Consider the following 288,358-nt stretch of genomic DNA (forward strand, 5'->3'; position numbering starts at 1 on the left):
TGGGTAGGAGTTCAGAGTCCTGGTGGTTTGTGGAAAGAAAAAAGGAAATCTAGTTAGCCTCATTAATCTTGGTAGCTGTGCAGAGGATTTAAACCACCATCCCCTTTTTCCGCTCTGCAGTACTTCACAGTACATTCACAGCACAAACTATCAGACGTCCTTTAAAGCCAGTTTCAGCCTGCTTTGCCACACAGCCATGATACCGTGATGCATGTCAATAGATAACGATGGTCTTGATTTGCTCAGGTTTCATCCACGTCTTCCTCATTTTGAGTGCCGGAAAAAAACAAATGCGCTTTGTTAATGCGCTCATTCAGTAAGGGAGAAAGCGTTTAAAGGGCTGACCCAAATGTGCCCATCTAAAGCATCATTAGAAAGAAAGCAAAGTGGATCTCGTGGTGTAAATAGCACAATTGTTTCAAAGACATGAATGTTGGGTGCAGTGGCATGGTGCCGAGCAGGGGCCATTTCTATTCAAATGGCTTTAGTCACATGGTTCAGACAGTGTGCGCTTGACTGAGCTCAGCTCCCTGGATTGGATCACCAATATTAGGTCCTTGATTAAAATGCTGAAGTGGATCCACAGATGATTCACCTTCCCTTGGCTCTAGCATGAAGCTATTTGTGTCTGCGTGCCATTCAACAGTGAGCTCAGTGCAACAGTTTAGTTTGTGCAGATCTTTTATTATAGTTTGATGCTTTCATTTCTCTGATTTTACACTCTACCATACAGAAATTAGATGAAATGTATGTGTAGATATATATATACAAATATACAATATAATCCAGGCAACAGTTTTTTCCAGTGAAATACCTGAAATCAGCATAATGCTACCTCTGTTTTTTATAAATCACCATCTGAAAAGGAGTAAGATGTGCTGTCATTCATATAAACATTTTGCAGGCCATCAGATTGACAAAGGTAGACCACCCAAATTTGATTTCATAGTCCACTGAACTGGGAGAAGTTACAGGAATCTGTCAAAGCTCAGAGTCGTGGAATATATTTTATCAAAGGAGACAATGCATTCGCTCATTTTTGGCTGTCATTTCCAGTTCAGGCCTGTAACTGTTGAGCATTTGTCTTATACTGAGAGCTAGGAATGCATCATAAATAACTGGTGCCTTTGAACATATCTGGTATTTATATGCTAACTGGCACAGTGTTACATTTTACCCAGATTTATTTAAAGCTATTAATTTTTTATCTCACATTCTGAAATAGCTCGACATGTGTTAAACAGCTTGCAGATCGATGACTGCCAGAGCTGCTTCAAGTCTCAGTTGGATAGAACTGATTGGAAACTGGTTCACTGCTGCTGTGCTGCTATTTGGAGAAAAAAAATACTAACAGCACATCATTTTTTTTATTATTTTTTTGCCTGTCCCGTTTGGCTCTTTTGCCATCAGAATTGTTGTCTAAAGGCAAAGAAAGATGCCCAACGGATTTACTTTACCAAATTGACCATCCCAGCCTTGCCATAATGGTCCATTTGATTCACCTTTTATTGTTTATTTTATTTTCACTTGCTGAATACGGGACAGACTTGACTGGAGGAAAGAAGGGGAGAAAGAAAGAGGGAAAGAGGAACAGCTGAGAAGAGGGACGGGGGAGAAGGGCAAAAGACAAAAACCAACAGAACGGGCAGAGAAAAAAAGAAAAAGAAAAAAAAATGCATCTATCGATCACCTGGATCACCTGCTGAGAAAGAAAAAAGAAAACAAGCAGAAGAGAACAAGAGTAATAGAATAAACAACATCACAATGATATATGGGAATATGACAGTAAATACTAAATATTAAACATTATTGTGCAGCACATAAGATCAACAGAACACAGTGTGCTTTGAGGTAGGAGCCAAAAAGGGTGTAGTTTGTGGGTGTGATCACCCGTGTGTACACCTGTGAGCATGGACACGCTTGTTTTTTTTTTAAAAGGTCCCTTCATGTAATGATCTGCTAGAGGGTGTGGGGGGGCCACAGCCCCGTCCTCCAGGGCATGAAGCAGGTATGGAGGAGATCAAAACTCCAGACATCCAGAGGCCCCCAGAACACAAGAGACCAAGGAAGACCAACAGAGGGGCAGCCGCACCACTGTCCCAGAAAGAGCTGAGGAGAGTCCCAGATGAGGGCTCACTCAGCAGCCACGGAGCAGAAGCCAGGGGGAGTTGCAGTGACGCGCCCGTGAGCTCCACCGGCAGCCAGCTGTGCCTGAGTGACCGAGCCCCAGGCTGAGAGGCCGGGGGCACCCCACCTCCGAAGTGGCCTGAGCGAGCCCCAGGCTCCAGGCCCCAATAAGCGGCCGCCAAGGAGTGAGCCGGTGTGTACCTGGACGCCCATCCCCGGACACAAAGAACCACCAACGCACCGATGTCTGAGGGAGTCCACCACTGGCAGGGGAAGTGGTGGTGGGGGGAGATAGGCCTCCAAACCTTGGAGGGCCTGAGATGTCCCCAGAGAGGTGGCGTCTGATACCCAACCTGACATATACACACAGACATACAGGCACACACAGATACAAACATCCATTCCCACCCTCATGCTCTCATATGCACTTACTCCACACTCAACCAACGTGGAGACAGACATAAAGAGACGCTGTACACACGATCACACTCCCCAAGCGTACTCTACAAACCGGGTCTAGGTACCCTTGCCCCTGGAGGGGGGAACTGCACCCAGACCCAGGTGGTGTTACCCTTTTCCCTGCGGTGGGGAGAGGCAGACCGCCCCGACTCCGCAGCAGCAGGGAGGCCCCACACTCCAGACCGCAGTCGGACGGCCAACTCCTCCTCCTAGCCCCCCCGCTCCAGCAGGTCGCAGAGAATGGGGGTGAGAGAAGACTCCAAACCTCCCTCCACCCGCTCATTGTAGTGTTGATGCATGTGTGTTCTAAGGTGCATTTAAAACCCAGGAGGGCATGGAGCTACCTGCCAGAGAGCAGCAGGTAAGCATAGTCCCTCCTGCTAGCCCTCAATGTCTACGTGTATTTAAAATTGAGAGGTGGGCAACGACGCCAGCGGTGAGGTGTACACCCTGATGGTACTTTGGATTCCGTGTATCGTGCCCACCCCCAAGATCCTATATGTATGTGTAATGAGAGTGTGAGTAATGTGAATGTCTAAGTTGTGGGATAAAATTGAGGCATAGGCAACCAGAAGGGGACAGAGGGGGGGGTAGCCTCCTCTGCACCCTGGTGACATACCCCTACTCCAAGGCCCTGCATGTGTGGGTGGTTGTGGTGGAGCGGGAAGAGGGAGGCAGCTGGAGATGGGGAGGGAAGGAAGGGAGGGGCAAGTGACCCCTCCCTGGGACCAGCTCCCCCGCTGACCCCAGTAGGCACCCCCATACTCCGCGACCCGCCAGGGAAAGGGGGCCCAGGCCCATCCAGACCGGGGCCCAGTGCAGCAGCGCCTCCCGGCCCCACAGATCCCGGGACAGTCCACCCAACCCCACCACAGAGAAAACTGCACCCACCCCACCATCCACTCATCTTCCAGACTACATGAGACAATAGACGCCCAGGCTGAGATCTTCCTCCACCTCTCCTGTATCTCCCCTTCCTAACAGCACATCATTATGGAATTATTTAAATATTGGAAAAGACCAATGACACCACAGAGTCTTTTTTTTTCTTTGTCTTATGTAACATAAAGATGTACACTGTAAATGCAAGTAAGTTAATACAACTCCAAGAATTCAAGACAAAAGATTATTTTTAAGTTGATGAACTTAAAAGTGAGTTGTTTTACTTTTTTAATGCTAAATTAAATTTCTTACTCAATCAACGCTGTTATGTTCAGTTAATGTGATGTTCATTTTCCTTTTCCGTGGGATTCAAAAAAGAGTATTCAAAGATAGAAATACACAAACAAAGCTTCACAAACACATATTAGAATTTTATTATTCTAATCCCAATACCGCTATCGTTATTGTATCTAATTAACTTCTTCAATTAACTTCTGTAACACAATCACTGATCTCTATACAAGATTGTTATTAAACATCTTCCAGTGAGTAATTATTCACTACTTAAAGGAATTATAAATTACATTTTAGGTTTACTTTGAGATCATTTTTTCTTGTTAGGTGGTCAGCACCGCTCTACATGCTCTTATATCCAGGGGTGCGCATTCGCCGTCAAAATAAAAGACGCGCACCAGATAAGAAGTTGCAACGTGCGTTTGCGTACATATAAAAGGCACTGTTTTTGTCCGCTAGAGTGGGATTTTCACAGCATATTCTGCACCACATCTCTGTGCGTTCATCATTTGTTTGAAGCCAGCTCACCTCCTTCAACCACTTTTCCGAGAATACGCGCTTCTTTTGCGGTTCGGACTCCTTCTGACATTTCTTTGGAGGTGGAGGAACACCAAAGTAATTGCTTAAAGGAGCTTGCTTCTGTCCTCCTCCAGAAAATCTTATGTATGCAAACACACGTTGTAACTTCTTATCTGGTGCACATCTTTTATTTTGACAGCAAACGCGCACCTCGGACCACTTATGTGCACCCCTGCCTATATGCTTATTTGCTAACAAGTCAGGAACCCAGCAAATCGTTCTCATGATGTAACAGCGTTGCTATTCTAACATGGAAATAAGCACTTCTTTAATACCTGTATTCTAGATGCTAAAGTATAGCTAGACAACAGTATATAATATCTAATGCACACAATAGAAATACAGTAGAAGTGTGATCTCTTGCACATACAGACAGCAACTTCCCAAAAATGCCCCCCTATCCATTTCCTGCGTGCTTTAAATACTCTAGAGACCACGCCTTCTCAATTCAGACTCGCCTATAAAAGAGCTACAACTGAGGCAGGCCTCCTCTTTACAAGGAAAACAAGATGGCCACCACAGAGGCAACCTGCGAACACCTTGCTGCATTAGTGCTTCCCAACAGTGTTCACCTTCTTTCAGCTTCTCCCTTTAGGAGTCTCCACAGTGGATCATCTGCCTCCATATCAGCCTATCCATGGCCTCCTCTTTTGTCACACCAGGCCTCTGCATGTCCTCCTTTACTACGTCCACGAATCTCCTCTTTTCCTTCTTCTTTTCTTTTCCTGCACCAGATTGAGCATCCTCTGTCCAACATATCCACTATCCCTCCTGTGCACATATCTAAACTATCTCAACCTTGCCTCTCTTGCATATATATATTCTGTCTTGCGTCTACTGACTTTCATTCCTCTTCTCTCCAGTGCATGCCTCCACCTCTCCAGACTCTCTTGCACCTGCTCCCTGTTCTCACCACATACAGCAAACATCAAACAAGTCCACGGAGACTCCTGCATCAGCCTGTCCATAAACACTGCAAACAAGAAGGGGCTTAGAGCCGATCCCTCATGTAATCCAACCCCAAAATACTTCAAGTTTGCGAGAAATAATCAGTTTATAGTAAGTCACAAGGATCCATGTGAATTTTACAGAGAGAACATAGTGTTATTCACATCTCCTATTGGGCATGCCTTCTTACCCAGTACAATAATTAGCCTAAAAACACATTAGCATATGCTCAGGCATCTTTCTGTGCCCCATTGGCTGATACACTATGTACAGTAGTGTACATGTGTTTTTTTTCTCAATTTTTCTTCTGCTTCATGCATATTGTATTTAAAATTGTGTCTAGTTTATGAAATATTTTTAATGCATTTTATAATATGTGACCCTGACAAAGTCCACAAACCCAAATGCATTAGTTTAGCAAGGTGTTCTATATATGTCGTTTTACTGGTGTTTTTACGTCTTTGATATTTAAATGCATTCACAAAGGACAGTCTGACTTTGTCCACTTATTCATAAATGAGCCAAGCAGTTGGGAGTCAAATACATGTTTATTCAGCAGTAAGCTAACATTTAAAACATGTTTTAGAAGCACAAACTCAAAATTAATTAAAAAAAAAAAAAAAAGAGCACCCCTTTCGTATCTTAAATGGTTATCAGGTGAAACTAGATTTTATCAGGATTCAGGCTTGACATCATTATCTGCACTACAGGCTGAGGAGTTGTTGTTGGTATTCAACTGATAATTTCTCTGACCCACAATCCTCTTTGGTTACCCAGCAACAGGCTACTTGACAACGTCCCCCAGGAGGGAGATTTGGTTTAGGAAGCAGAGGAAACAGGAGCAGGCTGGCCCTCGGCAGTAGACTGAGAGAAAAGGAGAGAGATGCTATCTTTTATCAAGTATGGCTGTATGAGCCAAGCAGCACCTACCCTTGTTTCGACTTTATCTAATACAGGTGCTGCAGGATGCCTCCCGGTCAGTGGCTGCATCAGGAAAAAAAAGTAATGCAGAAAAACTGGCACACCATACCTAAGCTAGGGAAAATATATAACACAGGCAGCTTGGCAAGAGTCTGTCTGTGGCCTTCAGCAGTGCCATAAACATTCCACGGCTCAATATTCTTTGTTTAGGAATTTCATGTTGTTATGAAAAACTTTTTCATGCAATACTGCTGTAATTTCTCTTTCTACTCCCAAAGAGCTTTCGGCAGTCTAAATGCATCATCTGCGAGAAGGCTATGAGTTGCACCACAAAATAAAATTTAAAACAAATGCAGAATCTCAACTGGAGTAAAGGCTGCGCCCTGCATACCTTAGCATACCTGTGAAGAGCATGGCACTGCTCCGCATTGACCTGTTCTTTGGGAATAGTACAACATCCGATCGATCGGCTGTACTTGTCGGGACCGTGCTCATCATGTGCGTCTGAGCAGAACAGGGAAGTCAGAGCTGCTGTGGCTGTGTGAGTCAGCAAAGGCTGAGTTTTATCAGGCTGTCCTTGACTGAGAGGAAGCAGCATGCAGTGGTAGAAGAAACGTAGCTCGGATCGTTTACTTACTATAATACCCCCACTTAAATTAATAGTCTGCCATTCTTTAGTTAAGGCACCAAGCTTTAAAGCAAATTTTACTTACAGCTGCAGTGGAGGACCTTTGCATAAAACATAACTGAATGTCCCTGACATTACAGTTTTAACTCTGCTGTTTGTGGTAATGTTCCCACAACGGTAAACTAGTAGTAAAGTGTTTAATGTCAGCCACCAATTATTGTTTTGGCAGCATTTTTTTTTTTCTTTTTAAAAAGGAACGTGAGGGAAACGGTAACAGTGACAATGGTGGAAAACCAAGGAAGTATAAGTTTCCGACAGTGTGCAGCTTATGTCATCTATTGCTTTCACCGTACAGCATAAAGCTGTAGATGACAATGAGAAATGCTGATTGACATTCATGTAGTTATTTGTCTTTGGAGGCAAATGTTTGCAAAAGGGGATGACACAAGCTCCATACTGCAGGCTGAAAATAGTTTTCCTTGGTATTATTTAGCGAACGATGCATGATTAATGGCAATAATTGTCATAACTTTTTTTCCCCTTTTTTCTATGATGTCCGACATTCCTTGTATTTATTTTCTGTAATTACCATGTTTGGAATACTAATTTTTGAAGTTAACTATTAGTATCTATCTCCCCTTCTTATTGAGTGAGTGAAGGTATTTAAATTACCTTTACTCGCACAAGGTACTCAATAAAATTAACATTTAATTAAACACTACTGTGACATTTTTAATTTGCTGTCAGTGAAATGAGCCTTAGCATTATTATTTGCTCTCTTAACACTGTATCAGAGATGCATTAAGCTCTACTATGTATACCTCTTTATCCTTGAATTCAAGTGTTTTAGTCCCATCCCCAAAGGCGAATAAATTCAAGCACCTAGTCACGCAGCCTGCTTTTACAAAAATATGTGAGGGAATGGTTCGTTCTAAAGAGCCCGCTAAATTCTAGCGTTGTGCAGTAACAGGACACCGCTGTTACAACAAGTTAGTTTGTAAAATTTCTTCCCTCTGAGAAATATCACGATCAACTGCGATATTATTTCCGAGTGGAAGCACTTAGGGAACCACAGCAACTCAGCCATAGAGTCACAGAGGTAGCCTTAAGTGTTGCGTGTATAAAAGTTGTGTTAAGGTTCAAAATTGAGGAGGGAGAGTACAAACCACCCATGGTCCAGAAGCTCTTGGTCAAACAATGATTTTAATGACTACACACGTGTGGGAAGAATAATCTGTACACAGACAGGGATTAATCTTCGACTTAATCAGAGCATACACAGATTTTTATAGCATCAGGGTTTGAATTACTGACGCCCCTTCATACGTCACAGACAGGATATATACGTACGTCAAATCAAAACCACAATGACCTTTTAACACAATTTAAAAAGAACATCGTCTTCCATCTTCATAACAGGTGCATCCTGTCACTGCCGGATGCTCGCTTGTCATCTTGACACCTCAGCAGCAGTTCTGCGACAAACTGCTCTTTTTGCAACATCAGCAAAACATAATTAAACTTTCACCTATAAATGATTCTCTAACTGAGTGTGTGTGTGTGTGTGTGTGTGTCTGTGTGCTAACCACAATTGCACCCTGTTTCACCTCGCGACTAGCTCCTAACCTCTAACCAGACAGAGAGACAGAAGCCACTCTGATATGTAACAACTGAAACTATGTATGTGTCCTCTACTAAATAAATGTTTTAATCAAGAACCCCTACTAAAAGCTTAATACAAGAATATGAACATATAAAAGATATTAAAATGAACTGTTGTGTAAGCATGTACTGCAATTCCTTCTATGTTCTAGTTTTCCCTCAGCATGGATCATCTAGACACTCTCACTAGATGAAGCTTAAGACCATTAATGAACCTGAACATCAACTCAAATAAGCACAGATATGCATTGTGTACACAATAGTTATAACTGCATCTGAAATACAAAATTAACATCATCATAAACATCTTAAGGCCATCTTAAAACTATCTGTTACATTGTCAAAGCAATGATCATACTGCAGATTATATTATTAATGCAATGGTAATAATGATGATTATTTAACAATAGCAGTAAAATAATTTCCCTGCTCCACAGTTGCCAACAGCCTGCTAACTCAGTGACTGCAGAGTTTCAAACCAACTCCGCTATTAAGATTAGCACAAAAACTTTAGACCAAAGCTTCATGGCATGGGTTTCCAAGGTTGAGCAGCTCCTGTAGATATCCAGTGGTCCAGTAATTTGTTCTTACACTGTAATTTATTTAAAACAGCAGCTTTCTGGTGTAGTAGAGTAACATATGTAGTATGTAATAGAGGAAAATGTTGTAACCTAGATGGTTAAGAAAAGGAAAAAGGACAGGTACCTCATACACTGCACCTCTGCTTGGTTTTATAGGTTTGGTTATTGGGTTTTGGGTAGCCATTTTTAGGGAAATTGAAATTTTTGCTGTGTGCATGGGCATTCAACGATGACTGATTTCAAGTCACTTTGCACACATTAAGAAAACTGAATTACATTTGACGAGGACTGGATTCACAGTAATTCACAGACAGACGTCTTTATTGATGTACGCACCTCTTCTATTGTTGCGGCTGCCCCAGAACAGACATCGATTCTAAATTCAGCCAGCAGACGACTGAGTATTGATCCCCTTTTGTGTCGCCTACATCTTCTGCCAAGTGCAAACCTGGCAAATGCCTCCCTTTCAGCTAAGAAAAAACGACTTTGTGTTCCCAGAAGGAAAAAAAAACACGCATATACACACTGAAGGCAGCTTTTTTTTTGTTTTTGTGTTGTTTTCTTTTGACTCTGGTTCAGTGCACTAATTGAATTTTTTAATAATGCTCACCAGAAGAGGAGAAGGTAGTTTGCTCCTTCTCAACTCAGACTCGCGTCTGGATTTACAAGACATTAACATTCTGGAGAGAATAGGCTGCTCTCCTTTGAGAGGAAGGGAAAAAAAAACATTGTCAGGAAGCAATTGTCTGTAAATGAATGGCAGGGTCACCTACCACAGTAAAATGTTAATGAGGAACAGTACACTGGTTCAGAATGCCGGAGGGCTTAAAAGAGGCAGGCTTGAATACAACACGCCCCGGTAATTGAGGCATTCTCTCCTTGCCACAACCGCTGAAAACATACTATCAAAACATACGACAATACGGTTCTAGTTTGCAATTCTTTTCTCTTCACGGGGCCACTTTCATAATCAGGTTCAGATGTCGATAAAAGTACTTTTAACATTTAAACTTTCACTCTCATCTGGAGTGACTTGCTTAAGGCAACAACTGGAAATTTTTAACTCTCAGGAGCAAAATAATAAGTTAAAAGGGCAAAGATCAAAGACACAATACTCCAGAAGATATCATTTGGTTTTGTTGTCATATGTATGTCAGAAATGCCAGAAAAGAACAGCCAGGTAGAACACTTTCAAGTAAATGACCTTAGATTTGATTATTTCCTTTTGGTTTCTGTGACTCTGCATTTTCCAAGGCTTCACGGTGTACACTTTTCTCGTGAAGGTTATTTATCGTAAGGAGAAATTTAGTAAAATGTCACGTCATATCTAGCTCACAGCGTAGTATAGGTAACGAAGTGTCATTGCGAGGTGTTTGATCAGCACTTGACGGACACTCTACAGAAAGATTGTGACCTTTCTGGAACTTCTGCAGCTATCAGCAATTTGGTACACAACTGAGTTCCACCCGTCCTCAAAGACGGCTATCACTTCGGCGTATTCAGCTGTAGTTTCATACTTGGGTAAAGTTAGGCCTTTCCATCTTGATTAAAGTGCTGCAGACGATTGCCACCCCAGTGAGGTTATCACTTTTGATTGTGGCTGGTTCAATTGAACTGTCAATGGGAATTAAGATAAATGCATACACCAGAGAGCAACAAGCCAAATGGACAGAATTTTACTCCCCGCAAATAATGTTCATGTGAGCAGGAGAGCAGGAAAACAGAAAAAAAGAACCAAGGAAAGAAATTAAAGGCACAGTTGAGACCGTTTCAACAAAAAAAAGCAGAAAAGATATGATTCAGTGGATTCACAGTTACAGGAGGCCTCGTCAACAATCCTTTTCTGAGGGGATAACACTGAGCACAACAAAGAAAAGTGAGCACAGGGTGGTTTTGGAAAATTAAAGCCATATTTAGAACTTTTAAGAAAGCCTTAAATTCTTATTGATGAAGTAAATAAATCGACAATAAGCATTTTTTCTTCAAAAATTGTAGAATAAGTTGCTCAGGGACAGGCTGTTATTCTCATGGTTGTTGCTTGTTTTATTTTGTTAACCATTTGCCTTGTGTGTTTCAGTAGGTTTTACTTCCCTTTTCCCTTCTTTGTGACTGTTCTCCCTCTTGTAATTAGTTTTACATGTGTTCAATTAGTCAGTTCTCTGTATTTATAGTCTTCCCATTCCCTTTTCTATTTGTCATTCCATCTGTGTTTCTGCCCTCATTTCACTTCTGTATTCAGTACTTTTTTTCTTTTTTCTTTTTTTTTTTATTGGGGAATATTTTGTAACCTGGGTTAACCTGTGCTTTATTTCATCTTCCCAGTTTTGCTGTTTGGCATCATAGTCAACAGTTGCTGCTAATACATATACATAGAAAATCTGAAGACATCAAAAACGAAAAACACTGCAAATAATACAAATAAACTATTGCAGTAGGTACTCTTAGGCAGGTGAAACAGAGAAATGGGAGAGGCTAAATTAATAGTCTTTATTTAATCTGGTTTTGACTAATTGTCAGCATTGCTGGGCTCTTCATTCAAAAGTACAGCTGAATTTGAATGTACTACTGAATATTGAAAGGGATTCCGTTTAACATGGTATTAATATGTCCCTAATTGGGCTTTTACATCCACAAAACACAAATAAAGTATGACAATAGTCAAATACATTAAAGCACAACATAACATAGATAAAATATGCAAACACATGAATTAAAATATAACTTCTAAGAATACTGTTTTTTCCGCACTATAAGGCGCACTTAAAATCCTTTAATTTTCACAAAACTCAACAGTGTTAGCCTTCAGCTAATCCAAAATGCTGCAGCAAGAGTCCTGACAGGGACTAGAAAGAGAGAGCATATTTCTCCTGTTTTGGCTTCCCTTCATTGGCTTCCTGTTAAATCCAGAATTGAATTCAAAATCCTGATCCTCACATACAAGGTCTTAAATAATCAGGCCCCATCATATCTTAATGACCTTGTAGTACCATATCACCCTATTAGAGCATTTCGCTCTTGCTATGCAGGCCTACTTGTTGTTCCTAGAGTATTTAAAAGTAGAATGGGAGGGAGAGCCTTCAGTTTTCAGGCCCCTCTTCTGTGGAACCAGCTTCCAGTTTGGATTCGGGAGACAGACACTATCTCTACTTTCAAGATTAGGCTTAAAACTCTCCTTTTTGCTAAAGCATATAGTTAGGGCTGGACCAGGTGACCCTGAATCCTCCAATAGACGTAGGCTGCTGGGGGATTCCCATGATGCATTGAGTTTTTCCTTCCCACTGTCGCCAAAGTGCTTGCTCATAGGGGGTCATATGATTGTTGGGTTTTTCTCTGTATCTATGAAGCGCCTTGAGGCGACTTTTGTTGTGATTTGGCACTATATAAATAAAATTGAATTGAATTTAAATGTATGAATTCTGGTTGTGCTTACTGACCTGCTTTACTGACCTCGAACCAATTTTATGTGGTACACGGCGCTCAAAAATCTGTCCAAAAATGTTTCAGTACGACTTTGGTAAGATACGAAGCCGCACAGCTTGATGGCTTGTCGGAGCATTACGGCTACCGTAGTTAGGGGCCTCGCGAAGTAATGTGGGTCCAAAACTCAGTCCGTTTCAGGTCCCATAGTCAAACAAACACTGTGGCATCACTGAGAGTTAAAAACTGTCTAAATTCTTTCATCTTTAATAAAATGATCAGCGTGTAACATGATATACCATGTTCTGACTGAGAGATTTCGGAAAAATGAAAACGTACAGCTCTGCTATCACTTCCAACATAAATGAAGACAGAAAACTAAACAGCAGTGACGTTTGTAGGGTTACTGAAGTTGAACTAGCTGGTATATAATGATGTGCTACGTGATTGCTAGCGACACAGCTATGTTAGCATAACATAAACACAGTGAAGCTGGAGGATGAACGCTAACTGTTTTCCACTTGATAAAAGTGAGGGTTCCTGATGGTTAGGGACAAATGCAATCGCATGGCAGGATGCTGTAAATGGACCAAACTTCAGTCAGGAGAACAACTGAGATAATCCATCCACAATACGAGGTTAGTCATTAATATACTGCAACAACATGGGAATAGAGCAGCTGCCAGAGAATTCAGCATTAATTAATCAATGGTACAGAAGTGGAGGAAGCAAGAAGAATGAGTTGAGCAAAGTTTGACTTACCTGACTGTTTTGTTTCGCTTAATGCGTCTTATAATCCGATGCGCCTTATGGACTGAAAAATATAACTATAAAATTATAGGATAATTCATTTAAATGTCTGCATCTTTGATTTGTTTTTTTTTCCATAGATGATATGTCTTAATGGAGAATATTGATTGTCCAAATTTAGACCTGTGGCAACAACAGACTAGTGGCTCTACCACTGTCTTGTGATGCATCTGGAAAGACTTTGTTTATACATTTGAAAACTGCTTTAAGGAAACATAATTGAATGAAAGCTAAATAGATCATATTTTAAAAATGTGACAATGATACCATGGAAGAGTCTTTTTATCCATTATTCTCAGAAACTAGTTGTATAAGGATGCCAGATGCTTAATTGTAGATGGTGACACTTGAGCTCAGGCAGTTATACAATACAAAAAATGAAAAAATGTCATAGAATGGAGGATGCAGGGCTTCCTGAGCGGGTATGTGGTATCAAATTAGCTTAAAACATTTCAGTTTTGTCTTAATTGCCTTTTAATTGTCTTCAAGTGGGAGAAAAGGAAGAAACACATACATTTTTATTTTTAGTACAAGACATTTATGTTGCAGCTACTGATGTACACCATCTAAAAATGAAGTTATTATTGCTGCTGCCTCGTTAGGTGACAAAGCAGTGGTACATGTATATATTTCAGTAGGCTTTACTTCCCTTTTTTTGTCTTTGTGACTGCATCATCTGCCTAAAACCAGCATCCAGCTTCTCAGCAGCTAGCACTGAGGTCACTGATGACCACTCTAAAAAGCAGTGGGCCAAGAACCTGTCCTTGGTTAATGCTCATTCTATCCTCCAGTGGTCTATGATGACATTTCTGTGAATTATTTGAATTGTTTTGATGTAAAATAATATTTTGTCCAATGAAGGTCAAAGGAGCTTGCAAAGAAAAGCGTCTGGACTTCTTTAAGTTGCTTGAAGACGTTTCACCTCTCATCCGAGAAGCTTCTTCAGTTCTAAGGTCAAATGGTGGAGAGTCCCAGATATAAACCTAGTGGGAGTGACCCCCCACAGAGGGACAAAAGGACCCCCTGATGATCCTCTAATCGCCTGAGCCAAGGTGGGAAACTGGGCGTGGGTCCCAATCAGCCAGAGTTTCGGGTGTCTTCATTGTGAAACCTGGCCCCACCTTATCATGCGAATTCCTGAGGTCAGATGGCCCAGGATGTGAGTGGGCGTTAAGGCGTCTGGGAAGGGATCTCAAAACTGCATTATAGATGGCAGAGAGTTGGTGTCGTAAACCCCCGCCTCTGTTCAAAGATGGTCGCTCACAGTGGACATAGATGGCTTCTTTCACTCCTCTTTCAAACCATCTGTCCTCTCTGTCCAAAATGTGAACATTGGCATCCTCGAAAGAGTGTCCTTTATCCTTAAGATGCAGATGGACTGCTGAGTCTTGTCCTGTGGAGGTGGCTCTTCTGTGTTGTGCCATGCGCTTGTGAAGTGGCTGTTTGGTCTCTCCAATGTAGAGGTCTGAGCATTCCTCGCTGCACTGTACAGCATACACCACATTGTTAAGTTTGTGTTTTGGCGTTTTGTCTTTCGGGTGAACCAGTTTCAGAAACTGGTTTCAGAAACTGGTTTCAGAAACTGATCACACTCACATATGACACGGACCTTCACAATAAAACAGGAAACTCAGATACATGGAACCAGACAAGACATTGAACTAAACAGACAGATTCACAAACAGATGGGGAGACACCATAGACAGACAGGTACAGACGCAGACTCAGAGGCAGATCGAAAATAACACAGAACTTAAACAATCATCTAGAAAATGATAACAAACTAAAAGCGCTGGGTCACCGACCCAGGACCATGACAATATTTTTTATTAATTTTGTGACATATGTAATCATGTAGTTACAACACACATCTAAGGTATCTATCTACCTATATGATTCAAATTAATACATGCAAGGTCACATTCAGGTTGTATAACTTTAGACTTGGTCACAAAAATCTTTCTTGGTCAGGGCAGAAATGTTTTTCAGCTCTGGAATTTATTGTACCAGATTCATATTTGAATAATAATTTAGGTAATTCTATATTTCAGTGTTTCATCGAATCCAAGTATAGGTTAGTCTTTTACTTATTGGACTTTTAAATATCATTTCAATTTGATTCACAAGTACTGAATAATTTCCTTCAAAGAACACACAGACTTGTCCTTCCTTTACTATAATGCTAATTAGGATGAGGCAACCATCCCTTTAGAGGTTATTCACTAAACTCGCTGCGCTTGTTTATGAACAGGCAAAGTCAAATTCATTGAAGGCAATACAACTTACTTCTGGCAACTAATGCAGCTTATTTTTTAGTTGCTCGCCTCAGTGGACTCCTAGCTTAGATTCTTGTCAGCAGGTAACCATATTCACATAGCAGCTGAACATTAAAGTTAAAGCCTTTGATGCACAGAATTTAACTCGTGTGTTTGCCTTGGTTACATATTGTTCCTGCAAGGCTAATGCATGAATATGATGTGACGTACTATGGTGAAGTGTCTGCAGAATAAACTCTGAAGGGCCAGCACTACCTCAATGCCAGAAAATGAATCTTGCATACATTTGATTTTGTAGGAGAATCTATTTATAAAAAGCACGGTAATAAACATCACGACACAGTACTGTGCTACCTCTACAAGGTCCTCTCAACAGGTTCATTGAGGATTACTTTGCCCACAGCTATACCAGGACTACTGTCACGGGCTGCGATGGCAGACCATGGAGTTGCAGTGAAAGTAGGGCCCAAACGCGAGACAGTGGATTTATTGACAGGGGGTGGAAAACACACAATTACAGTGGGGCAAAAAAGTATTTAGTCAGCCACCGATTGTGCAAGTTCCCCCACTTAAAATGATGACAGAGGTCAGTAATTTGCACCAGAGGTACACTTCAACTGTGAGAGACAGAATGTGAAAAAAAAATCCATGAATTCACATGGTAGGATTTGTAAAGAATTTATTTGTAAATTAGGGTGGAAAATAAGTATTTGGTCACCTAAAACAAGGAAAATCTCTGGCTCTCACAGACCTGTAACGTCTTCTGTAAGACGCTTTTCTGTCCCCCACTCGTTACCTGTATGAATGGCACCTGTTTGAACCCATCATCTGTATAAAAGACACCTGTCCACAGCCTCAAACAGTCAGACTCCAAACTCCGCCATGGCCAAGACCAAAGAGCTTTCGAAGGACACCAGGAAAAGTATTGTAGACCTGCACCAGACTGGGAAGAGTGAATCTACAATAGGCAAAGCAGCTTGGTGTGAAAAAATCAACTGTGGGAGCAATCATCAGAAAATGGAAGACATACAAGACCACTGATAATCTCCCTCCATCTGGGGCTCCACGCAAGATCTCATCCCGTGGGGTCAAAATGATCATGAGAACGGTGAGCAAAGATCCCAGAACCACACGGGGGGACCTGGTGAATGACCTGCAGAGAGCTGGGACCAAAGTAACAAAGGTCACCATCAGTAACACACTACAACGGCAGGGAATCAAATCCCGCAGTGCCAGACGTGTTCCGCTGCTGAAGCCAGTGCATGTCCAGGCCCGTCTGAAGTTTGCCAGAGAGCACATGGATGATACAGCAGAGGATTGGGAGAATGTCATGTGGTCAGATGAAACCAAAGTAGAACTTTTTGGTATAAACTCAACTCGTCGTGTTTGGAGGAAGAAGAATACTGAGTTGCATCCCAAGAACACCATACCTACTGTGAAGCATGGGGGTGGAAACATCATGCTATGGGGCTGTTTTTCTGCCAAGGGGACAGGACGACTGATCCGTGTTAAGGACAGAATGAATGGGGCCATGTATCGTGAGATTTTGAGCCAAAACCTCCTTCCATCAGTGAGAACTTTGAAGATGAAACGAGGCTGGGTCTTCCAACATGACAATGATCCAAAACACCCCGCCCGGGCAACAAAGGAGTGGCTCCGTAAGAAGCATTTGAAAGTCCTGGAGTGGCCTAGCCAGTCTCCAGACCTCAACCCCATAGAAAATCTGTGGCGGGAGTTGAAAGTCTGTGTTGCTCGGCGACAGCCCCAAAACATCACTGCTCTCGAGAAGATCTGCATGGAGGAATGGGCCAAAATACCAGCTACTGTGTGTGCAAACCTGGTAAAGACCTATAGTAAACGTTTGACCTCTGTTATTGCCAACAAAGGTTATGTTACAAAGTATTGAGTTGTATTTTTGTTATTGACCAAATACTTATTTTCCTCCCTGATTTACGAATAAATTCTTTACAAATCCTACCATGTGGATTCATGGATTTTTTTTTCACATTCTGTCTCTCATAGTTGAAGTTTACCTCTGGTGCAAATTACTGACCTCTGTCATCATTTTAAGTGGGGGAACTTGCACAATCGGTGGCTGACTAAATACTTTTTTGCCCCACTGTATATACAAAATCCCGGGACTGTGGCCCCGTGGGGATTCTCCCTGAATCCCACACAGTGCAGATGTTCGTGAAAGGTGAAACAGTGGCAACTCCAAAAACTCCCACACCGTGACTTCCAAAACACACTCCGCTCCAGATTCCTGGTAACACAAACACGTTCAGGTTAGCAGGGAATCTACTTTCTCGAAGGTTTATACCAAGTCCACGCCTGTACTGACGAGTTCTGACGCAAGGATCCAGCGTCGGCCTCAGCTCAGCTACAGTCTTAGGCTACTTTCACACTGCAGGCGAAAGCGCATCAAATCCGATTTTTTTGACCCTATGCGACCCATATCCAATCATGGTATGACAGTGTGAACGGCACAAATCCGATATTTTCAAATCCGATCTGGGTCACTTTCGTATGTGGTACTGAATCCGATACATATCCGATGTTTTAGAAAGCGACTGCTGTTTGAACGGTCATGTCGCATTAAATCAGTCTTTTTCGTCACTGACACAAGACAGACGCCAATTATCAGCGCCGGAGAAGACATCGCGAACGCTTCCTGGCCATCCAGTGTAGATGTCAGTGAAACTGTTGGGAAGACAACGTTGGAGAAACGTGAACATTTTATTTGTACTGTATAATCTGCAGATTTTGACAGAAATCTGCAACTATTCTTTGAAGCACTGCTCCTCTAAAACAGCAATAAGGATAATTATTAGGTTATTTACATTATTATGTAAATAACAAAATAAGTTAAAACAAAAATTGGGAAACGTAAAGTCCGAAGTCTTTATATTAAGGGCCATCAGTCAAACAATATTGTTTGCTCTGGGTCTAAACAGAGCACGTTGTGTGTGACATCTTCTTTTGCGCATGCGGGCCGCTTTGAGCGTTCACACTAGAGCGTGTTTGCTGTCGCATTTTATTTGTAGTGTGAACGAGCAGACAAAAAAATCGGATTTGATCAAAAAATCGGAATTGAGCATTAACACGTGCAGTGTGAACGTAGCCTTAAACGCCGCTCCCTTGACGAGCGTAATCTGCTGCAGCTGGCAGAGGACGACGAGCGGCAGGTGTGGCTGTCTCTAGAGCAGAAACACTTCCGGGTTCGCAGTCTCCTCAGTACACCAAAACCTCCTGAAGCTCACACAGAGAAACATGGAGAAAAAGGAGAGAAAACCAAAACAACACACGGAAAATATAAACATACACTAAAATACATGAGCCCTGGGTCCCTAGACCCAGGCCATGACAACTACAGCTTTAGACAGAAACCAGTTTTCTCAACCAACAACATAGAGAATATTTTCTAAGTTACATGTTAATTATAAAACCTTGAAGTGGAGGTTTTCTGAGTGAAATCAATCATTTTCCAAAAGCGAATTATTCAAACGTGCTTTTTCTTAATGAATGTCATATCTATCATCTATGGCTCATTAATTCCACAAAAGCATAGTCCATCATAGACTCATATTTAGATGATTCATGTCCTCATAAAATGGGAGGGTGTTGTTATCTTTGCACAGTAGTTTCTTATACTTTGTAGCACAAATCATACCATGAACCTTGATTAGATAAAACTGTCTGTGGCCATCCTTTTTTACATCAGATATCTGGCCTGTTTTCAGAGAGAAAGCCATCTGACTTTTTGTGTATTTCAGGACTGCCACACCTCTGACTGCCCAAACACATAAATGTTATGTGATCATTAATGGGGCTCAATATCAAGCCTCAGGACCAAGGGGTTTCTCCCATCTGGCCACTGGGCTTTGTGTTATGGAATGCCAGGACTGCCATAATGAATTAATTAAATACACCATTAAATAATTAATTAAATGTGCCAATAATTAATTAAAATGGGAATTAATTAATTAATTAAATAGTTATGACACATGTAATTAATTAATTATTGACACATTTAATTAATTATTTATGTATTTCACATTTTAATTAATTATTGACACATTTAATTAATTAATTATTGGAACATTTAATTAATTATTTAATGGTGTATTTAATTAATTCATTATGGCAGTCCTGGCACTCCATATTGTGTGTGAGTGTGTGTTTGTTTGTCTTTCTAAGTAATCTGTTAGCACCTGATGATGTTTATTTGTGTCATTGTGTTTTTTACACTACTTATGTATAATTTCTTGCCATACACTCATTTGTTTTTTTGCTTGACTTACATTCTGGCAAAGTGATTGTTGTTTCTTCCTGTGTTACCCTAGACTTGGAAAAAAAAAGTTTTTTCTACCAGAGTCATAAAGCGATAACATTTGTCAAAAAGGTACCTCGGAAGCGATTACATAGTTCCACAAAGCACATGTAGTGGAAAGCCCAGTGGGCTGATGCACTTTTGGGCCAATGGGCCAGCCTGAGGGGCCCGTACACACCGGCTGTACAAGGACTGACAGTAGCCCATTGGTTAATTTTCATTACTGACACTGGATTGCCCAATCAAACCTCTTAATGCGGCCCCTCCTCTACCTTCGCTGTGCACTCACAGCAGCATGCAGAAAAAGTTTAGTTTGGAACAAGTGGTGAAAAGGTGGAGCTGAAAAGCTGGGAGGAAGTAAAAATAAACTAAAAATAGATGCAGCAAAATGTGTCAAATTAACCAACACGTTAGCTGTCAGGGCTGCTTCACCATGAACAGTAGAACCAGCAAGAACTAGTAACCAGGTCTCACAGGAGGCTGCTGCTAGCACCAGCTGTGGAGAAGTGAAAAGAGACGAAGAAGATTAAATTATCGTGGTAAGAAAATAGGTGGAGGGACATAATTAGGAAGGGACAGATTCAAGGATTCGGGTAAAATGAATGGCTGCTTTGACCATGAGCCACTGCTAAAAGCTAAAGTGTTGCTGTTAATCATTGTCACATGTTGCAGTGCAGCTAAGAACTAGCCCAACAACAACTGTACCAGTTGTGTAATGCATTAAGGCATAGGGAATGGACAGCTTGCACACCTGGAAAGACATCATGTTCCCATCCTATGCTGCCACCCAGATGACAACCACCAAAATAATCATGACCTAGCATTGTATATTTTCTGTTTACATATTTGACTTGTTTTCTATTTTCTGTTGTGAAAAGAACATCAGTTTATGATATTATAAAACAGTTTACAATTATAATTACAATTTTTTTTAGTTTAAATTTCACAAGCATCCTAACGTCTTTAAAGATAGGCCTGTAAAAGTTATTGAAATACTTTAAAACTTTGACAGCGAAATTTTATGTTCTAAAATTAGAATATCTCACTCTCCAAAGTATCGATCTATCTTTTGGAATACAGCAAATATTGTCATTAACACCGCCCAAAAGATCACTGGCTGCCCTCTCCCCACACTGGAAGTTCTACACAACGCCCACTGTTTTAAAAAGGCCCAAAACATCATAAAAGACACCTCACATCCTGGCCACTCCCTGTTCGAACTGTTGCCCTCAGGCAGACGGTACAGGGCAATCAGAGCAAGGACTAATAGACTCAAACACAGCTGTTATCCAACTGCAATAACACATCTGAATACTACAAAAAAATGTCCATCACGCCACTCTTGTGTTAATCTATGCACGGTCTGAAGCATGTGTGTGGGAATGTATGTGAATGTTTTACTGTTATATCTTATTAGTATTTTAAGTATTCTATCTATTTTATTTATTGAATTTTATTGTTTTATTTATATTTTGATATTGCTAGGGATGATGCAATGATCTGGGACCATTCTTAATTTCGTTGTTCTCATGACAATGACAATAAAGTTTCTGATTCTGATTCTGATTAGAAAACAAAACCAAAACAGCCTCGGTCCGAACGTGTTATACAGTATGAATTGGAGGAGACACCAGAGTGCCGGTGAGGTTGTAAGTGCTTTGGTCTGTAGCGTGTGCCATGACCCCTGGCAGGGCCTATTAGAGGAAATGTCTCTGTGGTCTACATGCCTCCAACCTCTCTGGCAGCCACCGAGCAACATCAATTACACCCACAGCAGCTCCAGCCTATAGCTACACTAGTATATTGCCATCACCACGGGGGTAATTGGTCCACTATACACTTCCAATTCTGAGCAAGTCGCAGCCTATTTTTCCAGTCAGTCGACACCGGTCCATGTTAAAATAGTTATTACAGCCCGCAGCTTCACTATGGAGTCCTGAAATTGAACAAGGGGGGAGGAGCAAATTATGATACGAGTAGCAAAGCCAGTGATCAACTGTCACATTGTTGATGAATTTAGGACTGATGAACTGTATGTTTTGGCATTGAAAATCTCTTACTAGGTGTAACGTGCAGTACAGTAATGAGGGCTTTCCTTCGCCCTGAGACTGAGTGAGATTGCATGATGCATCCTGCTCCCTGCAGCGTATATGACTTAAATGTCCTTTTAAGTGGTGCATGCATAAACTGTTGTTGGAATTATACGTGTGACCTTTTCATTTAGTTTTCAGTTTTCTTCCCACCAGGCCAATGCCACCACTTAAGGTCACTGGACAGTTCTCTAACAGGCAGGATGACAACAATAATTAACTCCATTTAGTAGAGTCAGGGATAATGTAAATGTCTCATGTCATTTCTCTTTATAATCCTTAACTTGACTGATATTAGCCCTGACAGCAAAAGGACACACACACACACACACACACACACACACACACACACGTTAACACTACAGTTACACGCTTGAATGCTTAATAGCATGCATATATGCTGTGAAGTGAGGCACACATGCATGCAACTTTATTTCTGCTTATGTAATGATAACATTTAGTAGATAATAAATAAATATAGCGTAGGGGTTGTATGTGCCACCAAATGCACGTGCACATGCAAGCTGCCCACAGTTGTAATATATTTTCTGTCCTGTGTGTGTGTGTGTGTGTGTGTGTGTGTGTGTGTGTGTGTGTGTGTGTGTGTGTGTGTGTGTGTGTGTGTGTGTGTGTGTGTGGTGCAAATTGCGCAGATGAAAGGTCAGATGAAGTACAGCCTGGCCCAAAGCGCAGCATGGGGTGTGTATATTCAAAGAGACAAGTGAGGAAGGAGCCACATCACGCCTAAGTAAAATATTTTCACCAAAATTCAGAAGCGTGCAGTGCTCGAATAGATGCACAGAGAAAGAAAATATAAACACAGAGTTGTGCAACCTACACTACGGAGAGATAAAGACAGACATGCAGAACCGCACATGGGTACACACATACAGAAACACCACGTCCCCTGGCTGAAGTGCTGGCTGAGGCACTGGGGCCAATTAGGATGCCAAGGCCAATGCATCATCTGAGGGAGCCAGCTGTCTGTGTGCTGCCCTGATGTGGCTGTCCTCGCTGTGCTCTGTAAGCTCTCTGCTCCGAGGGGCCTGGACCAGATCTGACGGAGACAGGCAATCTCTCCCTCTCTCCCTCAAAAAACAGGAGTCATGTGAGAAGCAACAGGTAAGCTGGTTGGCTCATTCAGCAATTTCATTTCCATTTCCCAGTTTAAATCATTAATGTTTGCTACATTTTAAACATTTAACAAGACCTCGGTCAAGTGGATCGGTATCTTACTTCCTCGCTACAGCCGTGTTGTTAGCCGCGATGTTTTCCAAAAAGTAAGACCCTATTTCTCATGAATAATTTTCCTGCTCTTTCGAATAAATCTCTGTCTTTGTCAGTGGGAAAACGAGGTAAACATGTCAGAACTTTTCAGAAAATTTCTTCCTCTTCCCCCTTGTCTCACCATCTGCTGCTGTGAAATCTCAAAGTCTTTGGCTTTCTTTGTTCTTGATAAACATCAGCGACCCACTGGCACATAAAGTAAAAAGCAGTATAGAGGCTAGCACGGTCTTTTTTCTCCATCTGATAGCTGTGCTAGTATCTCAAAATATATTTGAATCACCGCTTCACATACACAAAATGTAAAAGCTTAAAAAAAACATTGATTCATTGATTAAAAACACTGAATATATAGAAATAGGTCTAGGTATATATAATAATTAAAAGGAGGCTGAATAGTGGCTTTATTTTCAAGACAAAGATGTGATGTGCAGTTGAATCAAGAAGTGCTCAACCTTGACCATCTGCTGGGTGGGAGGAGGGCTGAAGTTTCCCAGAGGAGACGCAGAAGTGCTGCTGAGGGTGAAGGAGAAAGAAAACCCGACTGACAAGAAGGAAGGACAAATACATGTAGCCATTATGCACCGTTTCATATGCAAAAAAGCTCAATATTAAAAATACTTTAAACTTTACATGAAGCTTTTTGCTATACCAGGAATTGCTATGCACACTTTTTTAACAGCGGTGAAAACAAACTACGGAATTAGTTTATTTTTATGGCCTTAGGTAATTTCACAACTAATATAGAGGCAACTTTGTGTATCCATCAATCGATATGGGCACTTTTTCATCTTAGTAACTCTTAACCCTACAGTGAAATATTTGGTTGTAAGCTCAGATCAGCACTCTGTGAGCCAACAGCCAGCAGAATTAACTGTCAGTGCAGCAGCTTCAAGTTTTGTCATAGATCACAGGATTTCTTTCCCAGTTTCTTGATTTGGAGAGCGTTTGTTGACTTCACCAATTTAACTCCATCCGTTACAGTAAAAACTTAATACAGTATTGCGCTAAAGTCAGTTCTTTATATTCTTTATATTTTGCTAGCTTGTTTTTATGTGGCTGATATGCGTATAGGGATGGGTTTCCTTTTCCGCTTCATACATGTTGTATCAAAAATTTCATCTAGATCAAAATATGTACAGCGTACTTTGCACTCAACCAGTTCAGCGGGATCGCAATCTAAATGTGCAAGGGAAGATCTTCTGCTGTCTAAATACCTTCTGGAAAATAATTACATTGCCACCAGTTGCTCAAAGGCAAGTGTTCCAGGGTTTCGGTGCTGTGTAGAACATTTAGCTATGATCTGGGAGCAGATTCAGGCAGTTACAGTGGCTTGCAAAAGTATTCGGCCCCCGTGAACTTTTCCACATTTTGTCACATTACAGCCACAAACATGAATCAATTTTATTGGAATTCCACGTGAACGACAAATACAAAGTGGTGTACACGTGAGAAGTGGAACGAAAATCATACATGATTCCAAACATTTTTTACAAATAAATAACTGAAAAATGGGGTGTGCGTAATTATTCAGCCCCCTTTGGTCTGAGTGCAGTCAGTTGCCCATAGACATTGCCTGATGAGTACTAATGACTAAATAGAGTGCACCTGTGTGTAATGTAATGTCAGTACAAATACAGCTGCTCTGTGACGGCCTCAGAGGTTGTCTAAGAGAATATTGGGAGCAACAACACCATGAAGTCCAACGAACACACCAGACAGGTCAGAGATAAAGTTATTGAGAAATTTAAAGCAGGTTTAGGCTACAAAAAGATTTCCCAAGCCTTGAACATCCCACGGAGCACTGTTCAAGCGATCATTCAGAAATAGAAGCAGTATGGCACAACTGTAAACCTACCAAGACAAGGCCGTCCATCTAAACTCACAGGCCGAACAAGGAGAGCGCTGATCAGAAATGCAGCCAAGAGGCCCATGGTGACTCTGGACGAGCTACAGAGATCTACAGCTCAGGTGGGGGAATCTGTCCATAGGACAACTATTAGTCGTGCACTGCACAAAGTTGGCCTTTATGGAAGAGTGGCAAGAAGAAAGCCATTGGTAACAGAAAACCATAAGAAGTCCCGTTTGCAGTTTGCCACGAGCCATGTGGGGGACACAGCAAACATGTGGAAGAAGCTGCTCTGGTCAGATGAGACCAAAATGGAACTTTTTGGCCAAAATGCAAAACGCTATGTGTGGCCGAAAACTAACACGGCACATCACTCTGAACACACCATCCCACTGTCAAATATGGTGGTGGCAGCATCATGCTCTGGGGGTTCTTCTCTTCAGCAGGGACAGGGAAGCTGGTTAGAGTTGATGGGAAGATGGATGGAGCCAAATACAGGGCAATCTTGGAAGAAAACCTCTTGGAGTCCACAAAAGACTTGAGACTGGGCTGAAGGTTCACCTTCCAGCAGGACAACGACCCTAAACATAAAACCAGGGCAACAATGGAATGGTTTAAAACAAAACATATCCATGTGTTATACTGACCCAGTCAAAGTCCAGATCTAAATCCAATCGAGAATCTGTGGCAAGATCTGAAAACTGCTGTTTACAAACGCTGTCCATCTAATCTGACTGAGCTGGAGCTGTTTTGCAAAGAAGAATGGGCAAAGATTTCAGTCTCTAGATGTGCAAAGCTGGTAGAGACAGACCCTAAAAGACTGGCAGCTGTAATTGCAGCAAAAGGTGGTTCTACAAAGTATTGACTCAGGGGGCTGAATAATTACACACACACACCACTTTTCAGTTATTTATTTGTAAAAAAAATGTTTGGAATCATGTATGATTTTTTGTTCCACTTCTCACGTGTACACCACTTTGTGTTGGTCTTTCACGTGGAATTCCAATAAAATTGATTCATGTTTGTGGCTGTAATGTGACAAAATGTGGAAAAGTTCACGGGGGCCGAATACTTTTGCAAGCCACTGTAAGTGTAAAAAGTGAGATCTCCACATAGGCTGGATCTGACAAATGCCTACAGCTCAGTTCCCCACCAGCTTATCACCTTTTCCCTTGAGTTCTTTCATATACCAACCAGTATCCAGAAGCTAATTTTCCAACTGCTTTCTCAGCTTCAGTGTCTGCTACACAAATCAAGAAGCTACTACCAGCTGACACCAGCTTAGGAAAGGCATTGCAATGGGTTGCCCAATCTCTTCCACCCTTTTCACCACAGCTTTCGAAATCATACTCATAATGGTGAGTATGGAGTCAGACCACTGACTGCCAGCTCTGAGGAGTTACACGGACACGTAACAACTCTTCTCCAAAGATCAGCCTGTACCACGCTCAACCTGAAAAAGACTTGAAGAACTTCTTTTTGCATGGAGGATTTGTAGGAACATCCACCCAGCGCTTGGCAGGTACCTTCTTACTTGTGTTTCCTCCTTCTTCTTTTACTGGTGTTTTGACCTCTTTGATCTCTAACCAAATTGAAAGTCAATATTTTGTATGACTGCCTTTAATCTTGAACGCGGGATAAACTCTCTTAGACGAGCTTTCTTTTAATTTCTTTAATTAGTCATATTAGTCACCAGTAGTTCTCCAGGCTTCATGAAGGACATTCACAGCTCTTCTTTAGGTGTTTGCAACCTTTTTCTGCATTTTCTGTTCAGATTATTTGACACTGTTTCACTAATATTGAGGTCAGATCTCTGGGAAGGACAGTTTATGACTGATAGTGTTCAATTGTCCAGGTTTGCTTTTACTGCGTTGGCAACATTATCAGACTGAAAAATGAAGCCATTTCCAATGAGATGCTTCCCAGATGTTATTGCATGGTGGATCAAAATCTGACAGTAATTTTCTACATTCATAATTCCATCAATTTTGACAAGATTTGTTGGTGCAAAAATAAAATGTCAGTCATATATTTAGCCATACATTTGCCCTTCTGTTATGTGCAGACACAACATTGACTCATTCCTTGAATTAGTTACTTTCTTGGTGGTTGAAAGATTCATGGTTAATACAAAGTGGCTTAACAAAAAGAAAAAAACATTCCTCTGAAAATGGCCAGGTAAAAGGACTAGACTGAAAATTGCTCAAAACTTTGAAAGACCTTCAGAAACCCTGGAGAACTATTGCTTAACACCGCTTTAAAATTAACTGAAGTCTGGAACCTTGAAAGCTAAATGTGAATAAATGAGGGGTCACTCAAGATTTTAGCACAGCAAGCCTTTAATTAGTTTTTAAGGGTTATTGTCAAGTAAGATAATCCATCAGAAAGTTAGTTTCTATTGCAGTATGTTTCTGTGATTCACGGGGCTGGTTTTGGATTGTAGTCGAGCTACAGCAAGAGAGCGGTGCACACTAGATGCTGTGGGTGCGACAGAAGTTCCTCTTGAGAGCAAACAACGCAGAGGCCTGTTCCAGGGGATGATAATTGAATGAAATAGAGATTGGATTGGAAGCTTCTGTCAGTGCCAGACATATCGTCAGGTTGATGACTCGTACCCCCAGGGTCTGGCTGGTGATAAAGAAACGGCCTACTTGGATTGCTCTGTGGTTTGTTTTTGCTTTTAAACTGTCCTGCTCGGACCAAGTGGCTCATAAATACACGTAGAAAATCCTTTTTTTCTCAGCACGAGTACTTGAGCGCAATCTTGTCCATTCCTAGAAAATATGCAGATACTCACATTAACTGGGGCTTTCAGTTAAATACAAGCATACACGTACACATACACACACTCTAACCCACACACTGAGAAAAAAAACAAAGGAGGGAATGGGAACCCTTTCAGTTTTAATTAGTCGCTGCTGCTGTGTTTTGGAGGCGGTGCAGGGGTCAACAGTAATTGGGTTGTTTTTTTTTTATATTTAGGCATTCAGAGCAGAACGGAGGGATATGGGTCACAGCGAAGTGATCCCAGAATCCCACTGCCTGCTTTCCACCCTCTCTTCCTGCCCCCCAAACGCCCCACCATCCGCTCTGGCACCATCACATTAACTGGAAAGACTTGTAGATCCTGGCAGGCCTGGCAACTGGAGAGAGGCCACTGCACCACCCTCTCAGCACTGCTCCAAGTCGGTTTTCACCAAGACCAAATGGAGGAATCTGGAGAGTTCAGCTGTGACATGAAAGAATAGCCTTCTGGGAACATGTCTGGGAAAATAGAAGGAGGCAAGGATTCAGAGTAAGGCAGAGGAATTGCAGAAGTGATGCCAGGATTTTCTTCACCAGCAGAACCAGGAGAGCCAAAGTGTGGAGTGCCAAGCCAAACGGAGGGAAGCCAGCTTAGAAATATAGAAAAGGAGATTATGGGAATGGTAAGAAGCTGAAAAGATTCAGTGAGAGCACTGCTGCGGAGGATAGACACCATCCAGATGGTCAGCTCAGTTGCTTACAATAAATTATTTATCAACTTCTTTCATTTAATGACGCCCAAAGCATAAAACTTGGTCTTTACTTAGTATGAGTATTCCTATGAATACTTGTTTTGTGACAATTGCATCACATTAATACAGAGAGTTAGCATAAATTAGACACAACTACATAATGAATGCACATGGCTCTCCAAGCACTGAAGTGCCTTTGAGGGGTATTATGATACAGCAGAACAATGGCAGTGGACTTTTTAAGCTGATTGCACTAGGCACGTTTGAGTGATTTGAAACGATGTTGAAAGAGATTTTCTCACAGATGTGTATTAAGATGAAATCACCTGTAAGGATTCTGATATTGCAGGCTGTTTGTGATAGATTGTAACTTTTAGCTTATATTGTAGGTTATTGCAATTTACCTTTTTATACATTAAGTTCTAGTGTTCAGGAAGGTTTATACATTTTTGCTGACAGAGTATTTTTTAAAACGAATATTTGTTTAAATTTCGTTTTCCCTGGCATCCAGCTAGAAGTCAGTGCGTTCCATTAAACATGATAGTTGTGCCAGCTCATAGCAAAGTGCAGAAAAAATAGACTATTTGTATGAGGTACTAATGGTTGAATGTAATTTCTTCCCAGTGAGATTCTAGCTAAGCATTAATAATGAGACAGGACAGGCCTGTCGAGTTTAGATTTCTCTATATTTTGAAGAGGTGTGAAAATGCCTCTACAAAAAAATATGCATTCCTACAAAAACGTGCACAAACACGTTGAATGAATTGCATAGTTTGGTTTTCAGCAAGTTGCATGTTCTTTATAAAAGTGCAAGTTAGTAGCCAAGTGTTACTTCTAAGGCACTCATCAGTATCATGAATGTTGTGGTAATTTGGGGCTTTTGATGATTTCTTTGAAGTGTTTTTTCCAGGGTGGAATAATTGTACGGCATATGTAATTGGTGACTATAAAAACTAAGGTTTTATTTCTTTTGGATTTTCTCTAATCCACATTACCTTAATGCCCAGATAACTGGAACATAACCATAACAATAAGCCATGACAGGTACCAATAGGTAGCTTGAATATTAGTCTATAGTTAGAATATTATCATTTCAATTGATAACTGAACCATTGTTTTAATAGAATCCAGGTGGAATTATTAAAGCGGCCTCTCTAAAGATGTTTTAATTAACACACATCAGTATTATTAATTCACCAGTTGCAATTAATAAAATTTGCTAAACAGTTTTGTTTATTTTATCTCAAATAAAGAACCCAGTGTTTTAAAACCATGGCATATCAACACTTAATCTGCTTCTGCAGGCAAAGCTGTATAAATACAGCGCTAATTTTAAAAAAAACTCAGCTGTGCAGGTGGTCTCTTTATATTCAGTTTAATTACTTGATCGTGGGGCGATCGTGGCTCAAGAGTTGGGAGTTCGCCTTGTAATCGGAAGGTTGCCGGTTCAAGCCCCGGCTTGGACAGTCTCGGTCGTTGTGTCCTTGGGCAAGACACTTCACCCGTTGCCTACTGGCGGTGGTCAGAGGGCCCGGTGGCGCCAGTGTCCGGCAGCCTCGCCTCTGTCAGTGCGCCCCAGGGTGGCTGTGGCTACAATGTAGCTTGCCATCACCAGTGTGTGAATGACTGGATGTGTAAAGCGCTTTGGGGTCCTTAGGGACTGGTAAAGCGCTATATAAATACAGACCATTTACCATTTACTCCTTCTTAACCAAAGGTCTGGAGATGCTGCCTGCCACCAGCAGTTCCCTGTCTTGCCACCAGGCAACTGCTTGGGAACCAAGGTCGGTGGAGGGATACACTACGGATACTGGATGCCTGTGCTGGCATTTCTCCTGCGGTGTTGCTATCAGTGTGTGAAGAGTGGGAGAAGAGGGTTGCATTGACGATCCAACACAATGGGCAGCACATTGAAGTGGTCAGAAACTTGTAAATAACTCATGAAAGAATAAAGTTACGTTGAAACCAAGCACACCATTGTTTTTCTTGTGACATTACCAATAAGTTTGATGTGTCACATGGCCCTCTTCCTATTGAAAAAACAAAAGTTGTATCCAAGATGGCCGACCTCAAATGGCCACCATGGTCACCACCCATCTTGAGGAGTTTGCCCCCTCACATATACTAATGTGCCACAAACAGGACTTTAATATCACCAACCATTCCCATTTTATTACGGTGTATCCATATAAATGGCCCACACTGTAGCAGTGGCAATAGCAGGCGAGACCTGTTATCCCTCAAGGGAAACTAAATGCTGCTGGTCTAGACTTAACTCTGTGGGAATGATACTTAAATATAACTTCCACTGTTATCGTATTATTTCCACAATTTATTTTGATTATTGAAATTAGCTCATTTAGGTAGTAGACCAGCCAAGTCTCAGAGGATTTTCTTTAGTAATCACTCCAACACTGGTTGGAGTCATTATTCAAAAAAGGTCAAGCAAGATAATTCTGTAAAGTAAGGCAGTATGTTACATAATTACTCACAAGAGAAAGTCATTCATTACACTACTCTTTATACTACTTTAGTTTTTGTCTGTAACACTAAAATGCAATGTCACATAGTTATGAATTAGCAAGTAACACATCAACACAAATCCTGGCCCTAATGTGGACACACGTGCAACCTTTCTTTTAATGTTGTTTGAACAGTTTAAACACAAAAACAGCAACACACAGCAAAGATGAAAACCAGCCCAAAGAGACTTTAAAGCAATCACCACAGTGACTGTACTTTATAATCATGAACAGGTAGACACAGAAGCTGTAAAGTGTGATTGATCAACACTGACTTTGCTATCTTTTGAAGATCAGATTCTAGCTGCTGAGGTGAGGTCAGCATAGACCCAGCTTTATAACACCACTCTGAGCTCTTTGCTAGTTTTGTGTTTGTGTGTTGTTTGTGTAGATGTGTGCAAAGGGCTGAAGTTATGTTAGCAGTATAATGCAGTTGTTTCTGTCCTAGGCGCCAACTCATTACACCCAACACTGCCAACAACACATAAGAAAAACTAACCCAAAAAGCAGTTGTTTGTAACACTGCATAAAGGCGACAATATTAAATATTTCAAAAATATTTCCACCAGTTTTGTCGCATTCTGTTTTTTCGGTTAAATTTACTACTTTTACCTGTTAATTTTCTATTGAGCTCAGCTAAAAGTCACCTCTGTTCAGAAATTTGATTAGCTTAGTTCAGTTCAGTTAGAAATGTAATGAACAACAATCAGCACATGACCCATTTGGTTAAAAGCAAGAAAACAAGGCTTTCACAGAATAACAATTCCATCTTGCAGTGGTGCACCACACCACTTCTTTTCTTTAACTCATCTTGCAAAAATACCACCGCATTGTTCTCACACATCTCAAAAGCATTGGCATTCCCATTTGTGCATGCCATACGTCACTTTTGTAACATTATGTTTGTGGAGAGAAACCCCGATGCGGCTCGGAAGTTTTCGGCTGCAGGGGAAACTGAAAGCCCGGAGAAGCAGAAGCGATTTTCGCATTCTGCCAGAGCTCAAGCTTTGAATCATCATTAGTGTGATTAATTTTCCCTACAGTCCTACAGTCCTCATTGGTGATTCCCCTCCAACACTTTGGCCATGCTCCACAGAAGTGACAAATGTGTTCCCATGGAAACAGACCTGTCATGCCATTGTCACCGCTGGCCTGTAAAATAAAATCCAGCTCTGCCAGAGAGGAGCCAGCTGGTGACCTGACTGATCTCACATCAGTACATCAGTGTGACTTTTGACAACCAACTTGCTATTAAACTGCATATGAGCTCTCACTGTCACCAGCAGACACATGCCCATAACAGTTTGTTTTGGTCCCTTTGTCTCTCAGCCTCTTGTCCCTTTTCCTTTCTCTCCCTTTGGTACGTCTCTTTTTCTTCGCTTCCCATGACCTGGGCTCTACAAAGACTCAGCACATCTCACTTTGATGACACTGGTCAGTAGAAACACAGGTGCCCTGAGGGGGGACAAAGTCTCTCAGTCACTCACTATTCACTCAGAATAGTTAAGAAGTGACTTTGTTCTTATGACTCAAAAAGCAAAGAACGGGGGTAGGGGGTAGGGACAAATAAGTAAATACTTCAGCCTACTCCTTTTCAAACAAATAATGGAATGATATTTTGTAATGATTGTGAAGGCACATGTTTGAAATGTTTGAAATAAAAATGAACTGAACTGAACTGAACTGAACGTTCTCTGTGATCAGAGGCAAGTGGAGCAAGGTTATGGCACAGAGATAAATCTGTCAGTTTGCAGGAATCGCCTGATCACACTGCGTGGAAAAAAAACATTCTCTTACAAATGAGTCGCTATCGTTGCTGCAGGTAATATTCATTAAATGATGTCAATCACAAAAGAACTGTGTGTACTGTAACATATCCGTTTCCCTCACAATGGGACTCAGTAATGTAAGATAAAAGAATTAAAAGTTAAGGCTACAAAGAAATACAAAACTGAATTTCCTCAATTAACAAAATCTGGGAGAGCATTTTGTTAAAAGTTCAAAATTATGGTCATTATTGTTCTCAGTGTAATTACAGAGCTCTGTGAAATTGTTTTCCAGAAAGCATAGGACATTTTGCCTAACTTAAAGATACTTGGTAACCTAAGAAAGTCATTAAGTAATGACGTCACAATCAAACTAAGTTAATTTGTAGACAGGTTTTTTTTGTGTGTGTGTCATTGTACATCCTTCACGTACAGTATTTTGTGACTTCATCACATCAGCAGTAGGCAGCAGTTTAAGCACAGAATGCCTGTTGTGATATAAACACCTCTTTCCATCTGCTCCTGTTTTAATCAGTCCTTTGTGCAGCGTCTGTAGGCTGTTTATCTGCGGCTAACTGAGTCTACCCACAGCTCAGCTCAGTGAAATGCATCCAGCATGTCGACCTCACATCCCTCTCGTCTTAATCCAACCCTCAGCAAATGTTCTCCTGATTAGACATGGCTCTCAACATACGTGTCTTTGCTTTCACGAGGTGGGAGGAGGCGAATCGATACTCAAAATCTGTCTCAGGGTTCTAGAAATAAAGGCTCCAGTGAGTTTTGTGAGTGTCAGGAGGCCTTTGCTGTGAAATTGTTTTTCTTCAAAATATAGTGGCGAGCCTGAGAATGCATAGGCCCGCTTCATATGTGTAAAGTTGGTCAGAAGGTTCCTTTGTGAGTGCGCATGCGCCATTAGCGTGCTGCCTGCTGTAACCCCTAATTTCCCTCGGGCTGAATAAAGTATTCTGATTCTGATTCTGATTCTGATATTCTGTGTTTGCAACTTTCAAAGAGAAAAGTATTGATGATGGAATTACGTAACTCCTTTTCTTCCTCTCCCCGGCTCTGTTATCTTTTACTCTTTTCCCAAAACAGTTCATTAAAAAAGTACAAAAGAGGAAGGCAGCAATTTCTTCAGCTTAACCAAGTGTTACTGACATTGTTGAAATCCCACTTTTTGTTTTCATGCGTGTGATGTATTCACCGGCTTACATCTGCCAGACTTCTGCTCTGCTACATGATGAATTGATTAGGAATATTTTCCATGAATTATTAATGAGGTATATTTAGAGAATTGCTGATATTTGAGGGGTCATGAAGCCCAAGGGGTGGCGGTGTAATACATTTATATATGCTGCTTAAATTTCAATACAGTATGCAGAGGGAAAACAGGCAATTATAAAACCTGGATGTAAGTTATACAACATAAATGAATACTCTTGCTGGTCCATGCTGCCTCAGGATGCTGACTGTCCCAAATGGTAAATGGTAAATGGCCTGTATTTATATAGCGCTTTACTAGTCCCTAAGGACCCCAAAGCGCTTTACATATCCAGTCATCCACCCATTCACACACTGGTGATGGCAAGCTACATTGTAGCCACAGCCACCCTGGGGCGCACTGACAGAGGCGAGGCTGCCGGACACTGGCGCCACCGGGCCCTCTGACCACCACCAGTAGGCAACGGGTGAAGTGTCTTGCCCAAGGACACAACGACCAAGACTGTCCGAGCCGGGGCTTGAACCGGCAACCTTCCGATTACAAGGCGAACTCCCAACTCTTGAGCCACAATCGCCCCGTCCCAAAGTCATAGATTACACACCGTTTTACTGCCACTACATGACATGGAAAAGATGGATGTACAAATGAGGGAGCGCGACAGTGCCTATCAGGGCTCTTTCTGTGAAATGCGGCGGAATTGGCCGCAGAGAGAGGACTCGGGACATATTGCTTTGGTTAATGACTGGTGACACTTGCAAGATTTGTGATCTTTGAAGGTCGTGCCCCTGCTGAAGTCACACATGGAGGGGAATAAGTCGCGGGTTGATCCCTGCTGAAAGCTGCAGGAATGGACGGAGTCATGATTCATCTCTATCTCATCGCTCCTGCTGCTTGGAGATTCCACGGACGGCTGCTCTCTGTGACACTTTCTTCACTAGCCAGCTCTCAGCCAGTGACAGGAACCATGTGCTAAAATGTGGGCAAGTAGATGGAAGCACTCTGTCATTCTCTGTTGTAAGAACTGTTTGCTAGTATTGGGTAGCTATTAAAGCACCGTTTCACCATTCTGCTGTAATTCCACATTAGCCAGCACTTAAAATCATCATGATAACATTATAGACAATTCTACTCAGACACATTTGATGTGTTATGCAAATACACTCGCTCAGCACTTATGCACACTAGTTAAGTGAACCTACAGAAGCTTATTTTTTAAATGTATTTGTGAATCATGTTAAAAATTTGCCTTTTATAGACACAAGTGAGTGTAATATGAAGTTACACAGACAGTTCGAGTATATTGGAGAGACACCATTATGTACACCAATGAGCCAAAACATTATGACTGCACACAGAAGTGAGCGCTGCAGTGTTAAACGTCAGAGCACACGTCAGAGTGTGGGATACAGGCCTATTAGACTGGACATCTGTTTTCATAGTTGGACACCAGAGCAGTGGGCAGATGTAAACCACTATGTTAGAATCCATATTGTTATGGAGGAACCACCAGCACTTCATATTCATACACTGATCAAAAATACAGTGTGGTTATTAATGAGAAATGATGAGGTCAAAATTACATAATGAGGCTGAGGAAATACACGCTGCACTGTGAAGCAGGATGTGAGGCTTAACAAGGTTGCTCCAGTTTTAACCCCGACTTTTCAAATGTGGTTAACTTCTTTCCAGGGTTCATTCTCATGATGGCTTCTGCTACAGAGCTGACCTGCTCCGGAGCAGGTTATGCTTGAGATAAGAGTTCAACAAGTATCATCGCTTACTGACTAATAAGTTCTCAGCAAAATAGCATTGCAACTCCCAGAAGACCCCATAGCGTCTCTGCCAGTGCAGAGATGGTATTAGGATCAAAGGTTTGGTTTTTTTTTCCAAAGTCTGTCTTAAAGTCTTTGTATTTCCCTGATGAGCAACATGAATTATTGGAGCAACTTTATTCCTTCCTCTCTTTTTTCCTGCTAGCAGCAAGCAGCAGAAATGTTATCATTCAAGATTCAATATATGGTTTTAAAATAAGGAACTTACTTGTCCTTATTAATGTTATCAATATTGCAAATATACCCGGCTCAAGAAATGGAAAAAAGGAACGTTTTAAAAACACATCAGATTTCATTGGGGGAAGAAAACACACTGATGTGGATTTGGTCACATGTTAGGAAAGAAAGGACGCCACATCATTTATGGAAATGATCATTATCAACCTTCAGAGGGTGTGTGTGTGTGTGTGTGTGTGTGTGTGTGTGTGTGTGTGTGTGTGTGTGTGTGTGTGTGTTTGTGTGTGTATCAGCTCGAACATTTTTGAATGAATTCTGATAAAACTTTACAGGCGTGTAGCATGGGGTCATGTTAACAATCCAGTAAAATTTGGCTAACATCCACCAAGGTCTTCAAGGTCATCTTAATGATTTATTGGTTGAACACTGAAAAAAGCCTTAGAAAGAAGGATTTTTACAAGTGTGCTGTCAACATAGAGAGAGTACTGTATGAGGATTTAAAATATTGTATCACATTTGACCTTTGAACTTTCCTTGAACTGAACTGAAGGTCAAAGTGATAATAATGCTATATAGAATTAATTAAAACTATGTTTCCTACTGTGATTGTTCGCATTGACAACATATAGGGATATACGAGGATTTAGAATCAGTGTATTCTAAACATTATGGGGAATCTAAATAATGTAAACATTTTCAAGAGTTTAAATTAGTGCTTTCAGCGTTAATCTCGTTAAAATGACGTTAACCCCATAACTGCATTAATTCGGAAAATCTCCTTTAGCGAGTTAGTGCGGATCGCCCTGCGCTTGGGACTGCACGGTGCTAACACATTAGCGAGCTAACCGCGCTAACGCATTGACACCGTGCAGCCCCACCCACAGGCCGATCCACGCTAAGTCGCTAACGGAGTTTTGCCGCGTTACAGTTTTTGCTCGTTGCTTGAACACTATAAACCCATGCTTAGACTAAAGTAACACAACTTGAAGCTTTTGTTACCATACCCCAAACACATGTACCCATACCTTAAACAAAAGTGCTGCTTTGCACTCTGGTTGCAATTATGCAACACACTTACTCCTTTATGCAACACACATGGTCCTGCATACTACACTCTATTTCATACATAAGACACTTCGTTCAAAAATGAAATTTCAGGGTGCCATTTGGAAAACACATGTATCCAAAATACAAAACACATCGGGTAATTGCAACCACTCAAATATACACCTGAAGGCACTTACTTGCAAAACTGAACACCAATTAGCCAACCGCAAAAAGCCCTCAGTTTAGCCATTTCAAGAACTTTGCAAGCATGGATGGAGGGAGAGCAAGAGGAAGAGGAGGAGGAGGTCAAAGAGGCCATGCACGGACCTATATTTCTGATGATATAAGAGCAACTTTGGTGGACCATGTCATCAACCACGGCCTGACTATGAGGGAAGCTGGGCAGAGAGTCCACCCACATCTAAGCCGCTTCACAGTGGCATCTGTAATAAGAAAATTCCGACTAGAAAACAGGTCTGTCTTCATCTCACTGCCTTCTACTCTACTCAGATGGTTTTTATAGTACTGTTCTACAGTTACCATATCAAGTGTGCAGGGTACTGCAGGGTGCTAATGCTCCTTTTGCAGCCAAAGTGGTAGTTTCTGTGAAACATACCATGATTACTTATATTGAAGTACAGTGTTGTACAGTGGATGATACAGTATATACAGTAAAGTACTGTAAGAAAAATAAGCAAACCGATGACAATATGTGGTTGTATTTCTCTAGAATGACTCGAAGACCTTCTGGGGGAGGACGCCAACGCCTGTTCACACAACGGCAGGAACTTGCCGTTGTGGACCTAGTGAGGGCAGACAATGCTATGCGTCTCCACCAGCTACGAAAGCAAATACTTGCAGACAGGCAAGTGTTCAACAACATAAACCATGTGAGCATCACCACCATCAGACGCATCTTGGGAAAACACAGCATCACCATGAAGCAGCTCTACAGAGTCCCATTTGAGAGGAACAGTGACAGGGTCAAAGGACTTCGAGCTGAATATGTACCATATCAGTACCACATGAATACATTCTGAGAGCTACACAGGTACCTGTGTGATGGGTGAGGGTTCTGTATGTGTAGCACTGTAGTACAGTAATATGTTCTCTTTTTTCTTTTTCTTTTTTACAGAGAATCTTGGCCATGGATGGAGCTGCACAGCCTCATGAATTCATTTTCATTGATGAAGCTGGATTCGACCTGTGCAAAACAAGACGACGGGGTCGTAATGTAATTGGCCAAAGGGCAATTGTGCACGTTCCAGGGCAGCGCGGGGGAAATATCACATTGTGTGCCGCCATAAGCCTTCGAGGGCTTCTGCATCATCATGCAAAACTAGGTCCATACAATAGGCAACATATACTCACATTTCTAGATGCTCTCCATGATATAGTTGTACAGAACAGACCAGATCAGCCCAGGTTTGTGGTGATATGGGATAATGTCAGTTTCCATCGGGCTGCTCTGGTCCAGGCCTGGTTCTCCAACCACAGTCAACTTGAAGTGGTATGCTTGCCCCCTTACTCACCATTTTTAAACCCTATAGAGGAATTTTTTTAGGCTTGGAGATGGCGTGTATATGACCGCCAACTACATGCCCGCATGCCTCTTCTGCAGGCAATGGAACAGGCCTGCGGCGACATTCAGGTGACAGCAATCCATGGATGGTTTTGACATGGAAGAGGATATTTTCCCCAGTGCCTAGCGGGAGAAGACATTGCTTGCGATGTTGATGAGGTCCTGTGGCCAGACCCCAACAGACGGCGGGATCCATGAGCCCACGTATGCACAATTGTCATGATTTTTTGTTTACAGTATAGTGTTTTTTCTATTACTGTATTATGGGTTTTTTGTTTTTGTTTTGTTTTTTTGCTTTATCTGAATTCATGGTACTGCAATGTACAGTGCTGCAATGTACAATATTGAGTAGGCCTATTTGCTTTTTTGGTTGTTTGCAAATGTGTCTCCTGAAAATATGCCTTCTGAATGAACAATGGAAATCAAAGACTGCAGTGCTTTATATAAAGTAGACTAGTGTGTTCCCCCTGCTCTGTAAGTGTTTGCATATGATGCAAGTATGTGTCATTTTGTCAACAGAGTTACATTTTGACAAAGGAATGTCAGGTTTTGATAGCAGAGTTTAGGTTTTGAGAGTAGAGTTTCAATTTGGTGCAGATGTGAATGGTATATTTCCCAGTGTTGTGTCATGTGTACTTGTGTTTAGGGTTTTGGCACAATGAGCAAAGTTTTGCAAAATGTGTTCAGGCAACGGGCAAAAACTGTAATGCGGTTATGGCGTTAACGTCATTTTAACGAGATTAACGCTGACAGCACTATTTTAAATATAACAACATCTGCATTGCATTATATCATCAAAACATTCTGAATATGGAGAAATCTCTGTGTGCAAAGGGACAAGGCTGAAAATCAGTACTGGGTACCTGTTATCTTTAGGTCCTCAGATGGCACTGCCTTAAAAACAGGCACAATTTTGTCACAGAAATCATTGCATGAACACAGTTCCTCTTCAAGAAGTCCAGATTCTGGTTTCCTAAGTTCCCAGATATTTACAGACTGCTGTTAAAAGAAGAGGGAATGCTACACTTTAGTAAACATGAACCTGTACCAACCTTTTTGAGATGTGTTGCTGCCATCACATTCAAAATTAGCTAAAATGATATAATGTTTTTCTTAAACTGGTCATTTTTCTTGGTCTAAACATTTGATGTTTTGGTGTTCTCTTGAATGAAATATGGGGTTATGCAATCAGTTTTTATTTTCATTTTACACAGATTCCCAGATTTTTCAGCACCGGACTAAACTATGCTTTTCATGTCACCTGTGTTCAAACCACTGATTTTTGTACAGCAGTTTTGTTGCTTCAAGTCTTCTTTGTAAACTGTTCATGTTTGTGTTTGTGACATGCTGCTAACACCACACCTTACATATGAACACACTTAAAGCTAGATTGGGAAACTTTGTGGTGCTTAGAAAATGGTCAATTGGGCCAACCCATCAACCACTGAGTTAAAAACATAATCACAAAGACAGTTCTTAATTGAGGTTTTCCCCCTCAGACACAAAAACATGTACCTTTTTTAGACTTCTCATTCATGCAGTGCACATTAAAGGTTTTAAGATTCATGCTACGATTCACAGGAATTAACCATGGTGTATTTAAGCACCCTATCTCTTGTGCAGTTTATCTTCATTAACCCAGAGATCAATATGTCATCGGCTCAATTACAAGAGGCATTGATGACATTGAGCCCACCATCCATATTTGTTCCGAGTCACTTCATCCTGTCCTTAACCCAACTTAGACCATTTATTTGTGCACCTTCAACCATCTTGGGTATAACCTATTGCGAGACCATTTTCATAATAGTGTTTGTAGAATAAACAGAGCTTGTTATGATTATGTGTGCAGAGCTCCTGCACGTGCCCTGTGGGAGAATGGTTGGCTAACAGAGATAAAAGAATGGCAAAAGGAGTGCTAAAACATCTAAATTTTAAACTATTACTCTGCAGTAAATGAGCGGGCAAATGCAAACAAATGCAGGGTAAATGAGGGTTTTAGCTAATATTAACTAAGCTTATAAGTCAGAGCAGTTAATGATCTTTCAAATCAGCTCATGCTAGTACAAGAACTTTCAATTAATGTCAATTTAAAGCCTAAAAAACTTTTTTTATTCAAGCAATTTCAAGTCTGCACTGATAAGAGTTTTTCTTAGTGAGGAAAGTTGGTCTTGATGGAACTGTTAAAATTAAAGAACAATTACTTCCGAACACCCCACCCAAGGAAAAAAAAAAAAAAAGAAAACAGATTCAGGGCTTTTTTTCCCTCTGCTGCATTTGGACAGTTTCATGCATTTCAAAGGTTGTTTTTTCCTTTTTCTTTTTCTCTGTTTAGAGCCATTTCAGCTCAGTTGTATAAAGAACCATTTCAAAAGAGCTTTACATTACCCCATTACGTTTTTCAATTTCATCATACAGAAGCTGAGACAGAAAGGCTCTGATGTAGGATCACAAAAGTGCAGACCGATGCTCCTTATGAAATACTGGCTTCGGCTCTTCCGTGCTCCTTTAGCACCTTCCTTTGGCTGCCTCTTGAGCGGAGATCCACAAAGAAGTGATTCGAACTCGTGTGATGAGGACACAGGTCAGAAGAGCTGGTAGACTGCTGGTCAAAGCTGAGAGGAGCAGGTGTCACGAAGCTGTGTTTACAGTTTTTCTCAAATGCTAAAACACATGTCACAAACGTTACCACCAGGTCCCCCAATGTCCAAACACAACACCCTTCTCTAAAGCTACATAAACACACCTTCCCACTGCAAAACTCAAACTCCCACACCAAGAGAGCAGCTCGAAGCTGTCAAAACTATAAACACTATACACAGCATTACACACTACAGCAAAACAATTGAAAACACAATGCTCAATTTGTGAGAAGGTTCTTTGTTTCATAACTGTCAATGCATATTTTAGAAACTATACAGTAACGGATCGTCGTAGATCCCTGCAGAGGATTAGGCATTTAGATTTGTGAGTTTCATATGAGTAGTATAAATCTATAGAAAATCCTGCATGTACGTACACTACTGTAACACAACTCAATGCAAAAACAGAATCTATTGCACACAACAGTAATCTTGAAAACATGAACAGGGTGTGAAGTTTTTTTATTTACGTTATTCACACCACACACACACCACAATCACTGTGCGGCATCATGTCGCTGAGCTGTTGCTCGCATCTCGTCCGTAATGATGGTGCGAGGTTGTCTTGCTCTCCCTCCTGGACCTTCTCCTCTCCCATGTTGGCCTTCTCCTCTTCCTCGTTGGTCGCTCCTCTTCCTCCTCTCATTTGAACTCCTCTTCCTCATTGGCCTGCTCCTCTTCTTCCAGGGCCAGCTCTTCTCCCTCCTCTGCATCAAATTCCTCTTCCCCTGACTCTGCCTTCATCCATTGTGTTTGTTTGGAACCTTCAGCATACTGTGCACTCTGAACTTGCTTTTACATGTGGGTACAGCATTAGCAACAAGTGTCTTCAATTTTGAGTCATTGTGTGTAGTGAATGACGCCAGGTGTGTTCCCTGTGTTCAAAGATTGGTGACTGTGGCAAGCATTTTGCATCACATGGGCTTTCATTTGAGGATATGAGCAGAGTTGTTTTGCAACATGTGTTTTAGCAAGGAAAAATGTGTTTAGATTTATGAGTACAGAGGGTTGTGTTTTGTGAATTGTGTCTTCATGTGACATGTGTTTATGGTACTGGAATATGGTGGCTACATTTAGTAAATGTGTTTAGACTACTGGTCATTTGGGTTACAGGATTGGCTTTTGTGTTTTAACATTTGAGAAAAACTGTAATAGGATCTTCTCAATCTGCTTAGATGTATTCCATGACTCCAGAGCTGTGTCCCACTTACTGGATGATATTACTCCTCATATCTTCAGCCGGTCTGGTTTGTTGTGAGGTGGTGATTGAGCTAGTCAGCTGAAGTGAACGGCAATCTCTGCTGCCTTTGATTTGCTCTAATGGCCCTGTGATTTCTATTATTTTTGGAGTGCACTTTTGGCAGCTATGCCGGGACTTATTAGACTTGAATTTTATGCATTGAATACAAACAGGTTATATGTCTGCAGTAATAAAACAACAGCTTTGGTATACGCTAGCTTAACAGAAAAATATTTTGTTGCTCCTATGCGGTTTAGTGCATATTTCATTAACAGCCTGACACTTTTGAAGGAAAACATTTCTTTCTTGTGCTTACAGACCTGTTTTTCATCCCTAAACTGGAGATGCAAGCAGCTCGAGACTGTAATAAATAAATAAGTCCCAAAAAGTAGGCATGCCCATTGATGCCCATGACCTTAAGAGACACAGAAGCAAACATGAAAACACACATGCCTGGCCTGCTAATAACCTGCTTAGACAGCCTGGCACACTGAGCCATCTGTTGATTGTATGGTCAGCTGCTCATCACAAAGCCTCTTGACAGCTTTTGTCTTTTTTTAGTTCTGTCACCTAGCTTCTATGGGTCATGCTCTTGCTTCCAAAAGGGCTTATTTCTCTACTTAGGTTGCTCCAGCTTACATCCTTAGAGAGACAAAGGCCAGCACAGACTTTCTATCTTCACTCACTGGGCTGCCCACTGCTTCTTGTCCAAGGTTTAGGTGGTTAAATTTAGATTTAAAAAGATACTGTGCCTTTTTTTTTCCAAAGCTCAGCACATGAGAATAGTACACCAAAGTATTAGAGCCACATTAAGAAACAAGAGCACTGATAGGCCACAAGGACAAGGGCTATAATAAAACTTTGATGTTTTCTGATGTGTTTATTACCATATGATGTCAGCCTGTTATGCCATAGGGCACACTGAAAAAAATGAAAACTGAAGAAATAAAGTGATTTTTTTTTTCAAGGTCAGTTTTAACAATGAAGGTCAAGGTACATGTACCTTGACCTTACATAGTATGTTTTTTTGTTTGTATTTGTTGTTTTGTATTGTGAAGTTTGAAGACAATCCATCAAAAAGACCTTTTCATTAAAAAAAAAATGTGGGTAATATAAAGTTTTTACAGATTATGTGTGACCTTGACCTTTGATCTTGACCCAGTTTTCCAATAAATTAAATCAGAGCTGTTGTTGGTATCAACTATCACAAAAAAAATTGAAAATTATATGTTCAACACTGTGGAGGCTAGACTGCTAACAAACTGACAGAATTTTTTTTTTCATTGTGTTAAAACAACAACTTTAATCTCCACATTTCAACCTTATTCTCAAAATAGCATTTTGAGTTTAATAGCAAAATGTAAAATAATCAAAATGAACAACAATGGAAAAATGCTTCTATCTTTTTTTCTTTTTTCTTTTTTTTCATTAATGCGTCCATAATCCTCATCATGTTCAACAGTGAACACCGGAAAGCATTAATCTGATTTTGTTTTTTTAAACTCAAAACTTTTTAGGACATTTCCTAACACAGACTCTGGCCTTCTATAATAGCTGCAGCATGCGATACTGACCTCATGGTATACCTATATACAGCAGATACGTAACTTAATATTTGCACAATCCCATGCAGTTCCATACGCCACTTACTGTAGAGGCGCCTGACCGCTGCATTAACCCCTGCTCTGCCACCACTTTGGCAGCCAGCGAGATAGTTATTTTCAAGGCAAACACAATTAAAGCTGTGGGTTGAAACACATCAGTAGGGGAGATGTGAGGGAGATGCAAGCATCTGTATCCTGACATGTTGTGTAGCTTCCTGCCTCCTCTCACATAACGCTGCACATTTGTCACCCACCCTTTCCCGCCTACACGCTCTGCTGCTGATGTGGAGGAGAGTTCATGCTCTTTGGAGTGGCAGTCTCACTTTTATAGCAACAAGGAGGTGCGGGGCCGACACCCTCACTGGCAGACGTATTCATTATTCAATAAATATTTTTCATATTCCGAGTTATGAAAGCACAGTTCTTTCTTGGTGTGATTATCCTTTGTGGCTGTTTGCCCCAGGCTGTAGAGAGAGATAAACGAAGCATACCAATGATCGATGCCTTCCAGGAAGGACAGTAACAATATATTAAGTAGGAGGGATTGACTGTTCTCCCAGTTTTTTAAACATTGCTTTGTCTTACTTTTCTTCAGTTAAAGTTTTGTTACTGTAGAGATCAGATTAAACCAGCAATACTTAATGCAATCAAGTAATTGCTGTGGAAGGTATTGTACTAGTTTGCTTATTGAGGTAAAGGTTAAGGCCTGGCACTGAGTTTGAGGGTTAGCGGTTGGAGAGTGAAGATAATGTACACCAGTAGAGCTTCCTTAAATGGTGTGTGTGTGTGTGTGTGTGTGTGTTTTGTTGCTGTGTGTGTGTGTGTATCTGTGTCTGTTTTTCGCTGTGCTGAGCCATATTGAAAAGATAATCTGTGTTTTTGTGCCATTCCTGCCAAAAACAGTAGACTGATAACCTGATTTGCTGGTAACCTTACACTTGGGGGACACTGATGACAAATACCTTCCTGGGAGGCCTTGGCAGCCGCAGCCCATATATTACTGAAGGGTCACCTTGGCCCGGTCCCCATCTCATCACAAAATAGCGTTCAGTACCTTCTCACTGTGGACAAGGCCATACTTCATGCTGCCATATATCTTAGCTGCAGGAGCATCTCTGGGTGTATCAATATAAATAGTAGAAAACTGATAAACTCAGTGAGGATGTTGATGTTGTAATGCTCTGCAAAAACGATATTATTTTCCACAGCGTTGCAGAGATAAAAACTGCCTGCTCGCTGATTCACGTGAGGGATTGGAGTCTGTCTACAGTGCACACACATGCAGGCAAACACACACAGACATGAAGACAGTCATGCAGAGTATCATCTAAGACAAGTATAATGCAAGATTAAGTATTGATGTGTCACAGCACCATAGCCCGAGGTATTAAGCTCTATCTGGCATGTGTTACAATAACTACAAAAGACAATATTCCGAATGTGGAACAGGCCTTGTAGCAATTGTAGGATGTACCAACTTAAGACATGCAATAAAAGTTTAAAAAAAAAAAAAAAAGTACAATAAAAAATAGTAGAAGGGGCTGATAAATCCCGGTTACCTAGCAACAAGCGGCTTAGAGAGAACTCAACACTAACTCTGGCTTTCGTTCTGTGGGCCAGTCTCATTCCATTTTTCATGATTAAGCTTAGAGAGGGAAGTCAAATTTAGAGACAAACAATCATTGTGGTGTTAATTGCTCAACTGCTTCTGCCAAACCATTAGCACAAGCTAAAACTGTGAGCTATTGTGTGGCAGGACGATTTGGAAATCGACAATAATCAAAAATTGTTGCAACTTGTTGCTAATTTGTAGTATTAGGTGTGTTTGTTCAAGTGTAGCCTGTGGTTAAAAAATATTCCTCTCAAAGACTAATGAATAGATGTTCGTCTGACACTGATAAGTATTGGTGTCTAGCTCTGGTGCTGTGTGTGTGTGTGTGTGTGTGTGTGTGTGTGTGTGTGTGTGTGTGTGTGTGTGTGTGTGTGTGTGTGTGTGTGTGTGTGTAAAAGGGGTGTTAAGCACAAGAAAAAGTTTGCAGCTTGACTTTTATGCCAATACGAGTGTGTGTATAATGGATATGTGTGAGTGTGTATGTGTGTGGAGCAAGTGCATATTTCTATGTGTGGGTAGAATCTGATAGGTGCTCCCTTTTTCCTCAGTGCTTCACCTCCGATCAATGCCCTCCCACAGGAGACCCCATGTCTTCACCCACAAAGAGGTTCTGTTACCTCCTCCCTCTTGTCTGGGAAACAAGACACCTCTTTACAAAAAGTGCTTTTTTTCAACCGCTTTCTTTTCAAGGGACCTTCATTTCATTATTCACTCTTTTTGCGCTACCTGCATATCTGGTAGAGATGCTCTACTAATAAGGAAACAGATACAAAAGAAAGGGGGGAAGAAAAAAGAAAGTACAGAAAATAACAATCAATAAGAGTGTGTGTGTCTCTTGCTGTCTCTGAAATTGATCTTCAATTTGCTGTTGTGTTCAGTGGGTTCTTTGGTTAACAGTTTTACTTGTATTTTCCTCTTTTCTTTGCCAAATAAGTCCAGTTAACCTGGCGGTTTCTTTACGGCAGCAGTAATGGATGGAATGGCACGCTGTGAGCACTGTGTCCTCACAGTAAGAAGGTCATGGGTTTGCATCCAGTCTGGGCCTTTCTGTGTAGAGTTTGCATGGTTGTCTGCTTGGGTTCTCCAGCTACTTTTACTTCCTACTACATTTCAAACAAATGCAGTTAGTGAGGTTAGGTTAATTGTGATTCTAAATTGCCCACAGGTGTGAATGCCCTGTGACAGATTGGCCACCTGTCCGGGGTGTACCCTGCTTCTCACCCTGTGACAGCTGGGACAGGCCCGAGCCCCACTGCAAGCCTGAATTGGATGAGTGGAAGAAAATGCATGGATGGATTGTTTGCCTGTGTCACTAATCCCACTGAAAAGTAGCCACTACTACCAATAATAATATTACCATTTATACCAAATCTACAAGGTAATTACAATGGCCCCCCGATGAGCAAGCACTTTTGCAATAGTGGGAAGGAAAATCTCCCTTTTAACAGGAAGAAACTTCCGGCAGAACTAGGCTCTGGGAGGGGCAGCCATCTGCCATGCTACTTCTGAATGTGAGATCCTCCGTATTTCCTTCTATGTGTTGAAACAGTGACTCTATCACAACAAATGTACCAAATCGTCTCTTAGATACTCAAGACAGATATCACTTGGGAAATTTAGGCCACTTTGACACAAAAAGTGATGTTTATTCGCCGGCTTGCTGGGGCTTCAGGTGCACAATAAAATCACAGAGCGCACACAAACATAGTCAGAACACGAATTCCAGAGAGATCTAAGCTGGAACTGGTCCAGAGTTGCACAACAACACAACCTTTAAGAGGAGATGGCTTAAATTTAAATCAGGTATGATTACTGATGTTTATAGATGGCTTTGTGGCACTATTACAGTTTTTTCTGAATGCTTAAACACTAACTGTGATTCCTGTAGCACAGTTTCTAAAACTATTCAGACTTATAGCAAAACCACTCACTGAGTTTGCAAAACTAAAAGCACAAAAACTGCTTTGCACTCAGTTTGCAATTTTGTAACACACACTTTGCAAAACTGTAGGCACAATTCACTGCACAACACTCAATTACCAAATTTCCAACACACTCCTAGCAAAAGTATACACATGTATGGCTATCATTAACACTAATTTGCCAACTGTCTGACACACTTTCACATGTGAAAACTTTTTTAGATAATTAGTTCACTTTGCAATCAGCCTAAGCACTATAATACAGGTAAGCTGTGTGTGCGGAGTACAATGGAGGGAGCAGAAAGAGTGAGAAGTAGAGGAGGCCGAGGAAGAGGACGTGGAGGTGAAGAAGTAGGATGAAGAGGACGACAAGGACAAGGAGGAGCAAGAGGAAGACGAGGAGGGGGGAGAGGAAGACGAGGAGGGGGGAGAGGAAGATGAGGAGGGAGGATAGGAAGGGTAAGAAGAGTAAGAAATAGAATTGCTGATGACATCAGAGCTACAATAGTGGACCATGTAATCAACCGTGGAATGACCCTGAGGGTAGCTGGCCAACGGGTCCAGCCTAACTCGAGCCGCTACACTGTAGCAAGTACCATAAGGACATTTTGAAATGAGAGTCGGTTAGTACAGTCACTTTGCACAAAGATTTGTAGCACTGCCATATGCCAATGAGAAACACACCAATACCATTGATGTAAAAATACTGAAGTTGTTACTTTACAGAATTGCTAGATGACCAGATGCTCGGGGCAGAGGAAGCATGTTCACTGCAGACCAAGTAACCCATATAGTCATTATGGCGATTGCAAATAATCCTATACTTGGAAATAAACACTTGTGTTTGTTTTGATGTGTTTGAATAAACACCAGTACTTGAAGTTTGGATCCCTCTATGCTTATGGATCTATGACAGAAGTATGAGCTCAAACTGACATAGCCTACCTTGTGCACAGAGAAAGCAAAAGCCAGATGTGTTTTGTATTCATACCATCAGTGTGCAGTTGGCGCATTGTGTGCTTAGTAGATGATGGCTTGTGTGTACTGTTTGATACGGAAACACCATTTTTACGAAGGTGTGAAGAGTTAATCTAGCTGTGTTTGCTTTTGCAAGAGAACTACAATGTTTTGATGATTGGGTGACAGGTTTTCTTATTTGTGTGAAGAGTTTTGCAAAATTAGCCAATAGTTACAAAAAATGTGCTTAAGCAATCAGAAAAAACTGTAATGTCTGTTAATAGAGTCTATTAATGTTGAAGCTATAGTCTAGTACTAGAATGGTGGGGCAGTGTGATAAACAATGTAAAAAATAATAGTGAAAGAAAAAGATGGGGAAGGACACTGTTTTTGAGCAGCAGATTGAAGGCCTTTGTTTCACCCCTTTAGTGAAGTATTTAAGCTGACTCTGAAACTATAGTTCAACAAGTTTGTGCTTATGGTGGCATTTTTAGGGACGCCTGAAAGTGGCTGCCGACTCATGCAGAAGGAGCAGGTTGACAGAATGATGGTTTGCAGCCTTTCAGTGCCTAGCAAATACAGATGGTATGGTGTGTAAATGGAGGCTTAAGGACGGAGACACAGAGGGAAGGAGTGGGGGTGGGATGCAATGAGACGTGTTCGTCTGAACTGAGACACTGAGCAAACCTAAATGAAAGCAGAGTGTGTCTGAATTAAAGGAGAAGATAATGGGACAGAAAGAGGGAACAAGATGAAGAGAAGCAATTGAGGTGAAGTGAGAGAACACTTGGAAGATACAGTGAATGGGCAGAGAGTGGGCTGAGCTGAGAAAAGGAGCTGTTTACCAGAGAGAGGAAGGCAGCGAACGAGAAAGAGACCGCAATAGAAGAGAGATAGATAATCGACGCGGGTCGGAGGGAATGGGAGAGGGGGCGGTCGAGAGTGAAACAGACAGTGACAGAGTGCACAACGGGGAGAGAATAAGATAAAGGTATAAGCAAGGGCGGAGGTTGTGAGGGAGAGATTTTCAAGAAATGGGTGACAGTCGTACTGCAAAAAAAAAGGAAAAAAGGGAAGAAGAATTCCTGTTGTGTCTGCTGGGTGCAGTCCTTGAGCCGGCCAGAGGGCAGCCAGGACGGATGCGGCCCTGGTTGGGGCTGTGGAGGGCATCGGGCAGGACAAGCACTTGCAATGGGGACATTAACAAAGCGTGAAATTAAAGCTGCCATGCTGCAGGGACCCTGGATCCTTCCTTAACCCACAATCATCATCACCCCTCTGAGGCCTGCCTCAGAGGCTGGAGGGAGGAAGTAGCTGCGGGGCATTGACAGGATGCTGAGGGGTAATAGAGCTTGGTGTATTACTGTAATGATGTGTGGAGAAAGGACAGAGGGGGGAGATTATAAAGGGAGGCTCTAATCACTCCTGCGTGACAGCACGGCTCTATCTGGTACCACAGGCAGTAATGATGCCACACACAGGTGTTCATGGAGTGACAGCACCGAGCTCTGTGTGTTTGTGCGAAATCAGAAATGCTGACAAGGCACATGTTCACGTGTGTGTGTCTACGCATGTTTCCCAATGTGAACATCTATGCGACCTGTCACTCACTGCGCTGCACCTGCATGTCTGTTTTCTCAAGTTGAGTTCAGCTGACAGGATGAGGTGGTAAACACTCTACTCAGCATGTTGATTTACAGCGGAAATGCTGATGTGAAATGGCAGTGGTGTTAACCACCAGTTTTTTAAAGTATTTTAAATTCGTATTTTTTTCCCTACTTTTTAGGTTCCTGAATAACGCTGTGCTGAAAAAGAAGTTGTTAGGACATGGGTACAAATCCCCAGTGTGTTGTTTTGTTATTTATCCAGAAAAAGAGACAGAAGATCCACTTGCTTCAGTGTTTTAACACTGGAAATTGAATATCTTTTTGCTTTTTGGGCAGAACAAGCTTTTTCACCTTGGGCTCTGTGACAAGCATTTTTTTAACTGCCTCATCGATTCATTAAAAACAGTAAGCAGCACAGGAATCAAATTAAAAAAAAAACAAACACTTTGTGCAGTCTTAGAAGATTTTCTGTTGATGCATTTTTCACTCTCCTTACATCACCGTTAAAAGAGCTGTTATATAATTACATTATTTCCTCTGGTAAAATGTTCACCTAATTAGATGTTTTCAAGCCTTTTATGTCATTGAGTGTAGCAATCTGAGCTCCCTTCAAAATCAACAACGTCGCTGTAAACAATCCAGAATGTACAACACAAATACTATGTGCCACTGTCATCTAGCTTCAGTTGGCTGTCGTTAATCTCAAAACACCGTCATCCCCATCTTCAGCAATCTAATGTCATCCCTGCTCTGCTGGATGAAAATGAGGACAGCATTGATTTTGTCCATGTATGCATCACTGTCATGGAAGCGCTGGTGCTCTGCTGCAGTGGCGGCCAGTTAATAACCCTAGTGTGAGGTCTAGTGATGGGGCATCATCAGCCTGCTCTGTGCTGCTGTCAGGAGCCATTTACCCCAAGCATCTCCTCCCCTAATGGAACATCTAAGTCAATAAAAACAATCATCACTGCCAATTCTACTGAAAGCAAGGAAATTATTTTAGGTCATCAAAGAAAACATGGCTTAGGTGTTTGAATCTATCTGTCCAGGGAGCAGCTTGATGTGCACTTAGCCAGACAACCTATTACAGTCTCGATCTTCTGTATTTGTCTTGTGTGAATACATTGATGACCCCAGCAGGGTTTTTTCAGCGGTGAAAGCCAATTGCCTCACAATGAACCGGCTGTTGTTTGACCATGCAGATGCTGCAGTTTGAGCTCTCTTGGTGGGCCGGGGAACTTGTTTAGTGGGAAACAGAAATCTATGTCTGACTGTGTTAGACTGGGTACAAACCTTATCAGCGGCCATGTTTTTACTCTCACCGTGGTTTAATGAACCACTCTCAGCATCCACTCAATATCTCTTCAGCGAGGACCTCCATTGTGCTGCCAAAAGGTCAATAGCTGGACAGTGTGTCTTTGAGAGGCTTTCTGCCTTACTTCAGGACTCTTAATGGTGTTCAATGGAGAGAACCACATCATTCCCAAGGGGCCGTTCCCAGATATCCGTCCGTGATACCTAATCCGGGCCCATTAGCTCTCCTTCCAGCCGTGAAAGAGTGTGTCTCTCTTGCATCTCAGGAATTAAAAATTAACTAGCTATTATCCATTTGTCTGATGGGATGCTGTGGATGGTTGAAACAGCAGATTCCCCCAGCGATGGCCTGCAAGGGCCGGTTTGTGGAACCCAATCTGCTGGAGGGAAAACGCTGACTGTGATGGCAGGAAGTAACAAAGAAATAATGTCTCTCCATCACATCCATCACAACCGACTCGCATCTGTAACAGCTAACAGCTGGCTACAACAAAATGACCTCCCCCGTAAAAAGCTGCAGTCTATTCCTGAGCCGTCATGAAGCACGCCTGACCTTGCTGCCAGCGTCCTTACATATGTATGCACTGTCAGTGCACTGTCAGTATAGTGGAAGCTACATATGACTCACACCAAGCAGAATGTTGCGTTTTCGCTCACGTCTTGTAGATGTTTAACATTTAATGAGTAATTATGTCATCATATAAGATGGCACGTTTGCCGCCGTAGGAAGTGCTGCACTGCAAAAAGGCAAATAGTGTCACTGTTTTCAGCAGTGTTCAACACTCAGCAAAATCCTCCACATTGCAGAATAGAAAACAATTTGTGCTGTGTCGCCTCCTATTCCTTCTTAGATCCTTATGCTTAAGGGCCTTGCCAACCTGCTGGCTGCCATGCATCTCTCTTCTATTGCTGAGTGGCTAACTACTCTAACCACACTGGGAAAAAAGGAAGGGAAAAAAAAAACAAAGAAGAGGAGGACAGGCTTGTTTCTCTGCCCCCATCCCTCTGCAGGAATTTTCTGCCTTTGATTTCTTCTTTTTTCAATAACCAAGGGCTCTTTTCACCGTTGCCAACTCAATGAGAGCTTATGCGTCCTTCATCCAATTCCAACCCACCACTCTCTGTCTCTTGCCGGTACTGTCTCTTCCTCTTCGTTTCTCTGCATTTCGTCTTATAAATATAACTTCTGTGAAAACGTTGCTGTGTGTTTCTTATGGTTCCAGTCTTTGAAGAAGAGGAGTATTTCAAATCATTCACAGCTCTCTCTCATGGCTTCAGAGGTGTACATTTACATGCTGTTTAGTGGATCACGTTGTATTATCAACATTAAAATCCTGACTAATAGAATGTTTTCTTAGATATATTGGAAGAGCTATTTTCCTGTGTCTTTGGGTTAAGAGGAGCTTCTATCCCCAAGCCATCCGTGCCCTAAACACACACACCCGCCCTCTCACATCATCTATAATTGACTGAGTCAGGACTCTTCCAGACACTAAACCAAGGCACAATGTACATTTCAATTCCTTTAATTTTAAATATGTTTACATTGTCTATCCTGTAAAATAGTCAGATGTCTATTCATATTAATGTACATAATTCACCTGCTTGCTGCTACTACTGCACATTCACCCAATGTATATACTACATATATATATATATAATGTTTTTCCTCTACACCCCCCCCCCCCAATTTTTTTGCACATGTCGAGGAGCGTGTCAGGCTACATTTCACTGTGTGTTATACTTGTATAACTATGCATGTGACAAATAAAGAACCTTGACCTTGACCTTGACCTTGAAACCACATTTAACCACATTCTCAGTACCAGTTTCCTTTTCCTTTTGAATGAGATGCAAAGGTAAGTATCTAAGTTTGGGTCTTTATTCTCTCTGACTGCAGGGATAGTAAACACAATCATTAACATGTTTGACTGCATGTTGGTTAATGATACAAGAACTCTGTGTGTTCTCATCATTAACTTCCATTAACTGTTTTCCTGCCTCATTGAATCCTGCGTTAATTGTACAACAGTTATAAGATAAAAGTATCCTGCTATATGGAGTTCGCGTTAGGTCTTTCTATCATTATTTATCAGCTCTTATCCAAAACATGTTTTCATTAGGATGCGTCAGCTGCAGTAATACATATAATATGTTAAATAGACACATATTGTACTACATCCAGTTCCAATAGACAAGCGTAGGATGCAAAAGTTATGCCTGCATTGGAAATATTTCGAAAATGGTCTATCCACCATGTATTGAAACAGTTAGTATCAGGAGTCAAATCTGAATTTTATTATTATGGAAACATCCAAACAAGTGCAGGGAGATGTCGATGTCATTTTAAGAATATTTAACGGGGAACTTTTATGAACCAGGACAGAACCAAATCAGATTATATGAATCACAGACTTTCCTGGGGGGATTGTGGTAATAATGTAACAGTCTCTTATGAGAAACAATTTTCTCTATGAATTTTGAAATAATTAGCATCTATATTTTATCATAAAAAGCCAATTTAATTCTAATAGCAGCATAGATAAGAAAATAGAGCAGAGAAGTTAAGCAGACTCTCGTATGGACAAGTATATGCATGCAGAGTCTGAATGAGATTAAGATGTTAGGATTGGGGGGGGGTTGTGTTTGGCTGCGTCACAATAATGCCTCTGATCAGTCCCATCAGTAAACATTTCTGGGTAAAAGTACCAAAACCTGATGCAGAAATCTTTTTAATATTATTTTTAACCCTTCATATGGAAATTTTTTACCCACTGTGGAACTCCTTGTGCATACAACATGCATAAGCTCTACCCACATCAGTGATTCTCAAGTAAAGGAACAGTGAGGGCCACTCAAAGAACTTCAGTGTCTCTTGAAGTAGTTCATAGTGAATCTTGAGAAATACTTTAGATAATTCTCCAGCAGAAGCCAGCCTCTTTTTATTGTCAGTGTCTTGACTGACAATGTTATTACTTAAAGAAAACCCATTTTTAATATCAAATCAGAAAATTTCCCATTTGCTTCTGGGATGAATAAAACCTCCCTAATCTACACAGAATGCATTTGTTTTAGTCACTTGAAAAATCCACAGCATGAGTAAATTAACATGCCAAAAGAGGTAAGTAACACTATTTCTTCTTAGAAGTCCAAAGTTAATATTAGTCCTGTGTGAGATCTGTGTGTTCAGTTTACATTTAGTCATAGTCCATATTCTATTTTTGTACAACTATTAAGTCAGCCTCAAAACCATCAAGTGCCAACTGAGGGTCTTCTAGATAGAAATTAATTTCTTTACAAGTAATTTCTCTTGACTAATTTCCCCACAGAGTTCAATAAAAATTTAATAAAGAGGAACAACTGATAAAGGGATCCATGTACTGTATGAATCTTCCTCCTAGCAGTGTTGTGGTTTAAGGCTGATATGGTACCTCAGACACTTTTTGATTTGCACTAATTTAGCTACCAATCAACTTCAAATCACAGCAATAATTATGAAGAGAAAGAAGTTTAGACGGGAGAGTTCGTTCCAGTACTATGATGAAAGTAATTGTTCAATTGACTGAAAAAAATGGTTTTAAGGTTCTGTGATGTATATTAGCCCTTAATAATTATAACATTAATGTGCAAAAAATGGAAGATATTCTACTGGTAAGAGCATCACAGTACAAAACTGTACTGCTAAGCAAATGTTTGGAAGGACAAAGTATAGTTGCCCTTTTAGAACTCTTTAGCAGTACTGCTGAAAAAACAAACACACACACACACACACACACCACTAGACATGTTCTTTGACCTTGACAAACAAAGATTGTTTATAGGTCTCTAACACTGTCCACGAGAGATGTCTAAAACTGAAAAACAGGCCTGGTTTTGGCCACCAGAGATATGTAATGGCGTTATTGGACACATGCACCACTTTCTCTCTGTGGCACCTACATACTGAAGGTTGTTGTGTCAAAACAATGGCCTCCTTTAGAGTGTAATAAAGCTGGCTCGGCCTCTTATTTGTGCAACAAGATTCTATTCCTGGAACAATGCATTAGACCGTGATTATCATTTGTCAGCCAAAAGGAACAGAATTCCCTTTCAATCACTCAGAGGTCAGGTAGCAAGTCATTTTGTTGAAGTAGAGGTGAATATATTCGTGAGCCTCTGTGTGTGTGGTGAACTCAGGACCTGCTTGATTGCCCAATTGCAAGAGACATTTATGGCAGGGTAAAACCTTGTGTAAACGTCATTTGCACCAGTTATTAGGAAGGTGTGGCAGATAGGTTGGAGCTGCAGTACAGCAGGGGTTCTGCCAAGCAAACGATTGATCATGGTAAGGTTAGAAGGCGGAGTAGATGGGTTGTCAGAACCCTGAAGATATTTAGGTCCTCATTACTGGGGGTCACAGTATCCATGACCTGCACGTTCAGCTGTGTCGCTTGAGTGCTCATGCACTAACAGCCAGGCTGCACTGTAAGCAGAGCCCATTCTCTGTCCCCGTGAATTCTGTTGGTCCCAAAAACTGTCCTTGATTGCCAGTGGGTTACAATTAAACTGGATTCCAAGTCCAGATTTAAAGTGATCACCATCAGAAATAAAAAATTATAGCGTAATATACAAGGATTGCAGACCACAAAGTCAGTCTGCAAATCTTTCTTAAAAATAATTGTGGATTGCTTTAAAATCAGTGCAGTATTTGTTGTCAAAGAAAACTTGTTAACATGCTTGGGTGTCACTGCACAGTGGGGAATTGTTCTTGCCACCATCTCCCAAGGTTGCCTTTTAAAAAAACAAACAATTTCAGCTAGTGGTGAAAGAGCTACAAAGTTGCTTAGCACTTATAAATTATATTCATATATATATTGTACCTTTGTACAAAGCCTTCACAAGGTGAGATCAAGGATGAGGTTTGAGGATGCAGATGCATTTTATTAGCTGAAGAGTAGGGCAGTACTTAATAGTAAATTTTCTATTCTCGGTGGTAATTCACGACTTTGCTCGTTGCAGCAGTTAGTAGACAGTTTAATGTAAGAACTGTGTTTGCCTTCTGAACCATAATTAACTTCCAAATTCGCGTATTCGTTGCAGAAAAATGCCTTGTCTTCCATAGCAGTTGCGTATAGTGTAAATAGAGAAATCAAAATGACTGTTTTGAGAGCCCCCTGTGTCTAGTGCGTGCCTTCAGAGGCTACAGGACTTCAGGAACAGAGATGAATGGACACAGAAGCGAGTGCAGCCGAGTGAATCCGAAAATCCTGCTGACCGACCTGTATGTGTTTTCTCCACGGGGGCAGAAAGAAGCGTGACTGTGAAGGGAGAGACGTAACAACTCCCTACCTTCCACAGCTCCTTCTGTGGGGGGAGACTGTGCGCAGACTTGTGCTTACTAATTAACTTGCCAGAGAAGAAAATTCACACAAAAGAGAAGAAGTCTCATTTCTTATCGTCTCGGGGTTTTTTCCCCCTCACATGCATGCAGCGACACTGAGCACTTAAAGCTGACGTTAACCCGTTAGCGGCGAGACGCAGGAGCTGCCACGAATAGATCCAGTATCCACGACCCCGGTCGGCTGACCGGGATAGGACCTCGTGTTCCTCTCGCACTGGACTCGTATCTTTCCCCCCCTCCTTCGCTTCTTTTACTCCTTGGACTGGTTCTAACTCCCGTTTTGTGGCTGTTAATTACATGAAGTGGATTGTTGTGCTCGCTACAAACTCAAACCGGGACTAAACGTTGTGGTAGAGAGACGGAGAGAAATGCCAACGGCCGTGACAAAGAGGAGATTCAGTAAGTGCACGTTATCTCTGTCTAAATGTCCCCCATTGAACTTGAGACGCGGCTTTTAGCGGTGCCGTTAAGTTGCATAACTTGCGGATTTTTTTTATTGTTCAAACGTTCACGAATTTGTTTGTTAAAAGTGGAAACACTTAGAAAAAATGGCATTAAAGGTGCACTACGTGAACTGCTGTCGTTCCGTTTGGGGGGGGAAATGGGGCTCCGACTAACCTCAGACAGCCACGCACACAGTTTGTTGCTGTTTTATACATGCTAACTCTAAATGTATAGCTAACAGCAACTTTTATTTCAGTGCCGAATGAGAGCGACTAATATGTGGTCCGCTTGAGAGACGGTCCAAGAAATATCCTGCCTCTCATTTCATAAAGAAAGCTACCCACTCAGATGTAGGTAAAAGGGAAAAGATGAGGTGGAATATTAATCTTATTTTTTCCTTTTCTTTTTTGTAAGCGCAAACCTGCGCATTTCATAGATTGCATGCACTTTTCAGTGAGCAGGAGTCTTCGCAGGACCGAAATCTTTAACCATGCTGAAAATCTGTCGACAATTACTAATGAAAGAATAAACGGGGGGAGCAGTGGTGGTCTTTGGGCTGCGAGCCCATCGTCACCCTGTTTTTCTTTCTTCTTTCATTCCTTTTTTTCGCAGGGTGTGTAATTGCGATGCGGTGATTTTGATCCCATTTTGATCATTACAATAAAGAACGATTTGCCCGGAGGTCCTAGCTGTCTCCAGACCTGGCTTTTTCACTTCGTGCGAGCGTGCATGAGTGCGCGGGCACGTCGGTGAGTCCTCACCCCCCCTCTGGCATATGAAATCTTTGCTCTGTCTTTATTTATCATTACCAGACAGGTCGGTGAGTCCTTGTATGCCCATCAGTTGCAGAGGCTCCTGTCATGTGTGTCTCATCCCTCACACTTGCTGCAGCACTGGCTGCAGAGGAAGGTTTCATGTCAAGAAACTGCTCCTTGCATCTCTGGCAAGAAAAAGAATAGATTTCATCACCAGCCCTTCATGAGAGACTTTAATTGTGGAGCAATTTTTATGACAGCGTTTACAATTTGCAGGTGCGCCACATCATCTGATAACCTCGAGGCCGGTTCAGATCGTGAACAGATGTCAATTGGTTTTTCACTGGGTGGATATACATATAGATTCCTCAGCATTGCATCAATCCCTCGCCCTGTTGGGTTTATTTAAAGAAAGGATTGGAAGCAATTTTGCAGGGTTGGTTATATGCTGAAGTGGGCTCATGGCTGTGCTTTATCAATACACGAATCCGTTTAAAGCTGTCACAGACACAATGAGGAGAGCTAACCATGAGCCACACTGTAACAGGATGATACAGGGTGAGTTAGTTTCTTGGAATTGCATCAGAGGCTCTCTGCAACCAAATCCTGGGCCCTGCTGCATGTTTGGGTTTCTAACTGCCAGCTGAAAAAAAAGTGACCCGGTGTATTTCTATTCTACATTTGTAGTGAGCTGTCCTATAGATGGTGTGTGGCTTATGCATATAGATTATTTTACCAGCAAACGTACGGATTTGTCAAACTTGGATGTCATTGCTTTCCCAAAGTAGGTGATTCTGATGGTGCTTCTGTTTGGCTCCATGTTTCTGAATTATTCTGGTGGACAGACATGTTATCAATTAAGCGTGTGTTGACAGAGCTGGAGCGTTAAGATTTTCTTCAAATTGCTTTGGATGGATTGTAGGGGAGTTAGAGTTTTTTGCTGTGTTTATCTTGGCTCATTTTCCTGTTTACTCTATTTTTTTGCGAGCTGTGAAAGCTATTGCAGAATGAATCTATATCTTTTTAATGCTCTCAGTGAAGTGTGTTTGTATTTTTGACCATGGTATATGTTTGTTTGAATGCTGGCACATTCCCACAAGCCATTAGGCTTAATTTACACCCCCCCCCCCCCCCCCAAGAAAAGACGTGACTTATTTGACTGTGATTGCCGCAGGATTATACTCTGGCCCACGATTGCTTGCTTGTTTTGTTTTGGATTTTGTGTGTGTGTGTGTGTGCAGGAAAATATCCTAGGCCCTTAGGCGGTGACGTCATTGTGCACACTGAAATTAAGTAGTTCTTATTACTGAGGTCAATCAGCACTTTGCTAATTTCTTTGCTGATTAAAATTCATTGTTTTATTCTCCAGTTTTCAGAGCAGATATTAAACAGATCAAAAAACTTTAGCTAAGAAATCTGCTTTAGTTAAGATACTTTTTGGTCAGCTTGAACTGCACTGTAGACAAAGATGTGTTCTGCAGTGTTTCCCACAGAATTAGACTGGGTTTGAGGTATGTAAAGGATAAGAGATCATTACTTTGCTGGTTCTCCTTCAGTCGTTCTCACATCATTTGAACTGACTTCATCTTAATTGTCTGGAACTGCAGGTAGAAACAATGACTTCTGTCCTGCTCTCCAGCGTCAGCAAGTTCAGCGTAGCAGCACCAACAGGTGTTTCCCACCTGCTGCAGGTTCTACTTCAGAATGACTGTTTAGCTTCAGAGCAGAACAAGAGCTACAGTTGGCAGATGCAGTCAGAGATGGTGGAAGGTTGCTGAATGACATTGAGGACCACAACAGCGATCTGTCAGAGGGAAAACATTAGACAGGAAGGACCAGGGCTAAATGGCTAGTAGCAACTGAGCTTTCAAAATAAGAGTATCTATAAATAAATGAATAAAATTTTTATTTACAAAATATTGCAATACTTGGACAGTCATTAATATACCTGCACAGCTTGCCTAAGTGTGTGTTTTTAGATACACTTTTTAAAGCCATTTAAAGCCATTTTAAACCCAAATTCTGAGAACAGGATTTGTGACATCACATCGAGTTTGGAAGATAATCCTTGTCCACTGGGAAATATACAGTGTTGTCCAGAAACTTGAAGCTTGCATTGCTGATGAGAATGGGCTTTTGTGATGAGGGGGACATCTTGCATTCAGTGGTAGCGATGCACCGATCGATGTGCTGGTAATCTGAATCGGCTGGCTTGCTGCTGATTTAAGCTGACACTCACTTTCTTTTCTAGCAAGGGAATTTAGGTTTATACTGCAGAGGAAGTTTTGGTGCCCACCCAGGGAGGTTTCATCCAGGTCTGAAGAAAAATCCACTTTCCTTTTAAAGATTGGAATACCTAGGATGTCACTTCCTCGGGTGGGATACTCAGGCATTTGTATTAATCGAAAACAAGCAAATAAACAACACAAAACAGGAAAATGCAAAGATTTAAGTTGAAAAAGATAAGGGAGTGATTGGATTTACCCCCTCCTACACACACACACACAAAGCCAGGAAAAAAACAAAAAATTTGATTTTACAAATAAATCACATCAAATAAAAGGCTTTTTATCAAAGCATGGCATTTCTATACATCTAAAGCAGGCCTGTAGGCAATCATTATCAACATGATAGTTTCAGGTTTTTGGTATTCCTTTAAATGGTGGAAAGCTGTCACAATTAATTTAGCAAGGACACACACACACAAAGTAAAAGTAACGATACTCTAACCTGCTTTTAAAATATTTGAGTGAAAAATGAGGTTTTTCACTGAGGATTTACTTTCCTTTTCATGTTGTTGATTTGTTGTGTTTGTTGGCCTCAGTACATCTTTGGCCTTTGTGGTGATTTGTGTATTCTTGTGTAGGGTATTTCCTAGCAGGCCTGGTTTGGGGCTAGTAGCCAGAGCATCTGCCTCAGCTCCCTCATATGCCGGTACTCCCTGGCAGGGGCTGGGCTGAATGGCACTGTTAAGGAGCTCCAGCTCCTCTGTGGCCACACACTGAAAAACCACTCGGCACAGCCCTCTCCCCGCCGATGCTTTCTCATGCTTTCAGTATGGGTAAAATCTTGGTAATTTCAGGGCCCTGAAGTTCTAATGAGAGGTTTTGCCCATAGTGCGTTGGTCTGTGGTGGGCGGGATCAGCATTTCTCAGGTTTATAGGGGATTATAACTGTTCTGAGATGCCTCACTGGCCCACTGTCAGGGCGTTGGCACAGAAAAACCAAAACTCTTTTTTTTTTTTTTTTTTTTTTTTTTTAAACCACTCAAACTGGTTCAAACTGGTTGTGATGTGTTTCTGGCATAGAATTTGTTTGTCTGTAAGCTAAAGTTTACAATCAGAGCTGCAAATCAGGTCAGTAACTGTAGGTATAAGGGTTCAGATTCACATGCACATATGAGGTGTGCTGATTTTTCCGCCTAGGGGATCAGGATATCTTGCCGTTGCATCTATGGGGATGCTGCAAGCAGCAGCTATTGTCCTTTTTAGCATCCCATCCCCACATAGAGACAGGGTGCTCTTAGTAGCACGCATGGTGGATTTTTAACAATGCCTGTTCCTTAACGTCAGCAGCATAGAGGCAAAGAATGATTTACTACTCTGTCTGCAAGGGTAATGTAGGAGCAATTTGACTGCTGACTGAAACCAGGTCTACCATTTCAGAGTCCACTGGTGGCATTATAAACCATTTACACCAATGTTTTACAGGGCACCTCTGCATTTGGAAAAGTGGAAACAGACACAGGGGCTAAAAATGGCCTGCTCTACCATGTGCCCCCCCTTTTTTTTTATCCATTCCTTGTGCGGTTTGTTGTTTTTTACTTCAAACTATGTGAGTGCTACTGAGTGAAGTAGTGAATACAGATGACATTGAAAGGTCATATGTTAGGTTAATCAGTTCTGTCTGTTTTCATTTAGGCAGTCGGAGATATAGGGGGTCCATCTGCTTTTGATTAGGCAGCCTTTTCCCTAAGTGGTAAAGCTTTTCTCTCCAGCTGCTGAGAGTGAATTAGAGCCATGGTCCAATTTGTTTGTGGAGACCTATGGACATGTATGTAACTTGACTTGCACTTGTGTATACATAAAACATCGCTATTACTTAAATGGACCAAGCAGCGTCGATTGAGTTTTTACTTTGAAGCACAAATCGACTCGTTCCACAGTTAAAGTGTCACTGAAGAGCAAGAAAAAGCGAGTTTTCAGAGAAAAGTTCCAAGACTAATGAGTGAAGAATTCTGGAATTTGATGGCTCAGCCTTGAGGATATCAGTGATCTGTTATTGCCTCTATTTATGACAAGAACTCAAGAAAAGCTGCAGTAATTTCACAAACCTGTCAGCTGAGGCCAGTGACTCTGGTGGAGTGGGGCTTTATTGGTTGCTTTATAAGTTGAGTTAGTGTTGCTGTATCTCACTTGTATTATTTAAAAATATTTAATAAAAGCTGGATATTTTAACATTTGTTAAAGCAAAGATGCAAACATCAGTGAAAACGGTTGGCATTTGCTGCACTATAATTAAATACTGTCTTTAAAAGGGTTTTTGATGCAACTTTTGAAGAACTTTTGAAGATTTAAAATCCCGAGAGCCCAGAACATCACCGTCTCTTTTTTTCCCTGTTAACAAATTTTCTGATGTGAGAAATGGAAACTCTGGACAACTGTGGGACATCATACACACAATGTGCAGTTAGCTGCCCATTGGTATGCATAACAAAGTCTACAGTGAGATGTAGAAACTGTTGCTATTCATCTGCTGTCCCTGTGATCTCAGACAGTCCCAGATGGCTCTGCATTCTCAAAAGGCCATCTAATTAAAACCCGTAACCCCCAAAACACACAGAAGTGGGGTGTCTTGAGTTTAGTAACTGTTTTATTTTTTTTTAAACGTCCTATGTCAGCATTCCTGCTTTTTTGTATATTTTCTTTTCAATTAAGCAAAAGAGAAAGATCAGGATCATGTGATTTGTTCTTAATGATGGCATTGTGTTTATTTTTGCCTTTTATTAAGAGGAATGTGATTCTTAAGTAGAGAATTATCAATAATAATGAGTTTGGGGCCTACTGATGACGATGCTGCTGATGGCTTGGAAAAATGTACAGTACAATGTCGTAAGTACTTATACAATAAGTTAAGTTACGATAATATATCCATGGAAAAGTGGCTTAGAAATTACTATCTGAAATACACTGAATATCACTGCCTCTGTGTTCTCAAAAGAAAAAAATATTTTCTGCTTTTCTGATTGCTAAATTATAGCGTATAACATGCTTGTTGTAGCAACACCTTGTACAATGTAGCATAACTCAGTGCGGCGATAAATCAGGCTATTGACCATGCAATTTCCTCAGTATCTGTTCAACAGCAGTGATATGGTTGTTCATCTGAAGCGATGTCTTGTGGTTTGGCACTACATGAGAATGTTTTTGTTGCATTGTATGTGGCGGCTTTTGTTTTTGTATCATCCCACTGAGAAACCTCTTGCAGAGACTAAACTCCATTGTTACACTTTGTGCTCTCGAATACCGTAGTTTTATGCCTTCATAAAGATGGTATCATAGTAAATTGAAAATGGAAACATGAGACTCGTCCTCAGGCAGACCTTATTTTTGCGGTGTTGAAAACATATGAAATTGTAATGCCACTGTAATGCATCAAATCCAAATGTGAATTTTATGAATTAGAGTCCAAATAGCTTCATGTGCTCTACACTTGCCGCTCGTGGGTTATTACTTCTTTTGAAGGAGACGTTGACATCAGTTTTGTGGATGCTGAGGCTTGGGCTTTGCCACTGTAGAGGGTATTATCCCATCCTGTGTACTGGTAAACGTATCGGGCTGTTGACAGGAACATGCAACGCACGTCTAAGGCCTCGGTGCCTTGGCCGTTCATCTGCCCAGTCAGCAGAAGTCTGCAGATGACGCACTCTTTCATTTTAGACAAATGCTGGATGGGGACAAATGGATAGAGCAGCGGTTCAGCGGCTGGTGTCATTCGTTGCACTTGTCATTGACTACCTATTCTTTTCAGCTTCTCATCTAATTAGGGCACACTGACTCACATAGTCTCACAAACACACAGATTGGTACCTGAATTGATGCAGAACATTACATGAAGGTCAAACAGTCAGCTGTCTTATCAAGCTGATTTAAATGTCACATACATAGATTAAGCACTGAGTGCAGTTCACAACGAGCTAGTTTTTCACCCTAAACACGGTTTGACTTCTCGATTTTCAGAAATATTGCCTTACACTAACACTGGGTAAATTATCTTTAGAAAAATAGGAGACATGCCCATCTTTCATTTAGTGCTTTACTGTTCTTCATTGACATGTTGCAGCATAGTTGCCTAAGTGATAATGGGAAACATTTGACAGTCATAATGCAATTTTCCAGTTATGTTAAGAATCATGACTTTGCAAGTTTTATCTCGCATGCGTTCTTTCTTTAGATGGATGTTAGTACACTCCAGCTTTCTTTCTTTTCCCCCCCCAAAAGCTCCTTTGCTCAAGGGAATAACTGTCCAGTCCATTACCAGCTTTGGTGAGAATATGGTTATACGAGGACATGGATTCTGGGCGCTCTTTAAGGTGCAAAAATCTTCCGAAAAAGAGCAAGAAATCAGTATGAAGAGAGGACACTTGTCAAATTCCTTTTAGCGTACAGCCTCTGTAAAAGCAGTTGAAGTCTCACAGTTGGTTTGGTTTTTAGAGGCTTGGTAATATTGAAATTGTGTCAAGACAAGACAAACATTTTTTTTCACACGTAAACAAAAACTGAGTAACTGACCTTGAGATGGTTGTGGCAAGTGAATTGTGACACATGAGCCCTCGTTGGCACTAACTGGTCATGCTAAAACACAAGTTAATGGAAGAAAAGTGCATGCCTTGCACTCAGTCTGCCTCGCTGATATGGCAGATGGATAGGATTTTAGGGAGTGGGGGTGGGGCTCTTTGGCAGTGAGGGACAGAGATGACAGCTCTTCGTGTGTGGAGGGCTACCGAGGGCCTTGGCTCTGAGCACCTATTGTGTCCTCCTGACAGAGCCTTGATGCCATCAACGACCATTAGTGTTGACAGCATGTCATCGTGTCACACTGCAGCTCACGGTGAAGCAGTGAATAACTAAGAGCAGCAAATAAAAATGGCACACTGAGAAATAAACTGGATTTTGTAATGTGAGTCTGAAGATTTTTGTCTCCTATGTTTTGCAGGAAGGCTTGTCAGAGTTTATAAAAGCTGAACAGACCCAACACTTCATTTGAAATAGAAATATCCACTTCAAATAAATCACAAAGAATACAAAAACAATCAAGCTACAACAAAAAGACTAAATTATGTGCTGTCTAAATCTCATCTTGACTTTTGGCCTTTCCTTCGAGTGAGACGGTTGGGAAAGCTAGTGTTATGACACAAGTGAAGACAAGTGACTCCAATAAAGCCATGTAATGAAATAATTCAGTAAATGAATTAAGGGCTGAGCAATGCTTAAACGAGGACTTTTCCCACGGCTAGTCGCGCATTGCACAAACCCCCCAAAAAACCTAATAATATGAGGCTGCCAATAATGTGCCATCAGGTCTCTAACTTGTACTTGTGAAATACTGAAATGTGTAAAGTATTTATATATTCAGAGTATAAAGGATAGCATCTTTAGGGTCTCTGGCGTTAAACAGGTGATAACAATCACAAACATATGTGAATGTTTATTCTTTTTTTTTAAAATTTATATACTTTTATGATAGTTTGATTCCTTTAGGATGTTATTCGAGTAAGATAACAAGATGGCCACAACAATCACAACAGGGGGACAAACCTGCAAAATTTTGTACATTTAGGCCTCACGTACACGGGTATTTTTGAAAACAGAGATTTGATTTTATTTTTTTTTAAATCCGGTCCACACACGCAGATTTAAAAAAATATCTCTGTCCATATGTAAATGCAAAAAATTAAGTCAAACACTGTTAAGAACGCGCCAAATCCTAACCGCGTAGAAATGTTGGCCAATCAGAAGTCTTGAAGCCGGAGAGGGAAAGAGTAAGCAAAACCTTAGAAGTCTTAGTTTCACTTATCCAAAATGCCATTGACATGTGAATGAAAGGCCCAAACACATAGAAAAAGCTGCATTTTCAAAAATACTCATGTACATGTGGAGGTAGTTTTACACTAAACAACAAAATCTGCTGTAAAGCCAATGTGGAAATGCAAAAAAAAAAAAAAAAAAAAGTTCCTTCAGTGGCCACTTGAAGCTGGCTCTGAAAGCATCAATCGTAAAGTACTCACCAAAGACTCTTCTGTTAAAATGCCCAACTCTACATCATTAAATAGCATAGGGGTTTTTGTGGGGGGTTTTATGTTTTGGTCTGAAAAACCTTTTTGGTTTCCCCCCCTTCAGATATCACTTTACAAGTCACTCAACTGGAGTCTGTGTTGTTGGTTCTTGTGGAGCATTTCGATGGACCAATATTTGTAATACTTTTGCTGTGTGCTACAGACTGTCCTAGGAGTGTGCTCCAGTTTTAATGAAGGAAATTCTAGTATTTTATCAGTCTGTAACTTTGCACTAACTCCAAAATATTAACTTGGCAGTGTCCAAAATGGTAATGAACATTAGGCTTCAAAATGCCTAGTCCAGAGCAAATGGGACGCATTCCCATCGACCTTAACAATAGTAAATAACCATATGCTTTTCTTTAGTGTAAGTCCACCTTCTCTGATATTATTAAAAAAAAACAAAAAACTTTAAATTTTTAAATTGCATTTTAAAAATTGCCAACAGATAAAGCTGTAGTGTCTGATACTTTCCTTGAGGGATTTGTTTTAGTGTTTCACTCCCATCTCTCTGCAGTGAAGTAAAAGTAAGAGGGAATGGAGAAGCGCTGAGACTTTTGAACTTGCTTTTAATGGAATATCTTTGCAGTGACCAACATGATAAGTTGTTTCCTGGATCCCATTTATATATAAATATGGGCTATGATAATATAAATGGCCCTGTGTGTAGGTGCACATAACCAACATTCATCAGACTCACAATAAGTACATTTCAAGGTTACACACTGCAGTGCACAGCTGAAATCCTGTCGAATTTTCCTAACTGTAGTCAGAAAGTAATGGAATATCACAGCATGAGGTTACAGAGTGGTTTAGGTGGTGGAGGGAGGGGAACTCATTTGGCTCTGTTGGTACTAAATGGAATTTATTGTAGATTTAATGTCTATGGACATTGGATAAAAGACTGCTTTCCATTTCAACAAGGTCTAAAGGTTATTTTCCATTACCGCACATTCATGGGTGTGGTAGATCTTCCAAATAAATAAATATTTATTTACTCATTTTTTTATGTTTCTTTTTATAGTGGCAAATACACAAGCATAAAATGCAAAATACAGCATATCATAGTATTAAAGCTGGAGCTAATTTTCAGCTTTTATTGCTAGATAGATTTTTGCTTTAACTTAGAACTGTATTTAATATCGTACACAACATATACGCTATTATACAAGACAAACTACAAAAATATTAAAAAATACCCAACCTGTTCCCTAGAAGGATGCAAAGTCCCTGATGACTGATGACTACGTGCACTGGATCAACAAATGTGACTTTATTTTCAATCTTAGTTTTAATTCTTGGAAATTTTGGATTCTTGCAAGAATAAAATAGTAAACCCTTACAAGAAGAAGGCTAAGGCATTCTTAGTCTTCATAGATACACCTGAGAAGTGAGCTAGTTTGCATTTAATGATTTAATGATGGCATTAAAACTTGGCAATTTCTTTGAACCTGACTTTAATGAGATATTGCCAGTTGCAAATTTTAAAAAGTGTTATAAAATAATAGTGTAGTCAAATTGTTTAAGCTAATCCACAATCTTTTTGGAAACATTTCTTTTACTATTACAAAAATGATTTTGATTAAATTAACTTGAACAAATTTGTCTTAGAGCAAGTTGCAAAGTTTCCCTCAGGAAAAAGTGACGTATACGTAAACAGTATATGTCTATTTCACAGGAATAGATATGTCTTAGTCCACATTTACATGTTCTGTGTTTTTTCCCTTCTTTTTTTTTTTTTTTTTGAATGTCTCTTGATGATTAGCAGCCTAGAAAAAAGTTTTGTTTTCATGTCAATGCTGCAAGAGTTTCTGAACATATTTGACCTGGAAGGAGTTTTCCCAAAGGTCTATGACCTAAAACTGCATTTGCATGTGGATGACAGACATAGAACAAGCAGTGTTTTGGAAGAAAAAAAACAAAACTGTGTGCTGTTGAACAAGACCTTTGTTAGACCTTTGTTAGACATCCCTTTTAGGCTTATATTATAAGTTATATTATGTCAGTGTCATTAATTGTTTTTTTGTTTTTTTTGGTGTTCTGTAGTATTGTATTCCTATCCTGCATACTAATTTGCGGTGGAGGGTCTGTTCTTTCTTTTAACCTGGTTTTCGTCAGCTCTGAGTCATTATGATTTATAACTAAATTTTTTGGATTTTTTTTTTTTTTTAGTCATAGCTCAAACATTTTACTTTACTGACACCCTTTGTTTGTGCCTACCAGGAAGAGTCAAGAGGACCCTATGGACTCAGCAAGGTGAGATCCATGTTACAGCTCCACTAAAAGGGCAATGATTCATGAGGCTAGCTCTTCTGTCCCTGGGGCTGGGAGGAATAGCTGGCATTATCTTCTGCAAATGGGTTTGAAAATGCTCTTGGCCAGGTTGACCAAGGCTGATTTATAGCTCAAGATGCGCTTAATGGCTTGGCTCTCATTCCCAGCATAAGTATGAGCCCCTACTACCACCGCATGCCTAAACATGCACACAGAAATGCAAGTATACTTACACCTCGCCCAGTTCACTGCGTTCAATCTGCAGTTGTGAAGTTTTCAGCAGACGAAAAGAAACAGAAGTAAATTTATGACATCAGAGCAGAATAAGTAGTCTGTAGTTCTTAATGTCAGCCCAAGGATAAGCAGTTTTCTACCTTTATCTTTCTTTGTCAAAGCGTATATACAGATATGAACCTTATCCTTGAGTTGAAGTTGGAACCACTGTCAAAGAAATAGAAATTGCCTCCGAAAAAAATTATTCCTTTTTATCTTGAATCGAAGATAGAGCTCCTCTTTCAGAAATAGTGTGAAACAGTGCAGTTAAGCTTCTCTGGACAGCTTAGTCTTAAGAATTTTCTTTGAGTGTTTCCCATCCTAATAAGTTGTATTTCCATGTCTGATCTTTGGATCCTCTTGGCAGCTCTGAATTTGTTCCAGCCAGGTAATATTGCATACAGTACTTGAGATAAGACGGCATAATCTGAAAATGTTTGGAAAAGCTTGAGTCCCTTGAAATGGTGCCCATTTATTTAAAGCCTTCAATTGTCACAAAGCAATTAATGTGGCAAACAACATCACCGTGCCTCTCGGAAGGGCTCAGGATTCTCTAGTCCCTATTAAGTCAGGCACTCCCCTCTCTGATTCCCATGCTGTTTCCTATGTAACATATAGAAATGGTCTCATGCTTCACACGCAAAGGGGCATTAGTCACATTGTCAGGTAAACGAGGACTGCGTATGAACAGGCGGATTGTAATTGAAGGTCATAACGACATCAAACATGTCCTTTCTTGTGATTGCATTTAGCCTTTTCTTATAGAATTGTAGGGACCGGCAGAACCAGAAATCGGGAAATCATATTACAAATAAGGTTACACAAACTAGATATGACTTAGTTTGTGAAACGTCTAAAATGCAAACTGACAGTGAATGTTTTAGCCAACATCACCTGCTTGTAGCGTTGCAGCAAACCCCTTTTTAGAAGATTCCTAGCTCTGTCTCACCATTCTTACGTAAGATCCAAAGGAAGGCAAAATGTGAGCTCAAATCTTGTCTCCCAGATGAGCCTCTGGAATTCAGTAGAGGATCAGCAGCAGTAACTCTGGATTTTAATGAGTGACATTTAAAGTCTCTCTGTGTTAGAAGTCTCCGCATGATGTTTGTCCAAGCTATTATGTATCTTCTCCTGCACCCCCAGCCCCTCATCAGAAAACCAGCTTTTCCAAGCAGGTTGTTAAAGTTTGTAAACGGTGTACTTACAAGTGGATTATTTAAAAGGTCCCCGTGTCAGACAGATCTGTATCTGGCGGCTTGGCAGCTTGACTCTGGCTCACTTGGCTTCCTGTGTCTGCATGTTGATTAGCTTGTTTTTCTCCCCTTCCCTGGCTTTGGTGTGTAGGTTTCTGAGCTAGCTCGTGTCGTGTAATATAGGCCAAGCTAGGGAACTTTTTAACTTATTTTCCAGTAGAAATATATTTTTAAGAAAACATCATCAACTGATAAGATAAGACTACGTTATTATATTAAAACGAGTTCATTTTTTATGTAAAAGGAAACTAAAGACATGAGAAGCTACCAACTGTAGTTCTAGCTAGCTGGTGATGCTGAATGTTGAGAATGCTCGTTTGGGCCCATTGAGCTAAGCCTCCTGACTCGGAACAATAAAACTGTGATCAAATACTACCCTTAGATAGAAAGAGAGAGTTCAGTGTATCTTGACTGTGTGAAGATCGTTAGCGTTACAACAGACCATTGAGAGCCCCATTAAAGCACTGAAGCTTATGAGTGGCTGGCCTCAAGTGTAAAATAAATGACAGTGGATGAAGGAAGTTGAGTGCTTGACATCAAATTTTGTCATGTTTGTTTGTTCAGCACTTGTTTGATGAAATACTCTTAAAGTAAATTCTCTCCATACAAGCATTTTTTTTCTCAGTTGTTATTATTTTAGTGTTGATTTTCTTCTTTAACCTGAAAGTGTGTCTGTTGGGAAAACAAACACTAATTTGCCTTTTCGGCACAGACCAGTAGAGTCCATTTTCTACACATCTGATATGTTTTTGTTTTTTTTAATATATAGTTGTCAGGCAGGCTATCATTTCAGACAAATAAGTATTCGGACCACTTTCTAACTCTTTGATTAGCTTACTGTTGTTGTGCCCCATCACTGAGAGCGGTGCTTTTGGATAAAGAAAGGCAAAGGTAATGTTTAGCTGAAAAGTGCATTTTTCCCATGGATATCACTCTGCTATGTCTTCACTGAGTATTTTCAAAGTAAATGGGAAAGTAGATTGATAGTGCTGTTTGTGATTGCTTTTCATGTATGAAGCTCTGAAGTGATAGAGGCAAGCGTCATTGCCCACCCATACAAAGCTTACGAGATGGGGTTTGAAGTGAAAAGCATGAGACATGCTGCGAGTCTGACCCAATGAAAATAAAGAAAAGCTGTTAAAGTTTTTGTTATCTTTTCTTCTCAACGATTGAGAAAATCATAAATGTTTGATTTAAGAAAGCCCGATGCAATATTTCAACAGTCTTTACAACCTTTTTTCCCCAATATTTTATTCTTGCCTTTTCACAGAGCGTAGTTACTAGCATGACACCATGCCTTAAATCTTTGTTCTAAAAATGATCAAAAATGAGGCTAAGGCAAGTACTGAATAACAAGACATTCACTATTATGAAGCGTCATAACCCAGAAAAAAGGTATTTCTCACATTTGCTTGTTTCAGGTCTTATCTATGCTTTTGTACCTGCACAAAGCTGAGCCACTTTGATCTAATCTGAAAGTAATGTTCAGGCATACTTTATCTGCTGAGGTACCACAACCAAACAAACAAACATCAAAGTAGAAAGTTGGGAAATGAGTAAGATTATTTTAATTGAAAAAATAATTGGAGTTCTAAATAGGGCTGAACGATATATCGCATTTGCGATAATATCGCGACATGATCAAGTGCAATTTTCTAACCGCAAAGGCTGCGATTATACTGCGATTATATTATACAATTCATGGGCTGCATCCTCCTGAGGCCGCATTTGTAGACCGATTACGTCACAGCGACGCGCCGAAGGCTGTCCAAATTACTACCATATCCCAGAATTCATAGCGCGGCCCAGCCAAACTCCAGTTTCCAGCAATGGCGGCCGCTACTAAGTTTTAAAATTACTCATACTAATCTTTCTGGGTCACAAAATAAACTTTTAACATATTTTCAGGCGAGAAAGTAGTTGTGTAAACATCAAATATCTGCTCGGTTTATCAAGATATCCCATATTTGCAAAAGTGCTTCGACGTTTTCAGAGGCGTCTGCTACCCACCAGCTCGACAGCTAGCCGGGAGCTCGAGGGTTACTGATGCGGCCGAGAACGGCACAACTCCCGGCACATCATTTTCAGATCACCGCGGAGTTTCGCTGCTCGGGTTAAACGTAATATATAAGTCACTTAGACAACCTAAAAATGTTATTGTTGGGCTTTTTTCAGTGTTTTGTTTGTTCGTGAGTAAATCGGTTTGGCTGAGATTAAAGTTATTAGATTAGATAAAATAAAACTTTATTAATCCCCCGGGTGGGTTCCTCCTTGGTTTTCACACAGCTGACTAAACGTCAAACAGAAAACTTATTAAACAGAAGTATGAGACAGTCGAGAATTTACACCAGTGTCTGGTTATATTTTAGATAGCAAGAAGCAGACGGCCGAGTTTATTAAACTCCACCGAGACAGCGGTGACGCTAATCAGAACTAGCCTTCTGAGCTAATCAGAAGGCTAGACCGTCCAATTTCACGCCTTTAAACTTTAAAGGCGTGTTTGTGTGTGTGTGTTTATACAATTGCTATTATGTTTGCACTTTATGTGTAATGTTACTGACTGCAGAGATCAGTAAGATGTGTGTATTTTTTATTTATTAGTTTTATTTATTTAATATTATTTTTTAATTGAATGACTGTCTAGTAGTTCACAGATGTCGAAAAACTGAGTGTGGTAAAGCCACTGATTTTGTTTATGTATATTTCTGCAATCTGCACATTGTACTGACTTTCATTTTAATGTTTACACCAGGGTTCCTTGTCAGCACTTTATGCTCAGATGTTTGTAAGCTAAAAATAAACTATTGTGTATGTTCAAATATACTGTTGTGATTGAAGAAGTTAAATAAAAATGTCAGTCATCAATTCATGCATCACCTCATGTCATCATAACAGAGGTCTGTCTTCCAGGAAAGAACAGTTTAAAATTAATGTAATATAGTATTGGCCATACTATATGATGTATTGCTTGTCTTTGTTTAATAATACAGAAGACAAATACCTTAAAAAAATAATCGCATATCGCATCGCAATCGCAATATTGGGGCAAAAAATCGCAATTAGATTATTTTCCATAATCGTTCAGCCCTAGTTCTAAATGACTCTTTCAGGAGAAAACCTTTGCATAATATTGATAGAAAGCAGCAAATATGGTAGCCACAGTTTGGTCAAAGTTATCATAATTAGGTTCTCTGAAATGACGCACAACTTTTAGAATAGTTTTGACTTATATTTTGGACAGTGTCGCATTGTTGGTAAATGTCTTGGTAAGGTTATTTTTTTGCATCATGTAAAATAAAACGAATCCACATGTTAGTGCTGCCATTTTCACTGGTCAAAGTGATAATGTTCTTTACAGCCGGAGATGGAAATTTTTAATGAACCGTATTAGCCCATGTTAGTCCTTGTGCCTGTTACTTTATTATCCGTGCACCAGCCCTCTGGCGTTGGGATTATTCCAATCAGATATGTCAGGTCTCTTATATAATGCTACAAAGTTCACGGGCAGCTTCATGTGGGTGTAAATTAAGATCAGTGTTTCTTTTAGACGTATTTGATGGCTCTATAGTTTTGTTTTAATGAGCTATGATTATCATTACCGTTTAATAATTAATTTGCAAATGAAATATTAACGAGTGTCTGGATAGTGTTTGCTGTATATAGGTAGCGGGAATGTTGAAATGTTTGCTCCTGTAGTATGTTGCCAGCTTTTTTCATGAAGCTTTGCCTTGTGCCAGGTAGCTAGTGAAAAATAAGAATTTCTTTCTGATCAGTTGGCTGCTTAAAGAAATGGTGGTACATTTGACCTTCTGGATTGCTTAAATAAACCCATGAACAAATAAACCATTGAATGCCAGTAACCATTAGTCTTAGTAAGTGCAGGTTTCTGGCTTTTGTCATTGTACTTGAGGTAATATTTGCAGAGGTTTAACTGTGAATAACTGAACCTTTCTGACAGGTAGTGGGCTGGATAGTATTATGTACTGCTTACAATATTCCACTGGGGTGAAAAAAAGGTTGGGTTGGAAGCGATCCAGGACCTTGTCCTGACTACACAGGAAATTGTAACTTTGTCGTAATTTGTCTGGAGGGACTCGAACATAATGGTTTTACAAATTGTACAGATTTGTAGCTGCACGTTTGTGATCTGATCACCCAAGGAAAACATAGGTAGCAACAAGGTCACAGACCCAGAGACTTTCCATAGCTCGCAGTGAAATGTATTCCAGTCCCTGGTTTTGGTTCAGAATCAATAAAGTGAAGTCCTCCAAAATGCCAACAAACTAAAATGATTTATAAGATAAGCAAAAATTATTTGTGGTCGTCTGCATATTCATTGCTGACTTGTCCCATTATTCAGAGACTCATTTACATTTTAAGCAGCATATCATGGTCAAGGACTGTGTGTTCTTCCTCCTGTGAACCTCTGGAGCATTGCAATGAGTTTACTCTTTGAGGAAAGAGATGGGCCTATTGATTAGAGACAAATTGACCTGTGTTGGGAGCAGATGAGTAGTCACTCAGTTCTAAATCTAAAGCATGGCGGTGATTGACCTTGTTCAAACTAAATTAAGGCAACAAAAACATTAGCATGTATTTTGTAATTGTTTCTGAATATGCATTAATAACTTAATCACAGATTAGCAAGATCAATGGATGTATTTTACCATGAAGTAGTAAGGAAGGAAGATGCTTGCCAATTATCTCTCTCCCTCTAGCTTTTATCTGCAGGACTCTTTTGTCACAGATGTTAATTGCAAGTAAATGTTTGTCAATAATATGTCAGTCCATCTGGGCTGATAAATATGTCTTGCGTTGGATGTGTGACAACCTAAATATGAGCAACAAGTGTGAATGTTATGAAATGTCAAATGCGCGATGATTTGTTGATGAAATCACATCATTCTTGATTTCTAGCCAGTTAAAAGAAAAGTGTGACTTTCACAAAAACTGATGAGCTGAATTCTTCTGTGCTGTACTTGAATCATCAAAAAACAAACCTTAACAGACAGATCCGCCCCCAAATAAGCCATTTTATTTACTTTATTTACCTAATTTATGTGCCTCGATTTAAGAGTCCCTGCTGGATGGGACTGCCTGCATACATACAGTCTGCCTAGCAGTTAACCATCCAGGAGACAAAAAGAGAGAAAATAGCTTTACTTCAGTTGATGACAAGTAATAAGCCTCCTGGAAGTGCAGCAGAAGATGTTCTCTCCATGTGATAGAAGAAAAGCAGTAAACCTGCGGGGGAAACACAGATGTTGAAGACCTATATTAATGCAACCAATGAATATATTATTTGAGCCTCTTGGGTTTAAAATAAATATGAAATTTTTTAGGTGAAACAGCCAGCAAAAGAAAAGACTTATCAGTGACATATTGTAGTTGTTTACATATTTTGAGCAAAATTTGTGGTGGCAGAAATGCACTGTATTTTTCACAGGGATATGCAGATGTGAATATGGTGCTTTACATATTTGTGTATGTGTTCTTTCCTCTGTGTTGCTGCAAGCACCCTGGGCAAAAGAATGATGAATTCATTGTTGCTTCTTCTGCACTGGTGCATCTTCTGTAACTATGTTTAAAGACCACTCTGGCATTTTTGCATGTTTTAGCCCACCCAATATGTGCTCGTGATGCTTGATGTAGCAGCTCTATAGCAGCTGGGCTTTGCTTTCTGTGTGCTGGCACTTGCAATGGCATGTGGTGTGTTCGTGTACTCTTGGGAAAGTCCAACACTAGAAAGCCAAAATGATGAACGTGAAGTAGGAAAAGGTTTTTTTTTTTTTTTTTTTTTTTCTCTCCTTAGCTGCAGCCTGTGTTTATATTGACTGTGAAATAAGCCATCTTTACAATCCTCATTCTTTATGAAGCGTGGATGCATTTCAGCTATTGTCAAGCAGTAACAGTAGATTTGTATCAGGTTAATCTTTTTTATTTTTAAAAAAGCCTCATCACTCACTCTATTTTCTGTGCAAAAGTCATGGAGTAGTAGCTTTAGGGTGCTTTTATAATAATATATTTTTACAGTCAAATACAATTGTCAAGAAGTTGACCAAATGCACACACACAGGGCTATTGTTCTGTAATACAGAAATCATAATACCTCACAAGCATTTTTGCCTTGTTTGGGGAGCGATTTAAGTGACTGTGTCCAAAATGAGCAGAATAGAAGCACTGCAAAGCCCGACGAGCACTTGAAAAATTGCCCAACTCTGAATTAGACACAAAAAGCTGTGAAATTAAACAGTTCCTCACACGTGTGATAGATTTCAAGGTTATCTCCGTCATTAAACGATGGAGGAGACAGACATTTCAGGGTTCATGCCGGAGCCTGAAGAGTGCTGCGGCAGCCACAGGTCCAGAGCTCAGTAGGTGTCTATCCTGAGGCCCTCGTTCGCTGTGGTGCACTTCTCTAATGTGAGCTTGTGCTTCTTTGCATTAGCAGCAGTGATGCTTCCATTTGACCAAGCTGTTAACAAGTCAGTGCCATGTTTGTGTCCAATGCTAACACAGTAGGAGCAGCGAGAGTGTGCGCACACGGCTGGATCATCTTGGACACGTCAATAAACAGCCAGGGAAGATGAGGATTATATTGCTTCTGTCAATCTAGAAAGTCAGGAAAAGTAAATGACAGTTTTGCCTTGGGGTAGCACCCAATAATATAGTATCTTGGCTGCTGTGTATGTTATTAATCTTCATAATAAGGATTAGACCCACCAGCAGGCTTTGACAAAAACAATCGACCTGTCACTCGAGGCCAGTTACTCTAAAAAACCACCCAAAACTTTATGGCTTCAATTCAATATTTACCCAGTCTGCTGCGCTTGCCTTGGCCTGCCATGCTTCACTTGTCTGATCCCTCTTCCAACCAGCTCCATCAGCATTAAAGCGTCTTAAAAACCTAATTTGACTCTAAAGCCACTTAAATTTTTCTCAAGTCTTTTGTGCTTAATTGAAGTTTTTTTTTATTTTTTATTTTTTATAATACACCTGGTATGAGCCACAAGATGCAGAAACAACACTTCATTTACTGTACAAAACTAGTGTTGGTAATTTTACATGATTATATGAGCTTATTTTGTTGCTGGTTTATTATTACCACATTTAAATGCTTGACTTGGATCCTCTTGGCGCCTAATGCAAATCTCCAAAAGTCTTTCACCCCCATTTTTTTCCCCCCAGATAAAAACATCAAGTTCAGACAGGTCGCTAGTATTCAAGCTGCTCTTTCTTTTATTCTTCTGCTGTTTGTCAGAGTTTAATGTGGTATTAATATAAGAATACAGATTTTTTTTAAATGGGTATTGAAATTCTCTATTTACAAAAATCTAAAGGGTAGGAAAAGTAACAGAAACATGAGGTATGAGAATTCTTTTTATATGCTTTTTTTTTTAAGTACTTCCTGTATCATCAGAAAGCTCAGTCTGAAATGAAATGTAATTTTGTGGATGAACCTGTGCAAGCTGCTTTGGACTTTGTGCCCCTTAATTAGTGATGCATTCAAGCACGATACAATTAATTGTTTAACATGATACAAATGGATCCAAAACAGTGTTTTTGTGTTGATTTTCTTAAAGGGTTTGAGAGGATACCCTGCCTGTCACTGTATCACAGCTGGGATACAGGCCCCGCCACCCTGAATTAGATAAATGGAAGAACATAAATAGATTTAAATGCACATTTTTCCCTTCCACATAAAGGAATCAGTCGTTCTTGTTGAAACTGCCTGCAAGAATGAAACAGAAAGCACTTAGAGTCACGTGCACGTGAAACAAACAAGAATTTTAAGTATTTTGCGAAATGTGTTAATTTGAGCTTGATTTTCATCTTGGATTCACAAATTTGAATATTGAAATTTGTTCTCGCAGTCTCGCTGTTAGTCAGAGTGGCACTTTGGGGCACATATGACAATCTGCTATCAAGCAATCAAGATAGTGGTTTTATTGTGTATGGTTCAAAACGACCTATAGTTTACATGTTCCACCAATTACTGCGCGCAGCAGATGTATTTGGCTGATTTTTAAGGAAAATGACTGCAAACACAGACTAAATGGCCATACTGTAACTTGAGCCAGCAGCACCTTGTTTGTATGCTGGCATTGCTGCTTCCTCACGCCCCCACATCAGGTCCCAGTAATGTTCTGGCAAAACGAATCCGTATGAATAGCCATTCTCTGTGATTTTCCATGTTACTGCTGATTATATTTACAGAAAGGCTTCTGTTAGGCTTACTCATTAATACAAAATTTGCAGCAAGGACCAATTAATATTATGGAGTTGTTGAAAATAATATATTTTAAATTATTCACAGTCAGTTAGAGCAACACGGACGGATTTTCCCAAGGACTTTCCCCAAAGGCTTTGTCTTGCCCTGTAAAACAGCCAGTATAACGCCGCATATTAATTAATGAAAGGATTAATCTGACAAGTTCAAAGTCATTAATTCGTTTGGTTGCTTGTGCTAGAGTGAAAACAAAATCTTCAGCTTCAGCTGAAAGCCTTTCTTCATTTTTAGACCTTTGTAGTCTTGAAAATGCCACACAAATGCTTCTGCTTGTTCTGTGCCTTTAATAGACATAAAGTTAACTTCTGTCAGTTTGTGCTGATTATAAGTGATATCCTGTCTCTATGACGTCTGGCTTTTCATTCCACCTCCCAGTGTGACCATTAGAGACGACACTAAACACATTTGATTTCCAATTTGGTCTGACAGCATGTCTGAAGAACTTAGAGTCACCTATATTGTCTAGCAGCAAGATATCCTCATGAAACTGACTTGAAAGCTGGCAAACTCACCGAAGAAGTAGATTTTCTCATTTTGCGTACTTGTCAGGTTCAAAGCTGCATTTCAAGTTGTTTCACTATAGCTACGAGAAAAGATTTTGTGTCGGACAGTAAGTGCTGAATGGCATCAAGGTTTTTATTGGCATGTTCGTCTTGATGCCTCATGAACCTCTCCAAGATTTCTCCCATCAATCTAATACAAGAGAGTGAGCGTCTTCACAGGCTGTCTGCCATTCTTTCATTGTGGCCCTGTTGGGAATGGTGATTGGATCTCAGTCAACCAGCAATAGATTGATTGGTCTTCGACCAGGACGATCGAGTGGCCCTGCACTCTGCGCACGTGTTTTTAGCTTTGTGCGTGGTGTGGGCTCTTATCCTGTATGTATGCTGCTCTCTCTGAGCAACAGCACATCTGTTTCACTCAATCTCCTCTCTCTATTAAGTTCCTGTTTCTCTTTATTCTTTATTATTCTGGTTGCTTCCGTACGTTTTTTGCCGCTTAACTACTCCCTCAGTTTTCATGCTATTTGCACTGTTCAAACTTTAAAAAATTCTGCTCTTTCTGCTAATTATTACTATGACTTTTGGTGCTCATAACTTCTATACTTTTTGAGATATTGAATTTTTTATGCAATATTTTTTGCCCATTTCTGCCACATTATCAGTGGGGTCACTGATTTTCCTTGCCTGGTTGAGCTGTGTTTTAGCTCAGTGAGATGAGCATCCGTTCTCGGACTGGGAGGTCCGGGTTCAAATCCCGCTTATGGCAACATTTCTTTCAGTTAACAGTTAAATTTTTTTAAATTCTTTTCAGCACAAATTTCAGCTTTTTCAGCTGTTTTCAGCAAAAACCTCTTTTCAGCAGAAATTCTGCTGATTCACCTCTTTTCTGCAAAATTTTCAGCCTTTTCACCTCTTATCAGCACAATTCTCAGCCGCTTCTGCTCATTTCAGCACAATTGTCAGTCTCTCCACATCTTCTTTGTGAGAATCGGTTTGGCTCAGTGAGATGAGTAGCTGCCTTGAGACCAGAAGGGCCAGGTTCGAATCCTGCTCAGGGCAATGTTTTTTTTTTTTTCCAACTTTTTCAGCTCTTTTCAGCAGAAATCTTCAGCGTTAAGGCATCCACACAGCATTTTCGCAGGAAATGCAAATTTTTCTAGTTTGAATTGTCTCAGTCTCTGCCAGTGCTGCTGTGCTCATTCTCTTGCTAGGTACAGAGAAGGATGATTTTCCCGTGAACAAGTGTTCCTGATGTAGCCATCAAATTGTTATCTGAATCTATTCCCTATGGAAATTAGCATGCACAATGACACTATTAGAGCACGTGTAGTGTAAAATGAGGAAGCTAGACAAGACGTGAAATAGCAGACAAACTTTCCTTAACGCTCATGAAACAAAGACTGATTTGAACAAAAAATAAAGCATCTCTGCAAAGGTAATGAGTTTAGATTGCACAAAAATATAATCCCAAGAGATTACACAAAACACATAGCCTGTACACACATTTCATTTTTATTTAAAGAAAACATTCACACTGGCTGATCTCAAGGCACGTCACTTGTGTGCACCATGTTGTATTAGTCTATTCCTTTTTTAATGACTTGGTAATTGCTTTGTCCCAGGTTATTAAGATGACTGCCATGCACTATTACACCAGTGTAATGGTGTGTAACTATTCCTTTTAACAAAGCCATCAATCACAGGTGTTACTATGGTTACAGTAATAGCCATTATGCAGATGTTGTAGTCAAATAAATGTAACACCTTGCGAGGTAGCACAAGGACCGTATACAGCTTCTACTACCTGAGGAAATCAAGTTTTATGAGTTTTATGAAGAAAAAAATGAGTGGTTATGAAATTCTGTAAATGTTCATCTTTCTATGGATGCTATTTATAGTTTTATTGAAATGAGGTCTCAAAACTGTCTGCTTCCCCCCCCCCCCCCCCCCCCCCCCCCCCAAATCCATGCTTGAGATTAGTTTTATGAAAATGTACTCGGCCTGCGGAGCAATCATAAGGAATTCAATCATCTGTTTTTTTGTAGAAGGGCCAAGCTATTTCAATCAGAGCTGCTTAAACCTTGGACTCTCTTTTTTTTTTTTTCTCCTCTTGAGTTGTTTGAAAGTTTTTATCTAAATCTCCGCTGCTTATTCCGGCCTTGAAGCTGCATAAAATGGAACATGGCAATTCAAAAGACATTTTGTGTTTATCCTGTCGGGCAGGCTAAGGGGTGGTGCAGACGAGTTGGCCCTTTTGCTGTTAGTGGCCATTAAGCTTTAAGCACTGTATGGTATTGACCTTATGGTGACAATGGAGATGACAAGGGCCCGTGGGTCTCTCCTGGAAAACCAGAAAATGTGTCCTTCAAGAGGTTTTCCTTCAGACGTGGAGCCTACAGCTAAGAAAGGTAAGAGTGTCAGTCAACATGCTATTTGGAGAGATCTGAGAAATGTTATTGTAATGTTATTGTAGACATTGCTGTTTCAGAGTATGGTCTGTTCAGGGTACTTCTGTCCTGGTTAGTTTCGTTCTTTGAAACCAAACATGTGTTTACAGCAGTAACTATTCCTAGAAATGCCCTAAAAGGCAACCCTCATAAACATGAGTGAGGAATTAATAAAAGAGGTGGTTGTTAAACTTAATTGTTACAGTTATGCTTTTTCACTTCCTGCTCTTGCCTCTTTATTTACTCTCTAATCTTTTCATTCCCTTCTTACTCCTAACCCCCAACCCCCTTTCCTGGCAGTTTAGTCATCCAATTCCCTGCACCCACTTACACACCTGTCCCACATTCCCCCATCACCTCTGTTAGTGGAAAATGAGTTGCTATAAAAACGAACTGCCAGGTTGTTGTAATTATCTCTCGTAGCTTGTTTTTCTTTTAAACACGATTTATTTTAGCTTCCTGTCTATTTTTGAATAGGCCTTGTTTCTGCCAAGTTTTTCCAGTGCATTTGGCTGCGTGTTGCTGACCCAAGCCTGCCTTGTAATTTATGATACACATTGTACAGAATCCACCTGTGAAGCAGGAAGAACTGTAGGCTGAGCTAATGATAGCATTCAGACTTTATCACTTCTGACCTCTAATTGATTTAATCAAAGTTTGTAATTTGTCATTAATTAGTCATAGCCATATGGGCTGCGCTTGATGTGGAAGTTAAGGCTATTTCTTCCTCTTTTCCTTTAACGGTCACTACAGCAGATCATGTACCTCCACCTTCACCCTATTCCTAGCATCCTCCTCTGTCACACCACGCACTACATCTGTGAACCTTCGCTGTGGTCTTCCTCTTTTCCTCCTGCCTGCGAGCTTCATCTATAACAAGTCCAAACCATCCCAGCCTTTCCTCTCTAACTTTGTCTCAAAAGTGCTTTATTTGAGCTGTCTCAATTTCTCTCATAAATTGCCCACACTTTGACTGGCGCACTTTATGGCCAATAAACCACAGTAAATCTACATGTATGTTTTTTTTTTGGTTTTTTTTGTTTTTGTACATTTTCTCTGACAAGTCTATAAAGCAATAATCTCAAAACGAACATGAAAAATGTTATGATTAGGGGAAAAAAACTACTGAAAACAATTTAGAAAAGGGATTTATGGAAAACTCGGTATTGCTAAATATAGGATTTATTGAGTCATATCACACCAGTATCCCCCAAAAGCCAAAATGGGAAACTCAAATTCATCATCTCTATGCAGGCACAGTTTCAGCTTCCTGTGTGATGGTGTTGTGAAATATTGCACACGCCTAACAGAAGTTTAACCTGTGGTGGTGATGCTGGAGTTTGTTGACTCATTTTGGAAATTTCACCACAGTTTTTCATTGCGAAGGTGTACAGTGTACACAGTGTGCACTCACCACTTTTAGGTACTATTAGGTACACTTTGCACACATGGCCGATAATCCCACTGTGTTCATAAACGGATGGAGTCAGCAACAGTACTCGGGTAGGCTGTGGTATTTAAACGATGATCAGTTGGTACTAAGGGGCCAAAAGTGTGCCGAGAAAATATTCCCACACCATTATGCCACCACCAGCCTGAACCATTGATACCAAACAGGATAGATCCATGCTTTCATGGCGTTTACACCAAATTCTGACCCTACCATCCACATTTTACTGAACTTTTTTCTCTTTTTGTGACAATTTCCTGTAAATGGATGGAAAAATCTCAGTAGATCGTCAGTTTCTGTAATACTTGGACCAGCCCATCTGGCACCAAGAACCACCACATCTTCAACTAACATAAATCAAGTAACTCGATCTGATGCTCAACATTGTTATTTGTTTTAAATTTCACAAGTCTTCTTGACCATGTTTTTATGCCTAAATATATTGAGTTGCTGCAATGTAATTGGATTATCCCATATTTGCATTAACAAGCAGTTGAACATCTTGCAAATTGTCGTTGGGGCTCTCACCATTCATTGGGACAGGCCATCTTGCCGGTTAGAGAGGAAGTACTCATTGAGAAGTGGACAGAGAATCAATATATCATACTGGTTGAGTACCATAGCAGTCAGTGGAACTGGCTACAAGACAGTGGATGATTCTCTTTAGCTGAAGAAATAGGTTTTAGTCAGCTTTTAACGCTACAATACAAACTGTATAACTAAATGGCTAATTAACGGGAGAGCTTTGCTTAGAATTACTTAGTTTTTCAGTCCTTTATCATGCACACATTTTTCCCCTACAGTAGTTACTGTACTGTGCAAGATGTAGTCCTGCTACTTAAGAATGAGTTCAGCCAGAATGAGTCTTTTTTTTTTTTTTTTTTTTTTTTTTATAAATACTTCAGTACAAGGGTTGGGTAGTTTCTTGCGGTTCCTCTGAATTGTTGTTTTTTATTTAGTTTGCACATACTGTTCTGAATCCTGCTCTATAGTCCTTCGGAGGCACTCACAGGTCTACGTCAGAGAAGGTCCTTTTTTTTTTCCTCCCTTGGAAACGGCGCCAAAGTTTAACGTGACAGTTCGTGCGGTCAAAACATGGACAAAGATGCGTACCGCCCTTAAACGGCCCACTAGTTCCTGCGATGGAAAAAAAAAAACTGCCTATTGTGACAGTCTTGGCTTTGCTCCACTTACCCCCCACCTCCGCCCCTTGACCTCTTCATTAGATAAATAGGCCAGTCTATTCTCTGGCCTTCAGTTGTGATTGACAGCATCTGGCTGTTTCCGATACCCACCGTGAGAAATGTGGAGACAAAAGCCTCCATCTCCTCCATTTTCTCACAGCTTCCTCTTCTTTCTTGCTCCCTTGTATACGTCTCTCAGAAACGGAGCATGTATGATATCATACTTCTTTGAATGATCCACCGATATAATGGAGGGGTGGGACAGAGCAGATGCTGATTTTCCCCACTCAGGGTGTTATTTTTCAAGAGGAAGTAAAATTGATTGGTCACACTTTGCATAAGGATGGCAGTAATAGGTCCTCATGTGATAACAATGCTGTACTGCATGCCGTTTTCCTCAGACATATCTTCATACATTCCTGCGAGGATTTAGGCACATTAGGAAAATTATTTGGTGGGTCAAGTTAATGCACCAGCACAAGCTCCGCAGCTGATTTTCTCAGAACATCCTTCACTCCTTTGCTGCACGGCTTCTCTTAGTCTTTTGTTTTCATTAATATACTAAGTGTTTTATGCTCTTGGAATTAGCTGCAGTTAAAGATGTGATGAAAATCTGTTAATAAACAGGGGTTTGGTCTACATTTAGATGGAAGTTTCTAAACCCCTTCCTAGATTCAATTCAGTGTATAAACTTAGTAGATTATATTTATTGTTAACTGATTTTTCTTTTATTAGTTGATGAATTGTTTGTGCAACTGGTTTGTTTAACCAGCTGCACAGACAGCAAAAATAATTAATGTATAATGATGATTCAGAGTTGTAAATCTTTATATTTATGACACTGGAATCAATAAATAAATGTCAGGCAGGCTTGCCTGGTAAATTATTTCTCACTGATCCTCACGATTATAGGTATTCTATTCTGTTGGGATCGCTGTCAATTAATTGACCATTTGTTTCAGAACCAATCCAATATGACATTTACTCCTGTGCGTTGTGCCATTAAACTATGTAACTGTGTTTGTGATAGAGAGCCATCTAGAACTCTGTTTGACCAAAGACTATATTCTGAGTGTGTTCTGGCCTTCGGCAGAGGAGAGGAAAAATATACACAGTCCTGCCAAATTAATTTAGAGAGTCAGAACCTGTATTAGAAAAAGTACTAAACTGTGTTGCTCAGATGTTATGGAAACTGCCAACCCAGGCCTGTATGTTATGATGTGCTTGAAAGCTAAGCATTTTATCAGCACTTCTGTCTCCTTACTTTATGTGCACTAGCACAGCCGGACAGGCAATCTATCAGCCAGCAAATATAGTGTGCGTCACTGAGAAAAGTGCCCCAGCCGAGTGTGAGTGCCACACACATCCATATGTCTAATGTCCATGATGTCTGGTGTCCTTGGCTTGAAATTCAAAACTGTTGGTCTCCGTTAAAGCAAAACATGTAATTTTGCTAAAAGCTTTTTTCAAACTGCAAACATTTTGGCATTATTGCGTGCGCTGGTATGCTGTATGTACATGTACTTTAGACATAAATGGGATAATTAATTGCGATTTACCCCTGTGAGTCTTATTTCCCCTGAAATGTGTCACATTTTTATTAATGGAGTGAGAGTTAACACAAGGTGCCTTTAAAAAAAACCCTAAATTGATTTATTCCATATTTAACTCCTTTACTAAGATGGTACATGACCAAATGAAGCTCATTGTTAGATTAGAAGTGCTTTCTGAAGTAATGTTTGCACCCTCCTCTTATACAGCTCATTTGGTGCAGGGCAGTCTGACAGTTTCCAAAGAACAGGCCTCGGGGAATGCAGTGCACACGTCTGATGTTATATCTCCTTGGTCCAGCACTTGTTCTTTTGGAGCTTTGCTGAACCAATCCTGCTCCCCATACTTACCAGACCCCCAGGCCCCACTTTGATCTCACTTAACAACCAGGACAGCAGTTCAAGCATCTTGTTATATTTGACTGTTTAATCCATCAAATGTGTTTGTCTCAGCAATAGGCTAATGAACATCTCTATCAGAGCCTTGCCGCTGCCGAATGACTTCTGTGATAGCAAGTTTATGCAGGATAGAGTTGCATGAAATTTAAAAAGGGTAATTGCTTGTTTCTGCAAATTGCTTATGTCTGTATATTAGTAAGTGCAATGCTTATTTTCCACACTTTCTCTAAAATAACGTGCACTTTGCACAAAGGACAACGAATTACACCATCATATTTATCATATTTAGCATGCAATTCTACTGCTGTGTTCCATGTTCTTGGTTGGTTGACTTTTGATTTATTTTTATTTTATTTTTTTTAACACAATTTTAGTAGAGCAAAGGAATTAGACTGCTGATTCAGCCTTTTAGGTTGTGTCCCTCTGCTAGCATGTCCAATACAATCTACTGTATCATCCCCCCTGTGGCTAAAATGCCAAGCCACTAAGCAAAATGTCTCAACTAATTAGGGACTTCTGAGCGAAGCTGTAGTAGTGCATCATGACGAAACTTTCTTTTTTTCTCTCTCCTCTTTTCTTTTTCTATCTTTTAGCTATATTTTCACACTGAAATCAAACAACTAGACGCTAGTGTACCGAGCAGAACAGCTTTGGCAGGAGACTTGATATGGAAAATGTCTTTAATTGGAGTCACAGACATCCGTCGTAATTATCGGGAGTGTACGGTGTTCTTCAGAAATGATGGAGTTTACACAGAAAAATGCTGGAATCTCAACAGATGTGCTGGAACTGAAGAGAAGCAGTAAACTGCATGTATTGGAGACATTTTTAAATGCTTTGCCAAGTTTATGGTATAGCCTTTTAGATCTAATGATGTCGTGTGTTTCTTTCATTTTTGGTAATCTGCTAAGATACCAGTCTTTTGTTTAAACGTTGTTGTGGAAAATCTCTTACAAATATTTTCTTTGTTACGGTTGAATACATTTTAGCACATCTTTGCTCTTTCCCGCACATTTTGCAAAATCCCACTGGGAGTCATACATTGTTGTAACTAATAGAATTTCTACGCTCTTCAAGGTCTGTTTCAACTCCTGACAGACATTTTCCTAGTTCACGTTCTCCGTGCTGCTTCTCCCAGATGCTCGGTACGTCTGATGTGTATTTCATAGTCGTTTACAGAATGCGCTCACTGTCACTTGATGTTCTTTTTTTTAAAAAAAAACACCCAGCACGCCCCTGCGGGCGGTTTATCCTTCAAGCTCGGGTCCTCTACCAGAGGCCTGGGAGCTTGAGGGTCCTGCGCAGTATCTTAGCTGTTCCCAGGACTGCGCTCTTCTGGACAGAGATCTCCGATGTTGTTCCCGGGATCTGCTGGAGCCACTCGCCTAGCTTGGGAGTCACCGCACCTAGTGCTCCGATTACCACGGGGACCACCGTTACCTTCACCCTCCACATCCTCTCGAGCTCTTCTCTGAGCCCTTGGTATTTCTCCAGCTTCTCGTGTTCCTTCTTCCTGATATTGCTGTCATTCGGAACCGCTACATCGATCACTACGGCCGTCTTCTTCTGTTTGTCTACCACCACTATGTCCGGTTGGTTAGCCACCACCATTTTGTCCGTCTGTATCTGGAAGTCCCACAGGATCTTAGCTCGGTCATTCTCCACCACCCTTGGGGGCATCTCCCATTTTGACCTCGGGACTTCCAGGTTATACTCGGCACAGATGTTCCTGTACACTATGCCGGCCACTTGGTTATGGCGTTCCATGTATGCCTTGCCTGCTAGCATCTTGCACCCTGCTGTTATGTGCTGGATTGTCTCTGGGGCATCTTTACACAGCCTGCACCTGGGGTCTTGCCTCTATGGATCTTGTGCTCAGAGCTTGTTCTTGTGCTGCCATGATTAGTGCCTCTGTGCTGTCTTTCAGTCCAGCTTTGTCCAGCCACTGGTAGGATTTCTGGATATCAGCCACCTCCTCTATCTGCCGGTGGTACATACCGTGCAGGGGCCTGTCCTTCCATGATGGTTCCTCGTCTCCCTCCTCTTTCTTGGGTTTCTGCTGCCTGAGGTATTCACTGAGCACTCGGTCAGTTGGGGCCATCTTCCCAATGTATTCTTGGATGTTCGTTGTCTCATCCTGGACTGTGGTGCTGACACTCACCAGTCCCCGGCCCCCTTCCTTCCGCTTAGCGTACAGCCTCAGGGTGCTGGACTTGGGGTGAAACCCTCCATGCATGGTCAGGAGCTTTCTTGTCTTTATGTCAGTGGCTTCTATCTCCTCCTTTGGCCAGCCTATTACCCCAGCAGGGTACCTGATCACGGGCAGGGCGTATGTGTTGATGGCCCGGATCTTGTTCTTACCATTCAGCTGACTCCTCAGGACTTGCCTGACCCTCTGCAGGTACTTGGTGGTTGCAGCCTTTCTAGCGGCCTCTTCATGGTTCCCATTTGCCTGCGGGATCCCCAGGTACTTGTAACTGTCCTCTATTTCTGCAATGTTGCCTTCTGGTAGTTCAATCCCCTCAGTTCTGACTACCTTCCCTCTCTTTGTTACCATCCGACTACACTTCTCCAGTCCGAACGACATTCCAATGTCATTGCTGTATAGCCTGGTAGTGTGGATCAGTGAATCGATGTCTCGTTCACTCTTGGCATACAGCTTGATGTCATCCATGTACAGGAGGTGGCTGACAACTGCTCCGTTCCGTAGTCGGTATCCGTAGCCAGTCTTGTTAATGATCTCACTGAGGGGGTTCAGGCCTATGCAGAACAGCAGTGGGGACAGAGCATCTCCTTGGTAGATCCCGCACTTGATGGTAACTTGTGCTATGGGCTTGGAGTTGGCCTCTATATATATATATATATATATATATATATATATATATATATATATATATATATATATATGTATGTGTGTATATATATATATGTGTGTATATATATATATGTGTGTATATATATATATGTGTGTATATATATATATGTGTGTATATATATATGTGTATATATATATATGTATATATATATATGTATATATATATATGTATATGTATGTATATATGTATATATATATATGTATATGTATGTATATATATATATATATATATATATATATATATATATATATATATATATATATATATATATATATATATATATATATATATATATGTGTGTATATATATATATGTGTGTGTATATATATATATGCCAAGAACCTTCAATTAGGTTTGAACTGTTTTTATATCTTTGGGGAGGTGATCCTTTTGTCTCCATAATGTCTTTTGTTGTGGAAAACAAAGCCACCTGGATTCTGTGTAAACTCCATCGGGGTTGGATATAGCAGACGAGGATGTATCCTGTTCATGAGGATGTATGGACTATCACAAGGATTGTCAGTTCTCATTTGTTTATTTCACAGCAAGCACTCTGGCGATGCAAACTGACTGGCTCTCCTCGAGAGTATCTTGTGTATGTCAGTCTGTATTATTGATGCAGAGAACCATGTAGAAAGGATAGCCCTCAAGGATGTCTGTATCTATGTATGGAGGAAAGCCTCTGTTGGCCCCAGATTCTAACCTTGTGAACCCAACAACGATTTACTGGGCCCAAATTTTAAATCTGTATGCCATATGTGTCAGGTCACCAACATTTACACGTATACTCGAGGCAGGGTTCTTGTATGTAGACTTCAAAATGATTAGGATCATTCTTTTAACTCATTGTGTTACTAAGACAGTAAATCAGAACTCCAATTATCACAACAGCTACTTTCACAATCACTGACTTATTAATTTTCTTTTATTATCAATTAATTCAGTAACTAATCATTTTTGACTTCAGATTAAAACCAGTAAACTGAGGAAAGCACATCACAAGCCCCTCAGGTCTAATGCAGTGTAGGTTTTCAGTTATTAGTTCAAGTGAAACTAATGGAGATTTAAGTTGTTACCACAGACTCTGACTGCTGGCATTCCAACAAGACTTGGCTGTTGCTGTCCTCTAATAAACAGCATATATTACCTCTGTTAGCAGCTTTCACTTTGTCAAGTGCCTATTAAATTTAGGGCTGACAGTAAGCTTGCTAAGGCTGGTTTGCATGCATATTATACCGCTACTTATAACTTTAATGCGGAGGCTTGTATCTTTGGCTACAGTGTCCTAAAATCATATTATGATATTTATTATTTCATGTTATTAGTAAAAACACAGGGTAAGAGTGAGGTGAGCCAGAATACTGATGTACGGGATTTCTCGCAGCTTAAGTGAAGACATCTCTATTCTTCGGTGCCTCCTTGCACGTCTGTGATCTTTCAGCCTCCCTTTTCCACTTTCGCAGTTTGCATAGACGTTTGATAAACCTTACACCAGGAGATGGATTTCCCAGCCAACCTAGCTCTCAAGTAATGGGAATCTAGAGCGTAACAAATGGTGGTGCCAGTAAAGTGTTGGCTCCGCTGGGTGTGCAGGTGGTCCTCCATTCCCCTTGTCAAACCCCCCACTGCTCCCCCAAAGTGGCCATGGAGACTTGAGCAAGATTATTTTGGAGTTCAGGTTACAGACCAGCTCTTTCACTGCCTATTAGTCACACCCCAATTTCTGTGATAGGATTTTTTTCGTTTCCCCTCGCGTTTTGTAAATGTACACACAGCCTTTCCCCTTCAAATTTGAAAGGTCGTAGCTTGTTTTTAGAAATACTTGTCTGCTTTGATTATTTTCATCTTAACAACAGTGCTGCGCCTGTGGTAAGCTGGTGTCATTTAGCCTTTAAACGTGAGAACTGTGGTGCAATCTCCACTTGACCTAAATTAGGAATAAAAGGTTTGCAGTAGAGTTAACAGGAAATATTAATTTTGGATTTCAATGATTTCAGAGTATTTTCCCTTAGATGGGATCGTTGTTTTCTTTAAACCTTACTCTCACTAAGCCAATAATGTGTATTGATTGGATTTTACCCGTGTGTTTGCACTTGCAAATCAAAGCCTGTGTGTTTTTTGTGTCCAAAAAAAGCTGCAAGAGTTTGAGCAGATTTCACTGTTAGTGTATGTGTAATATTTACAGAAGGAGAAACCTATGCAAATACTGTATATCAAATGGCACGCCTAACTGGGCGATACATAATATGCAATATTTAGATAACAATAAACCCTCAGTAATGATTTAGATTTTATGTGGCAGACCAACTTGCTGTTTAAATTTGAGTCATATTTTGCCCCAGAGACCATTCCTATTTCTCCACTTGTATTATTCAGTTACTGTTTAGCTACTTTATTTAAATTGCCAATTTAGTTTAGGTATTTGACATTTAGACTAATTTGCATAGTCACTTAAGGGACACGGGGTTAGTTTAATTCAGCAGTGAACATATTTTTCTGCCATGGTGGCTTGTATTGGCCATCTGGTGACAGAATTTCAAAGTCTCTCCCCTTGAAAATTAGTCACAGGGTTTCCAGAAGACTTACTTCCCTCAAGAATGCATTTTTATATGTCTGAGTTAATATATACACCTGTACAGTTTAATGAAATTTGATACAGCTGACTTGAAATAAATGATGATGAGATTTTTTTCCCAAGTCAACTGGATGGCTATTTGTCACAGTGTGCGGCAGCACTCTGTATGAAGTTGCGAAGAAGACCCAAAATGCAGACACCAAGGAACAGGGAACAAAACTTGAATGTTAACAAAAAGCGAGCCGTTTAATATGGCTGATAAAAAGGTACAAAAACAAAAGGTAGATGCACACAGGAGACAACCTAACTAGAGCTAAACTGGGAAAATTAAATGCTGAACAAAGAACAAAACCTTAAACATGGAAAAATCCTGGAAACATGACATGGAACAACAGACGACCTGAAAATGAATGAACAAACACACAGACTAAATACACACAAGGGTAATGAGGGGTAGGCAGCACGGTGGCACGGTGGTTAGCACTGTTGCCGCACAGCAAGAAGGTCCTGAGTTCAATTCCACCATCAGGCCGGGGTCTCCCCGTGTTTGCGTGGGTTCTCTCCGGGTACTCCGGCTTCCTCCCACCATCCAAAGACATGCAGCTTGTGGGGATAGGTTAATTGGATAATTCAAATTGCCACTAGGTGTGAATGTGCGAGTGAATCTGAGTGTGAATGGTTGACTGTCCCGATGTGTTAGCCCTGCGACAGACTGGCGACCTGTCCAGGGTGTACCCCGCCTCTCGCCCTATGACAGCTGGGATAGGCTCCAGCGCCCCCCGCGACCCTGAAAAGGATAAGCGGTAGCGAATGGATGGTAATGAGGGGAAGTGGAAACACATGGGGAAACAGCTGACACTAATCTGACATAACGAGACAAAGGAAGCAAAGCTGACTATACTGACATAGGACACAGACCTTCAAAATAAAACAGGAAACATGAGACGCAGACATGATAACACAAACTTGATAACATAAGACACGCATCATGAAACACAAAGGGTGAGAGAAACTTAAATACAGGGGAAGAAAACACAAGGGGGATCTAATAAACAAATGAACTTCGATAACTTAATGAACTTAAACATAAACATCAAAATAAACTAAAACTAAAACGCTGGGTCAACAGACCCAGGAACGTGACAGCTATTATGTTTTGTTTTAACAGTGTATTCAGCACTGTGCAAAAAAGAAAATGGGAATTTTTGTAGACACAACATTATTTGTGGGTCAACGTTAAGTAGCTTAACAAACAAAGAATTCCTCTGAAAATGGTCAAGTACAAGGACTGGATTGAAAATGAGTGAAAAAGTAGCCAATGTCCAAAGAAAGACTTTGGGAGGCCTTCAGAAAGGTTAGACAACAATTGCTCAAGACTTGCATGAAACGCAAAATATATTTTATTATATTTTCTTAACATTTACTGCTATCTGTAATAATAATATTCACCAGCATGACTGTGGCGATAGACCGGGTCATCCATTAAAACTCTTGGTTTTAATCTTTAGATTTCCTAGTGTGGTGTTGAACTGTTATTGGGACACTCATCCCCAGAATCGCCCCAGTGTACCATTAAAGTACGAACGGTCATAAAGATCAGATTATTCGATTATTATTAAAAACAAAGGAAGACTTTTAGAAACTAAGCTCTTCCCTCTTTGTAGCTGTTGTTTTGCCAACTGAGCCCTCAAGCATAAACCTAGCCCACATGTGCAGATAATTGAATAGCATAAATCAGAATGAGAAATGCAACACAAATAAATGCATTTATTCATTATAGAGATCTGATCTTCTTTGTTTGTAATGCACCTTTTATTCTAAAATTGTTTAGGCTGATGCAGACAGCACCCTCATTGTGGTCACGCCTCTGTTGTGGTTACATATGTCTGCTGTATATACCTGAAATATGAAATCAGGCCTGAACTGCAGTAACCTTCCTGTCGGGGTTGATTATCAGTTGGACATATTTTTGACTGTAGTCTACATAGCGTGTTGCACCTGATTTTTTTTTAGAAATATATTAAAATGCAAATCTTATTACAGATCCATACATACAGTTTACATTTAAAAGTCAAATGTGGATTCATGAGCAGGGTGGCACGTTTTCACATTTGACACATTTAGACTCAAAGGTCACGCTCAAAAGACAAGTGTAGCCTGGTTCGTTGTCGCACCATGATGAGAGGTGGCATTTGTCCACTATAATGCTGTTCTTAATATTAGTAGGAATATAACTGGAGGGGCAAAACTCATTAAAGAGCTCAGAAGAGATCTGAACATTTTCTGAGCAGGAAGCCGTTTTATAGGCGAGGATGCATCAGGAAATGCTGGAGGAAATTGCATCACGGTTCACCTAACATTTCAGTTTGGGGCTGTCCGATGGGATCAGCCGCAAGGCTCAGAGCAAACTGATCAAATAGTGGACGTAGTGGCTGTACCTTTACAGTCTAACTCTAAACTATGCTGCGAATCTTAAAAGTCTGATCTGTGATCACGGTGGCATGCTGTGTTTGCCGTGTAGTAATACCCACCATGTGACCTCTGCTATGGCTTTGACCTCTGCCTAAAATATTTGAATTCAGCCTGGGGAGGTATGCTAGTACAACGTTGCTTCAGTGTTACCAGCGTGGTGTCCCACTTTATGCCATGCTGGTGCTTCAGACAGTGGGGAGCCTTGATGGAATTTAGTAACTCCAGGAATGCTGATCTCTTTGCCGCGCCCAGTGTGAACACTCTAATGCAGAAAACCCATAATAAGAATAAATCTAATTTAATTTTCGATGTGACCTATGAGGGTTCTCAAGAAAACCTCCAAAATACTGGCATTTGGTATGCAGTTAGATGATATCTCAGTCAGTAAAGCTAGTATCAAGTGGATTATGTTCATTGCAACTAATATATTTCTTTAAGGGTAACCAACATGAAATGGGATTTTCAAAATTAAAAGGGACTTGGATATAACATAACAAATTATCTCAAGAATAGAACATCCGAGTCTTCTGCTGTTTCAGTTAAACTCAGAAAGGTTTCAGTACCTTTTAATTTCTGTTTTGTGTTGCTGATCACGTCCTTGAAGTGCCTGGGTTTTTCCCTCATATGATCCACTGGAGTCTGAGAGAGCCGGCAGTTGCCCTGACTTGACTGTCAAAGTCCCAGAAGTCTTTGTAAGCTTAGACGTTGGGCTGACGGCACAAATATAAGTAAGACTTTTTCTGGGGATTGTTTTTTCAGCTGTATGGTTGGTACCTGTACAAATTTTCCAATGAAATATGTAAAAACCAGTCAAACATTAGTAATTGGATATGCTTGGATTTGACAAATTCTCTGTGAATTTAGGATTACCGTAGATGTGCAGGTATTTCCCCCTCGGTCTTGTGGAAAAACTCTTTCTTAGGACACTTTTTATTTCTGTGCCTGCCTCAGCCCTGCACTTAGCACTTCTACATTTAGTAAAACTCCCCCTTCAAAAGGTAAAAGTGGCACAGAGAGCTCTGAACATTTTGAAGAGAGAGGGGGGAAAAACAGTTTCCCCCTGGGGCACTTAAGCTCAGATCTTTGTCGTTATTAGCTGGCTTCTTTAGCCACGGAGTCCTCTTTATATAACGATGGAGAACAATGCCTCAAACCCATTTTGCCTGATCTGCCATGCGCTAGAAATCCCAGAGATAAGTAATAGAAGGTGTAACTCTTAAAAGGCTAAATGGAGTTGAATTGGAAGAAAGCGAAATGACTGGCTTTTTTCTCCATTAGCACACAGATTAATCCACTCATTTATTCCCTTTAAATTTATGAGGTACTGATGCTATAATAAGAAGTTTTGTATTGAATATTTCATTTCCTTAATTATTTTGGGATAGCTTTCTAGTCAGTTGAAGTCCATTTGTTACTCCATGCTATGAATTGTTAATTGAGGAGAAAAGCACTGAGATTTCCAGTAAGTTGTGGAAGGCTTAGATTAGTGTTTATCGTTGGCCAGTTATTTAGTTATACTGTTGGGTATATTTAATAGCACTAGGCATTAACTTATAGGGCCATCATCTTCTCATGCTTATCATTTAAAATTTGTAAAATATTAATCCGTCTTACTTTGAGGTCTCCTTTAAATCTAGATAAATTGTAGTTAAACAGATAAAGATACCTATTGAGTAATCTAACACTGCTGCAGTAAAAGAAAGATGCATTTAAAAATGATACTATTTTATACTAAATACAAATTAAAAAAAAAAAATTAAATTCTTTTTGCTGCTTTAAGCTGTGGAGTGATGATGATGTCATTTTTCCCCCCCATTTTGGTCAACAGAGGGCCCATTTTATTTTCCTTGTCAGTCAACCATTGCTGGAGAGAGCAACCCTGCATAATGCAAAATGGCCCAAGTGATGGATTACTCTTTTATTTGACAGGCTTTTCTTCGGCTGAAAGTATGTGTGTGCGTTTGCTAAGGGATCCATGCATGCTAGGTCTAAGGCTGACATGCAGAATTTGAATTACATGTAGTCATTTGCTAATATTCCAAATTAAAAAAAATGGGTACATTTAAACTATTATTAAGCAAAATTTGTTGTGTTGTCTCCTACATTGGGATACTTATTTAAATATATTTGAATTGCATTGTGGCAATTCCATTAACTAACTACCATTAACACTTCTAAAGCTATAAGCAATCAGCCCAGCATCAGCTATTCATGCAACAAGAAGATGGGTGACAAATGAAAGGGTTATTATGTTCCGCAGGGAATGTGGCTTGCTTGACGGCTGGATCACTGCAAATGAAAACATAGTTGTCCTGCGTGATCGCTTTTATCTGCGGCGAAGCATTTCTATCTTGATGGAAGCAGTCTTTTCCAGGATGACAGTCTCTCCCTACAAAAGGACACGAGGGGTCACTGATTGGTTTGACGAGCATGAAAGTGATGCAAATCATATCTTATCAGGATTATCGTGGCTCAAAATAGACCTTTAGGTAGTGACTATATAAGTAGGGAACAATGGTCTGCATATACGAGGCTTATTTTCATAGAAATCTGCTTATGTTTGTTATACTTGAGTAAATGAAACCCTATTCAACCAAAGAGGTTAAAAAAAATGTTATTACTGTGCTGTTGATTTTCCTTTCAGCTCTGGCTAAAATCCTCCTTGGGAGTTCTCAGAAATGGTGTTTGATCTCTCCAGATGTGTTTAAGAAACGTGTCAAATCAATATAAAGGCTTATCAAACCTCTTCTGGGGGCACATTGTGACTCGGTGCCTTACTAGGACATGTTGGTGTTTGTTTTTTTTTTTTTCTATTTAATTTGTGGTTTGTTTTCTTTCATAAGTGAACACAGCCTCCTCTAACAGAGGGAATAATTTCACGTCCCCTTTCTTTTTACTCCAGCAACGGGATGTACTGTGGTGCAAAGCAAGCTTCGGGAGATTTCACTAATGAGAGCTATTAACCACGTTGACGTTGATTTGTGGTTTTGAAAGCATCCTGTTGTGTTCAAGTTGTTTTTTTCTAAATGCTATTGGCAAATTATTAGGACAATGAAATGCTTTATTTGAACAAAATTGGGTTTGTTCTCTGGAAAATTCCTTAGAAATGCGAGAAGCACATTTCGTTCTGTTTTCGTGTGGCTGAAGTCCAATGCATATTGACGCTGGACACGCACAAAGCCTAGAGTGTATTAGAAAAGCAGTTGACACTTCTCTTCGTAGCCAGTCAGGATAATCATTTTCTTGAGTGCTAGCACAATGTGCTCTGTTTGAGGTGGAAATTTATTGAAGGAAAGCATCTGGAAGGCGTTCCTGTCAGAGACAAAGTGTAGCCTTCTCTGGTTGGGAGAGACGACTCTGTGGGGCTTTTATTAGGAGCTTCTCACTGAAAGCTTTTCAGATTTATCAAAGTCTCCTCGGCGCAGGCCATACCTGCTGCATCTGAGCTATTGCAGAGACTATTCTTTAGTACATGTTTGTGTTCGAGTTTCTATTACCCGTTTGGATGCCGGCTTACATATATATAGAAATGTTCTCTTGGAACTGGAAAAAATCTACATGATTAATTTGAAAAACTGCTGTCCAGAAATAATGGCAGTTTGTTGCATTTTGAGTAAAATGTGGAGTGAAAACCAGAGAACATTCAGGGACAGATATCTATTTCTCCATTGACAACATCTTCACAAAATTGGATGCATTGCAGAAACAGCTTGCATCTTTGCGGACAGCCTGTGAAATGTAACACTGCTGAACAGCTGGTCGCAGCACACCACAGCATTGCTTTCTCCACGCTGACTTTTTCTTTATTGGAAAACAAACTAGGCTGCTTTTGCTATCACTCTCTCCACCTACACAGAAGGTGAAACATCTAACGGCATCCTGGTCTTGTAACCTTTCAGTATACTTGCAAGAATGTGATGGATGTTTGTTTCTGTGTGTGTGTGTGGGTGTGGGTGTAGCTTTTCTAAAAAATAAATAAATAAAAAAATGCATGTGACGGTAATCTCTGTGGAATGAACATTGATCAAAAAGAGGTCGGAAAATTAGACCAGTCATATAAAGGTGATAAGAGACGTGAAATAAGCCATGTATGCTTGAGTGGATGACACTGAAGGTCACCTGCTGTGATACGTTTGGATCAGTGAAGCCAGTATCTATAGCAATGATTGCCAGTTTGCCCTTTGAAGTTGCAGACATGCACTGACTTCCCTGTCTTGCATGCTGTCTGTGACCCTGTTTATATGCCTTTTCACCCACTGGAGATCATCTTAGTGCTAGAGCAGCCAGTACAACTCCTCGGGAGCAGCACTGTGCAAGAATTAGGCATGCAAGATGAAACAGTATAAATGATGCAATGTCACTCGGGCTCAGTATTGCTTCTCATATTGCATATTTCACCCGAAAGCAACTTTTCCGAGCCACCCGCTTCTTTGCTTTGCCTGCCACCCCCATACCCCCTCACCGAGTGCCATATGCAAGGAAGTCATACTCTGGAGGGCTCAAGGAGCACAAAAGGCTAGAGGGTAGAGAGGGCCACAGCTCTGTAAAGTGCCTCAATGTCGCTTCATTTCCCCATTTTAATTGGGCTATCTAAATGCATCCCCGGTTTGTCAATACCCGCCGGGGTCCCAGATAAAAATGATTTGTCTCATGCATTCGGCGGCATGCTCTGCTGTTCCCCCTTAGAGAGCTTGCCCTGCTAGTTGTCAGCAGCACAGTGTAATGGAGAGCGCTAGTTGTTTTTCAACCAGTAGTAGTAGACAAGAGGTGCATTCCTGTAGAAGTTCCACCCTTTTTTTTTTTTTCTGTACTTTGATTCTGTCACTCAGTAACAGTAAGCATATACACCCAGCGCTATGGAGACATTATAGGGCAAAGAGGCACAGAGACATATGCACAAATTCACATGAACTACATAACATGGGCCTATAGTTGTACAAGCATGTACACACGCCAGTACCCACTGAAGGTCAGCTCCATGAGACCAATCTTATCTGTGTTTTTATGTGCTCTGTGTCCTTGTCTTTTTTACACCTCCTGTTGCCATGTACCATCACTACCTCTCAGTGTTGGAGCCAGTGTTATCTGCAGACAGTCTTGAGGAAAAAATCAGGGCCAAAAGTGCGTCCTTGGTGGTGCGACTGTTAGGCAGAAGTCGCAAAAGATACATTTGTGCTGCATTTTAAAGCTAGCCATTTTGTGGTTTACTTACTCTGTGCAAGAGCTGCTTTTTATAATCCCCTGGGTGACCTCATGTATATATTAGTGTATATGTGTATGTTTGTATATATTGCTGCTACGTGCTTCCTGCAGATTTATTTTAAGTTATGATATGAACCATGTATGTAATGTAAATACCACAGCGCACTATCTGGGGGTGAATTAGCTCACAGACTAATGGCAGTAACCAAGCCTCACTAAATTGTGAACTGGACTGGGAATTCTAAACTAACAGGTGTTACCCAGCTGTGCTTATGGGCACGATGACATAGTGCTAGTCTTAAGAGCCCATCAGCAGCAGCAGCACACTGACTTTCACAGCTCAGTGTTTACGACACAGGTCAGCATTTTTTCACTGGCATGCAGCCACAGTTCTGTCCATCAACTATTCCACTGAATGGGAAAATAAACCACATCTGTTTGGAGTGCTTTTTAAGGATTTTTAAATTTTTGTGGAGAAATTATATGTTTACATACGGCTATACATTATTTTAGACTGCAGTGTTTCAACAAATATGTCTTATTTTTGTAATGCTGTGGTCATTCATTTGCTTGGTACTCTGCTGGATCTATACCAAGAAACTTACCTCGAAGCAGAACCCTCTTAAAATGTTTTGGGAGACTTGTTAGATGGTGCAGACAGATATATTGATAAAGCCCAGGGCCAGTGTGATTCATCCCATCCTGCAGCAGCCAGTGCAGCATCCCATCAGATGAATGAAGGTACCACAGAGAAGCTGAGTTAAGATAGTTTGATTCATTGGCTCTTCACCTGCAAATAATCCTGGAGTTGCACAACAGATTTTATCCATGCATTTAAAATAAAGCCAGAAAAAAAAAGCTATCTTAAAAAATAAATAAATCAAATTTACCCTAAAATGTATTAACTGAGGCTTGCAGACTGGCCTAAATCAAGGAGAGGCTGGCTCCTTCAGATTGAAGAGGTTGTCAACCCCTTTTTTTCAGCCTAATGAAATGAGCGGGGGATGGGTGGTTGTCACAATGTTATAAATTCTCTTGGTAGGGGTGCTTCCAACTCAATCCGAGCTCTTTGAAGGGGGTGGGGGGTGGGGCCAAAGATAAGTCCTAAAACAGCCTGAGCCTCAAAACCTCACTCGAGGCAACAGTTTTAATCTTGCATCTGGGCGGGGGGGTTCTTACTGCTCAGGTTCCATCTGTGTTTTGAGTTTTACATTACATTAAAATTAGATTACATTTGAAACAGTTCATGCTGTGCAGCTGACACAATACAGTAGCAAACATGACTGTAGCTTACAATTAATTTTCTCTCCCACACTGCTGTTGGGACCACCGACCAATGATCTTTACTCCTGCCTTTTACTTAAGTGTGGTTTGTTCAACAGTTTCATCCCAGATTCATTTGACATTTGATGTGGCACAAGCTGTTTACACCCACAGATATACTTTTTCTCCTCTCCCCGGGGATGTGTGGGTGTAATAATTATTTTCCAGAAGGTTCTCTCAAACTCTCAAGAGAGTCTAAGAAAATACGAGGCTTCCAAAACATCCAGATTGTTCTGTTCTCCTTTTTGCAGATAGTTGTGATGTAGATTTCAGTAAGTTTCTATCCATGGTGCATGCATGATATCCCCATTTGTCTTTCAGTTCCGTTTTTTTTTTTTTTTTTTTTTTTTTTTTTTGGTTTTTGTTTTTTTCCCAAGCCCATGCAGCTGAAATATATTTATATTTTAGTCCCTTCAAATTGAATCACTTTTTAATCAGATGACCCACATCCAATTTGTTATAAGCTAGAAAGAATGTTAAAGATAAAACAATTCTTTCTCTTGCAGAAATGTCTGTTGTGTTCTCAGATCTGCAGCCTCCAGTAAAATCAGACTGTCTTCCATTGTTAACAACAAAGAGAAATGTAGAGCACGTTGCAGTTTGCCATTTCCTCCAGTAAAGTTTAAGCCTGGAACAGATTCAACATTCTTACTCTTGGTAAAAAGCTTTATTTGTCCTTTATAGAATCTCATTGTGATTGTCTTTTGTTATGTTAGTTTATTAAAGTTACTATACTGGCACTTTCCAGAATGAAACTAGCCCACAGCAGTCCAATTCTTAAAACTTAGTTCCACTTACATTAAAATCTAAGTAATATGAATCCTTTAAATATTATTGCAAAATGATGGCCTGTCTTTAAAATCTTATCCTTTCTTTGAATTCATTGAGTCATTGAACAGCATTTCCACTATATATATATATATATATATATATATATATATATATATATATATATATATATATATATATATATATAAATAAATAAAAAACCCCCACATCATTATGTGGAGGGTGAAACATTGTTGAAGCGCTGTTCAATGAGTCAAGTTACAGTCCACACAGTATCATTGGGATAAATGAGCAAACCTCTCCCCAAGGTCCGGAGGCTCTGTGAGCTATTAAGGCACGGGCGTCTCGCATGGCGAAGCTCAGAGAGAGAGGGAATGTTTTTGGGGAAGAGAATGGTTGTGCTGACATCCTCTCTCGGTGCAATCCCTTGTCCTTGTAGGACAGAAGAGAAAACAGCACCAGAGGCTGACTTGGCTGTTCCTCTGAGCTCCGTCATAAATCCGACTGAACATTTCTGAACATCTGTTGTGGATGATTAGCTCCATGGCTAGCAGAGTTTGACCAGAGGGAGTGAGAACCAGTGTGTTTGCGAGTCGTGTATGTGTGTACTCGATGCCTTGCAGTTTTAAGAATGAGGGTTTTGCATATTTATCCCCCCTGACGCATCTTCTCCTTTTTTTCAATATATAGAGAGAAGGAAAAAATATTCTTGTAACTGTTACGTTATCCACAAAACACATTGGCGGGCATGTATTATCACAGTCCCTGGGGAATACTTGTTTAAGTCTCAAGGTCAAACTTAGTTAACCAGTTAAGTTTCACTAATAATGGCAGGGCAGATGCAAAGCAAGAGTGAGGGCTCATTAGCCTGTGTGAGCTTACACTGGCACAGTCTTTTCCCTGGAAGGTGATCAATAGATAAGAGCCAGATACAGTCTCTAAGCAGCGGGAGTGCATCACAATCACATATACTCCTTCCCTTCTACGTGCAGGTAAACCACAAGATGATCATTGGTCAGAGTTCAAAAAGGTAAAGCCTCCTCCCTTTTCATACTGAAATTTGACACCATGACATCACACGGTGGGTTTGGCTTCTCCCAGGCAGTCCCCGACTGCCCCTCAGTGTGTGAACAAGCTGTGACTCTGAAGGATCTCTTCCCAAGCTACTCTGCGATATAGCCACAGCTGGAAACTTATTACTGGAGAGCAAAAAGACAGTTCTTCTGGTTTAATGAAATGCTGTGAATGGAATAACTAAGCAGGAACTGGAGACGACTTTCTCTCACACAGGGTATCTCTCACTTTCAGGAATAATCTTTTCCGATACTGCTGGATTTTCTTTTGTAGGATTTGGAAACTTGCTTTCTGGAATAAGTGCCTCGCAATAAAGAGGAATAAAAAGTATTTCTTTAAAATATTTCTTTATTTAAGTGGACCTACCTTAGATACATGGGTAAGTTCGAATTTTTTGCCACATAATCAGCCTGACATGAAAAAAACAGTTTTTTAGTTCCTAAAACAAGTAAAGAGGCACAGGTGCATTTTTTTTGAAAGTGGGTGAACTGTGTAAGATGGTGTGAATTTCATTTGCCTGTGTATCCCTCTCCCAGTACCCTGGTTTTTGTTTTGGGATCTAACTTCTTGCAACTTGCTTGGTATAATAAAAGTAACAATATAAGTTGATGTGTTACACTTCAGTGGTCAGGTATTTTCTTACTACTCTTTTGTCTCCCTTACTTTTGTCCTTGCTCACTCTTGCTTGTGAAGCCAAAACAATAGTTTAACCTCGTGTTGGCTTAGCTCTATTGGCTGGCTCTCTGGCAAATTGCCTTGTCTGGTGCAAGCCCTCCCCTACGTATTCAGAGGACTTTGAAAAGAAGGGCCATAGAATGTCCCTTAGCTACCGCTGCTAAGGTTAGACACCCTGCAGCTCTACTGCATTAGGCCTACGCTGAGGCTAAACAACCTGCTTTTTCAGTTGTCTATATCTCCCTGGGCAATCTCGAGGGTAAAATTTCAGGAACAAGAATTTCAGTTAGAAGTTGGCTACGAAAGGCTTTGAAATCCCAGATAATTGCAGAGGAGAACTTCTGAAAGTCACAAAATGTGATTTGTGGAAAATGGTTGAGTCTTGGTTGCCACAAAGCATATGCTGTAATGGGTGTTTCTTTGTGTGTCTTCAAATTTTGCTTTTCCTATAATTGTGAAGTACACCGTTATGAGTAAATCTGCAGGACTCTTTTTGATCCCGTTTAACCAGCTCTAAATGTTCCCTTCAGATGCAGTTGTGTGATAAATCTTTCAACTGAGAAAGTTTTTGACCGAGTTTTTTAATCTTGGCCACAGAAAATGTGGCAGTTGTTACTCAGTAACTCTGGAGCACAAAAGGAGGGTTGATGTCAGTGGGAAAATCTTTTACTTTGACCTTTTCCATCAAAGCTGTCTTAAGCTTTCAAAAAACACAGCCAAGACAGCATGTTTGTTTCATTTTGTTTGGCCTTTGAAAGGGCCAGACGTCCCCATAAGTCTGCTCTGCTGTAATGGGAACTTTGTGCTATTTGTACCAAAAATCGGTTGTTGTTTTTTTTTTCTTTTTTGTTCAGTGTGGAATCTACCTCTGTTAGTGCTGATCTCAAGTGGTTCCCTTAGACTTACTTGAAAAAAAAAAAAGATGGTTCAGTTTGGTTCAAAATGTCCACTCAGCAGCTCTGTAGTGTCACAAAAATGACAAACTGTCAACTGTGGTCATTTGTTGAAACAGAGCGACCCTTGTCCACCTCTTGGGTGATCTGTAAGTCGATGTCCTTCACCTCCGCCGGGCAGGCCGTCCTCTTTTGCGACTGTGCCTCAGCCCCCTCATCAGCACTAACGTTCCAGAGAAACATTAAGTGATGTCCTGAGGAAATAACTGCAGCCATTTGTGTACCACTGCTCTTTTATTAAATTCCCAGACCAAACATGGCCTATATAATATGCTTTGCTCAAAAGGGTGTCTTGGTTGAAGTCTTTCCTTCTGAATAAATTACCCTGTGAGGAACAGTCAGTCACTCAATCTCTCTCCCTAACGGATTCCTCAAAAGTAATTATGGGCTGAGCATATGGATTTTTCCATAGAACTTGATTTCTCATCATTGGTGGATTGGGTGATGTGTAATGACTTGTTAACGCATGACAGATTTGCTTAATCACTCTCATGCCTGTTGGGACAAGAAAGAAGTTGCTTACAATCACAGATCAATCTCTGTGAAGGCGGCTGTGTCAGTGGAGCAAGACATTTGCCGCGACACATACTGTAAATAGAAAACACAGAAGGGTTTGTTGGGTTGTTCAAGTTCAAAGCTTTGATGCTGATGCTTAAACAAATTCTTTGGTCTCAGACTTTAAAATCTTGGCAGAGGCGAGGGGGGTGTTCATTCGTTGGGTGTCAGCAATTGTTGCCCGACGCTGACAAGGTCATAGGTAGTTGTTTTATGTTGACGAGGCCCAATTCTCAATACTAAATAAACATGTTTACACAGTTAACATGTTTATGAGTGTGACAGATACATCCCGCATAACGTGCGATGTCAATCAGCGTCCACTGCCTGTGTGATGTGCTAGCTGTGCTGATAGTCACTTTGTGCTTTTATTTGTGACACTTCCTTCTTGCAGACAGCGACTTATTCGTTGTGACAGGTGCTGAGGAGAAGGTTTCGAAAAAAAGGCCCTTCTTTACCACTAAAATCACCAGTGTTTTGACAAGAATGCTTTTCTCAGCTGCCCCAAGCAGAGAGCTCATTTGATCGAAGTAGGTCTTTGCGTATCCTTTGACATCCGCGCACACGTTGAGGTTTTGACACGAGATCATATCCGAGACAGGTTTATTTTAGGGATGGCATTGTTATTTTTGTTGTAAGTAAGTAAGTAAGCGATGAATGGAAATAGTCCTGTTTAAAACAAACAAACACTACATCCGTTAAAGAGTAGCTTTCGGTCATTGTTAAAAGTGAACTGAAGCGAATCTGGGTGCTCGGAGCGTAGATTACATTCTTGTCTTTCCTCCCCTTCATTCCTTTTCCGCGCTCCTGTTTACATTATATATTTTATTCTGCATTTTAAATGTATCTTTTATGGCCTGTTACAGCTTACCATCAGAGGTCTGTTTTGTGCTCATAGCCTTGCACCTTTCATTTAAACCTTGGCTTTTTGCATTACAGCCATGGGTTTCTCAACGGGAACACAAATCCGCTTTGTCAGAGAGGACATTTTCCCCCTTGCACAAAACTCATTTCAATTCCACATCATCCCATTACGCCTCCACATTGATTGAAACAGCCTCCATTTCCAGGGGTAGCTGCATTTTTCTGTAGTCTGCATGTATGACAAGGCCAAAGCTCACGCTTGTATATGTGCACTATGCGACGGCGCAGGTCCGAAACGTCCAGTGACCATGGCAAATAGAAATTCTGTAATGCATTAAACTATTTTCTGAAAGTGGAGAAAGCTAGAGATCACTGTTGTCTCTGTTGCATGATTGTATTCATGCACTAAACTGTTATGTCACTCAGTTATTCCATGGCACACTGATACTGATCTTATTGCTGAGGTAGTGTCTTTCACTGGAGTAAAACAAGGTCAGATGTCTTCCTCTTGGACGACCATTAAAGGGAAATGAACTTTGCAGCTTTACCTTCCTCTTCATTATGGCGGGATAACTGTGATGCTTAACTGCACAAACAAAAAAAAAAATGTAGGCTTAATTTATTCTGTGCTTGGTTCAGGAAGTATAATCATGTGGCTGATTTATCCCTGGGCCTCCACCAGCAGCTTTGTTTGCTCAGCCTCCCAATTTCTTCTAATGCCTTGCTGTGCTTAAACCCGACATTCTGCTTCATTACTTTATCAGCCCACGCGTGTCACTTCTAATGAAATAACGAGTCTTCACACTCTTGGCTACTCATACACGGATTTGGACATGCTTGCGTTGGAGAGCACAGAATGTGTGTTTTGTGGTGGGATGCGTTCAAGATCAAACATTTAGTTTTTGTTCATCTTGTGGCTCAATCCTCAAACACAGGTAATAACTCTTCCTCCTGCAGAACTCTTGGGTCCCAGGCTTGTTTTGGGAAGATGGATGGAGATTCATTTGGCTTCATTATAACGCCTGACTTATTTATAGCCTGCCTGCGCAGCACCTCTTGGCCCACTGTGGCCCGGTAAGGATGCTGGAGGCTGCGGCATTGATGAAACATTCCTGTGTCCAGGGGGTATTCTCTGAGGAGAGCACTGCTTGTTTAAGGGAGGGTGATAATACAAGAACCATGGGCAATGCCACTGAAATCTTAATTCCACCAGCCCTGCCTAGCTACAGCATTCCTACTTAAAAGCTTTTCCTCTAGACTTGCGCTGTGGGGTGTTGGGCTTGGTTGTGATGCCACAAAGCCCAACATCATGAAAGCATGCGATGTGGTCTTGTCTTGTTCTGTGAAGGTAGTTTCCATAACAAACAACTGAAGGGAAAGCTTGCTTAAAAATATTGAACCCCTAAAACACACTTGTATATTCCGCCTATGCACAATTTGGAGTTCCACAGCACCAATCCCAAAACCTTTATCTGGATCTCCCCCTTTAGCCTTAGAGATTACTGCTTCACAACCCTGGAGCAGGGATGCTGTCTGCCTGGTAATTTGATGGCTAATCCCCTGCCTCCTCCCTACAAATCTCTTCCCTGATAAAGGCGTTGCCTCTACATTAGTAAACATGGGAGACTTGGCCGCTTTGGCTGACTGTTAGACAAGAGGACTGGTTGAGGAAGGGGGAAGTATATGGATAACCAGTGAGGAAAGCCCCTTTGCATTTTGTGCGATGAAATTAAATTCAAATATATGCCAAGTTGACTGTTTATACCAGAGAAAGGACTTTAAACTTGCTGTTAGAGCGATCTGTTTCTTGCATGAGGTAAATAATGCATAACACATTTTGTACTTGTTGGTCAAAGTCTTATAAAAATGATCCCTCTGGTTCAGTATCTCTTGAGCTTTGTGGTTTTAATGGTTTGACGGGGAGCTGTGAAAATGTTGTGCTTTATAGAGCGATTCCATAAAAGTCATTGTTAATGCACATTCATTAGCTTTTTGACCCGAATATGTTATTCCAATGCTACTGCCACGACTAGACACGATGGCTCACTTAAAAGGAATTCGCTTTCTCAGATCTTTCTTCACAGTATTACGGTGGCCTGTATGGACTCGGTACGTGACCGAGCATTACTGATTGCAGACTCAAGTGTTTCATTTGGTTTTAGCCTACATCCCCTGCATCATTTCTGGTTCCCGGCTCACTGTTTATCTCCTGTGATGGTGCATCAACAAAACGCTAAGCCTGGGAATCAAAGCTGACGCCTTCAGCCTAAACATGCTCAGCCAAGTTTAACAGGACTTGGCAAGATAGCATTTAACCAGTCTACGGGATGACCTCATCATGGCGACTGCAACATTGGCTGTGATGGCTTTTCATTTGCTGACCTGACAGAAGCACTTTAGGCGTCAGGGTGGATCTGTTGAGATGACTGACAGGACCTGTCCCTGCACGTCTTCTTGTACGCGGAACGTCCTGGTGTTCGGTTTAATCGTTGTCACAGAGTGAGATGACATGTCAGCAGAAATTTGGTGAGATCTCTGTTTTGAGCACTTTGCAAACAGTCTGAAATCACATCTAAACAGAGTGACTTCAGTAAAGGTCCCACATTGCATGTCTTTTTTGTTTTTTACGAACCCAAGATGTCTTTGAGCAGCATGTATGTGTATTAGTGACTATAAAGATTGGTTAGACCGTGAGTGAGGTTTACTTGGTTTTTTAGCTTTTTTTTGTGTTTTTTCGTCTATAAATGGCAATAAATCTGTGGCATGTTATGTTCTACTTCACTTTTCTTCCTGTTCTTTGTGCTGCTGTAACATGTGAAACCACAAATGAAAGTCTGTCTATGTCAACTTTAGAACAGTTTACTGCATTGGATATATTTATAAGTTTGCACTGAATCTCTGAAGAAGCCCTTGTCTAATTATTATTTTATGAAGTGGATTCTTACCGAACAATTTGATTAGTCATTAAAATCGTCTGACTCATAGTCAGCCTGGATTTTCTCTAACTGGATGCGTCAATGAGGTCTGTAATCACACTGTGTGTACTGTGTGTGTGTTTTGTGTCAACGTCTTGTTAGTGAAGCTACAGAACAGTGACTCTACACTGGCGGTAATTGATAGTCTACGGGCTGTCTCAGCTGCAGGTAAATCCTATCTGTGTGGAAGGGGGTGGGGTAGAGGAGAGAGTATAAATAAGTCTTCCAAGGACTAAGGATTTCAGTATAACTAGAGGCAAAGGGTGATGGTTGAAGAAGTGTTTAATATGGTAGAGGTTTTCCTTTGCAGACACTTAAAATTCTTTCCAGGATAGCACAGGCTTGAATTTACATTTCAGCTTTATTTCCCCGTGTTTCACAATATGTAATACCCCATGTTGTCTTTCTTTTGCATTTATTCCTTAAACTAGTGCATAAACACAAAGTGCATGTGCTTAAGTGTGGCTTTTTCCTCCTTTGAAACGCTTCCATCAGACTGGCAGTGAAAATGATTTTTGTGCTTTACCCAGAGAGATGGACCGTAGAGAGAAAGCAAGATAGAGCAAGAAGGGGCCGAGGGCCAGAGAGAGTGGTCCCAGAGAGAGATTCATAGGTAGTAATGAGGACGTTGGTGAAGTGCAGGTCGTCGTGTTGTGGCTCTGGCCTGTCAGTATAATGGACCTTACTAGTCAGCTGGCGATCGATTGTACTGCTCACGACCTCGGCCGCCTGTTGTTCTTCACTCTTCCTGTCCGTCAACCTGCCACCCAGAGATGGAGGACGAAGCAGAATCTTTTCCCAGACGACAGATGCCGTGTCCAGATACTTTCTCATTACCTGAAAGGTGGCCTGAGGAGAGGAAGGCAGGTCTACCTCCAAACTTCCATCTAACACAATCTGAGCAGATAGCCAAGTACTATTTTAATTAATTATTACTATTGTAATTCATTTATTTTTTGCCTGTGGCTAGTAAGCACCAATCAGAATTCAGTTGGTTTGGGACTACAACTAATCATCTACTTTTATTATTATTATTATTATTATTTTTAATAACAAAAAATTCGGCTAAAAAAAAAAAGCCCAGCAAAGAACCTGAGGCATTGTTCTAATCTTATGAGCTAAATCAAGTTAATTTGTTGTTTCTTGTTAAAGCACGTACAGCATTTAACTGATGTTTATATTTGATATTAATAACTTTCTGGTATTGTAAAATTTGGTTTTGTCTACCCTGACACTTGTCGATATCTCATGTTCATATCATGTAGAAGAATATGTTAGATTAGAAACTTATTGGCAGACATGCCGAGTTAGTTTAGAGCCTACATCTTCCTAATTGATAGCTCTAGAGCATAGTTACTTCCTGCTAGCATTATCCTCATTTGATGAACATTGTCCAAGCTGAGAGTCCCTGCTTCTCTTGCCCTTTATCGAATGGCCTCTGTCTATTCCACACTCATCTCTTTTACATTTTAAATCCTCCGGCCTCTGGAGAGCGATGGGGATATATGGTTCCATCTGCTCCAGCAGACTGGCTCGTGGCTGAGACAGAGAGAAAGAGACAGAGAAGAAGGCATGGTCAGGGAGAGAGAGGAGGAAGCAGGGGGATGGAGAAACGGAGACTGACAGAAAGACAGAACAGCTTATTAGAATCTGCCTCTTTTCACTCGTTAGACAGTAGCTGAGAGGATAGCCGCCTGGAATCCAAGGCAGGACACAAGTTGGACCAGGACCTTGAGGGATTTTGTTTTTTCCACATTTGCAATTGCAGCTAACCCAAGTTAAATCTGCCCAGTCTTAACTGTTTCAGGTTGGCCATGAGTCTTAGCTTTCCTTTGTGTAACACCTGGAGTTTTTGTTTCAGGGTAGAGCTCAGAATAGCATTCGTTTGTGTTCTTGTTTGTGCACCTGGTATAAATGCCTGATTGTATACAAGGTGCTTTTCCCACTATGCCTCGAGTTAGTCTAACCATTCTTTGTGTCAACACAGGGTTTGTTCTTCTGTACCTCAGACCGCAGTGGATTGTTTTCCCTTTTACTCCTACATGCCCTAATGTAGGGATAGATAATAAGTTATGTCAATGCACAGTTTCATCTGTGAGTTTTACCTTTGAGAACACAAAAGCCCATTCAGTAGGCTATTGTATAAAAAAGGACATTCTGTGTCATAAAATAAATACAGTCTACAGCTGCGCACCCTCACGTCTGTGTTATTGTGGCTGACTTAGCAGTTCCTTCGAGGTAGATCTGCATAAACAGATGTAGTGAGATAAGGAGCTGCTTGCAAGATCGCAACAAGATAAACATTCACTCCTTCATTTATGAATGACCACTTTTTCTTAATAGTCATCGGTAGAAGTCTGGTGAATATGTGCAATCAAAAGTTAGGGTGTGCAATATAGATATACCTCTCAATAAAAAAAACTGTGTAATTAAGTTCTAGACACATCAAAGAATTTTATTAATTTTATGAAAAATTGCAAATCCAATAGTCTCTGAAGTCCTGCATTATTTTCTTTTATAGGATACACTAAAGTAAGGGAAGAAGCTTCGTAAATTATCTGCCAGTCTCATTATATACATCCTCATACACCCCAACCTTACTAAGCATTGTGGCAAACAATAACCAGTTGCTGTGCTGTCATCGAACACTAAGGCCACAGCTTCTTTCTCATGTCGGCCTCTGGAGGGTCCATGCCAGCCAAAGAACTTCACTCCCAGCGCTTTACAGTTACTAATCTGGGCTGACACCAAGCTGATTTACAATACCCCCTACCCCAAACAGTGACTGACTAGAGGTAATTGATTTAGAACAGTGCAGACACCCGCTGAATAGTATGAAATCCTCATACACTATACAAAGCTTGCTCCCATATTCCCACCTTAGTGCCAAATGTAAAAAAATAAAAAATATATGCATTTAAAACTAAACTTCTTACAATATTTCCTTTTTGGAAAATTTCTGCTGTTTCTGGACACTGCAGTCTGTCCACATTATATCCATGGATGAGCTGAACCTGAACAACTGCCTCTTGTTTGGCCAGTTATTGATCTATGGAGCTCTATATTTACCAGTCTTTGGGTGCACATGCCTTCACTCTGTTTGTCTTTTGCTGACGGAGACGAGGCTTTCTGCCCAGGAGGTGGGGGATTGAAGTCCTCTGCGTGGTGCGAAGGGGTGGAGGAGTGGGGGGTCCATGCCTTCTGTGCTGCCTGCCTAGTCATTTTATGGCACCATCTGTCCACAAGCTAACTGTCAAGTAGTGACGTCTTAGCTCATCTTTCTTGCCCGACAGTGCGGATTTTCTTCTGATATATATGTGCACATCTGCTGTTGAGAATGTGTCTCAGTTTATATTGCTAATTTAATGTTTGGCTATTTGCACAGAAGCAATTAATTATTCACTAATTCATTTCTAGACATCACTAAAATAAATACTAAACAAAAAGAAATCTTAAAACCTATTTAAATCTCTCAGCTAGGGCAAGGCTGTGGGCTTTATACACTATTAGAGACCCTGAAGTAAATAGAAAGCTTTGCTTTTACCATGCTCAGTTTTTAGGCCCCCACTTTGAGCAATTCTAGCTTGGCCTAAATAACATTAAGATTTTATGTTCAGTTGAAGTTGGAAGCTTATTCCCTTGGCCAATTACATTTAAACTCAATATTTAACATTGGTTGACATTTAATCCATGCCTTGGGTTATTTAAAATCTTGACTTTATTCTAAGAATATGATATGTCAGATAAATAGCTTTAGAATTATTTATGTCACCTTTTATTTAATAAATTGCATTCCTCGGGTGTCAGAAGTTAACATACATCCTATGCTTATTTGGTAGCATTGTCTTTAAATTATTTAACATGGGTCAAATGATTTGATTATTCTGCAACAAGCTTTTCACAAATAACTCTGGAATTTTGCCTCATTCCTCCTAACATAGCTGATATAGACGAGCAAGGTTTGTAGGCCTCTTTTTTGCACACACTTTTGAAGCGTTATCCACAAATCTATGTTGGACTTCAGCACCTCTACTTTCTAAGAGAAAGAAGAGGCAGCCTGGCCCCATGGATGTTATACTTGCATGCTGTTTGTACACATGAACTTTGTGCCTTTTTAGTTTGATTATTTTTTTGCTTTTTTTTTTCGGTCTTGTGTATTTAATTTTGTCAGAAGCTTTGGAACACATAACTTTTGTTAACGTTTTAGTTTTTCCAATACTTTTTCTAAACTTCTAACCATCCAAAGTTGTGCACCAGATTCAGTCAATTTAATGTAGGGGTTAGTACATTTGCCTAACATGTGAAAGAGCTCCAGTTCAAAACTGGGAAAAAGCACAGATCCATGGAACTGTTTGCTTCAAGCGTAAAATCTGTGCCAAATCAGAACATGCCGATTCATCCGCTGCGACGAGCCCTTGCGAATAAGGGAGCATCTGAAGGAAGCTTAAAACTGAGAAAAATCTGGCTGAAATTGTTGGAAAAACCTTCTGCTTATAGTAGTTTTCTCCAAAAACTGTAGCTTACTATGAGAGAATCTCTAAAATTCACATTGAATTTTCCATACAAGGCTTGTAGAGTTAAGAAACGGCCTTTAGATGACAGAGTGACACATTTTTTTTGTAATTCACCTTCTTACTTGAATGTTGGACTGTAGTTTTTAAAGTGAGCTGGTTTAAATGGGTGCTAAGGAAGGAAAAACTTGCTATTTAATGCACTTGATTGGTTCATGTACATGCAGCATTTCTTTTATTTGATGAATGTATGTTTTACATTGAGCCTGCCTTTTGATTTATTGCAGACCCCTTTGGCCAGCAAGCACTTTGTTGTGTAAGCTATTTTCTCTTTGCTGTGCTGCTCCACAACGCCAATAATCCTTGTTCAATAAATTCAAATGGAAGTGACACTTTGGTATGTCTTCTCTACTATGTGTAGTACATATCATTGTAATTCATTCCCAGATTGATTTGCAGTTGAAAAGATTGGTAGCCCAACAGAGCCGATTGTAAATCCACACTCGGAAATTTATGGAAGTGTCTGAATTTTTGTTAAATGTTCATATAATCAGGCCAAATTGCAGATGATAGTGTATCATATGGGAAAAGCCAATATGCAGTGGTGTTTGTATTCTGCTGAGAGGCAAGTTGCCGCTTGCGTTAGACAATAACAGTAGCGTGATGCATCACGTCTGCCCCTCATGCGTCACAAATGACGCCAAAACGCATCATGGAGACTGTGCGTAAATGTCGACTTAAAATTTACACATCTCCTATATTGCCTCATTATTAAATGGTGGTAAATAAACTTCTAGACAGAAAGATACCTTGATTTATTACACATGCTTTCATTGTAGGTCAGCACAATCAGTGCGCCATCGTTTCTATTGCTCAACTTAAGTGCACAAGTCTGTTGTAGGTGTCTTTTAGTCTTGTAATCTTGAGCTCTGCAATAATGTGTTAACAATTAACTTTGTGGTATCAGCTTGTAAACAGAATGGCTGTAAAATTCGATAGGTCACAGGACATTACCCTTTGTTAGGGGGAATTTCAGTGCAGTCTTGTTGCAGCTCTGTAAAAAGGACGTGCACCATCAAGTCTGTAGACACAGCAAGGCTTTTCGAGTCAGAGGGAAAACCTAATTTGGTTACTTTGCACTTTCATTTTACAATATGGTGCTCACCATCTTGAGTAATTCTCACAGGTGTTGTGATATTGTGTTCACTGCTGAGGTTTAAAAAAAAAAAAAAAGGGAGTGTGAGCCTTCTAGGGCATGGAAAACTAATCAACGGCCAAAACACCGCTGTTGAAATTCAGCTTGTAACTGTGTTTATGGAGCCTTTGCAGGTTACGCCAACACAAACCTCTTTGGTCTGGGTTTATCAGCCCCAGAGACGGCCGTGATTAGCTCCCCATATATCCATATATCTCAGCTGTCCCACCTCCCAGCGTTCAGGATGACCCATTAAATAGAGACGGAGAAATAGAGAACATGAGTAGGAGGGTTAGAGACATTGGAGAGCAGAAATGCTACCTGTAGTTAGCGTAATAGTAGTGTTTACTCAGGCTGCGGGCTCTCTCTGTGTGCAGCTGCATTGTCTGTCTGCCAACTGACATTTCTGTATGGGTGGCCACACCCTTGCCACACACATTCACAGGGACTAATAACCTAAATGACAAGCAACTGACGTGGACGATAAACAAGGCGACCGGGATAGGTGTCTGTTAAGTGTCTATATTCCCCTTCCTTTTGAGCTCACTCAAAGCTCTTTTGTCCTCTACAGTTTACTATTTTAGATATTACCCTGCCATTGTTTCTTTGTTAATTACATCACTAAACCGCTTACTCTTCTGCCTATTGTATCGTATGTAGCTCCACAGACACTTAAGGCTCAAAAAGCTTCCATAAGAAGTAAGTCACTGTATGCCCTGTTGAATGGGAGCATTATATTTAGGCTCATTTCTGCTTCATCAGTTCAATAACTGATTCTTCTCTTTCATGTTCCCTTTGTGTTTCACCAAACTGCCATTCCTGCAGAATCACTTCCCTATAGGATGCGTGGTCTTGGCACTTTGACAAATTGGAGAGAACCACAGTCGCACCATAAATTGTTTCACGTAGCTGCGGGCCTCCGAATCATTACTTACATCTCAAACTATGTGGAGTAAATTTTAAAAAAAAGAAAGAAAGAAAAAGTCTGGGTTTGTTGAGAATTTCTGCACTTTAACAGCAGTTTGCTAGTCTAGGAAATTTGAGACTGGAATTTATTAATCCTGGCCTCCCCTTAGTTTATTAAAAAGTGTGTGTGTGGAGGACACAAACAAATCTATGGCTTTGCCGCATTTATTATTTCCCTGTATCTGGACACCTTGTCATGGGTGGTTTGCTAATTGTGTTTCCATAAACTTGCCTACAGTAGAAATTCTGTTCATTATAAACTGCTTTAACTTGACAGCGGAGTATGTTTGGTTTAAACCAATATATATATGTATATAAGTAGGAAATGTCAAACCAAATATTGTTAGCTAGAAAATTAATCTTGACAGATGTAAAATATGCAGAACTTCGATGCATGTTTTCACATTGTAATTCATGAAGAATCAGCTTTGTTTGTGCACTTCATTTTCAAACTGGATTAATTGTTGTTGCTGTAAAACAGTTTATCTCCTGAATTTAGCAGACTAATTATTGTGAACATTAATTATCGTCTCTCAGCTGAAATGATCTGGACAATCAGTTAAGCAGTAAATATGCACTGGTTACTTTGTCACTCTTTCGCGCACACAAATCAGGCTTTGGGGTGAAATCATTAGCGAGACAGAAGGATTCATATACAGTTGCACGGGGGCAGACAGCCACCCCTAAACGTTTCTACTGTTTTTCTCGCGCTCTCCCACGTCCTCGCAAACAATGCCCCCTTGTGTGCCGAGCCACTTGCTCAGATTTCGAATCACACTGCACCCTTTCCACTTTGGTGCCCTGTCCTCCTCTCGTTTGCACTGCTGCCAGAACACAAATGGACACAGTGGCAAGTGTTGTCCCGTAGTATTCGTGTGCAGCAGGGAGGGACCAGGCTACACTGGGATAAATAAGTAGGTAAATAAATAAAGAATAAACCTCGCTCTAGGAATTTGTCTTATTGAAGATGAAAAGCATCTGCCTCTCTCTGGCATCTGCTGTGAAAGATATCCCTCCACCGCTAAGGGTTTGGAGCACGGCAAGTAGCCAGCTCTATCAGCCTCGCTCTTTCTCTACCCACCAACGTGAACCAGCGCAGCACTGGTGTACACAGAAACGAACGTCAAAACAAATTTGTCGGCCAACAAACTTTTTTCTTTTTTTCTTTTTGCAAAGCTAACTTGAGGTATTAGCTTGAAATAAAAACGGGTTCTAAATGTCTTTAATACCAGTTACAGAGTGGTGGTGTGATCCAGTTCTTTGGCACCCCGAGCCGAGTGTTTGTGTATCTTTTTCTTCCCCACACTGCAACAGCTTTAACACAGCGACAATAAACCGCTTTCTCATTACCAGTTAAGGTGAAAGGCGCAGAGGCTTCTTTTTTAAATTATTTTGCCACAGGGGTTTTAAATGATTTCCGCTGCACTTGTGGGTATTCTCCAAAACTCTGCGTGCAGGGAGGAGTATAATACAGTTTGATACGATCACAGCTTGAACTTTCACTGACGATAGATGATGTCGACTGTACACGGTGTTTGGAAATTCCTTAGACGCCAAGTTTGTTAAGAATAAAAAAAAAAAGATTGGCTTTGCAGACATAAAAGCCTAGAGGAACATTCCTTTAAGTGACAAACGGTGATAAAGAGCTAGCTGTCAGTGATGGCTGTCTGCTACTGTGGCCAGGTGAGGCATGAGCAGGGACTCGCGTGCATTCCTTCACATAGTTTTAACTCGGTCGTGCCTGCTTTTTTGTTTGCCCAGTGACATGTCAAAGGAGGTGAAAGCAGATCTCAGATAAAGAAAAATAACTTTATCTAATAGCTATTGTATAGACTGTTTTCAGCTGCCTTGTTTAACAAAGAGGGCGGTCGAAGAGTTGCCCGTTGTGTGCATTTTTTTATTTATTTTTTTATTTGTTTCTACCCGCATTGAAACAGCCACATGAGTAATGGGCTGCTCAACACCTCCACAGGATTAGAGCCCACAGCATTAAGAGTTTTTTTTCCTCCACGAGATACTGGAGGCATTGTGTTCCTGATGCTCTAACGTATTTAGCTAAACTGAATAGACTGGAGCTGACTGGCCACCCAGCAAGCCTCAGGATATTCCACTTTGTGAGCGCTTTCGTAGAGCTGGGCGATATATCGAGTTTTTAAAACATATCGATATATTTTTATACGAGATATAAGATGTGACAATATCCTTTATATCGATATAGTCTATGTTACGTTATAATTATAGTTGTGGAGCCGCAAGTTTGCCTCTCTTTCGTCCACTTTTGTCTCTACGCAACGTTACTCCGCCTCGCCTTCACTGAAGACAACTCCCCCTCCTCCCCCATCGCTTCACGTGCAGGCAGCGACAAGACGGACACGGCAAATATCCGTTAACGAGTTACTGCGCATCGCCCCATGCGTGGGGCTGGACGGCGTCAACGTGCTAACGAGCTAACAGCGCTAACCCTAAAATCCTTTCATTCTCTCAAAAGTTGATAGCGCGCCTTATGTATGAATTCTGGTTGTGCTTGATGGCCGCGAACCGATTTTATGTGGTACACGGCGCTCAGCAATCTGTCAAAAATGTTTGAGTACGACTTTGGTCAGCTACGGAGCTGCACCGCTTCATAGGTTGTCGGCGCATTACGGCTACCGAGGAGCTTCGCGGAGTGATACGTACTGTGCATCAACGTAATATTACCGTATTGTGTGTGTATAAGGACCATAAATGGCACCTGTAAGAGACGTGGTTATGAAGCGGATTTCAAACTCCAGGCTGTCAGTCACACAGCAAAACTTGGGAACAGAGCAGCTGTGAAATCTGTCTTTGTTATTAAGCTCAGCGTCTTTTAGTTTATATTTTGACTGCACAATTGTGAGCTCTTTGTTTAGCACAAAAACAACCTTGTTTTCTTTTATTTATGGAGCATGATTATTTAATGAATGCTCATAATTTAATTTTGAGTAATTTTTCATGTACATCTGTGCTGTATGTTAATAAAAGTGCCTGTGTGACATCTGGGACACAGCTTTGACTAAGAACTCTCTTTTTGTTCTTACTTTATGGCTTAAAAAAAAAATATCGAGATATATATCTTATATCGCCATCCAGCTAAAAATATCGAGATATGAATTTTGGGTCATATCGCCCAGCCCTAGCGCTTTGTCTTTTAACACATATCAGCAAACGGCACTGTGTAGCCACCGCAGTGAACTGAGCAGTGAGACTGAACAAGACCGACTTAGATTTTGGGGTTTTCTGTTCAGTTCTTCTTGTAGAAGCTTTGTACAGAATCATCACCAGGCTGCTCTCTTTAAGACAAAAGTAGATTTAGTCAAACTTTCAGAACTTTTCTCATTTAAATTCAGTTTTTTTAAGTCCTCTGGAGATTCTGCTTTAATTCCATCAAAAGAGAGATATCTATCTATACCATATTGTGCTCTCTTTTACAGCATTATGATTACTCATCGCAGATGGCCATGGGCAAGGGAGTAGGGATAAGAAATTTAGTTAGCTCATTAATGGAGATACGCAGTTACTTTGTTTATAATAGCATTAGGCATCGAAACTGGAGGCTGTAACAAACTTAAGGTCATATATCTAAATTCTTAATCAGTTGGCTTAGTAATCTTCCTTCACTAAATCTAATTCCTGAAAAGACAAAGCATCGGTTCTTGTGCCATTCCATTTGAGGGACAGCTTTTGATTTTTCTGTTTCCACTTAACACAAAGGAGAAATGCTCTCTGTCTCGTTTAATTGTTGTTCATTTGTGGCACACCTGCTGCAGGCTTGTTGGTCAGCCATGTCCCCCTTGGGGTGTGTTATATGTTAAGTGTTTATGTATGCATACATGTCACTCTGAGATCACTGCACTTTGTGTGATTCGAACCCATCTGGTCACCGTTTCAATTTCCTAATGGGGGAACATTAAGGTGGTCTTTGGGGAGTTGTGTTTAGTTGGTCCACTGGGGTTTTAACTGATCCCCTTTGTAAGAGGTGCGCTGAGAGGCTTAAGCTCTCCTCCACCCCCCCTTTGTTCTTTTTATTTTTTCCCAATAATTTCTCTGTAAAACTGTGCAGCATTTGTTCCCCCCGACTCCTTTGCTGATGTACTTTTTGTGTTACATTCACTTTGCTTACTTCCCCCTGCCCCGAGCAGGATTTGTTGTGGGTACTAGATGCCTTGTTGATCGCGAGCAAAGATCTCCAGCAACGTTTGCTGTTGTTTTCTTACAAGTATACAAAGATTCTGTGTCTTTGGTTCTGCTTTGCGACTTGCTTTTGATATTTCTGCATTACTGTGTTATTATGCTCATTCAAATATATGCAAATATAGCGTGAGTTTGAATACTAATGGTTCTGTACCCCTGTTCTGCATGTGTTTGCTCTCCCAGGTGTTAGTCTTTGATCCTGTCAGAGTGGGACGCGTCTAGCAGGGGACTGAGGAGGGAGCAGTGCCAACTTTGAACATGGTGCCTAATATTCACCTGGCAGGGCCCCTTCTCCCCAGAGGGGCGTTGCTGTTCCTGCTTTTACTCAGCTGCATAGTCTTCTCTTCTCTAGCAGACAGTAAGTATGCTCATGTACCTGTGAAGTTCTGCCCTGGCTTTCCCACCGTCTAATAACACATTAAGCTTCATTTAGAGGCGTTCTCTTGATTTAAAAGGACTGCCGTAGCTATAAGTGGAATTTAACACGTGACAAAGGTGCACTTTAACTGAATACATCAGGAGAGCAAGCTCTCACGCTGTGCAGAGCTTTGTTTAAAATAGAATATAGATTCCATTTACATTTCATGCCTTCAGTGGATTCCAGCAAACAGAAATAGCTGCTTGTCTAATGCGTGTCCCCAAGTATAAAGAGCTTTAACATCTCAACTAAAAATAAGCACACAATGCAGGCAGCGGAGATCCATCGGCCTCTGTGCCCGGTTGTCAATCCGAGTGACAGTTTTGGCTCAGAGAAAGCGCTCCAAGAGATATGTCACCTCAGCTGTACCTTTGGGTCTCGGGCGCAGCCAAGAAGCACTGCCCTGCCAAAGACGGGGTCAGGGACGAAATTAATTCAACACATGACCTCACCTACAGTGCTGTCATAGGGTCACTGTAATTCAATTATACCCCAACCCCTCCTGTTCCCCCACCCGAATGCAGCCACTGCCCTGTCCTTTCAAACATGTTTCGAATAGGATTTGTTTTTCTGTACCCTTTGTCTTTTCCCGCTCGGCTCTGTGCTATCATCTTTGTCTCTTGTGGCGTGTCTACTCTTGACCAGCATCGCTCTGAACTTGACCTTGCAGAAAAGTTTTACAGGCCTTTTGTTTTTCTTGGGGTCTGGCAAGTCTGTCTCTGCTCTGCTTCTAGTTTGATTGGATGGAATTGAATCTTGAGTGAAGCTGTAGTGCTCAACTTAGATACTAATTGTGGATGATCCAAAATAAAACTACTGTATCCTTCTACAAAATAAAAAAAATCATTAACAATTGATCCAAATTTTAAAAAAGTATGAGTTGCTGGAAGTTATAAAGAAAATTCATATTTGGTCTTTGAATACCTGGCAGAGTGCTCTTCTATAAAAAGGGAGAAAGACGTGCAATGTCAGACGTCTATTTGCGTGCGTGCACCTTGTTAACTGTGATATTATGTTGTATACTTGTGCTGTTTATGCCACAAGTAAAAGCATGTGCTTTTTAGAGATCATCAAGTTAAAAAATGCAACGTCATGGGCATAGAAGAAATTAAGATGGTATATAAATGTGCTGATTCTTTCACGCACCAGTCTGGATGGTTCTACGGGCCGGAGATATACACAGCTAACCAGAATAGTGTTTAATCTGTTCAAACAGAGCATTAATGTTTAACCTAAATCTTGATTATTTTTGTTTTGTTTTGTTTTTTACCCCACCCCTGTCTCTGTCTTAGTTTTATTTAGTGTGAAACATTTAATTTAAAGTACAAATATAGTCTGATGTGACGAGCTGGCACATGTGCATATATTCATAGACAAATAAGGGACACATCATAAAGTAACTCACAGAAAAGCCTGACTGTGGTCTGGGGTTAAATACGCATGTAGGTTAGTGTAAGCACATATGGGAAAAAGGCCCAGACTACTATTATCCAGACTGTAAAGCAAACAGACATAGAATTAAAATAAGACACTGGGGGGTGAGAGGGGGTGTAAAAATAACACCTCCCACTAATGGCAGGTTTGTGTGCATTTCTGTGCCTATAATTTGTATGTAACTCAGTTATGTGAGCCTGATGTTTTGGGTTTGGATTTCCTGTATTACAGAGCAGACACCAGACAGATATTATGGGCGGAGTACCTGGCAAGTTTCTGATTACATGGATTCAGTCTGATGCTCTTGTCTCCCCCTTGAACAAGTTAGGCGGGCAGAGAAACCACACGTAGCAAACATGTGTCAGCAGTGTCAGAACACACCCTTGGATAGAAACCATACATTAGTCTTTATCTATATATATATATATATATATATATATATATATATATATATATATATATATATATATATATATATATATATATATATATATATATATATATATATATATATATATATATATAAAAAAAAACACCCAGCACGCCCCTGCGGGCGGTTTATCCTTCAAGCTCGGGTCCTCTACCAGAGGCCTGGGAGCTTGAGGGTCCTGCGCAGTATCTTAGCTGTTCCCAGGACTGCGCTCTTCTGGACAGAGATCTCCGATGTTGTTCCCGGGATCTGCTGGAGCCACTCGCCTATCTTGGGAGTCACCGCACCTAGTGCTCCGATTACCACGGGGACCACCGTTACCTTCACCCTCCACATCCTCTCGAGCTCTTCTCTGAGCCCTTGGTATTTCTCCAGCTTCTCGTGTTCCTTCTTCCTGATATTGCTGTCATTCGGAACCGCTACATCGATCACTACGGCCGTCTTCTTCTGTTTGTCTACCACCACTATGTCCGGTTGGTTAGCCACCACCATTTTGTCCGTCTGTATCTGGAAGTCCCACAGGATCTTAGCTCGGTCATTCTCCACCACCCTTGGGGGCATCTCCCATTTTGACCTCGGGACTTCCAGGTTATACTCGGCACAGATGTTCCTGTACACTATGCCGGCCACTTGGTTATGGCGTTCCATGTATGCCTTGCCTGCTAGCATCTTGCACCCTGCTGTTATGTGCTGGATTGTCTCTGGGGCATCTTTACACAGCCTGCACCTGGGGTCTTGCCTGGTGTGATAGACCCCAGCCTCTATGGATCTTGTGCTCAGAGCTTGTTCTTGTGCTGCCATGATTAGTGCCTCTGTGCTGTCTTTCAGTCCAGCTTTGTCCAGCCACTGGTAGGATTTCTGGATATCAGCCACCTCCTCTATCTGCCGGTGGTACATACCGTGCAGGGGCCTGTCCTTCCATGCTGGTTCCTCGTCTCCCTCCTCTTTCTTGGGTTTCTGCTGCCTGAGGTATTCACTGAGCACTCGGTCAGTTGGGGCCATCTTCCCAATGTATTCTTGGATGTTCGTTGTCTCATCCTGGACTGTGGTGCTGACACTCACCAGTCCCCGGCCCCCTTCCTTCCGCTTAGCGTACAGCCTCAGGGTGCTGGACTTGGGGTGAAACCCTCCATGCATGGTAAGGAGCTTTCTTGTCTTTATGTCAGTGGCTTCTATCTCCTCCTTTGGCCAGCCTATTACCCCAGCAGGGTACCTGATCACGGGCAGGGCGTACGTGTTGATGGCCCGGATCTTGTTCTTACCATTCAGCTGACTCCTCAGGACTTGCCTGACCCTCTGCAGGTACTTGGTGGTTGCAGCTTTTCTAGCGGCCTCTTCATGGTTCCCATTCGCCTGCGGGATCCCCAAGTACTTGTAACTGTCCTCTATGTCTGCAATGTTGCCTTCTGGTAGTTCAATCCCCTCAGTTCTGACTACCTTCCCTCTCTTTGTTACCATCCGACTACACTTCTCCAGTCCGAACGACATTCCAATGTCATTGCTGTATAGCCTGGTAGTGTGGATCAGTGAATCGATGTCTCGTTCACTCTTGGCATACAGCTTGATGTCATCCATGTACAGGAGGTGGCTGACAACTGCTCCGTTCTGTAGTCGGTATCCGTAGCCAGTCTTGTTAATGATCTCATTGAGGGGGTTCAGGCCTATGCAGAACAGCAGTGGGGACAGAGCATCTCCTTGGTAGATCCCGCACTTGATGGTGACTTGTGCTATGGGCTTGGAGTTGGCCTCTAGTGTTGTACGCCACATCCCCATTGAGTTCCTGATGAAGGCTCTTAGGGTCCCATTGATCTTGTACAATTCTAGGCATTCCAGTATCCAGCTGTGGGGCATTGAGTCATAGGCCTTCTTGTAATCAATCCAGGCAGTGCACAGGTTGGTCAGTCTGGTCTTGCAGTCTCGGCTGATTGTTCTGTCTACCAGTAGCTGGTGTTTTGCGCCTCTGGTATTCTTGCCAATTCCTTTCTGTGTCCCGCTCATGTATTGACCCATGTGCCTGTTCATCTTAGCCGATATGATGCCTGACAGGAGCTTCCATGTAGTACTGAGGCAGGTTATTGGTCGGTAGTTGGAGGGGACCGGTCCCTTCTTGGGGTCCTTGGGGATCAGGACCGTCCGGCCTTCAGTTAGCCATTCCGGGTGTATCTCGTTAACTAGCAGCTGGTTCATTTGTGCTGCCAGACGCTCGTGGAGTGCAGTCAGCTTCTTTAGCCAGTAGGCGTGAACCATGTCGGGCCCTGGTGCTGTCCAACTCTTCATACTGGAGACCCTTTCTTGGATATCTGCCACTGTGATGGTTACTGGACCCTGTTCAGGGAGGTCGCTGTGGTCTGCCCTCAGATCCTCTAGCCACTGAGCATTGCCGTTATGGGTTGCATCCTTCTCCCATATGCTCTTCCAGTATTGCTCCGTCTCCAGCCTTGGTGGTGCTGTTCTCTTATTGTTCCCTTGCCACTGAGAGTACACCTTTGCTGGTTCTGTGGAGAACAGCTGGTTTATTCTCCTGCCTTCTATCTCTCTGGTGTACCTCCTCAAGCGGCTGGCCAAGGCTGTGAGTCTTTGCTTGGCAGTTTCCAAGGCCTCAGGTATGGACAGCTTGCTGTATTTCTTAGGCACCTTATTCGTCGCACCTTTCTGCAACTCCGTTAGTTGGCTAACCTCTCTCCGTGCTACTTTGATCTTGCCCTCTAGCCTCCTTCTCCATGGAGGGTACTGCCCCTTGTGGCTGTTCAACTTGTAGCCAAGCATCTCACTGATCACTGCTGCCGTATTGTAGATCAGCTTGTTAGTGTCGGTAATCGTGGTTGTAGGTATTGCCCGTAGTGCTGCATTAACATCATCTAGCAGACCTTCTGAGGGTACTTCACGTAATCTTGGTAACCGGCTACGGGGGATCCAGGTTTCAAGCTTGGCCATGATCCTATTTTTCAGGTCAGTTCCTCTCGCACTCAACGATCCTTCTCCTATCACACTTGGGGCTATGTACCCAATCTCGGGTGGGGGTGATGATATCTCCCCCCTGACCTGGCGTCCTGACTCCTCCTTGCCGTAGCATTTGTGTTGTACCTCGTCAATCTCTAGCTGTGAGAGCAGTCCCTTCTTTCGAATGTTGGAACACTGAGCTACTAGTTGTTTCGCCGTCATTGTGGATGTTGGGTATCGAAGAATCCATAGGTCCCTCATCCTATTCATGTAGCCCCTTCCGCCGGGGTTACTTGCGTAGTAGCATTCCAACAACGCCCTGTTTTCGTCCCTTGCCCACCGATGCCTTCTTGTTCCAGTAGCCCACTTTTCGTCAGGGTGCCCTGGTTCCTCAACACCTGACGCGGACCTTGTTGATCCGGGCGACGTCCGAGCCGGCATGCCTTCATATTTATCTGTCTCGCTCATGTCTGCGGTAGGCTTGCTTAGCATAGGGGGTCTAGCCTTAGGACCCTTACTGGATACAGACGCCCCCAGGCAGGAATCGAACTTGCGATCCTCTGTTTCAAAGGCGTGTAGTCTAACCACTACGCTATCCAGCTGCTATATATATATATATATATATATATATATATATATATATATATATATATATATATATATATATATATATATATATATATATATATATATATATATATATATATATATATATGAGTTTATTATCTGATACATTTCAAAATTTGTTTCCATACTATTTGTTTGGCATGACACTTAAAGATGGCACAATTCATCATGATTTAGCAGCACGGGTACAGGAAACTCTCCACGAGCCCTATCAGTGTTATAGCCTTCTGACATCATTCATCTTACAGCATCATTGAATAGGCGTACAATACAGAGTGATTACTCTGAGTGCTGATCACAGACGTCCCATCGATCCCCAGGGAGCTCTGCCTAATCAACTAGCTCTCTATACAGCCTCCTTCTACACAATAGGCCTCTGGCCCACAAGGTCAGCCTCAAAGTCACATACCCAGCACTTAAATGTAATGGTTATCTTTTTGTAGCGCTGTCATTGTGAGTTATTTCATTGGCTTTAATAAGCTTTTGATGTATGTGTCTCCTCTCGCTCTTCTCATGTTATAATTTTGAGTTGCTTTTCATGTGAGGTGCGGCAAGACTGCTGAGTCTTCTTTTGTGTCCGGGCCTTTTCTTGTCACTCTACTTCAGCTGTATCATAATTAACAAGTTTAAAATAACTTTTCTCTGTCCCACAATGCATCTTTGAGATTCTTATTTATGATCCTTGCACTGCAAATAGAGTAATTACAGATTACCAGTGCTTTTAACTATTGTTTCATTGTTACTGAACAATGGCTCAACCATAAATAACAGGTATCCCATGTGCAATCTATGCTATATATTTAAACAGTAGTTTTTTGTTCTTTTTGGCTTTAAACAAAGGCTTTCCCTTTAACAAGGCGCAGAATTTTTTATTATTCTTTAAAACAGCCTTTAAATCCATGCAATGTGCTCAGGAAACCTATGAAACACTCTTCACAGAGTGATTTCTAAATTTGCTACAATGGACTGATGCCAAAGTGGTTTGGAGATGGGTGACCAGATGGGGGGCTGGGGGGGCAAAAATTGGATTGTGTTTTTAAGTATCCATATGGTCACCCAGTTCAGAAACTGACAGGGATAGAAATTGATTCTTTTTTTAATTAAAAGTAACCATATCCACCTTGGAGAGCCACTTGGAGAGTAATGCAGTTAGCGCACAGCTGGGGTCCACACACATCATACAGGCAGGCACAATGAGAGAGGAGGCAAACAATACAAAATGTACTCTGAGGAAGCAGCTGCGAAAAGCATCATAGGGTAAGAGGACAACATGTATAAGATGAAGTGCCCGAGGAACAAATCTTAGAGGTTGGAGAGAATTATCGGAAGTTGTTTTCATAAGCCAGCGCAGCAATGTCAGAATAGAGGGAGGAAAGGGGCATCAGAGGTTAATGATGTGAGATTAATAGTTTAATTAGGGAGCTCAACAGCAGAGCCACAGGCAGTCACCCAAACCTTATGTTGTGTCCTGGTTTCAGAATTGCCACAGGACGACAGGCGTTTCCTAGTGTCTAGTGTCCTTCCAGAGAAGGGCACATGAGAAAAAGACATTGCAGTTCTCTGATCATCGTCATATTCTTATTGCCAAAAGAAACATTAGTTCCCTTAATGTACCACAGTAGTTCTTACAGGCCTTTTACGTGTTAAATTGAAATTCATGGTAGCTGGCTCTAAATTAGACACAATTAGACAACTTAGAGGCGCACACCTACGTATTGTTTGCTTTCAGAGTGTCCTGCGCTTACAGGCATTTATCTCAACCCTAATGGCCTGAATATATGTCAAGTGGGATATATTTTGTTTGCAAATGATCACCTAAGACTATAAATCATAAGGGGGGCACCAGAGAACATGCACGCCCGTTTAAAACCACATGTTGTTGTGTTTTATGTTCCTCCTGTAACATAATTTAATTTCCCCCTCAATTTTGATTAGTGGAGAGTTGAATTACTTAAGACCTCCAGGCCATGTGGGTGTGAAGACGGAAACAATGGTTGGGGCTCTTGTGGTCTCAGAGGGAAGGCTAATCTAGGGGAGGCAAATTAATGAGGTTAGTTGGGTCGCAAGGGGGTGTGCGGTGATGGATGATGAGCTCACCCCAAAATGGAATCTCTGAAGAAGCTAGGAGCCATCTCAGCAGCTGAGCCCCAAACACACCGTCTCCCGGGATCGCTTAACACACTTAACATCTTCTGCACGCTATTCTATTAATGTCAGGGTCCGAGCCAAGGATAGACTTTAACTAGCAGCATTAACAAAGCCCCCCAACAGTCAATGAGTTGCACGTTGTGCTGGTAGAAACTTTGGATTTCAATATGCTTTATTATATATTCACAGTGGTTTCAGAATGTCCTTCTCCAGCTTCATATTTTGTTTTACAGAGTATCCCCAGGTTACCACCCACACATGCCTTCAAATGCAACAGTGAGTTATCCTTCTTGGTTTCAAAAAGAGGGGAAAGACACTTAAGTGACAGTGCAAATGAGAACATTTCAGCAAGCGAACTAAACAAACATGTGAGTTGATGTTGCCCCAGGGTTATGCAGATGAGCTTTGGAGTTTGACACCTTACTGTAGCATGTTTTTTCTAGTAGGTGGGATAGTGGCACCGAGATGGAAAACGTACTCGCTGAAGATGGGGACCATTTTTTTTGAATTTCACATTTACATCATTCACATTATGTGATAGACTTTGTGCCAGTTATATTCAGAAAATAATGTAATGAGTCTCCCACCAGCAAGCAATTATGAGTGTTAGCTCTGAGGAAGGGAAACTGTAAAATACATATTATGGTTTGCCCTCATTTCATAATGATAATTCAAAAAAAAAAGGGAAAACAGCATCTGCAACAAAAATAGTTTTATCTTCAGAGAGCGCAACAAAGAAATCATAGTGGAGTTTCTGCCTTTATCTAATCTCTGTGAAATCTTTACCTTAAGGACTCATGTGGGTTTAAAGAAGTTGCAGGTAGTGAATCATCTTTGACTAGATCTAGGTTAGGCGCCAGTTTAAATGCCACAGGTAATAAAACACCTCAGACTCCCAATCGTGTGATATCAGGAACACCCACATTCTCACCATCAAAAAGTACACAATGAAACATTTATCCTTCCATATTTTTTAAACAGTTCCTATAAATGCCCACTCGAAGCAGAAGTCACCACAGCACATGGTTGTTGTTTTTTTTTTTTCCTTCAAATGTCATAATTTGACTGACAGTCAAGAAGAGATGCACAGGGTTGAGAGATACCTCCCTCGTTCCTAATCGGCCCGAGAAGATGAAAGCTATTACATTAATGTTGCTTACACTGGGAAGAAAGGAATGAAGGATAATTGCACTTAGAGTTCTTTTTCTTCTCCACTGCCTTGAATAATTCAGGGAAAGCTGGAAGGCCTGATAGAAAGCCTGTCTTCATGGTCCAGGGGGGCACTGAAAGTTTGATGTTTTTCTTTTCTCTTGTCTCTGCTATAGGTTTTGACATTTTGTCTTAAGTACAGTATCTCGGTCGTGATGAATCGCATTACTCTTGAGATTTCACTTACGTTCTGATAACACATATAAAGCTCCATCAATCTTCAGCCACTATGCTACCATTCTAAGAAAGTAAGTTCCTTTGGTGTCTGTGTTATCATAAGGGACTGCAGCGTGAACTGACTATTAATGAGCTGGAGATGATAGTGCACCATCCACAAAAGCGTTTCTTGGGTCGGAAACCAAGTAAGGTGACAATACTAGACAGTGAACTTACAGGCAAAAATAAATTGGTTACAGTTTTGAGATTACGGCGGTGGCTGTAGTTAGTAGCAAATGATCTGCTAATCAGATGGTTGGTGGTTCGATCCTTGGCCGCTCCAGTCTGCATGAACCACAAGTTGATCTCTGATTTATTTCTTCAGACTGCGACCGTTAGATACGTGGGTGAGGCATGTTGTATAAATCATGTAAAGTAGAACATAGGAAGAACCGGTCCATATAATATATTATGTTTGTTTCTTTGTTTGGTAGGAAAAAAGGTCAAAGCTTTTATTGGTTTCTGCTCCTTAAATTTGAAGATTTCATGCTTTTCTGTGTTTTGCATGAAATATCATGTAGTAATAGTAGTTAAAACTATGTATTTGGGTTTTGCACTGTTCACCATATTAACTGCAGCATTTGGTTGTGGGACTAGAATAGGCATTTTGACATTTTCTAATGATAAAAAAGAAGAAATAATGCAGATTAATTGATGAAAAATATGAGCTGCAGCCGTAATTTACACTGCATGAAATTAAATAGCTGTTGAACTGCTGCACTGTTTGCACAGAGACGGTTGCACTTCTGTCTCCTTATATCGATGTTTAAGGCTTTTAAAAGCCCCGATAGTAAAGCTTCGTCATACTTCCACTCCTATGGCTCTTCCCCGATAATTGTAAAATGTGCTATGTACAACACAATGCTTGGCATTCAGCTGTAAAAACCATAGCGCAGATAGCACACATGATGTTTATTGGTTTAAACAAACAGCCTGAAGTGCAGTTGACTTTATCGGGGTAAATAACTTGCAGGGGAGGCAGCTTTATATGGCATTAATTGCAAACAAGTTGGCTGCTAATGGGCTGAAAAGGCCTTAATGGAAGTGTTCCATTAAAACAACCAGTGCTGATGCCATCAGACAAATTTACACTAAGTGTTGCCTCATGAAAATGATAACTTGCTAATCCATTATTAATAAGAATTAATGGTTTTCACTGTGCCATGTGCGTATCGATCCCTGATACTCTACACTACTGAGTAGCTCTCATTGGGCACTCTGGCAAGCTTGGGAATAGACTAATTGTTAGCCACACAAGTGCCATTTACGCAACTCTCCCCGCTGTCTCTGCTTTTATTACCAGCATTGCTCTGAGGCCCCCGACTAGGAAAAAGGCAAACTGAATGGCTGCTTAGGAAAGTATGATGCATACAAAAGGTGTTAGCCAGAGTCAACAAAAGAAAATATCACTAGTAAATGAATGAAGGTTGTAACAGTCTTTCAGTTTTATAAGCTCAAGCATGAGACACAAAGCACCGCTCATTGCTTTTACTGTGCATACTGACTGATATGTCACTGAGATTATTTCTGAGCCAGGACAAACCCAGATCTGTTGCCCTCCTGCAGTTCAGAAACCCCAATACCTTTTATCTGTCTAATGACCTCAGACCTCACAAATGCTGCTGCAGGCTTTGGGTTAAATGAGAGAAGCTTTTTAATCCCCCCTCCATACATAGCCTTTAGGCTCCTTTGGTGTTTTCTAAAAGCAGGATCTATAGAGATTTGTCAATACCCCGCGCCTGAGGTCATATTTAAATTTCACATTAGTAGTGCAGAAAAATGCACCTTACACTCAATACACTCAATCACCACACTAATCATAAATGCAAAATATTGTTACTTGTTTAAGCTGGCACTTTATATGACGTTTTTGAACAAAAAGGCCTAGCATTTGTTTCCCTAATAACCCTTCAATTTGTTTGATAATGAGGTTAATGCCTTTCTGTATTTGTGGGGGTACACCAGAAACACCTATTAGTCCAAAACTGAGTGTTTTTCACTTGCATGTATTGTTTTGAGCTTTGATTAATTCATTTATTCCATTCATTAGTTCTAACATGAAAGGCTTTTTGCTCTAGTAACATTTTTTTCAGTTCCACCAACCAGGCTGCTGTTTGTGTACAGCAGCACTGTTTTGCATGTAGGATCTTTCTGGTTTATTTATTTGGTAATTAAAACAGTCATTTGAGTGATTTTGATTTTGATAACCCAGTTTAGTGATACTAATTAAAGCATTGTTCTATTATGGCCAAATTCTGGTAAATAAGCAATACTCGTGAGCCAGTAACCCCAACCCTACGATTCTGGCAGCTTGCAGCAAAGCACTATGCCTGACCGTTATGGCAGCACTTTCCACACATTGCCAGAGAGAAGAGCGCATGTCAAGATATGAGTTTTGAATGTATTGTATCAAAGCATAAAGAGAGTGCAGCCCAAAACTCATAGTCAGTGGCTGAGAGAAAGATTTGCATAGGTAGGCTTATGTGTTTTCCACCTCGTCCCTGCCATTGTTTTCATGTGACAACTGTCTGACAGCCAGGAAAATGGGACACAGGCAAAGAAAAAAGGTTGAGTCTGGATTTTGTCTGTCTAAGAAAAGAACTGACAAACCCAACAGTTTGATATCACCCTTCAGTGGTGGCTGTGCTGACAGAGGAACACCAACTCTCGCAGTTCAAAAGTAAATGCCTCTGTCCTTTCAGTGGAGTGTGGTAGGACCACCATTAACCCCATGTATAAGTCTGTGGTTCAGGGTCACCGCAGTGACTTGTGATTTTGTGATTGATGCTCGGTGAGATCTGGATTAACGATGAGAGCTCTGAATTTGCCACAGTTTAGCCCGTGAGTCACAGGTCAACTATCGAAATTCAGGGGAAGCTTGTTTAAGAGGATTAATACGGGAAAAGCTCCATGAGTCCAGTTTCCACTGTTTTTCTGTTTATCCTTAAAATCCTAAAGATTTCTAAGATCCAGCAGTTTCTAACTTAAATGAGTGTGGCAATACACAAGCTTATGTCCTTTAATTTGAATCATGTGCGCTGAACTATTTTAATACTGTCTGATCCTTCATCCGTGCAACAAAGTGAAAACCCTGACATCAGTCTGAATGCTGCTGCAACAGACAGATGTTGGCAGCAACTCTTCTAAGACTGATGGCTGATAATCAGGGTTTGAGCATTCCAACGCACCACCCAAGCGCAGGCTCAGGCATGCTCAGGCATACACTCTTAATGCTTATCAGGGTGGACTTGTTAACTCAGGTGTCTTGCCGCCACATGCATGTGTGTCACAGCCACATTCTGATGCTATAGATTATTGTGCTTTCGCAGTTGCTGAATCTGTTTTCTAAAACTTGTTCCTGAAAATAACCAGGACAAAAAAAAAATATCAAAAATCGAATTCAAATGTCAGGTGAGTTTGGGGACAAGATCAACATCAGGTTGACTTCCCATTAACACTTTACTGTGCTGTAGTACATTTGATTTGTTTGGGTTTTTTTAAGGTGTTACATTTTTTAGACAGTTATATGACCGTTATGTGCCGTTACATGGCATTTAAACAACATGACATCATCACAAGAGACAAACACGTTTACCTTTCGTAACACACTCTTATGAGTTTTTTAGCTTTTATTTGACCTACACTGCTGTTATGTTATATTATATTTTTTATCCTAAGTACTGGCAACGTTGTCTCAGCTTTGAAAGAATAAATATGTGCTTGCTGTTCATTTCATTTTAAACTAAGAAAGTCATGATATCATGTCAAGACTTGAAATTAATATTAAATTTCATGAAATTTTAATGTCAAAAGATTTCATTTTGAAGATATTTTAGCAGAAATAACCTCAAATCAATAGAATTTGCATATTTTCACAAAGGTCACTAGAAAATATTGACGTCTGCATGTCGATCAATTATTCTGTGGTGCTTCACACCGTGGTAGTGCCTTTCTTCCTCCAACCAGTTGAATTTAAATATGTGTAACATATGGTATGTATGCATGCACACGCAACTGCCTGCAGGCTTGCCGTGTCCTTTTATTGTAAAACTGCTGCATTGCATTGAAGGAAGCACCTCTGTGGATATGTCCTCAAGCAAGGACAGCCAACACCACCTCTGTCTCTCTCTCTTTAGCCAAGTGAGTGCAGAATGTGATAAGATAAGATAAGATAACCTTTATTAGTCCCACACGTGGGAAATTTGTTTTGTCACAGCAGGAAGTGGACAGTGCAAAAGTTATGACGCAAAAATTAGAATACAATAAGAATAAATACAGTACACAGCTGTACAGAATAGAATAAAATAATATACTATATACAGTAGAATAAAATAGAATAAAAATATACAATAAGATAAAAATAGAATACGAATGCTATATACAACTGAGTAAAAATACAACGATGCCAGAAAAGATTATTGCACTTAGTGTTATTGCACATGTGTGGATGTGTGTGTTTGATCAGTTAAAGTCTTTATTATGGAGTCTGACAGCAGTGGGGAGGAAAGACCTGCGAAATCTCTCCGTCCCACACCGTGGGTGCCGCAGTCTCCCACTGAAGGAGCTGCTCAGTGCTGTCACAGTCTGCTGCATGGGGTGGGAGACGTTGTCCAACAGGGATGACAGCTTAGCCGCCATTCTCCTGTCACTCACCACCTCCACTGGGTCCAGAGGGCATCCTAGAACAGAGCTGGCCCTTCGGATCACCCTGTTCAGTCTCTTCCTGTCCCCAGCAGAGATGCTGCCGCCCCAGCAGACCACACCATAAAAGATAGCAGAAGCCACCACAGAGTCATAGAAGGTCTTCAGGAGTGGGCCCTCCACCCCAAACGACCTGAGTCTCCGCAGCAGGTACAGCCTGCTCTGCCCTTTCCTGTAGAGGGCGTCTGAGTTATGAGTCCAGTCCAGTCTGTTGTTCAGATGAACACCAAGGTACCTGTAGCTGTCCACAGCCTCAATGTCCATACCCTGGATGTTCAGTGGTTGCAGTGGAGAATGCTTGTGCCTGCGGAAGTCTACCACCAGCTCCTTGGTTTTACTGGCGTTGATCTGGAGGTAGTTCAGCTGGCACCAGTCCACAAAGTCTTGAGTCAGTCCTCTGTACTCCTTGTCGTCCCCATCAGTGATGAGGCCGACTATTGCAGAGTCATCAGAGAACTTCTGCAGGAAGCATTGTAGCAGGTGGAGCTTCTTTTTCTGAAAAAATTACAGCGTTGTGCTAACCAGATAGTGAACCTCCCCACATGCTTCTTTTCCAAAAAAAATACAAATGTTATGCTATAACAAGAAACAGTGGTGGAAGCCATTGCTGGATTTCTCCCCAGCGTGTACTCAGAAATGGGAAGCTGGCGTCTCCTGTGTGTACACGGCATAATGATTTACCCCCTTGTGCATGTCTCCATGGGGCAGTCTGCTCATCTGTGGTCTAGGTGTTCCCTACCTCCCTTTTTAATGACTCTGGAGATGAAACACGAGCTGACAGAGCTGCAATAGGGACATTGTGTCATGGTGCCGAAGACAAGATTATGCACATCTGAGGCTGTAGATAAAGCATAAAGCATTGCAGTTGTTACGTAGAGCTAAGGTATGCACATTGTAGCATCACGTCAGCCTTGACAGGCTGTTGAAACACTCCATTGTCGTATGTACAATGGTGCTGAGTGTGTTGCCCTGTAGAACCCTAAAGGCAAATGGGAGAAATCACAGTTGGAGGTGTTCTCCACGGCAGTACAGTATCAAATCATAGCTGGCACTCTCCAATTTTGGGATATGCCAACTATTTGATAGCTAAACAGCCCAATTAACAGAAGTGTATTTTTTTCTAGTGAGAAACTTCGTCGTGTTTTAAACCATGTGTCAGGTTAAAGGTAAGAACATGATACAGTGACAAGCACACAAAGACTAGACGTGTCTCTCATGACTGAGCTGCAGGTGTGCACAGCAACAATGCCTGTGTGGGTTTTCTCAGGGTTGCCTTTGTGTGGAGAAAAGTGACACCGATAGATAAGTTCTCCCTTTAGTCTCAGCCTCTTTCCCTGTCAATAACTTATTTTCCTTACTCTATCCCTTTCACCTCGTCTTCCTCAGGCTTGCCAAGTTTCGTCAAATCCCCTGAGGATCAGACGGGCATCTCGGGCGGAGTTGCATCGTTTGTGTGCCAAGCCACAGGGGAGCCGAAACCAAGAATCACCTGGATGAAGAAAGGCAAGAAAGTCAGCTCCCAGCGCTTCGAGGTGGGCACTCATGCGTGACTTTCACATCTCTGAGCACCTTTGCATGTACAAACATAATGCAGGCAGGAGCAAACACAGCACGTTAGACTGCTTTTATAACCTCTCATTGAGACCAGACGCATCCACACGTGCGTGCGGACTGGCAGCATTCACACAAATGACACATTCACACAGGACGCACAATGGCTTGCCCCTGTTATTGAGCATCACACCGACTCTTCAGTTCTCCAAGGGAACCTAGACAATCTTCCTTTCTCTTTAATCTCCCTCCATCTTGATTTATGTAGTCTGTTTCATCTCTGTTTGTTTTTTCACACGCTCATCCTTTCCCCCGTGTCCCCCGGCTACACCATCTCTGGGCACGCACCACTGTAACGTATGTGATGTATTTCCCCTCCCACTTGTGCTCCCCTTTGAAGATGAGGGGATACTTTAGCTGGGGGTCCTCGCCATTTCTGGCCACTCCTACCTCTGTGACATTACATAACTGTGGTACCTGAGGAGCTATTGGTTTGTACTTCTTCTGTTCTGTGTCAGTGTTTTTAGACGTGACCTCAGCTGATTTTTCCTTTTGATTAAGGGGGGATTGAAGGGATACATAGAAACTAGTAAAAGAGCACCAATGACAAATAAAAAATGCTTCACCTCCCACATTAGAAAAAATCAAGTAATCTGCATGTAGGAATGTATGTTGTTTATATCGCATAATAAAGGTAGTGTAATATCAAGGCCACTAAAAATGGAGTTCCTGCATCTTTACTTTCCTGTGGGTTTTTTTCAGGTGATTGAATTTGACGACGGTTCGGGCTCCGTACTGCGGATCCAACCTCTGCGCACGCACAGAGACGAAGCCATTTACGAGTGCACGGCCACTAACAGCGCCGGCGAGATCAACACCAGTGCCAAGCTTACAGTGCTTGAAGGTAAGATAAGTCTCCTGCTTTTTCCACTTGGTTTCTCTCTCCACACTTGCTTTCACTGTGGTCCTTTTTTTTCCTGCTGCTTGTGGTTTTCAAATCCTTTATGTCAATATATAAGGAAATAGGAGTGTTTGCTTTAATAATTCATACATATGAAATTGGTGAAATTCCTGGTATTGCCCTTGCCAAGGAGGAACAGCAGTATCTTAATTTGCAAGGTTAAACATTTTTTTAAATAAGCTAGTGGCTCAGCAAATGTGTGAGCTGCAATCTTTAGCTTATGTTTTTATATATTTTGACAATTTTATACAGTTTTTGGGTATAACGCGAGATCTTTCAGCTGGTCACTTGGATTTGAGTACTTTTTAAAAACAAAGCCACAATCATCTAAAAAAACAGCTGTAAATACTGCCTGATGCTAACATGTATGGCTTATATAAACGTTTATAAATCAATAATTCTCTGCCAGTCCACATAACTTCAAGAAAAAATTCTTTATAGGCATATAAATAATGTTTGGATGTTTGAGTGGTTTCTACATGTACAAGCACCCTCAGTGCCCGCAGGCTAGTTTGACCTTCATGGACCTCCTTTTCCTTTTTTTGCCTATAGAGTTAATGTATGTGTATGTGCAAAGTATATGGGCCTAGAGGTGCGAATTTCTTCTTTAATTGATTGTAATTTTGTCATGTGGCAGCTAGTCACCACAGGAGTAGATTTCATTACAAACTTTAAAGGAAACGAAAAAGCTCCAGAGCTAGCCAGAGGGAGGATTAAGGCCGTCTATAGCCATTACACCGGCATTAAAGCAGATCCCCTCTCATTCAAAATCAGCCTTTCCATCCCCAGTTTGAATCCCATCTTCCTTACACCCACCCTTCCTTTTTTTTCTCTGTCCACGCTGATTTGGTGATATCATCGGTTGGGCTTGCATAATCTTCCCGTAGGGGCTTTTCTTCAGTACAAAGAAAGGTTTTCTTTTTACCCCTCTTTTGCACTATATCACGAAGAATGCTGTTTCATAAACAAATAGGTTTATGCGGGCAATATGACATAAAACTCATATGAATGAGATTAGCTTAATCATAGTCTTTGTGTACGGGGCAAGTTTGGAGTCCCTCACTCAGTGAAATACGGAAAATGATCTTACTCGACAGTGAGCAGCTGTTTATACCAGCAGACTTACTTTACATGAAAGCATCTTCTATCTGTCTTCTTTCTTTCATCTGTGGTTCATGCCATTTGATGCTTTTATCTATTAGGCTGTACTGATACATATTTACTGCACACATTTTCACCATGGAGTAGTGGCCAGACCTTAAACTATGACCGTGTTACCTTGTGAGGGAACTTGATACTCGTGAGACTGGCAATATCATAATCAAGAGGGAATATATTGTGCCAGGCTTCAAGCTGTGAACGTGAAGCCAAATCACACATTGTCCTATAAAAATGTAATGGCCAACAGTCACAGCTGAGGTGTTTCAGTTGTGAAAATATAGATATTTCGTCTGATCACCTGCCAAGTTGTTGTTGTTGTTGTTGTTGTTTTTTTTTTAAATTCCTCTCAACTGCTATTTTTTGTTACAAGGATGGCAAGCATTGTCTAATGACATGCTAACTTCATACTAGACTGACTGCTTGGTAGCTTTTATAGACTCAAACTGCATATTCTTTTTCCTCTTCACCACTTTAGGTTCTTTTGTAATTCAGATCCAGTCAGTTGCCAAGTATTTTTCTAATTACTGCTATTTTTCACAATGAAATGAAACATGTATTTTATACACTCCTCAGTTTTTGAAATTGACACATATACTTATGTGTACATGCATTAATATATGTTGTTATATTAAACTGAGGGAAAGTGTTTGGCAGTGCTATAGTCATCATATCAGTGAAATAGCAATACCTGAGTTGTCACCTCTCTGCATGGTTGGACCAGTTTTGGCTCATTGTTTTAGTTGCACAAAGCAAAACAATACAGGCTCATAACAACAGGTCCTGTCGGTGTACAGACTGATGCAAGCCCCATCTACTTACCTGTCCAAGGTGAGATGGCAGACAGCCAAAGTAAAGAAGTCTTTGTCAGCGCAGACACAAATACCTTTTTTATTTTGGAGCGTGTACTCCAGCAGGACTATCACGAGTTGGTTTGTTTGTGTTGGAGCTGAGCAACCAAACGTACGAGAACAGCTGTTCAAGTGTAAATAACAGTGATGTAATATTGTTTTTGAACTTTTCTGTCCATTCTCAATAAAAAAAACAAAATAGTAACATTGTTAGAATTATTGTATTTATTAGTTAAACAATTTATTGGATGCCATCTAGTCACCACTGATGTTTAGCATGATTGATTTGTGAACAAGCCATCTCGTAAAAGTTGTTCTCTACGCTTTCTCACAAAACCTGTCAAAGACCAGAACCACGCATCGTGTTTAAATAAAGAACTCGACTCCGCCTGAAGCCTTACGATGAGCTGACTGTTCATACAAACACACATGCACAGATATTCACTGTCAAACACACACTCAGAACAAACACGCATTCCCTTACAGAGCAATGACGTCAGCTCCACTCTATTTTTAGACTATTGTTTGTAGCCTAGTGATATATCAAGTTCATATCAGCAGCACAAGAAAACACTGGGGCAGCACCAAACAGATGGAGACTAATGACCCTCGCTTTTAATGGGCCAGGAGTAGCCTGAAGGTTTGAAACGTGGGTGTCACATCAGAATATACATAGCCTTTTCACATCGAGAACAAATCATAAAGTCTGGGGAAAGAAACAGTGAAGGCGTCTGTAGCCAGAAATCTTTGTGGTGTCGTTGAGCAAGGCACAAAACCAGCAGAGCTACTCGGTAAATGTGCTGTTGCAAACATGTCGGGTTTGTCTGTCCTCACTGGAAAAAGAAACCACGGTCGAAAGAATGTCTTCATAAGCAAAACAGTCCTGTTTTTGCTTTTTTCCACTACGAGGAAGCTCACACTCTCCACATGAATTCAAGTGCATGTGACTTTGCATCCCCACGAAGCTGCCGTAGTGCTGTGAGCACCCCCATTCAGAGACGCAGCGAGAACGGTGAAGTCATTATAGCTATAAGTCGATCTGGATTATAGGTTTTAGCAGAGCAAAGGAAGGTCGAGCATTAATTACGATTATTTCATATACTGGCTCTTTATTTTGTTATGCCAGTCGTGCAAAATATGGATTATGACAGTCATGCCAGAGCAGCTTTACACCTGCTTTCTGTGTTGGCAGAGGAACACCATGCTGTGTGCACCTAGGTTCAGCAGTTCATTATTGTCTGGATCACTTGCTGTGATTTTTAGGGTGTTTTTTGGGGTTCGTGTTTATTTTGTGTCAGTAGTAACAGTGTCCTGTGGCACCACATGATACTTCAACAAGTTCCTTGAAGGATTTTTTTATTTTTTTATTGCTTGTATTTTCTTCTTTTTTTTTTTGAGTAGAAAAACTTAACAATGTGACTGTGGAAGTAGGTGAGCAGTACCTTCTGTTAGTCTTGCTGTTTGTGGGCAAGATTTAACAGAAACTATCAAGCAAAATGCAAAGAAACTTGGTCAAGACGTGGAGCACTGGTAACAGAAGGACTCGGGCTCTTTAAAAAATGGCCTGATAAGTCATTGCCTTACACTTTATTTAGGCTTGACCTCACTGGCAGTCACTTATTGTGACTCTGTGGTTGAGTTACTCAACTTTGTATAAAAAAAATCAAGACTTCATGAGAGTTATTTCACTTTATGTCTGACTTGTTGTTGGAGACCTACGTACAGATGTTATGTAATCGGATACTCACCTGCGGGGAGTTGCAAAGGCACGTTTTCACGCTAGCCAAGTCGGGCTTTAGCACTTTTGCAGTCATGAGTCTCGAGTCGCTCTGTAATTCTGTCACGCTGTAACAGCCCAGCTCTTTGTTCGTCGCAGTTCTCACGCCCCTGCTCGAGGGGTCACACCACTGAGACTTACATACGGGCCCAAAGTCAGCTTAGCCATTCTTCATTTTGTGTGTGCAAGAGACAAACACACACACGGGTGCGTAATAATAAGTACAAAACTGCCAGACTTTCATAAGTCAGCTTGTGAGGATCTTTTACTACAAGTCTTCTTTTTTTAACTGCAGTGTTTTGAACAATTGCCTTACATCTAAAATGTCATTTTTATGGGTACACGTGTGTGTGGGGGAGAGAGAGAATTGGTTGCCTGTCTGCAGCTCCGACCTATGTGGCTAAATGATGATGCAGACATTGCTAGCAGAGCTGTGATTGAGAAATACTGTTTCAGCCTTTCATTCCTCTTTTCTCTCAAACTCTTATTTATTTATATTTCCTTCATCTGTTTGCATTCATAATGGTTTTTCTGTGCCTACCCACTTCTGTCTCGCTGCCTGCTCTGCGTCACTGCCGTGGACAGTGTGGTGGCAAATTGAAGTTGTAGTGAGGTAGTAGATGACCAAGAAGAACAATGACTCATTACATGGGTAACGATGCCAATGGTCTGACCTTGAGCACCACCTCCCCCCCTCCCTTGAATTGAACTGCCTCAGTAAATGTCCAGGTAAATGGTGCTTGTCTCTGTGATGTATGAAATAAACTACTGCCGTCCGGAAAAGACATCTCGGCTGACAACATCAGTCTTAAATGCCACTTCTCCATGTCAAGGCAATAATTCATATTTATCACCGCTAACATTAGATGAAATTTAAAATGCAACGACTCAGATCAAGAAAGGACTAAGGCGGTGTCAGAATCACGTCATGACAAAATTTATTAAAAACAAATTTGTCTCTGTGGTCCAGTTGATGGAGTCTTCGCAACTGCATGTCGACAAGGTTTGTCCAAAATCAACACCAAATTTTGATCAAATCGCCTTGAGCAAAAGCCTTAAAAGTGCTTTACTTTAATTGGTTTCCAATAGCTACCAGGGAAGTGCAAAATTGCCAAGTTCTGGGAAAGGCCTACAGCAGTGGTCTCATTATCAGTCTAAAGATTCTTAGCTCAGAGATTTTACAGTAACATTTAATTAGAGATCAGTTATCACAGTGAAATAAGAGTCCATAGATCCTAATGCTGCCTTTTGTTTCCTTTTATGGCATATAGAAGTGCAGACAGTTTCTCTGTATTAACACAGTAATTCATTTTTAAGCATGAAGAAAACTGTTTGTAGTTATTTGTATTAATCAAAAACTGTATCAAACCAAAGTAAGTTGAGAATAATGCCTTTCTGCTTTGACTCACTAACAATGAGTTTCCCTGGCATTAGGTAGTTTAAGCAAAACCTCTCCAGCATAAAAACCCTAAAACAAACTAAAATGCCAAACTGATATCTGTAGTTCTTCCCATGACCGCATGAGCTGAAACTGAAGATGGATCCTGTTGCTTTTTTTTTTCTGTGCTGTGCTGGAGAACATTTTCCTGTCCTTTGGGAGAGAGCAGACAGGTCTTAAAGGAAAGGAGGAACCTTATTAAATGGTACCATATCAAAAGCCCTGTCATTACCAGAATCTTCCACTGTCAGAGTGTGAATTAGAAAGGGTCCCTTTCAAACCACAAGTTTTTTGAAGTTCCCTGGTAACTCATTTCTGAACATGCAATATCGAGAAAAAATGTAATTTTTGGAAAGGTCAAGCGAGTAATATGCAAGGACTTGGAGTTTCTGTAGTTGATAAAGAAAAAAGTAGTTCCTTCCTTGATGAAAACATGCCAAACATCAAACTTTGGAGTCATGTAGTTCTGTGTAATATTAATAGAGTTTTGCCCTTTGAGTCAATTTTATGCCTCTCTAAGCTTAAGATGGAGAAAGGAGACCATAATTATACAGCGGTGTTGAAAACTCATCTGTTTTTTGCACACAGAGTTTAGAAAGTATAATTCAGTACAGTGTCCCAGGTTTACTGCGTTGACTGCATTTAGTGCTTCTGTATTTGGTGGCAGTAAACAAATTACGGACTCACTGGTTAGAAAGAGCTTTATTTGCTTGCCATGCATTATAGTCTCTTGTGCAGAGGCAGAAAATGACTGCGACACAATGCCAGTAATAAATATCTCAGGAGCCAGGCAAGTGCGGACAACAAACCTGACTGGATAAACAGCATAGAAATCTCATTGCACCTCTTCCCGGGCAAGATAAATACATACAGAAGCTATATCGGAATGATTTTAATACCAAACCCTGCTCCTCCAACAACTTAATACTTTCCTTTCCTTCGCTATTCAGATCACCCACAATGACCAAAATAAAGCAGTTTTGTGTAACTGCTATTTCCCAAATTACTTCTCCACTCTCTGCGATTCTCTTTTTTTTCATTACTGGTGGGTTTCTCCTACCATTTAAAGTGTTATCTACAGTGGGGGAAAAAAGTATTTAGTCAGCCACCGATTGTGCAAGTTCCCCCACTTAAAATGATGACAGAGGTCAGTAATTTGCACCAGAGGTACACTTCAACTGTGAGAGACAGAATGTGAAAAAAAAATCCATGAATCCACATGGTAGGATTTGTAAAGAATTTATTCGTAAATCAGGGTGGAAAATAAGTATTTGGTCAATAACAAAAATACAACTCAATACTTTGTAACATAACCTTTGTTGGCAATAACAGAGGTCAAACGTTTATTATAGGTCTTTACCAGGTTTGCACACACAGTAGCTGGTATTTTGGCCCATTCCTCCATGCAGATCTTCTCGAGAGCAGTGATGTTTTGGGGCTGTCGCCGAGCAACACGGACTTTCAACTCCCGCCACAGATTTTCTATGGGGTTGAGGTCTGGAGACTGGCTAGGCCACTCCAGGACTTTCAAATGCTTCTTACGGAGCCACTCCTTTGTTGCCCGGGCGGTGTGGTTTGGATCATTGTCATGTTGGAAGACCCAGCCTCATTTCATCTTCAAAGTTCTCACTGATGGAAGGAGGTTTTGGCTCAAAATCTCACGATACATGGCCCCATTCATTCTGTCCTTAACACGGATCAGTCGTCCTGTCCCCTTGGCAGAAAAACAGCCCCATAGCATGATGTTTCCACCCCCATGCTTCACAGTAGGTATGGTGTTCTTGGGATGCAACTCAGTATTCTTCTTCCTCCAAACACGACGAGTTGAGTTTATACCAAAAAGTTCTACTTTGGCTTCATCTGACCACATGACATTCTCCCAATCCTCTGCTGTATCATCCATGTGCTCTCTGGCAAACTTCAGACGGGCCTGGACATGCACTGGCTTCAGCAGCGGAACACGTCTGGCACTGCGGGATTTGATTCCCTGCCGTTGTAGTGAATTACTGATGGTGACCTTTGTTACTTTGGTCTCAGCTCTCTGCAGGTCATTCACCAGGTCCCCCCGTGTGGTTCTGGGATCTTTGCTCACCGTTCTCATGATCATTTTGACCCCACGGGATGAGATCTTGCGTGGAGCCCCAGATCGTGGGAGATTATCAGTGGTCTTGTATGTCTTCCATTTTCTGATGATTGCTCCCACAGTTGATTTTTTCACACCAAGCTGCTTGCCTATTGTAGATTCACTCTTCCCAGTCTGGTGCAGGTCTACAATACTTTTCCTGGTGTCCTTCGAAAGCTCTTTGGTCTTGGCCATGGCGGAGTTTGGAGTCTGACTGTTTGAGGCTGTGGACAGGTGTCTTTTATACAGATGATGAGTTCAAACAGGTGCCATTCATACAGGTAACGAGTGGGGGACAGAAAAGCGTCTTACAGAAGACGTTACAGGTCTGTGAGAGCCAGAGATTTTCCATGTTTGAGGTGACCAAATACTTATTTTCCACCCTGATTTACGAATAAATTCTTTACAAATCCTACCATGTGAATTCATGGATTTTTTTTTCACATTCTGTCTCTCGCAGTTGAAGTGTACCTCTGGTGCAAATTACTGACCTCTGTCATCATTTTAAGTGGGGGAACATGCACAATCGGTGGCTGACTAAATACTTTTTTGCCCCACTGTACCTGCCTTGTTCAACAGGATCAGTAGTCAGTTCATATTTAATATTGCATACCATAGGACGAAAAAAGACAGTAGCACAGACCTGCATGCTCACAAAACCGTCCAGGGACATGCTCCCACTCACACTGATCTACAGGTGTCTCCCATTGTCACCTACCCATGCATACATGCACACACACTCAACACACACACATGCGTCCGATGTATTCTTGTGGTCCACTGTGACAGTCTGTGTCACAGATTTAATTTCTCCTACCATCTGCTGGCTGGAGGCCCAGCATCATAGATCATATCCAGTCTGACAGAAACAAACTGCATCTGTCTATGCATGCTTCTCCCAAGGACTTGCACAATATGGCGGGGTGGAGTCACTCTCCTGGCCACCCAATCTGCATCCTTGCACCCTTGCTTCCAAGGACTTGGAGATTATAAGTAGGACAAGTCGATTTTTAGAGTTAAAACATGTTTATGCTGCTTGTTGTTTAGGAAGAAAATTAAGAAAACCGACACATCTACTACCACATTCCCATTTTCCTTAGCCAGCTTTGTCTGTCCTGTGTGCAAGTATACAGATGATGAACTGGCACGAATTTATAGGTGTGCAAGTCAAAAACTTTAAGAATTACCATCTGTTTGTGTGATCAATCATTGCAGATTTCTAAAAATCCCGCCCCAAAAAAGTCATTATCTTCAGTCTTGTTGTATATACATTGGATGTACCAATTAAATCGACATTGATTAATCGCTCTATTCCATGAAATTTATTTGATGCTGGACTCAGTATTTTATGTTACATGCAAGACATCTGGATGGAGTCATTTTTGCTTTGAGGCAGCCTTTAATCATCCGTACTTGTCCATCAATTGCTCTGTGCTTTTGGCAAGCTGTATCTGCAGTGTCTGGTATGTCTGCACCATCATTACTGATCTTGTCTATGCCCCTAGGGGATAGAGAGAGAGAAAGGTGGCAGAGGATAGCATGGAGAACCAGACAAGTCAGGCATTTATTACTACCAAAACGCTGTTGTTTTTGCACCATTTTTGTGTGGGGGTTTTTGTTGTGCAGTTAAGTGAATTTCACCTGGTCTTTAAATGTTACCTGCTTAATTACAGCGTTTGTCTGCTTCCCACCACTTTCTTCAGCATAGAAAGCATATCAATTTGTATTAAACCCCCAAAACACAGCTGCAGACTGGCCTAATGACTGTAGAGCGAATTTACATTTCTCTAATTTACTTCACAACTTCAAGCGCGCAGCTAAAAAACTTTGACATTGTGAAAGATGTTAAGAAAAGGCTAATGATGGATGAATTTATCTCATTTCAAAGCGTGTTTCAGTACATGTGAGCTTTGCAGTTTCTCCTAGAGATGGACCGATCCGATATTCAGTATCGGTATCGGTCCGATATTGACGTAAATTACTGGATCGGATATCGGAGAGAAATTTAAAATTTTTATCCGATCCAGTGAATATCACAAAAGCACCTCAAAAACTCGCTAACATGGTATAACCCAGGTCATGACCTTAGCACGTCAGAGCAGTATGCGTCACGTGATCGAGCGGTTATCGTGTGGGAGAGCTCAGAGCCATCATGTCAGCAGTGTGGACTTATTTCAAACTAAAAGACGAAAAAAGCAAGACTGCCGAATGCAACTTATGCGATGCAAGTGTTTCGCGAGGTGGTAGCAGTGTGGGGAATTTTAACACCACAAACATGATTAAACACTTACAGAAACACCACGCAAAGGAGTACGCGGAATTTAGCCTGGCCTCCAAAGCTAAGCAGAAAAGTGTACCATATCAACAAACGCTTTTGGAAAATATTCAGAGACGTGAGAAATTCCCTCCGGAAAGCAATAGAGCGAAGCTGATAACGGAGAAAATAGTTGAATTTGTTGTGCTTGATGACCAGCCCCTTTCCGTTGTGGAAAATGATGGTTTTCGACGCTTAATTGAGCATTTAGAGCCTCGCTACATGCTGCCAAACCGGCATTTCATCTCGGAGGAAGCTATCCCAGGCAAGTACAAACAGGTGCGCAAGTTCATCTCCGAAAGTTTGGAAATAATTCCCACGTTAAGCATGACGACTGATATCTGGAGCTCGGACGTTTGTCCGTTGTCCCTGCTAAGCCTGACTGTACACTGGATAGACTCGAGTTTTACAATGCAAAAAGCAGTGTTGCAGGCCAAAGAGTTTCGTGGTTCACACACAGGAGAGTCCATCGCTGCAGCTATGGAGGAAATGTTAAATGCGTGGAAAATTCCGAAGAATAAAGTCCACGTTGTTTTGCGAGACAATGCCAGCAATATAAAAAAGGCAATGAGCCGGCTAGGTGTTGCAAGTTTGGGATGCTTCGCGCACACTTTGCAACTTGTGGTGAATGAGGGACTGCTTGCACAACGTGGTGTATGTGATGCTGTGACAGTGGGCAGAAAAATAGTGGGTCACTTCAAACACTCACCACAGGCATATTCGCGTTTGGAGGACATTCAAATGGAGCTGAACATGTCACCCAAACGTCTGATACAAGATGTGCGAACAAGATGGAATAGCACATATTATATGATCAAGACCCTCACAGAACAGAAGCGAGCCTTGTGTGCATATTCTGCAGAGTATGATCTGCCTGCCACACTTAGTGCACATCAGTGGGGGTTACTGGAAAAGGTCCTGACAGCTCTAGCTCCCTTTGAGGAGTTAACAAAGGAGGTAAGCGCATCATCCTCATCTGCATCTGATGTCATCCCTATTGTCTGCGTCCTTAAGCGCGTGCTCTCCCGAGAAAATGAGGCCGACGATGGAATAAAGAAAATGAAAGGCACTCTTCTCGAAGCAGTTAACAGACGCTTCAGAGACGTGGAATCCGAGCCACTATACACAGTTGCAACACTGCTGGATCCAAGATATAAAGACAGGTATGTAAGGCTTCACTCATGTTATTTTAACAGATCAACTTGTTTTGTGTGTGTGTGTGTGTGTGTGTGTGTGTGTGTAAGTGATAGTGCATTAGAGAGAGTGTGTCAGAAAATGGTGAGGACATTCTAGATTAGTTGTGATAGACTTGTCATTCAGTCAGGACACCACCATTGCGCATTATAACATGTATTGTCTGATTCAGAGTAGTACAGCAAAGTATGTTGAGGTCTTTATAATGGGCATGGAATAAATAGCAAGAATGAAGAATGATAGTTTAATAACACTGCTGAATGATACTAATGATAAATTTAATGATTGTTTAATATTCAAGTTTGGACTTTTTTCATTTCAGGTACTTCACGAGTGTAGAAACCTCAAAACAAGCTAAAGATGCTTTGATGGCAGAGGTGAGGAAGATGGAGTTTTTGAGAACTACATTAAACTCCTCAGAGCCAGCAGAGGGGACATCAGCAGTCTTGGAGCCAGCAAAGAAGACTCCACGGGTGGAATCTTCCAGCCAAAGCAGACTTGAAAGTGTTTTTGATGAAATCCTGAAGGAAAACGCTCAAGATCCTGTTCCTCAGTTAGCCACGACAAGTGCACGCGTTGAAGTGCAAACTTACCTTAGTGAGCCAACCATTCAACGCTCAGATAATCCACTGCTGTACTGGCAAGTCAACAAACTTAGATTTCCCACTCTGGTTTCTACAGCAGCTAAATTTCTCTGTGCACCTACCACAAGTATTGAGAGTGAGAGACTCTTCAGTACAGCCTCTATTATCATTGATGAAAGGAGAAGCAGGCTGACAGCTGAGAAGGTTGAAATGTTGATCTTTCTGAAGAAGAACCTACCTCTCATGTTAAAGTGAAAAAAAAAGTTACAACTGCATTATTACAAGAATGTTGTTTGCTCTGCTAAAATTGCACCTTTTTTCAGTACCAAAGGGGTTTTGAAATTTGCATAATGTTGCACTTTTATTTACTTGAATTTTACTTTAAATACTTCAAGATTTAAAATTCTGCATAAAGTTGCACTTTTATTTTGATGAATGTTACTTTAAATACTTCGACATTTAAAGTTCTGCATTATGTTGCGCACTTTCAGGATGGATATTTTGATAGTGGTGACAGCTAAACAGTGCTAAAGTTTAAATAAAGAGATATGCATTGTTGAACTGAGCAATATTTTGGGTGCAGTCTTTTTCTTGCATGCAAGTATAAGAGAATAGTTTTAGTGTTCTGTCTTTTTAAATTTGACTTTGAACTTATACAAAAACAGTTTAAAAAATAGATATATCGGATTTATATCGGTATCGGCAGATATCCAAATTTCTGGTATCGGACATGAAAAAGTGGTATCGTGCCATCTCTAGTTTCTCCCAAAGAACACATTTGCTCAACTTCTAAGCTCAAGAAAGCAGGAAAAAGAAATCGGCTAAACAAATGCAGGCATCAAAGCGCTGTTTCTCTTGGCTTAAAGTCGGAATGACCGACTTTAAGCAAAAAAAAACAGGACCATCTCATAGTATATGTGTATATACACCAGACTGGAAACAAAAGTCATAAAACATCATTAATTTCCCAGTATTTGTTCCACTGCTGCCACACTGGGTTCCATAGTGCTCTGTTTTCTTGTGTCATAGCTTGTACATTGAAACTTTGTTGCATCTGGCTGCTGCCATGAGACCACAGCTGTAATCTGTCACTGTATTAAACATGAAGTTATGGCCTTTCATGATTGTCAGGACGGATTGCACTTCTCATCTGGACATTTTCCCCTGGATTTCAGAAGATATTGGAGATGTGACAAGACATGAACATCCGTTTACGTCTGGGTATTGTCAAGAACAGACAGGGATATCTGTGAATTGTCATCTGTTATTAAATATCTGCCACAAACAGCTGCAGCTGGCCTTTATCATTCAATTACAGACTTTACTAAAAAATTTGTTTGTGGGACCACAGCCTTAGTGAATTGGGTAATTTCCCACATCGATGCATACATTCAGCCTGCTTCCTTTACTGGATTACTAGAATGTAAGTATAAGCATTTTTTAGTTTTTATTGTAGTGTCATATCTCAAGCTAAACCAGTTTAAAAAAAAATGTAGGGAGAAAAAGTCACACATCAAAAATGTGATACTAACATTTATCTAGAAATATAGGGAGTCTCTCTGAATATAAACACAGGTTGATGAAAACTGTCACTCACAAATGTGCCCCGTATCAAATTGATATTTGAAGGGTCAAATTCAAGTTAATAGGTACTTATACCCAAGAGCTCTGAGCCCTGCAACCACCTATAACGTAATTTTGCATCAAATCAATTTACTCATTGCTTTATGCTGATCTTTGTGCTTTAGTAAAAAAAGTGTTTTATGCTTGGCAAAAGTTCAAAATCTCAGCCTGGCTTGTTGGCATTCTGTGTTGGTTTTCTTATAAAGTTAATCATGATCTCTGCTGTATTTAATATCCTCTCCTTGTCAGGGAGAAAGCGTAGCTCTATAAATTGTAAATTAGATATAGGCCCAAATGATTACATGTGGTTTATTGACATTGTGTCGACCTTGGAGCAGAATTGCTTTTGATTTCTTCGATTTCAAACAAATATTTCATATAACAATTCCTACTTCATAATTGTATATTTTGTTGATTGGTTTAGTATAAATGGTGTCATCCAAACGCTTTGATGTTGGTGACAGTGAAAGCTGCTTGTCTCGGTCTTTGTCTGTCTGTGAGTCATGCCGAACCAATGATTAGACAACAAACAGACACCAGGGGAAAAAAAGGAAAATCCTTCTTGAATGGAAAGCAAGTAACAATCTAATATAAAAACCTTGAAAATTGATTTACTTTTATGGTCTATTTTAGCCCACAATTGTTGGAAGTGTTGCGTTGAAGTACATCAATTTTCAGCGGTGGGTCTAAATGTTTTGCTTTCTTATTTATTTAGTACAGTGTACCTTAAAAATAATTTTAAAGAAACATAGTTTAAAGAAAATATGATGTAACTTTTTTATTTCTTTTGCAAGAACTGCATTTTGTGCTAATGTGTGTTTCTGTATTCTCTGTCGAAATAACAATGAAACAATACAGTCCAACAAAAAAGTTACAAAAAAATGTTTAAAGACTAACCTGATGTTTTTCTTTCCTTTTACTTACTAACACCACCCTGAGTCTCTACCACTGCGTGTACCAAGAGCCAAGCCCACCGTGTAGCTCTGTAAGCCAATGAGTCAACATCTCCCCAGGCCCTGACTGGCTATGGATGGATGGGCTGACTGCTTGTCAAGGGGTCTAATACCTAGACTCAATGAGCTGGCTAATGGGAGTCCTTTCACCCTGACCCCTTTTCCTCACACATTTACACACCGAGCCCTCTTGGCTTATCCACTGGGCCACACAAGGCAGAGGCGAAGGGCTTGACTCACTATCAGCCTTATAGGCTGGCTTTAAGCTCCACGTTTCCCCCATGTTTAAGAGGAATAGTCCCATTTTGGCATAGTCCCATTTCCCTCTATGCTTCCAAGCTGTGTTTTTCAAGGTTGTAGTTTATTGGTCTGCTTGCTGCTGTCAAAGGCTCCATTGGTTTTTGCATCCATTACATCTCTGTCTATATTTTTAACCTGTTTTGCAAGAAACGGATCACTGAACATGCGTGCGCAGTTATAGGTGTGCCTGCTGTAGCACTCAGTGTTAGGGCATGTTCACGGCAAGTAATAAGCTTAACATGTTATTTAATGATTCCTGAGGTAAACTTATGTTTTTACCTTATTGTTGACTTGGTATTTCCTGATGGTGTCGAGGCTGGTGTTTAAACCAGCTACAAGGAATGGTCTAGCCATGAAAATGTGTGAATCGAATTGGCTTTAAAACGCTGCTATCTTCAGGAAAACTGGGCATCTGCAGAACTGTTACCAGCTGTCAAAGCGTTTGCAGCGGAAGGTCATGTTTGTCTTGGTTCTTCTCTGCTGTTGACGATTAAAATTACGGCAGTTTTTCATCTGCTGTGGTTAACGGGTTGTGCCGCAGTGTGATGTTTTTAAGCGCTTTAAAAAATACATTTTTGCCCTTTTAACGTTTATGAGACGGGATGATGTAGAGAACTGACAGGAAAGCAAGGAGAGGGTGGAGGAGAATGACGCACAGATGGTATCGGACTCGAACCGAGGCTTACGGCATATGGGTCGCCTGCTCAACCAGGTGAACTATAGTGGCACCTCATTTTTGAGCACTTCTGCAAACCGCTACATAATCAATGTTGAAGCTGTCGACATTGACTCACAGACTCTGTGTATTATTCATTATCTCTGAGTGAGAGAATAAGTAAAGTCTGTCACAGGAGCCCAGTCAGTGAGGATTTAATTAACAGAACCTGCCACATTCCACTACATCCACTCCACTGCCTTTCTCAGAACTCATAAAAGCCATTCCTATCTGCGATAATTACACTAAACATGCCACAATAAAGCTCTGCCGATGATTAATTTGAGGAGCGGAGAGGATCAATTAATTCATTTATTTGCGAACCGCTGCACTGCTTCTTTTTGTACAGCGATTTCATTAACCGTCACGCTTCCTGATTTTTGATCCTGTCCTTGTTTTTCTTTCCCGTGACACCTGGAGGAATAGCCTGTCTTATTAGCCGCATCGCATTACTGCAGACATTTACCACGAGCCCTCAGGTTTTTCCATCTTAGAGGCAGTTACATTAAAATAAGTAGTAAACCACAAACCGTGTAGTCTGTAATACCATAATCTCAAGGGTCTTCAATCAAACTCCTGTTAGTAGGACCACAAGGCAAGAGGAGCTGTAATATCAAAATGAAAGCCTACAGCTGTGCTACTCGTATAGCACAGTTAATGGAGGATGTGATTCTGTGCAGCAGTGCTTGTCCCAGAAGGTGACTCGGTCAGCATAACCATTTGAAATCAGAAGACCACCCTTGGGTTGCAGTAATGGGTCAGAGGCCAGGGTGATGTACTAACTGGTGCGCCGCAGCATAAATAACAGGCACGGGGCATCTGGCAGGGCCGTAGATCATACTGACGACAGTGGAAGTATGATATCAGATGGGAGAAAGAGGGAGAAGCAGAGATAAATAGGGAAGTGGAGAGAGAGATGATAAGAAGAGAGGGAGGGAAGGAAGGAGTGGAAGGAGTTTGGGGGGAATTAGATGACTGTTATTGATTATCTGCCTGTAGGCGAGGAAGTAAGGCCAAATGTTCTGCTCAGCCAGACAAAAAAGTGTATTATTTCAAAGGTTATGGCATGCATTACAGTCTCTTTACTTCGAGTGCAGTTGGATAAACAAGAGAATAACTGCGCAGTGATGTACTACTACTAGCATGTAGTGCATTAGCGTGCATTAGCAACCATGCATGTGGTGTTTTTGTTATGGCTGTATTTTTGTGATGGTCCGTTGAATGCAGGTGTGTCTATCATGCAGCTCACGTGTCCTAAGGGACTGCTTGTTTGATGCGCTGCTATCTCCATAGCAACTGCCATAACACCTGGTGTAAGAGAGAGCTTACTGGAGCCAACTGGCTTGACAACATGTGGATTTCAATGGATATTTCAGTGCACTTTGTATGGATTTCCCACCCCTCAGAGTACGACTATAGTAGCAAATCTAGTAAACTGACTTCTCTGTCAGTCTAGTTGTCATGTAATTAACCACAGCGACATTAGTCACATCATCAATCTGTAGAAAAAAATTGTTTGGTTGTACTTTGCATCCTGTTTTCTTTGTTTTGTTTTTTTTCCATTCTGTTCCATTGAGATTTTCACCATTTTCATGTCATTACAACAGTATTACATCAATGGCCTCCTTTGATGTTGGGGTGTGCCGTACCATCCCTACCGAGGAGACCTCTATAGTGGGAGCTCTGCCAGCTAGTATTCCTCTGAAGAGCAGGAAAGGTCTGCTCACATGCCCTTCGTGGCACAACATGTGAGAAAAACCTGTACCCTGACATTGTGTCAGTTTGCAAGTCAAAAGAACAAGAGTAGCTACAAATTAGTCACTGCCTGTTTGTCACCATATTTCACACTCCCATTCCTATCACATACAAGGTCAAAGTCTACTAAACAGCAGGCGATGTTAATAAGCAACAGCTGTGGGAGTGTGTTTTACTGTAAACTTAAAATGCTGCTATCGCCAGATTTCTGCCCATTACTACTTTCCAGCAGAGTGTGTGACCGCCATTACGTTTGCAGTTTTATGTTTTCACGGTGGACTTAAAAACGTTATCTGCATCCTGCTACCCGCAAAGCTCTTTCGGCTGAACTTGTGCTTGTTTGGCTTTCTGTTTGTACCTTCTGCTGGTGCTGACACCTCTCTCACACTTCCATGTCTGAGGCAGATGCAAATGTCTGTCTCGTGTCTGTTGATGTTCTTGGCTGAAAACAGCTGGAGGCCATGTGCTTTGTTTCCGCCGACTGCTCATCTGCCTCTCGGTGCCAAATTGACTCAAGACTAGTTGAGACATCGACAACGGTCTCCTCACTATATTTACCGGTAGTTTCACCCACAGGTTGGGCTGCCAGAAAGGTGAACAATTAAGAAAAGAAGTGGAAACATTGAGATGATAATGGTTCTAGTGCTCATGTCAAACAAATAATATATTAAAATAGATTCCTTTGTCAGACATTTAGCCGTCACTTAAGTGTTAAAAGCTACAAATTTCAACACTGAAAATGAAAAAGCTAAAATGGCCTTTGTGTTCTCTGTAAAGGCAGAGCAGTGATGTATGCTCAGAAAGGGTAGATTTTAGAGCAGTAATATTTCATGAGGCAAGTGGCTGTGTGGCTGCCACTGTGGTCTTTTGGTTCACACTATCAAAGCAGACATCACCTTTAATTGTTGTCATCCATCACTTGGCAAACAGGCACATGTGGAGATCATAAAGCCTTAGATTTCTTTTTTGAGACGACTGGCTCAGATCTATGAAACGAGCACCTTTGGAAAGGCGCACTTTTTAACCTTACTTTCTTAAGGCGAACAATTACGCCGAACTTGATTAACTATTCATACACTGCACGCTGACGTAATCCCCGATCACGTTTTTCATAACTGTATATTCTTTCCAAACGGGCCTCTCTCTTATGTAATCTTCAAAATATTAATAGCAGCTCCACCATCGTGTCCTTAGCGCTGTACGGAGGAAGATACCAGGGCGTACAGAGATGGAAATGAGGCAGGCATTCAAGTCTTGTATCTTGTGCCACTATGTCAGGGCTCCCCTCTTACAAAGGAAGTGGGGTGTCTGGAGTGTTTTCCCCCCATTGAGATTAGTATGTTTTGGTTGTGGGAAAAACGCTGGCTGACGTTAGTGCGGGATTGAGCTCCAGCAGCCTCCCAGTGGGACAAGAGGACAGGGATGGGTCTCTTTCAGCAGGGCTCTGATTAGACCCATCGCCCTAGCTGCCACGCTCCACTCGCACTGGTAATTGGAGCTGGCAGGAGGTTGGCATGCAACCCTCCCCTGCTCCCTCCTCTTCTCCTCCTTTCCCCAGTCCCTTTTGAGTTTTTTTTTCTCCTCATCTCTCGTCTAAATCTTACTTCACCTGCCTATGGTTGTCGCAGAGGCATTCCTCCTCGACACAAGGGTTTATGATTACAGTTTTCTTAATTTGACTAATTAACATAGTAGCAGTGCCTCTTCTCTTAATAAATTATTTTTCCAGTGTTTCTCCTTGCCTTTTGTGTATAATCAAAGCTCCCACTGCTATTCTAATTGAGCAGTACGATCACAAAACCACATTAAGTGTTCCCCTTCTGCCCATTCAGTTTTTTTCTGCGCTGTGATAACCACTGCGGACTATGTTCATGCGCTAAGCTGCTCACATTGCAGTATGACTCTGTGCGTGATAAACTGCTGTTGAGAGAACAATGGTCCTATTTATTATCACAACATGGAAGAACCTGTTCACGCGTACCTACATTTGCATCTTGTGCCCGCCTGACACCGCCTCTGGCCTTACTCATTGCAAATCCAGGGCGTTTCTACTGGTTTTTGTTGTTAACTCTGGCACAGAAACACTTTGCAAGTGAAACAAAAGTTCCAGTAAATACCACCGGTTTTAAAGCTCTTCAGTATGCAGCACAATATTAGATCAGTGGTAGAATAAAGGTTTGTACCCAGCATGCGTGATTGCAGATTGTGAAGTCTGCATGCAAACTGAATAAATTACCAATGCAGTAGTTAGATTAAAAAAGTAGAACACATTAATCTCCTTACAAGTGGAGCTCATGATCTTAGTATTCTTTTTTTTATTTAAATTTTTTTTGCTGCAGTACTGAACGCCTGTATGACATTATCACAGGATTTTTGCCTTGCTCATATTTTCTTGCATAGACTAGACAAGAGAATCGAACTTTTCTTGAGGAATAACACTTCGGCATAAAAGAGGCTTTTTATTAAAAATTCCCTCTATCTTTATAAACATCAACCTGCAACGACTGCACTGTTTCATTGGTTTCTCTCCAAATTTCCCCATCTTTTCTTTTTCCTCCAAATTAAAGAGGACTGAACAAAGGCATGTCTTTGTCTTCTCGGGATGACAAGTTGGCAGACAAGGCCAGCTGCAGGAGTTGCAATAATAGAAATAGACAGACAGGGCTCAAATCTTATCCAATAGCTCGATATGATCTTTGATGAGCGCATAGAAAGGAGTTTCAATTATTCCTTTTTGCCAAAAGGCAAGGACATAGCCAGCTTTTTATGTAAAATGTAGGCTGAATGCTTTTAGAGCCGCTGGAGAAATTTCACCTTTTTACAGTGAGCTTTATGTTTAAAGTAAGTTGAAATAACTAGCTGTTATTAGGGCCCGAGCACTGATAGTGCGAAGGCCCTATTGTAATTAGCTTTTACATTTTCTAAAGTTATGGGGATTTTACAATGAACAACTTTAATCAGCTTAACTGTGCTTTAAAGTCTTTTGATATTTATTCTTACGCAGATGTACTATGCATAAATGATAGTGATTTTCTTTTTTCTTTTTTTAAATAATCAATTCTCTGTGATCTTAAGCTTGTGCTCCTGCAGAAGTTAAAAGGAAAGACAGTCATCAGTTTTTGTCCAATAGTCCAATAACATATGGGACATGCAGTTTAAATTTATCAAAAGACATCAGATGTTTCGCCTCCTTTCTTAGGAAAAACGTTGCACATGTGGCTTAGAATCACTTTTATTGATGTTGCTTTTAAAACCATTCAGTTGTCCTTCGTGCTCCTATTAGCACAATTTATGTAGCAAGCAAAACCTGCTTTGGTTGGTCATTAAGAAGAGCCATGTTACTGTCTTCTAACTAACCTGGGATATTTCCCGCTCCCATTTAGGACACATTACGGAAGCAACACAAAAGCGGAGCGATGCTTCATATTTAAAGCATATTCTATATGTGCAGTCTGAACAGTGTAGCATTTAATAGTTTACCATGTAGAAATTTCCACATCAGTGCACTTTCCCTTGCAATGCAAACATTAAGCATAAATCAAAGACACATTAATCTTTAGGCTTTGCAGAAGCTTTTAAAATTATTCCCCGTTTGTGCTTCCTGAAACGACAGAGTCGCTGAATCATGTAAGAACTCCTTTGGGATCTTTCGACCAGTTTTGCCAATGGTGTTTATTTTTCACAGTCCAGTAACGTTTGCCAATAGTGTTAATCATAAATATTCTATAGGCAGCAATTCCACAGAGTTGGGTGGGTGGGCACTGTCATTTATTATGCCAGTTTCTCATGTGAAAGGCATAGTTCTGTAGTTATGTGTGTATAATAACAGAGATAAATTTCTTCCAAGTAAGGCATGAATGTTTTTTAAGAAATATGTCAAAGAAATGCATCAAATTTAATATAATTTTCTAAGAATCTTTAATTGTAACTGCAGTGTCATGTCTCAGGGAATCAGTTGGTTTTCAATGTGTAGAGAGAAGCCACAATTTTCTGGCTGAGGCTGAGTGACACCAGGGGGTCTGAGCATGTGCTACATGCACAAACAGCTGGCACTGCATGATTCATGAACACTGGAAATCAGTGGTGGATGATGGACAGGCCGCATATTGATTTTTTTTTTCTGTTTATTTTATTTTTTGGGCGTATTCCACCTTGTGTAATTGTGTGTAATGATTAATCGTTAGCAACCAACCGACGGTGTTATTCAATTCCATTAAATCTATGAAATGTTTTTACGAGGGTCCAGACTTTTGAGAAAATTCATTGTGGAAAAGTGTTGCTCCATCACTGCCCAAGCATTGCCTCTAATGTAGTCCTTAAGGTACAACCTGCTGTCCTGAACACAACCACCACAACCCACACCTACTGGCTAGTGAGTGCACCCAGGGGAGCAGGCACAAAGGGATTTCCTCTCAGATGATCCATTATGAACGTATTCTAAGGTCAGACAGGAGTTCAGAGTCCTGCACATTTAACTTAATTAGTGGTTTTCTCTGAGTAATGGGGGTTGGGGTTAGTTATCAACTTTTAACTCTACTGAATGGATTCCTTACTTGTATCAAAAATTACTGCCGCTTCAACATTATGTAGGGTTTTTTTCTACCAGGCATTTTTCGGCCTTATTCACTTCCTGTCTTTGGCTCCTTTTCTTTCTCTTTGAAGGTTAGTGAGAACAAACCACAAAGGAACACGGGGCACAACAATACTCTTACCATTATTCATACAGTGACAAACGGTGCAGCGGTATTTCATTGTGCTGTATTTGTGTGTTTCATAGAGGTATCCTCTTTTGTAGAGGTTTCCGTTGGGATGTCTGAAAACTGATTCTAAATCGTTAGACAGGAAGTAAGCCTTGCCACAACGATAAGAGGCCTTGCAGAGATCTGTCAGCTACATCTGAATATGAGACAATTTGGGCTACAGGCCAAAAACAAGGGTGAAAGAAGAAACAACTGCTCTGCTCGGGAATAGATTTAAAAAAACCTGTGGTCGTGTTAATGCTCGTCATATAGGTTTATATATGGATTTTTGACTCAGACGAGGCAAGTAGGGGCTTATGCAGCCTACTTAATGGGGTTTCACGGGTTCTATGTATTAAAAATGGCTTTTATTTTGTTTGTGGCATCATTTCTCATACAAATCCTTGCATTTGATCAGTGATACATAGTCCTTAGAGGATCTAAATAAAATGTGTTTTTCTTTGATGATCCATTAATCACAAGTTTGGAAAGAAGTCAGGCTTTTTTATTGATGCGTGTATATATTTACTGTCACAGTCTTATATATGTGACTATTCCAGTGGTTAAGGATTAAATGTTTACCCCAGACACCCTGGATCTAATGATTTTGTAGCAGATCATTCTGTTTTTTTCCATTAAAACGTTCTCATTTCCTGTCCTTTTGAGTTACAGGGTCATAGACAAATCCACAATAATGTGATTTTTATCCATCTATCCATTTTCTTCCACTTATCCAAGGCTGGGTCACCCTGGATTAGTGATCATGAGAGATATTTAATGGCATCATGTTGTTAAGAATAACTCAGTCACAATTACTAATACACAAAAAAGTATCACCATCGCGAGAAACAGATGAGTGGATTAACCCTCCTCCTGACTGTAAAACTGACTTAAATGACTCGGGAAATTTCAGAAGTCTCTGAATGTGGGACTTCATTGACTTTACAGCTTCTTCTGCACAAGGAGGTAAACCTCATGCAGAAGGAGCTGCCAAGAAATCTTCATGGAGGTTTCTGCAGTGCGTGTTTATTGTAATTTTATGAAAGAGAGAGGCCGCCAACGCTGCCAGCACTGTGTATAGTGTTACAAGTGAATTATTCAATGTTACAGTCAAGCCACTGTCTGTGTTCTGATCTGTTAGAATGATGGACAGCCTTGAGATTTTCTGTCATTCTTTAAAATAAAACAACAACAAAAAAAAAATCCACAGGTGTTGTAAAATATTCAGTCAGCACGACCTTGTGCAGAGGGTTCACCTGCCTCTAACCCGAGGTGAGCTGGAATGACCATGTGCACAGATAATTGCAGAGAGAATGAGTACATGAGCCGAGGTTCCTGTCCGGACAATATATTTCCCAGCTTCTCGTATTAATGTTTTTTTCCCCCATAAAGCAGCCTTTTTGCTTATTGTTACACAGCCTGCAGCTTAAAATCTTTTCATGGTGAACCAAAGGTAAGTTACAGTCATTAGCACTTACTTCAACTCAACACTATGGCCCCATGACACATTTACATATGGGGAGACAGATAAACTAAATTACCGGTTCAAGTGCAAGCTGATAATAAGATCTCTCAAGGGCTATCATGTTTCTTCTTGACTGTTGCTGTCCTGAGGTTAAATTTGGATTTATTATGAGGTTGAAAGCATCTGAGCTAGAACACATTTTTTTATTAAAGACTGCGATGGCGAACAAGTGGTTGCTAGGGGAAAAAATGGCTATTGACTCACATGACTAGAATGCCACATATGCATACTGCAAGTTTTAATTAGCAGTGGTAGAGAGGTGTGAATGTGAGTGTGAAAAGTTGTCTATGTGTTAGCCCTGCATCTGATTGGTGACCTGTCCAGGGTGTACACCGCCTCTCGCCCTATGGTAGCGCAGATAGGCTCCATCCCCCACCCCCTCGCTACTCTAATAGGCATAAACGGAGCAGGATGGTAGGGACTGTATGCTTTGCGACATTTGAATCCCATGTGTCAAGACTGCCGCTATACACTGGGGAAAAAGCCTTTTTTTTTTTTTTTTTTTTTTTTGTGGATCCCAAATTTTGGTTTAGGGATTATATTTTACTTGTTGTCATGCTCTTACATCCATTATGATGAGTTGGATTATTCAAATGGGTTTGTTTAGTTTGCAAAGCCTAAGGCAGCTCATCTATGCATGGGTACCCAGAGGCAGATTGCAGCCATCTTCCTTCTGTCTAAACCTCAGACTCCTTGTTTTGGGTAATAAGTCGCCATGATAATCAGTCGCAAACAGCATTCTTATTTCCAACCTAATCCAAATCAGTACCAGATCTAGTGTTACCCAGTAGTATCGCCTGCTCTTGCACAATGTTTTTTTTTGTGTGCGTGTGGTCTGATTACTCTGAGGCCTGCAGCACCTGAAATTTATTTGCTCTATTTCAACCTCTTCTCTGGCCTTGCCAGCTCAACAGCTTTGTTGCACTCAACTCCTCTTGCAACAGCTGAAAATATATTTTCTCCGAATATTTTTCTCAACATCTTTTTTCTCTGTCTAGAGTCTAAAATTAAAATTTGCCTTTTTGCTCATTTTCAGAGAACCAGGTTCCTCATGGCTTTCCCACCATCGATATGGGCCCCCAGCTAAAGGTGGTCGAAAAGACCAGAACTGCCACAATGTTGTGTGCTGCCAGTGGAAACCCAGACCCAGAGATCTCATGGTTCAAGGACATGCTTCCTGTGGATATCAGCAGCAGTAACGGGCGCATCAAACAACTTCGCTCAGGTACGGTTTTATTTGATCTGATTTATTACCTTTAAAGTTTAACTTTATGGCATACATATAATGTTGCAATGGCAGCTCTGCATACCAACACACATAAATCATGTTAGACATGAGGAGATTCTGAAAAATACAAACAAAAACCCAAACAGCCTTTGTTCTGATATGATTTCATGTATTCACTTTCATCACAAAGGACATGAAAGTGTTATTGAACTTGTCATTGTCACCTTGATTACTTGGCTGAGTTCTTACAGAATTTTATTCCTCACAACAGCACAGCAGTCACTTTGAAAGTACCTCAGGAGTTGGAATGGTGTTCTCGTCTTAATCTGGGATGCTCGACAGCGACGAATGCTCCTGTAACCTTTTAAAATACAGAAAAATCATTTTCATCACATTAAACATTCCTTAATTATTTGTTAAACATGCAGCTGGGTCACAGTACGGCCAACCAGTGGTGCATTTTCTAGGATTTGACTTTGTGAATGCTCTTCACTCACTGTAGTTGCTCTGTTAATCACTGAAGACATATTCCCTGGCCTGGGCCAGATGGCAAAGGTTTTGCACCAATCTGCATACTAGATGCCTTCATTAGGGCTACATTAAACCAGGAAAAACAGTAGTTTTAGACCAAAATCACTGTGCAATCAACTCACAATCTCTCTACCTTTTTAATAAATAATAAATAAACACTCTTAGTGGCAGCTATTGCACACACATCACAAAGTAAGACATGCTTTTTGCTGTAAAACTTAGCTCAATTTGAAGTTTCATTATTTGATGGAACAGACGAGTTGCACTCATCAGTGCAGACTGACTATGACTGATTGCAGCATGTTGGCAATCTGCCTGCATTTATAGATTAGATGGTGATTAATTGCAAATCCTCTCCAGCCTGTTTGAGAGTGATTGCAGTCTGAGTCGAACCGAGATAGGTTGCGTCCAACCAGGTGACCTGTACAATCACCTCTCGACTAAAAGTATCTGTCTGTCATCCAGACATATAGTATGTCCCTCCTCACAAGAACAACAAAAGAGCCCCAGTATTTTCCACACGTACATAAGACTTGTTACTTAGTCAACATAGAGCCTACTTAAGTATAATTACACTTTTGGAGATTTAGTTAGCACAGTAACATGAGAGAGATGTCCCTGCCCCTCAAGTGCAGGCTGTAATCTCCCGCATGCAGCTCAGACTTACACACTGCACCAGGACAGGACATCCATTCATATAGAAGCCTATATGTTCATAAACCACTGCATTAATAGAAAGGGAGCGCATGTCTAAAAGCAGGTTATGAGCCATGAGGCCTGGCTGTAGGTCTGAGACCCAGGGATTAAATATGAGAGCTACTCCAGAAAAAGACTGGCATTAGAGCTGCACAGCAGAAGCCGGGGCACTCGTGCATGTTCACTTACCCACGCTGGCTCTTGGCCGCGCTGCATCAAAATAACCCAAATTAAATACGAATGCCTACAAAGTAGATACTAACAAAACTCCTTAATTGTTTGATAACATTTTAGTGCAACGTTTAAATTGTGCACAAACCTTTTTAAAAAAAAATTCTACTTGGAAGAGCAAACTTTTTAATTAGTTTTCTTCCTCGCGTATATTGAAAGTGCCTGAAAATGTGCTGATGTGTAATGCCCTCGGACTAACAATCCTTTTTTTATTCGCTAGCCTGTTCTTGACATCTGCTGCTCTATCAGGATTTACATTACTGCCTGTGACCTGAAATGAGGCCAATTTTGCAATAGCGGGAAAAAAGTGCATTAATTTGCTTTCACACTTTAACAGAAAAGAAAGACCCACTTCTATTGCATCACACAAGCTCGATTTTTTTTTTTTTTTTTTTTTATTGAGCGCGCAGCCACATTTATTCTTTCTCTTTCACACCATCCAATTCATTCACTCTATAGAGATACTAACTTTCTTTCAGTTTAATACCTCTGATCTTGATACTTCTTGCTATCTGCCATTCTGTTTACTGTCTATGACTTTCATTAATCGCTCTTGCCCATTTTTTACTAACTGCTGTCTGCAGAGTGGGAGCCATCTTAAATCTGAAAGCTTAATTAATATATCACCTTCAAATTCATCATTTTATAATCCTGCTGTAAAGCAAGGGTAAATGTGGTTGTAGCTTTTGTATGAGCATTTCAAAATATTTGCTTAAGAGACGGGATCCTTCTGACAAACAGCAGTTTTTTCTTTCAGTGGCCAGTCCAAAATTTACCCTTGCCTCACAGCATTAAGCATTACATTACTTTTAAGTGGCTTCTACTCTTTATCAGGTTGTTTTATCTTTTTATATGTGGCCTGTCAGAAGCCATGTTTTTTTTCTGCCACTGTTGTAAGTGGATTACTAACTAATCTCTCAACCTTGTTTGCATCGAAATTACTCCCACCTAGGTGGTACACCAATTAGAGGTAAGAATGATGGAAAGTGTGTTGGAAAATATCACATCCACGCCATTCCCTCACACCCACATCAGATCTCTGTTTTCTCCCCTACGCCACCGACATCACCGACTTCATCAGTGCTGTTGTTGCCCACCCACTTCTGCCCTCATCTCTTCCCAAAATGTTCTGTCTGTTGTCTGCTCCTTGACAAACAAATGATCACCAACCCGGATGCCATGAGAATAGAAATGAAGTCCAATGTGTTATCTTGTAAATGAGCCTTTTGAAGGACCTTCCCATACTGTAAAGAATGAACAACACGTGAGGAAACGCACACAAACATTATTTCAGAGAAACAAACGTCTCTCGGCTTCTGCCTCTCTCATGGCTTTTCAGCAAAAAAAGGGTGAGGAGTCGCATTTTCAACTAAAGGCCACCATCACCACAAGAGGATTTACCTGTCGCTTCAGTGCAGACTCAATGTGAAGTGAAATGGCTGCATTTACATACAGCCTATGCACCCCCCCCCCCCCCCCCCCCCCCCCCCCCACACACACACACACTAGCATAGGCGCAAAATACCTGCTTGAGATTATTAAGGTGGAAGTTTGAACGCCTTTTTATGGAAATCTTCCAACTGAAAGCACGATTTTCCCTTTAAGAACAGCAATAGTGGATATTGTGGGGCAAGCTGAATTCGTTTTAGAGTCTCTGTGTGTCTGTTTGTCCTGATAAAACCCATATTCAATTAGATGTTTAACTATTTAGGAGCTGGTGTTATGTTATGACAGCCACGCTGCCCCTTAGTTTGTACCCTATAAAACAGTGACATAACCTTGTAGGAAATCCACAAGTGTTCTAGCGCTTGGAAGTTATTGAATGGGGTTTAGTGTTGCAGTTTGACAACTGTGATAGCAGTAACCTTCTACATTTCTGTAGTACTCAGACTGTTTTCCCCCATGGTAGAACAGGCAGATTGACAGATTTGTGACATCTGCATTAGTATGCAGGTACATGTCAGTGCTGAATCAGACAGCGATAAGCTCAGCAAGCAGAGTAAACACCTTGGAGGGATGTGTTGTCACGAGATCTAAGGTGATATTGTCACATGTCCCTGTCCAACTCCAGTTTTTTTCTTTTGCTTTTGGGGTCTTGTCTGGAGTCGAGTCCTCCATGGTTGGTGGTGAACCTGTTTGCTACATTCATCTCATACTGCATGATGTGAAAAATGTATCCTGACGTCATCTTATGCTGAGTATCTTTGTCACTTTCAAACTGCATGGTGGTTGGCCGCCGTTCGTCCTTCTGCCATGCTGCTTGGAGATGTGATACGTTTTATCACTCACTGTATACCTGTGAGAGAATTAGCTTTGTTTGTAGTGTATTTGAAATCAGGTGGGTCAGGTAAGTGTGCTGTTGCTCTTTCTCAACTTCTCAGATAAGAGCTCCGGCACGGAGTGTCAGAAGGACCTAAGTAAGACCGGTCTCCTGGGATTTTATGCTTTGTTAGGAACAAGATGTTAGTCTTCTCTTTGATAAATAGAGCTACTCAGGATTATGAATACTAATCTAAGCCATCTGGCAGCTGAAGCTTCTCCTTTCAGTGGGACATGGTCAGTAATGAGGTCACTGCTTAATGTGTACTCAACAATGAGTGACGAAAAGAAGCCTTCTTTCTGGAGAAATATGCTTATTTATGTCATTATTATTATTATATTATATGTCATTATTTACATTCAACTTAAAATTAAAGTTACATTGTTTATATAATGTCCTAACAGCAGCGTGACTGTGCATGTACATGTTGAGTCCATTTGGCATAACTTGGCTGAGAATAATCCTTTATCATGTAATCTCTTTGGTTTGTCAGTTATTTCCCAAAGCAGAAAACCTAATTAGACCGTGATGCTTTTGACATGTTATTCAAATGAATATTGACCCAGAGCCCTGTTTTTAACACAACGAAGAGAAAGAGCATCTTTTGTCATAAACTTGCCAGATCTGCTCTGTACTTGTGTTGCCGTAAGTATTTTCTTGACTGATCTGTGTCCGTGTCTGAGCATGAACTGGCTTAAACTAGTCGTCTGCAGAGTTTCTAGCAAGTCACTGTACAGATATCTGCTGTGGTTTCATGCCAAGTAATGTGTCCTATTGCACAACTGTCAAGACAGCTAAATTTGCTAATCCTCTATGCAGGAGCCCTGCAAATTGAGAACAGCGAGGAGTCGGACCAGGGGAAATATGAATGTGTCGCCATGAACAGTGCCGGGACCCGTTACTCTGCTCCTGCCAATCTCTACGTGCGAGGTAAAGTCAAATGTCTCTCTCAATCGTGGAGTTAATCAATCATTAAAATCATTCCGTTATCTCAAGAAACCACGCAAGCCTTTAAAGTGCCTCGGCTTAAATGCCTCGTCGAGCCACGATCTGATTTAAGCCCTGCTGTGTGGGAATGTGCAGAGTGTGTTTTATTGACAGCTTCCTTCCTCTCATCCAACCTTGGTTGCCTCTGACAAAATGGGACAAATTACATCTCATTATTGATTGTTAAATTCTTATTAATGAATTGAGCAATTTCCAGCTTAGCTCAGTTGACCTTCAGCAGGAGGAGACTTCCAATCAGCCAAGATGAGCAAAAACGCTTCCAGTACCTTTAACTGTTGTGTAATTCTCATTTACCACATTTATGCCCACTCTCTCTGCCTGTGTATCACCTTTAAGCAATTCTCTCAGCATTATCCTCGCCATGCCATTCCTTCCTTACCAATGAGCTGCACTAACCTCAACCTCCTGTTTGGCTGCAAACTCCACCAGGTGCAGCCTCTGTGAAAACAGCTGCATTGAAGCCATTTCCTCTGTTGGCACTGATGCCAGGCCTCCTTTCTTTTTTATTTTGACTGTATCGAAAGGCTCCATTATTCCCCCCGCATAACCCAGAGCTCTTAAAGGCATGGATGAGTCTGGAGTTTCAGGGTTTGTTTTTGTTGCGGTGTCTCTGTGAGCAGACTAATGCAAGGCGAGGGCAGTGTTGCACCCATACTGGAAAAAGCTGGTATAGGGGAGAGAGTAGTGCGGGTCAGCCCCTGCAGATATCACCACCATGTCTGATGTACATGGAACAGAAAAGCTGGTGGAGGAGGGAGGGAGGGAGTGAGTGAAAGTGTTATGGTAAGAAAAAGACACGCTTGGCTCTCATTTCATAATTTTGTTAAAAGCACACAGTAGTGTATCATAGAGGCTCATTTACGGATGAGTGATTCCACTGTCTCCCTTTTATCCACTGGGATAAAATAAGTGAATAAGTGTCCACTGTTTTCCATCTAATCCACACCAAAAAAAAAAAATCAAACCAGTTTGGGGAGTGGAAATGACCTTTTTAAACAAATTTCATTGTCACTCAGATATACTCTACTAATATTTAGCACCGATTTTTCCAAGATAACGGTTTTTGCAGCAGCAGAAACATCCTGCTGGATCAGAGGAATCGGTAAAATTCTCCTCAAGGATAAGAGAGGAATCCAATTTACAGACTGAACACTGAACACAAGGTTTAGATCTTAAAGCTTGACAGGGAGAGGTAGTCAGCCAAACAGCAAAGGCGAGGAAGGGATGTAAGTCTTGTCTATTAATCAGGACTTGTCTGTCACAGGTGCAGACGCTGCCTTTTCCCCCCCCCCTCAGAGGTAATTACAGTAGTTGTGTGCTGTGGCGCCAGCAAGACCCCCTCTGTAACACCACCCAGGTAGCTGTCAACCCTTTGGCCTTAACACCAACTTTTTCCGCCAGCCTCACCACACCAGTGGAGAGATAGAAATCAAACCAACCGTAACCTTTTAAAAGTGTGCTCGTCTGGGATAGAGAACAAAGGCTCAAGCCATGTTTTCACCATCTTTGTTACCGCTGCAAGAGCGAGGAGATGAGACCTGGGGCTATGCTATCACTGGGCTGCTAGATTGAGTTTAAAACATATGGGACTTCAGACGAGTGCACTTTGACCTGCCTCTCCTCCTTTCCTGTTGTTCTAGTTTATATAATTCTCAGAGATGAGGGGAGATTTTGGCTGTTTTGAGGTTTGCTGTCAGCCAAACGCTTTACAAAGCTATAAAATTGTTATTCTCAGCCTTCACTAGTATGAGTAAATAAATGGAAATTAAGTGCTGAGATATGTGTTCACTCTGACTTTTCAGTGAGTTAATTAGAAAATAGGAATCTGTCACTTGATCAAATTTAGCTCCTTCTCAAAATTTTATCTGCCGTGCGTCGCGAGATCATTTGTAATCTTGAAATGCCAATAAAGTTAGTGCTGCTCGGACGTGAAATATAAAAGGACTGCTGTAAGAGGAAGAATGCTATTATTCTCTATCAACACCCTTCCAACACCCTCCCACAAGCGCACACTCTCTGCTGTCAGACTCGCATTAAATGTGCTTGTTGTGGGTTTGTCTACAAATGTGTTTGTGCTTTTTCCACTCATCGTCGCCGCCCAATCCGATTCCTGTCTGCAGGTACACAACATGCTGCCGTCACCACCCTTGTCTTGACATTTCACAGCCAACAGAGAGTGATGCCCTCATATTTGTGTGTGGGTGGGGACTGTGAGACTGAAGGAGAAGGTGGTTTTGTGGATGAGGTCTGCTCCTGGATTGTTTTTCCCCTTCATGTCTGCATATCTATTTATGTCCTTTCACTTCTCATCCATTAGGACTGCGTGCGTGGTTGGAGGTGTGCGAGTGCGTGTGCTCCCTATTTTTATTTTTTTTGTGTGACCCTCCTCCCAAGGAGGACTCCATCAACGTGGGCAGAATCGAGAGCGTGCTGTGATTGTGCATGACCGCTCATTTGTCAAGCGCTTATCCCACAACGGAGGAGGGATGTCAGCTTCTGTCTGCTGGCACTCCTTCATATATAAATGTGACATATCAATATGTCACAGAGGATAAAGTGCTGCAGCAGGTCTTTTCTTTCACCAAAGTATCTTCATGATGCTCTATGTATGTGTATTTTTGTGTGTCAAGGAGGGAAACTTGCAAACTAATTAATTCAGGTCACTTTATGAAGACTTTTACGAAGGCACTGGAGCATATCTAGCATCCCTTATGTAAAGGAGGGGTGGATAATGAGATAAATTTAACAATATCACACTGTTATGATGACTGGGATGCTAAACTAGAGTCTAAAATAGTCAAATAGGTCTCTACACAGTAGAAAAAACATTTAGTGAGTTTTAAAAGCGAGTTTCTCTCCCTGGTGCTTTATGTTGGATCTCTGTTTCATGTGCCTAACCTCCGCTGTGTCAACTGAAACACTGGTCTGTTTCACTCTGTTGTCTTCCTCTTCACTTTGTGTCTTTTCATTCCATCGCTCACCTTCATCAAATCACTTCATCCGCATACAGATCAGCGTGAAGGTTGGTCATTTTCACTTTTGTCCCTTCCCTTTAGTTTGAAGCAGGCTTTAGGTGAGGGCAACCCCAACCCCTCCGTGAATACACTCAAAAAAAAAAACTCATTTAAAAATAGCTCCCCCTAATCCCCTGAACTCCAAATGTGTGTTGTCGAGTTGTTTGCATGTATCTGTGTATAGTTCTTGCATGCCTTCCCTTGCCGCTCCCCAAAACCTTGTTTCGATTAGTCTTGCCAAAACGTACAAAGGAGTCCTGAGCAGCTAGCTTAACTCATTATTAAATGTCTGTTGTGTTGTGTTACGTTGCTATTCACTCTCCCCTCCACACCCATATTGTCCCTGTCCAATGCTTCCACTAAAAGCTATAGCTGCTTTAACCCTCAGCCTTTCCATCCGCCTCTGTAGGCCCATCAGTGGTGTGTGATGGATTACTCCGGTATTCAGGTGGCAACCGGATTTGTCAGGTATTTAGGCAGAAACCCCTCTGCTCTCCCACTGAGGGACATGGGTATCAGAACTGACAAAGCCATTCTCAGGGGATTATGTCTGTTTTACTACCATGGGCATCCTCCACCCAGAGACTGACAGATTTGACAGACATGTTAGCGTAATGAGACATTTCCCCAGAACACGTTTGGAAAAAGGTAATGATGTGTAACTGCAAGAAATACAGTATGTTTACTCTTGCCGAAAGCCCTATATGCTTAACGTGCTATATATATCTATAACTATGACTTTCGGTCCCATGTTTACAGGCTGAAAAAAATCGTAAAAATCAATGAATGATTATATTCGCTTTGTCCACAACCCAGGTAATATTTTGGAAATGGTCTCTCCTCGTGCAATATTTGCAAAACGCTGATGTGCAAAGAGCTGACCTGTAGGATATATAAGAATGAGCTGGCAGTGTGCTGACAGGGGGGATGATCAGCCATCATGGTAGCCCAGTGCTGCTGCCAGGAAGCCCAGAGAGCCTGCTGAATCTGTGCCATTGTGTGCCAGATATTGATTGAATGAACAGGTTCTGCTATCCTTGGGCACTTTGTCAAGGCAGTTAAATTTATAGGTATCCAGCAAGCAGGCAGGCAGGAGTGGAGACTGCGCTTATTTTGTGGTTTTGATAGAGTCCCGGAGCCCATCTCTCCAAAACCGCTCTCAACAGGAGAGAGGCTTCGGGGGAATCGATAACAATTACCTGCCCTCTAGTCATTTTGTTCCACAGCACCTCTCCAAACTTAACCGCACACCATGAATTATTCACAACATTAAGTGTTCAATATACGCAGACCCCATTGACAGACTGCTCTTAGCACTGTTTAGTCTATGGAGTGATGAAAGAATAACAGATACTTTGAGCTTAATGGTTTTACATTAGGCATGCTCCTCTCAGGTTTCTCTTTTTCATAAGCATATGAAGAAAAAAAATTGCTGCACTTCGAGGGCGTTGCAGTTGTGTGGGAAGACACAGGTGGCCACCAGCATGAACGGGATGCTGACACTTCTTTCTCAAAGGTGTTGCAAATTAACGATGCTGGAAATCAGATCTTCGGTCATTAACGTGAGAAAATGGTGCAAAGTTCCTCCTTTATCCTCTTCCCTCCAGCATACTCAGACTCGCTATCCTATTCCATATCTTTCCTCAGCTCCCGTGCTTGCTTTGCTTGAGAATGTCGTACCCATCCAGTTCCCACCCTGGCAACACTCTGCCTGTCCAGTCTCTGCATGTCATCAGTCATATTCCCAATATCCCCTGATATCAGATGTACTCATTTGTGGAAGTTTTTAAGCTAATTTCTTCCTCCTCCAAAAATGTATTAACTCTGTAAAGTTGTCCGATATCCTTCGCTAACTTTACGAATATTAAACTGTCATCTAATATTTGATTGTAAATTGTGCTGAAGCTTAAACGACCTCTTTAGTCTTCCCGGTGTTATCAGGAAAACACATCCGTGATTTCTTTTCTATTTGTGCCTCAGACCAGGAATATTAATATTTTTGTGGTATTGAGCAAAGTAGTTTAGCCCCAGACGATTCTGTTGATTAAAACAGCAGAAGGTATAAATACAGCACCTCAATTATTATGGGAAAATTCAGATGAATATGAACCAGGTCCCCCTTATTATAGTGCAGTCCAGAGAACAAGCCTTTTTCCTGACTGGAATCTCAAAAGGTGCTTTTGTGTTTTTCCATTTCGCCACATAATGAGGGGAATAACAAGCATGGCTGTAACGACGTTCCGGTTCAAATTAGATCGGGGAGGAAGGGGTGGGGGTGGAGGAGGTGGAGGGAGACTCATATTTGAAAATCCATTTTCATGTAGACCAGTGCAAAAGAGCAATTACAGTCAAGGGCTTTTTTTTTTCCAGAGAGAGACAGCGATATTTTAGTGTATTAGGGGGAAACATGCAGTATGAATTCTGCAGGGATAGTTTCATGCTGTTGTCTTTAAAAACATACATCCAGCTGTAATGGGACAGTAATAATGCATCCGTTGCGGTGAGCTAAATATTTGGCCAAGCTGTATTGAAGGTTAAAGAAGTCAGAGCTCTCCCTCCTTACTCTTAGCACGCACTATATTGATATTCTTGCATGTCATAAATGTAACAGGTCTGACACTGATGGATGCTCACGTAGCGCTGTCAGGCATTCATGTGAAGTGAAAAACTTTGTTGTAGTTGCCAAAAGTTACCAAAAAAAGATCTAAAATGTTTAAAATGGGATGCATTCTCGCGCATCTTCATTTAAATAGAAAACAAGTCATATGTAAATCCTGGTTGCCTGTTTATTCTAGGCTAGCTTTTCAGTATTGCATGGCGCCTCTGCACTGGTGTTTGCCTTGTCCCTAGCGACGTCAACGGGCCCTTCTTGTCTCCATGGGAACCCCTTTTTAATGTCAGCCTATCTGCATATCAGAACCGCACAAAGAGAGGGAGCGAGAGAGAGCGAGAGAAAGACGGGCTGAGCATAAGGAGCCGGAGAGGCAGCGAGAGGAGAAATCAAACAATAGCATCTCCACAGGGTTTCTCAATGATGCAACTCTCGCCACTGCTTGACACTCTAACAAAAGAGGGCCAGACACAGTCTCCAGCAAAAACTGGGCTATTTTGATTATATTCCCTTTTGTAGGCAAGAGGATAAAACACCCCCTCAAAGATTTCTTCTGAATTTCCAGAGGCATTTTGTGACAGTCCTATTATTCCCATTGTGCTCGCCTGCACATTTGGACAAAAGCGATCACCCTGCATTCTGTTAGCTTTTCTCAGTTAGCTTTTAGCCTTGTGGTGTTGTATAGAGCACGATCATTCTCACTAACAAAAAGAATAATACTCACCTTACATCTCCTACCTATTGACTCCTGTCGCTTTCTTCTTCTCTCCATTGCCATAGTGCGAAGAGTCCCACCCAGATTCTCAATTCCACCCACCAATCAGGAAGTGATGCCGGGCGGCAGCGTCAACCTGACGTGCGTGGCAGTGGGCTCACCGATGCCCTACGTCAAGTGGACCACGCCTGACGAGGAGTTAACCAAGGAAGAAGACATGCCACTGGGACGCAATGTGCTGGAGGTCACTAACATTCGCAAATCGACTAACTACACATGCGTGGCCATTTCTTCTCTGGGCATGATTGAAGCCACTGCTCAGGTTACTGTCAAAGGTGAGCGCTGTTTTCAGACCAGTTAGTGCCCGTTTATTTCTGAGGTTGCATGGCACTTAATAAGCCACATCTACATGCCTCTGAATGTGCTCAATCCAAGGTTTATTTGTCGAGGACCCTTTGTTGATACTGAGAAATAAAAGTTGATGGCTTTTAGGCTTGTTTTTTGCAGCACTGAAGCCAATACAATAATCTATGTTTCTCTCTGCATTCTCAGGTCATTTTTTGTAAAAATGCAGCACAACTTTGCACAATGCACAACTTTTCTTTCACCAAAGTGTCCTTATGTTGCTCTATTTGTGTATATTTGTGTGTCTAGGAGGAATGCTAATCAATTCAGGTCACTTAATGAAGACTTTTACAAAGGCACTGGAGCATATCTAGCATCCCCTGTGTAGAAGTGGGGTGGGGTAATGAGATGAAATTGACAGTATCACACTGTTATAATAACCGGGATGCTAAGCTTGAGTCTAAAATGATCAAATAAGTATTCAAAGACTCCACACTTTGTTACTGTTTGAGTGTGTACAAACAGTAAAAAAAATATTAAGTACGTTTTAAAAGCGAGTTTCTCTCCCTGGTGCATTACGTTGGATCTCTGTTTCATGTTTCTAACCTCTGCTGTGTCAGCTGAAACACCTTTCTGTTTCACTCTGTTGTCTTCCTCTTCACTTTGTGTCTTTTCATTCCATCACTCACCCCCGTCAAAGCACTTCATCCGTCTACAGTTCAACCCGAAGGTCGGCCATTTTCACTTTTGCTTCTTTCCTTTAGTTCGAAGCAGACTTTTTTCCTGTCCTTTTTCGGTATCTATCTGTCGACATGAATGCGCCCCCAACCGTCTTTGTGTTTACAACATTGTGACTGTGTTGTTTACTTGTTGCAGCCTTTCTTATCAGTTTTTGTCTGCATTGATTTACTTTCCAGTCTACTGGTCAATACACAAAATGCCACAGTCATTAGAGGGACCGCGGCAATCCAGGCCAACTCCTTTAAGGAAGCTATGATGCAGACCATTTGTTTTGTTTGCATTTGTCACCACAGAACAGTTTGCTTGTGTTTTGAGAGATGGACAGGCTGGACTAAATGACTTCAGTCTATTTCCTTTATTTTGGGGAATATTGGTGGTGACTGTTATAAAAATTAGGCCACGAAACACAGCTATTTTCTAGGAGTTACCTAATGTAGCACTGCACCATGTATTTTCCCCACAAGGTAACAAGAATTGTTTTTTTTTTTTTTAAGTAATTCATTTCAGTTCTTTAAAGCTAATATTTTGCTTCTCCCTCCTCAGCCTTACCAAAACCCCCCACCTCGCTCAGGGTGACTGAAACCACAGCTACCAGTGTGACTCTCTTATGGGAGTCTGGAAACCCAGAACCTGTGTCCTACTACATGATCCAGTACAGAGCCAAATCCTCCGACAATGGCTTCCAGGAAGTTGAAGGTGTGGCTACCAACCGTTACAGCATCGGCGGGCTTAGTCCGTACTCTGAATATGAGTTTCGTGTCATGGCTGTTAATAACATTGGCCACGGGCCTCCCAGCGACCTTGTGGAGACACGCACAGGTGAACAGGCCCCCTCCTCACCGCCTCTACACGTCCAAGCGCGGATGTTGAGCGCCAGCACAATGTTAGTTCAATGGGAGCCACCCGAGGAACCCAATGGGCAAATCAGGGGCTACAGAGTCTACTACAGCTCTGACATGACAGCGCCACTCAGCGCCTGGCATAAACACAACACAGACGATAGCAGCCTAACTACCATCTCAGGACTGACTCCCGATATCACCTATAGCCTCAGAGTGCTGGGTTTCACCTCTGTTGGTGATGGGCCACCATCTGACATCCTGCAAGTCAAGACCCAGCAGGGAGGTGAGCAACCAACCACTGTGTCTGGATTTCAGTGTTTTTAACATCTCTATTCATGCACATACAAGGTTAAAGGTGTGATTAAGCATATACAATGAGTTGAAGCTCTGTAGTTTTTCTTGCTTTTGTGTTCATTATGCATACTGAGTGTCTGGGAAACTGCTCTTTAGGTGATTTGTGCACAGGTTCATCTGCCACGCAGTAAAAGTTATGGAGGTGATCTTTGCAGGAGCTTTAGTAACATCCTCTCTTTGATTCTTTTTGTTCTTTAACATTCGCCCTCTCACCTACTCTTTACCAGTCCCTGCCCAGCCATCCAGCTTTGAGGCTGAAGCCGAGCTGGACACGCGCATTGTATTGACGTGGCTGTGGCCCGTACAGGACCCCATCACCAAGTATGAGCTGCAGTACTGGGAAGCTGGCTCAGACAATAAGGTTAGAATAAAAATCTATGCGTGCATCTATCTGTCAGTCTTTTCTTATATCTGTAGGGAGTCTGCAGATATATGAATGTTGCCGTTGATGATGTAGAGTTTCTTTTTTGTCCTTTCATTCAACTGGACCAGTTGAGGGCAAATTGTTTTTGAATCACATGGCTCTCAAATTTGACCGTATTCTCAAATATGAACGCATGTATCAATAAGAGACAGCAACTTGTGCTCTTCAGTGGCAGAGTAACTCCAGTTTGTTAAAGCAAAACAGCTCAATCCGTGAGTAGGTTTGTGTGAATGTCTTTGCTTCTGATGAGTTCTTCTGACATTTTTCCTTCCGCTGTTACACCCTCCAGATTCACGTGACCTTCAACCCTGCAGGCTCCTATGCTGTAGAGAACTTAAAGCCAGACACTTTGTACTATTTCTCCCTGGCCGCCCGTTCTGAAATGGGTTTGGGTGTCTACACCCAGCCCATCGAGGCCCGCACTGCCCAGTCCAGTAAGTACACATTCGTCTGTCTTGAAGCTGTCCCTGTCCTCTTTCTTCCCACTTTTTATTCACTAACCAGTGATTTCAGAGCCACCCTCAGCCGGCTGCTGCAGGTTTAGGTTGTTCTGTTCAGTGTGAGCGAGTGACTGAGCGAGTGAGACAAAAGTAGAGTTTTATAGCGCTTAAATCAAAGAGCGTGGGCAACTTGAATGTCAAGTCAATTTCAGCGCCACATAAAATGCTGACAGTGCAGCTATCCCGGTCAGCTTCATGCTTCCACCACCTCCCCTCTGTCACCAACACTAACCCTCATGTCCATCTATCTGAGGGCAGGCCCTGTGTCAAAGGTACGTTTAATGTGTCTGGTTCCCACATCTGCGAGCTGTGCTGTTGTTTTGTCTCATATCATTATGTGCTTTTACAGTGCCAGCACTCAAAATGTCACTCTCTGCCAGCTGACTGATTCTTTCTTATTTATTTATTTCATTTTTGTGCTGATGTGGCACGGTGCTTGTCCCACGGTGCGTGTGTGCCTCACACATAAAACTGAGAACAGAAAAAATGTCACTTTTAACTTTTAATTGTAGCGATTATGTGAATAAAAGTTTAACTCCTGAGAAAGTGACTCCTAAAACTGACTGATGCGCTACAGACGACTAGAGAGGAGATTTATCACTCTGCTGGATTTGGAACAAAAGGCACAGAGTTTTACAAAGGTGTTACATCACGAGTTTGTTCCTTCACAAAAGCTCTTTAGCGCAGTACCGACGCCAGCTTACAGAGTGGATATAAGGCTGATACGTTTAACGATGGAAAATGATCAAAGGTTCAAGATTAAGGCTGATCAAAAAATTAACATAAATAGTGAATGTGAACACTGGTGTAAATGAACAATTATCAGGTGTCAAACACTAACGTTTACTCGTATCTGCCACATAAACCTGCCTGTCAAGCAGTGCTGCAGCAGGAGGGGAAAGTGGGACAATGAAGTAAGAATCAGATTTAGATTTTCTGTACGTTATACATACAAACAGACACAGATCATCAAAAATTTCAAGAAAAATGTAAAAAAAAATTAAAAATCAGATGAACAGTAATACTCCTGTCACAGGACCCCTGTGACGTTGCAGTATATGTACTATATGCAGTTAAATTTCTCCCATAGAACAGAGAAAATAAATGAAAACCTAACCTCTGTCAGCTGCACATGACTGTAAGCAGAGACCATGAGTGCTGATGGTCCTTGTGCCTTCTGCTGTCAGTAGACACAGAATTTGGCGGAAATAATTTGGATTTCAGGCGCTGGTAGGATCGTGTGCATGAAATAAGCAACAGCTTTGGGAAGGTTCTGAGGCAAGCAGGCGGTGGGAAAGTGTGACATTTTCTAGTGCTCCATTTAAATATTTAGTATCATTTTTTTGAAGACTCAGAGAAATGAACAGTATTGAGCTCTATTCATGTTTTTGTTTTTAAATATTTTTGCTGTGCATTGCTCTACTAGTAAAAAAGGTGGTAGGAACACTGCAGTGGGTTCAACACATCAAACACTAAGATGCATTAATAATACTAAAAATCAGCTCATGGAGGAAGAGCTCGCTGTATAAAAATGGATGTGACGTCATCCATTTCTGTTGTGGTGGCATACAGAGCCAAAGTAACAAGGAACCAGTTTCAACATTTCATGTGTCTCTATTTTTCTCACATTTGACAGAAACGGGGTCGTAATAATGTCATAGAGACGGGGTTTTGGGCTCTGTCACTTCAATAATTGCATCTCCTTCTTAAGTCCATTCTTTGGTTCCCTGTTTTTTTTTTTCACTCTGAGGCATTTTCTTGTGGTGGTGTCCTTGCCCCGTCCAATTTTACCACTGCAATCTCTTCTGAGAATCGTCAGCACTGTTTTGATTCAGTGTGTAGCTTTTTAATTTTTTAATACATGTGGTGTTGTCAAGTTTTCGTGGTTTTCTGTCTACTCTCTGGTGGATCAGGGGCCACCTGGTGAGACTCACTCCTCTTTTGTCAAGTGCTGTTTTGTAAAGGTGGAGTTTTATATTCGGGCATTAGTTTATTGGAATAATATTTGAGCTCACTGTTCATTTCTCTGCTTATTAAAGAATACATTTCACAGGCATGCATTTACGGAAACATCTTGCTTTGAATTTTCATGGTTCATTTTATTCTCTTTTGATTTGAAGGTTGTTTTTCGCAGAATAAAGAAATTCTAGATTTAGCTAGTTGCATGAAGTGTCTGAATGCAATCATTTCTTTTCAGTTTCCCTTTTTGTTCTTCATTTTGTATGTCATTAGTTTTCTATTTTTACCTCCTGACCTGAGAGTTTTTTGTATTTAAGCTGAAGCTGTTGTTCATAATTAAATTTTATGCAATAACTATTTATTTGAGGAATGTTATCAGACTCCATTTTCCCATTACATTATAAGGCATTACAGGGTGAGGTGGACTGGTACGTTCCTGCTGTGATTCTAGCGAGGAGTGGAATTTATCCCATCTGATAGAAATAAAAAAAATCAGCTTTTCTTGGCAGTGAGTATGAACCAGACGTGGACAGTGCCTGTAATGTTTCTAACGGTTATTGATTATAAAATTATAGCTTTATCTATAACTAAATATGTAGTGTAGCTCAGCTACAGCCAAGTGCCGCAATCAGGCCCAGAGCTTCTGCATGAATGTGCAAACACCAGTCAACACTATCAGGCACTTGTTTACCACTTACAAATCTGTGGCAGTTTGTTTCTCCCTCTGTTTCCTGCAAGAGGGGACACAGAGGGCAGTAAGGGACAAATTACAGTTTTATAAAAATGTTGCCCTGTAGAATTTTGGTGTACTTTATATTCTGTTCACCTCACCCTGCACTCTCATGGCCTCTTGCATAAATGCAGTGCCAAACACAGCTTCAGCAACGGTCCGCTAATGTGTTTTTGCATCCAATCTCTCAGTCTGGAGGCAGCATCCTGTGCAGTATGGAAGCTTTTTGTAGTCACAATTTAAAAAATTTAAATTTCATATTCAGACGTGTAATGATATATTGATAAATATATTTCCCATGCACAAAGGGACTCTAAATGAGCCTTTACTACTTTGGAAAAACAGCAGTTTGGTTACAATTTATACAAATGTGTGGTGTGCAAATCCTGTTATACTTTTTACATTCTTACATTAAACTAGCTTGTTTAATTGCAGGGCAAATACATAAGTGTGTACATTAGTACTTTAACATGAACATAGACGATTTTGAGTTCAGTTTTCTGTATAGAGTGCCAAATCACTACATCAGTATAAAGTACCTCAAGGTGTAAGAGACGTAAGAGAGAAAATCAGAACAAAGCACATGGCGACAGTGGGAAGGATAAACTCCCGTGTGAGAGGAAAAAACTTCCGACAGAACCAGGTTAGAGAGTTGCAGCCATCTGCTGTGACCAACTGGGAGTTAAGGGGAGAAATAAGAATAAAAGGGAGATGGGACAAAGCAACAACCTATACTATATATCAAATTCAGTGCCTATGTTCACAAAGATTTGAATTTCTTAATTAACATCTGCACAAAGGGGGAAAAAAAAAGCAATTTCAGTCTTCATCTCTAACCTGATTTTATTTACATGACCCATATTTACACGGGACTGCCGTAAACTGTGGACCTCTAGCAGTTCGGAGTAATTGTGGAGGTGTCACATGATCTTAATCTCATGTGAATATGTAAAGTAAAAAAAATCCCACTGCGAATTACCTGCCAGTGTTTTCATTAAGGCTTACATCTCTACACAGCGTGAAGACCCATTCATGGAGGGCTCCTGCTCAGGGAAATCTCAAAGGATGATGAAACAGAAACACACATGCTGACCTCAGATTTTAGTACATTCAAGTTAAAAACAGAATATTTATCATGTGTAAATGGGCCACAGGAAACAGACAGCGAAGGGTAAATTTTCATCGCACGAGGTCCCCGGTATGAATAGAGCTGTGCTGTATTCATACAGTATAATGACAAATTTGAAATATAAAAAATATCTTGTGATTCTGAATATGACATTTCAAATTTTGATATTGACTGTTATACAAAAAGCTTCCATAGATTTTCCCTTATTTTTTTTGCTTGTGCTGTACTTTATTTTTTGTTTGCTTGATCCGTGCCCTTCCTTCGTGTGGTTTTGCTCCCCTCCCCCTACAGCCCCGTCCGCCCCTCCTCAGGACGTACAACTGGTCAGCCTGAGCTCCACCAGCCTCAAGGTGAGTTGGGTGGCACCACCTGCCGCTAGCCGCCATGGTGCCATAGTGCGTTACACAGTCAGCTACCAGGCCCTGGCTGGAGAGGACACGGACAAGCACGAGGTCACTGGGATCGGTGCAGACGCTACCAGCCATGTGCTGGAGGGCCTGGAGAAGTGGACTGAGTATCAAGTGTGGGTGAGGGCACACACTGATGTGGGCCCAGGTCCTGAGAGTGCCCCAGTGAGGATGAGAACCAAAGAGGATGGTAGGTTGATACTTCTCTTGAAGCAGAGTGCTCTCAAACTGTTTTCCTCTCTGTTGCTTGCGGCAGCCTTTGACGATTGTCTTTCACCCTCTTCAGATGTTACACCACAATTTCCTTCGTCCTGCTGATGAATTTTGAGATAATGAGGTGGTGGTCGTGACAGCAGGGGTCACCTTTTCTTTGTTTCCTCCTCTTCCCAGCTTGTTGTCTATGGCCTTTGCACCTTTTGTGGGTTAAGACTGATCACTCCCAGGCCTCAGTTCTCCACCACTCTGGTTTCACTGGCTTCTTGTCTTCTTTTACTGTTCTGAGGAATGAAAGTGGACCAAATCTCCCGCTTTTTCACTCTGTCTCTCTTTCCCCTTTTTCTCACTCGTTTTGTTTGCAGTGTGATAGAGGGCGGCTTCTCCTAAGAGAGTGTCGACTATAATTAATGTGTTTGAAGTTTGCTGCAACACAGCTTATTTCATTCTGGAATTAAGAGCATTACAGACATTGCTAGACCACATGCTGTCCCACAAGGGATGTTTTTGGGACGCAGTAGTCTTAGAAGGTCTAAAGTGACTAGAAATTATTAATTCATGGTCAGTACATGTATCACTTCATTATACACAGCACCCCAGAATTTGTTTTGGATTGTCATTACAAAACGAAGTAAAATAAGATAAGTCACGACCTCGTCTCTTTCTCTTTGCTCTCTTCTCATCCTTTCCACTGTCCCTCCATCTGTCTGTGTTTCTGTCTTACTCTTTTAATCTGCCCTTTGTCCTTGTCTGATTTTCAGTGCCGGGAGCACCCCCGAGGAAAGTGGAGGTTGAGGCCATAAATTCCACAGCTATCCGAGTCACCTGGAAGCCACCCCTGCAGGGGAAGCAGCACGGCCAAATCCGAGGCTACCAGGTCGTCTTCTCCCGGCTCGAAAACGGAGAACCGCGAGGCCAGCCTAACATCATGGATGTTTTTTTGCCAGAGGCCCAGGTACTGCATGATGTTTTACTCTTGCCTGGTCTTTCTGCTCTTCTTCCTCACTGTCTATATCTGTTTTATGCTCATTTACCATTATTTTCATTCCCCACTGCCTCCCTATTCTCTTCCATTGTCTGAGTTCACACTTCATTTCCCCCATACTGGGTGACACACATGGAATTTTCTATCTTGTCAACTGGAGTTTCCATCCTCCCCTCTTTTCTTTTTTGTTATCTATCTCCACATGTGACATTTGACTCTAAATTGGTACCCTGCTCCTACAGCTTTAGATTAGCTGTCCTAATAAGATCCACTTTAATTCTGCAGTAATAGCTATTAAATATTTTATGTGTTACATCAGGACGTGGCTTAGTGGAATCAATGCACCTCTCTTTGCGGTTTTAGCAGTAATACATATGCACTGCCTTGTTACCATGTTTATAAATTAGAGCTATTTTCCTGACACCGTCCTTTACGCATTAATGCAAGCTGCTTGGAATGGCCCAAAGCTGTGCAACGCCATGAGATGGATGAGAGATTGTAATCCTTAAGAGGGATTCAGAGATTCATGAATATCTTAAAACCGCACTCGTACTGCTTTTTTTTCTCTCTGTGTTTGAGAGAGGAGAGACCAGCTTAAGAACCTCCTTCTGATTGTTTGCCGGGAGTAACATTTGCACGAGCACGCATTCACTCCCGCCCTCAGTGGTCTTCCACAAAAGCATCTAATTTGAACAAGAAAGTGCTCTCTGGCCACAAGAAAACCACCCACATATATATATATTATCTGAGCTCTGTTTGCTGATAAATGGCAGCTGTGGCAGACCAACAAGTTGCTGGTTCAGTTCCCAAGCAGTGCAAACTGCCTTGCCCTTTCAGAAGAGTTATTAACCCTCGTTTGCTGTCCTGTGTCTCATCATTACACAAGTGGAAACACTGTTAAAGTCACAATGTGATGAATCAGTGTGTTACATCCCAAGAGATGATAAGTAGGAGCTTGTGGATTCCAGTTGTGTAATGACATATTCTGTGATTTAAAAAAAAACAAAACAAAACAGAAAAACATCATAAATCATTTATATGTGGCTGTCAAACTCACACAAGTCTCCACAGCAAGTGATTGACTGATGCAGTACAGCCCGTCGATGTCTTCACCTGGACGAAGAGAACTGCCTTGACTCCCGAGCACAGTCAGCCTTTATTTTACAGCAGTAGTGTTTGGCAGCTGCTACTGACAGTTCATTGTTATCAGACTGTCTACAAGAGTGCTTGACAGACAGGACAGCATCGCTTGATCTGGAAAGGGAGAAAACATGGTGGCTGCTTGTCTTCCTGTAAGTGTTTTCTCCACGTCGACATGTTCGGCGTGATTTTGTTTTGCATTGTGGAAAAACTGAACTAAACATGACCCTACTTGTTATGCAAACAATTCTCCCTGCCATGTCTCATTTGTGCCATGTTCACACAATAAACACAAAGACGCACTGTAATTTGGCGCCCAGGATAGCTCTCATGTTCCAGTCTAGTGTCCAGGACACCTCTCAAACAGACTGTCCCCTCCCTGGCAGACGGCTAAATTTCTTCTCACACCTTCTATTATTTTCCTCTTCTCCTTCCCTTCGGTTTGCTTCCTTTTCTGCCGTGACCTCCTTTTGCACTCTCGCTGCTTAAAAAGCTGATTGAGTAATTACCAGAGGCTTGCGTGCAGGTTGGTTACCCTTGATTGAGTCATCTCAACAGATTGTTTTCTGAGACAGCACTGAGTAACCAACCTGCAAGGACCTGCCCAGACGTCATTAAAGACCACACAGTCAGCCAACGGTCCCTTATCCTTGTTCGCCCAACTGGTTTTAGAACAATCCCTTCTTTGTCACACATCTTTCCATTCACGCACCACAACAACTAGAAAAAAAAATCTAGCAAAGATAACATGCGCAAACACGATCACTTGTTAGACCGACCTTGTAGTAGGTGTTCCAGCTGGTCGAGAGGAGTTCATGAGTCATCCTAGAGACATGCAAATCCCTCATACGCACACCTGTAATTGATGATGAATAAAACGGGAAAAAAGCAATATCCTTCTATCCTGGCACATCCCATAGTGTTTCTCTCATGAATTTCCCTAATGTGTTGTGAAATCGGTTCCACATCCACCCTTTTTACCTGAATTGGATTCACAGTAAGCTTGCCAAGAGGAAAAGAAAAATCCAAATTTTCCAGGGCTCTCACATCATACCTGAGCCTCACCTTCAATCACGATTCTAAGCCGACTGATTGAATTGCAGATCCTGTCAAAATGGCTATCACCTTTCCCCTTCTCTTTGTCTCTGTGTTTCTGGCTCCTCTCCTTTTCGCCCTCTCTCAGGGTTAGCTGAAATACTGGGAGGAGAGCTAGGAGAGCTTGGCTGTGCGTGGGCGGTTTAAGCGCCTCTTTTCTTTTCAAGCAGGAGCCCACACAGCGCCCTCATTTCCCTGCTAAATTTAAACCAGAGGCCATGTTAACAGTGTGATGTTATCGACCCCTTTGCAAATACTTCTGTTGGAAAAGTGGCCTGGACCTGAGTTGGCAGCTCCCACACCACACGGTCTGCTCCATCACGGTGCACTTGCGGCAACCTCTGTGGCAGTGTATTTCATATACACATCCATAAAAGTGTGCAGAAAGTGCTGTGATTGAGTTTGAAGCCATTAGCCGCTGTCTGTGATTTCATACATTTTCTGCACAAGTTTGCCTTTATTCAGCACTACTTTCCAGGTTCATTTTGTTTGACCACTCATGCGTTTTTGTAGTTTGTGTGAGCGAGGCAATGCTTCACTGCCTCTACGGCCTTCGCCGCCTCAGATTGGAGTTGAATGGGAATCGGGGGGAGGAAAAAAAGAGAAAGAAGCACCTCAGCCCGTTTCACTCCATCAATCATGACAGCTCCTTCTCTTCCACATCACTCGTTCCCCCCTCGTTCCCACTTTTATAGCCACACATCTCAGCCCATGTCATCACATTTGCATTCACCCGCCTGCAAATTATACCGCTCCGTTTCCACAAACGACGCTTATCAGCAATGATGTGTTTTCAGCTTGCGTTGGCATTTGAAATATAAATGGAGGATAATTTATAATTCTCCCATGGATTTAAGCAACAAAAAAGAAAGAAAGAAGCAAAAGCAGTTCCGATAGGAAGGAATTAAGCCCAAGATGAGATAGGAACTCTTGCGAACCTTAATGTGTTGCTTGCTCTGTTGACATACTGAGTGAAGTTGACAGTAAACAAATTAAGCAATTAGGAACATTGCAAACTGTTATTCATGGAGTTAAGCAGCAGCTGTTCTTTAATGGTACTCTTTAGTGCCCCGTTATGTCTGGGGAGCATGAGGCAGCAGTTTTTGATGTGCCGTGTGCCTCAACCAGTCACAACTGAGACCTTACAGAGGCCTTGCTCATACTTCACTTAACTGCTTGGTAATAAAGACCATCCACAGGGAGGAGGAAAAGTTGGGTCTTTTGTCTTTTCATATGCCAACAGTCAATAGAGGATGATGAACACAGTCTCCCCACCGCACAATAAATCAGCAGCATGTGAGGCTTGCTCCTTTTGTTTGTGAAAGTCTAGAATAGCAAGGAGGGAGTGATGGGTGATCAGGAGGACCGGCTTTACTTCCAAGTATTTGTATTTTTTGCAGACTCCTGCCCGGTTAAACTCTGGTCATGTTAATAAAATGATCCTGCAAAGTGTTGATGCTGGGCAGATGAAGAAGCTCTTCGTGTGTTTTCTCAGTGTTTGACAACGCATGACATTAAGTTGGTCTTGTTTGTATAGTTAATGGACACAAGTGTTAGCAAGTACAACGCCACTGGAGTTAATATTATGTAATACATTTGGGGGCACCGGCCCATTCACAGTAATTCTTGGTGGTTAAATATTGATTTTTGTCCCAGCCACGTCAATTGCTTCTCCCCTTTGAGTGTTCGCCTCTGTGGTACAAGCAGCTGTGACAATACTCGTGCACCCTAATGATAACATTTTTTTCCCCCACTCCACCGTCCTCACCCGCACTCCCACCCCCTTTTTCTGTTCTCCACTTTGTCCCTCATCAGTGTCAACAGTGTCATCTCTCCTGCCCCTTGTCAGCCGGGCCACCCATCAGTGAACCCCTCTGCAGGAACTGAACTGTGGAGCACGTTGCTGGTAAACGCCAGCGGTGGCGTTCTGCATCGATGGGGTTTGATGTCACAGGGCTAGCATAGCAGCACTGGTAATAGGATTTCATGCTCGGCACTGACGGAGCCCCGCGGCACGAAATGGGCTTTCACTTCCCCCAGGAATCACTTGGCCAGGCACAGCGAGCAAGGAGAACATTTTGAATACATATTGAAATATAATGAATAAAAGGCCTTCCCTCAATTTCTGTAAGAAAAAAGGAAATGCTTCACGGACTGTGCAGAGTTTACAGTTCTTATCCAAAGTGTAATAGTCATCATAGCGAATAGAAGTCTCCTGATTGAGCAAGAGGGGGGCTTTTTGTTGGATTCATAGGCAAACCAAAAACAAGGCAGTGCATTTAAACAATTAAAAAAAAAAAATTACAATTATGGTTACGCAATTTGTTGTATGCCACTCAACTTGTCTTTTTTTTACTCCTTCTCTTCCATCACACTCTATCCCACTGTTTTGTTCCACCACACGACTCTGCTGACACCTACATTCATCTGTCGGTGAAAAAAAGACGAGCGCTTTTTTTCCATGGCTGTTGTGTTGTTTCTGACTCATTTCTCTCCCCACCCTGTGTCCTATGTCTTCTCTCCATCAGTGGAATATTGAGGAATCCACCGAGCATGTGAGTAACCCACATGTGTGCTGCTGGGTTCTCTTGCAGGGCAAGCTCTTTTCCTTTTTGCAGTTTGGGGGTGCTTGTGTGTTTGGATTATGAGTTGTGTGTGGATGTGTGTTAATTTCTGTGCAAGGTGTGTGACTTTAATCTACTCTGTGTGAACCCTCAGGAAAGATCATAACCGCAGCACGAAACGTGTGTCCAAATGTTTTCTTTTGTGTGTTTGTGTTTGCGCGCGTGTGTTTGTGTGTGTGAGAGAGAGAGTTAGTGTGATTTAGTCTAAGAGCTCCTACAACTTCAAAGCAAGATCTGATGCAGGCTTATTTTACCAGAAGAAAGAACCTTGAAGAAACAGCTGGGCAGTTGCAGGTGAACTGAGGCAATTCTGTACAGAGCGCATGAAGCATCTTCCCCCATTGAGAGTACAGTGTAGTCAAAGGCTTTGTGTCACTATCCCCGTGTGATGCCGACATTAATCGGCCTCGCCTAACCTGCTGTCTTCCCCGCTGTTTCAGATGACATGTCTATCTGAGGGGAGGAGCTGTGACTTTTATCAGCTCCACACATCTCCGAAATTGCCACCAGCCTTTCATGTTCTTTTCACGTGCCTGGTTTGCAGCTCGCTGCTACGTGGCTGTCAAGCAGCTCTTTGTTATGGCTTATTACCCCCTAGACGTCATATTGCACTGGCATAAATGCAGAGCCACTTACTGTAGCCAGTCAAAAAATTCAATAGAAGTCTGCCAGACTAACGGATCCTATTTTCAGTGTATAAACAAGGGCAAAGATATGTTAAGAAAAAGGTTTTCAGCTTTTATAAAGTCCAAAAAAAGAATTCATTTGGGATATTTTCACTCCTTTTTTTCACCTGCCGACATTTCAAATGGAAAACTTAATGAATCAGTAACCACCTGTAGAGGCTGAGGCTGATCTCTTTTTGTTCTTCCTTCATCTGTTTATATATTATTTCAGTTAGTTTCGTATACGAGCCAGTGGGAAGTGCGCACGCTGTCGTATTTATTTGCTATTAGCACCAAGTTAAACGGAAACCTGGCTGCACGGCACACGGATTCCTCAAGCTACACCCACATGGCATGAGTCAGGCTCGCCTCCTCTCCCTCTCCTCTTAATGCGTTGATTAACACCTGACAGACAGCGAGCTACACGCTGTCAGAGGAGGACATCTGTTCACACATCTTTATTATTTCTTCAGCAGCCATGTTTAGGCCACAGCAGACTTTGTGCTTGGTAGCTAATAGAGTACGAGGCAGATGTCAACACTGAAAACATAAGCCTGACCCATGGCTTTGTTCTCAGGGAGTTTTTTTTTAGCTTTCGGGAAATTTTGGCTGGCGTTAAAAAGCAAAAGATGCATATAGAGGACATTAAATATTAATCTTGAGCAAAAAGTTATCTGAAGGGATTTGTTTTAACAGCGCAGCCCATTTTTCTCTTGGTATTTTTCCACTCTAGTGAGGATAGTGGTGTTGAGAGGCTTGAAGAGAAGAATCCACTTCTATAACTAGTCGACTTGTTAATCTCTATAATGCCCTTTGGTGCTGTTCTAAGCATTTGCTCTAAAGGGAACTTTGAAGCCTGGGTTTTTCTATTTTCTGCTGAGTTTTAAAAGTGTTGCTAGAACTGAATCAACCTTGTCAGAATGAAGAGAGGACCGATCTGTGCAGCTGCCACTGCTGAGATTGTTAAAGCCATTTTGCATGATTAAAGTAATGAGACTTCCTCCATAAAGTTAAAATGGCTTTATGATACAGTAATTTAGCATTTTCCCCCCCATCCCTCTTAAAGGTTAGCAGGGGAGCACCAAATGTCCCTTAAAGAGAGAGGCAGTAAAAACCACCGTCAAACAGCGCTGGGTTATGTAGACTGTTTAATGTTCTTCTATGGTTAGGAAATTAAAACTTCATTAGTTGGAGAAACCGCGTTAGGGCAAGGCTGTATAATATTCCAAGCGTCTGAGAAGTTTGTGAGAAGTTCCGGCAGGAAGGCTCGTAGGCATCTGTGTGTTCGTCCTCTCAGCGGCTCCAGTCAGAACCGGACAACTCCTGCATGTGCGCTCAAGCCGAAGGCATTAAGTTGTTGTGCGTGTGTGTGTGTACCAATGTGTGCGTGCTGATGTGCACATTTTACGTGCATGTATACTGTGTGTATCCTTCATTTATGTATATTAGTATGTGTATTCCTGTGTGTGTGTTTCTGTTTGTTTGTTTGGATATGGGCTTTGTTCAAGCTCAGAGTATTTAATTCCAGCGTGTGGGTGTGTTTTTGTTCAGACTGATGCAGTGTGGTAAAGTGAGTGCCAGCACTGCAGCAGGTTAGCCGTAACAGTGTGTTACCTCAGTTGTTTTTCTGTCTGTTCATTCCTGACTGCTGAGTTACTCATTTGTTCATTCACCGTAGTGTGTCTGTGTTTTTGTGCAGAGACTGTTTGGGCAATCAGCCAGAGGAGAATAAGTACCAATAATCTTATTCTTAAAAAAAAAAGTAATTTTTAATCACCCTGATGTTTGTTTATCTGAAGGATTATTTTCAAAGAGTTTTAACAGCAGTCCCACAGTCGGTGTACTATTTTGTGGGTTTTAATAGTCTGTTTAGCGATGAACTTAAGCTCCTCTGGGTATTATCTCATGCTTATCCATGCAGCAGGCATGAAAACTGACACACGGGTGATGTTCTGATTAATTTAGTTGGTTTGTTAGTTAATGGGTTCAGCGTGTCCCTTACAGTTAGGTACAGGAGCTTTTCAGTACCAAGAAAAGTTCCTGGGCCTGTTTGTGTGCCTTCTTTCTCTATTAAAAGTTTGACATATTTTGTTTTTAGGCTAATTGCTCAAGAACCCACACGTGGTTGGAGAAGGGGGGTTAATCTTACTGCGGTTTCCTTTGGTGCTGTGTGTTTGTCAGGGGATCGGAGCTTGTGTGAGAGGGTGGTTGGAGAGGTTTCGCTCAGGCTCACTGACGCCTGTTAACATCTGACCTTGTGATTTTTTTTTTTTCTTTTTCACTTTTACAGGAGGCCATAATTGGTGGGCTGCAGTCTGAAACCACCTACTCTGTAACTGTAGCAGCATACACCCTGAAGGGAGATGGTGCTCGTAGCAAAGCTAAAGTCATCACCACAACTGGAGCAGGTCAGAATCAGTGTTAGTGGGGTTTTCATGTGAGTCTGTTAGTGTGGAGTCTTGCTTTGGAAATCATTTGCTCATTGAGTAATGACTTTGGCTAATGATTTGTGATTGACAATGAACGACTGAAAAATACCAAAGAAAATCAAACTTGTTGAAACATGGTACGACCAAAGATTACAAAATGTATTTTGTTCAGTACGACCCAAAACGAGTGACTAAGAGCAGCCAAGTGTTTACAGAGGTCAAGTCTTTTCCATAGACGTCACAATCACAACTATCGCCATCTTGTGGCCTTTAGATAGAATACAGGTTTTTACTCATTAAGTGCCACAAATTTGATGTGAATTGAAAAATATGTCTTTGACTTATAAAGCAATTAAAGTGCAAGTAATTTTTTCCTATTTAAATCTCTACTTCAACCAGTGCCAGGCAAACCCAGTATGATGATTAGTACCACCATGGGCAACACAGCACTGCTCCAATGGCAGCCCCCCAAGGATATGGTGGGGGAGCTGATGGGCTACCAGCTGCAGTACAAGCGCACTGATGAGGACACCTACACCTCGCGCGAGATGAGAAAGACTGACGACCACCATACTGTCACTGGCCTGCACAAAGGCGCCACCTACGTCTTCCGCCTCAGCGCGCGTAACCGTGCAGGCATCGGCGAACCTCACGTTAAGGAGATCAGCACACCCGAAGACGTGCCCTCAGGCTTCCCGTCCAACCTCCAAGTTACGGGCCTGACGCAGTCCAGCACCCAGCTGACCTGGAAGCCCCCGCCGCTAGCGGAAAGGAATGGCAAGATCACACATTACTTGGTGGTATACAGGGACATCAACAGTCAGACAAACAGCACCAACCGCACCACCGAAACACACATGACTATCCAGGACCTTAAACCTGACACCACTTACGACATCCGGGTGCAGGCATTCACCAGTAAGGGCGGCGGACCCCTCAGCCCCAGCATCCAGAGCAGGACCATGTCGAATGGTAGGATAAGTGGTAGGACATCTGACTAACATTTATACATAAACACTTCAGAGATATTTAATATGAAAACATAATGACGTGCTTGCATAAACATTGGCACTCTTAGACGCACAGTCATGTCATTGCTCACCATAAACACATGTCACTCGCTTCTGTTTTAAACTTTATCGGTGCTGTGTCTTTCCCATCTTCCACTCAGCATACTGTAGTACATGACTGTGTTTATTGATTTATAGAGTACTAATCTCATTACACGCTACAGTCACATTACCATGCCTCCTCGTCCTCCCTCCCATTACACACAAATCTAAATGTTACCCAGCATGTAGCTTCTCATGCATTTTATAATCTTATAAATGAAAGATTTCTTATTTATAACCATGCACGATGCCTGTTTTAAGACACATGTTGCCACTCCTCATGTCATATGCATTTCTTGGTAATCACAGTGATCTCGGCCTGTTGAGTGTGTCTTGTGAATGGGCGGCAATAAATGGGACAGGCTCAGGGAAATGGAGTCTATTTTTGTATGATCTGTAATCAAGCGTGAATGCGATTGTTAATGTTCTCTGAACACTCCTGTGGCTTTTCAGGTTTGGTCATAAGGAATTACAGCAGAATATGTTCGCGTTGTTTACTGAAGGGGCGACTTGCTCGTGTGCTGCTTTATAGTAGTGTGAAATGAAATTATGCACAGAGATTACTTTTTGTGGTGTACAAGATGTCTTACTTGAGGTATTAATGAGTGGATTTTCCTCATCCTAGCTTTCCCCACCCTGAACTTTGGTGTCAAAGCTGTCATGAAAACGTCCGTCTTGCTCACCTGGGATTTGCCACCAAACTACAAACCCCAAGCACCTTTTAAGGTAAGTACCAGCCAGGTAGACGGCCATTGCTGACACGAGGTGCAAAAAAGATTGAATATGAACTGAGTTTGCACAGACAAAATACTTGCAGTACAATTTAAATTAAAAAACGCTGGATTAAAAAAAAACAACAACTCTTATTCTACTTCAATAACATGTTCTGACATGCTGTACAGCCATTTGTAATATGAAAAAGCAATATTAGGTGCTGACACTTATCACAATATGATTGAGTCACTTTTTGTATTTGCACAAAAACTATGAAAATCCCAATTCATGCTCGTTTATGAGGTGTAATAATCTGTCAAAGTGATATATCAATTCCCACCCAAATGATAGGGGAGCAAAGACAATTTAAGGTGTAAAAGAACATTGGATATGCGCCAGTGGGCGAGTGCGACGCTTGAAGCACTTGAGATGAGGTGTCAGATAAGATGGGCATCTCCCTTAGGACCATACTGTTTTTGCTTTTCTTTTCTTTTTCTTTTTTTCCACGTGTGTGCGTTTGAGAGGGAAGAGAGAGTGGTGCGTGTGAGCAAACGATATTCAGGCTGTATATCTGTGCTGCCGTAAATCACAACTCCCAAGTTTTCCCCCCGTGTGCTTACAGATCTTGTATAACCAGCAAAGCGTGGAAGTGATGGGAAACCTGAAGAGGAAGCTGATCACGCAGCTGCAGCCAGACACAGACTACTCCTTTGTACTGACAAGCAGGGGCAACATTGCCGGAGGTCTTCAGCAGCAGGTGTCCATCCGCACTGCCCCAGACCTGATCCAGACCAAGCCCAGGACACATCATGCTCAAGGTGGCAAGATGAACATCACCCTGCCAAAGATCCAGACCACCACTCATGTCAAGTACGTACTGATAGGGACTAACCACACAGGCTTGCTCTGGGCTAGAAAATTATTGTTATTAGTCAGGAGTAACAAACAGGTTTTGCTTTTTATGTACACAGATTGTGATGCATATAAGTTATACATTTATCATTTTAAAATTGATGTTAATACAAAAATTTACAGCCACGAAACTGTAAATTTGGGACCTAATGCGACACGTGTGTCTGATCGCTACTAAAACTATTCGAGAACTTAGGATTGCAACTTTTACTCTGAGCCATTTTTGTGACACGGCAGCTGATGATAATTGAGACTTAACATCAGGTCGAGCTGTGTTATCTTTTGACGCAAATTGTTAAGAGGAGAACTGCACCTGACCCTTTTCCTTCGAACGCACACACATAGCGACACGTCTGTGTAAAGGGGGAGTACACGGGGTTGATTGGTAAAAAAGATTACAGGGCTGTCAGGGCTGGCCAAGGTCCAGCACAGATTGACAGCCACGGAGTGCCTGTGATTGGGGATGGGAGGGTTGAGGGGGTGTGTAGGTAAGAGGGAGGGGGTGAGGAGTCTTGTTATACGTCTCTTCTCCCACTACTAGACTTGAGTGACTGTTGAATCACAGAGTTGAGGTCTGGAGAGAAGCAGCTGTTTTTGCTGTCAGCAGCACCTGATTTTACAAGTAGTCAAATGCTGCATCGGGGGGGAAACTTGTACCCGAGACAGAATCGGGGCAGAGACGAAACATATATAACCTAATGCATTCTCCAAAGCATTCTCCTTTATTCATCACCTAGCCTCTTAGCTTGACTGTAAAGTCTTAAATGTCTTACTAATGTCTTTCTTTTCCTTCTATTTTGGTCTTCTTATTGAAAGCAGGAGAACACACACGAGTAGTCACATAGCTGCTTCTATTAACCTAAGGAATCCTATGGGGATCTATGCTAGCTGAAGGCTCCCCTCACTGGGATTGTGTTTGTTCCAGTCTACATGGCAGATGTTCTTAGTGATTAGCAATTAATTGGCGAATGCATTGCCAATCTGCTGGTGTTCGACCTTGGTCGGAACCACATGTGTTTTACTTAAATTTTGAATTCAGCCCAACAAGGATCACCGTCAAAGTACGCCTCCTTGTTTTGACTGTGCTATTAATGCACTTGGCCCACTTTGTTCTCAGTGTGTACGTGCATCGGCCGGTCTTTCTTAACACAAGCTTTATTTTTCATGGCAGGTGGTACTACATCGTTGTGGTGCCCATGTCCCCGGTGACACGCAAGTGGAAGAATCCAGACGAGATGGACATGGATGAGGTGAGTGCCAGCCCATGTCTGATTGGCTAATGTGCCAGGTCAGGGTCCCAAATAGCACTCTCTGGTCCAACTGGGTAGAAAGTCACGAGTGGAAACGAATTAGCTTTACCCTCCTGGGCGCCAGAAGAAAGAGATTTTAAACAATGACTCACTCAGCTAGGTGGGGAGTGTCCTGAGTGAATGCCAGGTCTGCAGACACTGCCCATTTGTTGAATATAGCAATTTGTGTGTACATAAAATAGTTTGGTCTTTGTTTAATTATTTGTATTGTTGTAGATGTTAGGCAATCAAACTGTGTGGTCATTTTCACAATTGTAGTCAAAAGAATTACTGCTCTACCTCTATATTTTTCTTTAAATTGTTTATAGTCAGGCTTTGCCGCCTGTAGACAAAGTTTTACATGAGTTATTCAAATGAGGACAAAGATTTATGACTGCCTTATTATTCCATTGAATAAAGGTCTTCCTTGTCCATGAGGGAATTTAAGCTAAATGACATGCCTAAATATTAATAGCATAATTTTTAAGTAAACTGCGAGGCTCGTTGGTCTGAATCGCTATTGTTCAAGCTCCCTGTAGAAATAACAGAAGAGACTGAGAGGGAGAGAGATGGGACTCCCTGAGTCATTAAACACCGAGCAGGCCATTGTCTCCTCCCTCCGACATAATGATTTAATAAAGCTACATCTGGAGCAGTGCATGAGACATCACTGACAGAAAACAAAATGCTGCTGAAAACACAATGCCGCAGTGCTGTATGTGCCTGCTCATTTATTAACCGGGCTGGCAGTCATGCTGAGTTTGTGTGCTAGAGCAAGTGCTAATTGCTCACTTCGTAGATTGGCTGCATTGTTTTCAGTTATATTGCTGTGCAAAGGCCATTTTAGCTGTGCACAATCATTATCTCTTATTTGGAGGCATGCTAACAACCAAACCTGGATGTCTAGTGCCAGTGCAAAAGCTTTTTTTAGACTTTAGGAGGAGTTGATGAAATTTAGAGAAGTTGGATGCCATTGTGTATATGGAAGAGAGATTTTTGACCAAAGAGCCAAAGTTGTGTATTATTGAGAAATCTCTCTTTTTTCTACCCCAGCTGCTCAAATCAAGTAGAAGTTCTGTCATAAGACACCGACGTCACTTGGATTCCACCAAGCCTTACATTGCTGCCAAGCTTGCGTCACTTCCAACCACCTTTATGCTGGGTGATGAGAAAAGGTACGACGAATTCTTCAACAAGCCCCTGACGAGCTCACAGCAGTATCTCTGCTTTGTCTTGGCTGAACTTCAATCTGAAGGGACTGACAGCACTGCTCAGTATGTAAGTAAAACATCCAGCCTTGATGGCGTAAGTTGCTTCTTTATTTTGCTTTTTAGTAAAGAACTTGCGTTTGTTTTTTAAACACTGAAGCTTTTCTGTATTTTGGTACATGTTAATTTTTCTTTTCTCGGACATATTATTTAAGTTTATCACCCATCCTCAAACTCTAATCACTCTGCTCCTCAAAGCGTTCCAAAATAGCAGTGGGAAGTCTAATTGTTTTTGTTTTTATTGCCAATTATCCTTTAATACTGCTGCCTCCTAAAAGTCATTGTAGCTTGTCCGGATAACTCCCTTATCACTTAACAATGACATCAGAGATCCAGCTTTGCCATTTCGGCAGCAGCAGGGCCCTACGCACATCTCTTTACAATGCTAATACTAGACTCTCGGCTTTCTCAGCCAGGCCCCAATGCACTCGTCAAACAGCTCCAACATGGAGGCCCAGTTCTCCGTGGGACGGTCTGGAGTAAACTTCACAGCAGAAAGAATGAGCGACTGTGATTGCTCGGAGCTTCACCGCTACCCGGGACATGTATATTCAGTAGCTGTGCCCTGAGTGATTTTATTTTATTTTTTTTAAATGGAAGAGAGCGAACGCTCCAAGTCCGAAACCCAATCCCAGACTTTTCACCTATTTCTTTCTCTTCACTCCCTCCTCTGAGCTTTTTTCCTTTACCCCTCTCTCTGCTTCTCTCACCCTCTCCACATTTCTCTACCATGAAGAGAGCAGAGAAGATTGATTAGAGCAGCTGAAGTTAAGAGGGAGATGAGGGCCTGGTCTCAGGGTCTCGGGAGTCTGTAAAGCAGGCCTGATTCCCTTGAAATGCTGCTTTACATGTCCCCCACCACCACTACCCTACTCCAGTAATCCCCTACTCTTTCACTCAGGAAAGAGGAGGGACATGCAGGGGAGGCTATAGCGGGCAACCACGGTATACTTTACTTCAAAGCAGATGCTTAAATCCCATCACTGCACAACACTCTCACCGTACCTGCAAAATACACCATGCTGGATCAGCAGCGCTCAAGATTTCTCTCTTTCTGTGCACTTGCCCTCCTTAAACTGCGTCGTACCCACCTGCTTTTAAACTTAATCACTTGGATCAATCAGATTCACTCACTCTGTGAGTCAGCCAGTGTGTTTACCTTCACTTCAGCTTTCTGCAGCAAACTCATTTCCTAAAATGTATGTAAATAGGACACTTAATTTCCTGAATTAGGATAGCAGATTAAAGCAAACATGAATAGTAATGCTGCAGTGTACTTCTGATGTACAAACACAAATGGTTTTCTAAAAAAAACATTTTACGGCGCCACATGACAAAGACTTTAGACAGAGAAAGTGCTGCCGTGACAAAGATTAAAGGAGAGATCATTAGACGTGGCAGTGCATTCTTGGCCCTAAAATGAGTATTCGAGTGTGGATGGCTAAAACTCACATTTTGAAGCTAAATCAAAATAAGCTGACAACCATTTCAGAACGTTGGTGCTTTTGTGAAAACATTCACAGAGGTGTGCATACAGATCGTGAAAGCAGTCAGTTTTTTCTACATATCATGTCCCCTAACTGAACTGTCAAAATGCTCTGACAGAAAAAACCCCCACTTCAGGCTACAGCTCACAAATTCACTTAAAATATGCCATCCATGGTTCAAAAATACAATAAGGGATAAAAAAAATCCAATAGCTGGCCTGCTCCATATAATAAGCACAACATCTACACTAACAGGATTATTATAGAGCATGTAAACACCTTGATTTTCTCATTTCTCCTATCCTGGCTTCACGTGTGCTTTTAAGCATACTGAATGGTGAGGTGGCTACTGCAGTCATTGATTTCTGCACAAATCCCCTAACTGCACTCCTTGGGAAACACGGCAGTGTTTGTTTTTGTCACCCCCAATGCGCCGCTTTCGAGCGTTTATTACTAAACACACGGGTACAGAAGGTAAAGCATGCAGGAGGATCGAGCAGTTAGCAGAAGCTGCCTCGAGCAGGATCTTCACCAGACCCAGGAGAATAAGACAACAAGTAGTGGAATAAATGACTTGTGTCTTTACCACACTTTCTCGCAACCACCCAAACTCCCCCAGTGTAGATCAAACAAGACCGCCAGGGTTTAATAAGCCCTCGTATATCAACGGCCACAAGCAGCCAGCAGTGGTTGGAGGGAAGAAGAGAAGGAAGGCAAAGGGGGAAGAGAGCGAGGAAGAGAGAGGGGCAGAAGAAGAGAGGGTGCCTTCATGTCTCCCCAGCACCCAAGGCGGATAAACAAGCCGGGGGAAGTGTGAAATGGGATGATAGATGCTGGGTGTGTATAAACAGTATCATTTAATGCGAGAAGAGAGTGAGGGAGGGAGGAGGCATGAAATATTGTGTGATGTGAGACAGAGAGTAGGGGTGGCGTTTGATAGAGGAAAAGAGGGTAGCAAAAATTGTGTCTCGCGTCCTGTCCAGCCTGTGAAGCCCAGATGAGAGGAAGTGAACGAATGTTTGAGGAGGAGCTCGTGTTTAATGTGCGCTTTTATTTTGAGGGAAATTAGATGTTCTGGGAGAGAGAAAAAAAAATCATAATGGGGTGTTTTGCTATTTGCAATGCTACCCAAGCATTTCCTGCGTTCCCAAAAAGAATTGATATTGTAGCACTAAATCTGCCGGTGCTATGAACTCACAATCCCCTCAGCATGGAGGACGGGGTTGTTTTTTCATAATTTAAAAGGCTTTGACAGATAATATTAAAAAGAGAATTATGACAGGAAAACAAGATGGGAACATGAGCATATTCAAGTCACTGAGTGGAGTTTAAATAAAGGCAAAGTCACCATTCAAATGCACTGTGTCCCATCCACTCCTGGAGGTATTCCCCTGTAGCAATGCCTCCAGATATCTGAGTGCTTGGTATTCAGACAGTTAGAAAGGAGTAATACATGTAGTTTCTGGTGCTGAATGGTTGCATGGATAAGAAAGTAACTGATGAAATAGTGAGGTCATCGTACGAAGTAGCCACACTTCTGTTCTTCATGGATAAAGGCATATTCATACATACTATCGTCTTTCCCCCTCAAGTTTTTGTGCCTTCATTTCTCCTCCCCTATGTCATGCAGTGATGACAAGCGTGTGGGCTTTTCAGCCTCCCCGGGGAGGCAGAGAGAGCGGCGGATTCATAATAGGCGTCTTTGCGCGTTTGTGTTTTTTGTTTGGCGCGCACCCCGCAGCTTATTTAAGCCACTTTTGGAGAGTTGAGGAGCTCGCGGGGTCAACGGCGAGTTGAAACAAATTTGCCTGCGCTGTGCATAGCGGATTCTGTGCTCAGGGGATGGAGGAGCAGTGGCTGACTGCGGAAGCTGTGTAGCTCACGGGCCAGATAGCAGACTCGATACACTGCTACTACCACAACACCTTTTCCTTTGTCTCCTCTCTCTGCCATCTCACATCACCCACTATCTCCCTCTCTCTCTCCCTTGTTCTCTTACTTTGTCTCAGACAAATATAGTCTCTCTCTCACAGACACACACACACACACACACACACACTCTTCGCTAGTGGCTGCGACCAAAACAAATACCTTCACTCGTGCAGGCTTAGAGAAGTTTGTGAAAAGGCTCAGAAAAACTGATGTTCCAGGTGTGCTCACACAAAAACATACACGCTTTTGTTTGCAGTTCTTGCACACAGTCGCACACACATACGCAACCAAATACATCACTGATAATTCTTACAGTTGTATATATCTTTATCTACAGTATTTCTTTTATTGTTTATTCTCTTCTACTTGTCATTTTCTTCTATCTCTTCTCTAGTGGGGATGCCATTTAATAGAATTTTATCAAATCTGTTTTCAGCATCTAATTCACTTTCTAAATGCGATTGCACTGCAAAATGTGTTTAGCTTCATCTCTCTGTGTTTTTACCCACGTCTGTAGCCCCTCCTGTAGATGTAGATCCTGCTACATCTCTGTGGACAAAAAGAAAAATTATGCAATTTAAATAAACATGGTAAACTCTTTGGCCTTGTTCTGTTTCAACATTTAGGTGGGTGATACATGACAAAATACCATCCATATAAACGTCAAAGCTCCATTGTTTCCCAGCAGTGTAACAATATGATCAATGTATTCACTCCATGTGTACGTCGCGCATATCCAAACACACTGCATGCCCATACTTTACAGAGAGACGCGCACTGATCCAGAGTTGTAAGGGATGCACTTATGTCTTTCACTGTCTCTGACTCACTCTCAGATTCGCACATTCCTTCACTGCACCATTGCTCCATTGTGATACCGCTGTGCGAGGGCAGAAGCATTAGGAGCTGCGTGACTGAGCTTTTATCAGATATTAGGGCCGTTCAAATGGATGATCCCACTACTTCACCGTGACCACCAGACAAAAAGCCCTCTCTTTTTGTTCAGCCCTCTCCTCTGCTCTTGCTCTTCTTCTCTTATCCTTCTCTGAAAGCACAGCTGCAGTTATTTGTTACCTCATTAAAAAAAAAGTTTTTCCCAGGATTCCCTGCAGGGCCATATCCTACAGCCTTTTTCGGGCCTTCCCAAAAGAACAGGAAGCCTTGTGGTGTCGTCACATCAGCAGCGTCCCATTGCTGTGCCGTTTTTCTTTGTTCTTGGATAATAGGTTCCTCCCAAAGGCGCTCAGAATGGTAGAAAGCTGGTCTCATGTCCCTGCTGTGTGTCTGTCTGTGTGCGTGTGTGTGAGAGAGACAGAGACAAATGTGAAACATTGCTGCTGTAAACTATTGCTGTCATGAAAATGTGAATTTTTTCACTTTCCTGCTTGAGTTATCATGTTTCCGGGCCCACTATGAGAGCATGGTGGTTTGCACGTACACCACTGAGACGTGCCGTATCACACACACCCAAAGTGTAAGTTTTCATGGCAGTTGTCCAAGAGCATGAGTGATAACAGAACTATATGACAGAGCGCAGGACTCTTTGAGCTCATCGCAGCTTATCTTTCCAATTAATATCTGCCTGTGCACTGAAGAGCAGGCTGCTGTGCAGCTAATGATCCGGATTACTGCTGCCTGCTGCCCCACCATTCCCACTGCATGCTGGGAGCCCAATTCCCTTAGAGGTCTGCGATCTGTCACCCATATCCTTCCACACTCTGTACTCCCTATCCCAACCTGCATCTCCTATCGTCATTCAATAGGTGTCACGCTGAGTTCTAATGACAGATGCCTCACGCCTCCCTTTTTCTCATCTGTCAGCTTGCTCTCTCACAGTTGGATTCCTTCTTCTTCAAACCTTTTTTTTTTTTTTTTTTTTTACCATGCACCATACTGCATCCCCTCGGGTACCCCGTCCTCAGATACATACACACCGATGCATACCTCCCCACCTCCCTTTCCCCCATCATTCAGAGACGTGGAGTGGAAAGATGTCTCATTTACAACCAAGGTGGAAATGCACCCTCGTCGTCACCTCCTCCTCTTCTGTCACGGTGTGAACACTAATGAAGAAGAGATGAGTCCTCTCTTGTGCCCCCATTTATCTCAGCGACCAAGGGACATGCACACTTATCCCTGCCTCTCCATCTCTACCTCCCTCACTCTGGTGTCAGTCGCTCTGTCATCAGCCGTCTTAGTTTTTTCTAACAGAAATATATAAACTTGATTTGAGTTTGGTCGATAGCTCTGTGGCCTGCTCTGCTTCATCACTGGACTGTCATCTATTACTAAGTTGACACAACTTGACTATCCGAGTGCCAGAAACAAGATATGGGAAGTGAGATATTTGGTTTATCTCTTATGTAGAAAACTTTGTTTCCAGTTTTGTTACTTCAGCCACAGAAAGTGCTACATATTCAAAGTGTCAGTATCTTTTTTAATTGTCCTTTAAGTATATAAGTGGTTGATCTACAGTTGAACCCTGTGTAGAATTTTAAATTCATGTTAGCAACATGCTCGTTCTCCCCGAGTCCAGTGCCTTTTCCTTTGATGTTTGAGCTTCTTTTTTTTAACTTTAGGCAGTTTTAAACACCCTAGGGAATCCAGATTACACTTAAATGAGAAGGGAGACCTTGCATACATACTAAAAAGTCTGAAGTGCCTCTCTGATGTACCTGTACTCTCTTTTCTGTTTCCTTACAGATGACATATTCAGCTAGTCCCTACTCAGATCCAATCGAGGTCACTTCAAGTATGGCTCAAGGGATGGAGCAGTCTGAAATGCTGTGGGTCATGGGCCCAGTGCTGGCTGTGCTGCTCATCATCAGCATCGTCATCGCCATCCTCATCTTTAAGAAGTAAGAAGCCATGCTTCTGATTATTAGTTGGTTGAGGTTGAAATGCGGTGACACTTGTGATTGTAGGTTTCTTATGGTTGCATCAGGAATGGTAATGAGACGTGCTTCTTCCTGCCACTTGCACCAGGCTCCTCGCACACCAAACTATAACATCCACTTTCCTTTGCATAATATACACGGTAATGAGAGGAGAGCCAAAGACACGTTGATTTGTTTTTTTCATACAAAATATTTTGGCCCAGCTGGCTATTTTCAGCAGTACTATGTGAAGTCTCAGCAGAAATGGCAACTGACATTGCCTCCCTAATAAAAAGCACAGCTTGGCTGTCAAAATCTCTTAGTTAGGAGTGAGGAATGTGTTTTTGCCAACACCATTGGTCATTTGAAATAAGAAACAGAAGGGTGCAACAGAGGGCTCAAGTAAACGCTTAGTCAATATCTCTTTAAAGCACTTCGGGTGCCTCTGTGCAGCACACCATGACTATGTACAGACCAACGAGGTGCTTTGGAGAAACTTTAATGGCTAATGTTAAAACGACTAGTCGATTAGAATTAATGATTTTAAGTGATTTATTAAACAAAAATGCCAAACATTTGCTCAGTTCTGCTTATAAGCTGTGAAGACTTCCAGCTATATTCTAATGAATATTTGCACTTTGAACATCTTTGACTTTTGTGCTGTCAGACATGACTTTCAATTAGAGCTGGGCGATAGAACGATAACGATATGTATCGCGATATAACTTTTACTCGATAGAGAAATTAAGCTATCGCGATAGACCTCGCCGCTCTTGTCCTCTTAAAAAAAAAAAAAAAAAAAAAAAAAAGGTCAGCCAATCCAAATTAAGTAGCGCAGAGCCGAAACAATCACAGCCGCAGCGTCACGTCGCGTGACTTGTTACGTACCGCACAAGTGCCAAGCCGCACGTGTGTTTGTTTGGGAAGCAGCCAGCGCGTAATGGAGGAAATGAGTGCGCCGACTAGAAAAATCAACCGAGCGTGACCGAAGAGAAAACAGATGATGGTTCCAATGCCGGAGAGATTGTCGAACGGAAGAGCCATAGAAGTTCCGTAGTGTGAAGGTATTTCGGCTATTTCAAGTCTGACAAAAAATAGAGTAGCGTGCACTGTAAATTGTGCCGAAAGCAAGTCTGCAAATACAATAAACTGGTTCATGCGTCACACTGCGCCACGTTATTGTTTCGGTGAAATGAATTTCTACAATACTGTTACTGTTAATTCTACTCTCTGCAGTGTTTAAATGCTTACATATACACACAGTTACTGTCCCTCCACACATACGACTCGGTTCTGCTTCTATGCCCCAGCTTTGTTTACTTTTTCCCACCGAGGCTTCTAGACTTCTGATTGGCCAATATTTCTGCACGGTTAGGAATCTAGCGCCACCTGCTGCTTTGGCATGTTCATAGCAGCGTTTTCCTTCATTTCTGCCTTTATGTGTGGACGGGATTATTTTTTTAAAACGAAAACGGAAAATCTCCGTTTTCAAAAATACCCGTGTACGTGTGGACGTAGCCTCAGTCTCTGACTGGAAGCGCTAATTCGTCATTCGGCTTTTGTCAGACTAAAGTAACTGTTAAAACTGTTTGAAAAGCTCAGCTATACAACAAGGAGAGATTGAGAATTTCCTTTTAGTTCTCAGTTTATTTGATATTGACAAAAGTTAGTCAGTTTTGTCTGTTCTTCTGTAAAACAAACTAAGATTTATTTTTAGAATTAATATTTTGCTTCTAAGTGGAATTGACAATTTAGTCTGTTTCGTTTGTTCTATTTTGAAACTTAAACGCTTTAGCGGCTGCCTTTTGTGTAGTTTGCAATATTTGCCTTTATTTATCTGAAAAAGTCTCATGTTCCTTAAGTACATCTACCCTGTCGAACTTATTATGGGAAATAAATATTTAAATAAAAACAAGCTGCTGATTATTTCACATTTTACTTGTGAGCAACGGCACATTTAAATCTTACAAATATAGTTATTTGGCTTATATCGTGATAGATATCGTTATCGCCTGAAATGAAAAAAACATATCGTGATATGAAAAAATCTCATATCGCCCAGCTCTACTTTCAATTATAGATTTTCAATAACAAAATAATGGAGCTATAATTAACAATTAACCTTTTTTTCCCAAATAACCAAAAAGTAACTCATGCAGCTCTATAAAACCAGCCTTTCTTCAAGCATGGTAGTCATGCACAGTTATTTGTACATCATTAATTTTAAAGAATATTGCACTGGCTGCAGGACTCTTTCCCCTCACTTCACTTCTTCATGATTAAGTCCTACCTACTATCTTGTCCTGATGGATCCATTACAAGATCTTAATTTCACATCATACGTGCCTCACCTGCCATCCTCAGCCTTGCAGCCTTGCTATGTGGCTGCTGTCTTCGGCAGACTTAGAAAGGGACTGGTTAATAATAGGCCTTGAGACAGCTCACTGCTGAGTAGCACGTCCTCTGTCTGGAAGCCCTTTCTTCATGTAGACACAGATTGACAGGAGGGACTGTGGGGAGGTGGCTGCGTGCCCTTTTCACTGCGGACTGGCAGTAAATGTGCAGAGGAATAATCACACTGTAGCTCTGGTTGTTATTGCTACCTGCAGAGTCGCCAAGACCAACACTAGCAGCAAACAAAGCCATGATTATTCTCAAAAGGCTCGAGAGATTTTTTTTTACGATAACTTTTTAAAAATCATTTGCTTTCAATATTTGGCTTTTTTTTAGTCTTTGGAAAACAGTCCAGTTAGATCAAGATATGTGTTAAAAAATACTTCTGCATAACTATTACACATTAACACCCCGACTTCTTTCTTGCCTTTGTGAATGCAGCAAACAGGAAAGGTGGGTACTTTCCCTGAAACATCCATCACAATTTCATCTCCCACTGCCCAAGTCGTTTTCATCCGTGTTGTGAAATTGGTGGTATTAATCATCTCTATGGGGTTGCAGAGTTGGCTGTCTCTCATCTCTAATTGACATTGCACACCAAAAGCATCATCTCAAAGGAATCTCAGGAATCATCTTTGTGTCTGATGTGTTCGACTTTAAGAAATTGTACAATACATGAGAAAGAGCAGACTCTGCAGCCCTGGGTAACTGAGGTCAGAGGAGCTCCAGGGTCATGTCCGTGTACCGGTGCATGTTTCACATCTAGTCCCAGCGTTCCTCCCACAGATCGTTCTGTCTGCTGTGGTTTGTCTCCGTGCTGCGTTTCATTATCCAGCCAGTGTCAGCGTGCCCCTTCAAGACTGGCCCCATCTGAATATGCCAAGGCATCACCTGCTGCTGAATGGGCCATTGTGAAGTAAATGCCAGACAGAGAAACTGCTGAAAAAGAAATGTTCCCATCTTTTAAGCTGACATTTTCCACTGAGACCCATTCCTCTACTTTTAGCCTTTTTTCCCCTCCTTTTCCTGCTTCCCCTTGGCAGGAGTCGCAACAAAGGGGCCTGTTCTAGCCTCATTAAGCACACCCTGTACTGCAAACACACTCATGTTCTCACAGTGTGCATGTGCGTCTACTTTACATTCTCACATTTTAACCATCACTTTGAGCCCAAGATGAGCCACATTTACTTTAGGACAGCACTAAAGTGTCATGTAGCACTGATTGGCATCTGAGTGGGTCAGAGGTATGGATGAGGTGTGCAGAGGACAGATCTCTCTCATCCCCTCCCTCAGTCTAGCCGAGCCTAAGAGCAAACTCTGGGAAAACCAGATACGGTCTGGCTCAGCTCTCGGCTGGAGAGGAAGTGATGCTTGTCATAGATTAACCGTCATGCAGCTAGCATTAACTTAAGCCTCTGCAGCATAAGATAACAGGTGGCAGAGAGGCCCCCAGCCCCAGTGGCTGAGGTGGACCGGGTTAAGGCTGTGTGTGCACCAGCAGCTTTGTGTATTCTCACCACGCTGGGCTTCAACAGAAGGCCCTGCTCTTTCCTAAAACCCACGCTCGCCACTTGCAAATGGAGTGCAATGAGATGTGAAATTTCCACAGGGCACCCTGATGCTTCCTTCCGCCCATTTCCATTTGCAGTCAGAAGGCTTGTGAGTGTGCAGCTGTATCTGTATGAGTGTCTCTGTGTGTTTGTACTTGTAAAAGTTGGAGAGATGGGAAAGCGTACATCTGTGTGCCTGTTTGTGTGTGTATGTCAACAGATGCCGGCTATCTGAAAACATGCTTTCTTTTCCTTTTCACGGTCGACTGAGCTGAGCCAGTCCGAGCTGTGCTGCTCTGTTCTGTGCTATGCTAGACTCAGCTAGGCCGGGCCCAGCAGCACAGGTGCTGCAGAACTGGTCTAATTACCCTGTGTTGTGCCACCCAGCTGATGAGCTAATTACAGCTTCCGCCTGTTTTCCTCTCAATCTGGAAGCCAGTAAACACAATGTGTTGTTAGCACTCGCGCACACAAACAGCAGCGGAAAGCACACATTTCTGTCTTTACTACACACAAACAGGCAGTCATGTACACATTCCCACACTGCAGCTGTCACCTATCCAGCCGCAAACAAGCCAAACCTAGCCCACTCCAGGAAAATTACGGTGTTTCTTCAAACACATTAAACTCCAGTTTTTTCAAACTAATGAGGATGATGCATACTATCTCTTGAATTGGTGGTCCTCAAAAGTAGCTTTGAAAACCATCAACTATGTCATTAACCTCATCAAGTGTGAAACAGCATGAAAATGTGTGCATTTTTTGTTTGTTTTTGTTCTGAATAGAGGAATCACTGATGTAATTTTGAATCTTTCTGCATACAGCCTGTATGCTTTTATTCAGCGTACGGCTAACTTTGAGCTTAGAGCTCAGCTTGAAATGCCCTTACTGTCTGCTTCTACCACCACAGGAAGCGTGCATCACCCTTACCTAAAGACGAGCACTCGGGTGGGGTGAAAGACTCCCTGCTGGGCAACTCTTCCGACCCTGTAGAGATGAGAAGACTCAACTACCAGACCCCAGGTAACAAACAGCTACACAAGGAACAACAAAGAGTTTATGTAAACTTTTCTCTGCTTTCCGCTCTGAACTTTCTGAACTTTCTGGTTTAAGACAGTAGTGACACAGTTATCCGTGTTATTAAGACAGTTGCAAGCTTACAGAGTTCTGCTTTAATAAAGCATTCGAAGCTCTCTTTGTAATTTAAAGCTTGAGGGTTGATGTTTACAAGTCGATGTAACTTTGATAAGACGGGAAAAAGGCATCAGCCTCAACTTCTTCTCATGGGTCTGTTTAAGGGTAAACCTAGAAACTTGTACATGTGTGTTTTATTTTTTAATCAGTGCTTTGCAGGAAAAGAATTCAGTTTTTTAATATCAAAATGAAGAAAAAAGGATATTCTGCTTTTTGACTAGGGATTTGAAAGAGCGTCATTTCCAAAATGAAAGCGCTCCTAAAATTCATCAGTCGTTAACTCAAAAACAGATTTTATCTTCAGTGCTGAAAGAATATATAAAGGTCACTCATATCTTTAATAGTATTCTTTAATGTCTTTTATTTTCAAGATTTTTTGAAAAATAGTAGAATCTGCACAGCCTTCCCTGAAGCTGAATGCCTTCCTTACTCATTCCTTTGATGGATCTCTTCTTTATTAGTGTTTTGTAGCATGTGTTACTTTATGACATTCACACGTACGGCTTATTTGATTTGTTGTCAGGAAGAAAATTTCACCAATTCTTTAAAAAAAGGGCAGCAAGCAGAAATCAACAAACTGTGATCGCGTCATACCCAGCTGACGGTATCAGTGAAGTCAGGCTGAGTGAATTCAAATTCCAGCCGCACACGCTGCTGAAGTCTGTGTGTGCGTCGTGTAAGGGTGCCCGCCTCGGCATCCTCCTTCTTCCTTTTCCCCCTGATCTTCTTCCTCCTCCTCCTCTGGTCTCTTGCTCCTCCTTCCTCCATGAGCTCCTTTCATTCCCCCCAGCTGATAATGAGTCCTGCTGCCTCTGATGTCAAGGTGAGCCAGGCGGAGGGAACAATGGAGCTGAGACAAAATGTCAACCTCAGTGCACGCGCACGTTTCTGTGTGTTTTTCCTGTGTGTGTGTGTGTGTGTGTGTGTGTGATTGTGTGAGCGCGTGTGTATCTCTTCTCACGGGTTATTAAAGATCCCATTTGCCATACACTCCCTCGCACGCACACACAGAGCCCCTATGAACCCCTGCAGAGGAATTAAGCAGTGCTGTCGCTCTGAAAGAGCCCTGTTCTCCCATCCTCCCACTCCACCTCTTTCGTCTTTTGTCTTCCATTTCCCCCTGCAGGGTAATCTCTTTCTTTTTCTCCCCTTACACCCCCCCTTTTCTCTCTCCCTTTACGTCAACAATATCTCCTTCTTTTTCTCCTTTTCCACCTCGCTGTTTTGCTTCAAGAGTGGTGATTATCAAAAATTACCAAGGCTGTGTCTAGCTTGTGAAATCATAGAAGACTCCAAGCCTGAGCTGAGAGAATATTGAACGGCCCATTCCTCTGTCCTGTCGCTCTTTTCTCTCTTTGATTCGCCCCCAGCAGGTGAACATTCCTGCTCTGATACTGATTGTTGTCGAAACGGTCCGGCCGATTGCAGCTCACGTCTCCGGCATGTTGGTTTGTTCAACAGGCTTTCGGCTGTGCGTTTTTTGGCACTCCAGCAGCAGTCGTGTGGTTCTCTGAGTAACTGACCTGATTTATCCTTGACAGACGTGGATCAGATGGTATTTGCAAATATTTACTTAAGATCATTTGTTGCTAACACTTTAAATATAGCATCAAGTACCACTTGGAGACAGTTTGCCGAAGTAATAGGAAATCACTTGTTTATGTGGGGAATGTGGTAACTTCATTAAAGAAAAAAAAGATGTTTAATGAAGCAAAGACCACTCTTATTAGGAATTTAAACCAGCCCTCAGTTTAACTGAAAAAGTCTAATTATTACCCACTCTGTCAAGTTGTTCATCACAGTTGCTTGGCTTCCCGATTGACTGGGTGGGTACCTGTGCATGCAAATGATTCACGTACAGAAAGGGATTTTAGCAAAACCTTTACCTTCAAGTAAAGTTTTCACCAACCAGATGTCAACATTTCCTCTTGACACTTAAGCTGAAACATCTAGTTGCCTTTACTCTGTGATGCAGTGCACTGAGTTTACACATCCTGCCACAGGAGAGTACTTTAAAGTCAAGCTTTGTATGCACTTTTGTTTAACAGTGTAAACTGCACTACTTGAATTGTCCCAAGAGGGCAAACAGCACTTGCTGCACACTCCAGCTAGCTTGAAAGGTTATTTGCAGATACTGGTTGGCCCTAGTCTGGTCTTGAGCCACCTCCATTGATTGAGTGTTCTTCTTCCTTCCTCCTTCACTCTCCTCTCTCCACAGGTCCCAGCTCTCATCGCTGCCCCAACACTCCAAGTTAGTCTGCTTTCTCACCTACTGTGTATTTCCCACACATGCAGTCTTTCTTCCCTCTCTCCCGAAACCCATTCCCGCGTTGCAATCCTGACAGACATCATGAGCCTACAAGCTTACAGCTTCTGGCATTCCAAGGATGCTGCAATGTCCTCTTTTGGTTGTGAACTTCCCACAACACTTTTATGATAGAAGCAGTGGATTAGATGGTTTCATGGGTAGTTGAGCAGTGCGGACAGTTACACATGCTCTACATTAGCCTTGTTATCTATGGCTTCACTCTCCATTTAACCAACAACACTGCTGTAGAAAAAAAAAACCTTGGTGAAAATGCACAAACACATGTACACCGATGTTAATGTGTTCATAGGCTCCTCTGTGTGATAGAATTCAATTTGGGTAATTGGCCAGGTCTCATCGTGTACAGCGGCCATAGTTACTAGCCATTAACCATTAATGTTAGAGCATTATTAGGGCTGGAGCGGTCTCTCATCTGAAAGCATGACCCATGACCTTATAGATGTGCTCAGCCAAAGGCACTAATGTTAATATATCTGCATTTTTAAAGCGTCTGATCTGTGTGACTTCAAGGCTGTGTGTAAGGTTAATGATGCTCCGTGTATAACTTTAAAGTGTCTTCATGCATTACATACAGTTAACTTTTAGCACATGAGCCAAGTTCCCAGCAATCCCTTTAAGTACATAGCCCTGCCAAGTTCAGAGGCACAGGGGGAATTTGTGTCGGTAGATTAGCAATAAATCATCCAATAACCCAGCGATGAGAAATCTAGAGAGCGGCAGGGGGGTTGTTTGAAATTAATCCAGCCTGAGCGCTCCAGGCTGGGCCGAAAGATAGTCTATTGTAGGGAAAGGGATTTTCAAAGAAATGAGTTTTGGCTGGTGACCAGTCAGTTTTTTTCCTCAGTAGGAAGTGACAGTGTGACTGATTTGTAGAGACTTGCGGATTCTTGCTCTGGGCCCACCTCTGCCACCAATTGAGCTTTGTGGAGTCAGAGAGATGTCTGTCTCCTGCTTCCTTCAAGGAGCATGCTCACCCAGTCACTCATGTGCATCTCCGTATCAGCCCCACCTCTGTCCTACTCACTTAGCATGACGATATCACCAAATGTCACCAAATGTCACAAGCCTGTTTCAACTTGTGCACTCTCTCTCTCTCTTTCTCTCTTTCTCTTTTCTCTCCCTCGCCTCATGCATTGTTGAACAAAGTGCACACTCCTCACTGTTACACAGCCACCCCATGGTCCCACCGGCAGCCTCACTCACCCTGTGGTCCTACCAATGTTTGTGCAAGTCAGTGTTCGTGTTTGACGCAAAAACAGCCAGGTCTCACTCTTTTCTCCGCCCCCCTATTTTTCCTCTCCCAGGAATGAGGGAGCACCCCCCCATTCCCGTCGCTGACCTGGCTGACCACATAGAGCGACTCAAGGCCAATGACGGCCTCCGCTTTTCCCAGGAGTACGAGGTAAGAGCAGCGCACTAACGCTGTATCAGACATTTTCACTCCTTCAAGCGTGAAAATGTGTTTCTTTGTTATGATATCTGGGGGGAAGTTTTTCTCTTTGATCCCATATGCATGTATTCTAATAGATTATGGAAGCCTTCTTACGCGGACATTCCTCAGTCATTTTTACAACTCTATTACCAATCTCACTAGGAAAGCAACACTTACATTAAATGCTGTGAGATGCCTTTTCACAAAACTAGTAGGTGGCAAGTTGCTTAAGCAATCTGTGTGCGTGTTGATGTTTTCCTGAGGAATGTTATTTTACAGGCAGCCTCGGTGAGAGATTATCTCTAGTCTAGTGTTCTTCCTCACAAAAACAAAAGCAAATTTGCATTTAAAGTGGCACATTGTTCGTCTGGGTACTGAGCAAGGCCAGATGAAGTGGAGAGGCATCCTTAAATAAAAGATGGCTCTTGTTTTTTCTGCATTCATTTGCTGATTTGTTTGATGTGTTTTCTTTAATTAGCTTTATTCCATCAATGGGTCCAACAAGTCTTTTTTTTTTTTTTTTTTGGACTGATTGTTTTACATCGATTTAGAAGGTCATGTTCTCGCCTCTTTCAGTTTGTTCCTGACCGTACATCAAGATGTTATTCTGTGCAATTTTGCACCCCGAGAGAAACAGCAGAGTAATTTTGCCAACCTCATAACCATTTCCCACGCAACATCATAAGCCCAAACTATAGCAAACATTTTATTTGAGCTGATCGGCTATCTGCCCCGTCCAGTGATTACGGGGAAAATGACATCAATTTGATAGCTTTATATAACTGTTCTAACACACTTGCTGACCCACAAAGCAAGCTAGATAAATACAATTATAAAAATTCTTCCTTGAAAATGTAGTGTTTGTGTACTTTGCCTTATGAATGATAGAGGCCTTGTTTATTCAGTTTTCATTTTTTGGAATACTCCCAGCTAAAACTAACACAGCAGCTGTGTGATTAATCCTTTCTTTAGAAAGCGTTAGTGTTTTGCTGCAACACGTTGGAGCTGAAAATGTGTGTTGGAATTTTGCAGGTTCTAGTTTACAGGACCTGCTTTACTGAGAAATGTTTTGATAGGCCGCCGACCTCTGCAGGATGTAGCCTGCCTTTCATCCAATGACAGCTGGGATGGACTCAAACCAGCCACGATCCTAAGTTAGATAATAGTTAAAAAATGGATAAATGGACATTTTGTTCACTGAAACATCAAATATCTCTGAGAAGTAGCCGTTAACAGTGCACGACAAATTATGCATACATTTGTCTGCAAAGTTTTTCATTTTATAACGTACAGAATATGTTTCTAAAGGACATTTTCTGACTCGCTGTGAAATTAACAACTAACCGGGGAGATAATTAGGCCTTGGTAAAAATCTGCTCTCAATTAAGTTCTTCCTTGTGTTGCTCAGTGCCTCTCTACAACATCACCCTGCCGGCCTGTTGAGTTAGTGTAAACGAATCAAGCCAGAGAAGTGGCTTGTATGACTGCAGGCAACCAGCCCAGCACCATTCCCTTCCTGCACCAGTCATTCCAAGCCAGGGAAGACCCCCTCCATCGCCCGGCAGATGGCCATCCATCTCTGTGCCAGCCATGGCGCTGTGGCAGAGCTCATGGCGCTTTGTCACAGTCACGTTCGCCGGCTGCTCCCGTTGCGTCTTACCCCAAGGCTCAGAATATCTAGTGGCTTTGCCACTTCCTCTCATCACACTGAGCAATGAGCACACTGGGTAATGAGCAGAATTTGTCAATCAGGCATGCTGCAGCTCCCCTGACAGTCTTTTTATCGCAGGAAGCAATATCATGCAGCCGTCGTCATAGCAATATCATTATGTTTATTTTAAAATATTTCCACTGTGTCATTGAGAGTACCTTGGGCATTTGCCTCTCACCTCTTTCTGCCACTTCTACCTCTAACTTGTTTGCTAGTTGTCATCAGCCTAGTGTGCCTGCTGTGTTCACTGAGCTCTCAAATCGATATGACATGTTTTGACTGCAAATAAAATTTTTCTCTTCACACTGACGGCCACGGACAGAAAAATTGGCAGTGCTGAGCTCATCAGCAGCAATAGGCTTGTGACCCTGTGACTCTCACCGCAGAGCAAATTGGAGCTGTAGTTGCATATGAGCATTTTACATTTTTATGTCCTGTTCAGAAACAAAAGTGCAGAATAGCTTAAATTTCAATTTTAAGCCACATTTATACTAATGTAGGTGCCACTTTAGGAACGCTATCAGTTCATTGTGTTTGTAAGAAAGCAGCTGAATGGCAATTTGCTGTACGTTTGATTTACAAATAAGGAGAACTACACCTGCTTTGTTCGTATAAGGACTTTTTGCAGAAACATTTAATGGCCCAGGATCTTTATTTTCCTCCTCTCGAGGCTTCACCTTGCACCATAGATTTTGTCCATTATCCGAGTATTTTTACATGAAAGCTGTGCTGTAACATTTTGACGTAAAATGACCTGTAATAATTAACTCATTCACTGCCAGGGTTTTTGAGCATTTTTACTCATTTTTGAAGAGCCACAGAAAACTGTGTGTTATGATCATATAAACGCTGAACCTACCAAAATGAAGAACAGACTCTCTTCTTCCATCCAAAAAAAAAGCTTGTTTCTACCATTTTCCATTCTTTAGTAATCAGCTGTAGAAGAGAGGTGGGTTCCACCAAAAATGCCTGTTTTGACCACAAAAAGGGAGAAAACGAGCTTTTTGTGAAAAATACATTTCAAGCAGTCTGATGTTCACTGACAAGCTGCCCGAGGTTGTATTCTAGCCCCTCCCATTGAAAAATGTAATTGACGTCTATAGACGTCAATGGCAGTGAATGAGTTAAATTACTGAAGTTGCATTAAGTTAGAGAATTAATTTTGAATGTGTCATTTTAACTCCTGCTGGATTTGTGAGGCACGAGGCCCGGGGAATTACTGGACATGGTTCCGGCGTGAGCTGTGGGGGATCGATATGGCATAACAAGAGATTCTGTGACATTATCTAGCAAGGGATAAGAGGCCATCACATATCTCCCCGGATCGATATATATGCAGCCTGCTGTCGTGTTAGCCCAAGAGACAAATGACGTAAGAGGGTCAGAAAGAGAGAGGACAAAAACACAAGCCAGGAAGATACGATAGAGACAAGAACAAACAGTTGTGGACACTGCACCAAATTGTGCAGATGACCTCCCAGGATAAGGTAATTCAGTGGAATTGTCAAATTGTGGACTGCAAACTTAAAACCTTTCTAACTTCTCAACTAAAACTAAAGCCTTTCTACACTCTGCCTATGAAAAATTGAGACCCTTTATATTTGTACTTCATTAGCATAAGACAGCAAATGTCACGCAGATAACCAAACTGTTAATCCACAAAAAGCAGCTGCAGAGCAGCAAGCATCAGGGATTCACTTTGTAAGCTGGTATCCACAGCACAGCTTCTCGTTTTGCTCGGTGGCTCTCTGTTCATTCTCTCATAATCATTCGTACTTCATTTATTCATTTTGTTGTTCCCTCCTTCCTCTGTCCTGTCTCACAGTCCATTGATCCAGGCCAGCAGTTTACCTGGGAAAACTCAAACATGGAAGTAAACAAGCCAAAGAACCGCTATGCAAACGTAATCGCCTATGACCACTCCAGAGTGGTGCTCACCTCCGTTGATGGTAAGAGCTCACGTAACCACTTAACCCCTCAGATAGCTATTGACTGACACCGCCATCGATTGAGGCCTCCTTCAAAACTTCCAAGGACATGTTGTACGCCTGCAGGTGCAGGTTTAAAAGATGAAAATTTTGCACACATAAGTATCTTTTTTTGTTCCGTATTGATTTAAGCATGTAAATCATAAAGACCTGTGTAATCTAGGTGATTGACTGACAGGTTGTCTTTGACTTCTGGCAGTGTACAAAGGGAAAATATCCATAAATGAACAGTGAAATATTATAATAGTTACTGTACTGTCTAATAGGAGTTTTATGCACACTGTTTGTCTTTTTTGCAGCCGTTCCAGGAAGTGACTACATTAATGCCAATTACATCGACGGCTACAGGAAGCAGAATGCCTACATTGCTACTCAGGGGCCTCTGCCAGAGACACTGAGTGATTTCTGGAGGATGGTGTGGGAGCAGAGATCCAGCACCATTGTCATGATGACCAGACTGGAGGAAAAGTCAAGGGTAAGGAGAAGCCTTAAAAATATTGTAATGTGCAACTTCATTCCTCAACAATTCCTGCACAAAGCATTAATCATGCATTGATTTAATTTAATTTATTAATAATGAACCCCATAAAAGTGATTATAATAAATTATTAATTGCAATGATAATAATGAATTTTAAGTGGTACATAATGTTTAATGCTTGTTAATATGTTAGTTGTAAAATATTTTGTTTAATATTATTGTTTATCTTTTTTGTTCACTGTTGAGTGACAAATCAACAAACCAGTAGCTGTTATTGGTGCAGAGAGGAGAGCAAAACGAAGGACTCTTGTATAGAACTTAAAGCCACCGAGGCTGACAATGTTGCAAACAAACCCAACCATCAGCTGACGTTTGGAAGTCAAAAAGTGGACAGAAATGGAGTTTTCTGATACACAAATGGCCTGTGTATATATATTTATGTAGCTTCACACTGAGGAACTTTACACCCAACAAAGCCTGAAGGCATATAGACACCCAGTCCTGCTTTAAAGCTGGATTTGTCAGCCTGATCAAAGTCACAAGGACTTCAAAGGATATTTTGCTTGTCTGCGGACAGTATCGCTTCATGCTGCTGCTCTTCTCCGCAGTCTTCGGCAATCTCTAAAAAACTTCTGCGTGAACTCTGTCTAAATATGTTTGTGAGGTAACAGCACAAACCTTCGTACCGTTTCCGATTTCCCCTCCTGTTGTTTGCTTGTCACTTACGATGAAGTTATCCTGGCAACTGTGTGTCTAACTTTGCAATCCTGCTATTGAACGGTCCCACGTGAAAGTGATGCATGTGCACTGCTTATATATTCAAATCTGATAATGCAAACTCTTTGATTATTTAAAAATTGTTCAATACTCGATTTCTGCGTATTTATTTTTGGCACTTCCTTATCAAGGTTCCATACATATAGTAATACCACGAAAGCCACAGCACTATAATGAAATTTCTGAAGTTGGAATGAAAAAGGATTGTCATCTAACAACAGTTGTGGGCTCCTAAAATAAATCTATGCTAATAAAAGAAGTGGAGAAAAAAAAGAGAAAGAGCACCAGACAACTTGAGATTCAAAATTGGACTGGGTTTATTTAATTACCATCACAAAATCATGCTCATGAATTCCTTGGAGGGGGAAAAAAATATCAGCATGGAGCCCTGCCAGTATGTGCTGTTTTATTAGTGTATGCATACAGTACCCTAATAAAAGACAGTCTCCAGATGAAGAACGGGAGAAGAGAAGAAGTATAAATAAGAGTTTGTTTCCAAAATCCCAGACTCAACTGTTTTGGGGGAGAAGATCATTACCTGAAGCTGAGTTCATCTATACTGATTCTTCGCAATTGTTTTGTCAAGCTTTAAATTACTTGCTATCCTTCACAACATATCATCTGTTTTAATTTTAAGCTATCAGTGCAATCAATCATTTAGGCAAATTGTGAGCACAATATGTCTTCTCAGAAGAGAACTCATTTATTTGTTCCTCGGAGAATATATTCAGCTTGATTAGATGAGTTTTATTGCACATTCACTTGATGGGGAGGACATACTTGTATTCACAAACGCCTCTTGGTATATTTAGTGCGTCTGAGTGGCAATTTCAGAGCCCTGTGACAGATAAACAGGCTCTCCTTCTTTGAGCCCAGAGTGGTGGCTGTGCATATACATAAGGATATAAAGAACTGAAACACCACGACACGAGGAACCTAAAGAAAAATGAATAGGCCTCGGAGCCAATCCCCACCTCCTACACACATTTTGAAATCCGCTGGTTTGCCAACACCATGGAGAGAGACACAAAGAACCAAACCCGCCTTCAACCAGCTGGGGGTGGAAGTATTTTTCCAAATCATATCAGACTACATTGGATTTTTTTTATTTTTTTGTGTGTGACATCACAAGAGTGGTGGACGAAGCTTTAGGGGTGTAGTTTCATTTCCGAACCAGGAGGTGGTGTCTCGGTGCAGTGTTAACCCCTCCAAAATCATTTTTACTTTGCATGAACCTTCCACAAACTTCTATTTTCAGTATAGCTTATAGCTTAACGCTCACAAAGAGCTGTGCAGTAATACTTTGTAAACATATTGTGATACACGTGGTGCATCCAAATCAAAGCAGTCTTTCTCTATACAGAAGATTAAACATTTAGTTTAATCTTCTGCATGTATGTGACAACTTTTAAATGGCTTTTTCCAAAACGGTATCAGACAGCCAACAGTCAGCTAAACTGATTAGATTCCCTAATTTAATTTTGGAATAATATTGAACACTTAGGCTCCAAACTGTATCAAACAAACAGTGTTTGCAGTGTGATAATGAAGAGAAATGCATTGATACATTTGCAAAATCATCCCAAAATAATGCCTGTGCTTCTAATTAGACACATGGATTTACTTCACTGTTTCAGGGAATTTTGTTTTTTAGGTCCACTCCTTTTATATAAATACACAATCTTTATTTGTCTGCGTCTCTCTCGCAAATGCACTCAGGCGCATATGGTGCGTGAGTCAACCTCCCACCACCCAGTTAGACTGACGTCTCATGCCAAACAGAGCAGCTGCTTGACAAATATAATGATGAGATCCGGCCGCAGGAAAAATTTCTGCTTCCTCTTGCATTACTAGTTAGTAAAACCCTAAAAGGTCAGGACTCGAAATGAGACCAGTGGTATTACTCACGTGTGTGTGTGTGTGTGTGTGTGTGTGTGTGTATATAGATAAGAGGTCTATGCCAGCTGCAAAAGGCCAGGTGACGACATGTGAGAAAGCAAGGTTCAAAGCAGAAGCAGATGATAGTGAAACCTGGAGCCTGTGTGTGTGTTCGTGTCCCTCTGTAGTGCTTTGTGTAGGAGAATATGCCACCCAACCTCAGGCAGCACAAAGATATTCATTACAGTGGTGACTGCTAATCCATATGTTTGTACGGCAAGCAGTTCCCCATCACTCAATTGAGTTTCTCCTGCGAGGTCTGCCTCTGCCTATGAATGGAAACTGTCACCGGGGGAGGTGAAATGTGAGGGGGTGAATTTTAGTGCATTTTGTTTGTCAATTTTTACCAGCTTTCTGAGACAGCCAAAGTGCTTCCAAATGTCAGCTCTGTACTGCAGTATCAATATGATTAGCTCACCCGTGCCACATCTCTTCCTCTCATGTTATCCAAATCAATATCAGCAAGTTCTTGTCCCAGGATTCCTGACGTTAAAGCTGATTCTGTAGTTGTTGTTTCCGTGCCTGTAACTGACTGGGAAAAAGCCTTGAAAGGGTCATACTGAACATGAAGTGCTTCCAAAGACATTTTTAGACAGGCCAGGAACTAGAGGGGAAGACCACAGACTGTATATTAAAGAGAGAGGATATTATAAACATGTCTTAAATATCTTATGTTATCTCAAAAGAGCACATCACTCTGAGTGCAGACCCCTTGTTGTGAGTTTCCAGAAGTAGAATAGGAACCACTCCCAGTTTGAATTTCAGAGACAGACACCTTCTCTGTTTTTAGGATTGGGCTTCAGACTTTCTTTCTTGATCTTTAACCACCCCATGTTTATGCCCCTATAACCTTGGGATGAATGAACTACCTTCATGTTTCTGCCTGAGCGTTTCCCACTTGGGCAAGACCAGGCTGGCTATTCCGAGTGTTTAGGTATCAAGGTGATTCATCACCTTAACCATTAAACTTTGTTCAATAGTTGTTGAAGGCGATGAAAGCATTTCTAAATATCAAATGACTGATTATGTGATTGCATTTTTGTAAGTCCAGTTTTTGCCAAGTTACCTTCAGCAATTAAATTCATCAGTTTGGTCAGGAAAGGTTATTTCTGAGTGAAGAATAGCTGTGAAAAGAAACATTTTCTTTTTTATTCTAAAGTAGTGACAACTACACGTTGCTAAGCCACAAGGAGTAAAATGAAGGCCAGTCGTCATTTCAGAGATACACAAACACTCGGTGCTAGTGTTTGGAGAATCTTTAGTCTCATCCACAGCGAAGTTTGTGGATGAGACCAAAGATATGGAGCACATATGGAGCCAGGTGGCCGAACCTGCTGTCCATTCACGGCTGGCCAGAACAGGCTTTTAGACACATCTCCCTCCACAATGCAGCACCCGATCAGCACAAATGCGCCAAAAGCATACATGACAAAGGAGTGCGAACCACCCGACAATTAGCTAATTGAAAATGATCACAGGCTGGTAAAAGACAAAGTGGGCTTTTTATGCTCGATTGAAGCCCGCTTCAAATGTGGACAGTGGACACACATGAACGCTCATGCAAAAGCTTGCTTCTGCAGTGCTCTTTTTTTTTTTTTCTGTAGCGGATACCCGAGCTGATGCCGAGTCTTCAGTTTTTAATTAGACAGTGGACAAAGCCTTTGATCTGACCTCTTTAATGTTCCCTCCTTGTTAATCAGTGTGATCCTACAAGCCTCTCACTAGCCTCGTGGTGCATACTCGCAGCAGTTCACTCCTGACAGCGTGCCCTCTCTTTTGCTTCGCCAGGTGAAGTGTGACCAGTATTGGCCATCGCGTGGAACAGAGACCTATGGGATGATCCAGGTTACCATGTTGGACACTGTAGAGTTGGCAACGTACAGCGTCCGTACTTTCGCCCTCTACAAGGTAGAGTAGCCTTTTTCATTTGCAGTCTAAATGCAATTCCTCATTTTTCTGCAGACAGTTAAAGGCTATTATACATGAATAATTTTTCCATTATTGTAATTGTTTTTGTAACTTCCAACATTCATCTCTTCTTCTTTTAAGAAGCACTTTTTTCTCTCAATTTGATTCGTATACTTCAGTGCAGTGATGATGTGACTAATGGTTTGTCCTTTATTTCTCCTCTTCCATTTCTTTTTTCCATCACTTGGTTATAATTTCTAACATTATTATAATTCCTAATTAAATGCAAGTCTCTGGCTGGAACAATTAATTGGTTTCAATCAGAAATGGTGACAATGCCAAGAAACCCCTTCAGAGAAACCGCTGGGGCTAAGTTCCAAAATTATACACGTTATCTACACCTACACTTGCAGCATGATCACAGGCCTAAAAGTAGAGCGCTCTATGTACTGCTATCAAAGTTATGCGTTAACTTGAGACCTTAAAATAGTTAATCACATGTGCTTTTCAGACTTTACTGCAGATTTTACGTGAACGATGAAGAATGATGAATCGCATGAAAAAAACAGCATGACCTTTACTTATTAAAGATGAAAATGTCTTACTTTAAAGGAGCCAGTTACACTTTACCATGCCAGGATCTCCCACTAGGCTTCCTGTTTTATTGACTAAACTGATTCACCCACAGAATGGCTCCAGTGAAAAGAGGGAGGTGAGACAGTTCCAGTTCATGGCCTGGCCAGACCACGGGGTGCCCGAGTATCCCACACCGATCCTGGCCTTCCTTCGGCGGGTAAAAGCCTGCAATCCTCCAGATGCAGGGCCCATGGTGGTCCACTGCAGGTGGGAACATGAAGAAACAAGCTGTGTTTTTAGTAGTGCATTAATCAAACAGAATAATAGATACATACTAAAAACTGAAATACCATTAAAATATATTTAATGGAAGTAACAACTTGTAACAACAGGAGTTATGAATCTGCTCTGTAAAGGACATCATTTGCAACAGAGATGATAAAATGTTGTTCTTGTGGACACTGATATTAATTTGCTGATGGTATTATTATAGAGTAATGATATATTAATTTGCCCCAGTAATTTGTTACTGTTAGCAGGTGTAAAACAACTAACCCCGGATGATAAGATGCTGAGTGTTCAGCTGTCAAGTGTAGAGAGAACATTAAAGAACCGGGAATCTTACTATACTCTACAGTCCTCCTGATTGCATGTTTGTTTTTTGTGTTAATGATGTCTTTCCACCGCATGATGATCGTCTGTACAAACAGGAAAACATATTAATTTTTCCGTTTCTCTCCATCAGTGCGGGCGTGGGCAGGACTGGCTGCTTCATTGTGATTGATGCCATGCTGGAGCGCATGAAGCACGAGAAATCTGTAGACATATACGGCCATGTGACGTGCATGCGTGCCCAGAGGAACTATATGGTCCAGACTGAGGACCAGTACATCTTTATTCATGAAGCCCTACTGGAGGCCGCTACCTGCGGCAACACCGAGGTGCCAGCCCGCAACCTTTACGCCCACATCCAGAAACTCACCCAGCCCGCACCTGGAGAGACGGTCACCGCTATGGAGCTGGAGTTCAAGGTGATTGACGCACACACATCAAATAAATTTCTTTCATAATTACATAAGCATATTTAACTGTAATCAAGAGTGTGTAAAAGTCAATGGATTGCTGCACAGGAAGTGGTAATAAATAACAAAAGTTACAAAATAAAGTTACCATTCTCCTTGTTTTTCCTCACATTAACGAAACCTGTTTGCTCTGCTACTTTTATGGTGGAATCTTGTCAAAGGTGCAACAGATTGCAGCTGCAAAATCCGTGTCGGTGTCACAAATAATTAATTCACCCAATCGGCCACTGCACAAGTATTCTTTTTGGGGTTTTTTGTGTTTTTGAATCAGTGACATCAGCGCTGAGACATCACAGCCGTTTGCACGGCAGCATCACTGCATACAGACCAACACATGTTTCAGGGACAAATGTACAAGAACAAGCACACATAAACACCAACACGTGAGCACACATACACATGGAGAGTTACAAAATGACTGACACTCGCACATACACACAGCTGGTGCTCAAGGTCGCAGTCACACGCGCACACCTTCTGTCAATAGCCATTGACTGTGATGTTATTACGCACTCTCCTCCCAGCGCGGCTCTGCCATTAGCCCTCTTATGACCATGATCCATTCTGTTTGAAGTGATAATAGCATCTACACTCCTGCCAACAACAGAGAATGAAAGAGTGAGAGAATGATTGTGGCGTACGTGGGGGCCACAGCCTCCATGCCCACACAGTCTGGCCACATCGCACACGCACGTGCACAAATTCTCCTGGAGTACGATAACTGGGCATACACGCTCCTGTGCTGTCCATCTGTGCTCTGTCCACTGCCAGCACTGAGCATGTCACGCCTACAGTCCTTCAAGCAAGCTCTGGGACGCTATGGGAGACAGTCTACTGCAGACAGCAGATTTCTGAATCAGACCATCTCTAGTTAGGAGTAAACTTTTGAGTGGACCTGTTGTGCTTTTTCCTTAAAGTGGTTAATGCTCATAGTAAATGTGGCGAGTTGTGCTTCAGACTCCTGTAAACAGTTTTCTTTTTAACTCTTGGTACTCTGTAATGTCAAAGAGAGCAGATATCCCTATTATGATCATCTTAAACACATAATTCTGGCTGCGAGCAATGTAACCCTGCCCACCTGCTCTTTAAACCTTTTACTTGGTAGGGGTATCCAATCAAAAGAAACTATGGATAGAGAGGCATCCTTGTTTATTTACTTGACTGATTTTTTTTCTCCCTATCTCTTTCCCTGCCTGTTTTCTTCCCACCGTTTCTTAAACAGAGACTGGCCAACTCCAAAGCCCACACGTCACGCTTTATCAGCGCCAACTTGCCCTGCAACAAGTTCAAGAACCGCCTGGTGAACATCATGCCTTTCGAATCCACGCGTGTCTGCCTGCAGCCCATCCGAGGTGTCGAGGGCTCAGACTATATCAACGCCAGCTGCATCGATGGCTACAGGTCAGTGAAGGACTTCGTCTTCGAGATCTGAGCAGCTGTGAATTTAAATAGCTGATCTTGCGCTTGCTGTAAAAGGCGAGTGTGGCGTTATTGTGTTTTTCTGGCAACAAATCCAAACCAGCTAAGCACCACTCATCCACTAACTTCACTACAAATACTGCAGTGTCTTTGACTCACATTTCCAAGCCTGTTTGTTCCTACTGCAAAAGAAAATTGTATTAAAACAAAATGTAAGCCTTGTTTCAAACATTACTTTAAGGAAAACTTACAGGATTAAGTGGAGAATTTATGGAGTAATTTGTTCAGATACTGTTGGTATCCCCAAATACAAACAGCACCAAGTAATAGAAGAGTTTCCCACGCTGTCTTTGAAGTGTCCTTATGAGTGTTTCCCAAAATTCACCACCATCATCTGCACATCACCATCCCTGTTTATTGTCTGTAGACAGGCTGTGTGTAGGCTTTCACTGCTTGTTCATATTGCTAGTTTGGACAGCCCTGTATGGGTTAGGCATATTAGGGCCACTTAGAATATTGGGGTGTCACACGGTGTGCCACCAACCTTCTGTCTGTGTGTGTGAGAGGGGAGGGGGTGACGATGGGAAATCGTGAGGGACATACAGAGTGACACAATAGGAATGGCAGAAATTATATATGCTGGAATAAATAACAAGTTAATCAACTTATTGTAGGGTGTCTTCCTCTCTCTTGTGCCCCCCCTCGGCCCCCCTTGTTGGCGCCCCTGCCTGTATGTGGGATTGGCTCTAAATAAACTACAATTTGAATGCTAATCGTAATTAAGAGACATTTCAAAGGTTGATGTGTTTTTAACAGTTTTTAAACAAAAACAAATTATGTAATGCATTAAAAAAATGAACTGTATCAGGCTTCGGCAACAGATGCAAAACTAGTGCAATTAAGAAATTGTTGGTTTTGTTTCTGTCAGTGGATTCATAAACATTAAGAGAGTACAAAATAACACCAGGCAAACCATTTGTGGTTGTTTGAGGGTGTTCACATCTAATTTGTGGTAACAGTAAAAGGCTTTTAGACCCTTTTTATACACAGGGTCAGACTGAAGGCAGAAAATGAAGATGAATGCTGTACAGAGCTGGCAGAGCATCACCAGGGAAGTGTCTGCCAATGTTAATGAGTACTAGAACTCAGGCAGACATTGATAGAGCGGGAATTGCAAGCAAATATTAAATACAATAATTACTTTTTTGTTAACCTTTCTAGTTAGCCTCTGTCTCCTGACTTGGAAGTTTTCATTCATTCCTGTATGTAAACACTCTTTTGCAGCCATGCTCCAATTCAGTGTCCTGGAGTCCCGGCTTAAAACAGCAAAGCAATGCATCGCTATGCTGATACTTTTCTGACTATACTGCATGTAGCAGGCCTGCAGCCTTCTTTCTCTTTTTTTTGGCATCACTGATTGTTACAGGTGTAAAGAATACCATAGGAAGGCACAATGGAGTGGATAAAACGTATGGGAGGGGATTGGAAGATGAGGCAGCAGTGGGCAGTTTCAGCTGTAAGAATTACTCCCGGCTATGTCAATGTGACTTTCATTCAGTAAGCCACTGCTGCCTTTATACTGAGGCTTCTGCTGCTGTCCCCGTGAGCTCTGTGAGTCCAAATTGCTTCCTAGAGGAAGGAAGATGAAAAGGTGCCTCTCTGTTTTATATCTATACAAGCATGGGCAGAGATGGCTCCTCTATGGTGGAAGTAAAGCGGATAGAGTCAGGTAGCATGAAATGTCATTTAGTCCATATGGGGGCCGTGACCGAGACAACACCTCAACTCCCACCTCCCAAATCCCCCTCCCCCACCCCCATCTTCAGTCCTGTTATTAATGAGAAGGTGCTCCACAGAGGCAGACCCTCCATTGTTGCTGTGTAAATGGCATAATTGCAGCAAGAGAGTATCGTAATGAAGTGCGATTTCTAAAACCCTCCCTGCCTTTTTCTTCTCTCTCTTCTATTTCCCCCGCCCGTCTCTGTCTTTTTCCTTCTTTATTTTTACCCCTTTCTATCTGTGTCTCTCTCTGCTCTCCTCCCTAATCTGTCTCCTTTGCACTTTTTCCCCCCTCTCCCTGTCTCTCTCTATCTCCTCCCACCCTTTTCTCCCACTCGCCATCTTAATTTTTCCATCCAAACACCATGGCAGAGACAGACATCCGGGTGGGGACCTGTTGTGTGCACCAGCGGCACTGTGTAATTAAGCTGCTTTTAAACGCGGGCATAAATAAAAACTAAACAGGGGCCTCCAGTGCCCTTCACCCCAGCGCCTTCAAGAAAAGCCAATAATATGCTAAGCTAATGAGAGGCGAGCCATTGATTCCAGCTATGCTATCAGGGGCGCAAGCCCTGGATATGCTCCGATGCGGGCTGGAGTTTTAGCATTGTAATGAGGTTGAAATGAAACATGTCCTGAAGCACTGCAGTCATGTGGGATGATGCAGAGAGTGCTTTGTGCTGTTTGGCTGTGCACTCATTGGGACACTGCAGCGAAGTTGTTATTGTGTGATACACTTTGAATTGTTTTTGTTTTGGTTAGGGGCCATTTTATGGGAGGGTTAGAGGGGTCCACCCTATCAATTTCAATTTTAGTATTCATCCCCTGCTTAGCTCTGCTTTTTCTTTGCTTCCCTTTCTTCCTCTGCTGCTCTCAAATCCCCCTTTCCTGCTTTCTCATTTTCTTCCTTTTCCTCTCCCCCTGCCTCCTCTCTTCTGTTCTCTTCCCTCCACCCTCCTCGTCCTCGGCAGCGAGTCCTACATTGCACTCTGATGACCAGCTGGAGAGAGCAGCGTTCGCTCTTTCATCTCATCTCAACATCCTCTCAGTACTTTGCACATCTCTGCTGTATAGTTTGCGCTTTCTTCCCCCCGTTTTCATCTTTTTAATTTGATTCCTCACTCTTTTCGCCTCCCCCTCTCTGTATGTCATCTCTTCTCCCCCAATCTGTTGTTTCTGTGTTTGTGTGAGCGAGGCCCAGAGTACATTCTAATCTCCCAGTTCCACATTAGCGCTTTGCCTGCAGCACCTTCATTAGCTGTTCAGCCATGACTCAGCGTGCGTGCGTGTGTCTGCATGTGAATATACTTGCAGAACTTTTGCACCCAAAAATGCCTACACCTGAATGCCAGTTTGCATGTGTTGCAAACATGTGAGAGTGTGTGCGCACATGCATTCTTCTGCTTGGGTTTGTGTGTTGGATTACTCAGAGACTGCTCTCTGTTGATCGGCGCTCTGCTGCCATCTGCTGTTTGACAAAACAAACTGCTCAGCTGGACCAAAGTCACGTAGGACACCAGCACAGCTCTGGCACCTCAGTGGATGAGCTCATCTCTCGTTTTGTGAGCATATCAAGTGCTGCCTCTCTCTCTCTCTAAGTCTGTGTTTCAAAGAGGAAAGAGGGGGTCAGAGGATCTACAGGCTTGGATTACTCAAGAATGAGGATAGCTGCCATCAATTATTTACCATGTACAGTAAATATGCAGGAAATGTCTTGTTGACATTGTCACACTTTCAGCATATACAAAGCCTGCAAACAGGATCTGAAATACCCAGCTAAACAGCTTCAAGCTGCTTTTGTTTACCTTTACTAAATATCACATTGTGTATATACTGTAAATGTGTATATACTGTAAATGTCATGCAAATGTGTTGGGTTTTTGTTTTTCTGCCCTTTAAGTTTTATTTCAATAAGTTCATGTCTGAGTATTCAAGGACTTTGTAAGACGTAATTTTCTGGAAGCACAGTGGGAATAATTCCTTTGCTAACCACTCTGCAGCCACAGCTCTTCTTTAATCATTTAATCCTTTCTGGTTATTGCTTTGGGAGGTGCTTCTTAATGCCATTTGTAAAAGCACCATAAAATTTATAATTATTATGTGTGATCTTTACTTTTCGCCTCCTCTGTGTGAATTTGCATCTTCAGACAGCAGAAAGCCTACCTGGCCACCCAGGGCCCGCTGGCTGAAACCACTGAAGACTTCTGGAGGATGCTGTGGGAGCACAACTCCACCATTGTTGTCATGCTCACCAAGCTACGAGAGATGGGACGGGTAAGACGCGAGCGCAGACTAAAAATGAGATGACAGTGTCTATACGTGGGCTAGTTTCTTCTTTCAAGGGTTGAACTCCAAATTGTCTAACGCCGTCACTACTTTTGAGACTTAGATTTTAGTTTTAGGATGCGCATCCTCTCTCTGAATTAATATGCCTGCGAAGTATAGACTGTAAAGCTGCACTCGGGGAACACTTAGCGTAACACAAAGGCTGGATACGGGGGCAAACCGCAAGTCAGGCTCCATCATGGCATACCGCTCGTTAGCCGCCCCCTCAAAGAGGTACTGTTAGACTGTTTTGGAGGTTTTTTTGTTTCTTAACCTTTAAACAGTGCGAAGTTGGTTCTTTTCAGTTGTAATGACAAGTTAAAATAACCAAGTGTTGGCTCCAAATTTTAAGGGTACAGCATAAAAATCATATTGTCTAAACTTCACTTTCAGCGAAATGGCAAATAAATCTCTCAGATCATCAGTCACATTCCTTACAGGGAAAGAAATGGGACACTCATCTTGGCAGCAATTTGATTAAATCCATAATATCTTACTGTGAGCTGTTCTGTGATTATGCAGGTGATTCTGACAGCACTCAACTGCATTTTACAGCTTTTATCACCCTCTCAGCCGTAATCACAGCTGATGAAAAAAGCTCTCATTCAAATCATCGCTGTAGTTAAGAACACAAACAAATTATGTAAATATTTTGCCACCTAAGATGAATCAGGTAATATTTCAGAACCACAGATTAGTCTATCAGGATTTTCTTTTGTAAGCAGAGCCGTTCTCATGACTCCAAATGATTAATGACGTACAGTAACCCGTCCTAAAAACATACCAATAACAAATCGGAGCAGTCATTTTTCCCCTAATGGAGAAAGGTTGTTTAAATTTAAGAGCTGAAAGTTTCTTCCTTCTCTTTTTCTCTTGTAGGAGAAGTGTCATCAGTACTGGCCAGCAGAGCGGTCAGCCAGGTACCAGTACTTTGTGGTGGATCCGATGGCTGAGTACAACATGCCTCAGTACATCCTCAGAGAGTTCAAAGTCACAGATGCCAGGGTGAGTTCACTCTGTGTGTGTGAAACGCTGCATATGTGCCCACGTGTGTGTGTGGACTCGAATATGTCTACGTACATGTCTTCAAGGCAGTGGAGGTGGGGAGGTTCATTGGCATTTTCCACAAATACAGCCGTCCAACCAAAAATCCATCTTAATTTTAGGTTTTCATCCGAACGCTGACATTCACGCTAAGTGTTAAGAATTATACCGACTGTAATTTCAAGGTAGAGATGATCAGAACGCGCTCTGTGTTATTTTTCCTGACAGGCTGACATCAAGTGAATGCGCCATCAAACATTTTCACCCGGATTTAGCATCAGCGTGCTTGTGCTATGAATCGTACGCGTTTTTTGTGCTTCTAGATGTGAGCGTGTGTTGTATGTGCGCGTGCACGCCGGTGCATGTGTGTTTCACGATCGCTGTGAAAATACATGAAAAGCATAGCCTTCAATCCCTGAGGGCCAGTACTGCAACTCCCTGTGATGCAGTAGTTTCAATGAGCTATAAATATACTTTACTGTCATCTGAAGGCTCCCAGCACAGCAACACTCTAATCCCACATCCACTCTTTCTTTTATATGGGTGTGTGTGTGTGTGTATAAATATATGTTCCTCTCTGCAGTTTGCAGACCTGAATATTTGTCTATATGTATGTTTTCGCTTTGTGGGCCACATTTTATGGTCCCTTCTGCAATCCTGTATAAACAAAGGTTGAACAAATTATATGTTTAGAAATGCGCTCATTTACTCCGCATAATTCTGACACTACGCTGCCACAAATCTGTCACTGTGATCCAGGTGGTCAGCTTTATTCATACTGCGTCTGAGGTAGATATTTGATGATCAGATGGCTGCAGTGACAGCCAACAGGATACTCTTAAACCTCAACATGAAACCCTCTGCTGGGTTGTTGTTTATTTTTCCCCCCTTTTGAGTTCAAAGCACAGCGAGATCTGTGAAGCGCACACTCCAGAGTACAGCAGAGAGCTATCGGGTCTCTCTTTTAAATGAAACTTCTCTCTGAAGCTCCATATCTGCTCCCCCCTCAGGATGGCCAGTCCAGAACAATCCGCCAGTTCCAGTTCACCGACTGGCCAGAGCAAGGAGTGCCAAAAACTGGAGAAGGCTTCATAGATTTCATTGGACAAGTGCACAAAACCAAGGAGCAGTTTGGACAGGACGGACCAATCACTGTACACTGCAGGTGAGGAGAACGACTGTGCTTTGGACTCTGCTCCCACCACGACTTAAATTTCAGAATATTTAGAGAGCAGGTGTAGTAATACTGTCTGTGTGTGTGTGTTTGCTAGTGCCGGGGTGGGCAGGACCGGAGTCTTCATCACCCTCAGCATCGTGCTAGAGAGGATGAGGTACGAAGGTGTGGTTGACCTCTTCCAGACAGTAAAGACGCTTCGCACCCAGCGGCCCGCCATGGTGCAGACAGAGGTAAGGGCGATGTACTGATCAGGCGATTGTTCCCGCAGTGACAGGACGGCGTTTGAAAGTCAGCGTTGTATATTTCTCTGATTTAAACTCTGTGCAGTCTGAAGTGTCCCTTTTCATTTTGGTGCCATAAAAGCAAAGACTTACTGACAAATCCTTCCTTAATCAAAAAAAAAAGGTTGTTGGGAGGAGGGGAGGGGGGTAAGAAATCCCACAGCAAATTCAACTAATGCTATCAAAGCAGCCCTGCGTCAGATTCTCTTCAAGTGAAGAAATCGTAAATACGTTACATAACAAAGGATATTAGAGGGAAAAAGACATGATGTGAATTCAAATGAGTTCATAAACCTTTTAAGGTTTATGATATAAAAATGTCTTTTTAAGATATAAAAAGAAAAGGAAAAACATTGTAGCGCCTCTAGTGTAAATACTGAAAAGTACTACAGCTAGTTTTGAGAAAACCTCTGGCCTGCTTTTTAAAGCTTTGTTTACAAGAAACCTTAATAAATGCAGATTACAAGAAATGCTGCTTTAAACCAAGTTAATGAATATTTTGTTGGCTGGACGAGACCAGTCATTATATTTAACAGCAGGAAGTTCGATGACAACTTTCTCACCGTCTTCTTCCTTCTTCTCCACAGGACCAGTACCAGCTGTGCTACAGGGCAGCACTGGAGTACCTGGGGAGCTTTGACCACTATGCAACGTAACCACTCCCACCGAGCACCTTCCCCGGTCAGACCTCTCAGGAGTGTGCCAAGTGTCCCATCTCAGCCGCCATCCAATCACTTGATCCCCCCCCAGTCCCCGCCCCCACCCCGCTACAAACCCTGTCCCCTCGCAGCTACCGGAGGGGCGGAGAAAGGGATGAGCTTGCTGACCCGTTGACGGTTTTTATCCATCACAGAGATACACGCCGAGTTAACCAACCACCTGAGATTTTTTTGCTTTAAAATAATAAAACATTACAGTGACTATTGACAACTATGACAACTCTTGTACAGACCCGACGGCGCAGACTGGCAGCTTGTCTCTCTGCTCCGCCGAAGCCAATCCTCCCTGATTGTCAAAGGCTACTGGTAGCACAAAGAGAGCATTTTCATTTTTTTGTTGTTGTTGTTTTTATTGTGTTTTTATGATTCATTTTGTCAAACGTTATTGTTTAATATACATTTTTTGGGGGTTGTTTTTAATAATCGTTTTAATATCATGCATTTCTTCTGTCTTAAACTGCCCAGCAGCCTCGGGTATGCATTATTTTCATAATCATTTATAGGGTACTTTAGCAGAGGGGACATGTGTTTTTAACATGTTCCTAGGTACTAATACAGGAGGACCACTGTTCTCTGAGCTGCTCTCAGATGTTTTTTTTGTCACATCACATTGTTGTTTTTATCATTTTATGTGTCATAAACATTGTTTTTGGTCTTACTCAGTTCAATAGCTCAAATTTTGCCTTTTCACTTGCCGTTTCAAGTGTACGGAAAAAAAAATCAACTGAGAAAATTGATTTCAGAGCACAGACTTGCTGTAGTTGTCTTGTAAACGTGGTAGCTAGCTAAAAACACAAGTGAAATATCTAACAAGAGACTAAATCAGAGTTGTACAGAAATGGAAAGCACATTATTTGTACGGTTTTTGGGTTGTTGTTTTTTTTTTTTTTTTTTTTCCTGTTTTGTTTTGGGTTGTTTTGGGGGTTTTTTCATCAGAAGCCTATGGCATTGAGGCCTTCATACTCCACTGAGGAGAACTTACCTGAGGAAAGACAGACTTTTATACCCAAAGGGTAGGCGACAGAATATAAACTTCCGCTCTCTGAACATAGATGCTCTTCAAGTCCCTCCCATCTCCTCACTCACCATTAACCTCGGTTTGCTGGAGTGGAACCACGCAGACCAGACGGGAGCGGAAGTGGTTCATATGGGCTGAGGAGCAGAGCCATCAGCGTTGGTACCTGTACAGAATCAACCATTCCTACCAGAGGGAAAAAGACTCAGCCCTTTGGACTGATATTATTTTATACAGAAATAGAACTCTATATATATATATATATATATATATATATATATATATATATATATATATATATATATATATATATATATATATATATATATATATATATATATATATATATTATGATTGATTATATATATGTACAATTACACATAGATATATACACAGCTTCAAAAGTATATTGTTAAAAAGGATAAATTCTGCTGATCTACCTAGAGACACCGCAGAGAGCCTGCTGTCCTAGCGTGTGTATTAATGGAAACACCCGTTGTATCTACTGTACTACCATAGTAACTTTGACAGCCGGTTGTTCGCCCGAATGAGGAAAAACAGCACAAAACCCCCCCACGCACACCCCGACCCCATCGAATGGACGACTCCTCACTCGCCACGGGCATCGCACCGCTCAAGCACACAGCTTCTCCCACACAAACTGCAGGAGGGGAGCTTCAGATCCACAAAGATCCTAAGTGTGGTGGTGGTGGGAGGAATGGGAGGGAGTGGGGTGGGGGGACTTGAAAACGCTGGCAAAAAAAACAAATGTTCATTTTTACCTTGTGAATGCTTAGTGCTGTAGGGGTTCGATCTGTTGTACACAGTCTGTTTTCTATTTGTTGATAAAGAACTGGAATTTCAAAAGAAACTGTTGATGATAAAAAAAACAAAACCATTGATGTTAATAAAGTTACATAATTGGGTTTTTGTACAAAGACTGGCCTGTGATCCTTTGTTTCTTACTAAAAGTGAAAAGTTTACATCTTACAAGATGCTCTTTACCTCGCGCTCAAAGAGACACCTGTGACCGTGCCTGCTTATCGCCCACTGAGCATGTGGTCGCTCACAACTGTTTTGTGATGCATGGCTGCTATAGTTGCAGTTAATTGAGTTTCCTTTGTGTTGAGGTATTTCTAAAAGTGTGTTTGTGGAGTGGTGGGGAGAGTCTCTGACTTGTGAAAGATGCCAGCCCCTTAGTACTTTTTAGATTTTAATCTCCCCCCACCCCTTTGGAAAGAAAAGTTTTCTTAATTTCTTAATCAGCTTCTGATTATACCTTTGTACACCGTCTAAGGCAAAATAAGCACAACTCAAGGCTTCCACAAGTGTTTAAATATGTGGTTCATTTCACATTAGAGAACGCTTGATTTGTTTTTCTTTGGTTTGAAGCAGAGGAGGGTGCTGGATTGAAGTGGGCGGGGCTGTGACATCCTTGCTTCTGTTGCTGTAGAGTGAACTCCACCCGTATAAAAGCACATGAGCTCAAATTCAGACTTTTCATTTATACGTATAATGTCTCATCTTCCTCCTGTAAAATGTATTTTTTTATGTATGTATATTTGGCTTTACATTTCAATGTGCCACATTTCACTGACTTTAACAGCTGCAGTGAGGTGCGAATGACAAAGTGATCATTATTAAGTGTCCAAAGCCCATTTTAGTGATGACTAGTGAATAAATGTTATATAAGAGTAGTCATTCAGTGTTTAGCAAATTTTCACATTAACTGTGTATTGTTCGTCTGATTTGTAGCATAAACTGTTTATAAAAGTAGGACATGACCAGTAACTCCCTGAGAAGCCTCAACTCTAGCGTTTTAGCCATGACCACTAGTAACCCTGTTTAGCACCTTGGTTCACTCACAGACTGAAGCTGGTTATTAGTGCCAAATAATGGAAAATACTAGTACTTTACTCATAGAAACTTGAGAAACTTCTTGGACGTGCTGTTAGTAAAATGAACTACATAGCGCAGGCCATGTTGTTTTAATTCCATGAAAACGGACCAACGCCTCAAACACATTTCACTGTCAAATTAGCAGAGGAGAGGGCTAGCACACAGCTACAGTCTCTGTTGGCATAAATATAAAAACTTTCAATCTTTAAAAAAGTGTAAACGTGAGTTTTTAAGGAGAAGACACACTGTTAGGTTTTTGACACTGTCCCCTTACAGCAACAAGGTCCTGGGTTTGAATCCAGCCCAGAGCCTTTCTCCCTGTGTCCGTATGACCTTCCTTGGGGGTACTCCAGCTTCCTCCCATATTCCAAACACATGCATGTGGTTAGGTTACTTTGTGGTTCTAAACTTCCCATAGTTGTGTGTGTGTGTGTGTGTGAATAGTTGTCTATCTCTCTGTATTAACCCTGCGACAGACTGGTGACCTGTCCAGGGTGTACCCTGCATCTCACCCCTTGACAGCTGGGATGGGCTCCAGCACCCCTGCAACCCTGAATCGGATAAGCAGAAGAAAATGGAAAAACATGTTGAAATTAAAACTACTTCTGCTCAGAAGTTTGACATCCCAGCACGACAGTCAAGAGGGTTTGATTTCCCCGGGGGCTCTTGGAGGGAGCCTCAGGAGGCCAGTGGAGGAACTGCTGTTTACTGCTGGTTTGGAGTGCTCTGTTCAAATGGATCGTCACATTTTTCTATCGGCCTGTTTCTGTCCACCTGTCTGATTGGGAATGATCAGCAATTGTTTACTTGTGCTTCAGTGTGGTAAAACCCTCTATTTATTCTGTCTAGAGCTCTGCATTTACCCTTTCCACCTTTACAAGTATTGTTTTCCTTCGTAGTGGAGGAAAAAACGAGTATCCATGTCACGAACAGGTCCTTCTGTTTGCAATCAGAGGTGCAACACATCTGAGTGTCAGTGATGATTCAAGATCACATTGATTCATCAGTGCCTGAAAGCTCAATTTGCTGCATACCTTGGAGGGATACAGGAAATGAGTCACTGAGGGAGTGATTTTTTTTTTACCCAAGACCTAATAACAGTTTGGTGGTTGTTTGCTCCTGTTGTCATGGAAATGCTGCTGTCACTCGTATTTGAATAATGATGAGTTTTGATGAAGCGGTTGTTGAAGTTTCGAATTTTTACACAGTGCAGACAATTTCAAGCTAACACTTTGTAATCTTAACACACGTGTGTATATCCAGTTTATATCCATGTCAGCGGATGTGCTCGGAACACCCCGACATCTCCTTTTCCCCTCCTCACTAGAAGCCCACACGGACTGCTAAATCACCACCTGCTGATGCCTCATAACAATAAGACGGGGGGCCGGGGGGTGAGTGGAGCTGAAGAACAGCCTGCAAAGGGTTTTATATTTATAATTAATCAAGTTTGTTGACTAAAACATGGAAATAAACCATCTCGTGCGAGTGATGGATCTGTTGTTGCTTTCAGCGTGTAGTAGCAGGCCCACGCTAAAAAGGATGAATGAGCTTAAGACAAAAGCACACGAGCATGGATTTAAAGGATCATTTTTGTTGCTGTTTGTAATGTGCTGCTGTATCTGTTTTGTTTTTTGAAAGTCAGACGGCATCATAATTTTCCTTTTGATTTGATTGTGCGCTTTTAACTGCTTTAAATTCACATCTCTAATGATTTAAGTGCTGATAGTAATACTGATTAACTGCTGGTTTTTCTGTTGTGCACAGTGGCCCTTAATTGTAGCCCTGGTAATATTTTGTATAGCAACAAACAGTTTGTCCTCATGATGGGTTTTTTTGTTTCATTTTGGGATTTCGTTTTGTTTGAGTTTTTTTGCTCTCTTTGTTTTTAAATGTGCTGTTGTTGCTGGTGGAAGTTAATTTTGTAATGTGGAATTTCAGCTATAGCATTTTACAAAATGTTGTTTTTGGATTCCTTAGAAACCAACTGAGGCTGTTGTGCTCATATGAACAGTTGCTTGATTCTGTGTTAATTACAGCTGCCTTTAATTTCCAAGGAAATAGCAAAGACAACAGTTTATTGCTCTGCTATCACAATCCTTACGACACACCATGAGCGATCTGATTAGGTAAGGAAATCTAAAACTTACAAAATGAAATGTTTCTCTTGAAGTTGCTTGCTGATTATGAATCGTTTGTCACAGATTTGATCAACTGCGCTTCCAAAGTGAAGATGACTGTGAAGGTGAGGTGCTGTGTTTGAAGATCAAAACCCATTTGGAGGAGCTCTTCTCTGACAGCCACCTGGCAGAGGACGGCTTCCTGCTCAAACATGTGCAGAAGAACAAGCAGGGTTTCGTCAGTCTCAAGCTTCTCACTTCTTTGAAAAAGGTACAAAACACAAAAAACATTTGGTGCTTTCTGTGGTGTTTACATTCCAGCAGTTTGAATGAAAACAATCCAGTAAAATACGAACAAAGCTGAGGTTGCCCGTGTTTGCCACAGATAAGGACCCTGACCAAAAACTGGTACATGACTCTGGTGGGAGCATTGTACTCAGACCTTCTGGAGGTGAATGATGAGTCCACCAAAGTGAGGCGCATAGAGCCGCTTCCCAAATGGCTGATGTGTTCCCCCACCAGCAAGCACCTCCTCGCTTGGAACTTTTCCGAGGAGCAAAGCAGTGACGACGGTGCAGCCCGAGGCCCGGAGCCCGCTGCGCTCTCAGAGAATGTGCTCCAAAAGTTCAGCATTTACGGCAGAGTTACTTCACTCCAGATTCTGCCACCTGGAAGGGAGCTTCCCGCAGATATGCAGTGCTACGGGAAACGTCACAAGGAGCTTGGCCAGCACTTATGTGCGGTGATCAAGTTTGACAGTTTGGAGACCGTTCGTAAGGCCTACAGTGCCCTGAAAGCAGAAGAGGAGAAGTCTAACGGGAAAGGCATGTGTGTTGTACCTATGGGATTCCAGTCAATGCATCATTTCACTGAGGACGAATCCCCAGAAGAAGCAAGCCAAATCCTTCCCGAGGAGGAAAATCCACCTGAAATCCCAGAGAACTTAGTCCAGCAGGAGAATTCTTCACCCACTGCGTTTTTTGATGAACCTCCAGACACACATCAGCCAAACGCGTCCACGGATAACCCTGCACCGCTGAATGTTGACCCGATTTCCAGCAGCTGCAATGGCCAGTCCTTCCCTGGTTGGAATCATAGTGACAGTAGGATGACGTGGAACTCTGGAGACTGCGATAAAGAAATTTCCCAGAGCCCGTGGGTGCTCAAGCGTAAACTAGCGGCCCTTGAATTGAACCGCAAAGAGACCGGGCACCCGAACGCACCCAGCTCGATTCAGAGGGTAATACGTCAGCCCTTTGGCCCTGATGGCACCAGTGGTTTTCAGCTCAGAGTGAGGCACCGGGAACAGCTCGACCTCCCTCGGAAAAAGTGACATTAACAGATTTATTTAAAAAAATGTTTGAATTAAAAGCTGAGAAGCAAAAATATTTGCTTTGCAATAAACAGCACACGCTCTTTAAATGTTTGCATCTTGATTGTTAAGACCTTGTTCATTCGGGGGGGGTGTAGTTATAAACCACTGACAAATGGGGGCAGCATTTAGCCACGTTCACACTTGTTCACACACACTGCAAACGCAGCATGTACATTGAAATCAGTACATTTCAGGGTCTTTACCTTACAATACAAAGCACCTTGAATCCTTGTTATTGTGATTAGGTGCTATATAAATAAAACTAAATTGAATTGAATACATTTTAGCAGGAAGTTTAAATTTTTAACCCAAACTCAGGATTTTAAGAGCTGGAATGAAAGTGTCTCAGAGTCTGTGCACACCTCTTTTGAAACCTGAGTGGCCTCTGCACCTCTGGGGCCTCAGCCTGTCTGCTCACAACTGCAAATTGTATTGTATATTTGTTCTCTGGCAGGGATGGATTTACCTTTTTACCGCTTTCCTTAGACAGAAGGCTTGTCTTTCAACATGAAACACTCATAAAAGGCCCTCATTGTCTGAGTGCATCGTTTTCTGTTTAGATTTTGGTTCTCTAAAAAGCAGTTTTCCACTCGCCGAGATGACATTTGGCGAAAGGTTACTTGTCCAATCATCAAACCACGTCTTGTGCAAGACGTGCGTAGTAGCAACATTTGTGCCTTATTTCCAGCCTTTCTAATGACACCTCAACTGGAATGGTCTGTTTATAGTGTTACTGATTGAGGGCTTCCTTAAAATCTTGCCCAAAACTAAACAAAATGTGTTTCTTCACTTATCCACGCCTAGTGGAAAAGATTCAATCACAACGTGTATGGAATTCTATCATATTGAAATTGGAAACATGCTATGTTGCCCCCCCACCTCGAGTATTCTCATGTGTCAGACTGTCTTCGTGACTAATGTAATCGTAACTTTTTGAGCGAGACGTTTTCGTGTATACAGATCAAGCCTTTCACTCGTACTGTATCTGGCTTGATTTAGCAATTAACAGCTGTTGGGTTTATGCTGCAGCTGAGGCAGGTCTATGAAAACTTTACACATCTGTGAACAATATGTACAGAGTAGGCATGTTTCTGTCCGATGTTAGGAAATGTCTGTGTGCAGATAGCTCCTTTTTGAGGCTGGAAAAGCACAATATTCCCTGCTAGGTGGAAGTCATTATGTCTTTACATAGGCTGTTCAGGCCAGTTATTGAGATGTCTGTTAAATAAGTTAGTGTAATAATAATATTTTGCACCTGCCGACTGTAATGAAAAGACGTTTTCTTTTTTCCATTCTTCATTTGTTCTGTTGCTTTTCTCCAAGTTGCTGAGGGTTGTGTTAAAATGCGTTGCCTGAACTTTTGGGCTAAAAGAAATATCTACCCCTTCAGGTCACTGTGATAACAACCTTAGAATAATATCTGTTGATACACAAACGACACAAAGCTTTGGGCAAAGATTCCTTTGGTTTGTCCCACGCAACGATGAAGGAATTTTAAGTCTTAGAAATTTCACACTTGGCCACATCTCCACCCCTCTTGTGGAGCTTTGATTTGTGTATAATTTGGCCTGAGGAAATCTGAATGACTCATGTTGTGAGAATGAGATATTTGTTAGCAAATAATTAGTTTCCTGTTGGTGTGCTGGCTTTATTACTGTGCTGCTTTATTTCCAGAAACGATTCTGGATCATACATCCTGTTTACCTGTAGGTTAATGCAACCCGCTCCACGACAGCACCTGTGAGGCTTCGCGTATCCCCCTCAGTTGTCTCCTGACTGATCGCCGTTTGTTTATACATCGCTGACCCCACACACCTGAAGCATTTCCCCCTGTGGCTAGGGTATTTATTTAGATTACAGTGTGGAGCGCCTGATACCTTCCAAAAACACAACCATCTGCTCCTCATTTGCCACTCAAGGCTAAAATACTGTATTGGAGGGGGTGTGGATGTGATCCTGAACAACAACATCAATGGGTTTATCTCCAGCCAGCTGTAGATTGGGTTATCATGAAATACCTCTGCTGTGATAATTCTGTTTACTCGGAGTTTATGTTGTCTTAGCCCCCTTTAAACCAATTGTGAACTTTCTTAATTCCCACTAAAAGATTGGAAGACACTCGTTTTAGCAGACCCCGCTAAACTGCACTGATCTGCCCATTTGAGGCTATTACCAATTGCCTGCTTAAGATGGCACGCTCTCTTGCGGCAGAAGGTAAATGTAAGCCTTTACTCAGGCCAAAGCATCCTTTAGTGCTTCTGGAGAGAGATTATCATGTCAGGAGTAATCCGACTCGGCCCACAAGCACAACTATGGAGGAGGAGGAGCATGAGTTGAAGGGGAAGGCACTCGGAGGCATCGGAGAAGCTCTGTGCTCCACTTACGGTAACTACACTCTCCCTCCTCACCCTAACCCATCTTCACGACCCGCAGAGTTGTTCTTGCTTGAGCTGAAGAGGAGACCTGCTGCTGGAAAAAAAAGGGTAAGGAAATGTGCATTATCCTTCATCGGTGTTGTTCCTTGGAGAAAAAATAATCATAAGGCAACAGAAATTCACAGAAATTCACAACAGATGTGATAAAAGTAAAGAAATCTCTAAGATCTGCTTATTACATGCCACCGTACCCTGGTTCTGCTCTGTTCTCCCATTTTAAGGTTCAAGTTTGCAAAGAAGACCACCAGTTCTGTATGGGGAAGCATGAAGACATGAGTTTTCTGAAGTAAAACTGACCACTCAGTGGCTTCTCTAAACATCCAGCTCTCCTCTTTTTGGATGGATAAGGCTGAATGCCATGAAATGCATGCTTATATTCAGAGGAATGCTGATTCTGATCTTTGCAACTTAAAAGATTTCTATGGAAGTGCAAATATGATGGAAGAATAATACACCCTTGGCTTGAATCAAGTCAGGACACCTCCCCTACTTGCAGGCACAAGGAGTTGTGATGATTTTTAGAAAACAAGCAGGAGTACTGTCCTCACTCCTCGCCTGTGATGATGATGGACTTACCCAGCCAGCACTCGCCTGTGGAGGTCAGCTGAAGACGACGCCACACAGCTAAGTCTGGATTAGCCGGCCGAACGGTAAGGACACCACATCTTCTTTTGTTAGTCTAAGCCAGCAGCTTATGAGGAAGGCGTTAGGTGCTGCTGACAGAGATGGCTCTCCAAGTGCTGGGGTGGCAGAAAACACACGTTATCCGTGTCAATAAGTGGCTCCTCGGTAGAGCCACATGACAATAGCGCACTACGGCCTGTCACAAAATGCTTGCAGAGCAGTAACCGCTCACTGGTCGCAAAAGGGGGTATCCCGTGTTGTTGGAAGAGCAAAAAGAAAAATAAATTAGCACTCTGATTTTCTTGCAACCTCTCAACACTCAGAAGAGTTTATTTTGCGAGGGAGGAATATTTTTCTTTGCCTGTCATTTGCCCAACATGGTGGTTTGCCTCATTCTAATGCATGAGTGCACTCTAAATACACGCTCCTTTAAAAAAAACTTAGTTCCCTACTTAGACTTGATAAGAAACTGGGAATTTGGCTAATTATTTTTTTGTATTAATCATTTCAGGGATTTCCGCACCTTTAATAGTTTAAATAATTAAGAAGATCAGGATCACAATAGAGGCGCTTGATGACACTCATCCTTGGCATTTTTTACTGAACTGATGATCCCTTTTGCACTAAGCCCATATCATACATGGAGATTATACTGTATCTGGCTGTGCTCCGAGAGGAGGGATAGCGGCTAAGCCTAAAGTCAGTTGAGCTGTTCAACTTTCATAACCTCCCAAAGCTCCTCATATAAACTGATGGGGAAGCTGAACACATGTACTATTCCTCATTGCCTCAGTACATACGTGCTGCATGCATATAATGCAGACACTGCTAGCCTAAAGAAAGTATGGTCAATAAATGCAAAATCTCAACATATTTTGGATGTTTGTACTTGCTTGTGCTTGCTGGCGTGGGTCATATTCGAAAGTGGTATTCAGTGTGTGCCAGATGGCCGCCAGCCTTTTGTAAAAGCAACATCAACATGTTTAACATTGGTTTAGAGGTGATGTTGTTGTGCTAAAAGAGGATCCGACAGAGACAGATTAAGAGCCAGGATAGACTCTTTAGAAAGTAGCTGAGACGCACATAAAAAAAAAAATGAGGCAACGTTGTGTTTCTCTGCCAAGAATAATGCAATCGCTTCACATCAAAAGGGTGATTCAAATGTCTGCACTGCACTTGGACTCTCTCCTCCCATAACAGCACAGGCCAGAAATACTGAGACAGGTGTCAAATGTGCATCTTTAAATCTACCTTCACCTCACTCCTCAATAATCCTGCTTTAACAGCAATAGGTATGAGTTGTGCGATTCTGGATTAATCCGTATCTAATCCAGGGGACCCGATAGTAGGCCTTCTAAAATAAAATTGAAACTTTTTAAGCCACTTACCCAAATCCAGTGGACGAAAAAGGATACCAGAATCGTGTTTAAAATTCAAAGAATGTGACCAAAAATTGTCACAACTTTTCCGGCATTGCTCAAAAGCTTCCCTTTTTGCTCAATAATGAACATCAACTTTCTAGCTAACAAGGAACAGGCTTGTTTTGATTATCCCATGGTCTCTGAGTGACAGAGCACGAGCCAACCGATGTGGCTACCAGCAAAATTACACCACAGGCTTTTTTTGGTTGCATTAGAACCGGGGCCGGATATAGAACAGCCAATCCTGGCTCTGAAATCCCACTTTATTTTACAACCTCTTAGCCCACCCTGGTGCCACCACAACAAAGCTGGCTCACCAAGTTTGTCACTTTGCTTCTTCATTATTCTGGCATTTTGTGGGCAGGTTGGGATTTAGTGGTGGAAGAGCCTGCAGGTGCTCATTCTCTGTGGACCTTGCATGCTGGTGTCTGAGCTAGAGGTGTCTGACGGATTAATATGGACACACACACAGAGCGAGACCTGTGCTCTGCCACCAACACTGCAGCCAGGTGTTAACCCACGTGACTGCAGATAAAGCCGGCAGGCATTAGTGCTAATCCCGCCCTGATCTTTGGAATATGTCCCTATTACCTCCCCAAGCACTCTCTAGCTGTCCCCAGGTCTCCTGATGGTCACTTAAGAGGGAAAAGACAAGACAAAGCCTCTCTAGGACTCCAAAAAGCATGTTGTTTCTTTTCAGCAACATAGTAGGTGCCTTTCCCACTCTTTGGTTTGCTACTGCTATCTTACGAGTGCAGGTATTTACGGGGTGTGTTCATAGTAATACAGAAACAGCCAGTCACATGGCTCCAGCGAAGCCGCAACTCACGGTGCATTAACAGTGCTCTGTAGGCACAGGCCTCACGTTTATGCAGTGGCAAACACACTGTGGTTAGACCTGGAGAGATTTCTTGATATCAAGAAACAGCAAGATGATATAAGAAAGATAATCTAGTCTTATGTGATGGATTTTAGCATGTGTACACCATAGAAGTGAAGTGGGTGTCTGGCCAACAATTGAAGGTTGTACTTTGTCTAAATTTCTAGACAAGCATGCGTCAGATGACTGGGAAAGAGTGAAACCACGCAACTGCTGTACGTGTGTGTTTATGGTATGTATGAGTCACAGAGAGAAAGGGAGACAGGGTGAAACAGAAGAGGCTGTATTTAGAGAATATATAGGAACAAATGCTGCTGCATGGTGAGACATTGAAGTTGGTATCTGCTTCTTTTTTTTCCAGCACAAAGACGCTCTTCATTTTTGCTGTTCTGTGATCTTCTGTCACAATGACCGTGTCTCACTGGTCTCGATCCAGACTGGCTGACAGGAAAGCCCCCCTATCTGCTGTCTTCATTCAAAAGTAAAAACCACAAACGCCGCTTATCCCCATTTTGACAGATCTCTACTTCATCCGTAGGCTGTGACATTCTGTTGAGTGTCTCCTTCTGGCCAGAGAAGGAGGGGTTTGACACGGGTGCCATGCTGCTATATAATTACATTACCACCAGCTTAGAAGCACCAAGGCCACTGACCCAATTATTCCCCGAAAACGTCGATTTTATTGTGTCATTTGAAAGAATGCGATCTTTCAGATCATCAACAAGAGCTCAGTTGATCGCTGCAGATCGGCCTCCAACTGCGCCATGCGTGCATGCATGCGTTAGAGAATACATAATGTCTCGGGAATGGCTTTGACAGACTTAAGCATTTCTGGATGAACAGTTCACTTTCATGGTTTGCCTCAGACACGTTAAGAGCCTTCTGGGACTGTTTTCTCTCTGCTGGTAGCTCTTCAGGTGACATATGGCCCAGAGCAAATGTCAGGTGTGCTATCACTCCCACACTCTCTCTAGAATCACAAAATCCTCATTTCCGGCCGTTTCCATGGCTTCAGACTGTTTTCTCGACGTAAATAGAAGATTTTATCCCTTTGTTTTGGGCCTGACACAATCAACCGGCCTTCATATGCACACACTGGAGCATGCATGGGCATATCATGATGCTTTGTGAGGGCCAGACATGTTGTGTGGGAGCTGGTTTAGTTGTTTTTGCGAGTCATCTGCACTTTTATACTTCTGTTTGAGGATGAGTTTTCCTTCTGCTACAGAGTCCTAAGGGCTTCCACTATATCCTCTCTGCATTTACTGCTCTTCTCTGTTTGCTAGGGAACAAAAAAAAGCAGTATTTGTCCTCAGGAAGTCAGCTACTCACTTACATATCCATTGCTCTCCCAAGAAAACGCAGGTGCCTCTTCTCTCTATCAGTAAGTGTATATATATGTCCACAGGGGTGGGGGCCAGTTACACATATTAAATGTCTGTGCTGATTAATCATCCGTGAACATCTGAACAAGCTGCAGTGTGATCCTTGGCACTTTTATTGGCGCCAATTGACTGCAGATGTGACTAATGTGTTTCTGAGTGGTGCAATTATGACAATCAAAGTGTCTTCAGGGACATGAGATCAGTGCTTGATGATGAATCTCCATCCAGTGGCAGAGACAGTGGAAGACTTATCTGTTCTTTACGAGGTAATTGTTTTATCAGGATGAGCCACGGAGGCTGAGGACACCGATGCATCTCTGCCATGTGAAATCGCTAACTCCATGGATTAATAACTGCCCAAAATTGGCCTATTAATAGCATAGGAAAACAAAGCTCTCATCCTTAGCTGTGTAGAGTAGAAAACGGCTTCATTTAAACTGAGAATTCCACAAGTTAATGCCTGGTGGACCGAGCTCTCTGCCGTTAGGGTTTGGGGTCAAAGAAACAAAATGAAAGTTCCCATTTAGGCCTCCATATATAACTTCTGAGGCCTTCGCAGGCGAGAAACAAGCGTCAGACATATGGCCAGTCAGTGAGTAACATTCGGCCACAGCTACCACGCCACCTCCATGTTTGATTTACTTAGACTGTGTGTCAATTGAGGTTGCTAGGTGAAATGTTTGACTTTCAAATGATTGTCGTCGTACCCCTTCATTGTGCAGAACCACGTCAAACACATATGGAATTATGAGTGATGACTCAAGCTTTGGCTGATATGACTGGTTATACCTGTTTATATGCTGTTTGCACCACTGCAGCTCATGCGCACAGTCCCTTTCTATTTTCCATCTGTGTTGTCCGAATCACGCAGATGCAGAGGAGTGCAGGGAATTTTCAACCACCATGAGAAAACTGCAATGCTCCTACTGTTTTTGTCTCTGTCCTGTGATCTATAGGAGTTGCTGACTTTTAGAGAAAACACTTATTTTAGAGTTTTGTTTCTATAAAATATCGGGCAACCATGCAACATGTTTTCTCATTGTAAACAATCCGACTGCCTGCATACATTCCCCTGCAGAATCCGGCCTGGCAAAGCACTTTCTAAAGCTGGTCTGGATTTGCTGTTAGTCACTGCCAGTGTACTGTTTCCGGCTCTGGGGGAATGCTTTGCTCATTGCTGACAAGATGTGAAGAGAACAAAGCAGTGGGCTTGTAAAAAAAAAAAAATATACCAGTGGTTTGACATTAAGGGAAAAAAGAAAACATGGCACATAAGTCCTCCAAATTGAGTTTTGTGGCTGCAGTGTTGCTGCATCTGTTGGAAGGGAGGGAAGATAAAAGGGTATACAAGCTTGCACGTCCTATCATACATAGAATTCCAAATAGGTGTGGTTGAGACATTGTAAAGGAATGAATGTGTTTTCCCTCTTTTCAAAGGTTTTTTGGGGAGGTTTTAGAAATTGGGGGTGGAGGCGACTCAGATGCTCATTCTCATCAGGTATTTTTATAAATTATTTTCTGCAGGTTTGCAGGGGTTGCATCCCGTTTGTCTTCAGCTCAAATAAGGAATGGCAGTCGTGTTGTTTTTCCTTTTTTCTACTTTTTTCACTTTCCCACACATCTGCATTCTTGGGTGTCAGCGAGTGATGTCGAGCTCACAGATCGTGACCTCACTTATAGTGAGAATGAGCTGGCAGCAAAATCAGAGAAAGTAAACCGGTGGTAAATTAAAAGCCCCGCTGCAGAAGCCTCACTCGAGAGAAGTAGATTTGTGGAAAGGTCGCAGCAATGTGATGGTGGTAGATATAGCAGTTTCGACATTGATGTGTCTGTGCTTTAACGTGACAAGTTCAAAAGTACATGGCTGAAGGCGTGACTGTTTAAACATGTCTGATGTTGCACACTTTGCCTCTCTCTCGCTCTCTCCGCAGAGTTTCAATGCTCCTCCACGTTCTAAGATGAAGTTATGGAAAGGTGCTACTTTTGCCTTCATGCTCTGTGCTGCAGCCCTGTCCACCATCCTCATTAGAAACATGGCCACCATCAGACAGTTCAAGCTTAACACAAAATATCCATCTTCACCCTCGTCGAGACCGTCTGCATTATTAGAATCAGCATCCAAGACCTCACCGCCATCATCGTCATCGCCCTCCTCAGAATCAAGGCCAGTGCCCCAACAGATGGGTGATCTGCATCGGAGGAAACGCTCAACAGACGACATGAAATCTTTCCTCTCAGAGTGTAAGATAAGCTGTAGTTTTCATCTTCACAAGCTTGTGAAAGGGTTCCGACAAAACACTCAGCACCTGACTCTGTTGCTTACGGAGCAGGTTTAACTGTTCACACACTGATGTCAGTTAGCACCGGTCATAGTTCACCGGTTCTCCACAGAACATCTCCAACCTCTAAGATGATGGTCTTTTTTTTACCTCACATTGCAACAGTGACAGACATTCATCAACAAACCTCGCTCTGTGGAACTTAAACACTTTCTGTTTAGCTAGCGCTGATAAGGATAGTTTGTTGCTGTTACGATAGATAACATTTTTGTGGTCCTCTGTTTGCACCTGACTTTGATTTCCATGCCAACGTCAGTGCATTATCTGTGTGAGCCATCTGTTCTGTTGACACTTCTGATTGTTGAAAATGTTAGACACAAAATTACACAGAAACCAGATAATCCCACCTCATGACCTGTCAATAACACTTTCTGTTGATTTATTCCCCTTTTTTTGTCAGTTACCATGATGTTGCAGAGCTTCACCGAGGGCGAGCTTCAGCACATGGTCGGAACTGTGCTAGAAACTAAGCGAAGGAAGAGCCGGCGGCTTGCTAAGACCCAGGGCCGCAGGACTAAAAGGGCCCGAAAGCCCAAGTCGTGCACCGTCAGGACGCTCGATGTGAAAGTTAATGAACTGGGTCTCGAATATAAGAGCGAAGAGACTGTGCGGCTGCGCTACTGCAGTGGCAAATGCGATAAACACCGGGAAAACTATGACATGGTCATGAAGCACATGATGACAGTGGGCTTCAGAGAGAAGGGCCGCAGGGACAAAGTTAGCATTCAGCCCTGCTGCCGACCGATTGCATTTGAGGACTTTACCATCCTGGACACAACAGTAAACCCCAGCCGCTATCAGAACATACACAATGTATCTGCAAAGAACTGCGGATGTGTATGACCCAGAGATATGGACTTCTTTATGCTGCTCTCTCTCTCTGATGGAAGAGTCATGGTTGCTGTTAACAGAAAATCTATGGAGTATAAACTCAATGAGAGGAAGATGTGAATATGTTCCTGGATGCTCCAAAGCAGCTTTTTAAAAAAATAATAATTTTATTTTTTTTTGTTGGACAGATAGACTATGGCATTTGACCATCAGTCTTCACAAGCTGAGACAGTGTCACGTGGACACCAAGACTTGACATGTACAAAGGCAGACAATGGCTGCTTAAATCACAAGTTTTTATCTTTTCTATCCATGTAGTAACACTGTAAACTGTGGTGTAACAACAATGTAGCAAGGTTTTGTTTGTGATGTCATATTTCAGTAGTAAATGAAACAGATTATGATTTATAAGCTGTAGGGGACCAGATCAGTGCTGTAACTGGACTTCATTCCCACCGGTGTTAATCACAGGACACTTCAGCCTCGTGGCCTGATTATAATGTTTTGTGATCTGGCTTAAAGCGTGTTGTTATTACAGGCCATGACTTTGGTTCCCTACTTCTATGCAATGTTACTAACTGCAGTGTTATTACACAGGTAAAAGAAAAAAGTGTTACTGATTAGAATTTGCTAATGCAAATCTATAGCTCCAGGTTTCATGCTCACGTTAAAAACTCCAGTGTATGTCGATTTGTGTTGAATAACAGCAACAGAGCAATTTAAACATTTCACACATCTGCTCCCTTGAGTTCTACTTTCTCAAAATACCCCAGTCTAAAATACACAATTACCCATAATTTTCAGGAATTATTTTCCCCAAATAATTGCCATAACACACCAAGTCAAATCAACACGCGCGGGAATCCACAAAGTTACATTCATAAACATCGCACGTATCAGGTTGCCGGTGATATAACCCGTTTCATTTTTGTCTCTGGGTGTCATTTGTGAATGTTTACACTTGCACGGTCATTAGCTAATTTGAGAAGCAGGTGTAAAAGAGAAAAATGGTTTTAGTGAAAAACTAAAAACTTGGCAAAGTAGATGCTGGGATCTGAAGTGATGTTCGCACCTCTCCATAAAACCATGTAACCTTTCTAATCCAAAACCCACAGTACAGCCTTCCACTGGCCCTTCAAATGCCTCCTTTGTTGTATTGCCTGGTTGACTTTTAGGGGAGAAAAAGCTGTTGAAATGAATCATTAAGCATCTTTTTCACCTTCGCCGATTTTTATTTGGTTTGAACCCATAGCAACTGGCTGAAGTAAAAACACATTATGTCTGTCTGGTTTTTTTTCCTTTTGACTTTTTTTTTTTCCGGGAAGGTGAAATGGAGATGCGGTGCATCTTTTTGTTGTTGTTCTTATTGTATTTATTTGGGAAATAAATTATGGTTTTGCATATTTATTTAGATTACCACACAGAAATGGGACAGCTTATCATCATTATGAAACTGTGCCAAAAATGTTTATCTTACATTCTATACTGACTGCTGAATAAATATAATTTCAGACGTATGGATGTTTATCGTTTCTCCCAAGTCACTGATTTTGGGGGTGTCAAATATTCTGTACTCAGATTGTATTTAAAATAGAAAATAAATAAAACAATAAACTTTCAATGTATCATCCTCTTGATAATTGCAGAAATTTCAAACAGAAGGTGACGTCTTTGGTGAAGGCAGGATTGGCTTATGATCATATTACAAGAAATAAAGATTAAATATGCAGCGCCACTGTCATGATATTGTATACAGTGCTCTGTGAAAGCAAAAAGAAAATTCTGTTTTTAAATGATCATTTCATTTATTAAAGGGAAAAAAAAAAAAGCTACACAAACCTTCCTGCCCAATGTTGAAGTAAATTGCTCCCTAAACCTAATGAGTGGTTGTGCCACCCTTGGCAGCAAGAACTACAATCAAGAATTTATGATAACTGGCAATGAGTTTTTCGTATCACTGTGAAGGAATTTTCGGCCTACTTTTTTTCTTGTTGTTTTAACTGTTTTAATTCAGCCACATTGGAGGGTTTTTGTGGTCTGTTTAACGTCGTGCCAGAGCATCTCAATCAAATTTAGGTCTGGACTTTGACTTGGCCACTCCAAAACCTTCCTTTTATTCTTTTGAGCCATTCAGAGGTGAACTTGTTGATATGTTCAGATTATTGTCTTGCTGAATCTAACTGAATGTGCTTGTGCTTTATGAAATGACAGCTAGACATTCACCTTCAGGATTTTGTGGAGCAGAGTTCATGGTTTCATCAATTACACTAAGCTATCCAAGCCCTGAGTGGCAAAGCAGTCCTAGATCATTACACAAGTAGCACCTTGTTTTAGGGATGATGACTTTTTATAAAATGCTGGCTAGTTTTACACAAACCCTCCAAAAAGTAGCACTTTTGTCTGGTCAGTGAACATGTTTCCCCCCCCCCCCAAGTCTTGTGCTTAAGGAGCAGAGGTGGGACCAAGTCATTGTTTTGCAAGTCTCAAGTAAGTCTCAAGTCTTTATCCTCAAGTCTCAAGTCAAGTCTCAAGTAATGTCAGGCAAGTCAGAGTCGAGTCTCAAGTCACTGGTGTAAAAGTCCGAGTAAAGTCACGAGTCTGAAACTTTGAATTTCAAGTCCTTTCGAGTCTTTAAAAAAAAAAAAACGAAAAAATAATGTTGCAGTTATATGCTAAATGTAAATATTAGACCATGTAATTTTAAAATCTGTGTTTTTCTCAACACATGACAAAATAGTGAACTTAGAAAATATACACAAATTGTGAAATTGCACCTCTTTAAAATGCAGCTCAATTAAACTTAGCTCCAAGAATAATTTTCACCGACAGTTCTGAGATAAGCTGCATGTTATTCTTGGATGCGGTTGTAGGACCGGCTTTAAAATCGCATGACAAAAATATCATACATATTAAAAAAAACTGAATCACCAACGTAGCCTGGAAAACATTTGCTAGTTAGATGAAGTCAGCTATCTCATCTTAGCATATTTATATGCATATTTATAATCATACGGTTCTTGGAGTGAGTGCACACACTCATGAAGTTTAGTAACTTCCGGTCACTGCAACAAGCCCAGGTACAGTTTACCGACGGATGGGTGCAGGACCTTGAAATGCACCGTGTAGAACGAAAGACCATCGTACGTATCATAAGTTTACCAGTCTCACAAATTGTCGTCATAAATACACATTCGTTAACCGTTTATTAATAGGACCTTTGAGCTCAACGGTAATTAATTAGTAGTGGAAATAATTTCTGGTACCCATCACAGAAATGTAGCAGTGACAACAATATTGTATGCTGTAATCGTACTGGGCAATTAGTGATACAAAAAACCTGTTTTATCCTGTGAATAAAAGTATATGTTTTTGTCAGTGTACCATAATAACAGAAGCGAAACGCAATATTGTGTCAGGACAATTCACTATTTATGCACAATAAATAAAGGAGCATAGCGCGACAATTTCTGTTCAGTGCCAGACTTGCTTGTAACCTATATCACCAATTATGTTATGAAAATGACGTATTAACTACTAAAAAACACTGACCTTCGTGTAAATGCTTGGAGCAGACTAACCTGTGAGCTGGAGTGTTCTGGGACGTTATATTTGATCTTTGAATGGCTGCAATCCAGACCATCCGTCGCGTCTTTGTTACTTTGGAAACATGGCTCGAACAATTTCTCTTCAACGACGTAATCCGATAACAACCGATCTCTTTACCCGTCGGCTTCCCGTGGCTGTCATGCGACCGGCTATTGCAGTTAATAATACAACAGCTTCTTGACATTTTTGTGTTTCTTTTTATCGCTGTGTGACTGATTTCAATTGAAAGCCTGCGTGCGCTAGTACCGCTTGCCACGAGTTCCCAGAATCCTTTGCGGTTCTACCCGTGAATGACGTCACATTTTCAATCTCTATATAATATGCATGTTAAATTTTATATTTGGGGTAAAATATCAAGTCTTTTCAAGTAAACCGGTTCAAGTCCAATTCAAGTCCCAAGTCATTGGTGTAAAAGTCCAAGTCAAGTCACAAGTCTTACAACATTTTTTCAAGTCAAGTCTAAAGTCATAAAATTAATGACTCGAGTCTGACTCGAGTCCAAGTCATGTGACTCGAGTCCACACCTCTGTTAAGGAGTAATTTTGGTTGGACAGCAACTCCGGGGAAGGTTCACCAGCGCATAAAGTTTTCTCCATTTGTGGATAATGGGTCTCATCGCAGGTCCTTAGAATCCCAACGACTTAGAAATGGCTTTGTAAGTCTTTCTATGCATTTTGTATGTACTCAGGTTATCTTTGCCCATCCATTTATTCTCTAAGGCGTGTTTAATTCAGGGTTGCGGGAAGGCTGGAGCCCATCCCAGCAACCATAAAACAAGAGGTGGGGTAGACCCTGTACAAGTCACCAGCCTGTCGCAGGGTAACACAAAAAGACAGGCAATCATTCACATGCACATTCACACCTATGAGCAATTCAGAATCACCAGTTAACCTAACCCTACTAACTGTATGTCTTTAAACTGTGGGAGGAAGCCAGAGTACCGGCATAATAATGCACAGACATCATCCTACTAGTGTAGTCTACTATTACAATGTTTGAGATGACGTGTTTGAGATCATTAAACAATTTTTGAATGTTATCTTCCGTCTAATATTAAAATTAGTTTGATGATCTCAAACCTATAAGTGTGACAAATATGCAAAAGAACTACAAAATCTGAAGGAGTCAGATACTTTTTCACAGCACTGTAATCTGTTATAGCAGCTCTGTGGTGCTGAACGAGGCAGCCCACAGAGCTTTCACCCAGACAGTGACAGGGAGTAACAAAACAGCAAACATTGTACTGCCTGTGAATGTATTTACTTTCAGTTATTGAGATTTAGAAAATAAAGAAAGTAAGGCCGGTCTTCATCTCAATATGAAACACTGTGGTTATAATGTTGTTTTTTGTCAAAACATTCGAAAAGCACTTCACAAAAACTAAACAAAAGAGTATTAAAAATGCATCAAACACCATCCTGCCGTTAAAAAACAACATCATAATTCAGACGTGTAAATCTGAGGGACAACATAATCCCCGGCAAGATCTATTGTTTACTCCAGTCTGAGAAACCGTTTAACCAACTAGAAATAAGCTAAACTGTAAATTTGAGACCTGTTTTAAAGTTATCAGTAGGAACTGACTGGGAGTGGAGACCCTGGGGGCAGAGTGCTGCAGAAACAGTAGTCAAGAGGAGATTTTGATGTGGGGAGAATTTAAAACACTATCAAATAATCCTCTCAGTGAAATCCCACAATTCTTTATAAGCAAGCTAGTCTTCAGGGAATGTTTTTCTCTAAGATGCATAAATGCATCCCTCCAAGCCCAGAACATTGTCTCAAGAAGTAAACTTTTTCAGGTAGAAGTAAACAACCTTACTTTTTTCTTTGACCACCATGCAGCTTTTGGTTTAGTAGAATGCTTTCTTAACACTTGAAGAGCATTTTCTTACAGGGAAATACCCTTAAAAAGTACGCTTATCTCAACGCTGTGCTGTAACTAAAACAAAACAAAACAAATTTTGTCAGTATTTTGAAAAGCAGAAAGTTTAGGTTTGGTTTTACCCAGCTTCTCAACATCTGCCTCCACTTAAATACAGTGTAGGTGGAGATAAATTTGTTTGTGCTCGTAGCATTGAAAAATCAAACAGAAAACATTGCACACGAGAATTCATGAGAAAGAGCAGTCCAGTTATACTGGATAATCTACAGAATGGGCATAACCTTTTTCATGGGAAGGTTTTTACATAAAGGGCCCTTTATTTATTTTACAGCTTAAGGATTTCTGATGTAAAATAAATAATCCCCTAACTTTTTCATTTTCACTTCGAAATGTTGACTGATGTCTTTGTTTACTCATTTTCTGTTTAGAATAAGAAACATAATAAGCATTATTATTAGTAGTAGTAGTAGCAGTAGTACAAAATGATACTAAGTGCAGGTTTGGTTTTACTTCCAGTACAAGACTAAAAACTACACTGCAAAACTGTTAGCTAACTAGACTACACTGCAAAAAAATAGCTAACTAGCTAAGCTAATAGCTTAGCTTGTTAAATTTGGTCAGTGACAATCTTGTTAACGTATACCACATATGTAAAACAGCAGCAATATAGCTTAGCTAACCCTAAATACTATACCTTTAGTTTAAATTTAGTCCCTTGGAGGTTGACCTGGAAGCCCCATTCTGTACTGGATTTTCATGTATAGTAGTCTCTTCTCTGCTGAGTAGAGCTGTGCCCGTCTGTGACTCAGACACCAAACAGCAGTATTAGTGGAAGAATCCAGAAAGGTAGGGCTTGTTGTCTTTTGTATACCTTGAATCCCTGTATTAGTGGGCAGCATTGTTTGCATTTATAATTGCACTCTGGTGTGCCTGCAATGTTCTGCCATGGAAAATTAAACTTGCAAGTTAAATACTGCATGGACAGCTGCTGAAATGTAGTAAACTGACAAGACTTCAGAATTGTCTCTGAGCATTTGAACAGCATTTGTCTACAGCAGGGGTGTCAAACTCAAATACACAGTGGGCCAAAATTCAAAACTGGAACAAAGTTGCGGGCTAACATTAATATTTATTGAAAAACAAAATCTTCCTCCAGATTTAAGAATGAATCTTTTCTTATGGACTCAAACAAGTTTTGCTGAAAAACTGAATATGGTACAAGCAAAGCTTAATACTAAACGATATATATATTAGCTGTATAATACCAGTAGGCCAGCTCTAATAGTAATTTGTTATGGCTTCACGGGCCAAATGTAATTAGGCTACGGGCCAAATTTGGCCCGCGGGCCAGAGTTTGACACCTATGGTCTACAGTGACAAAATCTATTATTAGATACTGAGGTATCATCTTTGTAATACAAATATCCTGTGTTTGCACTGTACATTACCATCAACCAGTTTTAGGCATCCACATCACCACAACTTGTAGCTGAATGGCTGGGAAGATCAGTAGGCTAGGCCATGGGGTATACCCTCCAATGTAGTTACTTTAAATAAAGCATTAAGCTTGATTGCTCGATTGTTTCATCAATAGGCTAAGTAATGTTTGCATTTACTGAGCTTTTACTTGAAATTACAAACAAACTGATGTAATTTCAAATAAGTCTCTAGTGAGGCTGTGTTTAAAAAGTGAACTTTGTCTTTGTTAAGATGCTATAGCAAACTTTAATCCAACCCTATTTAAGTGTGAGCATTTGAGTATGTTTGGTCATATAATACACTGCTCAAACACTTTATTTTCACAGTATAACACAAAATCAGTTAAATCTCAGCGGTATTTATTTGTCCTGATGGGAAGCATTGACTCTGTGAGACTGTGACTCCATTTTACCTGCTTTGGTGCAGAAGACAGTGACAATAGGAGCACTGGAGGCGATGGACATAGACTTCCGTGCACCCCATATCCTACCTGATTGATTTTTGTCTAGTTTAGCTTTGTTGCACATGCAGCCCAGCTCCTCCCGGACAGCATATCCATACGTGTCTCTCCAAGAAGGTTTCCTGTGTCTGCCAGCATAGTAAATCTAAAAACAGCAATCACATCAAAACATTGCTGCTATCCAAGTAGAGCTCGACTGAGGCTGATAATACCTCTATACTGATGTACTGCTATATCAGTACCTGCATTTATAATAGCCAATAAATGAACATTTAAAAAGTAAAGGAGAGACGGGAGAAACACCCTTCAGCTAAGTTGTCAGTGTTGGTGTTGCATAGTTTGTCCACCAGAGGACACTGTGCAGCAACAGCCACAAACACAACAACCAACCAACTAGAGTTTCAACAAGTAATCGTTGGTAAGGGCTAATAACTACATACGTAAAACAAATGTTAGGAAAATCTGTTTATCTTTCATTTGCCTGAAAGTTTTCAGTTTTGAATCAGCAAATATGGGTAAAAATCCTACATCATTGGGTTTCTATGGTGGAGTCCTGGAACTTTGTAGGACATAGGATTGATTGGTATTGTCTCATGTTATTGTAGGTAAAGAACAGTTGTGTTTACTATTTTTATTTAATGGGTTCACTGCTATGACTTATTGGGATTCTGAAATGGAACATCATTATTTTATTCCAGTTTACTGATGATATTCCTGCTGTAAAAAATGGCCGTGGAAAAAGGACGGAGAAGGGAATGTGGTTTAATCAATGAAGCTAATTAAGAACAGTTCCTGAAACTCTAAATGAGCATCTGTGCTGTCATGTAGGCTTTAACTTAAAGTCAGAGGGTTTCTCATGTGGCAACACGAGTGTAGTATATACTGTATTATTTTGGAAATACACCTCTCATGGGAAGGTAATTCAAGAGCTGTATTTGTTTGAGGTATCTGCATGGTGAGCAGATGCCAGCTCGGACTTATTATGATGAACAGTGCAGTGAGGCTGTAGTGGACAGAAATCATGGTAATGTATGTCAGGTGTGCTTGTTTTGCTTAAAATTTATACTCTGGATTTCACCGTGGCTGCAAGATATCTAAAATTTAATGTGTTGTCGCCATTATTCATCCTCCGACTATCCACTAAATTAAGCAGGAAAAGCTCTTCCTGAGTTATACATGCATGAAGTGCTTGTTATACCCAGGAGACACAAATCCCAGCAAACTCCAGACGCCAAAACTTCTACAAGTTTCTGCTGGGTTTAAATGAGGCAACGCCGCCTCTTGGAGCTCATCCGTACACCGTGATTGCAGGAATTTGAAGTTAACCGAGGAGTCGGCTTCAGTTATCTGAGTTTAGAGCTGAACAGAGATAGTTCTTAGAGATTACGGTCAGTGAAAACTTTTGTATATTTGTGAGTTAAAAAAACAAAAAAAAAACCCCTTTGGGTTTTATTTGGCCAAGCAAGCACATGTTTGAGCTTGAGTGGGACTTACTGTATTTACTACAGCTGTGGGGGTGAAATGATTTCAACAGTTTGTATTTTGAAAGATTTCTTATATTAAAGTCAAGCTTCAGGAATAGCAGGGAAGTGCATGCCTCTGTTGCATGAAACACACAGTACCCTCAAACATTTGGATGCAATTAGATCTGAAATATAAAGAATTTCACCCTTGAAATGACAACTCCTCACTCCAGTTACCACCAGAGTGAAGAGAAAAACTTCATGCATGTTGCATTTACATTGTTTTCTTTCTCCAGTTTCCTGATCGCTTCTCATACACTGCGCCCTCAAAAATGTGCTTAAAAATGTTTATAGCTGCACTGAAAAAGAATCTGTACCTCTGACATAAACAGATATTTCCGCTACTTACCACTTCAGCAAATGGACGTCAAACCAAAGCGCCTGCACATGCATCCGCAGCAGAGAACTGGAAGACCTGCAGGAAAGAAATGTTGATAGCTGCTTAATCAAAGCAACACTGGTGAGAAATGTAAACTACATAATGACACATGGCACCCATTTGATCACAAAGTATGATTAATCTAGAGGAATCTGTAACACTCCTGCACCGTGGTTTGACATTTTCAGAGAAATAATCATTACAGCTATTTGTTTTTCCTTGTGTGATTTCATGGAGCGTTAAAAGAAGGTTAGACTTCGGGCCAGCGGGAGGTAATTAAAGTCCAAATTGAAAGAAGGGAAGCCTCCTGCCGACAGCTAAGTAAAACCGAACCAAGAAGATGTTGAGCGACGCTCAGTTAAACCATTTTAACCGCAATAATCCCTCCTTAATGTCGCCTTTTTTGGACCTTTCTTGTGCAATGTGTAAGCTGTCCGCGTGCTGGAGAAAGTCATCACAGACGAAACAGACGATTGTTTGTGTTTGCAGAATTAAGGGAAAACCCCGGAATATTCCTGTCAACATTAGTGTTTTGGGGGATAATAGTGTTAGTGCATGTAAGACATCTGTTGCTGCTAACGGCACTGACAAGATCTACAATAAACATGCCAAAGTTTTACAACCCCCCTCCCATGTCCAGCTGCAGCGTGTTGGTGAATTCAGACAGTTTTAGAGGAAGATAGAGGCACGGAGGATGCAGCGATGACTCTGGAGAACCCAAAACAGCCTGAACAACTGCAGCGCGCAGGTGTTTCTCCTCTTCCTGAGCAACCCTGAACTCTCCAAAGACAAATTAGCACAATCCCTTCTTGGCTGTATAACAGTATGCTTACTCTAAGACACTGGGCGTTAATATTTTTAATTAAATTACTTGATTTATATAGGATTTGTTTTGGGGGGTGGGTACTTTAGATCATGGATAAATCATTTTCTCATAGAGATCGATGTATATGAGTCATAGAAATGCAGTTGTACATCCTTCTTCATTCATAATTTATGTTCATTTTGCCTTCCACATCCATAAATATTTAAGTGCTTAAAACATAAATAATCATTAATAATTCATTACATTCATACGGTGGATCACTGAAAAACACTTGTCGCACTTTGTGTTTCAGAAAAGACCTTAGTCTGTGATTAGTTTATGTTGCATATGGCATAAATGATCACAGTGAGGGGCAGAATATCGTAACCAGATCCACTTGGGCCGCTGCAGGATTGAGCTGATTCCACTGCACTAGTGGGGAAACGGTGGCTTGATTTGGCAACGTCTGTCTCTAAACAGATCTTGGATTGCACTGACTCTGCTGTTGAAGCTAATGACGGCCATTCTGCGGGCAGGCTGGCGTGAGTTTATGGAACTGGGGATGTTCTGTTTTCTGCTTGTGATGTCCTCCGGTGTGAGTCTCTGCAAGCAGTGAACACTCGGCTGTTAGCCTACCTCACTTTGTCAGCCAGGTTCTATTGAAGTGTTTCGTTCGTGTTGAAGGAATGTCGCTGCAGAGATGCTACTGAGAGCTGGGCGAGCTTCAGCAATGAACATTAACGGTGCCGATAGCATGCTGAGATATGTCAGGCATCGACAGTAAAGCTGACAGTGTTTTCTCAGCCTCCGCATTCTTCCTTTATGCTCTCTGTGCTACTTGCTGTGGTGCTCTTATTTATTTGTTTATTTAGTGTTCCATTTAGTGATTGGTTCCCATCTGGATAAGGATACGCTCCACACCTTGCAATCTGTAAACTATAGGCTCTCTCACAGTTCACACACTAAACAGGCAGGGGAGAGGTGTTTTAAGTTAAAATGCTTTTGATTTGAGTCAGATATTAAAAGGCCTGTGCGTGCAGGGATGTTTATTTTTCAATGCTGGGTGTGTGAGTGTTTGTAGTGTGCATGAGTGTTTGTAGGGGCTTTGGGGTGGGGTGATCACTGGGAGTGGTGGGATTTGATGGAACAGTGGAGGATTAAAGGGAGGGGAGGAAGAAAAAAGGAAAGGTGTAGGTCTGAAAGGCCAGAGGAAGCAATGAGCTTACGGCACACTTCAGCTCCAAGATGTTAATGTTCTTTTTTTAGGGTCATAATTACACTGATGAATCCCAATTTTAAACTACAGTTTGTTTGTCTTGTATACAGGAAGTTGCTGCTAGATATTTAGTCTGCAGATTTAATCTGCTAATAAAGTAATGACTGTTATTTTTCACACGAATAAGCTTTTTAAATGAATTTATTGTCAGATTTAAATAATAAAAAGGTTTGTTATTCATATATTATTATTGTTAAATATTTACAGAGGCAAGGTGGCCTCTTATTTATTTATTTATTTATTTATTGCCATAGAGGCTTCACCTCAAAGTTTCACTGAACTTGAGGCTTCCTTCTCGTTTCACAGCCCCACCTTGTGGAATATAGAAGAAGGACAGCTTAAAAAACAGTATATGATGTGATTTTATATCTAAATGTAAAAAAAACCCGGGAGGTCCAACTGCTTTAAGGACATGCTGCATTTACACCTGTTATCAAAAAGTATAGGGATGATATATATATTTCATTTTCTTAAACAACTTCTAGTCCTTCTGCTGTTTCCCAGAATTTAAATGCTTTGAAAAGAAATCCTTCAACTGCTCTGAATATGGAAATCTGAACATCTAAACTTCATGTAGTGAGGAGGAGTCAGATGTAGTTACAATTTAGGAGGAAAAAGAGACAAAATTGAATGCGGCTCATGCATAATGAAACAATTCCTCGACATCTGTGATGCTTTCTGCTGTCGGTACTGCTGTCTGAGCTCTGCAGTACACAAACAAGTGTTTGTCACCAGACAAACGTTCCCTGGGTATCAGCGCGGAGAAAAAACACAAGCCATTTGTCTAGTGTCTAGACCTACAATAAAAAACCATGCTAGATCATTAGGTTGGGTTTGTGCATTTGGCTAAAATTCCACACCATTTTGCATCTCATTCATTCTGGCCAATATTTTTCCTTTATTTATACAACATTTCCATCCCGGAGGAGGATGCTGCTCGTAAATGTCTCATACTTGAAATAGGAATGCTGAAGTGATTTTTATTTTCCCTGGCCTCCTAGGAATGGCTTAATTCCTTGTAAGGAAATAAATGACACAAATAAAGAATCATCGGCGCCTCTTTATGGGAGATCATATAAATATTACTCTGGTTTTGATGGCTGTTTTTATGTGGCACCTGCTGTTCACTTAATCTGCTCAGAAGGAAGGATATAATACGACTATGATAGATACTCACCTCTCTTCGCTGACATTAAAATACTACTCCCCCTTCTCCTGCATCACAATCTTTTATCAGCTTCTACCTCAGAACTTAATCCTCTCTGACAAGATTGTCCTTCAAGCATTGCCAAAACTTCTCGGATCAGCCAGAAGTACATGACTCATTTACAGATCTGCCTTTTGTAAACACGGTTCAGCTCACGGGTGATAACAGGTCTTAAGACACGGCGTCCCTTTTAGTGCCATGTGAGTTACAACACCAGCGCCGACTCCATGAAGAAGAGCAGCGAGTGTTGTGTTAGCAATTGTAATTTGTCCTCTGTAAGGAATTCTTAAAGGGAACTTTTTCAGCGGTGATATAAGAGTTCATTCCTGAGCTTTTACTTTCCTAAACAATGCATAATAGGTGCGGTATCACTTTGCAATAGCTTCCACCTGGTCTGAAGTAATGTGTTTCTACAGCGCGCCATTTGCATTTGTTGGGCGAAAAGCATCAGTCTGAGTGTTCATTTGATCCTGAAACGGTGCAAACTGAGGGCAACATTTTTATTTTTACAGTGATGAGAAAAAACTATATTTTTCCCCTGATTTCCTATTTGTTTGCATATTTGTCACATTTGCATGCCTCAGATCATTAATATTAGACAAAGATAAATTGAGCAAATGCAAAATCTGGTTTTTAAGTGATTATTTCATTTATTTGGGAAGAAAAAAACTATCCAAACCTACTTAGTGATAAAGTAATTGCCCTGTAAAACTAATAGCAGGTTATGCCCTTTGGCACCTTTGGCAACAAGAACTAAAAATGCAATTTGTGATGACTGGCAATAAGTCTTTCACATCACTGTGGAGGAATTTTGGCCTACTCTTCTTTACAGGATGTCTTTAATTCAGCCAGATTGGAGGGCTTTCAGGTATGACGGGTCTGTTTGAGGTCGTTCCAAAGCCTCACAATTGGATTTTAAGTCTGGACTTTGAGTAGGCAACTTCAAAACAAACTCCTTGTTGTTTTGAGACTTGAGAAGACAATCTCTTTCAAGGTTTTCTGGCAAAGAGCAGAAAGGATGGTTCCGTCAATTAAGTCGTCTCAGCCAAGAAGCAGAAAAGCAGCCCCAGACTGTGTTTGTCTGTTGATATAATGTTCATTTATGAAATGCTGTTAGTTTTATACCCGATGTAACGAGACAGAAAACTTCCAAAAACTTCAACTTTTGACTTGTCAGAATATTTTTCCAAAAGTCTTTGGGATTATCAGATGTTTTTTAGTAAATGTGAGACGAACCTTTGTTCTTTTTTGGCTTAAAACATTTGTGTCCATGTTTTTTTTTATTTTATTGTTGAATCATCAACACTGGTCATAACTGAGACGAGTGAGGTCTGCAGTTCTTTAAATGAAGCTCTGGGTTCTTTTGTGACCTCCTGGATGAGTTGTGGATAATGGGTCTCAATGTGGTTTCAAAACCTTGGAAATTAGAACTTTGCTTCTCATCTGTTCTTTAGTTTCTTTAGAACGCAGCATTCTGAAATCTTTTAGCCTACTTCCCTTTGCCACACAGGTTATACTCTAACTGATTTCTTGATTCAACAGGTCTGGCAGTAATCAGGCCTGGGTGTGGCTAGTAAAACTGAGCTGAGCTTTCCAAAAACTTTAGTTAATCACAGTTAATGTATGATTTAACAAGAGGAGGCAAATACTTTTCTACACAAGACGGGGTATTAATAAATAAAATCATCAACTGCATTTTGTGTGTATTCATGTTATCGCTGTCTAATATTAACATTTGTTTGTTGCAAATTTGCCACACAAATTTCATCCATTCATTCATTCTAACGGTTTGTTCAAATCACGGTTGCGGTGCAGGGTGGAGCCCATCTCAGCATGTTACCTGTGACAATATTTCCTTGCAAAAGGTTCCTTAAAAAAAATGACGAATTATCCTTCAAATGAAATCATATTAAAACACTCTGTGTGACCACACCACAGATGAAACTGAGAAGGAATAATTCAGTTAGAACAGATGAAGAGTCAGGAAATCTATGGTGACGTTTAAGAGAAGTAAGAAGAGGGTTTAAGCTCCTTGCATAGTAATTTTCATTCGCTATGAGCGTGGAAAGCACTAATGTGTATTTAATTCTTATATATTTCATGTATTAAGGCAAGAAAGGGGAGCAGAAAGACACCAAGTTAGCAATTCTCTTGAATTTATCAGTTCTACTCATCATCCCATCATCATAAAATATGTGAGCGAAGTGAGAGTGGATGGATAAAATAAAAACCTATAAGGCTGGACAAAATGACGACAACCTTACCAATGTTAACCACAGTCTGAACAGACAAATTCTTGATGGGAGTATATTTCCTGAAAAGCCTCGAGTCAAATGCTGACTCCCAAAATTGGCGCCGTATGTCTACAGGTAGCCGCGTATTTCTGTAGCTGCAGTGACACAACAATCTGGATCGATGTGGTAGACTGAACATTTGCAAAACAGACCAATTTCACTTCAAGTATCATCTGCTGTAATATATCAAAATATGACACCAGTGCCTAAAGCAAACAATAAAAGATGTGATTCAGAGCACCAGTTATGTTCGAACACGCTTTTTTTTTTGGGAGCTAGCTGAAAACCTACCACTTGTCAATATTAAGTCCACTTTTTCCAGGGGATTACTGTTTGTTTATTTAATACTTTTTTTTTTTTTCAAGGAAAGCTATCTACAAACCCCATAAATCAACACAGGCTTGCAGAGAAGAGGATTTTTCTCATCATCCTATGATGGGAAAAAATAAATCTTAATTTAATGCCAGTCTAACAGCATTACAAAGCATTACAAAATACATTTAAACCCAGTGCTTTGGATCCACATGCTCAAGTTTCATTATTCATTATATGTGAAGATAAATGAAGAACTGGAGCTCAATTTTTTTTTTTACTGCAAAGCAGAATTCATGACTATATTTGGGAGACATCCCCAAGATAACACATGGAAACTAGGATGAGATGCCTAATGAAAAGTCTAGCTAGAGCTCCAGTGTGACTACAAAAGATAAGAGGACAGACTCAGCAGTGGAAACCACGTTAGCACATTTATGTTTCACCTATGTTTTAGTATGCTCTAAATTTCTTCTTGAATGTCTGTGGCTTGCCAACTCTAGTAGAAAACTGTGGTCTTATATTTCTTCAGCCTTAAAAAGTGCTTGTGATCCATTTGATCAGCTGGAAAATAAATGTGGTCCAAATCTGTGCAGGACCAGCAAGTTTTCTATGAAGAACAGATGCAGGGCTAAAACAAACTATTCACAAGGTATGCATTTAAGGAAATATTTTATTTCTGCAAAAACAGACAACAGGAAATAAGATTTTCTGTCTTTCTTTAGAATTGCCTTGAAAAAACTGTTCTAACCTTGTCGTAATTATGCTAGTAATAAATTTATGCTTCACATTGTTTCATTAGTTCCTCCATTTTTTCATGTATCAGTTTGATGGTGTTATGGTAAGTTTAAACCTTGGCATAGATACCAATCGCCAAGAAGTTCTGGGAGAAAAACCCAGTAGCTGAGTGTTAGTGGAAAACCCTGATAAGTACAGTCCCAATTTTAAGCTCCATTTAAGTCGAGACCATGTCCCAATCTCTCTATTCTGACCTAACAAGCTGAATCACAACCTGACTAACTGCTTTGTTCGTATAACTAACTTTAAAACGCATTGCGGTTATAACTTAGTCATTACATAGTTTGACCTCACTACTGACAAAAGCCAGGTGAAAAAACTATTCAAGTGTGTCTCCATTTAAATCACCTTTGGTGGCTTTCTTCTGATTTTAGAACTGGGGGTATGCATGTTGTGCAATTCATTTTCCTCTCTGATGCTTATCTCACCTCCTTCCCCACTACTTTAAAGTACTTTGAGAAAATGTTAAGAAGATTTCTATTGTTTGCGGCCCAATCTTTCAGGTGAAAACCAAATGGTTTATGTGTGAAGTTTAATGTTTGGGAATTCAATGAGGCGAAGATCCTTTGTGCTGACGACGACCCTGCTTTTAACGACATGTTCACAAAGTCAACAATCTTTCAAACAAACACCATCACAATAAAGATGCGTGCCCTTGGTTGTTACCAGTATTTAGATTTTTAAAAGAAAAGCATGAAGATGAATCACATTTGATGAGAATTAAAGAGAATCTGCAGCGCACGTCAAGGCCTCAAGTAAAACTCCAAAAAGTTAGTAGTGCTTGACTTGTTACACTAGCCCAGCATCTAAGCTCGGAGTGTTTAGCTTTGACTTTCACCACACAACTGCAATCATTTACGGGAGACGCTGCAGAAAAATGCTTTCCTGCCGAGTCACCACAGAAAGGCAGATAAGGCTAAGAATTTGCGAGCAGTGGCAGTTATGTTTCTAGTTTGGATGTATACGATTAGGCTGGGCTGTTATGATAGGTACATGCATCAAATATTCATGACCTTGTGCCTGATGAATACTGTATATAAACAAGATTTAGTCTGATTCCTGCTCAGTGCAGTCAGCACAGCATTCATCAACCTGCAGGCCAGATCCAGCACATGAATACAAAACAGGCTGTTCTCATTCCACATATTCAATTATGTCCAAGGGTAAAATTTGTTCACTCTTTAGAGAGTTATTCATTATTGTACTGTTGCTTACAGGTACTACTTATCACTAGAGACAATGTCTAAGTATTACATATACTATACTGATACCCCTCTTGCTAGTGCAGAAAACCCAGTTTCAGAGGGAACAATAGCGGTCAGTCCAAAATGGTTTATTTTGTAAAGGGGGCAGCTGGAGATGAGAAAACATGGTGCGCTACTAAATGATGATATATTCAAATGTACATGACATTCAAAGGGTATTACAGTTGTCACTCAAATTTTCCACACATGAATTCTTTCATTCAAAACCTTTTTTCCAAATGTAAATGGATAAAATAAAAAAAAAATCTTCAACATAAAAATATGAATCAACACGATAAACCCCTGGGATGCTGGAAAAGGAGAAAAGTAACAGTTACATGCAGAATGTAGACGGGTGAGTTCATGTTTTTTCTAATTTTGGAAAAAAGTAAAAACCAGACGCTGAATGACTAACACATCGTAGAAATCTAGACGAAACATTGTGGTGAACTGCCCTTTTGTCCCCAAACCATTAACTCACATTAGCGGAAACTGCACTGTTTCAGTCTTTTATTTGCTATAATATAGGTCAATAGGAAATATAAGAAACTGCTATTAATGACAACTCGAGTGGTCTTGGCTAGCCATTACAAACAGCACATATGTGTTGAGATGCCTCATGAAAATGACAGCCCAAAATAAATTACATTTGCCAAAACTTAACGCACAGACTGGTCAGGATGAGGGGGGCAAGAGGAAGGCTGGACTTGATGTAAGAGAAAAAAAAAAGAAAAGAAAAAACAACAAACGACTGGATGACGAGTCAAATACGATGTGAATGAAGCTCCTCTGGATGTGTGGTGTCCAGAGGTACGGCTGTAGAGTGAGTATAAAGGTCCCAAAGTAGAAACTGCAGTCTTAACATGTGCCATACTTTAAAATGTAGAGGAAAACACCCTTACACTCATCAATATGATGAGCAGAGAAGTCCCAAACCAAAGCTTTGAAGTCTTTATTTTTGCTATCGGGGAGAGGAAGAAAAAAAAAAATACTCGAGAACAAAAATTAAACACAAAAACAGGAGAGGGCGGGAAGAAACGACTCCAGATATTACGCTGAACGCAGAGAAGATGAACTGCACGAGTTGGGTGAGACACTCCGGCACAGGGGGTTATTTCCTGGAGCTAGACTTCTAATATCCAAAAGTACTGGTCTGGAGGACCCACGTTGGTCATGGGGTGTCCATGGAGATGCCTGCAGCAAAATGCTTCTACAGCAGCATCTCAGCAGGCTTTCCAAGAGTGACGCTATGTGCTTCCAGCTGCCTGGCTCTCTCCTCCCTCTGAATTACCTGCAGGAGCAGAGTCGCAACATGTCAGCAAAGGTATTTTAGTTGAATCACTGAAAAACAAACAAGAGCTGCTGCAGTAAAAACTAGAAAATCAAAATAAGAAATACAAATCACTGACTTGTAGCAGGAGTAGAGGCTGAAGCGGAGGCAGAGGCATTGTCCTCCTCGTCGCTGTCATCCTCGTTGGACTGCGGTACCTCGGCATCGGGGATGGTTGTTGCCGGGGTCTCGGACTCCTGTTCCACCCTGCTCTTCAGGGCCAGGATACGGTGATGTAACGCTGCAGCCAGCTGACCTACGTCTTTAGAGCTACCCTAAATATGCAAAAGTGTAAACAAAATTCAGCCACATGGACATGACACATGCACATTGCATTGGTACACTGTAACGCTCCATTTGCAGGATTTTCCAAATTATCAGTAGGATGACTTCATCTTGTTGAGAACGCAGCAGCCAGAGTCCTTACAGATTTCAACATATTACCCAGCTACTGAAGTCACTTCACTGGCTCCCAGTTCAACACAGAATTACCTGTACAAGTACTTCTACAAACTTATAAAGCTCTCAGTAGTTTGCCCTCCCAGTTCATCTCTGACTTTCTCAGTATCTATAACCTAATTAGATCTTTTAACTATTCTCAGAATTAGATCCAAGTGTGCTGAGGGTGCTTCAGTTACTGTGGAAACTGAACCTTGGAACAAGCTGCCTGCTGACTTGAGGTCATTTACAACTGTTTACACTTTACAAAACAAGCTTAAAGCCTCTTTTTTTAAACTTTCTTGTAAAGTTAGTTTTTTTATTGCTTTGACTTAAGTAAGCCTACATTTGTTTTTATGTTTTTCATGTTTGGGTTATGCACACTGAGTTTACATTTAATGAAATGTGTTATATGAATTATAAAATTGCCACTTCGATACGCAGATGTTTCAGATTAAATGCTTTCCAAAACCCACAGAACGGCTGGAATGTTAAACATCTGGGGGAGGAAGTAATGCATTTTATTAAGAACAGTTTTTAACTACCTCAAAATAATATGTTTGAAAGCAGTATTCTTGTACCAACTGTAGGCATTGAATGTTTTAATATCACAGGACAATACTGAGCTGATCAAATTAATAACATGGAAATGTATTCACCCTTTACTAAAGAGGAAAAATACACAAAAACAGAATGAGACCGATGATAAAGACGCATTAACAGTGGAAAGGACAGCGTGAAACCGAGGCAGAATATGTTTCACCACTTCAATGCTTGTTAAAAAAAAAGAAATTACAATTTTCTGTGTTTTTCTTACTTTTGATGTATACACAGGGAGGGGAAAAACACTTAAAAGCTAACACCCTTTGGAAAAATGAAATGTTCAAATGTTAAACGTTTAGTAACACATACCGATATTAGGAAGACCTTGACACCCTGGTCCTCCGTGTCCATGGCAGTGATTCGTACACTCTTCTCGCTGGCCTTGTCCACTTGCATCTGGGGCCAAAGTTTAGTGTTGAGGATCAACCGGAGGCTGCCCTGGGTCCTCATTACTGCAACACACGACAGCAGTGACATACAGATGCAAATATGCACGTGTTTACCATTTCAGCCCACTGACTGTAAAATCTCTTCACTAAACAGGCACAACTAGTATTTGCAGTAAATACACAGCTATAGTCCTAGAAACTGCTCTGTTCTGTCACTGAGAATGTGATTTGTACCAGGATTTCACAGTCTAGTCAAATATTAACCAGGATACAGTGAAAGGAAACTTCTGAAACTGTTGAATATTCATTAAAAACAAAACTTCAGAATGCTTGTCCACTTAGATTTTGATTTGTCTGAATGAAACCACCATATATAAACATTACCACAATACTACTGCGGTGGCCAGTCAACAGAGCCATGTAGTAGGAACAGACTCCCTCTTGTGTTCATTGTTAGGTTTTGTCATAACACGTGTAATCAAAACAAAAGGTATGTTTTGGTTTACTGAGATAATAGTCGCCCCTACCTGTCCCGGTAGAATAACAGTAAAAACAATCAGATGCTTTCGTCCGCTAAAGCTATTTGGGTGACTGAATTGTAAAAACAAACGTGCACATTCATAACAGAAAGGGTTTTTTTTTTTTTCCCTCTCTCCAGCAGCTTTTTGAAGGTGCTTTTACCTAGACGGGACTGTAGCGTGCCGTCGTCTGTCGATGCCATGTCATTGAGCCTCAGCAAACCCCGACCTCTCTCTATCCACGACTGAGCAGTCTTCTCAAAAACATACAACTTGCACTGCATCTGAAGTAAAAGAGGAGGGGGAAAAAAGAAGATTATAAAACATTCTCACCATGTTATTCGCTGCACGTCTTCAAGTGAAATACCCCGCCTTGTCTTTCACCTGTAAAACATTGCTTTCTGATTCCTCTCCAGTTTTCACATCGACTTTCTCTAAGATGCACTTCTTGGCTGTGGCTTTGGTGTATGCTGCTGCAGACTCCTCCAAAGACTCTGACACGTTGTTCACTGGTGAAATAAAACACAAACATATAACTGATCCTTTAGCAACACAGAAACAGTGCTACTGCAGGGTAATCAAGGAGCTTGTCTTCCATCCCCGAACAGAGAAGCTTGATAATGTTCTCTGCATCATTTCCAGAGCAGAGGCACTTGAGCTCTGCGCCCACATTTATGATTGCCTGGGCACTGAGTAGCTATGAAATGGTAAATTATTTTTCAAAGTCACCGAACAAAGTAAAATATTCTCTCACTCAGTATTCCCCTTTTGTATGTTAAGACACGAACCCTGGACACTTTAAAACCTTGCTTCTATGACATAAATCAAGCTTTTTTCTTTTTAGGTGGACTTTAAGTTTAAGACAATATAAAACGAATATACAGTCATAAGCCCACAGGTCTTGTTTTTGTCTTGAGTGGAGTAAAGTTTTGTGCTTACACCTACTAGTAATCAATCCAAATAGCAACCATTTTTGTAAATAATAGGAGGGGTGGGTTTTTTACCTTTCTCTGGGGTGGCTTCCTGCGATGAGGGCTCTGAAGCAGGGGCAGCTGACACGTCTTTATTTTCCTCATTTGAAGAGTCACCCTTTGGTGGACTCTGAAAACACAACAGAGTTAATCATTGCAGCTCGTTCAATTGTAGTCATTAGGAATTCTGCAGTATTGCAGGAGGTAAACAGACTATTGAATTCACCCTATTAACTCACCAGAACTCGTTCAGACATATTCTGCCCGAAAACAAATTTTGCTCCACTGTCTGCACTGTTTGTGGCATTTTTTGAACTGAAAAGGCAGAAATGCAAGTGTGCATCAACGCGTTGATCAAAGTTAATACTGAATTTTGCAGAAATACTATTTTAAAAAAATGTAGAAGTAGAACACATTTTTAATTACCTTGTGGTAGAGATGTACTGCAAGAAATAATTTGTGCCCTCTGATTGAGAGTCCAGTGGCACGCCGTCCTTTGAATTGTCTTCTTTATTGTTTTCCTCCAACTAGAGAGAGAGAGAGAGAGAGAGCGAGAGCAAGAGCGAGAGAGAGAGACACACAGGAAGGAAATCTTACGACAGAAAGTAGATTCAGAAATCTCTACAGACAATCCTTAACCAACCCAATATGATGTAATCCAAGCATCATGTTGGTCCAAGCAATAAGTAAGCACTTGTTTCATGTCCACTTTAAAGTTTCACAATAAATATTTCCACTTACTCTTAAAAAAAAAAAGTGCCATCTTGTGTGAAGAATGTGATGTCATTAGGTGGGTTGGTTATTAGCATATAACTTGTGACAGCTAAAAAGCAGCCTAAGGCTCACTTTTATGGTGCCCCTGACTGCAGCAATGAGTTTTATGTTAAAAACAAAAACTAGAATATCTTGTCCACTCTGTCTCATAGGCAGAAAGTGGTTTCTTCACTGTTGGCTAGCTGCACTGAAACGGGAATTACCAAAACTAGCCATAATGCTCAGGTTTGTAGATGACTTTGTAAAATAGGTCTGTGTGAGGGAGAGCCTGTTTGAGTCAGATGTTCACTGAACCAACTAGCTGGAGTCAAGCACCTTCCCCACTATTTGATTTGATCTCATGAGGTCGGTGTACAGACCGAGCGACCAATCAGCCGACAGAGTGCATACCCAGAAAATAGGATCAGTAGGTTTAACCCCCAGTTATTTCGAAGTTAAATCTTTCTTTTCACAAGCACAGTGAAACTACAAGATAACTGGTTACTACATGCATTACAAACATAACGTTTCTTATCAAAGCAAGATTAGGAATCCTGATAACCATCAGCATCTTCGCAGGTGGGACTCTTCACGTCTCACTCCCCTTCACTTATTTTAATTTACTTCATATTAGAAGTGAGTAAAAGTTATCAGTGAGATAATGTGCTTACCTAAACAATTTTCCACAGCAGTTTCCCAACAGAATTTCAAAACCAAAACAAACAAAGAAGGGTTCCAAGAACTACGGCATCTCTTCCTTGGAAGCTCCTGTGTGCCCCCCCCTTGGGTCATCGCCCACATTAATCTATTCCCCTCTGAACATCCTGATGATGGTAGGCTTCTTGATTGCACTTTGGTAAGAAACTTAGTTGCATTTGCACTGTGTCACCAGTTAGACTAACATTACCATATGTTAGCTATTAGCAGCAACCAACCAACAACGTCACATTATGTACTAAACAGGATGGTGCTACACATGCTATAGAAAACTTTATTTTTTAAATCCAATTTCACCAAACACACACACTATTGCTTGACACAAAAATTCTTGCTTCGAATTCACCTGCTCACAGCCAGCAGAAGGAAAACTCACCTTTGCTCTGTCTTTGATATTCTGACCAAACACAAATGATATTGCTACATTTGACTCTTTCTTCTCTTTTCTTTCTCCATCCTTGTTACCACTCGAGCCATCTTCCTCATTTTCATGTTTCTGAAACAGGAAGAAACAGAGCAGCAGGGTCAACTAATATAACTAGTGTTCACTGAGCCTTTATCAGATTTGAAGGATCTTTTACCAACAAGAACTTCCCCTGCATGCAGCAAGTTTCATTAATATCTTCCACAAACCACACTGACTGCAACTTGCACCGTAACTGTGTTTGCAGTTGACTGTGCATTGCATAAAAACAAACGGGACCCAGTCTCACTTAGAAAAAAGTGACATTGCACTTTTAGCAGTCTGGGTCATTGTCAAGTATGTAGCCAAAATACTAGAAAAGTGGCATACAGCAGCAAGACGTGCCTAATTTTCCTAATGCAAATCCATTTACCTAGTAAGCCTATTAGTGGCACAGCAATATAGTTAATATTTCTGGATGAAACTCATTGCAGATCATTTAGTTACTAGTTAATTCATGCAATGTAGTGTGAAGTTCCCATCATAAAGAATCAAGAATAAGAATCAGCAAGCTGCCCGAGTCTCTGGTCTCACTGCAAATCCAGCTGCATAGCTTTAGACAGTGGCTAGTAATAACACTCTGAAGAGCTAGTGAAGGGCCAGCTGCAGACAACAACAGTGGATTTAGGGTCTATGCACAGGATAAAAACGTACAATTTCCTTTATTCATCCTTACAAAGAATCAACGGTTGTAATATCCAGTATTGTGGGAAACTGAATACAACTATGCTAACCCTGCTGAAGCACATATATGTGCGGCCAAATGACTCCAAGGCGGTCTCGTTCATTTTCATGCTGTTTGAAGAAATGTGTCCAAGCAACATCTGTGCTTCATTATTTCTTCAATTATCAGAATTTCTAACATACTTGTGACTTAAGAAATAATGAAGCCAAAATGTTTGCTTTACTTGTACAAATGATACGCATGTGAATGAGTCATCACTTTGAAGTCATTTGGACTTTATTGGGTGCTGAAACCGAAGCCTAATCATAATTAATTTATTAAAAACAGTCACAGCACAAATTTTTATTTGGCCTAAACAAATGACTGAAACTGGCTGGACTGCTGTTCTGAACACTACGAGGAGCAAACTCACGCAACCTGTGTGGTTTCTCTTTGTTAGTCAAATTATGTTTGCCTTTTTCAGCTGTGGCTGAAAGATTCATTAAAGAAACAAACAAACAAAAACCCTGTAACGATGGAGACCTGAGGTAATGACAGAAAAGCAAGTGTTGCAATGTAGTAACATGTTTGTAGTAACAGTTTACACATGTATGTTTTAATAAATAGGTTTATATTATTTAATCAAATGTAAACAAAAAACATTTTTAAAAAAACAAACATGAATTTTCTATGCTGGAGCTTTTCATTCTATGACTTGTGTCTATTAACACAGTAAAAAGACAAATATGTCAACAGGACAAATAAAACACACAAGCAAAAACTGTAATACAAAAACTCAACAAACAAAAACTGCAGGAAATGCAGTCATGTTTGATTTCTGTCTCCTAATTATAAATTGTTTAGGTTTCGCTTCTTCTCACCGGTGTCTTAGTCAGCGTGGCTGAGTGCTCTGTGTTGTTCAGGAAGAGGGACTGGGTCACAGGTGCACCATCTGAGGACTTTTTCACACCATTGGTTCCACAACTGGAATCTACAGACAGAAAAAAAAGGGAAATTATTCCAACTTTTCACCTATCCTGATAGCATTTGAAGCGACACACCTCATGAGCAAAACAGCTTGCACAGTGAGAACAACGACTGCAATTATATCTTAAATTACATGTGATTAACTAATGAGTGTAAGACTCTGAGCTTTACTCACTGGACTCTAAATGTGATTTAGAGGGCGGTGCCTGGAGAACTGCAGGGCGGAGGACACTGCGTTGCTGCTCCTTGGGTTTCTGACTAGGGACACCTGCAACCGAGGCAGTTTTTCTCATGCTTTGTACACACAGTTATATCTTTTATATGTACATGTTGATGTGTGGGCTGCTCAGAAAGAATTTTTTGGATTCACTAAAAATAATCTGCAAATATTCAAAGCTTTGCCTGGGAGTAGAGTACAAGTAAGGGGTAGGTCAATATGACATTAGTAGTCATTTGGGATCCCTTCATTTGAGAGGGGGGGGGGGGGCATATTTGCACAATCTGATGTTATTCCAGACCATAACCTGCATTCAAATGCTTGACTTTTTGTGACAGCTTTCAAACATAGTTGTAACTTGTATAATCATATCAATTGTTCATGAGGACTGTACCAATGTCAGTGCTGATAATTAAGATTAAATGTCCTCATCAGATAAAGCCTGAATAATAAATGATAATGCATAATGAACAGGATCGGTCTGAGTAAACATCTGCCAAGGATGAAAGTTCCCTCCACCCTGTGCATGAACTGAGTGTCTGGATCAACAATGAGTTTACATCTAGATGGGTTTTTTTGAGCCTCATGATGATATCTGATGATATCTGCCAGTTTTTCTTATTTCAGTAACAAATCTAAAGTAATTGTGAAGATATGATGCAATTTTGCTCCATCTAAAACAGTAGAAACCTTTTCCAAATATTTTGTATGTGTGGACCAAGTAACACCTAATGCAAAAACATTTCATGCAAATCCAGCAATAGCTTTTGTATTATACTGCAAATAAACAGAAAAACTGAACCAACTACAAAAGCTACTTGCCAGATTTTTGTGGTCAGGTATATAACAAAACCATAGTATAAATAGTAAAAATAACACAAAAACATGTTAAACATCTACCTGAACTTGGTGCCTGTCCATGTATGAGAGTCGGTGGTTTTAAACGGAACCCCACGGGCTTCTCCTCTGGTGTAACAAACCATAAAAAGAAGCCCAAGTTAAAAAAAAAACATATTCAGGTATTGCACAACAACCTAATGTGAGCATGCTCTTCTGTCTTTGCAAATTTTGTAACCACAGAGCCAGTTACCACAGCAACCCTTGTACGGCCTTAAGAGTTGTGTTGGAATCTCAGTAATATGGCGGGCTCTAGGGCCTTTGATCTATTTCTACCGCCGTCTCTTCATCTCAGTGGCTTTATTGGGATACCATCAAGTAATCAGCACTAGAACAGAAACCCAAAAGCACATGCGAAAAGCCACATCCTGTTTGTCCTCAGCGTTTAGGAGACCCTTCCAGTGTGCATAAATGTGTGAAGCTTAGATTACACAGATGCTAAAGAAAAACATTTTCAATCTAATTATAAGAAGTATTTGCATAATTAAATATAAATGAATGTGAATATCTTTCAACATTTTTACTAACCAGCAACTCTCAGGACATGCATGCAAACAATGAAGAAAAAAACCACACAAGCAATAAAAGCACTATAAACATTTTAAATGCAACTAAAATAACCAAACTTCCAGCACATAGTGTAGTTCTGCGTCCCTATTAACAACATTTTTTGAGTCTGTTCATCATTATTTTTACTTTCAAATACACACATTATGTAACATGCTTCAGGCAGTTATTATCTACAGCCTGTTTGTTTGCTCAAGTGGAAGTCCTCTCCGTAAATCTGTTGACTAGTGATTTAAACCTCTACGTCACTTTTCAATTGAGCTCAAGCCATTAAAGCAAAAAAGAAAAAAAAAGAAGAAGATTGGGTCACTTTTATCTTTGACAAGAGATGGGATTAAAAAAAAAATCCATAAAAATCATACTTCCTTATTCTCCCTTAAAGTGCTTCTGCAATAATAATTTCATATCTCTATTAACTAGTCAGTATTTTTCATAATGATATTTTCCCCCATTTTGACTCGTCTTACCAGTGTAATAGGACCTTGATGAAAGTGATTCAACAAATTAAAGTATGAACGGCTACTCGGCAAATGACTGATTAAGCTGAGCTTCACAAATTAAACAAAATCATTTAACATCTAAAGTGATACAACAAATTTACTGGTCAGACATCCTATAAATATTATGCTTTGGCAGGAAAACCAGACACAGACGAGTGCTGCTGAGTTCAAAGCAAAGTTACCACAAGATAATTATTTACAAGCTTTGTGTTAGAGATATGCTACTGATAAACAATGTTGTTAATCCAGCTTCACCCTAACTTCCTCTCCTTACAGTTACTGTTTAATTTCTTATTTAACAAATATGCATATGTTTTTGTTCCCATTAGCCTAATTTATGCCAACTAACATAACTACTTTTTTGGCCTTGTAGACTTCCTGTGCAAATGAACAACAGATATATAAACTGCAAATGACTAAATTTATTGTTTGGGGTGGGGGGATTTACATGGCTTTTTAACTTAACAAAAGGGCATAAACAACATAAAAAAATGACAAATTTTAGTTTGACACAAACACACCTCTAACCCTGGCAAGGAGCTTGCACAAGCAAGGTCATGAAGCGGAAACCTTTAAAGTTTAAAGCCCAACTTACCCTAACCTACCAGCTGCAGCTTGTTTAGAATTTCAGGTTATATTTTATACATTTGCAAAGAAAGAAATACTTCAATTACAAAGAAGGATCTAATGTGGGAACAGCTATTATATCCAAGTCATACTGTATTCATAGAAAGACACCATAGACACCTAAGACGGCGCTAAATAAACTAGCTTTTAATACCCAATAAGCTAGTCCTCTGTAGCAGTGGCACTTGGAAAATTGCTGTCAGCTATCACCACATGACACTAGGAAATCATAATAACAAACCCTATGTATTTACTAATGTTAACCTTAACTCTGCCTTTTTTAAATTCAAGCATCACACATTTGTTTTCCAGTTGAATCTGGCAGTTCAGAGCATGGAGGCAGGATCACAAGCGACTCAAGGCCATATTGTTCTTATAACTTAAAAGAAAAACAAATTTTCTGTATTACTGAAGGTTTTGAGAGGGCGGCAAATTACAAAATATAGAAAAAGACTTCTCCCTGCTTGGTATACTGAACGGTCTTTGTGCAACACATGACACAAACTGACAGATCTTTGGAGCAGTGAGAGCCAAATGAGAAATGAGCAAGGAGAAGTGAAATCTCAAACCAGACTAAATACAAAGACTTAAATTTAAGCCAAACAAAAACAAGATGCAGAAATATTTTGAATAATTCAAAAAGTTGTAAAGTAAATACCAATACTACATTTATAAAAATTTGCTTTCAGTTTATGTTTATGCAGTAAAGACTCTGAAAGGACAGCAGTCAAAACTGAATGGACAAAATCAGAGTAAAATAGCTAAATAAGAGTCAACTAGAACTAAGAGTCAACTTGGTGAGAGTTAAGAGTTTGTGACACTTTTAGAATTACCAAAATGATCTGTGACTTAAAATCTTTAAGTGAGCAAAAGCTACTATTTACCAGTTTTAGTGAGCGTCTTGTGCCAACTGCCTTAAATTGTTGAAGCGTTTGATTTTTAATACTGAGATTTTTTTTTTTTTTTTAACCACAGGGGCCCTTTAAGCTGTGAAAGGAAAACTAATAGTGGTCTAGATTGCTCACCTGGCTCGGAGTCAGAGTTCCCAGTCGGAGACTGGCAGAAACTTGAGGGCATGAATACATTGTTCTTGGGAACTGCAAAGTAACAGACAGGCACTGCACTCAGCATACAAATCAATGTGTACACCACAGGCAAGAAGCAACATAAAGTAAACGCTCTGCTTTGCTTAGTCATCACGTGCCCTTACCAGAATGTGGGGGTGGGAATGATGAGGTCCTTTCCCTTTTCACAGGGGGAGTATAGCTTCCCTCATCTTTATCTGAATCTGAATGAAGTGAAATGATAATGACTGTATGTCAGTTTAAACAGAAAGATAACATGGACAAACAAAGTGGCCAATTTGGATATTTCATTTACCTTCTCCATCCTCTGCACTTGAGCCCTCAGCAGATCTCTGCAAGGAAGTGCAAAATGTTTGGGGGGGGGGGTTTATTTATACCAAAGGAGCACCATTACTCATAAATCCTAGGTAGCTTTCTTAAATGCATGAAAATTTGACTTAATTAAATTAGAAACAAACTAGCAAGAAAGATGTGCGCTGATTTTGCAGGAAATGCTGCTAACAGTGACAAATTTGAATCCAACAACTTTTCTAGGATGTGTGCTTTTCAGAAACTCAGCTTGACTAAATGTTGGCATAAATAACATCTGCAAACTCAAAAAGGCAATTTTAGCCCTTATAGATAAAGAAAAGCAAAACAAAACAGAAACTTACCTTCTGTGGTTTATCTTTATGGAAAACAAACACAGGGGGCGCTATGGCAGGCTTGTCTGTTAAGAAAAGATGTAGGCTAGTCATCTAAACACTAACTTAAGGTGTGCAGCAGTAAGTGTATTTGGACATCTTCTATTTTATAGACTGTACAGCTGATTAAAAATAAAAAGTCTAACTTTTCAAAAATTGCTGTGGTCAAGATTCCAGTGAGTTAAACAACTGTTCACAACTAATTTAAATGTAAGAAACTTAAAAAGATGACCTGCAAAAATGCAGCTTAACAACAATCTGATTTCTATCTGTGTCAACCAGCCAGGCGAAATCATGCCATCAAACCGAGTACACTAAACTTAACCATACAATCCTATTAGAAGTTCCTGGAACAATTAAATCACATTAAGTTTACCTAAAGTGAACAATCCACAATAAACTAAATAACGTGATCAAATGTGAGATATGCAAATACACGTATTGCAGAATGGGCAAACTAGACAGAGACTGTGTAATTTTAAATAAATAAATAACTAAATGAGAAATTATGACGCTTTCCACCGGTATTTTCTTGCCTCCATAATCTATGATCATAACATAACAAGAATAACTAAAGCCAGGCTAGGCGATAACATGATGTCAGCTCAAGCCACTTAACGACTGTGTTCACACTGTACCCTGGTGTAAGATGTGTAATCCTATAACGTTAGCAGACAAAGGTTTTCCTCTGTCTGGGTCAGGCCTGCACACTGAACAGGTGTAGCATCGCTGTAGCTGCGCAAAACATGCATGCATGCGATATCAGCCAAAAGCCGGCAGCACATAGCCACGATTGTTTCCTGAAGCGACAATCACCGCTTTGACACACGCTCCGCATGGTTTAAGCTGATCATTTTTGTGTGAAACTAAAGAAAATGTTGTGTGACCTACATTTTACCCCCACCTTTGTATCTGCTGTCTGTCTCACAATCAGCTAACTTGTCCAATGAATATAAGATTTCCGGCATGAAACACTTCTATTCACATCTGAAATACAAGTAGCCCCAATGCGTCCCTTGCTTATGTTAACCAGTTAGCATATATACCCATCTGACCCTTTTCAGTAAATAGTCGGCGCCACTGGTTGTTCCTTAAAGCCCAGGGAGGTTTAGCTCGATGGCTAGTTAGCCTGCTAATGCGCTCCAACCAGCATGAGTCATGTCGCCTGACAAACAATGTCACTACAGTCCTCACTTCATTCTCCCATATTAGAAGCCAAACAAGATGACAATCTGATTTTGATGGAATAAGAAAACGCGCAAACAAGCAGAGGCTAAACCGAAGCATTGTCTGACTGGCTGACATTTTCCTCTACGCGCCTAAATGAACGTCAAGCAAACCTAAAACGTAAAGCTAACAACATGAAATAAACACGGACACTGTTTCCAATCACTGCTGTTCTTACATATTAGCTTCGTTACACGCTGTGCTTTTCAAATGTGGCTTAGCCAAGTTTGGCGTTTATAATCACCTTAGATCGTTTAGCTCACCACAAATGGCAACAAATACACACACACCGACTATAAATAGCCGGGTGCTAGCGTTAGAAGGTAAACCGGCTAACTGACAGGCAGAACTGGAGGGCGTTCCAAGACATTCCAGGTATTACCCCAAGCCCAGCGTTAGCATTGTTAGCCTGTTTGCTAACGCTGTAACCTTATAAACGCCGCGACGTTATTAATCCACCTGAAGTCGCCATTTACGTGTGCCACAGTTGCTTGATTTCAGCTATCAAATATGCAAACCACGAACAGACACGCTTTACATGGCCACAGTAGCTGTATTGTTTTTCTCATTCTGCCACTTACTCACCTTCGTTTGCCAAGTCCGCCATTTTACTTCGACGCTCACACACCCACAACCCACCGCGCAGATAACACCAGTCAAGGCAGCAATGTGCTCAGAGACACCCGTTTGCTAATGCAGCCAGCGACCCCTGCCCTCGCCAAGACTCTTTTTGTAATCCAAAACTCTAGTATATGTCCATGCTTATCGATATGTTTATGTGCTTATTTATAATTCAGCTGGCCCAAAGGAAGAACGTGAAGTTTGCCTGGGTCGCCTAACCCACTATTACAGCTTTCCCAGGCCCCTGTGTACCAACACAGACTTTAAAGGTATTATTAACTACGATAAAGCTGCACAAACACCAGATGATGACATGAATGGCTCAGGTTTCTTAACCTAGAAAACAGTGGTTTGGCGGAAAAACAAAAATACAGCCTTCGAGCACGTCTCAAAGGCATCGCCACAGCCAGTGTTAAGTGGTGATTTAATCAGATTCCCGGTAAAGGTAAACAACCAATGCGTCGTTCATATTTCCTGTTTCTAAATGATGTGTGTCCCGTAATCACTGTGCTTACATTTATACACATGGTTTATGCAAGGTCACCTCATAGTAAAAAGCCCTGTTAGTTTGAATCTATTACCCCCTTTTTTTTCTCCTGGGGTTTACGCATTGGTGTTGTTTGTAAAGGCCACATTTACAGTGCCAAACATGACAACACCACTGACTTTACTGCAGTGCCAATTGGCTTTGATAGACACACACATGCACGCAAAAACTGTATTCTTTAAGATAGCATAAGTATAAGATCAGACTCTGTTATTAGTCCTACAGCAATGAAATTTCAAGTGCTAGAGCAGTACAGAGATAACGCCATAAACGTCACGCCTAAGTAAAAGAAAATCGTGAGTAGTAAAGAATAACTCAAATGAGCAATACCAAGATGACAAACAAATAGATCAATAACATTTAAACAATCTCTGTGCTGATGTAGCACTTGGAATTTACCAGGCCTGTAACCAAAACACTGTGTGATCATGACTCACATTATTTACATGAAGTGTATTATTATAGGAGTGATTAGGTCATGATTAAATCCTTTCCTAAGGATGAATTTGAATTCTGCCCATTTTCTCTGTTTTTGTTTTCTAGACGTGTGGACTTTTTCAGCTGTCAGGAGATTTTCACAGCTATGTGTTTTGCACAGAAATGTGCAATAACGTTGAATGTCCTTTTCCAGTGTCCTGTCAGTGCAGTTCCACTTTGCTTCCACTAGAGGGCGAACTGTTACTGCAACTGAGCAAATCTGTTACAGGTAAGCAGTGTTTGCATTTTTTAGTGATGGCTTCGGGACAAGCTTTGAAACTACAGGCAACTTTACAACACCAACTACAAAATTCTACAACACCAACTACAAAAGCAGTTCATATTGTTTTCTAAAAAACAATAAATAAATATATAAAATATATATTTTCTCCTATGGATGAGTTAAACACAAACCATAAACTGCACAAGTGCATGAAGTACCAACTCTGCAGTGACAGTATAAATAAAATTATTGACTCGTGGGGGTTTGCTGTTTGCATTTTGTACTTTTTGCAAATTCTTTGTACAAAGCAATTTTGGCGTGCATATAGTAAGCAAGCATTCACGCAGATATCCAAATGTGTAAACTACATATGTTTATTCTGGATACAGTATCATGAAAAATATGGGCGGAAGGTATTTCCTTTGTTTCCTGAAGGAGTTTCAAAACAATAAAACCACAGCGGTTGAAAACAAAAAGATTTGTGCTATACATAAAAAGAAAGAACGAAAGCAAGTTCTGAGCTTATTTGTGCATCTTGTTTGCCTTGGCCGGCTTGATAAAACCTAAAGCCCCACCTGGATTTATCAAGTATAATTATGGGGGTTGTCAATATTCTCTGTTAAGCCGGGTTTTCTGCTTCAAGTTGTATGCGTGGTCACATATAATGGGGCATTTCACAGGTCGTGACTCCTCTACACTAAATGATCCCTATGAGTGACGCCTATTCCAATCAGAGACATTATCAGAGGATCATGAAGATAAATGGTGGTTAAGTGATTAAGGTGTGGCTACACATTAGACACTTAAGAGCTGTGGTTTGTGGGCCAGTCAATTGGAAATTAATTTCACTGACTGAAGCAGTATAGTTGGTGTGTGTTCTGTGTTCTTTTAGCTGCAATTCAAGTAGTGTGAAAGAGACTTAGCTGTAGATTCGACTCAAGTATGCAACCTTCAGTTTGCACTTTACTGTGTGGTTTTCTTGCACATATAAAATATATTCCAGCAGAGAATCTATATTGCGTTATACTGCATGCTGTAAATAAAAGAATCATTCAAATTATGGTGCTTCCATAAGATTTTAAATTAACACTGGGAAACATAACATGCACCTGACCAGGTGATGTGTTTGGCATAAGTTACCACGGTAATTTATCACAAGCACTTCTGTGACACAGAAACTACAACTTTAAGCCCAACATAGCTTAGTAGGCCATTAATCTCACTTTCCAGTACACCCTTCAGGCCATAGTCTTTGTGGAGTTGAGTCTGGCAGTTTGTAAAGTGCCTGAAGTGAAATGTAAAGCACTGAGTTGTTTTCTTTTCTCTTTTTTCTTTGCATGTTTAACAGACAACTGTGTTAAACTTTCTTTAAAAAAGCGTAATGCTGACAATGTACATGTGCACGTTTAGTTTGGCTACAAGTGTTGATGTGGTTGTAGTGGCTCAAGAATCACTCTTAGAGCTTAAACATTCATAAAGTATCATAAAATACAGATAGTGCATGCTCAGACAGTGAAGGCAAAGCTGTGACACTATGTGAGAATGTTTAATTAAATTGAAAATATTTGAAATTATTTCTAATAATAAAATGTTAATAATTTTAGCCTTCTTTTAAAAGGCCTTTGTTAGCAGCTATATGTTCATCAGCTTTCAAGAGCCTTTTGTAAGTTGAGCCGACTTGAAATTGCATTTCCCATAGCACTTGTTAAACTTTCCAGACCATCTCTTATCGTAATACAACATTCTTCCTGAAGATAACAGGATAATCATCCTGTTACGATTAGAAATGTTGTAATGTGGGAATATTGGTATTACGTGATTCATTATTTGGTGATAATGGTAAGTACCCCTGCTTTTCATCTTCCAATAAATGGTCTTTCCCTGCTGAGCCATCTGCTTAGTTATGAACTAGATTAAGAAATGTAAGTTAGGCATAAAACAATAGTTAAATACAACACAGTCATAAATACAAACCAGATCTTTGCCTTCTTTGCTCAAATGTGGTTAAGGAACACTGAAAAGAGGACATTTCATAAGAGTTTGCCTGAGTTGACCAAAAGTTGGTAATAATAATCGAAATAATCGTGCTTGAGATTTCCCCTCAGGCTCCCCTCAAACAAGCCACTGCATGTGTTTATACTCTTTGCTGCTGAGGGCTGTCATCCATCAGACGAGCTTGGCTTCTGCTTTGGGTCATATCAGTTTCTCTTTTGTACTTATCCACTGGTGTGGCGAATGTCCACTGTGCATCACTGTGTTTGCATCTACGGGCAACAAACACCCCTCACTCAAAAGTTGGAACACACTCCCCCGCATACGAATAGCAAACTGGCTCTGTAACGCTCACCAAACTCTAATGCATTCGATGGTGTTTCTATCATAACGAGTCAAAACCCATCATGGCAGATCCTGTAGCATTATTACGAGGGTAAAAAGTAGTCTTTCAGTCAGAATCCATGCGTGGTGCAAAACCTGACTTTCTGCCTTCCTGATATGTGTAATATCTGTGTAATGATAACATCTACTTTGAAGTAGTCCAAGATTCACAATACTTTTTACATAACAGGCTTCTCATTTTCCAGAGTTTTGTAACTAATACCTAAAGATGAAACCCTTGGGGGAGTCCCCTACAAAAACAGGGGGTAATTATGGTTATGTAACTTTCTTCCACAAAATCCAAAACCATGTTATTTGTTCAGTGGTATAATGTTGGATCTTATCTACTGAAACTTGTCATTTGAAGGGCAGAGCTGATTGCATAATACATTAGAATAAAATAAAACCGCTAGGGGAAAATTAAAATCTCCAAAAATGCTCAACGTAGCCGCATTATATGGACAAACGTATTGGGCCACATGTCTTAGTCTTTGAATTTAGCTGTTTTCTGCCCCATTGGCACATGCATATAAAAGATCCTAGCCATGCAGCCTGCCTTTACAAACATTTGTAAAAGAATGAGTCATTCTAAACAGCTCAACCATAGTAATGCTGCAGGATTCCCTCCAAGATACTCGACAATTGATTGTCAGTGATATTATTGCAAAGTGGAAATGTTTAGCAACCACAGCACCGTAAAGTTACAGAGTGAGCTTGATGAGTGATGAGGTATATATTGCTTAGAAATTTCAAAGCTCCTCTGGCGTTAACATCAGCACAAATCCAGTGCACTGGGAGCTTCATCCTCTGGTTTTCCATAGTCCGTGGTCTACAGCTGTAATGTGCCATACTCTTTGGTCCATAAAGTTTAGCAGTGTTGTCTTTCATTTCAACTCTAATCCCGCAAAAAAAGTGCATATTTGGTCATTTGTTTTGGGTTTTCTAGTGTGCCAAATGTGTTTGAAGTGTTCTCCAAGTGTTCTCATTTTCTCCCTGAGTCTGCAATACATTTTTCCAGACTCTGACAGACAACTCTAAGTGCCTGCAGGTGTAAAATTACTCATCTATCATTAGAGTCAGCTTCGTGATTGACTGGTGACCCGTGTCTTGCCTCTCACAGTCTCACAGTCATAGCTCAAACAAAATCCAAGCCCCCGCAACACTCAGCAAAGTACATCGCTGATATATGGATGGAATAAATTACAGGTCTGGGACAGGACAGGAATATGCATCAACCTAATCTTACTATCCACATCACTACATAACATGCACACATAGATTTGTCTGCCACTGTGGTCTGTGTCAGTTCTGCCATCACAATCAGGTTTTATTTTGATGCTGCAATAAATGTTCTGTGAAATTGGCCATTAAGGTTCCCGGAACTTCTGGGAAATTGTTGCATCTCTAGAGGTGGCTTTGTGTATGTTTATATATGTTTATGAATATATAAAATCTCCTTATTGCACTTGCAACTGGCTACTGAAGGTCTGATGTCCTAACCTAACATCAAAAGACAATAAAAAATACTTGTTATTGCAGAGGCCTGTAAGATTATAGTAAACTTACGCCTGTTTGTTGTATTCATGTCCTGGTTGATTTAATGTTGACATGAAAAGCAAAAAGGCCGAATCATAGTGACGTTTGCGGCACAAATCAATGCCCCTGAGATTAAAGAACCTTTTGATCATGTTGACACGGTTATTTTTCCTTCCAGAAAGCAGTCAGTTAAAATTTAAACCTCAAATGAATTTTGAAGGCCTCCTCACAGGCATGCTTCCAAAAGAAAGGAAGAGCGGAAGGAAGGAAAGAAAGGACGGATTTGCAACTCCTTGACCTTTGCTTCAAAATAAAGCAATAATAATAAAACTGAAAAAGAAATAGTAGAAGCTAACTTGTTTTGGATAGCTTTCCCATGTGTTTGCTTTCATTTTTCCTTTTTTTGGTACACTGCAGTTTACAAATGGATCGTTGCAAGAGAAGTAAATGTTAAATCAGTATCATTATTCAGTCTGCAGCGAGTAAAAAGCCCTGTCCTCATCTATACTGCTGCTTCTTTTTTTTTTTGTACTGCGTGCCAAAGTAAAGTTTCTCACACAATGATAAATGTATTCTTGGAGATGTTAAATGACAGCGATAATGAAGGGATAAAACAACATATCACATTATCTGACGGGAATGCTGAGGACAACACTGTGCATCTTTGCACAGACAGAGTCCAAGTAGCTTTGGCAGCAGACCATCATCTTCTGACAAATACTCAATACCAGTAATCCATCAGGATTTTTCAAATATGCAGTCACATACAGGAACAGAGCTCGGCACAGCCAACAACCTTTTTTTTCTTAGAAAGTTACTCATTGGTTTGCCAATGAATGTTCAGTTGAATTGTACTGTGATCAAACCCGCACATCTAACATGAAATATTCACTGCAAGACCAGAATTGCCCCTCCCAAAAAAAAATTAGAGACAATTTAATCAGAGCAATCTGAACGTATGTAAACGTCTTTAGAGCCTGGGTGGCATCAAATGCAGATTCTTTCTTTACGACACATGCAGGTTGCATGTGGGAGCAGTAAATAACTGAAGTGAGCACAAGTATCCTGCAGGCACAAAAGAAAAAGAAAGGGACAGGTCAGTGGCACGCTTCACACCGAAGAGTGCTATCAGATGTCCACTTAGCCGCTTGAGGCTCATTAGTACCTGTCACAGGGCGTTCAAAAAGAATCCTTCTAAATGTGCCGCAGGAGCCTCTTGTCAGGAATTAACATGGGTGGATATGCATAGATGGATTCTGACAAGTATCTTTAATGCAAAGTTTATCATCTGTCAGAACTTAATATGACTGTAGGGAAGATGCATGTACATCCTGATGTACTCTTACAGCTCAAGTTTCCCACATTAAAGTCAGGTTTTCTGAGAATACTGAAGAATGTAAACAAGCGTTTAATGTTGCGCTAACATGTATCCCTACACCGCACATATCAGACTAATATTGCTTCTGAAGTCAATATATCTGAGCCTAAAAGGCAATTATTATTGTCATGTAAGGTTGGGCAACATTAATGTTATATAAACCTGCACTTATGACTTGAAAATACAAAGACTTGTTGTCTCTTTTTTATGTCCCCTTTTTGGTAAGATTCAAGGGTCAAAATGGAGTTCTCATATTTCCGGAAGGCCTCGTGAACTATGCTGATATAAAGTCTTTATGGTCCGATAAAACTTTGCGTAACACCTGCAGGGAATTTCCACACATTTAAGAGTAAATGAACAACAACAAACCTTTCGTCTTTATTCTGTGATAGACATCAAAATGTTTCTTTTTCTATAGAAAAAAACACCATACATTTACTGTGTGCTCTTAAAATATAGGTGGGGGTGTGAAGATTTATGTTATCAGATGAAAGGATTACAGTGTTTGAGAGTGATTCAGTCAAATATGTAACTGTCAGTGTGACAGTTACATATTGAGAAACCTTTAGAGTACAGTATGCCACACTCCAATTACAAGAGCCTCAAGCAACATAGGAGTAAATGTTATAGTTAGAGACGTATATTTCAGATAAATAAAGCATAATGTAGACACTAAACATTTGTTTAACCTCTGCCTTCACACGCCGGCAGTCTGTTTGAATGCAACTAAGGCAGGTGTGGCACTGACAACCACGTGAAAGATATGAAACGAAACAAATAGGATTTTGTTTTAAAGAGAATAAGCACAAACTTTTGCATTTATTGTGCATTTATTTAAGCGTGCTCTAACTTGGATTTTTTTTTGCTGGTAATGACTGACTGAAAAATTACATGATCTAATGCGTGAACTTTTTTAAAGGCACCAAAGTAGGGCATGTCAACAACATGAGAAATAAACTGGGATCCACCTAGTTACTGGAAACTAACTGCTGTCTTTGTTTGATCAGTATTAGGGGACATGTCACTCTTTGTTTCACCTTTTATCGTTATATTGGCCCAATCTTGTCTTTTTAATCAGCGTGCATTGCATCTGACCAGCTTGATCCCTCACAGACACGTGCCTTTGCACGAAAATGCAAAAAGTCAAGTTTCTATCAGTGCAAGTTCATTCAAGTGTTTTTACTTTTTTTTTTTTTTTTTTTTGTGGAAAAAATCAGCAAAACATAAAATTGCAATGCCAATCAAGAAACCTGAGGCTGACGCCTTAAAGGCATTCATCAAACAAGAGTTAAAAAAAAGTCTTGGTACAAAGGTTATGGAAATATGATACTGCCCCTGAGTGTCTTTATAAGAGTGCTGTGCCTGCACAAGTTGATAGACACAACGTTAGAGCTTCAGTCTACACCTGGAGAACAGAGGTGAGTTATCATATTCCTTTTTTTACAAACAGACATTGCGCTTGGTTTTCACATGAATGCTTTACTAATTATAGGTTTATTTATTATCATTTAATTTTATTAGTATAGTAATATTAGTATTGCATTTGATTAGTTTCAGTAAGTTTTGCAGTATTTGTAAGAATACCTCAATGAAAGTAATGATCTTATAACACATTTTGCTATAAAATCATTTAAATAGATAATAGAATAGATTCAAATAGAAACTGATTTGTTGTTTATTTGTTTTGAATCTTGTTTCCTTAACACATTTGGGCAATGGATGCATATTAATTCACATTTTGTGGTCTAATGGCCAAAGCTAAGTAGTCCTATTTTTGCAAATAGGGTAACATTTCTTTACCAGCTGAGCTTAAAAGATTAATGATACATTTCGGTAACAAGTCCAGTTAATGTACAATATTTGTTCAAGGTTCAAGGTTTGAGATGAAAATCATGAACGCATGGGAGGGGTTGAGGCACCATAACCACAGAGTGATAAGGCCTATAATGTTGATTGCAGGGAAAAACTTATATTTCTTATATGTATAAACCTGTATTTTTTTTTTCAGCGCTGCCACAACAGACCTCGCCATGCGGTTCAACACTCTGTTCTTCCTGCTGATCCTTTCCTGCGTCTGTCTGGCATTGGCACAAGGTACAGCAATTTTAAAGAAAGAAATCTGAAAACAGTGTCATATATGCAGCATGCAATAAAGAGGCATGAAGAGATAAAGGAGGTTGTTTTATTGCTGAAGTGTGTGCGTGGGTAGATGTTGCTTCACTGCGTACTTGTCTTAAACAATATATCTTTGTTGTGCAAATTTGATCATGTTGTTAAATGGTGATTTTATGTTTTCAGTGCCCTATGATAACTGCTGTCTAAAGTATGTGAGATCAATGAAGCCCGCTGCTCAAAAACACGCAGTGAAGTACAGACATCAGATGACAGATGGAGGCTGCAACATCCCAGCTGTAATGTAAGTGGATGTACAACAAATAGTGACGTTATTATTGTTAAATAAACAGTCACAAAAATGCTTTTCTGGTTGTGTCTGTACTGTAACACCCATGACATGATGTCTTTAAGGGGGTTCCTCTGACAAATACCCCTTCATTGTTATATAATAATAATGATAATTACAGTGAAACTAGCAAAAATCTAAGTGGAAAGTGAACGTACATACAAAACTTCCATTTTAGCACTTTAACACAGCAACCTCTCTGAACTCGCAGTGATTTTTTCTTTAACCCATGTCTGTTTTATTTGCATGCTAAAAATAATCCTCACCTGTGCCAATTATCTTTCAGCTTCACCATGAGGAAGGGCCGTATCATCTGCACAGACCCAAACGAAACGTGGGTAAAGGATCTGATGAAAAAAATTGACGAGAGACCATGGAAGCTCAGTGATATGGTAATCCCTAAAACCATTTTGCGGCCTGAGGATTTGCTTGCGCATTTGAAAAACTGATGTTCACACTGTTGTCTCTGTTCTTAACAGCGACATCGACGACATTCAAGGAGAGGCTGAGGGCAGCTGCCAGCTAACATTGGCCCCCGTTCATCTTTCTGCCATCTGCTATCTTATAAACGAGCAATGTGTGGTTTTATGGTGGTTTTTATGGTGTCTTACGGGAGGCAGTTGTGGAAGCCTGCCAAGAAATCTTGTAGCATTACTTTTGCTTTCACTCTGTGCAAATATAAGGGTCAAGCGCTTAAAGTTTCGGCACTTTGCTCTTTTTGGGTTGGACTCTTCGAGCTAAATGGCCACAGAAGAATTAATATCAATGCATGGCTGGAAATATTTCAATGAATTCACTGAAAATATTTGCTACTGTTTCTTGCCTTTTAAGACGTGATATTCAACAAGCTGCTTAATAATCTAAATTGTCATTGAGTGTAAATGTTGTACTATTTAGAATAGCTGGCTCTTATGTAATGTGTCCAGATGTCTTTCAAACACAAGTCTTTAATTACTTTTTGAAATCAGCAAAAATAAAATAGTCATAATTTTGTCCATGTTTGAAATGTTAATCTTTTCATATATTTTCATGTATTTTGTTTGCACGTTTTACTACAGTATATATACTCAAATAAACATAACTTTTTGTATCATGGTCACAGAGGCTTTGATGTTTTCTTGCTGTCACACAGTTAATCACAGTATATGCAGAATGGGATGAATTTAAGTCTGAGTAAATAAACAAGTTGGACTTAAAAACCTTTGGTAAATGCATATTATCATATTATTTTCATACTGCGTACCATCCGTGCCAGTATTTATGTCTACATGTGCGGTCTCTTCAAGAGATTTCACGAGGCTGTTTTAATGCTCCTCCCTTACTTAATTCAAATAAAACATTTCTAATCCTGGGTGTGCAGTCCTAAACATCAGTTTTAGTAAACAGCCCCAATCATAAAAGACCTTGACGTTTAACTACTACTTCAATAATACAAAGAAGGCTGCAGTACAGAGATTACTATTAAAGTTTATGTTAGAGTGATGGATGCACATGGTTTGCCATTGCATGCTCTGATAGTCTTTGTCCACCTCCAACAAATAAAATTGCTGCATTCTCTATTTTTCCTTTTAGTGGAGCTTCAAATTGCACAAAATGCACAAATTCTTCAGTTTAATAATAACAAAATAAGCGACTGTAATATCAAGATTTAAATCCTCTGACACAAGGAGGGAGACAAAAAGGAAATTCTTGAGAAAGAAATCAGGCACAGGCAAATCTTCAATGAAGTATCTGTAAATGATGATTAACAGCAGTATGATCTGATTTGACAGTGCTGGGCACATTCATTGATCTGTGCTACTGCTGAGACTTGCAAGTGATAAAATCTCGCTGTGAGTAATGTAGGTGCTTTCACACAATGCTGCTCTGCAGAGACCTTTTTTTTCTTGCATGCAACAAGATGAAGCAAGTTGGTAAAGTATGGCTCATGTACTAATTTTCTTGTGTTTGTTGATTAAAGAATTAATACGAACACTGCCGACAGCTAATGTGCACGTGAGAAAGAAGTGAGAATGATTGGTATTGCTAAAAAAACCCCAAAACTTTTTAGCACAGGGCAATCGAGATTTTAAAAATCGAATCTTCCTTGCATGCAGTCGAAGTATTTGTTTGAAAAGGTTGCCAACTTAGCTGAAAGGCAAAAGTGATGGATAGTCTGACAAATACAAAATAATTACTGAGACATCAGTGGCATAAAGAATATTGATGGACATCCAAAATTGCATCGAGTATGATTAGTAGTTGTACCACCATCGGAGGTCAAAGAATTGGGTTGCAGCTTAAAAAGGTTTTCGTTGCTGAGGCTTTGTTCCTTCGTGTTTATACAACAGTAATGCTGATGAATGTGCATGCTGAGGCAGAAAGAGCTGGCTGGTTGGCAGCCTGAGCAGAAATTTTAGCATCTTTGTTTAAGGGGGGGGGGACATGAAATCAAAACATGTGGAAAATCACTCTATGCTGAAACAAAAGTGATGCATTACAGGAAAAGTGGTGTTTGAACACATATTAGAGAAGCAGAGGAATTTATGTTTTAAAAAAACTTGAGTAGAGACTTTTTTTCCCCTGTTCATCTTTGCTTTTTAACTGCTGCTGGTAAGCAGCACTCATCTATTTGTGAAGTCATTAAAATACAACGGGAACATAAATGTGTGAATCCCATTCATCATTTGGTTCATTTTGTTTCCAAAAATTGCAAAGTGAAACAGATTTGGTGCCAGAGACATGAGTGATGCCTATAAATCATGGTTATTATGAAAATGTAAAAAAAAGGGAAACAAATCAAGTACCTAGATGAAAGAAGTTGCAAAAGATTACACATAGAAAAGTTATTTGAAATTGACATTATATTTATTACTGTGATAATTTAAGACTTTAATCAAACTCCTAAGCTTGTCACCACAGCTACTTACTTTCACTCTGACCAGTGAATGCAGTGAATGAAAAATATTTGTCTAATATGTGACACAAATATGTAACAGAACTGTAATGACTGGACAAACGTGCAGTTTCAACCACCAAACACTCTTTGGTAGATTTCCCATCAAAGAATGGCCTGAAGGAAGGAAATCACAACACAACTTTGTACCTTTTATTTATGAGAGGTGTGAGAGTGCTATTTCTGAGAGATGTCGGTTCACATTAAAAAAAGAAAGACTGAGGCAAAATGCAGAGTTTTTAAGAATACATGGACTTTTACATATTTATTTACTGAACTTGAAAGTAAACTTGTTGTGCTTATTTTGTGGAGAAAAAGGAGAACTTGAGGTGTTTATCAAAGAAAGCTTGGTGGACTCTGCAGCACTATAATGGCCCAAGAAAAAAAGAATTTAAAACAACCAGAGTGCTTCATAGGCAACCAAAATAAATACATAAATAAATAAATAAATAAATAAATAAATAAAACAGATCGAGGATATTGTGGGAAATCTGGAGCTTCAGTTCATAAACAAAGGAGATAATTTGACTTTTTCTCCTTGGCTCTGGATGAGAGCTGCAATGTTCACGACACAGCACATCTTTGTATGTTGGATAATGACCGGCTTTTAGATCATGCATGAGCTGGCATCAATGCACTCAGTGAAAGGGACTACAAGAAGGAGTGATTTGTAAGTTTTGATAGGCTCGGGCTGAAATGGGACAAACTTGTTTTACATGTGTTACAACCACTGGCTGTCCAAATGTGACAGGGAAAACTTTTGAAGCAGATCCAAGATGAAGTGACTAAAATAAACTTTTGATCTACCTTTATATACGAACAAACAATTTCAGTGA

General features: G+C 41.1%; 6 protein-coding genes across 12 annotated transcripts; 5 read left to right on the plus strand and 1 right to left on the minus strand.

Annotated features, from left to right (window-relative positions):
* The first annotated feature begins 56,974 nt into the window (after positions 1-56,974).
* Positions 56,975-228,991, plus strand: LOC146613161 (receptor-type tyrosine-protein phosphatase F). 5 transcript variants are annotated; one of them, XM_085377198.1, is made up of 33 exons: positions 56,975-57,459; positions 119,615-119,789; positions 134,941-135,086; positions 135,868-136,009; positions 160,151-160,339; positions 164,940-165,050; positions 171,534-171,803; positions 173,098-173,679; positions 173,978-174,111; positions 174,464-174,608; positions 178,784-179,089; positions 179,874-180,067; positions 184,861-184,887; positions 187,912-188,029; positions 188,450-189,034; positions 189,788-189,888; positions 190,499-190,746; positions 191,960-192,038; positions 193,131-193,355; positions 199,468-199,622; positions 204,495-204,607; positions 208,412-208,509; positions 212,076-212,199; positions 212,538-212,713; positions 217,222-217,341; positions 218,030-218,184; positions 218,663-218,948; positions 220,222-220,400; positions 224,345-224,471; positions 225,402-225,527; positions 226,577-226,731; positions 226,838-226,973; positions 227,612-228,991. In XM_085377198.1, exons 2-33 carry the CDS (start codon positions 119,690-119,692, stop codon positions 227,678-227,680), a joined length of 5,721 nt encoding a protein of 1,906 aa, XP_085233324.1. In that variant the 5' UTR covers positions 56,975-57,459; positions 119,615-119,689; the 3' UTR covers positions 227,681-228,991. The 5 variants fall into 5 exon arrangements, with proteins under 5 accessions (XP_085233324.1, XP_085233323.1, XP_085233325.1 ...); XM_085377197.1 differs by lacking the exon at positions 56,975-57,459 and adding an exon at positions 102,592-102,907; XM_085377199.1 differs by lacking the exon at positions 56,975-57,459 and adding an exon at positions 102,592-102,907 and having other exon boundaries at positions 188,450-189,022.
* LOC146613162 (zinc finger BED domain-containing protein 4-like) lies at positions 146,537-147,759 on the plus strand. Its single transcript, XM_085377551.1, has 3 exons — positions 146,537-146,683; positions 146,741-146,889; positions 147,243-147,759. Exons 1-3 carry the CDS (start codon positions 146,537-146,539, stop codon positions 147,757-147,759), a joined length of 813 nt encoding a protein of 270 aa, XP_085233677.1.
* Positions 228,992-232,769: 3,778 nt separating the features above from the next.
* larp6b (La ribonucleoprotein 6, translational regulator b) lies at positions 232,770-234,110 on the plus strand. The gene is made up of 3 exons (XM_085378964.1): positions 232,770-232,786; positions 232,862-233,048; positions 233,163-234,110. The coding sequence occupies exons 1-3, from the start codon at positions 232,770-232,772 to the stop codon at positions 234,108-234,110; spliced, it is 1,152 nt and encodes a 383-aa protein (XP_085235090.1).
* Positions 234,111-242,855: 8,745 nt separating this feature from the next.
* On the plus strand, positions 242,856-244,079 carry LOC146613164 (neurturin). The gene is made up of 2 exons (XM_085378971.1): positions 242,856-243,138; positions 243,637-244,079. Exons 1-2 carry the CDS (start codon positions 242,856-242,858, stop codon positions 244,077-244,079), a joined length of 726 nt encoding a protein of 241 aa, XP_085235097.1.
* A 17,559-nt stretch (positions 244,080-261,638) lies between these two features.
* On the minus strand, positions 261,639-275,585 carry ranbp3b (RAN binding protein 3b). 3 transcript variants are annotated; one of them, XM_085377257.1, is made up of 17 exons: positions 275,554-275,585; positions 273,712-273,767; positions 273,354-273,390; positions 273,184-273,261; positions 272,999-273,070; positions 270,283-270,348; positions 269,341-269,433; positions 269,060-269,169; positions 267,428-267,547; positions 266,008-266,108; positions 265,821-265,896; positions 265,615-265,711; positions 264,995-265,119; positions 264,774-264,894; positions 264,013-264,155; positions 262,742-262,937; positions 261,639-262,623 (listed from the first exon to the last, which is right to left on the minus strand). In XM_085377257.1, the coding sequence occupies exons 1-17, from the start codon at positions 275,573-275,575 to the stop codon at positions 262,580-262,582; spliced, it is 1,557 nt and encodes a 518-aa protein (XP_085233383.1). In that variant the 5' UTR covers positions 275,576-275,585; the 3' UTR covers positions 261,639-262,579. The 3 variants fall into 3 exon arrangements, with proteins under 3 accessions (XP_085233383.1, XP_085233384.1, XP_085233382.1); XM_085377258.1 differs by lacking the exon at positions 269,341-269,433; XM_085377256.1 differs by lacking the exon at positions 275,554-275,585 and having other exon boundaries at positions 273,712-273,795.
* An 8,571-nt stretch (positions 275,586-284,156) lies between these two features.
* On the plus strand, positions 284,157-285,096 carry ccl25a (chemokine (C-C motif) ligand 25a). The gene is made up of 4 exons (XM_085378247.1): positions 284,157-284,220; positions 284,425-284,542; positions 284,874-284,979; positions 285,067-285,096. The coding sequence occupies exons 1-4, from the start codon at positions 284,157-284,159 to the stop codon at positions 285,094-285,096; spliced, it is 318 nt and encodes a 105-aa protein (XP_085234373.1).
* Positions 285,097-288,358: the final 3,262 nt, after the last annotated feature.

The sequence above is a fragment of the Diplotaxodon limnothrissa genome, linkage group LG18, assembly GCF_057381915.1.
Source record: "Diplotaxodon limnothrissa isolate DT_005_m linkage group LG18, D_limnothrissa_male_GT1.1, whole genome shotgun sequence".
Lineage (NCBI taxonomy): Eukaryota > Metazoa > Chordata > Actinopteri > Cichliformes > Cichlidae > Diplotaxodon > Diplotaxodon limnothrissa.

Bases quoted from the DNA above. Each gene is read 5' to 3' on its own strand.
- LOC146613161 (XM_085377198.1), top strand. From the start codon at position 119,690: ATGGTGCCTAATATTCACCTGGCAGGGCCCCTTCTCCCCAGAGGGGCG. The intron at 224,472-225,401 runs GTAAGACGCGAG...TTTCTCTTGTAG, and splicing joins AGCTACGAGAGATGGGACGG to GAGAAGTGTCATCAGTACTG. The intron at 226,732-226,837 runs GTGAGGAGAACG...TGTGTTTGCTAG, and splicing joins CCAATCACTGTACACTGCAG to TGCCGGGGTGGGCAGGACCG.
- LOC146613162 (XM_085377551.1), top strand. From the start codon at position 146,537: ATGATCAAGACCCTCACAGAACAGAAGCGAGCCTTGTGTGCATATTCT. The intron at 146,684-146,740 runs GTAAGCGCATCA...TGCGTCCTTAAG, and splicing joins TTGAGGAGTTAACAAAGGAG to CGCGTGCTCTCCCGAGAAAA. The intron at 146,890-147,242 runs GTATGTAAGGCT...TTTTCATTTCAG, and splicing joins GATCCAAGATATAAAGACAG to GTACTTCACGAGTGTAGAAA.
- larp6b (XM_085378964.1), top strand. The intron at 233,049-233,162 runs GTACAAAACACA...TGTTTGCCACAG, and splicing joins TTCTCACTTCTTTGAAAAAG to ATAAGGACCCTGACCAAAAA.
- LOC146613164 (XM_085378971.1), top strand. From the start codon at position 242,856: ATGAAGTTATGGAAAGGTGCTACTTTTGCCTTCATGCTCTGTGCTGCA. The intron at 243,139-243,636 runs GTAAGATAAGCT...TTTTTTTGTCAG, and splicing joins GAAATCTTTCCTCTCAGAGT to TTACCATGATGTTGCAGAGC.
- ranbp3b (XM_085377256.1), bottom strand. From the start codon at position 273,795: ATGACTAGCCTACATCTTTTCTTAACAGACAAGCCTGCCATAGCGCCC. The intron at 269,170-269,340 runs GTGAGTAAAGCT...TTCTGTCTGTAG, and splicing joins TAAATCACATTTAGAGTCCA to ATTCCAGTTGTGGAACCAAT. The intron at 265,897-266,007 runs GTAATTAAAAAT...CTGCCTTTTCAG, and splicing joins CAGTACATCTCTACCACAAG to TTCAAAAAATGCCACAAACA.
- ccl25a (XM_085378247.1), top strand. From the start codon at position 284,157: ATGCGGTTCAACACTCTGTTCTTCCTGCTGATCCTTTCCTGCGTCTGT. The intron at 284,543-284,873 runs GTAAGTGGATGT...ATTATCTTTCAG, and splicing joins TGCAACATCCCAGCTGTAAT to CTTCACCATGAGGAAGGGCC. The intron at 284,980-285,066 runs GTAATCCCTAAA...TGTTCTTAACAG, and splicing joins CATGGAAGCTCAGTGATATG to CGACATCGACGACATTCAAG.